The sequence below is a fragment of the Bubalus kerabau genome, chromosome 1, assembly GCF_029407905.1.
Source record: "Bubalus kerabau isolate K-KA32 ecotype Philippines breed swamp buffalo chromosome 1, PCC_UOA_SB_1v2, whole genome shotgun sequence".
NCBI classification, from domain to species: Eukaryota; Metazoa; Chordata; class Mammalia; order Artiodactyla; family Bovidae; genus Bubalus; species Bubalus kerabau.
In genome coordinates this window covers 113715265-113964588 of record NC_073624.1, presented here as the reverse complement: position 1 = coordinate 113964588, position 249324 = coordinate 113715265, and the positions used below count along the sequence as shown (strand labels likewise).

The 249324-nt window shown below is 36.6% G+C and overlaps 1 protein-coding gene and 1 long non-coding RNA gene across 2 annotated transcripts; both read left to right on the top strand.

Moving 5' to 3' along the window:
- The first annotated feature begins 95283 nt into the window (after positions 1-95283).
- Positions 95284-237697, top strand: LOC129652970 (uncharacterized). The gene is made up of 5 exons (XM_055582173.1): positions 95284-95335; positions 95754-96109; positions 96204-96310; positions 218257-218361; positions 237582-237697. Exons 1-5 carry the CDS (start codon positions 95284-95286, stop codon positions 237661-237663), a joined length of 702 nt encoding a protein of 233 aa, XP_055438148.1. The 3' UTR covers positions 237664-237697.
- LOC129656466 (uncharacterized) lies at positions 170145-172531 on the top strand. Its single transcript, XR_008716355.1, has 3 exons — positions 170145-170179; positions 171439-171613; positions 172347-172531. It is a non-coding gene; the product is annotated as an uncharacterized LOC129656466 (long non-coding RNA).
- Positions 237698-249324: the final 11627 nt, after the last annotated feature.

Below are 249324 nucleotides of genomic sequence, written 5' to 3'. Positions count from 1 at the left end.
GGAGCCTGGCGGGCTACAGTCCATAGGGTCTCAAAAGAGTTAGACATGCATGCATGCATGCATTTGCTAAGAAATGTGCCAAAAAAGAAATATTCCTTAATAAAATAAATTCATACAGTGTAACAGGGAAATTAGAAATCAGCAGTATGCCATAACTTATCTGATCTCCTGAAAATTCCTAGTCAAAATATCTCCTTATTTTTGTTTAGTTTGAAATTTCCCAAACATACTTGAACATAAGTACTTCTAGCATCACACAAAAACATAGCTATAAATATACTATAAATCAAGGCTTTGTGGGGCAGTGGTTTAGAAGCACCAGCATACTGTAGATATAAAAGCTGATCATTTTTCTATTTACTCACTTATCTATTTACTGTATTGCTTTTGTAATTGTATGACTATGTAATGAATAGACATCACAAAATATATACCAATATAAATGTGAATAAAGCTAGGGAAAGTTTTTATTTTCTGTACTTCCATTTGTGGTTCCTTTTCTAGAATGCTGAATTGAATGATTATTAACATATTTTTCCTTAATTATTAAGTAATATAATAACTTAAGCATATATGATTAGCTCTTAAGTGTAGATTTTACTACATAATTTGTGCTTTCTTATTAACAATTTGTTTTTCAAATTCTGGGTTTTTGCTTCTCCTTTGAAACAATAATTGTTTGAGACTTTCTTTTTTTAATTTGATAGTGAATGAATGTTTTTTATTTAAATTTTTTCATTAATACCTAGTTTGTTATAGTAATTTGATATTACTGTATTTGTAATTTGATAATGATTTGATATTATTACATTTAAGAGCTGATTAAAATATTCATTAAGTGTATGCTGTGCTCAGTTGCTCAGTCATGTCCAACTCTGAGACCCCATGGAGTCCACCAGACTCCTCTGACAATGAATTTCTCCAGGCAACAGTGCTGGAGTGGGTTGTCATTTCCTTCTCCAGGGGATCTTCCCAACCCAGGGATTGAACCTGCATCTCCTGTGTCTCCTACATTGATAGTGGATTCTTTACTACTGAGCCATCTGGGAAGCACCCTTATTAAGCATAGCCTGATTTATAATAAAGTATGTAAATATTTGCAAAAGTATATATTCTTCCCTTGCAAGGTTAAATATTTAATTTGAATCAATCTATATTAATAATTTATTCATTACACAATAATATTACTAAATTCATTCAAAAAATACATGAAAATGTCACAATTGTGATTGTTCCAGGTAAATACACAAAAAAAGAGAACTGTGAAAGAATCAAAGGTATTTGCAAAGTAATATTAATCTTAATTATGATCACATTATTGTAAACTCCCATCAATGTATCTCTTTTGCCTAATTGGTCTGCCCATGCTTTGAATGATACTTTAACAGGGCAACTACCATCACTTTTTTTTTTTCAATTTTTATTGAGTTTATAATAAGTGTTTGCTTTAAATTGAGTCATTCATTCATTCACCAAATATTTACTGAATAACCATCATATTCCAGGTGTTTTTCTTCGTACTATGGGTTTTTGTTGTTGTTGTTTAGTTGCTAAGTCATATTCAGCTCTTTTGCAACTCCCTCGACTATAGCCCACCAAGCTCCTCTGAACATGGGATTTCCCAGGCAAGAATACTGAAGTGGGTTGCCTTTTCCACTGTGGATATCATAGTTAATTAAAAAGATAAATCCAAAAATTCCTGCTCTTACTGAACTCATTTTCTTATCTCATGGTACCATCTTTGTTGCTTTGATATTTGACACTAAAAGATAATGAAGGTCTGTATTAATTTTGGCTTGCCCTTTTATCAGTATACCTACTCAGTGTAAATTGTCAACTTTTAATATTTGTACATCTGTTTCCTCAAGTTTATACTTGCCTAGTAAATTTTACCTATACTTTGACATTTTTTTTTACTTCTTTCTCCTAGTTATTTGTTGATTTTCTCTTTTATACAGAATATACCATTCTTTTATATTCTAGACTTTGTTCTATTTTAACTTTTTATTCTATAAAATCTATCTATTGGTACACAGCCTCAAGTAGGCAGCTTTCTAGTCTCTGGGGAGAGAGTGGCGTGAAATATATCAAGGTTCTTACTTTCCTGGAATTTACCTTCATGTGGGAAGAGGCAGATTATATTCTAGATATTATTAAGCTCAATGGAGACAGTAAAGCAATCAAATGAGATAAAGGGGATATGAGATATTCTAAATAAGCGAGCAGGGAAGTTTTCTCTGAGCAATTGCTTCTTTCTGAATGAATATCCTGACCTGCCTCTTGAGAAATCTATATTCAGGTCAGGCAGCAACAGTTAGAACTGGACCTGGAACAACAGACTGGTTCCAAATAGGAAAAGGAATACGTCAAGGCTGTATATTGTCACTCTGCTTATTTAACTTATATGCAGAGTACATCATGAGAAACACTGGGCTGGAAGAAGCACAAGCTGGAATCAAGATTGCCGGAAGAAATATCAATAACCTCAGACATGCAGATGACACCACCCTTATGGCAGAAAGTGAAGAGGAACTAAAAAGCCTCTTGATGAAAGTGAAAGAGGAGAGTGAAAAAGTTGGCTAAAGCTCAACATTCAGAAAACCAAGATCATGGCATCTGGTTCCATCACTTCATGGGAAATAGATGGAGAAAGAGTGGAAACAGCGTCAGACTTTATTTTGGGGGGCTCCAAAATCACTACAGATGGTGACCGCAGCCATGAAATTAAAAGACACTTACTCCTTGGAAAGAAAGTTATGACCAACCTAGATGGCATATTGAAAAGCAGAGACATTACTTTGCCAACAAATGTCCGTTTAGTCAAGGCTATGGTTTTTCCTGTGGTCATGTATGGATGTGAGAGTTGGACAGTGAAGAAAGCTGAGTGCCAAAGAATTGATGCTTTTGAACTGTGGTGTTGGAGAAGACTCTTGAGAGTCCCTTGGACTGCAAGGAGATCCAACCAGTCCATTCTGAAGGAGATCAGCCCTGGGATTTCTTTGGAAGGACTGATGCTAAAGCTGAAACTCCAGTACTTTGGCCACCTCATGCGAAGACTTGACTCATTGGAAAAGACTCTGATGCTGGAGGGATTGGAGGCAGGAGGAAAAGGGGACGACAGAGGATGAGATGGCTGGATGGCGTCACCAACTCAATGGACGTGAGTTTGAGTGAACTCCGGGAGATGGTGATGGATAGGGAGGCCTGGCGTGCTGTGATTCATGGGGTCACAAAAAGTCGGCCACGACTGAGTGACTGAACTGAATGAATATCCAGCCACTCAAGAGATTTAAGAGAATAGTGTTGTAGGAAGAGGAAAGAGCAGGTACTTAAGATTTACTGAAAGAAAGCCGCTGTAGCCAAATTGCATGGAGTAGGTGGGACTGAGGTTAGAAAATTTATGCCAAATACTCGAGGCCTTTGGGTTTGCAGAGTAAGTATGTAGGAGAATGTTCAAGGCTGTTTTGTTTTCAAATGTGACCTCAAATGTGAGAACAATCAGCTCAAGGTAACCTGTCATTTTAGATATAGAACTGTCAGGAAGAACATGCAAGAGAGGTGTCCAAATTGGTTCTGCCACTGTTAATAAATCTCCCACCACAAATTATGTGAGCAAGAGCTAAGAATTCTTTATAGAAGATAGTTACTCTGAGGAAGATAAGGAATTCTGTGGAGTCTTCCTTTCTTCTGTAGCCACAGATGGTCATTCCCTCCCACTAAGAATGAAAGTTTCCAAGAGCACGTTTGGAAACACTGACACATGTCCTAGATTTGGAAAGGCACTGCAACTGATGCCCCGTGTCGTGCCTGGAAAAACGTCTAAAGGCCAGAGGTGGGCTGGAGCAGCCTGGAGTGACAGAGGTGAGGGAGACGTGCGGAAGCACTGAGGTTCAGAGTTTGGCTGTGAGGTTCAGAGTTTGGCTGTGAGGTTCAGAGTTTTCCAGTGGAAACTTCCGAGAAAGGAAGTTAGGTGAGAGTCCTCCCAGACGGGGAACAAACCCAGTGATCGGATCCCTGTAGGGAGGTCCTCCTGAGGGCAGGACAGTGGGAAGACCAAACAGGTCCCTGGCAACAGCATGGCACAGATCAGGATGCTGGGGGCGGAGGCGGGGGGGAGGGGCGCGGCGTGCAGTGATAGGATCTCCAAAGTTGTGAGTCCTGGGAACTTCCCGCTCCTGCTGGGGGCTGGCTTAGCTGGAGGAGGAGGGAGCCACATTTGGCAAGACATCCCCTTTCCACTTGGTGGGTTCAGAAGAAAAGAAGTGAGGGGAAAAGAAAAGAAGCTTTGAAAGGAAAGAGGAAATCAGCCTTTGCTTTATATCAAAGCAGACTCTCTAAATTAGAAAATGAGGCTTTTAGTCAATATTGGAGAGTGACTGAAAAGTCTATGAACTCTAGGTGGTATTTGGGAACAGGAGTATGAAAAAGTCTATTTCAATCATTGCATTCCTAGTTTTATTTTTTTCAATAAAGTGGCAGGACTTTAATAGACTTACCTATATTTTAAAATCTAGATCTATTTATTTTCATAAGTGACAGGACTAGTTTTTCTGTTTATGTTTAACTTCTATTTTTGTTAATGTTATCTGGAAAGTGTATTATTTTCATATTTTTTAATTTATTTACTTTCCTACAAAGAACAATGTTTAATGTTTACATTAATTTTAGCCACAGGAATTAATTTTTAAACTGAATTCTTTGCTTCTATGTCTCAACTGAAATCCTTTTAAAATCACAGTCTCTTTGTTCTTCCATCCCTCATGTCATTTATCTCTCAGTCATTTGAAGTATCTCTTTGATTAATTTTTTACAGAAAGTATATTGGCCTCCTAATGTCTGAGAAGGACTTGGCTTTATCTTTGAAAAAGAATGACAGTTTGGTTGAATAAATATTTTCAAAACTGCAATCTTTTTACTTGAAAACTTTTCTTTTTTTTAGGTATTCAGTATTGCACAGATGCCTGGTAAAAATCTGATTTGGGTTCTAAGTATATTGGTACAGTTTTGTTTTGTTTTGCCTGTATCTTTTTATTACCAGACTTTGTCTAGGATTTGTTTCTCTTTACCTTAGTCAAAATTGCTTTGCAAAGAAGTTGAAGGACCTTTTTCAGGTTAGCGGTGTTTTCATCTTGCATTTATTTGATCACTGCTTATAATTCATCTATTCTGTTTCTCATTCTGAGAGCTGTATTATATGCAAGTTTAAACTCCTTCTATCTTGCATGAGCTGGTCTCAAGAACAAGTGTCCTCTGCTTCAAGTCTGCAGTGGTCAGTAATAAAGTTATGCTGGTGTTGCTGCTAGTCACTTCAGTCGTGTCTGACTTTGTGTGACCCTGTAGATGGCAGCCCACCAGGCTCCTCTGTCCCTGGGATGCTGCAGGCAAGAACACTGGAGTGGGTTGCCATTTCCTTCTCCAGTGCAGGAAAGTGAAAAGTGAAAGTGAAGTCGCTCAGTCCTGTCGAACTCTTTACGACCCCATGGACTGCAGCCCAACAGGCTCCTCCATCCATGGGATTTTCCAGGCAAGAGTACTGGAGTGGGGAGCCATCACCTTCTTCCAATGAAGTTATGAATGTCTTCTTTATTGCTTCTCCTGGATCTGTGCTTTCATATAAGAAGCTCATTCTGCCTGCATAATTAATATAGATTCACTAAAGCTACATAAGACTGGCCTTTTTGCTACTATAAAATCATCCTCCATATTTTTTTTTCTTCTTTTAGGCCATTTCTGTGGAAATCTGGTATGGAGTTACATCCATCTGTATTCTAATAAAAACATCTTATACAGATATAAAGCACTTATTTTATGCAATGTTTTAGTTGCACCTTTATTGAAATAGCTATATCCATGTACTGAATGTAATGCCTAAGAAACATATGAATAGAATTATAGGCTCGAAATTATGAACATGAATTTTTTTCATTTTGATATTCTAAAAATTGCATCATTTGAGTAAATTTGAATTTTCTCCAAGTGAGGTTGAACATGATTTAACTTGGTGTTTATAAATGATCTTTTCAGGTCCTTGATCTTTTTATAATATAGGTTCTAATAGGTCACTCATAAATATGAAAAAGATCTTTGTACAGTAAGAATGCTAATGTCACATTTTGTTAGTTACAGTAGGCTTGCCACCGTAACAAAGAGACTCCTAAAATAATTGTCTTCTCTTTTGTAGAGACTTTTAGTTTACATACTTGAGATTAGTTCATATATGGTTTGAACAATGATCAACAAAGGAACAAAGGTTTTCTTGGTCAAGGATTGCCTTTTTGGAGACAGTATAATGCCATTCAGTATTACAGTAATCCAAGTTTATGCCCCAAGAGTAACGCTGAAGAAGCTGAAGTTGAACGGTTCTATGAAGAACTTCAAGACCTTTTAGAACTAACACCCAAAAAAGATGTCCTTTTCATTATAAGGGACTGGAATGCAGAAGTAGGAAGTCAAAAAACACCTGGGGTAACAGGCAAATTTGGCCTTGGAATACGGAATGAAGCAGGGCAAAGGTTAATAGAGTTTTGCCAAGAGAACACACTGGTCATAGCAAACACCCTCTTCCAACAACACAAGAGAAGACTCTATACATGGACATCACCAGATGGTCAACACCAAAATCAGATTGATTATATTCTTTGCAGCCAAAGATGGAGAAGCTCTATACAGCCAGCAAAAACAAGACCAGGAGCTGACTGTGGCTCAGACCATGAACTCCTTATTGCCAAATTCAGACTTAAATTGAAGAAAGTAAGGAAAACCACTAGACCATTCAGGTATGACCTAAATCAAATCCCTTATGATTATACAGTGGAAGTGAGACATAGATTTAAGGGACTAAATCTGATAGATAGAGTGACTGATGAACTATGGACAGAGGTTCATGACATTGTACAGGAGACAGGGATCAAGACCATTACCATGGAAAAGAAATGCAGAAAAGCAAAATGGCTGTCTGGGGAGGGCTAACAAATAGCTGTGAAAAGAAGAGAAGCAAAAAGCAAAGGAGAAAAGGAAAGACATAAGCATCTAAATGGTGAGGTCCAAAGAATAGCAAGGAGAGATAAGAAAGACTTCCTCAGCAATCAATGCAAAGAAATAGAGGAAAACAGCAGAATGGGAAAGACTAGAGATCTCAAGAATATTAGAGATACCAAGGGAACATTTCATGCAAAGATGGGCTTGATAAAGGACAGAAATGGTATGGACCTAATAGAAGCAGAAGATATTAAGAAGAGGTGGCAAGAATACACAGAAGAACTGTACAAAAAAGATCTTCACGTCCCAGATAATCATGATGGTGCGATCACTCACCTAGAGCCAGACATCCTGGAATGTGAAATCAAGTGGGCCTTAGAAAACATGACTACGAAAAAAGCTAATGCAGGTGATGGAATTCCAGTTGAGCTATTCCAAATCCTGAAAGATGATGCTGTGAAAGGGCTGCACTCAATATGTCAGCAAATTTGGAAAACTCAGCAGTGGCCACACGACTGGAAAAGGTCAGTTTTCATTCCAAATCCAAAGAAAGACAATGCCAAAGAATGCTCAAACTATGGCACGATTGCACTCATCTCACATGCTAGTAAAGTAATGCTCAAAATTCTCCAAGCCAGGCTTCAGCAATACATGAACCATGAACTTCCAGATGTTCAAGCTGGTTTTAGAAAACGCAGAGGAACCAGAGATCAAATTGCCAACAGCTGCTGGATCATGGAAAAAGGAAGAGCGTTCCAGAAAAGCATCTCTTTCTGCTTTATTGACTATGCCAAAGCCTTTGTGTGGATCACAATAAACTGTGGAAAATTCTGGAAGAGATGGGAATACCAGACCACCTGACCTGCCTCTTGAGAAACCTGTATGCAGGTCAGGAAGCAACAGCTAGAACTGGACATGGAACAACAGACTGGTTCCAAATAGAAAAAGGATTACATCAAGGCTGTATATTGTCACCCTGCTTATTTAACTTATATGCAGAGCACATCATGAGAAACTCTGGGCTGGAAGAAGCACAAGCTGGAAGCAGGATTGCCAGGAGCATCTCAATAAGCTCAGATATGCAGATGACACCACCCTTATGGCAGAAAGTGAAGAGGAACTAAAAAGCCTCTTGATGAAAGTGAAAGAGGAGAGTGAAAAAGTTGACTTAAAGCTCAAATTTCAGAAAATGAAGATCATGGCATCTGGTCCCATCACTTCATGGGAAATAGATGGAGAAACAGTGGAAACAGTGTCAGACTTTATTTTTGGGGGCTCCAAAACCACTGCAGATGGGGATTGCAGCCATGAAATTAAAAGACACTTACTCCTTGGAAGGAAAGTTATGTCCAACCTAGATAGCATATTCAAAAGCAGAGACATTGCTTTGCCAACAAAGGTCCATCTAGTCAAGGCTATGGTTTTTCCAGTGGTCATGTATGAATGTGAGAGTTGGACTATAAAGAAAGCTGAACGCCGAAGAATTGATGCTTTTGAACTGTGGTGTTAGAGAAGACTCTTGGGAGTCCGTTGGACTGCAAGGAGATCCAACCAGTCCATTCTGAAGGAGATCAGCCCTGGGATTTCTTTGGAGGGATTGATACTGAAGCTGAAACTCCAATACTTTGGCCACCTCATGCAAAGAGTTGACTCATTGGAAAAGACTCTGATATTGGGAGGGTTTTGGGGCAGGAGGAAAAGGGTATGACAGAGGATGAGATGGCTGGATGGCATCATCGACTTGATGGACTGTGCTTGAGTGAACTCCAGGAGTTGGTGATGGACAGGGAGGCCTGGCGTGCTGCGATTCATGGGGTTGCAAAGAGTCAAACACAACTGAGCGACTGAACTAAACTGAATATTTTTTTGTTTGTTTAGTTTATCTTTTTATCTTTAGCACAGTAATTTTAAGTGAGTTCTTAAAAAGACAGGAAATTTCATGTGAGTTGTAAGACTAAGCATGTGGCTCAAAAATCACATTTTCCCTTAGGAAAAATAGACAGTCAGAACAAATATCTATCCAACCCACATGAGAAAAGCTCAACAAATTGAATGAATTCCCAAAGTCAAGAACCAAACTGTATTAAAACTTTAAAAAGTTATTTTATAATACAAGCCCCTTTTTTTTTAAGGTTATAAGTTCATGTATTTTTCTCTGTAATGCTCCATGAAGACAAGGTCAACTTCTGTTTTGATCATCAGCTAACCCCATTTCTTGGCAAAATATCTGATGCATATACCATGTTGAAATATTCATTAAAAATAACAAGAACATCTTAAATTTTTAATGTGTGTATGTTGTTAATAGTATATTTTAAAAAACACGTAGGTGGTATGTTTCCTGAACCCTCGTATATCACTGAGAATTTCACTCTCTTCTGGCATGGAAGACTTGGTTCTTTATAAAATTCTTGAATTTTAAACTTATTTGCTCAGTATCTTTAACAGTAAATCCAGGGCCTTTTTGACATCTTTAAATTCAAAACTACTTCATTTTTGTCCATGGTTTATAGGGGCTGAAACAGGCCCATCCTTTTGAAATTTAAAACTTTTGCAGGACATATTTTGTTATGGATCTTACATAATTTTGATGGGAGCATAGTGGTTCCCATTTATCTGTATACTTAATTCCTATTTTAATTAAAACAATTTTCCTAATTTCTGTTAATATTATTCCTGTTATTTATTCTTCATGCATGTTTATAATTTTTTATTTACTCTCCAATGAGGCATCTCAAATATATGAAGAAATACAAACCTTCTGCTAAAGATTGTTGTAACTAGTAGTCATTTGTGAAGAGATAAAACTGGATCAATATCACACCTTACTGCACAATAAATTCCAAATGGATTAGAGGTGAGCATTCGGAAACTTAAAACTATTGTGTGCTCAAAGAAAGCATGGGCAAATTGTTTTAGAACCAGAGAAAGGGAAGCACTTTTAATTATGACTTAAACCATTACTAGATTTGAGTACATTAAACTTGCTTTCTAGAAAACACTAATAAATAAAAATTATAATTACATACTGAGAAACGTTATTTGAGGCCTATTTGTTGTTCAGTCAGTAAATCATGTCCATTTCTTTGCAACCCCATGGACTGCAGCATGCCAGGCTCCCCTGTCTTTCACCATCTAAACAGAAAATGTCAATTGTTCTAATGTAAATTATTCACAGAGGAAGAAATGAAAATAACTCTTAAACATGTGAAGAGACAGAAAATCTTATTCACGAGAATGCAAATAATCATTAAAATCTTATTCCTAAGCTCTTTGATAAAAACCTACAAATTCGAAAATAAACCCTGTTGTGTGGAAACAGGAAGGTCAAGTCATTGCTGATGGGAATGCAAAATGGTTCAACACTTATGATGAAGAACGTGGCAAGATCTAGAAAAGTTGCTGGCATTTACCAGTTCACTGACAAGTACTTTTCCAGGCATCTATTCCTAAGATGTACCAGTAAAAGCATAAAATTATTTGGGCAAATAGCTATTCACTGTAGCATTATTTATAGTGTAAAAGTATTGAAAATGGCTCATATCCTTCACTTGGGGACTTATTGAATAGTTATTTTCTGTCTACACCGTCAAATATTAATACATTGTAGCTGCAAAATGGAATGATGAATATCTGAATAAATTGATATGTAGTAATTTCCAGGATATACTGCAGAGTAAAAAAAGGGAAGATGCCAAACAATTTACATGGTATGCTATCTTTTGTGCAAGAAATATACTATTAATTATTCATATTTTCTTACATTTATTTACAAAAGTAATCACTAGATAATTTTTAAAAACAGATACCTGTAGAACGGTGGAGATTAAATGGTTTGATGAAAAAGTCATCAAATATAATTACTATTCCAGTATTTTTGTTACAAATCTTATATTTTTGGACTGAACGGTAGATCACTTTGGAAAATAAGGGAAAGGCGTATCTACTTTCTTTAAGGTGAAAATGTTCACATCTTTTTTAGGTCACTGTACTGATTTATTCTTAATTAAAATTTGTTGTTTTTTTGGTTACTGGAAATTCTTCACGGAATCTGCCAGCAGGTTGACTTTGAGTCTCTCTTTTCCAACATGATAATTTTCTTTTCCTATCTTTTCATGACATCTTGAAAAAAAATTAGAGAAGCTATGCGTTATACTACTTAAAAATTTACACAATAATTAAATTATGAATTTTAATTATTTTGTCTTTATTATATTTCTAAGATCTGACAAGATAAGTGCTATCAATCTCCTTTTTAAAATGGTCTTCTTAGCCAACGTATTGTGAGAATGCTTTCAGGGTTGAGTTTAAATATGATACTGACTGTCCATTATTGTAAGAGAGAACCAGTCTATCCTAAAGTTTACTACTGGGTACTTTTTGTGTTATCCAATTATGCATACCCACTTTAAAAGTGGGAATTCCAACAGAATTTTTAGAAACACATTTCAGTAACTGATAACCCTCATCATTAGGGAAGATTTTTATATGTCAGTTAAATCCCTATTTTTTCAATATGAGTGAACTGCTTGTTAGACTATCCCTCATTAATTGAGGTAGTTCAATATTAGTATTTTGTTGTATCTCAGAATTTATTTTTCTGCTTATAAAACTTATTGCTTCTTTTTCAATTATCTTTCTTATATGCTTCAAAAATAATGAAGAGTATGTTCATCTGAACATACATCATGAGATATAAATATATTCATGAAATATTTCATGAGATAAATTTCACTTACCAATATTACATCCCTTATATAACCACACTTATCATGCCTGAAAAAGTTTCTAGTGGCCATTCACCTGAATGCTTTAAATCACTTAGTTATAATTTTTAACCTTATCACACAGAAAAAAAGTGCTAATCAAAAGAGATTATTCTAATTTTACTCTAAATCATTAGTAAAAGAAAGAAAATTAGGAAATATTTTTTTATCTCCTTTATTTTTTTATTTTTAAATGTATTTTATTTATTTTTATTATTTATTTATTTATTTTTAACTTTATGATATTGTATTGGTTTTGCCATACATCAACATGAATCTGCCACGGGTGTACACGTGTTCCCAATCCTGAACCCCCCTCCCACCTCCCTCCCCATACCATCCCTCTGGGTCATCCCAGTGCACCAGCCCCAAGCTTCCTGTATCCTGCATCGAACCTGGACTAGTGATTCGTTTCATATATGATATTATACATGTTTCAATGCCATTCTCCCAAATCATCCCCCACTCCCTCTCCCACAGAGTCCAAAAGACTGTTCTATACATCTGTGTCTCTTTTGCTGTCTTGCATACAGGGTTATCGTTACCATCTTTCTAAATTCCATATATATGCGTTAGTATACTGTATTGGTGTTTTTCTTTCTGGCTTACTTCACTCTGTATAATCAGCTCCAGTTTCATCCACCAGTAACTTTACATAGAAAGCTTAGTTTAGCTATATAAAATTATCTTTTAAAGCATTCTGCATTGGAGATTATATTTTCTAACAGTAAGTTTTTATGGAGCTTAGATAACTAAATAATGTTAAGTGATTTAGCCAAAGGAATGTATGAGTACTGGAAAGTGTATGTGAATTAGTATGTTGCTGTTCAGTCACTAAGTAACATCGCCTCTTTGTGACCCCATGGACTGCAGCATGCCAGGCTTCCCTGTCTCAGAGTTGCTCAAACTCAGTGTCCATTGAGTCAGTGATGCCATACAACCATTTCATCCTTTTTCACCCCTTTCTCCTCCTGCCCTGAATCTTTCCCAGCATCAGGGTCTTTTTCCAAAGAGTCAGCTCTTTGCATCAGGTAGCCAAAGTATTGGAGCTTCAGGTTCAGCATCAGTTCTTCCAATGACTATTCATGCTTGATTTCCTTTAGGATGGACTGGTTTGATCTCCTTGCTTTCCTAGGGACTCTCAAGAGTCTTCTCTTGCACCATGATTGGAAAGCATCAATTCTTCAGCACTCAGCCTTCTTTATGGTCCAACTCTCACATCCATACATTACTACTGGAAAACCCGTAGCTTTGACTATATGGTCCTTTGTTGGCAAAGTGATGTCTCTGCTTTTTAATATGCTATCTAGGTCTGTCATAGCTTTTCTTCCAAGGAGCAAGCATTTTTTAATTTCATGGTTGCAGTCACCATCAGCAGTGATTTTGGAGCTCAAGAAAATAAAGTCTGTCACTGTTTCCATTGTTTCCTCATCGATTTGCCATCTATTTGATGGGACTGGATGCCATGATCTTAGTTTTTTGAATGTTGAATTTTAAGCCAGCTTTTTCACCCTCTTCTTTCAACTTCACTAAAAGGCTCTTTATTTCCTCTTCACTTTCTGCCATTAGAGTGTTGTCATCTGCACGTCTTAGGTGGTTGATATTTCCCTCAGCAATCTTGACTCCAGCTTGTGATTCATCCAGCCCAGCATTTCACATGATGTACTCTGCATATAAGTTAAATAAGCAGGGTGACAATATATAGCCTTGATGTACTTCCTTCCCAATTGAATTAGAAAGAAATTTATTAATTATATAATGTCAGTAGTTAAATGCATAAAAGGCAATACTGATAATGTGAACGTTTTTCTAACATATATCAAAGTATATGTGGTTTGAAATTTTGACTTTATATTACCATAATAAGAGGAAATGTTTTTTTATTTTATTTTAAAGGAACATTATTTTGCTTCTAGACAAAAATTTGATAGCCCAAGAGAAATTAAAAATGAAGTTTCACTGATATCATACATACATACTTGAAACATTGCTTTTGGAATCAGTTCTCAAGATTTGAAACAGATACATACTTTTACATGTTTTAATTTATCACTAGTTTTAATACCATGTAATAGATTTTGAGTAAAAGTGTGTTGGATTTAAAAAATGAATTTATTCATTTATTAAAAATCAGCAAAATATTTTTGTTATGAAAAGATTCTGAAGCAAGCTACATCAGTGAAAGATTTAGTTTCATATTAATCTTTCATTTATTTTAAACTTAATTTGTTCTTTGAAGAACTAGAAATTCCTAATGTCTGAATCACATCATCTGCCTATAATTTTCAATTCAGTTCAGAGGATATAAAAATGACTTTTTCTCTAGTTAATCCTCCATATTGGACTGTAAAGGATTATTTTGCCTCAAGGGCTGTTTATCAGTAGAAGTATAAGCAGAATATAAACATATTTTCTACTAATACAGCTCCCTCTGGGTCTAAGTCTGTGAATGATAACTATTCCTTCTTCACAGATTGCCAGTGACCAAAGGCAGGGAGGGGAGAGGAACTCCAACAATGAAGTAGAAAAATTAGATTTTGAATTAATAAGCACTGAGTCTACTGTGATCACCCATCATGATTAAAATCAGAGGTCTTTCAAGTGTCACTAATTTAAATAGGTCTTTTTGTTTTATAAAATCCCATGGGCCATTCAGAATGACTGGATCAACTCTTTCACCTTATCACTGCACCAGTGCTCTAATTCAGTCATTGTAAATCAGTTCTTCCCATGTTCCTACAGCCTAAGCAAAACTGAATTTAAACACAGAAAAAGTGGATATTGTTAGTAGAAACCAGAAAGAGATATTTTATGCATTACTTTTACTTTTCCTCCTTCTAATTAACTTGGACTTTTCAATGAAAACAGATTGTAGAGCTGTTCTTTGTGTGGTATGGAGGAATGAAATACAACTGATGACAAAACAAAATTCTGTAAAGCAATTATCCTTCAGTAAAAAAATAAATTAATTAAAAAATAAAAAAAAAAAAAAAAAAAAAAAAAATGAAATACAACTGATGGTTGACTCTGAGATGTAAAAGCTTCTTTACAAATATTGTGCCATTTCACTTTTGGAACAAGATACTGAGAGAGTAAATGCATTTATAGATAATGAAATCTGACTGTCAGAGAAGATAAGTTTAACATGGTTCTTCTGATTCCCAACATTGAGAGCTTTAGTTTCTAAGCCTGCCTTACCTACTTTTGACAATAAAAGAAAAGAAAGGAGTAGATGGATTTTATCTGGGACATACATATTTTATGTGGGCACTGTATATTCATTCGTTCAAGACAGATTTGTTGAGTTCCTATTATGATATGGTTACAGAAGATACGCATTTGGAATACAATGATGAACAACGCAGATAAACTCCTTGCACCAGAAAATTAAACAAACCTATACACTAGAAAAAGTGCTACATAAATGAACTTCTAATTTTGGCTAATACAGGGTATCTTGTAACACGAAAATGTTCCACAAGAGGACAAAAAGAGGTCTGATTTTTTTTTAAATATATTTAAAAATTATAGACACTGAAGAACAACTGAGAATTTTGTTGACATAATCATTGAGAAATAAACAATTATGGAGGTTAAACCAACCAACATGTTATAGCTCTTTCATTTTCTCATGATTTTAAATGTGAGGCAGAAGGACAAACCCAGAGAAAAGGCCTCTACTAATAGGTAGAGAAACAGCACAGCTTCAGGCTGCTTTCTGGGAATGCAAAGACATAAGGGGCAGATATCTCAGTCAGATCGGTGGTACAGAGAACTGATACCAATACTCGTCAGTTTTTATTCGAGATACTTGCCGAATTTCAAAGCTAAATGGGACAAAAGATGAGAAACCAAGCACAAGCTATGAAAAAAAAATTTTTTTTTAAATCAGTAGTCTCTACCTATTAAGAAAACTAGGATTAGAATTCAGAACTCAGCACTGAACATTCCACATATACCTGGAGGGCTACATGTCAAGAAGTTTTCCACCTATATTTTCTTCTAGAAGTTTATGGTTTTAAATGTTACATTCAAATCTTTAGCCCATTTTAAGTTGTGTGTGTGTGTGATGTTAAATAGTGGTTGAGTTTCATTCTCTTGTATGTGGCTGTCCAGTTTCCCCAATATTGTCTCTGAAAAGGTAATTTTTCCTCCATTGTATTGTCTTGATTTTCTTTTTAATATGAATTGACTGTTTATACATAGGTTTATTTCTGGGCCCTTTATTCTGTTCCATTGATATGTGAGTCTTTTTTATATGCCAATGCCATTTTGATTACTATAGCTTTGTAATATATTTTAAATCAGAGAGCACAAAGTCTCCAGCTTTGTTCTTCTTTCCCGAGATTCCTTAGGCTACTCTTAGCATGTTCAAGGTCTTTTGTGGGTCCGTACACATTTCAGGATGGTTTGTTCTAAATCTGTGAAAAATGACACTGGAATTTTTACAGGGATTGCATTGAATCTGTACACTATTTGGGTAGTACAAACATTTTAACAGTATTAATATTTATAACTCATGAACACAGAATATAATTTATTTGCGTTTTCTTCAATTTCTTTTATCAGTGTCTTATAGCTTTAGTGTACAAATCTTTCACCTCTTGGTTAAATGATTCCTAGGTATTCTATTCTTTTTGAAGCAATTGTAAATGGGGTTGTTTGCTTGATTTTTCTTTCTAGTTTCTTATTCATGTATAGAAACATGACAGATTTCTTTATACTGATGTAAGATCCAGAAATTTTTCTGAGTAAATTAATTAGTCTTACGTTCTTTGGTGGACTCCTAGAGTTTTCTATATGTAGTAGTATATCCTCTGCAAATAGTGACAGTTTTAATTCTTCTTTTCTGATTTGGATGCCTTTCCTTACCTTTTCTTGCCTAAATGCTCTGGCTGGGACATCCAATACTATGTGAATTAAAGTGGAAAGAGTGCGCATCCTTGTATTGCCCCTGGTAATCAGGGAAAAGTTTTCAGCTTTTCACCATCGAGTATGGTTTTACCCGTGGGCTTCTTATACATGGCCTTTGTCACATTGTACTTCCTTCTATATCCACTTTGTTGAGAGTTTTTATCATAAATCGATGTTGAATATTTTCAAATGCTTTTTCTGCATCTATGGAGATGATTGTATTATTTTTTCTCTTTTGTTAATGTGGTATACCACATTGACTGATTTTGATCAATCTTTTATTGAACCATCCTTGCATCCATGGAATAAATCTCACTTGATCATAGTACATAATCTTTTTAGCGTATTGTTGAAAACAAAGATCATGGCATCCGGTCCCACCACTTCATGGGAAATAGATGGGAAAACAGTGGAAACAGTGTCAGACTTTATTTTTCTGGGCTCCAAAATCACTACAGATGGTGACTGCAGCCATGAAATTAAAAGACACTTACTCCTTGGAAGGAAAGTTATGACCAACCTAGATAGCATATTCAAAAGCAGAGACATTACTTTGCCAACAAAGGTTCATCTAGTCAAGGCTATGGTTTTTCCAGTGATCACGTATGGATGTGAGAGTTGGACTGTGAACAAGGCTGAGCGCCGAAGAATTGATGCTTTTGAACTGTGGTGTTGGAGAAGACTCTTGAGAGTCCCTTGGACTGCAAGGAGATCCAACCAGTCCATTCTGAAGGAGATCAACCCTGGGATTTCTTTGGAAGGAATGATGCTAAAGCTGAAACTCCAGTACTTTGGCCACCTCATGCAAAGAGTTGACTCATTGGAAAAGACTCTGATGCTGGGAGGGATTGGGGGCAGGAGGAGAAGGGGAAGACAGAGGATGAGATGGCTGGATGGCATCACTGACTCTATGGACGTGAGTCTGAGTGAACTCTGGGTGTTGGTGATGGACAGGAAGGCCTGGCGTGCTGCGATTCATGGGGTCGCAAAGGGTCAGACACGACCAAGCGACTGATCTGATCTAAAGTCAATTTGCTAATACTTTGAGAATTTTGCACCTGTATTCAACAGTGATATTGCTCTGTAATTTTCTTGTCTTGTGGCATTCTGGTCTGGTTTTGGTATCAGGGTAATTCTGGCTGCATGATATGAGTTTGAAAGCATTCCCTCCTCCTCTGTTTTTGAAAGAGTTTGAGAATGGCTGGTGTTAATTCTTCTTTGAATATGTGGTAGAGTTTACCAGAGAAGAAATCCAATCCTGGGCTTTTGTTTGTTGAAAGGTTTTTGATTACTGACTTAATTTCCTTATTAGTTATTTGTCTGTTCAGACTTTCTATTTCTTCAGGATTCAGTCTTGGTAGGTTGTATATTTCTTGGAATTTATCTATTTCTTCTGTTTTGTCCATTTTGTTGGTATATAATTGTTCGTAGTAGTTTCTTATAATGTTTTGTATAACTGCAGTATCAGTTATAGCATCTCTTTCATTTCTGATTTATTTAGGCTTCTCTATATTTCTTGATGAATCTAGTATATAGTTTGTCCATTTTGTTTATCTTTCAAAGAACCAGCACTTACTTTCAATGAATTTTTTTTTTTTTTTTTTCCGTGAAGGGGTGGAAATTTAACTATTGCGTGAGAATTAGATATTTGAAAGAGGGAAATAAAGGACAGTGAAAAATGATATGGCCAGATAACCAAGGAATTAAATAATTGGTTCAAAAGGCCTTCATATCCAATACATGCTAAAGACTAGCTGCTGCTGCTGCTAAGTCGCTTCAGTTGTGTCTGACTCTGTGCGACTGCATAGACAGCTGCCACCCTCCCTTAATAGAAAACATGTACACCTTTGAGAAGCTCATCAAACTCTGGTCAATGAGTTAAATCTTTAGAAGCAGATTCTACTGGTTTTACACAAACAAAACAATATAGTATTCATTTCGTTCAATTGGTTTAGGGCAAATTCATATTCATTTGAACTGAATTGTTGAAATGTTATTCTATCTCAGAAAAACTGCTAAACATTTTAAATTATTTCATTTAACCTTCATTAAAAATCTTCCTAGAGGTAGCATCAAAAAAAAAAAAAAAGATTTGAAATCCAGCTCTGCTTGACTATGGAGCAGACTTTTGTCAGATATAATATTCTGAGGAATAAATATTATCAGTAGATATGCTGCTAGGAGATTAGGTGAATCCCAATAGGACATGAAGGAATGTTCTGGTTACCTAGGGGAAGAGTGGAGGAGACCTTGTTAAACGCCAAACTGTATGCATAAAAAAACTATAGACATATTATTCTCATCCTAGGGAATATGATCCTTAGTTGATCAGTCACAAAGGTCGAATCAAAATTCATACCACAGTTTTCTGACTCCTAGTGTGGTGTATCACAAAAACTAAATTGCACAGTTAAGTTGGCTATATTGTTAAAAGGCAGGGTTTGATCAAATAGGTCTAAAGTGTGTCTGGGATTTTTCATTTCTAACAAACTCCCAAGTGACGAAGATGTTACTGATTATTTCCCACTTTGAGTAGAAAGATCCTAAAGAGAGTTGAACACTGAGATACTGAAAAGATGATAAATGCAAGATTAACTGTTTTGAGTATTTGGAATCATTACAAAAGGAATTATTGAGTTCTCGTCCTTTATTTCTACTAAAAGATGGCAAAGCTCAGTACACAGAAAGTACCTTTATTCCACTTCTATGAATAGAAACAATCAGAAGGTGAACATTAAGTGATAATTAAAACAATAAACTATACCATACCATATTCCATTAAGGCAGTAGGGGTGTTGTGGGAAAATCCTTGAGTCTCAGTAGGTTTCTGCATATGGTTTCCATGTCAGTTCAAGCAGGGGTTAGTGATGCTTTTCTCCCATAAAATAAGAGGTAATTTGGGGTACTGAGAAGGAAGAATGGTGTTTGTATTGTTTTTAAATTAAGAGCTTTATAGTTGCTATGATTGAGTTATTCATATGCAACTGAAGAATCCAATTTTATTTTTCTTTACTGTGGTTATTATAGTCAAAACCAAGAAACCATTATTTTATTTTTAATTATGGTTTTTCAGTTTTGTGCATTTCATTTTTTGGAGGGTGGGGGATCAGGAGGAAAGCTGATAGAGTTAACTATGAGTTTTCACCCCAGGGTAGGTATCTAATTTTGTAGAACTTTTGAAAACTGAAGAAACATACTTTTTCATGAGTCTTAAAACATTATTTTCTTTTGACCTACCATGTGAAAATACTGGAAGTTGCTCACAATAATAAGTTCATTTCTATGGAAATGGTCTAGATATTATTTAATCAGTCTTGCTAGATGCTGAACAATTCATGAACTTCTTGTTGAAATTCAATAAGCAGTTCATGAATACTTGAAAAAAGAGATTCTGTTTTTTTTAAAAAAATCAGAAACTGGTAAGTTCTCTTGGTATCAAATGCTCTCCCATCAAATTCAAAACTGTTATGAAACATCTCAGTTTTAAAACCCATCCTGAGTGCATTCACAGGAGCGAGAATAGACGAGGTGTGACCACAAGGTAATGAAATTCATTTTCTTAGGTGATTTGTAAAACAGGCTCTCTGAACACAATTCCAGAAGAGAATTCTGGAAAAGATTTCAAGCCAGGGTAGAGCTTCATTATAATTAGCATAGTCTCCCAGAGTGCGTCCTTAGAAGGTCAGCACTCATTGTGGTATTTGTTAGTAATTGTCTTTGTTATTTTACTGTCACACCTTTTATGTTCAGGATGACACTTTGCAACTAAAAGAATATCATTCAAAGACCCTTGGAGAGGAGGATGCAAGGAGCCTGGTACACATATGGAATGTAGGAAAAGAAAAGAAAATCAAGTTCCTGGTACTATCAGTGTACATTCTTATTCTGTCGTGGATGCATTTTTAATTGCTCTCCTTAAAAGCTAGATCCAGAAGCCTTAGAAATAAATAGCTGTCTGTCATTATCCTATTGCAAGTGAATAGCCTCTGAATCCTGTCCTGTTTTTCAGAAAAGAAAAAAAGACATTTAGAAATCATTCTAAAATATAATTTCTACAGATATTTCCTACAGGTAATCTTACTAGCCTGTTAAACATTTGTAATCACACAGAGCCTCAGATATGGAACTGCAAGCATGTTAGCACAGTGTGAAATCTCAGTGCTCAGAAGGTATTCAGCACTCACAGTGAGCTCATTTCCAGAACTGGCACTGCACCAGCTCTCCAGAGAGCTGAAGCTGCCAGTCCACCCTCCTATCTCCCTTGGAGGAGAATAGGTGGTAGCAACAATTCATGTGGGTGGAAACTGAAGAAATAGAAGGATAAGGTAGAGGAGGAAGGAATGGTGGCTCATGCAAGGCAGTGATAGAGTAAATGACACAGCTTGAATTCAGTGGGTTTCTGTTCCTGATTTTAGACTGATGTGCACAGCTTCCCCTCCACCCCTCTCCTTTTTAAAGTAGCAAAGATAATCCTTACTAAGCACCTGGCTGCCTTGCTCCTATACTGCATCGGTGTCTGTCTCCTTTCATCTGTCATTTTAATGCAAAATCTGAATGCAGTTTCATTGCTTTAAGAGATTTGCTGGGAGCCTACTGATGTTTTTCCAAGAACAAGAACACTTAAAAATACATCTTTGTATCAGAATTTCAAGCACTGGAAAAATAAAAGAATGATGACAAGAATAAGCAAATGGTTTGGGGAAAAATCGTACTCTACTTTCTGAAAGTAATGGTTAAGAATCCTATTGCTATCATGAAAGAAAAGTGAAGTGGCTCAGTCGTGTCTGACTCTTTGTGACCCCATGGACTGTATGTAGCCTACCAGACTCCGTCCATGGCATTTTCCAGGCAAGAATACTGGAATGGGTTGCCATTTCCTTTTTCAGGTGATCTTCCCTACGCAGGGATTGAACCCGGGTCTCCTGCATTGTAGGCAGATGCTTTACCATCCGAGCCACCAGGAAAGTCCATGAGTTATGATTGCTATCATGAGTCATGATTAAATTGGTACATAATTAAAATAAAGACTAGAATAGGGTAACTGCTATGTTTTCCGTTTCTCTATTCCTCCAAAGGGGTGAAAGTGGTGACAATACAGGAAGTAGACTGATTTGTTTGGGATGGGATGAATAGTCCAATTACACAAATAAAATTTGGGTTGGTGTGCGGAGAGAGCGAAATAGCCAAGATGTCGTGTTCAAGGTCTCTCACCCGTTTTGTAAATAATGACTACGTAACAGCCGAGCTCATTTATAGCACTGGGCATGCACGTCACAAGGTACTCACTTGGTTACGGGCTACTTTGGGGTAGGCCTGTATGAGCTTCACCTAAAAAAGCAATGGTGTTGCTGTGTCCTGTTGGGTCACCCAAGAGACTAGAGAATATAGCATGTCTGCTGCCAGAAGAGAATAACCGCATCTGCAGTTCCTACGGCTTCTTGAGTTTTCTTCCAGCTTCTCCACCCACACCTTGTCTACCATGGGTTCAACAAGCAGTGCGCAGGATGAGATACAGCAAGACAACTGGCGCTGTGAACAGGATCAGCAATACATTTGGTTTGGATAAATACTGAAAACTGTGTTGTATCAATATATCAACCTGCTCTTTTCTTCAACACAACTTTTAAATCACCTTAGACTGTTCATGTGAATTCAGTTCCCAAGGTAAACTGTTTAAGACTGTATGGAAAGATGTAGTATTTCTTAGACACAGTCACATATGTTAAGGCATAAACAAGGCCTATGATCCCTACAGACAGGAATGTGTACAACAGAAGTAGTTTCTGTCTGTGGTTATAAACTCATAGGATAGTCCACTATTATCAGTCATTATTTTAGTTGGAGCTATACATAAAACATTTACTTCTTCTTTATTGACTACGCCAAAGCCTTTGACAGTGTGGATCACAACAAACTATGAAAAATTCTTAAAGAGATGGAAATACCAGACCACCTGACCTGTCTCCTGAGAAATCTGTATGCAGGTCAAGAAGCAACAGTTAGAATCGGACATAGAACAACAGACTGGTTCAAAACTGGGAAAGGAGTACATCAAGTACGTCATTGCCACCCTGCTTATTTAACTTATGTGCAGAGTATATCATGCGAAATGCTAGGCTGGATGAAGCACAAGCTGAATCAAGATTGCCACGAGAAATATCAGATATGCAGATGACACCACCCTTATGGCAGAAAGCAAGGAACTAAAGAGCCTCTTGATAAAATTGAAAGAGGAGAGTGAAAAAGCTGGCTCAAAACTGAACATTCAAAAAACTAAGATCATGGCATCTAGTCCCATCACTTCATGGCAAATAGATGGGGAAACAATGGAAACAGTGAGAGACTTTGTTTTCTTGGGCTCCAAAATCACTGCAGAAGGTGACTGTAGCCATGGAATTAAAAGACGCTTGCTCCTTGGAAAAAAAGCTATGACCAACCTAGACAGCATATTAAAACATTTGCCAAAAAAGGTCCATCTAGCCAAAGCTATGGTTTTTCCATAGTCACGCATGGATGTGAGAGCTGGGCTATGAAGAAAGCTGTGTGCTGAAGAATTGATGCTTTTGAACTGTGGTGTTGGAGAAAACTCTTGAGAGTCCCTAGGACTGCAAGGAGATCTAACCAGTTCATCCTAAAGGAAATCAATCCTGAATATTCATTGGAAGGACTGATGCTGAAGCTGAAACTCCGATACTTTGGCAACCTGTTGCAAAGAACTTACTCATTGGAAAAGATCCTGATGCTGGGAAAGATTAAAGGCAGGAGGAGAAAGGGGCGACAGAGGATGAGATGATAGGATGGCATCACCAACTCAATGGACATGAGTTTGAGTAGGCTTCGGGAGTTGGTGATGGACAGGGAAGCCTGGCGTGCTGCAGTCCATGGGGTCACAAAGAGTCAGACACGACTGAGCGACTGAACTGATACACAAAACAAGATGGGAAGATGTGAAACCTTAAAGACTCCAGTTCTTTGAAATTCTGAAGGTGATCACACAAGTGGTCACTCAGTCAGGTCTGTGTCAAAGGCCTGCACCATGGATCAGAGCCTCCAGTTATTTGATGTGCTCATTTCCCTTTATTATATGTGAAATCTTACATACAAAAAGAGGGGCCACAACTGTCCAGGAATGGACAGTTAAATATAAACATAGAAAAATAGTTATCAAGTTGAATATACACCTAATTCTTCCAGGAATTTTGGTAAAATCATAGTGTGAAATTTTTGGAATTAAAAAATTATTGTACATGGTAGAAATGTCCAACTAGGCGGACAATTCAGGATGCTTTGGGGAATTCTCCATTACAAGTGTGGGTATAGACACCAGCTTATTTCATTTTGATGAGATGGTAAGACTAAAGTGTTTTTACAAGTTCCACATTTCAAGTGTGTTCTAAAATCTGTGCTATAGAACTAATGTGAAAATAGACTAATTCTAAAATTATATTCCTATTGCTTTTACTGCACAGATCTACTTTTGAAAATAATTAGGCTGCTTAATATCTTGAAAACTTACATTGAGAAATCTCATGAATAAAATATTCGCCAGGATTTCTATTTGACAATGTGTGAAGTAATGGATCTCAGTACTATATTTTTGTTACAAGATTGTAGTCTCATATTTGATAAAGATTTTTCAAAATACAGACTAAAGATCATTGGTATACATTATTAGTTTAGCTGTGTTGAACGCTGTCAAATCATCATAGAGTCTGATAAAAATTGATTCAGCTAAAGATCTGGCTCTTATATAAAAGATTACAGTTAAATCTAAACTCTTAAAAACTCTCCATGGATTGCCTCAGATTAGACACAGAAAATATATTTCGGTTTTAGAGAATTTAACTATTTTAAGACAGCCTATCTAAATACTTTCAAGCTTTCAGTATGTACCTTTTTGTGTGTGTGAGGTAGTATGTACTATTGATTAAGATCATGGGACATGGATTCACTCTGTGGTCCACCACTTACTTGCTTTTTGGGCCTGGCTTTTTGAATCTCATAAAATCAAAGTCTTTCTTTTCAGATTTATTAAATGGAGATGACAAAAAATTATCTCATAGAAATTTTTGTGGAGATTGAAATAATTTAGGATAGTTTAGGATAAATAATTTAGGATAGCAAACATCAGATTAGATGCAAACTCACTATAGAATATCATTGTACTATGTTGGAAAATCTATATATGCCTCTTAATAACTGTCCAGACTTTCAGGGTTGCAAGGTACCAGTAGTAAACCTTGAAAGAACACATTTAACTGGCAGTTATATGGCTTGAACTAAGTGATCTCTAGTATCAACAGATGTATTGACCTAAAATCAGGAAATTTAATGAGTTCATAATGAAAAAGAAATTGAGGCAATCTAAGATGTAAAGAAAAGCAAGAGAGAAACACAATTTCATTTCCATAAACTTCAAATAAAAAAAAAGTTAGAAATATTTAAGATGAAATCTTACCCACCATCAATAAGAATAGGAAGAGATGGAGAAAAAAGGAGAGACTAGCTATTTCATGAGTTGGCTATTCATATTGGAAGTTTTTCATCTTCAGGTCAGTAAATCAAATATGACCTCAGACAGTGCAGAGGACTCTAAATATACTGGTTGCTCCTGTTGTGAAAAAGACAAGAGTATAATTAAGCTCTCATCCATCCAGGTCTATACCAGACTCGGCTCACTCATGGATGAGTCACAGTTCTGATGCGCTGATTGCCCTCAGCAGAGCCAAAGCAGTGATTAAATGCTCAGAGCTTAGGAGCTGGAGGGAACCTCTGCATTAATTCTCCTTCGTGCTTAAACTGAGGCTGATTCTGGAGGATATCCAGTGATTGCTAGGGATTTGGGATGGTCTTCTGCAAACCATCCACAATAACTGATGCCAACAGGCTCTCCATTGAGCAAATGAAGTGCAGGCTGAGGAGCTCTTGGACAAATTTGTTTTTCATATATAATGAATGTTTTCAAATATAAATTATTGTACTTTAAAAGCTGACTGTATAAAATGAATTTTCAGTTAACCTATGCTCCAAATGGTCTGCAACATATAAACAACTAAACAAAAACATTTCTTTACTCAACATATGACAAAAGCGTATTCCATTGTATAAAACATTGCTTCCTCCCCCCCTCCCCGCCCTGGATTCTGTATCATAATCAGTTCAGTTCAATCACTCAGTCATGTCCAACTCTTTGCGACTCTATGAATCACAGCACGCCAGACCTCCCTGTCCATCACCAACTCGCGGAGTTCACTCAAACTCACGTCCATGTATCATAATGTTGCTGCTGCTGCTGCTAAGTCGCTTCAGTCGTGTCCGACTCTGTGCAACCCCATAGACGGCAGCCCACCAGGCTCCCCCGTCCCTGGGATTCTCCAGGCAAGAACACTGGAGTGGGTTGCCATTTCCTTCTCCAATGCATGAAAGTGAAAAGTGAAAGTGAAGTCACTCAGTCGTGTTCGACTCTAGTGACCCCATGGACTGCAGCCTACCAGGCTCCTCCGCCCATGGGATTTTCTAGGCAAAAGTACTGGAGCGGGATGCCATTGCCTTCTCCGATGTATCATAATACTTAACTCTTATTTTGTCACATGAGAAGACTTTATTGTATGACAAAAATCCTTTCTAAACTGCACAAAATAATATATTTTAAAGCAATTGGCCCAGAAGATTATAGTGGATACTGATTACTTTTCACTGATGGGGCATGATGATGCCGCTTGGGTCACCAGCTTAAGGTTTGAATATCAAGATCATCTATATATTATCCTTGCATTTTTGTGTATCTAAGTTATTTATAAATAGTCATGCATTATGAATCCAGCTGTGCATACAGAAAAATTCAATTCCAAATTTGTGCACAAATTTGGAGTTGTTTTTGAGTTATAGAGCACCTACCGTATTAAATATGTGAGGAGGATTGTACTTAACCTATAGCCACTGTTCATTGCTCAAAGTGAATATAGTTGGGGGAGTTTTAAGGACAGAATGCGTATGTTTAAAATTATACATAGATTTGATTCTGGAGATGTATATACTTTTATTATTTTATTTTTTAAAATTTTTGGCTGTGCTGGGTCTTCGTTGTTGCACAGGCTTTTCTCTAGTTGCAGCAAGTGGTGGCTACTCTCTAGTTGCAGCGTGCAGGCTTCTCATGGCTGTGGCTTCTCTTGTTGCAGAGCAGGGACTCTGCGGTGGCTTGTTGCAGAATAGGGACTCTAGAGCATGCAAGCTTCAGTAATTGTGGCTCACGGGCTCAGTAGTTGTGGCTCCCAGGCTCTAGAGCATAGACTCCATAGGTAAGGCACACAGGACTTTCTTGTTCCACAGCATGTGGGATCTTCTTGGATCAGGGATCAAACCCATGTCTCCTGCATTGGCAGGTAGATTCTTTACCATTGAGCCACCAGGCTAGCCTCAGGTTCTATATTCTTTTAACCAAAGATATATTGAATGACAGATTGAATGATTGACTTTTTATGCAGTTGTTCTTGTTCAGTCACTAAGTCATGTATGACTCTTTGTGACCTCATGGACTGTCACATGCCAGGCTCCTCCATCTTCCACTATCTCCAAGAGTTTGCTCAAATTAACGTTCATATGGCATCTGGTCCCATCACTTCATCAGAAATAGATGGGGAAACAGTGGAAACAGTGTCAGACTTTATTTTTTGGGGCTCCAAAATCACTGCAGATGGTGACTGCAGCCATGAAATTAAAAGACGCTTACTCCTTGGAAGAAAAGTTATGACCAACCTAGATGGCATATTGAAAAGCAGAGACATTACTTTGCCAACAAAGGTCCATCTAGTCAAGGCTATGGTTTTTTCCGGTGTATGGATGTGAGAGTTGGACTGTGAAGAATGCTGAGCACTGAAGAATTGATGCTTTTGAACTGTGGTGTTGGAGAAGACTCTTGAGAGTCCCTTGGACTGCAAGGAGATCCAACCAGTCCATTCTGAAGATCAGCCCTGGGATTTCTTTGGAAGGAATGATGCTAAAGCTGAAACTCCAGTACTTAGGCCACCTCATATGAAGAGTTGACTCGTTGGAAAAGACTCTGATGCTGGGAGGGATTGGGGGCAGGAGGAGAAGGGGACGACAGAGGATGAGATGGCTGGATGGCATCACTGACTCAATGGACATGAGTCTGCGTGAACTCCAGGAGTTGGTGATGGACAGGGAGGCCTGGCGTGCTGCGATTCATGGGGTCGCAAAGAGTCGAACACAAATGAGCGACTGAACTGAACTGAACTGAAATCCATGATGCTATTTAAACATCTTATCCTCTGCTGCCACCTTCCCCTTTTGCTTTCAATCTTTCCCAGCATCATGGTCTTTTCCAATGAGTCAGCTCTTCGCATTAGCTAACCAAAGTATTGAAGCTTCAGCAACCGTCCTTCCAATGAATATTCAGAGTTGATTGCCTTTAGGATTGACTGGTTTGATCACCTTGCTGTCCAAAGGAATTTCAAGAGTCTGCTTCAGCACCACAATTTGAAACATCAATTCTTTGGTGCTCAGCCTTCTTTATGATCCAACTCTCACATCTGTACATGACTACTGGAAAAACCATAGCTTTGACTATCCAGACCTTTGTCCGCAAAGTGATGTCTCTGTTTTTTAATATGCTGTCTAGGTTTATCATAGCTTTCCTTTCAAAGAGCAAGCATCTTTTAATTTTATGGCTGCAGCCACTGTCTGCAGTGATTTTGGAGCCCCCAAAAATACGAACTGTCACTGCTTCCAATTTTTCCCTATTTGCCAGGAAGTGATGGGACCGAATGCCATGATCTTAGCTTTCTGAATGCTGAGTTTTAAGTCAGCTTTTTCATTTTCCTCCTTCACTGTTATCAAAAGGCTCTTGAATTCCTCTTCATTTTCTGCCATTAGAGTGGTATCATCTGCATGTCTTAGGTTGTTGATATTTCTCCTGAAAATCTTGATTCCAGCTTGTGATTCATCTAGCCCAGCATTTTTACATGATGTACACTGCATGTAAGTTAAATAAGCAGGGTAACAATATATGAGTGAAACTGTCTGGTTCTGGAGTTGTTTTGTTGGGAGTCAGTCTTTTTATTTTTTTTATTACTGATTCACTCTCCTTGCTAGTAAGCAGTCTGCTCAGATTTTCTTTCTTCGTGTTTCAGTTGAAAAGGCTGTAAGTTTCTCAGAATGTATGCATTCATTTTATAATGCTCAATTTTGGTATATAAATGTTATTTAACCTGTATATATTTGATAAATTTTCAGTTTTCTCCTTGTAATTTATTTTTAGTTTCACACTCTTAAGGTCAGAAAAAATCTTTGATATAATTTCAGTCTTCTTAAAATTATTAAGATTTGTTTTGTGGCCTAGTGTGTGATCCTTCCTGAAGAAGGTTCCCTGTGTGCTTGAAAATATAAGTATTCTGCTGTTTGGAGAGGAAACTCTGTGTATGTGTGTGTGTGTGTGTGTGTGTTTATATATTTATTAAGTCTGTCTGGTCTAATGTGACACTTAAGTTGATGTTTCCTTGTTGATTTTATGTGCAGATGATATGACCATTGGTGTAAGGAGAGTTATATATCCTTTAAAACTACATATTTAAATTTTAAACATACTTATACTTACCTTGAAAAAGGAGGTATATAGAACTGTCTAAGGTTAAGAGTACAAGATATAATAATATTAGTAAGAAAGCTAAAAGAAAATGTACTTCAGTGATTAATGGAAATTATGGGTATATTTAGTTCATCTGCTTTATATATATATCTGTGTGTGTGTGTATATATATATATATATACTTTTTTTTTAATAGCTTATGATTAGTCTTTGACTTTCTGTGGTCCAATGTATTGACAACCTCAAAAATCTAAAAAATCAGAACCAACATCTGATGAAATTTCCAACAAAATTTATGAAAAAAATTTATTCTCTCCTCCTTCTCTCATAAGTACCAGATTAATTTCTTCTCTCTCATATACAGCTGTATTTCAGTTTGCTTTTAGGAGTGAATTTACATGCTTTACTCAAGGATTGTTTCTATCCCCTTATGTTATTTAACTGAAAAGGCAATCTTAATTAGCAGAAACTTATTTATTAAAAGCTTATTAATGTTTCCTTAAAATTTTTACCTTTCAATGAGAGCTACAAAATGAGAAATAACATAGAAATTTTTTTCTATTAATGTCTAATTAGATAGCATAATGTGAAAGTAATTTAATTTGCATGTCACATCTGGAACACAATAAAAATTGCATAGCCATATGGAAAATTATCATTTGAATTAAAATGTGCAAATAAATCAAAATACTTAAACTATGCATATATGGCTTAAACTTAGTTAAGTTAGTTTGAGACACTAAAAGGATATTTAAAAACTCAATTTTAACTCAATTTAATAAAATAATGCAACATGAGTGCATTAATTCCTTTAATTTGGGACTTAAATGTATCTCTTTATAGACATCATTAATTTCTAGCTCTTGTTTTCATATCATGTCTTTCTTCATTTTTTCTCTTATTTAAAACTTAAAACAAAGTTTAAGTTTTCTTTTATTTATTCAGATTTCTAACTCTCTAGTAAAAGTCTTATGATCATCAACTGATATTCGTGTATATAGCTCACTACATTGTGTCTAGTGGAAGAGAATCATGTTTATTTTAATAAATAGTTAAATAATGCTACATATATATATAATATATATATATCGCAAACTACTATGTTAATCTTAAAATTCTGTGGAAGAATATTGGATGATAAGGGAAAATGTTTTTTAAATCATCTAAAATAAACAAAAGCAAGATACAATACTTCCATAATCATAAGTAATTCCAATTTCAAATGTAAATACATATATGAAATGCTGGAAATTAATACACCAAAATAATATTATATATGCTGAGGGTTTGGGGAGCTAGAAAGTGAGATTAGATATAATATTGTTTTTACTCCTCATATCTTTCTCTATTTCACAGAATTTCTATGAAATTCATTTAGTCATGTTTTAAAATATATTTTGATTAATGGATTTATTTTTGAAATTAGCAGTATTTAAATTCTTAAAAGTCATTGCCTTACTTCAATCATGTGTAATCTGATACTGTGCCCAGTCTGATATATTGTGCCCTCAGACAACTATGTACCTGTTATTACTCTGTCAGAAATGTAAAATATAGCAAAATACCTTGTTTACTATTGCAAACTGAGGAAAGTTAATTACTCCATCATCTCTCAGTTATATTCCCAATTGAAAACTGTATATACTGAATACAAAAAACAATGGTGGGAAAAAAACTCTAGCCAGTCACCTTCAGAGTAATTCAATATGATGGCCATGCCAACAAAATTTTAATCTCTGAAGTGCTGGATTCTAGTTTAAGCCAAAAATATAAATTTTTAAAACAAGGTTGATAGAGCACAAGATATAATAATATTTTGATTTTACCTTTTAAACCTTAGTGTGGGCTTCAAATCAGTACACAGAATTTTTTTCAATTTATATTTATTTTTTCCTTTGTGAAAGTAATAAATTTTGAAAGGTTCTATAAAACATAAATGTCTTTTGATACACTGATAAAACAAAGGTACAAAGAGCATACCACATGGACAAGACCCAATTGAGCATGAGTTTTAAGTGTAATCTTAGCTGACATTTATCTCAAATTCTCTCCTGCTTTGTCATTATACTATTACAGGTCCAAGTCTGAGTGGGCCATAAATCATAGGTTCTCTAATTCTGTCTGAAAACTCAAGGCTGATTTATTTAAATTTATCTGAAATCCCAAGGCCCTTAGAGAATGGATTATAAAATAGAGATGTATGGTTCTCTGAAAGGTAGCCGACATTGCACTATGGTCTATAAAACTTTATACCTGCTCCAGTCTTTTAACTTATTCTCTATTTCAGATTAGAAAGTTATAAAAAAAAAAAATCTCCATTTTATTGAAAATCTTCAACCCCTCCTGATTTACTCATACAAAATTTCACTTAAACTGACTTAAGAAGCCTTCTAAGGTAATGCCAACTATTCTCTTAATGAAATATTCTATTCAAGAATTCTACCTGGGAGGTTTAGAGATGGTTTTATCTTTGCTATGTATATTGAGATTCTAGACGGTTAGGTAAATTCTCTAGTGTGTTATATGGCTCATTGCCAGATTCCTATTGCCTAGTTTGCCATGCTGGTATTTTCTCATTCACTATTCAAGGATTTAGCAGGAAAATGACATGTGTACATAGACTGAATTACTGCCATCCTTTGTTATATTTACATCTTTAAGTATTTAATTCTCAAAACAGAAGATTTTGCTCCTTTAAATAGCATCCAGAAGAAATCAAGGATGAAAAATCTCATAAGAAACTATGAACAAATCTGAGATTGTCTATCCGGTTTATATATTTATGCCTGAAATACTCCTATTTGAATCTTTGATCCAAATTTAAAATCTTTTGTTAAACAAATATTTATATAAAAAGTAATACCAGTTGTTTTGTAGTTCATTTTGTGCCTCGGTAAAACAAAAATTTATTAACTTCTAAGTCTCCAAAAAGCGTTGTTTTTCCTTACCTCTACATATACTTTTAAAATTTGAGTTAATAATTTACTCTAATAAAAGAAAACATAATTTAAAACTTAATTGCCAAAATTACCTACTAAGGCAAATATGTTAGCCAAATAAGCATCTTTTCCATCTAAAATCATCTGAAAGATGAAAATTTCAGAATTTATAAGGCTTACCTCCATTAAGAATTTCTCTTACTAAAAGAAAGCCAAATAAATTGTTCCCATAAAAGTTTCAGAATTATGTTAGTTGTAGGAACTCTTCACACATGTTACAGGCATTCAGTGTTTTCATTTTGTAAGAGTACTGTTTTAGTGCTTATATAATACCTTGGCTGATTTCCTCCTGTGAGATCAATGTGGGGTGATAAATAGAAAACACTCATTAATGGAAAACAAAACAAACAAACAAACACACCAAGCTTCTAGTGTTCTGTTTTGAAGTAGTGTGTCTTATCAAGGTTTGGAGGACAAGGCAGGGTGTGGAATTCTGGGCTTGGGGCATTGCAGTGCTGCAAAAACATAAAACTGAAAAAAAGAACAAATGGGATTATGTTGTTGCTTCTCCTTGCCAATGACTTTGGGCAAATGGTGCCTACCTGACATTGGCAATGATCTAGGGTACTCTCAGGGATTTGTTTGGAGTAAAATTGAAAGTCCTATGTATTTAAGAATGTGATAAAAATAGATTAAAATAACCAAATTTATGCAGTTCTTCCCCACCCATCCTTTTCTTAACTTAATGGACTGATTAAAGCTAAATAGGATCTTCTCCTAAAGTTGTCTTGTTGGGAGAAAGGATAAGTCTTTTCTGATTCTAGGTAGTAAAAAGTGAGTTGCCTCTGGTTCTCTGATGACTCTGAGTCTTCAACCTCAGGGTTCATTTGCTCTTTTTCCCTCAGCTGTTTGAAGCTGTCATTGCCTTCCCACATCATTGACAAATAGCAAATATTCTGAAGGCAAATGAGCTCACTGGGCAATATAAAATCAAAAATCAACCTCTCCCAACACACCATTTGTTAAATGTCCTTTACTCTGGAGGTAATCTCAAACTAATAGATGAAATCACACAAACTCTTTTATCCTCCATCCATAGAATAATTCATTATTACTGGTCCAGAAAAATATTACAAGAACAGTAAAAGGAACCAATTAGTCATAAATAGCCAGTGTGAAAAGAAAAGATAGAGTAAAAAATGAATTTTTTTTCGGTTGAAGAAATACCCCAAACCACAAAGCAAAGACAAACTGGTGCATAACATCAATATGAATTAAACCTAATTAATTGTCACAGATAAGGTTTACCACGATAAATCAGAAATTCAAAGCAAAATGGAAAACAAAATATTCATGAAATTAATTGAAGAAAACAGAAAATCAACTCAAAAATAAATATTGAGATGAAAAAGTATCCACAGGAGAGAAAATATGACTGAATACACACTGATAGATACAGAAAATAAAGGAATAAAAATGAAATCTGAGAGAAAAGATTAAATTATGAAAAAAAAAGATACAGAAGGTAGATACAGGAGATCCAACATACTTAAGATCAGAAAAAGAAGATCTAGAAACAAAACTGAATCATAAAACTAAATATTAAAAATTCTGGCATAAAAGAACACCTGCTCTTTTTATTAAAACTGTCTATCTTTGTTCCTACAAAAATTAACTTGAAAGGGTCAAGTCCAAAATATATCAAGGTAAGGTGAAACTAAGTTACTTAGAAAATGAAGAAATTCATATGAATAAAACTTCTTGTGTGAGGTGTCTGTTCAAAACTTTTCCTGTTGTTTAAACTAGGTTGGTTCACTTTTTGTTGAATTATGAGTTATTTATATGTTCTATATTAAAATATTTTATCAGATTTTTAAAAATTTGTTTATTTTTAAAAGAAGGATAATTGATTTACAGTATTGTATTGGTTTCTACCAAACATCAAGTCCCCTCCCACTTGAACATCTCTCTCACCTCCCTCCCCATCACACCCATCTACCTTGTTACAGAGCCCCAGTTTGATTTCCCTGAGTCATACAGTGATTTCCCTTTGGCTATCTATTTTACATATGGTAATGTATGTTTCCATGTTACTCTGTCCATACCTTTCCTTCCTCCCCCTGAAGCCATGCCCAGAAGTTTGTTCACACTGTCTGTGTTTCCATTCCTGTTCTGCAGATAGGTTCATCAATACCATCTTTCTATATTCCATATATGAGACTTATGTGTTAGTATATGATATTTGCTTTTCTCTTTATGACTTACATCACTCTGTATAATAGGCTTTAGGTTCATCCACCTCATTAGAACTGACTCAAATGCATTCCTTTTTATGGCTGAGTAATATTCCATTGGGTACACATGCCACAGTTTCTTTATCCATTCATCTGTTGAGGACATCTAGGTTGCTTCCATGTACTGACTATTGTAAATACAGCTATAATGAACGTTGGGGTACATGTGTCTTTTTCAATTTTGGTTACCTCAGGGTATATGCCTAGTAGTGGGATTGTTGCATAATATGGTGATTTTATTCCTAGCTTTTTAAGGAATCTCCATGTTGATCTCTACCAGTTCAGTTCAGTCACTCATTCGTGTCCGACTCTTTGCAACCCCATGAATCTCAGCACGCCAGGCCTCCCTGTCCATCATCAACTCCCGGAGTCCACCCAAACTCATGTCCATTGAGTCCGTGATGCCATCCAATCATCTCATCCTCTTTCGTCCCCTTCTCCTCCTGCCCTCAATCTTTCCCAGCATCGGGGTCTTTTCAAATGAGTCAATTCTTCGTATCAGGTGGCCAAAGTATTGGAGTTTCAGCTTCAATATCAGACCTTACAATAAACACCCAGGACTGATCTCCTTTAGGATGGACTGGTTGTATCTCCTTGCAGTCCAAGGGACTCTCAGGAGTCTTCTCCAACACCACAGTTCAAAAGCATCAATTCTTCAGTGCTCAGCTTTCTTTATAGTCCAACTCCCACATCCATACATGACTACTGGAAAATCTCCATAGCGGCTGTATGAATGTACATTCCCACCAACAGCAAGAGCTTTCCCTTTTCTCCACACTCTCTCCAGCATTTATTGTTGATAGATTATTTTGATGATGGCCATTCTGACCAGAGGTGATATCTCATTGTAATTTTGAATTGCATTTCTCTAATAATGAGCACTCTTATGGCAGAAAGTGAAGAGGAACTCAAAAGCCTCTTGATGAAAGTGAAAGAGGAGAGTGAAAAAGTTGGCTTAAACCTCAACATTCAGGAAACTAAGATCATGGCATCTGGTCCCATCACTTCATGGCAAATAGATGGGGAAACAGTGGAAACAGTGTCAGACTTTATTTTGGGGGGCTCCAAAATCACTGCAGATGGTGATTGCAGCCATGAAATTAAAAGACGTTTACTCCCTGGAAGGAAAGTTATGACCAACCTAGATAGCATATTCAAAAGCAGAGACATTACTTTGCCAACAAATGTCCATCTAGTCAAGGCTATGGTTTTTCCAGTGGTCATGTATGGATGTGAGAGTTGGACTGTGAAGAAAGCTGTGTGCCGAAGAATTGATGCTTTTGAACTGTGGTGTTGGAGAAGACTCTTGAGAGTCCCTTGGACTGCAAGGAGATCCAACCAGTCCATCCTAAAGGAAATCAGCCCTGAGTGTTCATTGGAGGGACTGATGTTGAAGCTGAAACTCCAATACTTTGGCCACTTCATGCGAAGAGTTGACTCGTTGGAAAAGTCTCTGATGCTGGGAGGGATTGGGGGCAGGAGGAGAAGGGGACAACAGAGGATGAAATGGCTGGATGGCATCGCCAACTCGATGTCCATGAGTTTGGGTAAAGTCCCAGAGATGGTGATGGACAGGGAGGCCTGGCGTGCTGAGATTCATGGGGTCACAAAGAGTCAGACACGATTGAGCAACTGAACTGAACTGAATAACGAGCAATGTTGAGATCTTTTCATGAGTTTGTCAACCATCTGTATGTCTTCTTTGGAGAAATGTCTGTTTAGGTATTTTCCCCACTTTTTGATTGGGTTGTTTGTTTTTCTGGTATTGAGTTATATGAACTGCTTGTATTTTTTTTTTTAATTAATCCTTTATCAGTTATTTCATTTGCTATTATTTTCTCCAATTCTGAGGATTATCTTTTCACCTTATTTATAGTTTCCTTTGCTGTGCAAAAGCTTTTAGCTTTAATTAGGTCCCACTTGTTTATTCTTGTTTTTATTCCCATTACTCTAGGAAGTGGGTCATAGAGGATCTTGCTGTGATTTATGTCATCAAGTGTTCTGCCTATGTTTTTCTCTAAGAGTTTTACAGTTTCTGGTCTTACATTTAGATCTTTGATCCATTTTGAGTTTATCTTTGTGTATAGTGTTAGGAGTGTTCTAATTTCATTTTTTTACATATAGCTGTCCAGTTTTCCCAGCAGCATTTATTGAAGAAAATATCTTTGCCCCATTGTATATTCTTGCCTGCTCTGTCAATAGTAAGGTATCCATAGATGCATGAGTTTATCTCTGGACTTTCTATCTTGTTCCATTGGTCTATATTTCTATTGTTCTGTCATTACCATACTGTCTTGTTGATGTCTTGATGACTATAGCTTTGTAGTATAGTCTGAAGTCAGGAAGGTTGATTTCTCCAGCTCCATTCTTCTCTCTCAAAATTGCTATGGCTGTTCAGAGTCTTTGTGTTTCATATGAACTATGAATTTTTTTTTTTTGCTCTAGTTCTGTAAATGCCATTGGTAATTTGATAGGCACTGCATTGAATCTATAGATTACATTTGTTAGTATTGTCATTTTCACAATATTGATTCTTCCAACCCAGGAACATCAAATATCTCTCCACCTATTTATGTTGTCTTCATTTCTTTTATCAGTGTCATAGTTTTCTGTATACAGCTCTTTTGTCTCCTTAGGTAGATTTATTCTTAGGTATTTTATTCTTTCTGTTTCAGTGGTAAATGAATTGATTCCTTAATTTCTTTCTGAAATGGTTACTGTGTAGGGATTCTATGTACTGATTTTGTATCCTGCCACTTTGCTAAATTCACTGATTAGCTCTAGTGGTTTTCTGATGATATCTTTAGGGTTTTCTATGTATAGTATCATTCCATCTGCAAATAGCGAGAGTTTTACTTCTTTTCCAATCTAGATTCCTTTTATTTCTTTTTCTTCTCTGATTGCCATAACTAGGGCTCCCAAATCCATGTTGAATAAATATTTTATCAGATTTTTGTTTTCAAATCTTTTCTCCCAGTTTATAGTTTGCATTTTTGCATGTAACACTTGAAATGTGACAAGTGTGACTAGAAAACTGAAGTTTATAACATTTTATTTTTAATATTTATTTGTTTAATTGAAGTACAGTTCATTTACAATGTTGTGTTAGATTTAGGTGTACATTGAAGTGATTCAGTTATACATGTATATATTCCTTTTCAGATTGTTTTCCCTTATAGGTATTATAAAATATTGAGGAGAATCACCTGTGTTATACAGTAAGTCCTTGTTAGTTATGTATTCTAACTCCCTTGTTAGTTATGTATTCTAATCCCAAACTCCTTATTTATCCCTCCTCTCTTCATCATAACTATGTTTGTTTTCTATGTTTGTTGGTCTATTTCTGAGATAATGGAATTTTTAAAAATTCTAGTAATTTTGTTTAAATAGAATAGACAAAAGAAGTTGTATGAATGCCCAATCAGTGCAGTAAAAGATACTCAACACCATTACGTATTTGGGAAATACAAATTTAACTATGTAACGCTATTATAACTACACTACTATGGGTAAAATGAAAGAAATTGGTAACAAGTACCTGTGAGAAAGTAGATCTGGAATGCTCAAATATTACTGGTATGGTTTCCACATTAGTATATATTTTGCCAGTTCATTTATATAAAGGTAAACACACACTTCACACATGTGTGTTTACCAGTAATCCTAGGGTATTCATGAAGGAGAAAGAATATATGTTCACTCAAAAACTTGTACATGATAGATTGATTAACAGTTGGCTGTGCCATGTGGCTTGAAATATCTTAGTTCCCCAATCAGGGATCAAACTTGTGCCCACTGCTTTGGGAGCATGGGGTCTTAACCATGGGACCAGCAGGACTGCTATATTTAAAATAAATAGCTATCAAGGAAAAAATAAAAGCAGTCACAAAACAGAAAAAGACTTGCACGTGAAAGTTCATTAAGTTTTATTCATAAAGCCTACAAACTGTAAACAGCCCAAATGTCAGTCAACTGGTGACTGGGTAAAGAAATCGTGCTTAGTAAAACAAAAAAGCTTGAGATAAAAAAAATCATATGCTACATAATTTTGCTTATATAAAATTCCACAAAGACACATTTAATAATCACTAATTGCCAAGCTTGAAGTGGATGTGTGGAGGGAAATTACTGCAAAAGAGCATGATGTAATCTTGGGATGATGGAGATGTTCTATGTAGTCATTATAGTGGTAGTTATATGACTACATATATTTGTCTCAAAATTTAATACAATTCCCTTAAAATTGACTATAATTGAGCCTATACCTCAATTAGACTGGTTATAGTTTCCATAGAAATGAATGATTGTAAAAACAGTACTTATAAAAACCTGCAGAATTCAGCAAAACACATGCTTTATGGAAATCTTATAGCCTTAAATATTTATATGAGAATGGTAGGAAGCATCAGAATAAATGAATTCAACATGTATCAGAAAAAAATTTAATTATTATAGAATATACCCCAAAGGAAAAAAAAAAGAGTAAAAGAAAAATAAAATGGTGATATATAAAAACAAATATTTAAAGGACATGAAATCCATCAGAAACTAAAACGTTGACAAGATGACTTAGATTTTCCTTGGTGAGTTTTCTGGTGCTTATTACATTATTAAATTTATTAACATTATTAAAATATACAAAAATAACTAAACAAAAGTGCACTGAGTACTGACAACAATAATGTGTTTAATGAACTAGAATTTATTACTTATCTCATTCTTGCTCTTAAGTACAGTGGAGAAGAACACAGCTTTGGAAAACCTTGATATTTTTATCACAAACTGAAATAGCAATAACTGGATATTACTTTTTAGATATGTGTTTATTTCAAGATGATATTGCACATTTGAATTTTCTATTTTAATCTTTCCAGATTTTTGAAATATGTTTTAAAGAAAATGATAAAATTAGTAACTGTGTTACATTTTATTGTTTTTATTACTATTTCATTGAATTTTTGAAATATGAAGCAGAAACAACACAATAGATGTTTGTGTGTGGTTACAAACAACTACTGTGAAATATTCTGCCCAGAAAAATTCCTTGTAGCATGTGTATGTGTGTACACACACACACTCACACATATATATACACACAAACACATATACATGCATGTGTTTTATTTCGTATGGCATATTACTACAGTATTTGTGTTAGTTGCTCAGTCATGTCCAACTCTTTGCAACCCCTTGGACTGCAGCCCGCCAGGCTCCTTCGTCCATGGAATTCTCCAGGCAAGAATACTAGAGTGGATACTCATTCCCTTCTCCAGGATGTCTGCACAATTCAGGGGCTGAGCCCGGGTCTTCTGCATTGCAGGCAGATTCTTCACCATCTGAGCCAGTATTACACATAAATGTACATGTATATTTTTTACACTTTAATTGCTCATTAAAATAATGATAAATAATTCTTTAAAGCTTTCTGATATAAGTACTTATCTCTACCATGGCAGAAAAATGTAGCATATAAGGAATAAGTACAGTTTATGGAGAAAAATAGACTAAAACATTTTTGAAGTAAAACCATTGGAGAATAAGTGTTAGCCCATTGTTTTTTTAGTGCATGTGATTATAAAATGAGAAACATTATCTTATTGCATCCTTTATCCATTGAGAAATGTAATTAAAGCTCCCCTTCATTTCTTGGCAGACACTCACTCACAGTTTCATAAGAGTTGACAAGGGACAAATTTTAAAAGTAACTTAATAGATTTATACTGGCACTTCTTATATGGCTTTAAAACTTCTTAGCTCTCAAATCAGTCATAAAATAGTTACTATGTCTAAATAGAGCTATTTCTATACTTAAAATTACACTTATATGTTCATTTTATATCAAAATCAGTTTCCCTTTTTCACCTAGACTCTCCCTGCTAACACAGTGGCATGAATTTTCATTATATAGAATTTTTATTCTATACAATGCTTAATGTTCAGATGCTTAAATACTCATATTCCAAGAAGTTTGTAAGAATCCTAAATGACGTGTGATGCAAAAACTGCAGAAATAAATCAATTGATCAACAAAATTCTAGTGACAAAGGCTCAAAAGAAATTTATTTCTTGGAGGAAATGGCAACCCACTCCAGTATTCTTGCCTGGAAAAGTCCATGGACAGAGGAGCCTGGCGGGCTGCAGTCCATGGGATTACATGACTGAGCACGTGTGCATGAAGGTGGAGGGAGATGGGTTGGTAGCAATAAACTGGTAGAACTAAAAAGAAGAAAAGAAATGTATTTCATACTCATTTAGCAGTTCACAGGGGGGTGAATCCTGGACTCCAGCCAGTTCTTCTTTAAGCACTAATTAGGAGACCCAGAGTTCTTTCATCTCTTCCTTCTATACTGCACACTCTCGTTATCATTTGCAGCCAGCCATTGGAGAAAGAAAGTGTGTAGGCCTAGCCACCCATCTGCTTAATCCTAGTCCCTGATATGGCACAGAATATTTCCATTTTATCCCATTGCTAGAATTCAGGGACATGTTCACACCTAACTGTAAGGAAGGGTGAGGCCTGTAGTCAATTTGCGTGCCTAGGAAGAAGAGCGAATAGATTTCAGTGAACAGCAGTCTACAGTAGAAATTAGTCTGTGACGTAGAAATTAGTTCTGTGCTGTATTTTAACATCTGAATGATGTTAAGTGAAAAAAACTGAGTTCCTATGGTGGAAAATATCTACATTATGGTGTCATAAAAATAGGATGAATTAAGATTCATTATACCTGGGCCTTATGTTGCCTCCACCTTTAACATGTGAATAAACAGGCAAATCATTAAACTTTGAAATTGCATTTTTAGTTTTCTGACTGAATTGTCTCTAAGATTAGCTACTTCTCTAAAATGCTGTAATTATACTTTTGACAGTTTCTGAGGTGTTATGTGAGACATAGCTGTACAAACTTTCAGCAAATTAAAAAATGATGACTATTTTCTGAAATGAATATTGAAGTTCATATGGATAACTTTTATTACATACCAGAGATAAGTTATTCTTTTTCTAGGAATTATATTTCAAGTAAGTGAGTAAGTATATTACGTACCAGTTGATTTTGTCACAGTTTTTCTTAAAATTCCATTCACCATTGTGTGTTGATACCATTATTTCTGGCACATTGTAAGTACTCAGTAAATTTGTGCTGAGTGAATAAATGCATGAATAACTATAGATAAAGTGAATTAAAATTAAATTTACCTCTTATAGCCTGAATTTGTATCAAAAATATCACTTATGCTATAGATCATCTCCATGATTAATCAAAAAAAAAATCAATAAAATACAAACCAGGAAAGAAAATGCTCCAGTAAAACTTTAGAGCAGTACTCTCTGACTTTTCTTTAAAGCATCTATAAATGAATTCAGATTGGTCTGATAATTAAGCTAACTCGAGCAAAAATCTAGAAAATGTAATTCCACACCTGGGACTGGTAAGTGCACAGATATTATGTAGTTCAAATGAAAAAGACTGCATTTTCCATAACATATTACTTCCCAGAATTGATATTTTTGGAGGAATTTCCTAAGGGAACAACCTAGAGAAGAAATGTAATATGTAAATGTGAAAAGATTTAAATTCTGAAGCTGGCAGAAAGCTTCAAGACACTATGTGATAATTGACACATTTTGTCCTTTCATATTCTTGAATATGGCTATCATCCCACTCCCCCAGCAACTTAGAGGAGAGTTTCCCTTCCTCGAATGCTTATGGGAGAGAAAATGTTGCTTATATTGAAGTAGATGCAGGCAAATTTCCCCCACATATTTCTCTAATTCTTACATTTGGTCACTTAAAATATGTTTTTGATTGTATATATTATATTTACGAGGTTTTTGAGATATAATTCATATGTAACTTTATGTTGGTTTCATTACATACAGCGTATTTATTCAATATTTGTGTATATTGTGAAATGATCACACTGTCTACTTAACATCCATCACCATTCATAGTTACAAATATTTTTTCATGTGATGAAAGCTCTTATGGTCTACTCTCTTAGCAACTTTCAAATATAAAATAGAATATTATTAACTATAATCCTCATGTTATATGTTACATCCTGTAACATTTATTTTTTAACTAGAAGTTTGTATCTTTTGACACCTTCCTTCACTCATTTCACTCACCCCAACATCCCCTTCCTCTGACAGCCACCAATTAATTCTTTGTATCTGTAAGCTAAATTTTTGTTTCTTTTTTCAGATTCCAAATATAAGTGTGATTATATGGTATTTATCTCTTACTTATATCAGTCACCCTTGAAGTCCATCCATGTTGACACAGATGGCAATGTTTCATTCTCTTTTAGGCTGAATAATATTCTATTGTCTATATAAACCACATCTTCTTTGGTCACTTACCCATCAACAGACACAGGTTTTATCTTGGTTATTATAAATGATGTTATAGTGGTCATGGGCGTGTCTATATCTTTGAGTTATTTTTAAAGGTAGAATTGCTGAGTTATATGGTATTTCTATTTTTAATTTTTTAGTAATCTCCATCCTGTTTTCTATAGTGGTTGTACCAATCTACATTCCCACCAACAGTGCAGAAGGGCTCCTGTCTCTCCATATCCTCACTCACACTCGTTATTTCTAGTTTTGAGAACAGCCATTCTGACAGGTGTGAAGTAATATCTTACTGTGGCTTTGATTTGCATTTCCTTCATGACTAGTGATATTGAACCTTTTTTCATGTACCCCTTGGCCAGCTGTATGTCTTTGGAAGAATTTCTGTTCAACCTCTGCCCATTTTTAAATCAGATTATTTGAGTTATTTTTGCTATTGAGTTGTATGAGTTCTTATATAGTTTGAATATTAATCCTTTATCAGATACATTGTTTCCAAATATTTTCTCTCATTCAGTAGGTTGCCTTCTTATTTTGGTGATGCTTTCCTTTGCTACACAGAAGCTTTTCAGTTTAAGGTAGTACCACTTGTTTATTTTTGCTTTTGGTGTCAAAAAAAAAAAAAAAAACTTCACTAATATCGATGTCAAAAAGCTTGTTGCCTGTGTTTTCTTCTAAGCATTTTATGGTCTCAGGTCATATATTTAAGTCTTAATTCATTTTAAGTTAGTTTTGTGTTTTGAATAAGATAGTGCTTCAGTTTCATTCTTTTGCATGTGGCTGTTCCATTTTCCCAGCATTATTTACTGAAGACACTGTCTTTCTGCAATTGTATATGCTTAGATCCTTCTTCAGAAATCAATTGCACATATATGTGTGAATTTATTTCTGGGTTTCCTATTGTTTCATTGTGTGCAATCTATGTGTCTGTTTCTATGCTGATATTATATGGTTTTGATCACTGTAGCTTTGTAACATCATGTGAAGTCAAGGACTGTGATGCCTTCAGCTTTCTTCTTCTTTCTCAAGACTGACTTGGCTATTCAGGGCCTTTCATGGTTCCAACTTCGTGTGTTTACCAATCATTTTCATGGCGGTAGGTATGAATACATTCTAGTGACATAAAAACACAAAGATCCTGCCCTCATGCATGTGTAATCACCAATAAAATTTCTACATTACAGTATTGGTTTGAGTAAAAAGAGTAAATAATTTAGCATTCACTGATTACAGAAAAGCAAAACATTAGAAAATAGATTTAAATGAAGCGAGGTAGTGGGAAGTTTGAATCCTGTTTTCTTGCTAATATCCAAAAGTATGTGTAAATGCTAGGAAAAAATATAATAGATCAAAAAATAGAATCTAAATTGGAGGACAGATATTGTGAATTCTATTAACTCATTTAATCATTTGGTGAGTATTGAGTCCTTCAGTTCAGTTCAGTTCAGTTGCTCAGTTGTGCCCAACTCTTTGCGACCCCATGAATCACAGCACGCCAGGCCTCCCTGTCCATCACCAACTCCCGGAGTTGACTCAGACTCACGTCCATCAAGTCAGTGATGCCATCCAGCCATCTCATCCTCTGTCATCCCCTTCTCCTCCTGCCCCCAATCTCTCCCAGCATCAGAGTCTTTTCCAATGAGTCAACTCTTCGCATGAGGTGGCCAAAGTACTGCAGTCTCAGCTTTAGCATCATTCCTTCCAAAGAAATCCCAGGGCTGATCTCCTTTAGAATGGACTGGTTGGATCTCCTTGCAGTCCAAGGGACTCTCAAGAGTCTTCTCCAACTCCACAGTTCAAAAGCATCAGTTCTTCAGTGCTCAGCCTTCTTCACAGTCCAACTCTCGCATCCATACATGACCACTGGAAAAACCATAGCCTTGACTAGACGGACCTTTGTTGGCAAAGTAACGTCTCTGCTTTTCAATATGCTATCTAGGTTCATCATAACTTTTCTTCCAAGGAGTGAGCATCTTTTAATTTCATGGCTGCAGTCACCATCTGCAGTAATTTTGGAGCCCAAAAAATGAAGTCTGACACTGTTTCCACTGTTTCCCCATCCATTTGCCATAGAGTGATGGGACCAACATACCAAAGAAAGGATCTTTCTTTTTCTGAATGTTCTTCGTTTTCTGAATGTTGAGCTTCAAGCCAACTTTTTCATTCTCCTCTTTTACTTTCCTAAAGTGGCTTTTTAGGTCCTCTTCACTTTCTGTCATAAGGGTGGTGCCATCTGCATATCTGAAGTTATTGATATTTCTCCTGGCAATCTTGATTCCAGCTTGTGCTTCTTCCAGCCCAGCATTTATCATGATGTACTCTGCATATAAGTTAAATAAGCAGGGTGACAATATACAGCCTTGATGTACTCCTTTTCCTATTTGGAACCAGTCTGTTGTTCCATATCCGGTTCTAACTGTTGCTTCCTGACTGCATATAGGTTTCTCAAGAGGCAGGTCACGTAGTCTGGTATTCCCATCTCTTTCAGAATTGTCCACAGTTTATTGTGATCCACAGAGTCAAAGGCTTTGGCATAGTCAATAAAGCAGAAATAGATGTTTTTCTGGAACTCTCTTGCTTTTTCAATGATCCAGCAGATGTTGGCAATTTGATCTCTGGTTCCTCTGCCTTTTCTAAAACCAGCTTGAACGTCTGGAAGTTCATGGTTCATGTATTGCTGAAGCCTGGCTTGGAGAATTTTGAGCATTACTTTACTAGCGTGTGAGATGAGTGCCATTGTGCAGTAATTTGAGCTTTCCTTGGCATTGCCTTTCTTTGGGATTGGAATGAAAACTGACCTTTTCCAGTCCTGTGGCCACTACTGAGATTTCCACATTTGCTGGCATATTGAGTGCAGCACTTTCACAGCATCCTCTGTTAGGATTTGAAATAGGTCAACTGGAATTCCATCACCTCTATTAGCTTTGTTCATAGTGATGTTTCCTAAGGCCCACTTGACTTCACATTCCAGGATGTCTGGCTCTAGGTGAGTGATCACACCATTATGATTATCTGGGTCGTAAGATCTTTTTTGTACAGTTCTTCTGTGTATACTTGTCATCTCTTCTTAATATCTTCTGTTTCTGTTAGGTCCATACCATTTCTGTCCTTTATCGAGCCCATCTTTGCATGAAATGTTCCCTTGGTATCTCTAATTTTCTTGAAGAGATCTCTAGTCTTTCCCATTCTGTTGTTTTCATCTATTTCTTTACATTGATCACTGAGGAAGGCTTTCTTATCTCTCCTTGCTATTCTTTGGATAACATGATTAGTATTTGTTAAAAGTTACCTGTGACTGTGTCCAGACACAAAAATTCCTGGGTATATATTTTATTTAGCAAATATACATATAGATCTTCCTATGCATCCAGTCCAGCTCTAAATATTTTACAAATATTAACGAGTATTTTACAAATATTTTACAATTATTAACTCATTGAAATTGTATTCAAAACTCTGCCAAATATGAGCTTCCCCAGTGGCTCAGGGGTAAAGAGTCCACCTGTGGTACAGAAGATACAGAAGATACAGTTTCGATCCCTGGGTCCAGAAGATCCCCTGGAAGAAGAAATGGCAACCCACTCCAGTGTTCTTTCCTGGAGAATCCCATGGACAGAGGAGCCTGGTGGACTACAGACCATGGGGTTGCAAAGAGTCAGACATGACAGAGCATATGGCACTAGCCTTCCCTTATGTCTGTGTCTTCCAAGTCTCTCCATTAGCTATCCATTATTAGCATGGGCACTCCAACAGAAAAATCTTTTCTTCCTTAAAATAGAGTGGTTTTGGTGCTTATAACTAAGAACCCTAAAAGAAATATGTGTATGCACACACGTTTTTTTACCCTAAAAGCCATAAGTATTCATTGAAGGAGTTTAAATTGATGAATTCTATGATCCAATTGTGCTATAATAAGCTCAAATAACCTTTTAAAACATACAAACAGATGTGTATTTTACAAATTAGAAGTCTATTGAAACAAAGTCATCAAAAATAAAGACATTGATAGAATTTTCCCATTAATTGAGTCATAAATCTGAGAATTGTAAGAAAATACAATATAGTGATATTGTGTTCTCATTATAATGCTAACCTTAAATAAATCCCAACTCAGGTCTAATATGGTCTTTCCAATCCTGAGAAACAGTTTCTATAATGGTATGGCTAAGGTATTCTGAAAGTTCCACAGACCTAATTTTCTATTCACCATTGATTTTAAAGTGTTTTCACAGATTCTGGTTATGTTTGGAACTCTATTTTAAAGGTAACAAAAGAAGTTCTGAAAAAGTAAGACTGGATTTAACATTTGATAAAACTGCCACTTGCTTTTCAATTTGTCATTTGAAAAATAGATAGTAAATTGAAAGGTTTTATACCTATCATTGAAAAGTGGAATTTGTCTCCAGACTAAGAAATGATCGTGCAGAAGCCTAAGAAAATTTTGTTTACAGTGGCTCAAACTCAGTGCCTGTCTCTTAGAAGTGAGATGGTGCATCAATACATATTGCCAGTTCTGTCTTTGTTTTCACAATTGCCAGTCTCCTTGTCAGATTTTACAAATCTGAAAATAATCAAAGTAAAATAATAATAGCAATAATTTCATCCATTACATTTGAACATTTCAGCAAGAGTTCCTTGTTATTTGTATATATTGTGCCCTTGCTAGAGAATATAGGTCTAGATGTTATCACATAAAACTGGAAATAATTTTTAGTTTTTAGGCTTCCCAAGACAATAAAAGAAAAAAACATAAAATAGTGTACAAGGAGGTAATTTTCTGTTAGGCCATAGAGAAGACAGAAGCTAAGCTTATAAAGTTTTTTTTTCTTCTTTTCTGTAGAGGAATTGAATATATCCATTTTTATGTATGTATATTTATTGAGTTTTGCTATTGGTTTGTTTTTTTTTCCAATCATCCCAATTGCAATAATTTCTCCTTTCTATGTGCATAGAGAATATTAATAAATCTAGGGCCATTGTGCCTAAGTAAGGTTTACCAGAAGGCCAGTGCATTTTTTTCTGTAAAGATACATTTGCATGTTTGCACTAAGGAAGGATATATTAACATATGCAAATCCTATGACTTTTTTTTTAAGATCTTGCTGCATGACCCAATTGTCTTAATCTGCTTAGAGTGAGGTTTGTCCCTTGTTTAAGGTCTCATAAGATTGCTAAACAAGGACTTTTATCTAGCAGGTACTGTTGGGAATAAAATTCAATGATCCTGTGAATAAATTTTGGTCATTAACATAACCTAGTCATGCTATAAATTTTTATCATAACCTCTCTTCAGTGACGGGTATAATGGTCTGAGATCTGCCTGCTGAGGGAAGACTGCAAGCTAGAGGTTCCCTTGATTTGCCCCTGCACGCTCAGGCTGACAGCTAAGATGCCTAAGCCCACTCAGACTGTGAAAGTGTCAGCTATCAGAAAGAGGCCTGAAACAGTCATGGAATAATTAAGTATGGGTCTGGATATTACTTTAAGCAGAAAGAAATAGTTTGTAGGCCTCAAAACAAAGAATTAAAAATGTCTTTTTAGAATCCAGTAATAAGTACTTGAAACATGAGCAATTACTGTGATTTTAGAACTTTTATACTTTATTTCTCCAGTAGTGAATATGAAAGGACTGAGCTTTTATTGTTTATGTTGGGAATTTTATTGCTCTCTTATTAATCTCATCATCTCTCCACATTCTTGCTGTGTTGATTATTTTATGGACAAGAATGAAACAGTGAAAAGAACAAGTCTTAATGCAAAAAATATTATCTTTGAAGTCTGTCAACCGTACATTTTCTTTGATCCCTAATAAGGAGAGAACACAATTCATTAATTGTATTGTTTACTTATCTGAAAGAACAGGAAGATCGAAACATATGGTTCAAAATCACAATTAGATGATTTCTTGCAATGAGCTCAGTAATCCTTGATAATTCAATACAAAATGACATTTGACTAAACCTGTGACAAGGGAAAAAGGAAACTTTTCTTTGGACATAAGTGAATAATCTCCTCGGATCTAGAAACTGGGGAAAGCAGGAAGTACAGGCTAAAAATTAACGTTTTCTCTCTGCATATAAACTCATAAATTTCACTGCATGATCCTTCCTCCAGACTTCCAGCAAGGCTACAATCTACAATAGGCCTTAGATCCCATTCACTTTGCCTTAGCACTTGTTTATTTTTCTTGAAAATTCCCCAGTGACTGCAGATATTTTTCTTAACAGGTGATTTTTCAATGAAATGTCATTTTGGCTTTCTGTGAGTATCCTTAGTGGCATGTACCAAATGACTCATTTCATTTGTGACCAGAGCCAAATTCAAATTTAATTTTCCAGAGGGGACAAGTTAATGTATAACCTATTGTGCCACCTGGCATCCTAAATTAAATTTCCTGAACTGTTTTCACTGAGAACAGAATTGGGTATATTGTTTTGTAAAGGCATTTTCAGCTGTCAGCTGTGACTTCAATCACTTTTATAGTTATATAATTAACCCATTTATTATAATTAATAAGTCATAAATACCTGGAATTCTAAATTTTGAAAATGACAATTGGGTTACTTAGTTTTATGGAACCACAATGGCCTATATTCTGAACATTAGAGAAATATTAAATCCTCTTACCTAAGCTTCCAGCATACATCTATTCTGTGTGTAGTGCCTCATGAATACTATCCTAGAGAAAAATATGTTCATTTGAGTTCAAACCCAAGCCATTTAATTCCAAAGGGTTTATATTTTTTAAATATAGATTTAAATATATATATTTAAATATAATTTATATATTTAATTATATTAAATATTTATTATATTTAATTTAATTATTTAATTATACATAATATGTTATATATTTTATATATATTTAATATTTAATTATATTTAATTTATATATGTATTTAATTATATTATTATAATTATATATTTAAATCTATATTTAACTATATATAAATTTATATTAAATATAGATTTAAATATAAATTAAACATAGAAGAGTTTTCAGACCACTTCCAAATGTCATCTAGACCCAAATCCATAAAAATATTGTACATGTTAAAAAATTTAAAAAGATGAGACTCAATGAGATTTCTTTACATACAGATTTCTGAGTTATTAAGTCCACTTGCCATTCATAGTAGCCTGGTATGTTATCAAAAGACTACAATTATAACATAATATGTGTCTTGTAGCTCTTCACCAATTTACGTTGTAGCAGTAGCTTGCACATTTATGTCCAAATACTCAAGATTGCTTTGTATGTTTGACTAAACCCCCAATGAGCCATTTCAAGTAGTAAACAACACATTTTACACTACTTTATTTTGAAAAAAACTAAATAATAATTTATGAATTAAATGATGTTTTGTTATTTATTCTCATTTTTATATCAACTATTTCCTTTCTTACTTTTAAGACCCTGAATTAGACAAGGGTTTAAATATATAAGCTTCCCTGGTGGCTCAGATGGTAAAGAATCTGCCTGCAATGCCGGAGACCTGGGTTCAAATCCTTGGGCCAGGAAGAAACCTGGAGAAGGAAATGGCAATCCACCCCAGTATTCTTGCCTGTGAAATCCCAGGTATGGAGGAGCCTGGTGGCGCTACAGTCCATGGGGTTGCAAAGAGTCAGACGTAACTGAAAGACTAACACTTTGACTTTAAATTCCAGGCCCACCATCTCTTAGCTGGATAACTTTGGAAAGTAGTGTAACCTCTCTGGGTTATATTTATACAATAGAAATAATAGTAGTAGTATTAATAACAACAACAATAATAATAATACTGACCTCATTTGGTAATTAGAAAGAACTAGGCAATTTTTTGTTTATATAAAGACTTCAAAGGATACCTGCACATAATGAATACTCAAAAGACATCATGGACTATTATTAGTTGTTAAAGTCGTCATATTACATGTTTTGGCATGTTAGCTAATCTGTCAGTCTCTAATAGTCAATTCTCAATCACTACTTTAATTTTTTTTCTTCCTTTTTGCCTTATTTCTTCTGAGTACAGGTGATAAATAATAATTGCAAAATATTTAGAAATAAAATTCATTATGTCTTCACCCAGAAACATGTTCTAGGAATATTTTGGGGTGTTCCTTCTCAGTCTTTTTCCCCCCAGGTATAATTTACACTGTGTTGATTATATTGGATTATAAAATTCTGGTCCTGACTTATTCATGTAATGTTATCCCCCCAAAATGAAACAAAAAAATGTTTACTACAAAGTAGCCATCATGTTCATCATTTAAGTTATGTATATGTACTAGATTATTCAACAACCATTCTTTTGTGACTCATTTGGTTTACTTTCATCTCTTCTTATTTTACTTTCATCTTTTTTTTTTTTTTTATCATTATAGCTAGTTCTATGATGTGTTCATTCACCAAGAAAGAGTCTTTTCTGGCAAGGAAACACAGTTGGGACTAAAGAAGGCAGAATCCCTTCCTTTGTGAAGCCAGTGTTATAGCTGGGAAGGGAACAGTAGACAGATTACTGTCCACACTTTTAAAGGGGTCATATATCTATAAACACACTAAGGCAAGATATGGGTATAAATGGTAATAGGGAAGTTCTTATTTAGACAAGCTGAATTTGGATTCTGAGGAGGAGATATTTGAACAGACACCTGAATGAAATAATGATTATAAAATTCAATGCATTAAGCTTTTTATTGCAAGTCTTTTTGAATATTTTATGCATGCATGAAAATCAGTAAACTAAAACCTAAATAATTTCATGTCACATCCTAGTCACTCCCCAGCAACAATTAGCATGAAGAATTTATAACCTTATACCTTATTAGCAGTAGTGAAACAAGCATATTTGACTTATGGTTGACATATAGAAGCTCAGAGAATTATATGATTACTCAGGCCAGTTTTCTTATATGGTATGTTAGAGATCATGAATCTGAAACCCAACTTTTGTTTTATATTGGCTAGCAAAATTTTCATAATCTATTGATAAAAGAAAATGAACGTCCATGGGAATGATTCAAACAGGTTCATCTCTTTGAGTTCAAATTATTGGCAACAGCATACCTATATATTTTTATACTTATAAAACTATTCAAATTTTCCTATGGAATTCCAGCAGACAGAAACCTGTTATATTCAACAAAATATAAACTGCAAAGGATTTCTGACAGCCAGGGTGCATAATGGAGATTGCCTTTGCTTAGATGTTTGCATAATCACTTACAGTCTGTATTCCTGGGAAAGTTCCCATATTTAGAACTACAGCATTTTGATAATAATTCAATAAGACAAATGTCAGGAAATACATTCCCATAAAGTGAAATAAATCTTGTTCTTTAACCCAGAAATGACTATAAACATTACCTTCATCGAAATTTCACTCATCTGCATATTTTCAGCTTGTGTAAGGAGAACAATGAAGGACAATTTAGATGGTGGGGTTTTTAACTGAGGACAAGATTAAACCTTATTTATCAGATTTTCACATAGTACAAGCTGATAATTTTGGTCTGCATGCTTTAGTAAAATCATGATATATTGACCCTAAAGCACTTGAGGTCTGTTTAATTTTCTTTCACTGAAAATAAAAATGAAATGGATTTTGGTAAGTTGTCTCAATAAGAAAAATTCATACAATATTTACATATGTTTTTGTGTATAGCATGTTTTTATATTTTGAGATGAAACATCTTTTTCCTTTAGTTTTGTTTTTTAGTAACATAGAATTATAGGTTTCTATCTCACATAGGTGGGAAGTTTCAGAGCTTAAAAAGCCTTAAAGAAAGATTTGGGTACAGGTACAAGCCTCAAATTGGAGACACATTAGATTCAAGAATGGACAACAGTGAAATAGAAAGAAAAAGAAAGCAATGAAATGAGAACAGACCTAGAAATGATAGAGGAGAATTATGTTAAGAATGGGCAGAAAAGGGTCAGAAGTACCGTTAGGAGGAAAACATAGATGGAGAAGTAGAAAAAGAGATATAAATACTAAATAGAAGGACGAGGCAACAGGGAAAGAAGAGAAAGCTGTTAGTAAAGAGGACTTTCTCAATCCTGAAAAGAGATGGGGGGGGGAGGTGCAATATCAGAAATGGCAAAGAGAGGAAGTGAAAGAAGAGCTTGAGGAAGAGTCAAAAGAAAAAGAAATTCCACATCAGGATTCTTTTGACTAAGGTTATACAGTCTCCCCACAACTGTACTACAATTAATTAACAAGAAAATATCTCATAAAGATACAAAAGTATCTCAGAGAACAGAAGACATGGAAATTCAGCCAGGTCTAAGGACTAGCCCCAGGAACTGGAAAGCTGGCAGTGTCAAGGACTCTTTGTTCCACTCTTTTCTTTTTCCAGCTCTTCCTTTTCTGCAGTCTGGCTTCTGATTAGAAGTTTAGTTTTCTTTCAGTATCTGTTTTCACATCTACTCAGTGTAATTAGCATCAGAGACTAGCTAGGATTCTGAATTTTAATCTCAAAATAGCAGAGGAGTTTATATAACCCAGTTGGATCAAGAATCTACCCCTAGTCTGTGCTGTGTGCTATGCTAAGTCACTTCAGTTGTGTCTGACTCTTTGAAACACTACGGACCATAACTCGCCAGGCTCCTCTGTCCATGGGATTCTCCAGGCAAGAATACTGAAGTGGGTTGCCATGTTCTTCTCCAGGGGATTTTCCTGACAAAGGGATCGAACCCACATCTCTTACATCTCCTGCATTGGCAGGCGGATTCTTTACCACTAGCACCTCCTGGTTTAACCAGCCTTCAGCCAGGAATGATAACTCAGTTGAGTTTTGTCAGTCTTCTACTTATGAATTGTGGAATAATTCTTAAGAAGGAAGCAGTTGAATAGGTTGAAAAGAAAAAGATACCAACTTCTTAGAAAAAGATTAATTAAAGGATTCATGGAAGAAGAGTGCTTTTAGGTGAGTAAAGTAAAAGGAGTATTGAAAGAGAGAGGGAGAGAGAATGGTAACGAACAATGCTATGTTAAAGAGAAAGTGAAAGTTGCTCAGTCGTGTCTGACTCTCTGCGACCCCATGGACTATATAGTCCATGGAATTCTCCAGGTCGGAATACTGGAATCAACCCAATACAAACCAAGATGGTGGAGTAGAAGGATGTGCGCTTATCTTCTCCTGTGAGAATTCCAGAATTACAACTCACTACTGAACAACCATCGACAGGAGAATGTTGGAGCCCACCAAAAAAAGATATCCCACATCCAAGGGCAAAGGAAAAGCCCCAGCAAGACCGTGCAAGGGGTGAAATATGTTTAAAATCAAACCCCATACCCGCCAGAGACACTCAAAGGGCTCCAACAAAACCTTGTGAGCACCAGGAGACCCCACAGAGACTGAGTCAGACCTGCCTTTGAGTGAGTAGTGTCTCCTGAGGAGGTACAGGTCAGCAGTGGACTGCTGCAGGGCAGGGGCTCTGGGTGCTGCAGACCTGGGTATGGCATAAGCCCTCTTGGAGGAGGTCACCATTAATCCCACCATAGAGTGGCCACAACTTACACAGGACTGGGGGAACAGACTCTTGGAGGGTACAAACAAAACCCTGTGTGCACCAAGACCCAGGAGAAAGGGTCAGTGACCCCACAAGAGGTGGACCCAGACTTGCCTGCCAATGTCCAGGAGTCTCCGGCAGAGGCGTGGATTGCAGTGGCCTGCAGCAGGGTCCGGGCACTGAATGCGGCGGCATTGCATGCACTGGACTTTTTGAAGGAGGTCACCATTAACTTCATTATCTCTACCATAGTTTGGTCTCCAGTCAAACAATGGGGGGGGAACACAGCCCCACCTATCAACAGAAAAATGGATTAAAGATTTACTGAGCATGGCCCTGCCCATCAGAACAAGACCCAGTTTCCCCTAGTCAGTTTCTCTCTTCAGGAGGCTTCCTTAAGCCTCTGATCCTTAACCCTCGGAGGGCAGAAAGAATGGAAACCACAGTCACAGAAAACTAATCAAATGGACCACATGGACCACAGTGATCACTTGTTTAACTCACTGACTTTTTAAACTCAATGACTTGTTTAATTATGAGCCATGCCATGTAAGGCCACCCAATATGGGTGGGTCATGATGGAGAGTTCTGACAAAACGTGGTCCACTGGAGAAAGGAATGGCAAAACACTTCAGTATTCTTGCCTTGAGAACCCCATGAACAGTATGAAAGGCAAATAGATAGGATACTGAAAATGAACTCCCCAGGTCAATAGGTGCCCAATATGCTACTGGAGATCAGTGGAGAAATAACTCCAGAAAGAATGAAGGGATGGAGCCTTGTGAGCACCAGGAGACCCCACAGAGACTGAGCAAAAACAATACCCAGCTGTGGATGTGACTGGTGATAGAAGAAAGGTCTGATGCTGTAAAGATCAATATTGCATAGGAACCTGGAATGTCAGGTCCATGAATCAAGGCAAATTGGAAGTGGTCAAACAAGAGATGGCAAGAGAAAATGTTGACATTCTAGGAATCAGCGAACTGAAATGGACTGGAATGGGTGAATTTAACTCAGATGACCATTATATCTACTACTGCGGGCAGGAATCCCTCAGAAGAAATGGAGTGGCCATCATGGTCAACAAAAGAGTCCAAAATGCAGTACTTGGATGCAATCTCAAAAACGACAGAATGATCTCTGTTCGTTTCCAAGGAAAACTATTCAATATCACAGTAATCCAAGTCTATGAACCAACCAGTAATGCTGAAGAAGCTGAAGTTTAACGGTTCTATGAAGGCCTACAAGACCTTCAAGAACTAACATCCCCCAAAAATGTCCTTTTCATTATAGGGGACTGGAATGAAAAAGGAGGAAGTCAAGAGATACCTGGAGTAAAAGACAACTTTGGCCTTGGCATACAAAATGAAGCAGGGCAAAGACAGAGTTTTCTCTTCACTGGTCATAGCATACAACCTCTTGCAACAACACAAGAGAAGAAACTACACAGACATCACTAGATGGCCAATACCAAAATTAAACTGATTATATTCTTTGCAGCCAAAGGTGAAAAACTGTACACAGTCAGCAAAGACAAACTGAGAGCTGACTGTGGCTCAGATCATGAACTCTTTATTGCCAAATTCAGACTTAAATTGAAGAAACTAGGGGAAACCACTATACCATTCAGGTATGACCTAAATCAAATCCCTTAAGATTATACAGTGGGACTGACATATAGATTCAAGGGATTAGATCTGATAGACAAAGTGCCTAAAGAACTATGGACAGAGGTTCATGACATTGTGCAGGAGGCAGTGAACAAGACCGTCCCCAAGAAAAAGAAATGCAAGAAGGCAAAATGGTTGTCTGAGGAGGTTTTCCAAATAGCTGAGAAAAGAAGAGAAGTGAAGGCAAAGGAGAAAAGGAAAGATATACACATCTGAATGCAGAATTTCAAAGAATAGCAAAATAAGATAATAGCAAGAAAGACTTCCTCACTCATCAATACAAAGAAATAGAAGAAAACAATAGAATGGGAAAGACTAGAGATCTCTTCGAGAAAATTAGAGATACCAAGGGAATATTTCATGCAAAGATGGGCACAGTAAAGGACAGAAATGGTATGGACCTAACAGAAGCAGGAGAGATTAAGAAGAGGTGGCAAGAATACACAGAAGAACTATACAAAAAAGATGTGTATGACCGAGATAACCAGGATGGTGTGATTACTCACCTAGAGCCAGACATATGGAATGCGAAGTCAAGTGGGCCTTAGGAAGCATCACTATGAACAAAGCTGGTGGAGGTGATGGAATTCTAGTTGAGCTATTTCAAATCCTGAAAGATGATGCTGTGAAAGTGCTGCACTCAATATGCCAGCAAATTTGGAAAACTCAGCAGTGGCCACAGGACTGGAAAAGGTCAGTTTTCACTCCAATCCCAAAGAAAGGCAATGCCAAAGAATGTTCAAACTACTGCACAACTGCATTCATCTTACACCCTAGCAAAGTCATGCTCAAAATTCTCCAAGCAAGGCTTCAGCACTACGTGAACCATGAACTTCCAGATGTTTAGGCTGGATTTAGAAAAGGAAGAGGAACCAGAGATCAAATTGCCAACATCTGCTGGATTATAGAAAAAGCAAGAGAGTTCCAGAAAAACATCTATTTTTGTTTTATTGACTATGCCAAAGCATTTGACTGTGTGGATCACAACAAACTGTGGAAAATTCTGAAAGAGATGGGAATACCAGACCACCTGACCTGCCTCCTGAAAAATCTGTATACAGGTCAGGAAGCAACAGTTAGAACTGGACATGGAACAACAGACTGGTCCCAAATAGAAAAAAGGAGTACATCAAGGCTGTATATTGTCACCCTGCTTATTTAACTTATATGCAGAGTACATCATGAGAAACACTGGGCTGGATGAAGCACAAGCTGGAATCAAGATTTCCTGGAGAAATATCAATAACCTCAGATATGCAGATGACACCACCCTTATGGCAGAAAGTGAAGAAGAACTAAAGAGACTCTTGATGAAATTGAAAGAGGAGACTGAAAAAGTTGGCTTAAATTCAACATTCAGAAAGCTAAGATCATGGCATCTGGTCCCATCAGTTCATTGCAAATAGATGGGGAAACAATGGAAATAGTGACAGACTTTATTTTGGGGCTCCAAAATCACTGCAGATGGTGACTGCAGCCATGAAATTAAAAGATGCTTGCTCCTTGGAAGAAAAGTTATGACCAACCTAGACAGCGTATTAAAAAGCGGAGATGTTACTTTGCCAACAAATATCCATCTAGTCAAAGCTATGGACTTTCCAGTAGTCATGTATGGATGTGAGAACTGGACTATAAAGAAAGCTGAGTGCCAAAGAACTGATGCTTTTGAACTGTGGTGTTGGAGAAGACTCTTGAGAATCCCTTGGATAGCAAAGAGATCCAACCAGTCCATCCTAGAGGAAATCAGTCCTGAATCATTGGAAGGATTGATGCTGAAGCTGTTAGTGAAGTCGCTCAGTAGTGTCCGACTCTTTGTGACCCCATGGACTGTAGCCTACCAGATTCCTCCGTCCATGGGATTTTCCAGGCAAGAGTACTGCAGTGGGCTGTCATTTCCTTCTCCAGAGGCTCTTTCCAATGCTGGGATCGAACCCAGTCTCCCACATTGTAGGCAGACGCTTTACCATCTGAGTCACCAGGGAAGCTGAAACTACAATAATTTGGGCACCTGTTGCAAAGAACTGACTCATAGGAAAAGCCCCTGATGTTGTGCAAGATTGAAGGTGGGAGAAGAAGAAGACGACCGAAGACGAGGTGGTTGGATGGCATCACTGACTCGATGGACATGAGTTTGAGTATGCACCAGGAGTTGGTGATGGACAGGGAAGCCTGGCGAGGTGCAGTCCATCAGGTTGCCAAGAGTCGGACACAACTGAGCGACTAAACTGTGCTGAACTGAAGGCCTGCTTGACTTCACACACCAGGATGTCTGGCTCTAGGTTAGTGCCCACACCATCATGGTATCCGAGTCTTTAAGATCTTTTTTGTATGGTTTTCTATATTCTTGCCCCCTCTTCTTAATATCTTCTGCTTCTGTTAGGTCTGCACTGTTTCTGTCTTTGTGTGTGTGTGTGTGTGTGTGTGCGCCCATCTTTCATGAAATGTTCCCTTGGTATCTTAATTTTCTTAAAGAGATCTCTAGTCTTTCCCATTCTATTGTTTTCCTCTATTTCTTTGGAATGGTCCCTGAGGAAGGCTTTCTTATCTCTCCTTGCTGTTTTCTGGAACTCTGCATTCAGATGGACATATCTTTCCTTTTCTCCTCTGCCTTTCACATCTATTCTTTCCTCAGTTTCATGTAAGGCATCCTCAGACAACTATTTTGCCTTGTTCCATCTTTATCTTGGGGATAATTTTGGTCACCACCTCCTTTACAATATTACAAACCTTCATCCATTGCTTTTCATGCTCTCTATTATATCTAATCCTTTGGATCTATTTGTCATTTCCACTGTATCATAAGGGATCTGATTTAGATCATACCTGAATGGTGTAGTGCTTTTCTCTACATTTTTTAAGTCTGAATTTTGCAGTAATGAGCTTGTGATCTGAGCCCCAGTCAGCTCCTTGTCTTCTTTTTGTGACTCTATAGAGCTTCTCCATCTTCAGCTGTAAAGAATATCAAATCTAATACAGTTATGTAAAGTTTAAAAATAAAATAAAATTAAAAAAAAAAAAAAAAAAAAAAAAAAAAAAAAAAAGAATATAATCAGCCTAATCTCTTTGTTGTTGGAAGAGGGTGTTTGCTGTGACCAGTGCATTCTCTTGGCAAAAGTCTGTTCACTTTTTCCCTGCTGCATTTTGTACCCCAGGCCTAACTTGCACATTACTGATTTAGTCTACAGTGTTGTTTGTTCTTTCTGTATTGATATTTTGTTCAGTTGTTCTATCCATTGTTGAAAGTGTGGTATTCTCCTATTCTTACTGTGTTGCTGCCCATTTGCTACTTTAGTTCAGAAATATTTTCTGTATTTTTTGATGTGGACACATATATATTTATAGCTGTTATATGTTCCTATTGAGTTGACCTTTTAATTGTCATTTAATATACTTACCTCTTGTAACAATTTTTACTTAAAATCATTTTTATGTGATATAAGTGTAGCTACTCTTGCTCACTTTTGGTTTTTATTTGCATGGACTATATTTTTCCATTCTTTTTTCCTCCCAGCCTATGCATGTCCATAAATGTAAAGTGAGTCTCTTGTAGTCAGTACATAGTTGGATCTTGATTTTTTCTGTTTTATTTTTGTTTCCTTAATCCACTCAGCCACTTTATTCCTTTTGACTGAAGAGTTTAATTTATTTACATTTAAAGAAATTAATAATAGGGAAGTAAGTCGATTTAATATTGCTATTTTGTTAATTGTTTTCTGTTTGCTGTCTATATTCTTCTTCTGGGACTTGCATAATATAGTGTATATTGATCATCTTTTTGGAACCCCATAAAAGCATTCTTCCCTCTCTCTGGTTTCTGCTCCTCTGACTGGCTAATTTCAAATGACCTGTCTTCAAGTTGCTAATTCTTTATTCTGCTTGCTCTAGTTTGTTTTTTAACTCCTCTGTTGAGATTTTCAGTTCAGTCATTGTACTGTTAAACTCCATATGTAATATGTGGTTATTCTTATAGACGTATGGTTTTGTTGAAATCCTCCATTTACTCATGCATTATTGTACTATCAGATAATTCATATATCTTCACTTCATTAGGGCTGGTTTGTCCTGTTTTTCAACTTAGCTCCATATTTCTTCATTTCCTTTAACTAATTGTGTTGTTAGCTATACAGAAAACATATATATATATATATATCCAGCTCTCTGTCTTTAACACTGGCCCTCTGCAAAAGATGATATTGACTAGTCAAGCCAGCTAGAGCTTCTGTTGTCCTTTAAAACATTTCTTAGTCCAAACAACCATTTTTGTTCTTCAGTTCAGTCGCTCAGTCGTGTCTGACTCTTTGCGACCCCATGAATCGCAGCATGCCAGGCCTCCCTGTCCATCACCAACTCCTGGAGTTCACACAGACTCACGTCCATCGAGTCAGTGATGCCATCCAGCCATCTCATCCTCTGTTGTCCCCTTCTTCTCCTGCCCCCAATCCCTCCCAGCATCAGAGTCTTTTCCAATGAGTCAACTCTTCACATGAGGTGGCCAAAGTACTGGAGTTTCAGCTTTAGCATCATTCCTTCCAAAGAAATCCCAGGGCTGATCTCCTTCAGAATGGACTGGTTGGATCTCCTTGCAGTCCAAGGGACTCTCAAGAGTCTTCTCCAACACCACAGTTCAAAAGCATCAATTCTTTGGTGCTCAGCCTTCTTCACATTCCAATTCTCACATCCATACATGACCACAGGAAAAACCATAGCCTTGACTAGACGGACCTTTGTTGCCAAAGTAATGTCTCTGCTTTTGAATATGCTCTCTAGGTTGGTCATAACTTTCCTTCCAAGGAGTAAGCGTCTTTTAATTTCATGGCTGCAGTCACCATCTGCAGTGATTTTGGAGCCCCAAAAAATAAAGTCTGACACTGTTTCCACTGTTTCTCCATCTATTTCCCATGAAGTGATGGGACCGGATGCCATGAACATTTCTTAGTCCAAATAACCATTTTTGTTCTTAGGTACCCTTAAACAGAAGAGATGGAAGTCAATCCCTTTGGTAGTAACTGGAGAGATTGTTAGAGCTGAATGTGTGATCCAAATCTTTTCTTTCCTAGAGAGAATCTAGGAGGTGGGGTGGCAGCTCCTGACTCCCACATGTTTTGTGTTAAGCTTGAGTAGCTGTGCTGAGTGTATGAATTTTAGTTTAAATCGCTGCCTTTGTTTTCCGTGGTCCCAGGGGTCTAGCATATGTTGATCCTTTCAGTGTTCTGAGATAGGTGAGGTAAAAGCCAGTCCCTTGGGAAGCACCCAAAAAAGTCGGGATACTATATGTGTTGTCTAATTACTTCTTTCCTTATGAGTAAGCTGGAAGTTGGGGTTTTCCTCTCAATTTTACGGCACTGTTTCAGATAAAGGATTATGGCAAGAGGATTTCTTGTTTTTCTGCCAGTTTTGATGTAACTGGCTTTGTACTTGTGCAGACTGCAGGAGCCCCTCAACTAGTTTCTGGATTTCTCACAAAGGGAATTTATCAGTGTATTGCTGTTGAATTTGTATGCCAGTGGTAGGGAAGTCCAGGGCTTCCTATTTTGCCTTCTTGTTGATGTCACTTAAGTCTTATTTGTTTTTATGCTAGTCCTCCATAAAATACCAAACACTTAATAAATGCTACGGGTTGATGATAGTCAGTTATATACAATATATTGACTTAATGCTATTTGTTAATTCATTGAATCCTATACTTATTAAAAAAATAATTGAGTTTCTCCTGATCCATAATCATCTTTTTCCCAAATATGAAATAGTCACCATAGGAAAGATGAAGAAAAAATGGCTAACAACACACTCAATACATAAAGTGCTCTAGGTTAGGTTCCTTGATGAAGCCAAATAGAGTACCTTCCTTCACTGCCTTGATCCTAGATTAATTAGGAAGCAAGATAAAAGGCCAGTAGAAGAAGAATCAAAGTATCTCCTTTACTGCCAATAAAAGTTAAGAGGAAGGATATAATGGAAGAATCAAAATTGTTTTGCTCACTGAACTCACAGAAATAGACTAATTTACCAATTTGGAAGTTTTGTACTGGGCCAGCCACCCCTAAAAAAGAGTCTGCCACCAGAGGAATAAGGAGGAAATGTGATATCTTATGAACACATCCAGAAGGAAGGAAACAGGAATCATTTACCCCTATAGCACTTCAAATTAGTGTATACAAGTCCAAATTACAATATAATGAGTAAGATGCATTAACTAACACTGAGACCAAAATAGCAATGAATTAAAAGGAAAAAATGAGAACCAAAAATTTTTACTAAATTTTGTCTTACAGGTTTAATCTCACTCATTAATAGTGTCATTGATTTCTGCTTGCAATTAATTTCATTACAGTTTTTATTTCTTAATGACAATGGCTAAGGCTCTGATTATTATTCTCCTACATTAATTTAGTGGAAGCTATCAAGTGGCAATCTATTAGATTTTCCCTGTTAAATTAGCATGATGGACTTTTAATGAATACTTTAATAAACATGATGATAAGGAATATTGTGAAGTCACAGTCATTCTCAATGACATTTTTGACTTTGTGTAGTAATAGTTCTCAGTCATTGATTCTGGTCCTCTAAGAAATAACTCAAAATGAATTATTAATATATTTCTCTAGTGTTAGTAAGAAAAGTGACAAAGGGAACATGGACTACACCAGATTTAACAACATTTTTTAAAGATAAACTAATTGTCTAGCTAATCTAGCGAGATTAATGTTAGCTAGTTTTCATTTTGTGTCATTGTGATTATCCAGCTCTATGATCTTTCCCAATAAAATACACTTAGAAGATGTGAGATTTGATTTGGGATTAAAAGAATATACATGCCATCTATTCATATTTACAAAATTCATTTCTTAGGGTCATGTGTTCAGATTACTCAAAAAGACAAATTTTGAGCTTAGTTTAGCATAAAACAGTGTTTCTTCCCTTATATGGATTCTTAAAAGTTTCAAGTCCAATGAGTGGCTGTTTCTCTTTGCTTTATGAAGACACACTTAAAGAGAAAGCTGCTAAGTTGCATGCTGAGATTCTCCTAGGACATACTTTAAAGAAATTATTGCAGGTGGTTGAGAGTTGTCCTTTATGCAGCTGTGGTAAGGGAATGAAAATTGCTTACTCTGAGAACATTGACTGTATCATCCTTAAATTATCTGTGTACTACTTAAGCAGTTTACGTTGCTGTAGGGATAGAAAGGCTTATAGTTGTGTTTCCATCCTGCCACTATCATAATCTAAAACACTGGGTACTCAGTACAAACAAATTGTTTCATATTTTTATTTTAAATTTTCTTTGTACTTTTATCACTTATGTAACATTTCACTAAAGAGAAAATAAAATATACATAAAAGATAAGAAATTTGTCCTGTAACCTAGCATTTAAATATAAAACCTATTAGTATTTTAGCTAATAACTGTTCAGATGTATTTATATGAGTGAATGTGTTTTTCTTTATTTTATTTTTCCTCATACACTCATTATTTACCACTACATGAAGAGTATTTTATATGCATGAATATTATATTTTCTAACTGAATACAAATTGCCAGGAGCCGGCATATTGCATATTGAGTGAGGATCTGGAATAGCTCAACTAGAATTCTATCACTGCCGGGAGCCAGCGTGAGGCACTCCGCCCGTGGCAAAGGTCATGAGGAAGGAGGCTCGGCATACGCAAAGGCGGGATCGAGCCTCAGGAGTCCCCCTGGAAATTCTCGAGCATCTACCCCGAAAACCAGAGTCTGCCTACTTTCTGCTTTGTGCTTTCACCTACACCTCTGACTTTACGGGGGGCTGTCCCCCACTACCTCTCTCTGAAAAGAGAGTTAGCTTACAGCTCCAGTTAATAATTCCTGGGTGTGACAGTGTTTCAACCTACAAACTCCTTTGGAAATCCTCTAGCCTGCCTGAATAGGTTTTTCCGGCCACATGTGATTGTTCAGAGCCTCCCAACTGTGAGAGGCAGGAGATGTTCTAAACTGCCTAAACACAGATTCCTTTGAGTAGTTAAAAGATTGATTAGAAATTGTATTGATGAAGGGTTTTTTCACTTGTTGAGCCAATGTTTGCTGCTAAGTCTCCATACTCCTTACCTACTGTGTCCTTGGCAGTGTATTGATTGATATAATGGGTGTATAGAAATGTAAAATGCAGCTCTGTCCAATGCCTTTTTGGAGGCTGGTGCCTGACTTTGGAATAATCACCTTTAGAGAAAAATAAGTTTCTTAAAATGTTAACAGGCCTCCTGGCCAGAAGATGATGTAAATCACCTGAACTTTTGCATATGATAAGTTTGAAAGCCTGGCTTCAATTAGAACCAGGAACTGCTGTCCTTGCATGACTCCACCCCTTCCCCCATTATCCTTTATGCACAACTTAAGGTATAAAACTATTTTGGAAAATAAAGTACGCCCCTTTTTTTGTTCACCGAAATTTGGTCTCCCCATGTCGTTCTTTCTTTCACCTTCTGGCTGAATCTTTCCTATGAGGCGGGGAAGCTCGTCAAGCCTACTAATTTTGCCTGGGCTTCTAAGATCCGACCGGGGAGGCCTTAGTGTCTCCTCTCCTTCGGGAGAACGGGAGGACGCCTGCGGCCTTCATAGGTGACGTTAATACCCTGCTTTGGAATTTTATTCAGCCTCTTTTCTCCACTGAATTTCCCTACTGAGCTATCCTTATTTCAGCCGCTTTTCTCCACTGAATTTCCTCACTGAGCTATCCTTATTCTATTACTCTTTGTATCCTTAATTAAAGTGTAATTAAGCAGTTGTTTCCTGACCCTCGCCTACGCCGTCTCTCCTTCGAATACCCCGGATCAGCTGGGGCTGGTCCCCAGCAGGTGGCGCCCGAGACAGGCTATTCGAAGGTAAGCTCCCTGCAATTAGGGTCATCAGCCCTATTGCCCCCCCTTCTTGGAACAACTGGGTCATCAGCCCTCTTGTTCCCCCACGGAGCAGTTTGGGTCATCAGCCCTACTGCTCCTCCCTCGGAACAGTTTGGGTCATCAGCCTACTGTTCCTCCCCCGGAACAATCTGGGTCATCAGCCCTATTGTTCTTCCAGTGTTCGGGACGGCTAGGACCCCACTCAAGGGTGCCGCGGACCCCCCTGTAGGATAGACAGGGCGAGAGGAGTGGGAAGTGTTAGAAAAAGATGAAAGAAAAAATATAATAAATTGGAATTACTATAAATCCTTGCTCTCAGATATAGCTACTGGAAATATTTTAAGATGTAGCTATATATTTCACTTTTCCAATTTTTATCCTGAATAATTGGTAATTAAGTAATATATTAAGGATATATTTCCTGTCAATAAACGTAGGGAGAATTCAGTAGCCTAGTGACCAAATCATTGTCCCTAGATCCAAATGTCCTAGTTTTCAAATACAGAGCTGCCATTTAGTTATTACGGAACACAAGACAAATTGCATAACTCTCTTGAAATTCATGTCTGTGTTGGAAAATACTAATAACCATCTTCCTCATATAGCAATGGTAAAGCAAGTAATACATACTATTTTATGTAGCATTGTATACCATAAAATCTTATAATTGTATTTTAAATATTACTGTGTAGTCTGTCATGTGTACATATACCACAGTCTACTTAACCAACTCTATTTTGATAGGTTTTCATAGCACTTCAAATTTTTCACTATTAAAAAGAATGTCTGTGATGAAAATTCTTATACATCTATCTTATACATATATGAAATTATTTTCTTAGAGTACATCGCATGTAATGTAAAGTCAAAGATTACTCGTTTGAAAGAATTTTAGTAATTCAGAAATTTTCTACTTAGAAAATTTTTATTATATCTATTTTGAATAAAAGGAAAAAGAAATATAATATCTATTTTGAACAAAATACAAAAAGTGCCAGGATTCTGATTAACAACAGATGACATTCCTTATACTTGCACAGGAAAGCAAAAGTACTTCAAATTTTTAGCATTTTATTGTTTGTAGTAGTCTTTTAAGATCCTTAGTATTTCTGTGGTATCAGTTGTTACAGCTCTCTTTTATTTCTGAATTCTATTTAAGTCTTTTCTCTCTTTTCCTTCTTGGTGAGTCTAGCGAAAGGTTTGTTCATGTTTATTCCTTTAAATAAAACACAGCTTTTAGTTTCATTGCCTTTGTAGTCTCTATTTCCACTATGATTTCTATTATTTTCTTCCTTCTACTAAGTTTGAGCTCAGTCTGTTCTTCTTCTAGTTCCTTGAGGTGCAAAGTTGCATCATTTTTATGAAATCTTTCTTGTTTCTTAATGTATGCATTTTTTTTTTTTTTTTTTTTTTTTTGCTATGAACTTTCCTCAAAGAACTGCTTTTGTTGTATCCCATAAGTTTTGGTTGTTGTCTTTCCATTTTCATTTGTATCGAGATTTTTTATTAATTTCCTATTTGATTTCTTCTTTGACTCATTGGTTCTTCAGGAGTATGTTGTTTAATCTCAAATTTTTTTTTTAATTTTCCAGTTTTCTTCTTGTAATTGATTTCTAGTTTTATACTCTTCTGGTTGAAAAGACACTTGATCTGATCTCAGATCTCAGAGCAGAATTAATAGAATTAACATTTCATTTAATGCCTCACTTATTTTTGATTCCAGATAATTTTAGAAAATTATTATTTCTCCACTGTGAATTTTTTTCTAAGTTACTTCTTAAAAGAATTATTTTCTGGAAGAGTTTGAGTAGGATAGGTGTTAGCGCTTCTCTAAATTTTTGATAGAATTCAGCTGTGAAGCTGTCTGGACCTGGGCTTTTGTTTGCTGGAAGATTTCTGATTACAGTTTCAACTTCTGTGATTGTGATGGGTCTGTTAAGATTTTCTATTTCTTCCTGGTTCAGTTTTGGAAAGTTGTACTTTTCTAAGAATTTGTCCATTTCTTCCACCATCACACTAATACCAAAGCCTGACAAAGATGCCACACAAAAAAAGAAAACTAAAGGCCAATATCACTGATGAACATAGATGCAAAAATTCTTAACAAAATTCTAGCAATCAGAATCCAACAACACATTAAAAAGATCATACACCATGACCAAGACGGCTTTATCCCAGGGATGCAAGGATTCTTCAATATCTGCAAATCAATCAATGTAATACACCACATTAACAAATTGAAAGATAAAAGCCATATGATTATCTCAATAGATGCAGAGAAAGCCTTTGACAAAATTCAACATCCATTTATGATAAAAACTCTCCAGAAAGCAGGAATAGAAGGAACATACCTCAACATAATCAAAGCTATATATGACAAACCCACAGCAAACACTATCCTCAATGGTGAAAAATTGAAAGCATTTCCCCTAAAGTCAGGAACAAGACAAGGGTGCCCACTCTCACCACTACTATTCAACATAGTTTTGGAAGTTTTGGCCACAGCAATCAGAGCAGAAAAAGAAATAAAAGGAATCCAAACTGGAAAAGAAGAAGCAAAACTCTCACTGTTTGCAGATGACATGATCCTCTACATAGAAAACCCTAAAGACTCCACCAGAAAATTACTAGAACTAATCGATGATTATAGCAAAGTTGCAGGATATAAAATCAACACACAGAAATCCCTTGCATTCCTATACACTAATAATGAGAAAATAGAAAGAGAAATTAAGGAAACAATCCCATTCACCATTGCAATGAAAAGAATAAAATACTTAGGAATATATCTACCTAAAGAAACTAAAGACCTATATATAGAAAACTATAAAACACTGGTGAAAGAAATCAAAGAGGACGCTAATAGATGGAGACATATACCATGTTCATGGATCGAAAGAATCAATATAGTGAAAATGGGTATACTACCCAAAGCAATCCCTATACCCAAAGCTATAGATTCAATGCAATCCCTATCAAGCTACCAATGGTATTTTTCACAGAGCTAGAACGAATAATCTCACAATTTGTATGGAAATACAAAAAACTTCAAATAGCCAAAGCAATCTTGAGAAAGAAGAATGGAACTGGAGGAATCAACCTGCCTGACTTCAGGCTCTACTACAAAGCCACAGTCATCAAGACAGTATGGTACTGGCACAAAGACAGAAATATAGATCAATGGAATAAAATAGAAAGCCCAGAGATAAACCCACGTACCTATGGACACCTTATCTTTGACATAGGAGGCAAGAATATACAATGGAGAAAAGACAATCTCTTTAACAAGTGGTGCTGGGGAAACTGGTCAACCACTTGTAAAAGAATGAAACTAGAACAATTTCTAACACCATACACAAAAATTAACTCAAAATGGATTAATAATCTAAACGTAAGACCAGAAACTATAAAACTCCTAGAGGAGAACATAGGCAAAACACTCTCTGACATAAATCACAGCAGGATCCTCTATGACCCACCTCCCAGAATATTGGAAATAAAAGCAAAAATAAAGAAATGGGATCTAATTAAAATTAAAAGCTTCTGCATAACAAAAGAAACTATAAGCAAGGTGAAAAGACAGCCTTCAGAATGGGAGAAAATAATAGCAAATGAAGCAACTGACAAAGAACTAATCTCAAAAATATACAAGCAACTCCTACAGCTAAATTCCAGAAAAATAAATGACCCAATCAAAAAATGGGCCAAAGAACTAAATAGACATTTCTCCAAAGAAGACATACAGATGGCTAACAAACACATGAAAAGATGCTCAACATCACTCATTATCAGAGAAATGCAAATCAAAACCACAATGAGGTACCATTACATGCCAATCAGAATGGTTGCAATCCAAAAGTCTACAAGCAATAAATGCTGGAGAGGGTGTGGAGAAAAGGGAACCCTCTTACACTGTTGGTGGAAACCCAAACTAGTACAGCCACTATGGAGAACAGTGTGGAGATTCCTTAAAAAACTGGAAATAGAACTGCCTTATGACCCAGCAATCCCACTGCTGGGCATACACACTGATGAAACCAGAAGGGAAAGAGACACGTGTACCCCAATGTTCATCGCAGCACTGTTTATAATAGCCAGGACATGGAAGCAACCTAGATGTCCATCAGCAGATGAATGGATAAGAAAGCTATGGTACATATACACAATGGAGTATTACTCAGCCATTAAAAAGAATACATTTGAATCAGTTCTAATGAGGTGGATGAAACTGGAGCCTATTATACAGAGTGAAGTAAGCCAGAAAGAAAAACACCAATACAGTATACTAACACATATATATGGAATTTAGAAAGATGGTAATGATAACCCTGTATGTGAGACAGCAAAAGAGACACAGATGTATAGAACAGTCTTTTGGACTCTGTTGGGGGGTGGGGGGATGACTTGGGAGAATGGCATTGAAACATGTATAATATCATATAAGAAACAAATGGCCAGTCCAGGTTCGATGCAGGATACAGGATTCTTGGGGCTGGTGCACTGGGATGACCCAGAGGGATGGTATTGGGAGGGAGGTAGGAGGGGGGTTCAGGATTGGGAACACATGTACACCTGTGGCGGATTCATGTTGATGTATGGCAAAACCAATACAATATTGTAAAGTAATTAGCCTCCAATTAAAATTTTTTAAAAAAAGAGAAAAATATTTGTTTCTTAAAAAAAAAAGATTATTAAACTTAATAATAAAAGTCACAGTAATGGAGTTCAGAATTATACCCATGAAATTTATTCTCTCATTTTTGTTGATATTGCTTAAAAACTTTCTTGACATTCTTAATTTTAGTTCCTTGGAAGTTTATCCCAGAGGAATATTCTCCATTATCTACAAGTGGATTCCTTCTCTTACACATGGGGATGGGCAGAGGGGACTCCTGATTTCATGAGGTATCATTTTGTTTGATTATTTATACAATTTCTAAATAATAAAAAGCTGTCTAAACAACATTGATTAAACTATTTTAGAGAAAATCAAAATGCTCTTAATATATGAGACAAATTAGTTATTCTTCCAGTTGCTGTATTGAATTATTATCTTTTTCCTGTACAACATTCATTTAATCTTTTATTGAAATGTCTACAGTGTTGTATCACTTTAAAACCTAAAATTATTTATATTTGACTAAAATATTTCTGCCTATTGCTACTTTTCCTGAAAATATATATTGTTTAATTTTTACCTTTTTAACCTTGCTTCTTTCCTCATGTTGTGTTGCAACTTAATGTGTATGTCTTTTTAAAAAATTTATAAATAAAATAACATGTGTTTCAAGGGGTTTTCATTGATATACTTTAGATTTTACCAATATATAAATTACATAAATTTTGTATTATAAGTGAAGTTTTCCAAATTCAAATAAAAGTACCTATTCAAGAATCATGGCTTTATTATTCTATTTTTAAGTCTTAAATAATTTATAATATCAATATCTTCCACTTTATGTTATACTGACATTTTATTAAGTGAAATAAAGTATTAAATGTGCATAGTCTCATCACTTAATGATGTTCAGTAAATTGTAATTTCTCTATTGCTCTTAGATGATTAAATACTGAATCTGTTTATTTGAGAGGCTAAATATAAAGTGCATAGTTTCATAATCACATGGAATTTTATATTCTATGAAATGAGGTGGAAATAGAAGTTAATCAAATCATTTACATCGTTTTAGAATTCTGAAACATATAGGAAAAGCATTTATGTGAAATGTGTAGTGAAGAAATGAGAAAGGTTATCAATATTTTTAACAATAGAAGTTTTTATCGTGTACACAAAAAGGAAGAACTTGTTAAAGAAAATGCCTGAAAATCTTATCCTAGTAAATGTTTTTATAGTAATTTTGAATTGGAAAACTTTCTACAATCCATTGGAAAGAAAGCAAGAGAAGTGAACTCCTGCACTGGTATGTATTTGAGAGCAATGAAATCTCTTCAGTACAAACATTCATATGCATTTTTTTTCCATATGCATTTTAAAAGACTAGAAAAGACATAATTCTCATGCTTTAAAAATGAACCTATAGTTACACAGAGAAATTGGCATATGTATGTTGCTCCATCTTTTCCTGAGTCTTATCAAATACAATATGCCACATCTATATAGTCCTGGAAAGCTGGAACCTATAAGTCTAGAAGATGTATAATTAAGTTAAAATAACTTTAAAATAGCCCAGAAGTAAATGTTCTAAAGTGACTTGGATTTAGGAGCTCTTTAACTGCAGTCAGAGCTTGCATGGTGCTGGACACCACAATTCTGAAAGAAAATTAGAAAATTTAGAGGCCTCTGTGAGTAAAGAATTATATGGGGAAGCTAAAGAAATAAAGTTGTAATGTAAAACAAAAAACAAAAACAGAATAAAAAGACCTCAGCATTCCTGCTCAGACTTAATTTGTTTAATATTGTGGAGACAGAGGTTATACACTGATATTTTATCAAGGAGGGGCATCTCTACTGAGATTCCTGAAAATGTGTCAGATTTAACCTCGGGGTCAAAAAAGTTAGATTCAGTATAAAAATGAATTAGTAAACTTCCTGTATAGATGCTAAACAGCAAAGCAGCTCCCTTAAAAAACTTCAGCCCAGCACCCCATAAATATTCAATTAGAATGCATGTTCCAAAACTATTTCTTTGATCCCTCTCAGCCCTACTGCACACATAAATCAAAGTGATATTCTAAACACGTGAAACAGGGTCATTCTCTTGCCTCCTTCTCTCACTCTGGGCACATGGAATCATCTGTATTTTTTTCACTGATTTTAAAAATGTGGCAAAACATATATACAACATAACATAAACATATAACATAAAATTCACTATCTTAACCATTTTAAAGTGTACGATTCAGTGGCATTCCGTACTTCCACAATGTTATTCAATTATTTCCACTATCTAGTTCCAGAAAGTTATCATCAACCCAAAAGAAAACCCTAAGAAAATTAACACACCACTGTAATTCAACTATACTTCAATAACAAAAAAAGTATTAAAAATCAAATAAACAAAAGGAAACTCTATACCTATTAAGCCGTAACTCTTTAAGTCATCGCTCTCCTCAGTCTCTGGGAGTGACTAATGTGCTTTGTGTGTCTGTATGGATTTAACTCTTCTGGGCATTTCATATAAATGAAATCATAAAATACATTTTCTTTTCTGTCTGATTCCTTTCATTTAGCATAATGTTTTCAAGTTTTATTCGTGTTGTAGCATGTAGCAGTACTTCAGTACTTTTCATGGATGAACAGTATTCCATTTTATACACACACGCCACAATATCCATTCATCTGTTGATGGAAATTTGAGTTGTATTTTCGCTATTGTGAATAGTGCTGCTATGAATATTTTGTGTAGGCATTTATTTGAATATCTGTGTTCCATTCTTTTGGGTATTTATCTAGGTGTAGAGTTACTGGGTCATGTGGCAACTCTGTTGTACTTATCGAGAAACTGACAAACTGGATTCAGAGCAGCTGCACTATTTGATATTCCCACCAGCAGTGTACAGGCTTCCCAGGTGGTGCTTAGTGGTAAAGAACCCATCTGCCAATGCAAGAGAGTTAAGAAACACAGGTTCAGTCCCTGGGTGGAGAAAATCCCCTGGAGGAGGAAACGGAAACCCACTCCAGTACTCTTGCCTGGAAAATCCCATGGACGGAGGAGTCTTGTGGACTTCAGTCCATAGGGCCACAGAGAGGCCGACACGACTGAACTGACTGAGCACACGTGCACCCGCAGTGTATGAAGGTTAAAATTTCTCCACTCTCTTGCCAACAGTTATTTTCACTTTTTTCCTTTTCCAATGGATATGAGTTGTTGTATCATTGTGGTCCTAAGTTACTAAATGACTAATGATATTCAGTACTTCTGATAAGTTTTTCGGCAATTTGTATACCTCCTTTTGGAAAATATGCATTTAATTTTTTGCCCATTTTTAATTGGGCTGCTTGTCTTTTTGTTGGCAAGTTGTAAATATTATATATATATTTTGGATACTAACGACCCTGATAAGCTATATGACTTGAAAACGTTTTCAACCAATTTATGGGTTGTCTGAGATCTCTTGATAGTGTCTTTTAATGAACAAAATAAATTTTGATAAAATCTGATTTATCTGTTATCTTTTATTGCTTATGATCTTTATGTATATCTAAGAAATCATTGCTCTTTACAGCATCGGACCTTGCTTCTATCACCAGTCACATCCACAGCTGGGTATTCTTTTTGCTTTGACTCCATCCCTTCATTCTTTCTGGAGTTATTTCTCCACTGATCTCCAGTAGCATATCGGGCACCTACTGACCTGGGGAGTTCCTCTTTCAGTATCCTATCATTTTGCCTTTTCATACTGTTCATGGGGTTCTCAAGGCAAGAATACTGAAGTGGTTTGCCATTCCCTTCTCCAGTGGACCACATTCTGTCAGATCTCTCCACCATGACCTGCCCATCTTGGGTTGCCCCACGGGCATGGCTTAGTTTCATCGGGTTAGACAAGGCTGTGGTCCTAGTGTGATTAGATTGACTAGTTTTCTGTGAGTATGGTTTCAGTGTGTCTGCCCTCTGATGCCCTCTTGCAACACCAACCATCTTACTTGGGTTTCTCTTACCTTGGGCATGGGGTATCTCTTAGCAGCTGCTCCAGGAAAGCGCAGCCGCTGCTCCTTACCTTGGACGAGGGGTAACTCCTTACCACCGCCCTCCCTGACCTTCAACGTGGCATAGCTCCTCTAGGCCCTCCTGGGCCTGCGCAGCCACTGCTCCTTGGACATGGGTTTGGTACTCCTGGCTGCCACCCCTGGCCTCGGGCGTGGGTTGCTCCTCCTGGCCGCTGCCCCGACCTTGGATGCGGGGTGACTCCTCTCGTCACTGCCCCTGACCTCGGATGCAGGGTAGCTCCTCTCGGCTGCCACCCTGATCTCGAACACGGGGTAGCTCCTCTGCGCTGTTCCTACGCCATTACAGCCTGGAACTCTCAGCCACTGCCCCTCACCTCGGATGTGGGGTAACTCCTTTGGCCGCCGCCCTTCAGGCATGGGGACCTCCTGGCTTCTGCTCCTGACGTTGGACGTGGGGTAGCTCCTCTTGGCCACGCTTAGCACGCCGGTCACAGCCGCCTGCGCTTAGTGCCCCGGTCGCAGCCGCCTGCGCTTAGCACGCCGGTCACAAGCCGATGGGTGAATTTAACTCAGATGACCATTACATCTACTACTGCAGGCAGGAATCCCTCAGAAGAAATGGAGTAGCCATCATGGTCAACAAAAGAGTCCAAAATGCAGTACTAGGATGCAATCTCAAAAATGACGGAATGATCTCTGTTCGTTTCCAAGGCAAACCATTCAATATCACAGTAATCCAAGTCTATGCCCCAACCAGTAACAGTGAAGAAGCTGAAGTTGAAAGGTCCTATGAAGACCTACAAGACCTTTTAGAACTAACACCCAAAAAAGATGTCCTTTTCATTATAGGGGACTGGAATGCAAAACTAGGAAGTCAAGAAACACCTGGAGTGACAGGCAAATTTGGCCTTGGAATATGGAATGAAGCAGGGCAAAGACTAACAGAGTTTTGCCAAGAAAATACACTGGTCAAAACAAACACCCTCTTCCAACAACACAAGAGAAGACTCTATACATGGACATCACCAGATGGTCAACACCAAAATCAGATTGATTATATTCTTTGCAGCCAAAGATGGAGAAGCTCTATACAGTCAGCAAAAACAAGACCAGGAGCTGACTGTGGCTCAGATTATGAACTCCTTATTGCCAAATTCAGACTTAAATTGAAGAAAGTAGGGAAAACCACTAGACCATTCATGTATGACCTAAATCAAATCCCTTATGATTATACAGTGGAAGTGAGAAATTAATTTAAGGGCCTAGATCTGATAGATAGAGTGCCTGATGAACTATGGAATGAGGTTCGTGACATTGTACAGGAGACAGGGATCAAGACCATCCCCATGGAAAAGAAATGCAAAAAAGCAAAATGGCTGTCTGGGGAGGCCTTACAAATAGCTGTGAAAAGAAGAGAAGCAAAAAGCAAAGGAGAAAAGGAAAGATATAAGCATCTGAATGCAGAGTTCCAAAGAATAGCAAGAAGAGATAAGAAAGCTGCCTTCAGTGATCAATGCAAAGAAATAGAGGAAAACAACAGAATGGGAAAGACTAGAGATCTCTTCAAGAAAATTAGAGATACCAAGGGAACATTTCATGCAAAGATGGGCTTGATAAAGGACAGAAATGGTATGGACATAACAGAAGCAGAAGAGATTAAGAAGAGGTGGTCAGAATACACAGAAGAACTGTACAAAAAAGGTCTTCATGACCCAGATAATCACGATGGTGTGATCACTGACCTAGAGCCAGACATCCTGGAATGTGAACTCAAGTGGACCTTAGAAAGCATCACTACGAACAAAGCTAGTGGAGGTGATGGAATTCCAGTTGAGCTCTTTCAAATCCTGAAAGATGATGCTGTGAAAGGGCTGAAATCAATATGCCAGCAAATTTGGAAAACTCAGCAGTGGCCACATAACTGGAAAAGGTCAGTTTTCATTCCAATCCCAAAGAAAGGCAATGCCAAAGAATGCTCAAACTACCGCACAATTGCACTCATCTCACACGCTACTAATGTAATTCTCAAAATTCTCCCAGCCGGGCTTCAGCAATATGTGAACCGTGAACTTCCTGATGTTCAAGCTGGTTTTAGAAAAGGCAGAGGAACCAGAGATCAAATTGCCAACATCCACTGGATCATGGAAAAAGCAAGAGAATTCCAGAAAAACATCTATTTCTGCTTTATTGACTATGCCAAAGCCTTTGACTGTGTGGATCACAATAAACTGTGGAAAATTCTGAAAGAGATGGGAATACCAGACCACCTGATCTACCTCTTGAGAAATCTGTATGCAGGTCAGGAAGCAACAGTTAGAACTGGACATGGAACAACAGATTGGTCCCAAATAGGAAAAGGAGTACGTCAAGGCTGTATATTGTCACCCTGCTTATTTAACTTATATGCAGAGTACATCATGAGAAATGCTGGACTGGAAGACACACAAGCTGGAATCAAGATTTCCTGGAGAAATATCAATAACCTCAGATATGCAGATGACATCACCCTTATGGCAGAAAGTGAAGAGGAACTCAAAAGCTTCTTGATGAAAGTGAAAGTGGAGAGTTAAAAAGTTGGCTTAAAGCTCAACATTCAGAAAACAAAGATCATGGCATCTGGTCCCATCACTTCATGGCAAATAGATGGGGAAACACTGGAAACAGTATCAGACTTTTTCTGGGCTCCAGAATCACTGCAGATGGTGACTGCAGCCATGAAATTAAAAGACGCTTACTCCTTGGAAGGAAAGTTATGACCAACGTAGATAGCATATTCAAAAGCAGAGACGTTACTTTGCCAACAAAGGTCCATCTAGTCAAGGCTATGGTTTTTCCTGTGGTCATGTATGGATGTGAGAGTTGGACTGTGAAGAAGGCTGAGCACTGAAGAATTGATGCTTTTGAACTGTGGTGTTGGAGAAGACTCTTGAGAGTCCCTTGGACTTCAAGGAGATCCAACCAGTCCATTCTGAAGGAGATCAGCCCTGGGATTTCTTTGGAAGGAATGATGCTAAAGCTGAAACTCCAGTACTTTGGCCACCTCATGTGAAGAGTTGTCTCATTGGAAAAGACTCTGATGCTGGGAGGGATTGGGGGCAGGAGGAGAAGGGGACGACAGAGGATGAGATGGCTGGATGGCATCACTGACTCGATGGACGTGAGTCTGCGTGAACTCCAGGAGTTGGTGATGGACAGGGAGGCCTGGCGTGCTGCGATTCATGGGGTCGCAAAGAGTCGGACACGACTGAGCGACTGAACTGAACTGAAGAAATCATTGCCAAGTCCAAGATCATGAAGATTTACTTTTTTTGTTCTAAGAGTTTTAGCTCTTAATTTTAGGACTATGAAGTGTTTTGAGTTTATTTTTATATATGGCGTGAGGTACAGTAGTCCCAGACCATTCATTGAAAATACTCTCCCTTTCCTTATTAAATGTTCTTGGCACCCTTGTTAAAATTTAGTTGGCCATAGGTATTTGACTTATTTCTGTACTCTCAAGTCTGTTTCATTGGTTTACAAGCTACCCTTATGCCAGTGCCTTTTTTTAAAGTTAATTTGTATTGGAGTATAGTTGCTTAACAATGTTGTGCTAGTTTCTGGTGTAAGCAAAGTGAAACAGCCATATGTATAAATATATCTCCTCTTTTTTTAATTTCCTTCTCATTTAGGTTACCAAAGGACATTGAGTAAAGTTCTCTGTGCTATAAAGTGGGTTCTCATTAGTTATCTATTTTATATATATACTATAGTTGTGTATATGTCAGTCTCAGTCTCCTAATTTATCCCACCCTTTCCCACCTTGGTGTCCATGTTTGTTCTCTGTCTGTTTCTGTTTCCACTTTGCAAATAAGTTCATCTGTATCATTTTTCTAGATTGCGCATATAAGCAACATTATTTGATATTTGTTTTTCTTTTTCTGACTTACTTCACTCTATATGACAGTCTCTAGGCCCATCCACATCTCTGCAAATGGCACAATTTCACCCCTTCTTATAGTTGAGTAATATCCCATTTAATACCTATATTCAACTGTTACTCAGCTGTTAAAAGGAACAAAATTTGACTGAGTGACTGAGCACACACACACGCCACATCTTTTTTATCCCACCCCTCTTTTGATGGACATTTATGTTGCTTTTGTAACCTAAATGGCTATTGTAAATATTGCTGCCGTGACCATTGGGGTACATGTATCTTTTTGAATTATGTTTTTTTCTGGGAAAATGCCCAGGAGTGGTATTGCTGGGTCATATGATAGTTCTATTTTTCAGTTGTTCAAGGAATCTCCATAATGTTCTCCATAGTGGCTGGACCAATTTATATTACCATCAACAGTATAAGTGGATTCTCTTTTCTCCACACCCTCTTTAGCATTTGTTTGCAGATTTTTTGATGATGGCCATTCTGACTGGTGTGAGGCTACAAAACTACAAAGTTCATTGTAGTTTTGGTTTGCATTTCTTTGATAATTAATGATGATGAGCATCATTTCATGTGTTTGTTGGCCATCTGTATGTCTTCTTTAGAGAAATGTCTATATAGGTCTTCTGCCCATTTTTTGATTAGGTTATTGGTTTGTTTTTTGTGTTTTTATATTGAGCATGAGCTGTTTCTATATCTTGGAGATTAACCCCTTGTTAGTTGTTCATTTGCAAATATTTTCTCCCATTCTGAAGGTTGTCTTTTTGTCTTATTTATGGTTTCCTTTGCTGTGCTTTTAAATTAAATTAGGTCCCATTTGTTGTTGTTGTTTTTAGTTTGTTTGTTTTTATTTTCATTACTATAGAAGATGGGTCAAATTATCTTGCTGTGATTTATGCCATAGAGTGTTCTGCCTATGCTTTCCTCTAAGAGTTTTATAGAATTCTTACATTTAGGAGTAGAACCACCTTATATTTAGGTATTTAATCCATTTTGAGTTTATTTTTATGTATAGTGTTAGGGAGTTTTCTAATTTCATTCTTTTACATGTACCAGTCCAATTTTCCCAGCACCACTTATTTAAAAGACTGTCTTGTCTCCATTGTATATTCTTGTCTCCTTTATCAAAGATAAGGTGCCCATAGGCATGTGGGTTTATTTCTGGGCTTTCTATCTCATTGCATTGATCTATATCTTTGCTTTTGTTTCACTACCATATTGTCTTGATTACTATAGCTTTGTAGTATAGTCTGAAGTCAGGGAGCCTGATTCCTCCAGCTCCATTTCTCTTTCTCAAGATTGCTTTGGCTATTCAGTATCTTTAGTGTTTCCATACAAACTGTAAAACATTTTTTGTTCTAATTCTGTGAAAGATGCCATTGGTAATTTGATAGGGATTGCATTGAATCTGTGGATTGCTTTGGGTAGTATAGTCATTTTTACAATATTGACTTTTTTCTATCAAAGAACATGGTATATCTTTCCACCTGTTTGTTTCATTTATTTTTTAATATCTTTCATCATTATCTTATAGTTTTCTAAATCTGTTACTAAGTCCAAGCTCTGTCAGCTCGCTGCATGGCAGGCAACTTAACTGAGAGGCTAGATGTTGAGGCAAGGAATACAACGTTACTCAGAAAGCTGGCTGGCTGAGAAGATGGCAGACTAATGTCTCAAAACAAACATATCACAGGGGTCTGGATGCCGAATCCTTCATAATACAGAGAGAGGGAGGAGTTGAAGGAGTAAAGACCATTATTTTGCAAACATCTTCCAGAATGGCCAACCTCAGGAATGGGCTGTGTTACCCCTTCAAGCAGAGGTCCAGAGTTCCCTGAGGCAGGTCATTATGTATAATTATAATAACAAAAGCAATGAGAAACCAAAGTTAAAGTCAATGAAACAGATCCATCATGGAGTCACAATTGACTCTTCCCTGTAACAAGTACAGGTGTTTTACCTCCTTCAGTTCAGTTCAGTTCAGTTCAGTCGTTCAGTTGTGTCAGACTCTTTGTGACCCCATGAATCGCAGCATGCCAGGCCTCCCTGTCCATCACCAACTCCCGGAGTTCACTCAGACTCACATCCATCGAGTCAGTGATGCCATCTAGCCATCTCATCCTCTATTGTCCCCTTCTCCTCCTGCCCCCAATCCCTCCCAGCATCAGAGTCTTTTCCAATGAGTCAATAGGTACTTTTACACTACGTAGGAATAAATGAAATTGCAATGATAAATGGGATTGGTTCGTAAGTTCTCTTTCTGAACTTTCATTGTTAGTCTATAGGAATGCAAGAGATTTCTGTGCATTAATTTTGTGTCCTGAAATCTCTAGTGGAAGAGGAAATTGTAGCAGGCTGGGATGCACATGCACTCTCCAGGGAAGTTGGCCCTGGACCTGCACTTGCTCATAGGCCCCTGAGTGGAAACAGCAACGACAGTCTACACTGGCCTCTGGGGTCCAAGATGATAGTCACAGATCATGCTCACCCCTGTAGGCAGTGTCCTGCAGCCTATGAGCACACAGAGAAAGAACCTACTATGGCAAGTCCACCCCCCTCCTCCTACAGTCCAGAACAATGGTCCCTTGCCTCTCTGATAGGCCCAGGCTTCTTCCCAGACTCCCTCATTTGCGGTACACTACATCTAGCACCCATGGGCTATCTTCACACAGTCAACCCCAGTCCTTCCACTGGGTCTGACCTCTAAACCAAGCTCAGTACCCAGCCCCCACCACCCCACTGGACAAGCATCTCAGGCACAGACCCTCTGTGCAAGTCTCTCTCCACTTTGCTCTCTGTTGCTGTGCTCTTCTTCGAGCTCTTCTCTTTTCCAAAGCTCCCTCTCTGTCCCCATCAGTGAGGGGACTTCCCAGTGTACAGAAACCTTTCGTCCTTCACAGCTCCCTCCCAGAGGCACAGGGCCCATCCTGATTCCTCTCATTTTTCCCCTTCCTTTTTCTTTTGACCTACTCAGTTACTCAGAGATTGTCCTGCCCTTTTGGAAGGCTGAGGTCTTGTGCCGGCATTCAGTGGATGTTTGGTGAGAGTCGTTTCATATGTAGACGTATTTTTGATATATCTGTGGGAAGAAGGTGAGCTCCATATCCTACTACTCCACCATCTTGATCTCCTCCTCCAAGGCCACTGTTTTGATTACTGTAGCTTTGTCGTTAGTTTTGCAGTCAGGAAGTATGATTGCCTTGACTTTTCAGAGTCCCTTGCAGTCCCATGGTAACTTTATAATCATGTTTCCCTTTCGGCAATATGGTCATTGGATTTTGATAGAGATTTCATTGATTCTATACATCACTTTGGGGAGTGCTGCCATTTTAACAAAATTAAATCTTACAATTCATGAACATGAGATGTCTTTACATTTACTTAAGCTTTTTCTATTTTTTCAGCAAGTTTCATTGTTTTTGAAGTGCAAGTTTTCTTTGATAATGTATAGATATACAAATATTGTGTGTTGATATTATATCCTCTAACTTTCCTGAATTTGCTTATTCCTTTATCAGTTATAATGTGCATTCTTTAAGATTTTATATACAAAAGATCCTGTTATCTGAGAATATATTTAGTTATTTATTCTATTGCCATGTGGATGACTTTAAGTATTTTTCTGGCCTAAATACTCTAGCTATGACTTCCAGTACAGTGTTCAATAGAAGTGCAAAAGTGAAATCATTTTCTTTTTTCTCATTAAGAGAAAAGCTTTCAGTATTTCACCATTGACAGTTATGCTAGATGTGGGTTATTCATAAGTGCCCTTTATCTTGTTGAGTAAGATCCTTCTATTTCTAGATTGCTTGATGTTATCATCATGAAATGGGGTTCCTGGGTGGTGCTAGTGGTCAAGAATCCACCTGCCAATGCAGGAGATGCAAGGATGTGGGTTTGATCTCTGGGACAGGAGATCCCGTGGAGTAGGAAATAGCACCCTAATCAAGCATTGGTGACTGGAAAATCAGATGGCAGAGGAACCTAGTGGGCTATAGTCCATGGGGTTACCAATAGTTGGATTCAATGAGCACATCATCATAAAATGGACTAGATTCTGTGAAGTGTTTTTGTGCTTCAATTGAGATGACCATTTTTTTTTAACTTTCCTTCATAAGGATAATATTATATTGATTTTTCATGTTAGATCCCTCTTACATTCATAGAATAAATCCCAATTTGTTATGATGTTAAATCCTTTAATAGATATTAGATTCAGTTTGCCAGTATGTTATCCAGGACTTTTGCATCTGTGTTCATTAGAGATATTGGTCAGTACTTTTCTTGTGATGTATTTGGCTTTTTGTCAGTTCAGTTCAGTTGTTCAGTCATGTCCAACTCTTTGTGACCCCGTGGGCTGCAGCATGCCAGGCTTCCCTGTCCATCACCAAGTCCTGGAGCTTGCTCAAACTCATGTCCATCGAGTCGGTAATGCCATCCAACCATCTCATCCTCTACCATCCCCTTCTCTTCCTGCCTTCAATCTTTCCCAGCATCAGGGTCTTTTCCAATGAGTCAGTTCTTCCAGTCAGATAGCCGAAGTATTGGAATGTCAGCATCAGTTCTTCGAATGAATATTCAGGACTGATTTCCTTTAGGATGGACTGGTTGGATCTCCTTGCAGTCCAAGGGACTCTCATGAGTCTTCTCCAATACCACAGTTCAAAAGCATCAGTTCAGCACTCAGCTTTCTTTATCGTCCAACTCTCACATCCATACATGACTAATGGAAAAAACCATAGCTTTGACTAGACAGACATTTGTTGGCAATGTAATGTCTCTGCTTTTTAACATGCTGTCTAGGTTGGTCATGGCTTTTCTTCCAAGGAGCAAGTGTCTTTTAATTTCATGGCTGCAGTCACCATCTGCAGTGATTTTGGAGCCCAGAAAAATAAAGTCTGTCACTGTTTCCACTGTTTCCCCATCTATTTGCCATGAAGTGATGGGACCAGATGCCACGGTCTTCATTTTTTGAATGTTGAGTTTTAAGACAGCTTTTTCACTCTCCTTTTTCACCTTCACCAAGAAGCTCTTTAGTTTCTCTTTACTTTCTACCATAAGGGTGGTGTCATCTGCATATCTGAGGTTGTTGATATTTCTCCCGGCAGTCTTGGTTCCAGTTTGTGCTTAATCCAGCCCAGCATTTTGCATGATGTACTCTGCATAGAAGTTAAATAAGCAGGGTGACAATATACAGCCTTGATGTACTCCCTTCTCCAATTTGGAATCAGTCCACTGTTCCATGTCCAGTTCTAACTGTTTCTTCTTGACCTGCATACAGATTTCTCAGGAGGCAGATTAGGTGGTCTGGTATTCCCACCTCTTGAAGAATTTTCCACAGTTTGTTGTGATCCACACTGTCAAAGGCTTTGGCATAGTCAATAAAGCAGAAGTAGATGTTTTTCTGGAACTCTCTTGCTTTTTGTATGATCCAACAGATATTGGCAATTTGAACTCTGGTTCCTCTGCCTTTTCTAAATGCAGCTTGAATATCTGGAAGTTCTCCGTTCACATACTGTTGAAGCCTGGCTTGGAAAACTTTGAGCATTACTTTGCTAGCATGTGAGATGAGTGCAATTGTGTGGTAGTTTGAATATTATTTGGCATTGCCTTTCTTTGGGACTGGGATGAAAGCTGACATATTCCAGTTCTGTAACCACAGCTGAATTTTCCAAATTTGCTGGCATATTGATTGCAGCCCTTTCACAGCATCATCTTTCAGGATTTGAAAGAGCTCAACTGGAATTCATCACCTGCACTAGCTTTGTTTGTAGTGATGCTTCCTAAGGCCCACTTGACTTAGCATTTCAGGATGTCTGGCTCTAGGTGAGTAATCACAGCATCATGGTTATCTGCATCATTAAGATTTTTTTTTTCAATAGTTCTGTGTATTTTTTCCACCTGTTCTTAATGTCTTCTGCTTCTCTTAGGTCCATACCACTTCTGTGTTTTATTGTGCCCATCTTTGCATGAGATGTTCCCTTGGTATCTCTAATTTTCTTGAAGAGATCTCTAGTCTTTCCCATTCTATTGTTTTCCTTTATTTCTTTGCGTTGATCACTGAGGAAGGCTTTCTTCTCTCTCTTTGCTATTCTTTGGAACTCTGGATTCAGGTGGGTATATCTTTCCTTTTCTCCTTTGCCTTTAGCGTCTCTTCTTTTCTGAGCTATTTGTAAGGCCTCCTCAGACAACCATTTTGCCTTTTTGCATTCCTTTTTCTTGGGGATGGTCTTGATCAACAGCACATGTACAGTGTCATGAACCTCCGTCCATAGCTCTTCAGGAACTCTGTCTATCAGACATAATCCCTTGAATCTGTGTGTCACTTCCACTGTATAACCTTAGGGGATTTGATTTAGGTCACACCTGCATGGTCTAGTGGTTTTCCCTACTTTGTTCAATTTAAGTCTGAATTTGGCAATAAGGAGTTCATGATCTGAGCCACAGTCCGCTCCCGGTCTTGTTTTTGCTGACTGTATAGAACTTCTCCATCTTCGGCTGCAGAGAGTATAATCAACCTGATTTTCAGTATTGACCATCTGGTAGAGTCATCTCTTATGTTGTTGGCAGAGGGTGTTTACTTTGTATGACCAGTGCGTTCTCTTGGCAAAACTCTGTTAGCCTCTGCCCAGCTTCATTTTGTACTCCAAGGCCATCTTGCCTGTTACTCTAGGTATTTCCCGACTTCCTATTTTTCTATTCCAGCTCCTTATGATGAAAAGGACATTTTTTATTGGCTTTTTGTCAGGCAGCCTCAATGAATGTGTGAAGAAGGTGTTTTCTCCTCTTTTGATTTTTGAAACACATTTGACAAAGATTTTAAGGTAATTCTGTAAAATTTTGATTAAATTAATCAGGAAAGTCATCTGCTCTTGTACTTTGCTTTATTAGCAGGTTTTGTTGGGATATCTAACTCTTTTTTTTAATTTGAATTTTCTGTACACTAATGATATGCACGTGTTTTCATGTACTTATTATCCATTCATACTATGTGAAGCATCTGTCCACAATTTTTGAATTGTTTAGCTGTCTTTATTATTCTGTCATGGGAATTGTTAGTATATTCTGGACACAAACAAGATATTTGTTTGTGAGTAATATTTCCCAGTATGTGTCTTGCCTGTTTAGTTTCTTAATTTTCTTTTGAATAGGTTTTTAATATTGATGAACTTGATTTGTATTTTCCTTCATAGTTACTAATTCATTCTAAGAGCATAGGGATTCCTTAAGTGTTCTGAATTTAATTCTTTTGTCAGATATATGCATTACCAATGATTTCTCTGTTTGTGATCTGCCTTTTCACTGTTTGATTGTTGTCTTTGATCAGAAGTTGAAGTCCATTATATCAACCTTCCCATTAATAGTTAGCTATTGCTGTGTTTTATTTAATAATTATTTGCCACTTCAGGCTGATGACGTTTTTCTCCTATACTTTATTCCAGAAGATTTACTATTTTACTTTTCACATTTATGGCTATGATCTATTTCCAATTACTCAATTGAATAAATATATTTAGTTGGTGTGGCATCATTTGTTGAAAATAAATCCTTTCCCCCAGTGAATTATAGATGTTTCTTTCTTATAAATCAGGTGACTGTTTATATGTGAGAATGTTTCTGGACTCTACTTTTAGATCTATTTGTTCTTATACCAATATCATATAGTTTTGAGTATGAGACATTATAGCAAGTTTCATATCTTTATAGCAGTTTCTAATATTTCCTATCTAATATAGCAAGTTTCATATCATATAGATATTTCATATCTATAGCAAGTTTCATATCTAATATAGCAAGTTTCATATCTAATCTTACAAACCTACTCAACTCTATCAAATGTCTGAAAACCTCACACAAACAATAAATATTTTTACCTCCATACAAATTTTTAATCAGCTTGTCAATTTTCATTAACATTGGTATTGAATTTTATCTATAAATTTATTATTCTGTGTCCGTGTCCATTTTATATAAGTCCATTTTCCAGAATCTTCTTCTATGCCTAATGCCTAAATAGAGTTGGTCTAGAGGTACCTGTGTGACATATGGAAGACAGAAGTCAAATTGTAGGTATTGTTCCCTGAAGGACATAATGTTTAGACATGGTATCAAATAGAACCTGGCAGATCATATGGAACAGAAAGAACTTGATAGTTTTTAGCTTGCATAGTTCTTGCATCTATTTCCATGTCCAGTTCTCTTTCTCAATAATGCTCAATGACCCATAACAAGACCCTTGGCTGCAGACCTACAGAAATAAGAAGGCAGGCAGAAATTTCCAGTCATCTCTCCATAAACTTCGTCTGTTAAGTCCTTATGAACCCTAAGCTTGTAATTATAAAGGATAAATAACTTAAACCTCTAACAACTTTTCAAAGTGCAAACAACAAAAAATATTGTGAGACATTCAGGGGAAGACATTTTTAATGTAGAAAAGATATGAAATAATTTTCTACCTTATTCATTGCCTGGAAAATATCAGAATTGAGACTTGAGGCAGTTCATGAAGAAATACTTGTTTGAGAAAATTATTTAAAGGGGAAAAGCACTGAAATTAAATTGTAAAAATTTATTTTGTTTAAAATTTAAATTTCTTTCCATTTCTGTGCATATTATCAATCTAGATTGCTCAGTCATTTTTACATTAGCAGTATTCAGTATGTGTTTACAAAAAGATAAATGCTACAAAAATATAAACTACTGTATAAAACTTAAAATCCCATACATTAAGTTTGAGATTAAATACATCTATCCTAATTGAGATTAAACAAAAATTCTAGTTCATTTTTTTAACATTTTGAAAACTCTGCAGTTTAAGTGAAAGTATAAACATTTCGATTGTTCAGTTGAGTAACCCTAGGAAATGATTAAGCAAGGAAATGGAGACATTTTGAAAAGAATAAAACAACTATAAGCAAAAATCATTAAATAGATTATATGAAGTTCTTAATTCTTTCATCATGAATATTTTACATAGTTATGCCAAAGAGGAACTAAAGAACCTCTTGATGAAGGCAAAAGAGGAGAGTGAAAAAGTTGGATTAAAACTCAACATTCAAAAAATGAAGATCATGGCATTTGGTCCCATCACTTCATGGCAAATATATGGGGAAACAATGGAAAAAGTGACACACTTTATTTTGGGGGGCTCCAAAATCACTGCAGATGGTGACTGCAGCCATGAAATTAAAAGATGCTTGCTCCTTGGAAGAAAAGCTGTGACCAACCTAGACAGCATGTTAAAAAGCAGAGACGTTACTTTGTCGACAAATGTCTGTCTAGTCAAAGCTATGATTTTTCCAGTAGTCATGAATGGATGTGAGAGTTGGATCATAAAGAAGGCTGAGCACTGAAGGATTGATGCTTTTGAACTGTGGTGTTGAGACTACTCTTGAGAGTCCTTTGGACTACAAGTAGATCAAACCAGTCAATCCTAAAGGAAATTAGTCCTGAATATTCATTGGTAGGACTGATGCTGAAGCTGAAGCTCCAATACTTTGGCCAACTGATGTGAAGAACTGACTCATTGGAAAAGACCCTGATGCTGGGAAAGATTGAAGGCAGGAGGAGAAAGGGATGACAGAGGATGAGATGGTTGGATGGCATCACCAATTCAGTGGACATGAGTTTGAGCAAGCTCCAGGAGATGGTGAAGGACAGGGAAGCCTGATGTGCTGTAGTCCATGGGATCACAAAGAGTCAGACCAACTGAGCAACTGAACAACAACAATGCCAAAACACTCAGCCTCATTTTGATAAATAACCTAAGAAAGCTGCATCTTGCAGACACATTATTTAAAGTCAAATCATAGAAACATCAATTGTACAAACTTTAATTTTTTACTACAGCCCCTCTCTTATGAAAAAATATCTAACTTTTTACTTTAGAAACAGACAGGATAGAGAAGTTAATTTCCCAAAGTTTAGGTCAATTCAAGCTTGGTTAAATGATCATTTTTTTACTGGTTCTTTGCTACCTGTTCTCAAAGCAGTCCACAGTCTTTCTCTAGTCAATTTCTAAGTCTTCTGACCTATTTGACATGTACAGAATCTGCTTCCCATCTGCTCATCTTAACACCCCTAATGTTAAATTCTTACTCTTTAACTTAACGCCACCACAGTTCTTTCATCTCTTGGAAAAAAATTTTTTGACCATTGATTCAAAGTGGCTATTTTCACCTGGTTGCTCCAAGTTTTGTTCATGCTTACTGCCATACCCTGAACCTAACCATAGATACTCCATTCTAGATTTGCCTGGCATGAGTATGTCCTCCACTGCTACCAAAGCAGAAAGTGAAGATGGAGAATGGGTAAAACAAGACACTGCGTCGGTAGGACCTGATTACACTCCCTGTTACCCTTAATTTCAAGACTCTTAAACAATGTGACCCTCTTTCATCCTCTGTTAAGTGGGAACAATGGAAATAACATCAGAGGACTATGACATTAAGAGGATATGGGCAAAAATACTCTATAAAATCCAACATGTTGCCATTATAAAATATGCTAATTTTGAAAAAATATTTTTAATATTCTGAGATATAGCACTGATATCTTTCTCCTTTAGAAACTGTATTTAAAGTGATGGTTAAGAATACTCAGCATGGGGTTATTATCACTAAACTTTGTGTAATGGATTTTATAGGTTCTGTGAATTCTGTAGAGTAGCAGTCCTCAACTTTTGTGGCATCTGGGACTGGTTTCATGATAGACAATTTTTCCGTGGACTGGGGTCCAGGAGACGGTCTTGGTTTGGCCTGCGACTCCCCTCCTGCTGTGCATTCTAGTTCCTACCAGGCCACAGACCAGTATCAGCCCGCAGCCCTGGGGTTGGGGACCCCTGTTCTAGGTGTATAGCCAAGAGAAACTCGTGCACATGCGGAACAAAAGACATGGCTGAAACTGATCATAGAAGTACTGTATGTAATAGCATACAATGCAAATATCTATAGACAAAAGAATGGGTAAAAACAATGACATATTCATATAACTGAGTACAATATATGAGTTATAGTGAATAAACTTCAGCTACATGGACAAATCTCAATGTATTCAGGCTAGTGTATTGAAGGAATATATATTATTGAGCAACTGTATTTATAAAAAATTCAAAAACAGTAAAAACTAAAAATGACCATTTTAACATATATATATATGTGGTAAAACTATAGAGTATGAAGATAATGGTAAATACAAAATATAGGATAGTGGTTACTTTGGTGGTGCAGGTAGGAAAGAGTATCAGATGAGGAAGAGCAAATGAATGGTGGCAAAGGTAATTTTTAGTTCTTAATTTCTGAAGCTGGATGGTGAATATAATGGTGTCTTTATTAATAAACTTTCAACTATGCATACTATTTTATAATGAACACTTCTAAGAGTTCTAAAGCCAACAGCTAAAACTCAGTAACCTTATTCATTAAGGAGAGTGGCTGGCAAAATATTCCTGTTCTGGTTTCATGCATTTCTCTTGGTGATGATGAGACAGTTTTATCAATGTTATTTGAGTTATTCCTTAATCCATAAATCTTTCCATTTACTCTATTTTTGGAGTCTATTAAAGAAGGATTTCCCTGGTGGCTCATACGGTAAAGTGTCTGCCTACAACGTGGGAGACATGGGTTCAATCCCTGGGTCGGGAAGATGCTCTGGAGAAGGAAATGGCAACCCACTCCAGTATTCTTGCCTGGAAAATCCCATGGACAGAGGAGTGTGGTAGGCTACAGTCCATGGGGTCACAAAGAGCTGGACACGACTGAGCAACTTCACTTCACTTCAAAGAAGGATTGGAATCCTTTAAAAAGTTATTTTGAATGCATATTAAATTTCTCTTAACATTGTCGTGTCCTGGGGATTGAGATACACTGGGCGATATTGGACAAATGAACATTTATGTTTCAATTTTCTCAAATATATTTTTAATAGTTATATCCCATTGACTTCCTGATGAGCTGTGCTTAGTCGCTCAGTCATGTCCGACTCTTTGTGACCCCATGGACTGTAACCCGCCAGACTCCTCTGTCCATGGGGATTCTCTTGGGGGGATACTGGAGTGGGTTGCCATGCCTCCTCGAGGGGATCTTCCTAATCCGGGGATCAAATCCAAGTCTCCTGCATTGCAGGTGTATTCTTTACTGTCTGCACCACCAGGGAAACCCAACTTTCTGATAGCCAAGTCTACTGCTTTATTTTTTCTTAAGACAGAAAACACGGGGACACACATACTAGATAACTGGTCCAGGAGATGTCATCATCATGGCAGCCATAGAAAGTTCCAGCTACCTTGGGGTGGACGCATACTCACAGACCAAGAGATCGATCTCTCAGGCCCTGTCACCTCTGTCAGAAATCTTCAGTATCCAAAAGGGAAGCATGCCCAGCTCCATAGTGAAAATGAAAGTGATAGTCATTCAGTGGTGTCCGACTCTTTGCGACCCAATGGGCTATACAGTCCTCTGTTCATGGAATTCTCCAGGACAGAATACTGGAGTGGGTAGCCTTTCCCTTCTCCAGGGGATCTTCCCAACGCATGACAGATTTTTATTCTGAGGCTGGAAGTAGAGGACCTGGTGTTTATCTTTCCTTTTTGTTCAATATCCAGTAAATGGGCCTCTCTGGTTGCTCAGACAGTAAAGAATCTGCCTGCTATGTGGGAGACCTGGGTTCAATCCATGTGTCAGGAAGATCCCCTGGAGAAGGGAATGGCTACCCATTCCAGTTTTCTTGCCTGGAGAATCCCATGAACAGAGGAGCCTGGCAGGCTGCAGTCCATGGGGTCACAAAGGGTCAGACATGACTGAGCGACTAGCACTTTTGTTCCATAGCCAATAAATGAACTTTTTCCTTCAAGAGCCTAGTAGTTTCTGATGCTTAATTTAGTATTAGGTGAATTATAGACAACTTAGAGACAAATGGACCAGGTTGCTTATAAATTATTGAAGCAAACTCAGATAATCCATTCTACAAAAACCCTTCTAGGAGTATCTTAGAATAAATCAGATATATTTGTGTTTTCCTGCCCTCTCTCAGAACACTAGGCACCATTCCAGAATCAAATTTTGAAGTCCTGAGTGGATGTCCTGTTTCTTTCCTAAACATTATTAAAACATTTTAGCTTGTTGAAAACAAAGAATATTATTCTTCCTCCACAGTTTTACTGTACCTTAACTCTCTCTGTAGATTTTAATAAGTAATTAATCTCTGGACACTTTTTTTTTTTTACAAAAATTAAAGACAGTAGTTGAACTATGATACTCGTATATTTTCAGTTAAATAGAATCCTCCGCTTGATTTTAAAGGGACTTAATATCAAATTTAATGTTGCTTTCTTTATTAGCAAATTTGTTTTTTTTGCTACAGTATATTTCTTCTGTGATAGGGTATTTGAAAAACATACTGCTGGTTTTCCTTCTAAAACCTTTGGCTAACATTAGCTCAAACTACTTTTATTTTGCCCTTGAGATAGATTCGCTTAAATATTATTTTTCTTACTAACCTCAACTGCCTGACACAGTATATTACTTTTTGAGTCACTGTCCTCCTTTTCATTTTCAATATTTTCTTAGCCATAACTTTAAGAAAAGGCTTTTGTAAAGCCATATTGAATACTGCTAGCTCTTTATTTTCTTTTCTGTGAAAATTGTAACGTATTGTAGTTCAATTATAGAGCTCTTACTCTCTACCCTAGAGACTAAGATTTGACTTGATTCCCATCTGTATTCATTTTCTTTTTTCCCTCTTTCAGTTCTAGGTTCTCTTTGTTTAAAACTGTGGGTGCCCAGTTAAAAAAAAATTCATTGTGGTTAATTTCTTTTTGTCTAATTCCAATACAGCTCTGATAGTTTTTTCCTTACCTATTGCCTATAACATCATTAGCAATACTGTCAGGCCAAAACATCTTGAGAAAAAGGAAACCAAAATGAATGACTCCACTGTCTTTAAGTGTTTTGAAAACATGTGGATGGTTCCACTTGCTTTCTAGAAACCAAAAACTTCAGTGATCATATTTTTTGTGCAAGAATAGATTTTTCTTAATTTTAAAAAGTGGAAAAAGTGAAAGTGTAGTTGCTCAGTTGTGCTGACTCTTTGTGACCCCATGGACTATATAACCCACCAGGCTCCTCCGTCCATGGGATTCTCTAGGCAAGAATACTGGAGTGGGTTACCATTCCATTCTCCAGGGGATCTTCGCAACCCAGGGATCGAACCCAGGTCTCCTGCATTGCAGGCAGATTCTTTACCATCTGAGCCACCAAGAAAGCCAATTTTGAAGAGTAATACAAGTTAAGTGTTAACAACAAAATACATAAGTACCCATTCTCTAAAAATTGTTCATCTCCTAGAAACTTATAGTCTAAGATCAACACATGCAAGATAGAAGGCTATTCACACTTCATGTATAAACAAGTTTTTACCACATGTATTAATTTTCTTCTAACTTCAATGCTCATATGTAAAGCGTGTCCATCTCACTGTTATGTTAAATGGACTTGATTTCCCAATTTCTAGGAGATAGGAAGTCCCATCTCCTAGAAATCTGAAAAATGAAAACAATAGTAAAAGAAATGATAATAATAATAATGATAGTGATTAATGTCATTAAGTCCTTGCTATGTGGTTGAAACTAACACTGTATGTACATTGCATTACTTTATCCTCACAAAAAGTTCTAAAGATATGTATGTGTCCTTTGTGTTACAGATGAGAAAACTGAGACTTGGAGGGGTATTTTTGATGATCACTGAAACACTGTTGAAGGTGAAATTCTATCCAGATTTTTGTTCCAGAAAACAATGAATCCTCTCATCTGGAAAGAGGGAGGAAAAAGGCTGTATCTTGAAAGGCAGTGGCAGAAAATATATAGATATAAAATTAAAAGAATAATAAAATACGAATCTAGCTGGAAGAGATTGAGTGCAGGAGAAGAAAGGGACAACAGAGAATGAGATGGGTGGATGGCATCACCGACTCGATGGATGTGAGTTTTAGTGAACTCCGGGAGTTGGTGATGGACAGGGAGGCCTGGCGTGCTGCGATTCATGGGGTCGCAAAGAGTCAGACACGACTGAGAGACCAAACAGAACTGATATAAACAAAATAAATCTATACAGGCAAAATATGGAAAAGTTGGTTATTTTTTCATTTTTCACAACTCTTAGAAATGATACTTTAGGTATCATCAATTACTGTGGTTATTAAAGATATAAACCTTAATAGTACATGAGAGTGTTGATTAAATGGAACTCTTCAGTATAATTGGTCAATGAGCATATACAAGCTTTTCCAACAACATAGAGAATTTTCTTGGTACCTTTTTCATTTATTCTTTCTATGGTCTACAGAAGACAGCCATGTTCACACTTAATGAATTTCTAGTTTCTAAAGTCTCTAATTCCCACTCTTGCCATAAGACACACTTTTCTCCTCAGTGCCCCAATCCAATTTAATTTCTATTCTGATCCCGTAGCCTAAAATAGATGGCAAAGGGAACATTAAAGTAGTAAATAGATGAGTCCATTGAAAAAGGAATAAAGAAAATGATGACAAGATCTCAGAGCAAAAATGTGAAGCAGAAAAATGATCAAGGATGTTTTTTAAGCAAAGAATGATGAAGGAAAACATTGAACAAAATAAACGCAGTTTTAAAATAGCAAATATACATATTTATATATTTAAATACTGTATGACCAGGGAATAAGTTCAATGTTAGTACCATAAGACATAGGCATTCTAGATTTTAAAAGTACCTGAGAAACTGGTTAGAGACAAAAGACAATTGACCTGATCTTTCTTTTAATGGAGGTGAGTCTGCTATAAAGTCAAAGTTGATATATACCCTGTGCAACTGAATAGCATGGTATGTGAACTCAGGTGGAGGTTTTTAGCTCCTTCCCAGAGTCTGGGAAAACATAAGAATAAAGGAAAGGATAAAAATCTTAGTTCTGTAAAAATTACAGTGTATTAATATCCAGTACGGAGGTGGAGTCTTCCTAATATTCATGATCAGAAACACTATTTATTCTAAAGTGAATCATAGTGTACCTGTAAAATCCATTTTTTATGTTAGCCAGCTAACCAGGAATGTTAGTTCCTTCCTTCTGCAAGGAACTTTGGGATGCAAACATCTGACACCATTCATGTTGTCTAGGATTCTGACCACTGAGAGAGAGTTGATTATTGGATAGGATGTGAAGTAGACAGGAAGAGAAATTGGCTAAGATATTAATGATACAGTCAGAGTCTGTAATGGATAACTAATATGGAATCATGTTCTACTTACTAATTTCTTCTAAAATAAATTTACTTGTTTCCACATGCAGCTATTGGACACAACTTTTAAAAAGATGCAACTTTTAATTATTGGAATCTAGAGAGTGTGCCAAGAGTATTTTTTTAAATAGAGATCTTTATTAGGATTTCCTTGGTGGCTCAGAGTGTAAAGCATCTGCCTGCAATGCGGGAGACCTGGGTTCGATGCCTGGGTCAGGAAGATCCCCTGGAGAAGGAAATGGCAACCCACTGCAGTATCCTTGACTGGAGAATCCCATGGATGGAGGAACCTGGTAGGCTACAGTCCATGGGGTCGCAAAGAGTCAGAAATGACTGAGCGACTTCACTTCACTTCACTTCAATATGATCCTTTTGTATGAGGACATTTATTGGAAAGCAGTGTTAGACTGGTAATTGATTCTTCTTTTTCTCCTTCTCTTCCACCTTTATCCTCCTCATTCTTTTTCTGCTTCATCAAATACCTGAGTTGATTTTAAACTAACATTTATTATCTTTCTCTAGCTATGAAATTACTCTTAAGATTTGAGGATTTTTTAAAAAATACGAGATAAATATTTACATTTAGTTACAATTTGGGGGAATACACACGTATTTGTTATTAAAACGATTAATTTGTGTCAAGTTGTCTTCTTTTCCCCTAAACTTAGAATAAGGATCCTAAACATTACATAAATTGCAGAGATTTAATTAAAAACTTGAAGAAATGTGTTACTGTTAATTGAATTCTTGATACAGTTACCTTTGCAAACCAGTGTTAATGAAACTCCAGTTCAAAGTGGATGGGTTTGGGGAATTGAGATAGCTATTTATTTCCTTAACTGAGGTGCCATGATAATCTCCTCAGTAAAATAACCCAATTAGGAGAGTTCTCAATTGGAGCCATTGACAAAGTTTACACAAACTGGAAGCATTTCTAAGCAAAACACAGGGGTTCAAAGGCCAGTAAACAAGGTCAGTGAGTGAGAGAGGGAGATACTTCTCTGCATTTCAGAAGCCTTGCCCCTGTGGAGCAGAGAATGGACCCGGTCCTACCGGGGCCAGGTTCCGCTCCGCCCCTTGCCTTGCTTGCTGTCCCTGCCCCCTATCGCTGAATCTCCCAGTTTGGCTTCTCCGTATTACCAAGCTATAAATTGCCCTAGAGCTTAGAGGCAATCAGGTCAGCACTGCTCTCACAGGGGAAAAGCTTCTTACTTCCGAGCAGAATCGTTCAGGGGAAAGAGAGAAAGGAGGGGGAGTACCCACGCTTCAGCCGTCACGGCGCTGGCAAGGGGTGGAGAGATGGGGGAGGGGGCTGGCAGAAACTGCATCCCCAACATTGTCGCACTTGACCTAAGTCTACAAACTTACTGGTCGCCGCAGTGGAAACTCCCAGAGCGCTCTCCTCTGCCTGGCAGCCCCCGCTGCAGGGTGGAGTCGCTTCCCGGCCCCACCTAGGGGAAGGAGCTTCCCGTGCCCGCATCCCGGCATCTCCCAAGCACCGCACCCTTGATTCAAGAAAAGTCTCCAGGCGTCTAGAAAGGCTCCGATTATTCTTCCACCCCCGAACCCACACAATGGTATTAACAGTCTCCAGTGGCCCAGAGGGCCACCTTCCTATGGCTCAGGGTGAGGACTCTCCGGCGGACTCCTTTCTTATCCCCGCCCTGCTTTGCTTTCACAACTCCTCCGGGTCAAATAGCCAAAGACAAACTTCTGTCTCTTCTTCCCGGCTCCCACATTTTAAGACACCCACAGCCTGCAAACCCACACACATCGGAACTCCTAGGGCGCTGTTGCAGTCTGGGCATGCTCAGTATCAGGGCAGGTTTTGATTGAAAGTAAAAAAAAAAAAGAAAAGAGGGGTGGGGGAAGCTTTTTATTATGCTGCCTCCCTCTCCTATGCTTATGGCTTGCTGAACAGGTTGCGGGGCATTCCTGTGACTACCCAGAGGGTTTATCGGATGCCCTTGATTACGTCTCCTTGGGATCTGACCCCCTCAGAGTTGACCGCCCTCCCCCAACGCTCCTCAACCCCCTCCTCAAGTCCCGGTCCGCTGTGGGGATGGAGAGACACTAACAGAACTGGGATGGGCGCTGTTGGCTGCGCGGATCCACCTATTATTAGTGAGCCCGGATTGGCTCCCTGGCTCAGCGTACCGGCGGTGGAGCCAATCAGGCGGCCGGGGCTGGGAGATGACGGGCGGCCGCCTCCTCACTGGAGGGATTCCTGGAGAAGCTGCAGTGTGGGGATGCTCTAGACCGAGTACTGCCCCCAGTGTCTTTCCACCTCCTCCTCCTGCAGCGGCGGCGGCAGCACTTGGCAGCGGCAACTTGAGACTGCACTGGGGCAAGCCCCCAGGGTGGTGCTCCCCGGAGAGCGGGGCTTGGTGCCCCGGAGGGGTGTGTGTAGGGTGAGGGCGGCCAGCTGGGACCAGCTGGTGGCCCTGGAAAACCTCCCACACACCCACACCCACACCCCCCTTTTGTGTTGCAGGCTGCCCCTCCAAGAGCAGAGGCAGCGAAAGGAGTCGTGTGCACCGGTCAGCCCCGGGAAGCTGTAGGGACCGGCGAGCAGGCACCACCTCCTGTTCCCCGCTCCAGGTAAGGCAGCGGGAGTGGCGGCACGGTCACCTCGGTGGTGCCTATTTGCTTAAATCCGTCCAGAAGCTTTTCTTCTCGGCACACTTGGGTTTTGGTGGGGGGAGACTGAGACCTGGGAAGGGAGCCCCGGGTGGCCTATTGTGAGCAGTGTAATGAGACCACATGTGCATCTCCTGGAGAAGCACTTAGCACAGCGCCTGCGATTCAGAGCCTGGAGTTGATGTTGGGCATCCCCCATCTTCTTCTTTCCTTCTCTCCTCCCCTCTCCTCCGCCCCCTACCCTCAATTTCTATCCCTCACCGCCCCCCGCCCCCAACTCCTTTCTCAATCTCTCTTCTCCCTCCTCCCAACCGAAGCACGCACAGGGCTTTTTTCTCTTCCTGGAGAGGATTGCCTTTTCTCAGAGGAAAGAGGAAGGTAGTGAGAAAGGAGAAAGATTTTTTTTTTTCCTGCCCAGGGCAGGGGAGAAGGAACAAGATAGAATACAACCTCTGCGAAAATTAGAATAAGGAAAACAATTAAACTGAATAAAGGAAGTAGACAAGATGTGCAGAGAGGTGAAGCGTCAAGTTTGACTTGATCTCCTCCTTGCAAGAGGCTGTGTTTCTCACTTGATTCCTTCAAATGGAACAAAAATAAACCACCGTTTCAACCCACTTTCAACTGCTTAATTGCTGTTGCTTTTAAGTGCCCACCATTTGACTCTTCCTGCTTCCATCTGTCCTGTAGGGCTATTTGGTATTGTCCATCAGTGGCAATGTCTGAACTTGGAGAAGCTTTTCCAATAGAGAAAAAAATTAAAAACATTAATTTCCTGAGATTCTTTGGTATGGCCCTTATGTTGAGGAGCAATATACATATATAGATATAGACATAGGTATGTATATGTATAAAGTTTCAAAACATTTTTAAGTGACTCTAGTGCTATCAGGAGGCTTGGGTTTCTACTTTGAGAAAGCTAATCTAGTTAGCTTTGTGTATGTATTGATTTTGACTTTCTTGAAGATTAACCCTTTAAAATAAAGCAAACATTTAACTTTTGTGTTAAAGCTGCATTTGTGTATGAATTGTGATTTCATTCTCTCTTTCTGCTGTTTGCATTGTTTCCCAGATATTGAATTCATGCTTTGCCTTATTTTCTTTCAATAAGTATATTTAATAGATGTAAACGTGATGCTTATACAATTTTAGTACTTCATTTAGAAGGCACATGGAAGCTCAGTTGGCCAAGAATTCTCTTGTACTGGAACAAAGTTTAGAAAGTAATGGTAGGAAGATAGCCTCAAATTTCAAAAATCTTAATGGGAAAAATGTTTTTGTTTTCATCTCTTATTATAATACAGAGAAAGATGTCAAAACAACTCTGTGCCCTGGCTGCCTGCATGATAGGTTAAGAGTACAGGACTTGTTGGACAGAACCTTGATGGTAGCCTCAGAAATTTCTAATTGCATCGTCAATGGTATAAGCTTTCCTTTCTTGTTATTCATCAGAGACAGATAAGTGATGGCTGTCAGATGGGAGGAGGTAGAAAGAAGTGCTTAGTTGAATGCAATGGGAAAGCATTCCAAGTGGATCCTACATGAGTGCAGAGAAATCAGCAGATGTTGGTGTCCACATAAATCTTCCCCTTTGATTTACCAGAGGAAATGCCAAGTCTTACTTTTTTTTTTTTTTTTAATGTGTCCACTTGGAATAAGAAAAAGGAGCCTTCTTTCTCAACTTTGCTTGACCTTCCACACTAATCTATGTATCCCAGAAAGTATTATTTTCACTACATGTCTTTAGTCGTCAAGTTTATGCACTGATCTAGAGAAGAGTTGCATTTATTTACCGTCAATGTAATAGGTGTTATTTTCTAAACTTTTCCATTTGAGACACTTATCTTTCCTATTTCAGTAGAATTAACCTCAAGTCACAGAAACAAGATCTTTCTAAGGCTTTGACATTTAAATGCCTGTTGTTTTTTGTTTGTTTTTTTTTTCCTTTTTAATGTGGTACCTCTTGAAAGCTAACTCTAATTTTTAGAGGTGCCACCTTTCGGTTACAAGGACTAAAGGACAATCGTTTAATTCCCTCACGTGTGTACATTTGAATTAACAAGTTTAGACATGAAGAGAGAAAGGAAACCGACTGCTTTCCACGTGAGCAAATTAAGATTTTACTTGATTATTTCTCACTGTTAGGAAAGTTGCAAGTTTGGGCTTGGTTTGTGACATTTATGTTTGAAACTCTTAACAAATGTTAATTATAGCAGTGACATGTAAAAGACATGCACATGAGTATTGAGTTTTTCACATGCTTACAAAAAAAAATTACGCCTTTGTATACCGGAAGTCAGAACTAATTCCAATATGTAGTGAGTGGATCGAAGTAAGACTTTAAATGATATATTGTAGGAAATTATTGCCCTGTCATCCCATAAAATGTTCTAGGATAACAGTTTCATACAACCTTCATCTTTTCTCCTTTTAAAAGAATATCTTAGTAAATCTTATTAATATTTCAGAGCAAATACGATAATTAGGCTTTAATGTATTTTTATCAGAACTAAGGTTTGCTACTCTACAAGGGAAATCCTAAAATACTAATTTGATAAAATACCACACAATAGAGAATTGTTGCAGAGTAGTTTTGAACTTCATTTCATAATGGAGAATATTAGTTATTCTGTCTGGTCAAATTGTCAGATAGTTCTAGTCCAGAAATATGAAAATGGTTATGGTATTTACAATATTTGCATATTAGACTTGTTGCTAACTGAAAATAAAGCTAGAATATAGTAACTTCTCTTAATTGTATTTGGAAAATGAACTAGATGATTAATAAATAAAATGCAGAATATGTTAGATCTGAAAGCTAATTTGAACTTGCTTAATGACACCATAGATATAACATCAATTCATCTCCTTTAGTTCAATATACTAAATCAATTTATACTGAATTCCCAAATTAGGTTTTTACAGCCATCTGATCTTAAAAATCTCACACTTAACATAGACAATTATGTGAGCCTGAAATTCTTTGAGCTCTTAAGAGTTCCGGTATGTGTAATAGTTAGGAAGAGATACCATTAATTCCAAATTGGAACATAATATATTTTTTTCCTAATGGTAGTGATTAAATTATTTGGGGAAAGGAAAGCAAAAGTAAACAGCGTGATTACATAACAGAACAAATTTGATCTAATATTACAGAAAACCAAGACCAAAGTTAGATTCTCTGGCATAGAATAATGTAGGGGTGGGTTTTACAAGTGTTTTGCTAAAAACTAATGCTTACTAAAATTAAATACCTAGAACACTGTGACTCTAAAAATGTTTCAATGATTTGCTTGTCATAAATACATCTGTATCAAAAGTTTAACGTCTGAGATGCTTTCTAGTTGAAACTGTTTGCCATTGAAATTGTTCAAAGCTATTTAAATAGGAATAAAGTATATGGCAGTCCAAATAAATAATTTCAACTAGTATTTAAGAATATATATATGTACACATGTGTGTGTGTATATATGTATGTGTATGTGTGTGTATATATATATATGTATATATTATGTAATATTTTCTGAAAGGATTCAGTACTAATGGGCAGTAGCATATAATCTGCTGAAACTAGGGAGTACTTCTGTAAAAAGTACCATTTAATGAAAGATGACAGTGTCTTAGGGATGCTTTTAATATTTATTTGGTTGAAAAGACTAGGAATACCCAGAGGCAAAATTAATGGGGGTATAGATCTTTCCCTTTATACAGCTCTTCTATGGCTTAGGGAAGAAGTGATTTTCATATGAATCATGGATTTGAAAAATAAAATAAAACCTCTCATTCAGTACAAGATACACTTTTATATGCAGGTAACAAATAACCTGAAATCATATTTTCATATGATTTAGACATAACAAGGCATTAAAGTTTCTTTCTAAGATTTTGTTTCTTTCAACATTTGCATAAAGGTAAATTTGTTCTTAATCTTTTATATAATCAACATGATTATCATTGCTTTTTCAGGTAAGGGGGTTTCGATCGGTATCTTTAGTAATTTCTTTAAGAATGAACATTATTTTTTCATAATGTTTTTATAAACTTGATTCAAACCTCTCCATTAAAGTGTGGCCGTTTTTTAAAAGCAGGATTTAATCTTTCCTGTCTGAGGGAAATAGTGTTTTTCTTTTATCTTCTCTGTCATTTTCGGAGTGTTCTTTCTTGAAGAACCATTTTTATATTGACTATAAGATGAACTGTGATAGCTGGGCAGGTATGAGCATCATCCTACTCATATGTGTTAGTATAAGAAAATAAATGTATATTAAATAATATTGCAAATATAATCATGTTATCTACTGGAAGTAAGAATATTTTCTTGTTGTATAAGAATAAAACTTTAACCTCTGCTAGATTATTTACTTTTAAAATGTGCAATGAGAAATGTTGCTATGTTATAGGAAGAGTAAGCACTGGGGATGTTATTTCTATAGTTTTAAATATAATTGCAGAAGTCCTATATCAAGGAAACCTCCTTTTAAAATATTTGCTTTCCAAATTTAAAAATGTTATTTAAGAGAGTTCTAAAACAAATTGGAACCTATGTCAGAAAAACAGTAGCACATTTATACTGTGTTAGAAAGAAATTTTGTGACATGTCTTGGGAAAATCCAAAGCAGTTTAAAAAAATTTCTGTAATTTCTATAATTTTTTCTACTTAGTTAAACCACAACTTCTAATTGTTTAGAACTAATTCTGATCCTTTACAAATACATTCAATTCTGGGAAGGAATGTGGCACATTGGTTTCCATAACTTACCAGTAATGTAATTGAGAGGAGGTCAGAGTTCATCATTTTGGGTTTTGCCGTTGTGTAGATAAAAAGGAATCAATCATTCCTGTCTTGGTCTCACTAGTAGTATGTTGAGCATATTAGTTATCCACGTACGGAGTCATTTTGTTGAAGAGGAGCCCTGGAAGACTGCAAAGCTTATAAAGATAATAAATGCCTTCTATATTTTAACTGTTTGTACAAAATGGGAGCTGGAAAATTCCCATGTAGAATGAGAATGGCCTTTCTCAGCTAGTATAAGAATCTGGTGAAATAATTTGGTTTTTGAAGTAGTTTGGTTAAAATGCAATTTCCCAGCAGCCCTGTCACACAACATTTCATTGCACATGCTAGATAACAGTCCTGCTGCGGCAGCCCCCAGACTGCGCCGAAGACATTTAACCAAGTGACTCAGTCAAGAATGAATTTTGGTCAAAATATCCAATTAATTCAATCCAGGTATGATACTGAAACTTGGTCTTGCCTCATCCCACTAAACCTGCTGTTTCTCTATTTGTTCAGTGTAGCTTTGCTTATAGTTCTAAAGTGCTTAGAGTTCAAACAGTGCAATATTATTTTTGCCAAAGGGTATTATACAAGTAAGGAGGGTTATATGTTGTTTCCTGCAATAGATGTTTTCTTTTTCTTTCTAAATCATTCACCTAGCTAATCAAGGATAAAATGCACATAGGTATTTAAGCACTAGTAGAGTCAGAGAATTATTTAAATACAAAGCCTTCTGATACTCCAGTTGCTTAAATGAGACACGATATCTCTTGTTGGCCTCCCACACCCTCCCAGACTACAACCAACTTTTACGCCATAAGCGAATAAAGAAGACAGCAGACAAACACCTCTGGGGACAGTTCCCTGGGTGTGGCCTCCAGGGGACAGCCTTCTGGTTTTATCTGAGGCTCATTTCACTTCCGGGCCAGTCTCCTTGCATGCCAGTCCAAGCCTCACTCTAGCTGGAAGCAGATAATTGGATTTAGTAATTGCTACTTTCAGATTTATTGGCATATTTTCATCAACGTGAAGGCAAAAACACATGGAAATACTCACACAAAACATGCTCAGCTATAACAAACTTCATGTCAACACTTTCAAAGTGCAATGTATATAAGCTTTACATAATTGACAAAATAGCTTTTCTTTCATGGAATTTCTTTTGATTACTCACAAGTGACCCAAGCAAAAGGTGAGACTGTTAAAACCATGAATCAGTCTAACTTTTTAACTTATTAACACCAGTGGGTAAAGCTGAAATAATTATTTAAAATATTTTCACATCCTTAGATTGGCTTTAATACTTCCCGAGTCCACCTGTGTCTTGTTACAGAGACTCAAGCATTCATGTACCTCATCCTGATCATCACAGATACCTGAGAACTGGTTCGTACTCCTGTAGAATCTCTGAATATTACTGTGAAACATCACATAGTGTTGCTTTCAGGCTAGATTATTGTTAGTCTTTTTTTCAGACATAATTTTATGTGAAAGTAACTGTAAGTATAAACAGCACTATAGCAGCATAGCAGCAGGCTACACTCATGAAAACGTCAATTTGGAACTGTTTGCCCTTTCCTTGAGAAGGAGAAAGAGTCAGTTAAGTATATCTTTTTTCCAGATGATGTTCTGCACACACACCCCCACCCTGGTATTCTGTGTGTTATAAACAGTGGGTCGGTCCTTGTTCTCTACCCTTGAAATATGGAAGCTGCTTATTTTCCAGGGAAAAGTCATTAACAAATTTTTTTTAGACAAATGACTTGATGGCCTTTGAGACAAGGATAAATGATACAACACAGGTTACCAAGGCCTAGCTAAGCTCCTCTAACAACCAGGCTCTGAGTTAGCATCATTATTAAGAGGAAAAGTTGTCACGGTTTCTCAGGAGAAAGACAAGGTAGCAAAGCATGGAATCTGTTTCTGGCTTGGAGTGTCTGCCAGATCCTGGTTTACAGGGCTGGCTTTCTGCCTAATCCGTAGCATTTTTATCAGATTTGAGGAATGAATAAAGTGAACTGTTGGGCATTAGAGCATACATCTCTTTTTAAATAGAATAACATCACTATCTTATTTTAACCAATGTCCAGAATCCAAGGCCACAAGTTTTATTTTTAAATATCTATAAACCAGACCATTATATGCCTAAAAGTGCTTGAATTTTTTGTTTTTGTACAGAATTTCCTGTACATGAAAGCTTAGTTAACAATGTGACATTGCAAATAATGTACCTATTTTTGTATTTTTATTCAGTTATAATATTAAATATACAATGTCAGACAATCATCTTGAGATATAGTTGAGTTTAATAATTCTAGAAAAGCCACAAAAAGCCGAACTATTCCTAAATGGTTTAAAACTGCCTGCTTTAAAATTGTGGGGGGGAAATGTACTTAAAATGCAAGGTTCCTGTTTGCTTTTGGATATTTTTTTTTTTTTCCTGGAGAATCATAGGTACTCTGAGAACCATTCCTAGATAACACAGAATGAATATTAATGATAGGAGAGAGTCGACTCCTTCAGGGAAGAGTAGCATAGATGAGTTCTGTTATGCCTTTGAGAATCTGTTTCATCATTTATATATTGAACACATAGCAACAGTGTGATTTCTCTGACCGCTGGATTTTCAGACCCGTATGCACTGAAGCATGTTACTACTCACTGCCGGAAGATTTGTTCAACTCTCCAGCTAAGGGCACGATACAGTAATTCTCTTATATTCTCTTCCTTCCCTGCCATTTTTTTCCTGTTTTATCTCCTTCCTTCCTGCCTTCTTTCTCTTCCTTCCTTCTTTCCTACTTTTTTCTTCATATCTTAATGAATCATCTTACTCTAGAAACTACTGGGAACTTGGTACTCTAGACTCCATGCTCATCTCTACCTGCTGAATTTATTTTTTGTCAGTAACCAAGAGATTTCCCTCTTAGTTTGTATACAGTTCAGATTAGTTTCACAAAAGGTATGTATAGATAAATAAGGGAGAGTAATTTGTTCGCGTATTTGGCACATTTAAATGGAATGTACCATGATCTGAAAGTTTTTGAGAACTTCCATGTAAAAATTATCCCAGTGGTAATTTTTAGAACAAAATTGATTGACTAGAGGTAAGACAGTGATATTTAAAAGTTCAAACAAATGGCATGTATTTTCGGGCATCTTTTTGAATTTTATTCTTCCAATGATAACATTTACATCACTGTTTTCATGACAGTTGTATCTCACTGAATTTAAAAAAATATTGTTGCCTTATATGCTTTTGATAATGAAGAAGTTCTCCATTTTACAAATGCACTAAAGGAGACTCAGAAGTTAGGTTACCTGCCTGTAATTACACACGTAGGAAGCCTTTAATAATTTTCACCTACTGACTCAGACAGCTTCAGTGGTTAATAAAGAAAAACTCCAGTAAATTTTTAAATTCTCTCTAGTTTGCTCTTATCAACAATAAAAACAAAAATCTAACATCTTCACTGTGTGTTGAATAAATAGTCTTTATTCTTTCTATTGAAAAGACAAGGACAACTTAATATACTGTCATTACTTTTGTGACTCTAACTTCGGAATAAATTTATTTTAAAAATTGTTCAAGGGATGATTCTCTAATCTATACGAGAAGTCACTGATCCTAAGTCACTTGATCCAGTTAACCTTTAGTCATTGCTCTGTCACCATGATATTAAATGTTGTCTTTATAAATGTATTTCCTTATTTGTAAAGTACAGAGTCATAAGGTACCTCCTGGAGGCTACAAAGAGGTGATGGGGAAGTGTGTGTTGTAGTTTTACCAGAAGATTTCCTGCCTCATCTCACATTATTTTTCTCATTTGCACTTATACAACTTTTCACTCTTTCCTGAACATTGATGGAAGTTGTTGAATCTATTGGCTCTTTATTTCAAGATGGAAATGGCTAAGCAGGGAATATACGCAAGCCCCAGTTATCATGCCCTCCTAGTGTGAAGTCCGTCAATTGACAATTCTTATGTTAAGAATCAAGCACATTTGGAAATGATTACCAAAGGTGTACACTTTGCAATGTGGATTATCATAACTGACTTTCTAGATGATCTGATTGAAGGAAATATGAGTTTTAATTGGGAAAGGCTTATAGAAAGAATGCAAGATTAATTGGAATGTAAGATTGGTATTTATGGGAGATTTTTGGACAAACACAAAATTTGTCCAAAATTTATGATTAAAAGTTAATCATATTCTTATACTCTTACTATGTCAGGCACTTTTTAATGTACTTTCTATACTTCATTCCATTTAACATTCCTAAGAATTTTATGAGATTGGTACAAACTTATATTTTTTAGATGAGAAAAATGTGGAAAAGAAGTAACTTGTTAAGGTCTCACAACTGTTCTGTAGAAGGAATTGGATTCAAAGCCAAGGGTCTATTTCTAGAGTGAATACTCAACCATAAGAAATTATAATCATCAGTCTCCTTAGTGGTAGAAGATTCAGGACAGATGGAAGCAAGGAGATACAAGTGATCAAAAGAAGTTGAAGAGCCATAAGCAAACTGTACTTCATGGTTTGAGTCCAGATGACCATTATGGCAATGTGCTAAAAGCATGAAATTTGGAGTCTCATAGATCTGGGTGTAAAGACCTCCTCTGACATGGTGAGCCTCAGTAAGATATTTCATTACTAAAAGCTTCACTTCACCAGGAATGGAAATGCAGTGATTTTGCAAATTGTCTGCTGTTGTCAGATCTAATCACTCTTCACCCTTATTTATTAGTCAAGAACTCTTTCATTTTTTTAAAAGTTAATTTATTTACATTAATTGGAGGCTAATTACTTAACAATATTGTGGTTTTTGCCTTACATCAACATGAATCAGCCATGGGTATATATATGTGTCTCCCCATCCTGAACCCCGTCCCCATCCCATCTGTCTGGGTTGTCCCAGAGCACCTGCTTTGAGTGCCCTGCTTCATGCATCGACTTGCACTGGTCGTCTATTTCACATATGGTAATATACATGTTTCAATGCTATTCTCTCAAATCATCCCCCTCTTGCCTTCTCCCACAGAGTCCAAAAGTCTGTTTTTACATCTGTGTCTCTTTTGCTGTCTTGCATATATGGTCCATATCACTTCTGTCCTTCTAAATTCCATATATATGCATTAATATACTGTGTTGGTGTTTCTCTTTCTGGCTTACCTCACTCTGTATAATAGGCTCCAGTTTCATTCATCTCCTTAGAATTGACACAAATGTGGAGAACTCTTTAACTTTCAAAAAAGCCATCTAACTCAAAATGGTTCAGAGAGAAAGGGATTTTAAAGCTCATGTTACCATAATATCCAAGAATATTCTGGATTTCATCAGAGCTGAAAATGGGAAATCAAGCTATATGATCAAGATCAGACCTATTGCTCCCAACCCCCATCTCTCCCTATCTCCTTATTTCTATGCTTCTCTGCCATTGCTTTATTTACAATCAGGATCTTTCTTTAAAGTGGCAAGAATGTTCTCAGTGGCTACAGACATATAAGAAATCCCCATATAAAGAGAACACTTTTTTTCCCCAAAAATGTCTAGGATCATCTCGACTGGAACAACTTGAGTCACTTTCCCCAAGTTCATCACTATGGTGAACGCTATGAAATACGATTTTTTTCCTGAGCTGATCCTTGTGTCATCCCTGGGTTTGAGAGTTGTGCAAAGCATCACCCGACCACATAGAAAGAGAGTTCTGCTGTTAAAAGAAGGGAAATGACTAAATTTAGAGCAGGCAAAACAACAAATACCTAGCTCATAAAGTTCGGGCGCTGACCGTCAGAGAGGATGCCTGCTGGCATTAATGCTGGAGCAGACTCCTCCAGGACCCTTGGTTTTTCCAGCACTAAATCTTTAGTTGATGGGTCAGGATAAGATCCAGGGAATTCTAGTGAAAGGTCCATAGTGTTAATAGTTGAGGATGTAGAAAGGAGTGGCCCTGGAAGGACTTGATGGTCACTTATAAACTGGTATGTACATAGTCAATAATTAAACAACTGGTATGACCATAACAGTGTAAAAGGAATGCATTTCAGAGGCTGAGGGCTAAGTTAAGTGTCATTTAACTCTAATTGGGTCCTTGCCTTTTGCCTTGCCTTCCTCCTTTTTAATGCAGTGGGGAAAATACTTAACTAATTTGAGGACTCTTAGATTCAGAGCTCAGAGGGCTTGTTGCATAATAGCTAAATCATGTGCAACTCTTTGAGATCCATGGACTGCACCACACCAGACTTGCCTGTCCTTTACCATCTGCTGGAGTTTGCTCAAACTCATGCCCATTGAGTTGGTGATGCCATCCAACAGCCATGTACAAGGCCACCTGTGTATATGTCAGTACCTCAAATTTTTGTTTTGTTTTGCTTGAGGCCTTGTTCTCAGGAGTTTATATAGAGTTTTATTTTATGATTACCATAGCTACTTTTGTATTGATACAGATGCAATAGAATAAATTTGTACAAAAACACTATTACCTTTTCAAACTGAAAGGAAAGGGAATTATTAGAGAATAATGACCTTCCTTCATAAGCACCAGGACATGCCTGTTATATGCCAGGCACTATTCTGGGTGCTGGGAATATACAAGCGAACAGAGTAGACACGTTCCTTGCATTTAGGGAGCTAGCATTCTAGGGAAAGATACAAACAGCTAAAAACAACAACAAAACTAAGGTAGTCTTAAAATAATGAGAGATGCTACTACAAAATAAAACAGGCTAATAAAGTAAAACTGGGGACTCTGGCCAAACAAAAATATATAAGTTGAGGCATGAAAGACTATGTAAACATCAGGAAAAGAGCATAGTAGACAGAGGAGTGGGGGTGAGTTTGTTCTACTTACAAAAGAGATAAAAGGCAAATATAGCTGAAGTTGTAAGATACTGGCTTCATGAGTGCAACCCTGCTTTAATATTTTAACTAAAAACCATCTACACACATTATTAAGGAGATTTTCAGAACAAGATGATCATACTTCACCTCAATGTTACTTAAATATATGTAGCATCTTATTTCTGTGTAATATGTTTCCAGTCTATGTAATCATGTGAACATTTTTTGTGTGATTATAGTCATGGAATACATATTATTTCCACCCTGACTTTCAAAATTGTCTCTCAGGTGACTACCAGGCAGATGTTTTTATCTTCCATTTTCTCTTTAGAAGAGTAACGCCTTAGACAGTTTCTGTATACCTTTTGTTAAATCTTAATAGCCTTTCTCCTTTTGCCCTCATTTCTAAGGGAATTGAACACGCAGCCCACCCTCAATTTTTATGGTTTCTCTAGATTTAAATGAATACCTTGGCTTTTTAATCACACTGTCCTTTTTTCCTCCATGTAATTTCCTTCTGAGTATATATTCGATTATATCCAACAAAACTGAAATTTTGATTTTGACACAAAAGTAAATAAACACTGAAAGCAGAAAGAAACAAATCGTTTTGTGTCAATTATCATTTAGACAACATGGGTCTCAGAGCATTAACCAGAAATTATCTTTCCTCTATCTGGTCTCATTTCTTGGTTTCAAGAACTCAAGAACCCAAGTGTACCTGGGTCAGTCTGCAGTAGTAAAGTAGGTGCTTGAGAGGCCTATTAACACCGTCAGTGGTCCAGTGGCATCCCATACGCTGCAGCGGTCATGAGTCAGTGATTGCAGCGTCAGCCTTAAACGGCCCTCTTTCCTTAAGACTCCTATAGACACTATATGCTGATAATAACATATTTCTAAAGAAGTATTCTTTGCCAAATTCACACAAGACCACCTATATGAGAGGTGGTTTATAGTGACGTATTATAATGGACCATTCTTGTCAAGTGATATACTCTCTTTTTCTTACCTGTGGGCACCAGGCTCTTTTGTATCCTAAATATCTTGTTTTTCTACATCTGTACATTTATACTTGCACGTGTAGTATATTTAGATTTTTAATGTGTGTGATCACGCGAAAAATTACAAGTTTTTCAAGATTTTGCAATGCTATATATATTTTTATCATCTTTTGACCCTGACAAACAGTAGGAAAAGAGCATTCCATAAAATGTTTATTGAATAAGTGAATTAATCCACCAAAGCTATATTTTCTAATGTTTTTGAATGACATCCAAACACAGTTTGCTGCCAAAGACACATACACATTATATGAACAAAAGTTCTATGAACTATTTCTTACTGGTGTTGTATTATGATACCTCCTTTTCAATTCTTTTCCTTTTGTCCTTAATTCATTAAAAAAAATACTGGTTGTGACCAGTTAAGTTAATGTAACAGCATACTAAGCACACCAATCTGCAGTTTTAAATAAAAACAGTTCCCTAAAATGTATTATCAATTTTCAAAGAATTATGGTATATTTCCGATCTCATTCAGCATACATAAGTATAAAGGATATACAGGAACTTGCAGTGGCTTATTTGAAACATAAAAGTATCATACTATAAATGAATGGAATTCAATAGCTTTCCCAGATCAAAACTGTAGTCACATATAGGTGATTTTGTGTGAACTTACACTGTAGTGCTTTAAGCTCACAATGAATCTGGCACCACTTGCTCTTACTAGTCACTCTCAACCAAGCAGATTAATGTTCGTCTGCTATCTTCTGAGGAATTCAGTTAATTGCTCTTAACAAATGCTATTAATCTTTTTGTTTGTTGCAATGTTGTCAACACATTTTACTTCTCTTTTGGTTATGGATAAACATTTTTATAGAGTAGAATAGAATACAGAAATGTGACAGATTATTTCTTTCTTTAAAGTGGTGAATAGAGACCAGTCTATGGAGCCAACAGACAGTGAAGACTGAGCTTAAATATTTATACTTTCGTGTTCAAAAATAAAAACAAGCAAATAGTATACCCCCTCAATCTGTCATTAAGTTTGTGATGTGGTGATTTTACAATATGGTCTCCCTGATACCTCTCTGTGCTACCAGGAGACGATCTATAGTTGATCATGATATTTCTCTGCAAGGGAATTAGATATTCAAGTGGCTCAGCACAGAGATGCTTCTTTGGCATTCCTACCGCCCATGTGATTTTTCTCACGATAGTGGATAAGGTTGGAGATTATGTCCTCGATCTTTTAGTCATTCATCAGTCTGCCCCAAAATATCTGAGAGCACAAACTCTCAGACACTGCCAACCACTTATAGAAGCAAGTGCTGCTGCTGCTGCTAAGTCGCTTCAGTCGTGTCTGACTCTGTGCGACCCCATAGATGGCAGCCCACCAGGCTCCCCCGTCCCTGGGATTCTCCAGGCAAGAACACTGGAGTGAGTTGCCATTTCCTTCTCCAGTGCATGAAAGTGAAAAGTGAAAGTGAAGTCACTCAGTCGTGTCCAACTCTTTGCGACCCCATGGACTGCAGCCTACCAGGCTCCTCTGTCCATGGGATTCTCCAGGTAAGAGTACTGGAGTGGGATGCCATTGCCTTCTCTGATAGAAGAAGCAAATAGTCATAATTTATTCAGATCCGTGCTGTGAAGTAGGCAGGATTGGTTAGGATATGCTATGGTAACAAACAGTAGGAAAGCCTCAGCGACTTAAACACATAAACCTGACTTCTTGTTTGTACAGCGTAACCGTTGTGGAAAAGTATGTGTATTTGGAGTGGGTGGCAGAAGATCCTCTGGTTTGTGTCATTCAGGAACCCATACTGTTGAGAGCTTCAATGACTTATAACACTGTCTCTCCAAATAATGACATTAATGATACAACGGTATTAAGAATTCACTGCAGTCAGGAGGAAAGCTCTGGATGGTTTCTCACCAGCAGTTAACTTCTTTGACCCTGTAAGAGACATATAGAATTTCTGCTTAGAGACCATTTGCCAGATCCAGTCAATGTGGCCTCCAACTACAAGGGTTCTCCAAGTTTTTTAAGCTCACAATGAATCCGGCACCAGTGCTGTTTGTTACTGGTCACTCTCAACCAAGCAGATTCATGTCAGTCTGTTTCCTTCTGTTAATAGCTTTTAGTTAAAAAGCTATTAAGCTTTTAGTTGAATGATGTCAATATATTGTACTTCTTTTTTGGTTATGGATAAACAATTTTATCGAGTGGAAGAAAATATAGAGATGTGATGGGATAACATTAATAACTATGAATACTAGGGGCCTGAAAGGACAGAATGTTGCCAAGTTCTTGAAGCCTTTTTTATTAGCTGCAACAGGAAAGTGAAAACTTTCTGAAAGCTTGCGAGAGTGAGTGATCAATTAGCCAGACAGCTATGGCCTCACAGAGGAGGCGATGCATGCACGAGCTGCACTCTAAGGGACCTTTCCATTATCATAAAAGACACTTATTTCATTATTTAATTAAGGCTTCTCTTTTTTACCTGAATCTCAAACACTGAATATGTATTTAAGCATGCCAGCACTCCTGTAGGTTTAGTGAGTGAATGAAATCATTTCTGTCTTACTAGAAGTGCTGACATAAAATACAACTGTCAATTTAACAAATTATCTTCCCTGATCGCTCAGTTAATAAAGAATCTGCCTGCAATGCAGGAGACCCTGGTTTGATTACTGGCTCCGGAAGATCTGCTGGAGAAAGGATAGCCCACCCACTCCAGTATTCTTGGGCTTCCCTTGTGGCTCAGCTGGTAAAGAATCTGCCTTCAATGTGGGAGACCTGAGTTTGATCCCTGGGTTCAGAAGATTCCCTGGAGAAGGGAAAGGCTATCCACTTCAGTATTCTGACCTGGAGAATTCCATGGATTGTATAGTCCATGGGGTTGCAAAGAGTCAGACACGACTGAGTGACTTTCACTTTCACTTTTCACTTTCGTTTGGATATCTCAAAGACACCTCAGATTCATCTTGGAAAAACTAAACTTTCAGTTCTTTGATACTAATAAATGATTCCATTTTCCATCTAGAAACCTGGGAGTCATCTTTGTTTTCTTGTCTCTCTTGACCTCAGGTCTAAAATATTTGATATCTTTATTATTTTTAGTTTGTTGGTACCTTTTAAATCTGTTTATTTTTCTTTATGTCGTCACCACACCATAATCAAACCAACCTTGACTTCTCAATTCTCCTATTCTTACTCAGACTTTCCAGTCCATTTATTATCTGGCTCCTCCTATTCAATAGAATAATTTCTCATATTGTCTCTCTCATTCTCATGTGCAGGCCCCTTTAGTCAAGTTTTAATGCTCCAGACTTCTTCCTGCCTCAGGGCCCTGGCACAGGCTTCTCCCTATGCTTGGGTTACCATGGGACATGTCTACTGTGGGCAGACACTAGCTCTGTAAACTCAGCAATGCAATGTGGCCAGCTTTTTAAAACTAATTTTTATTCTTTAGATCTGAGAGTAAAGGTTCAGTTTTTCCATATTACGAGTTTAAATATATCACTTTTCAAAATGCAGCAGAGTTGTCAAGATTGTCAAGAGTTGGCAATCACTGTGTGGTAGAAAGGGATTTGAACAGTAATTGAAACATTTTTATAGTTTGGAAAACCCTAAGTAGAGTATAAGTTTGAAGATGTTGAATAGTTAGCTGCAGTTAAAGAAGAAATGTATTTATTAATTCATCTCATACAGGTAAGGGTACAGAAGAAACTAAATTCAATTGAAGGAAATCTTTAGTGGGATATAGAACAGTGCTTTAAATATATATTGCTATAATTTTAACCTTAGGATTTTTTCCAGTTTAGAACATATTTTCTCAAAGTCATGCCATCATTTTCCTCCCCTTGTTTGTTTCTTTTCTTTGTAATGGGAACACTCTGCTCTTCACATCCTCTGGGTGTGAAAACACATTTTCAGAAAATACTTGAAAAAAATGCAGTGAAAAATAAATCTTCTAACTAAAGATAAAATAGTGAGGCTGTAACAGAAATACAAATTGATATGATTTTTTAAAATCTCTGAATACTGAGATTACTGAGACTGAAAAATCTGAGACTGTGTTAAAAAAATCTCTTAGTTTTATACTTTTCTCTTAGTTCTATACTTTTCTTCAAACAATAATTCACTACATTATAAAATTATAACTGAAGAATTAATGCTTATCATATTGTTTCCAATTATATCATCAGTGTCAACTGATCTAGCTTAACACTTAACTAGTTCAGTTCAGTTCAGTCGCTCAGTCGTGTCCGACTCTTTGCGACCCCATGAACTACAGCACGCCAGGCCTCCCTGTCCATCACCAACTCCCAGAGTTCACCCAAACTCATGTCCATAGAGTTGGCGATACCACCCAACCATCTCATGCTCTGTCATCCCCTTCTCCTCCTGCCCTCAATCTTTCCCAGCATCAGGGTCTTTTCAAATAAGTCAGCTCTTTGCATCAGGTGGCCAAAGTATTGGAGTTTCAGCTTCACCATCAGTCCTTCCAATGAACATTCAGGACTGATCTTCTTTAGGATGGACTAGTTGGATCACCTTGCAGTCTAAGGGACTGTCAAGAGTCTTCTCCAACACCACAGTTCAAAAGCATCAATTCTTCAGCACTCAGCTTTCTTTATCGTCCAATTCTCACATCCATACCTGACTACTGCAGTGGAAAACCATAGCCTTGACTAGACGGACCTTTGTTGGCGAAGTAATGTCTCTGCTTTTTAATATGCTGTCTAGATTGGTCACAACTTTCCTTCCAAGGAGTAAGCGTCTTTTAATTTCATGGCTGCAGTCACCATCTGCAGTGATTTTGGAGCCCAGAAAAATAAAGTCTGACACTGTTTCCCCATCTATTTCCCATGAAGTAATGGGACCAGATGCCATGATCTTCGTTTTCTGAATGTTGAGCTTTAAGCCAACTTTTTCACTCTCTTCTTTCACTTTCATCAAGAGGCTTTTTAGTTCCTCTTCCCTTTCTGCCATAAGGGTGGTGTCATCTGCATATCTGAGCTTATTGATATTTCTTCCAGCAATCTTGACTCCAGCTTGTGCTTCTTCCAGCCCAGCGTTTCTCATGATGTACTCTGCATATAAGTTAAATAAGCAGGGAGACGGTATACAGCCTTGACGTACTCCTTTTCCTACTTGGAACCAGTCTGTTGTTCCATGTCCAGTTCTAACTGTTGCTTCCTAACCTGTATACAGATTTCTCAAGAGGCAGGTCAGGTGGTCTGGTATTCCCATCTCTTTCAGAATTTTCCACAGTTTATTGTGATCCACACCCTCATAGGCTTTGTCGTAGTCAATAACACTTCACTAAGTAGGAACTTAAAACACTTTGTGGAAATTACTGGATGAATCATCCTGTTGATATCTTTTTTAAAATTTGTTTCTCATTTCTACTTTTCTTCAAACTCAGTGTTTGGCCTTGGTAATGAATCTTTATGAACTGAAATTAGTTATAGTTGACTTATTTCATCCAAGGTGAAAAATGACTTATTTTCTTTAATCAGTCTGTATTTCTCTAGAATAAATCATCCCCCTAGCTCACTGCTAAGTTCCAAATGAATGTGTGCTAATTCAAATGTGATAGAAAATTAAGAGTAAATCACATTATATATTAATTTATTCCAATTCCACTTTAATGGGGCCACTATTTTGGATTATTTGGGTCAGTGCTAACTATCTTTGAAACAGATAATCATTCTTTTGCTTTACTTTTCTCCTTTTATCTCCTTTCCACCTTTTCTTACTTCTCTGTTTTTAATGATTTCTCAATTTTATCAAAAATATCTATTGCACTCAAAGCACAGAAGAAGTTCTATTATTAAGAAAAAAAATTCTTTCTGTATAGATCTTCAATATATGTTTAATATTCTACATTGGAAACTGGGATTTTTACAGAAAAATATGGTTTATTGCTACTAAAGAGTAATGTTTTTAAAGAAATATTTTAGCTTGATTTTTTTTTAAATGAAGTACAGTTGATTTACAAACTTGTGTTAGTTTCTGGTGTACAGCAAAGTGATTCAGTTACACATGTATATACACATATTTTTCTTCATATTCTTTTCCATTGTGGTTTATTATATGATATTTGCCTGTGCTAGACAAGGACCTTATTGTTTATCTATTTTATATATAGTGTTAACTTGATTTTTAAATGAAAAAGTACTTCATTAAAATATTTATAATATTAAAATAATCCAAAACTATGTGAATTGAAAGTGACTTCTTATCTTCCCAAAGTCAACCATTGTTAATAGCGTCTTATATCCCAAAGCATAAATAGGTCCACATGTAAACATACATCACATTTAAAATTAATGTTCCATTATATGTACAATGCTTTATACATTTTTAAAATACTGTTATTTATCTTGTATGATATTTCATTTTGTACAAACTATGATTATTTCATAGTGAACATAATATATTTTGTATGTTAGAGTTATAGCTAACACTTTTGGTTAATGTACCATGAACTAAATATGTGGTTGTTGTTGTTAATAAGTAGCTCAGTTGTGTCCAGCTTTTTGCGACCCCGTGAACTGCAGCATGCCAGGCTTCCCTGTCCTTCACTATCTCCAGAAGTTTACTCAAACTCATGTCCCTTGAGTCAATGACACCATGCAAACATGTCATCCTCTGTTGTCCCCTTCTGCTCTCAATCTTTCCCATCATCAGGGTCTTTTCCAGTGAGTCAGCTCTTCTCATCAGGTGGCCAAAGTATTGGCGCTTTAGCTCCAGCATCAGTCCTTCCACTGAATATTTAGGGTTGATTTCCTTTAGGATTGACTCGTTTGATCTCCTTGCAGTCCAAGGGATTCTCAAGAGTCTTCCCCAACACCACAGTTCGAAAGCATCAATTCTTGGGGACTCAGCCTTCTTTATAGTCCAACTGTCACATCTGTACATGACTACTGGAAAAACCATAGCCTTGACTAGATGTACCTTTGTTGGCAAAATGATGTCTCTGCTATTTAATATGCTCTCTAGATTTGTCATAACTTTTCTTCCAAAGAGAAAGAATCTTTTAATTTCATGGCTGCCATTACCATCTGCAGTAATTTTGGAGACCAAGAAAATAAAGTCTGTCACTGTTTCCACTGTTTCCCCATCTATTTGCCATGAAATGATAGAGCTGGATGCCATGATTTTAGTTTTTCTGGATGCTGAGTTTTAAGCCAGTTTTTTCACTCTCCTCTTTCATTTCATCAAGAGGCTCTTTAGTTCCTCTTTGCTTTCTGCTGTTAGGGTGGTGTCATCTGCATATCTGAGGATATTGATATTTGTCCCAGCAATCTTGATTCCAGCTTGTCCTTCATCTAACCCAGCATTTCTCATGATGTACCCTGCATAGAAGTTAAATAAGCAGGGTAGCAATATACAATCTGACGTATTTTGAACTGGTCCATTGTTCTTTCCCAATTTTGAACTGGTCCATTGTTCTATCTCTGGATCTAACTGTTGCTTTTTGACCTGCATACAGGTTTCTCAGGAGGCAGGTAAGGTAGTCTCGTATTCCCATCTCTTTCAGAATTTTCCAGAGTTTGTTGTGATCCACAGTGTCAAAGGCTTTAGCGTAGTCAATGTTTTTCTGGAATTCCCTTGCTTTTTACATGATCCAGTAGATTTTGCCAGTTTGATCTCTGGTTCCTCTGTCTTTTCTAAATCCAGCTTAAACATCTGGAAGTTCTCGGTTCACGTACTGTTGGAATCTAGCTTGAAGGATTTTGAGCATTACTTTGCTAGCATGTGAAATGATGCATTTGTGCAGTAGTTTGAACAGTCTTTGGCACTGGAATGAAAACTGATATTTTCCAGTCCTGTGATCACTGCTGAATTTTCCAATTTTTTACTATATTACATTAACATATTTTTAATTCTATAAAATATGTTAATTGCAAGTGATTCAGTTTAACTTTAAGCTAAATAAGGTTTATAATTTTAAATATTTTCTTATATAATTCATGATGATGGTGATAATTCACATAAGGTATATTAAATTATTTTATAGATTTGATCATATTTAAGGAATTTAATAAAGTTTTACTTTTCTCATATTGCAAAGTATCTTTCTGTCAGCAGATATAATATCTTGTTTACATGATTATTTTCACAAGTAACTATTATTAGAAATCATATTCCTCTATGGTATTTTTAATGTTCAGACACTTATAAATAAGATACTATAATCACATTTACTATGTCTTTGTTTAAGGGTGCAATATGTTAATCTTAAGGATTATAAAGTGTCTCAAGTTGTAAAATAATTAAAAATAGTCTTGCCTATTTTGCCTGCATTACGAGTATTTTACAATAGAAAGAATTTGGAAAATATTTGAAAGAATATGAAATTTTTAGGGGTCTTTGCAAACTTTCTTTACATGTAGAGAGCTTTCATTATATGCCAGTTGCTGTATCAAGTATTTTAGTGCATTGCTCTATTTCAAACTTTTTATGAAGTGTGTACCATTGTTATGACCATTTAGGAAATGAAAAGTTGTTTTTTTTTTTTCTTCCCTTCGGGCTTTCCTGGTGGCTCAGACAGTAAAGAATCTGCAATGTCTGGTGGCTCAGACAGTAAAGAATCTGCCTTTACTCAGACAGTAAAGATTCTGCAATCCAAAGATCCCCTGGAGAATAATCCTCTCCAGCAAAGATCCCCTGGAGAATACCCACTCCAGTATTCTTGCCTGGATAATCTAATGGACAGAGTAGCCTGGCAGGCTACAGTCCATGGGGTCACAGAGTTGGACAACTAAGGGACTAATACTTTCACTTCCACTTTTTTCTTCTCTTTCTCTCTCTCTTTTTTTTTTTCTTTTAACATTTTATACATGTCATCTTTGTCTTGGGGCAAGCAGATAAAAGTTGATCTAACTTCAAGGCATCTGGGAAAGTGGCAAAGAAAACCTTTTTATTTGTTGTGGTTTTTTTTTTTTTTTTGCTTGAAAGACTTACTAATGAATGTACTTTCAAAGATTTAGAGGAGGAGAAGCATTAAGGTTCATGAATATAGAGTAAATGAAATTGGTTCTAAAAGCCATCTCCCATAAAATACCTGGATTGACACTGCTTTTCAAGTTTAATTTTTTTAGATGAAATGCTTTGCAATATTTTACATTTAATTTCATTTTAAACAAAAATATATCAATATCAACATTTCAAATGATACCCACTCTACTGAAGGCCTGTTTTGAGAGTTATAAGACTTATGATATAATTCTCTAAAATTAACCATCATCCAAGTAGTGCTTATCATAGTCAAATTCGTAGCAACATATTCAGAATTAAAAAGTATTTATAACCCTTATAGCTGTGATGATCTGTTTCAGTCAGTATAATGATGATCTGTTTCAGTAAACCATCAGGGAATATTTTTCTTTACTTGCTTACTATGAGATGAACATTCAGCCAGAAATTCTAGAGTTTTTAAAGGCAGCATTTTTAAGGAGAAATCTTCAAAATGATAATTTTATCTATAATTGCTATTATTATTCTTACTAATCTTGTTAGAGTTGTTCACTTTTTGAAATGCTTCAGAGATCACTTTTTCCATTTACCTTTTTTGAACTCTTCTTCACTTTACATTGCTCAGTATACCTCTCCCTGGTAATGGTTAATATCTTTGGTAGCTTCTGAGTCATGCTTTATCAGGAAACCAAGGGTGTGATTTGCATCCCAGCATATCCTCCTCCTTCCTCCTACTCACTGTCACTTCTATTTTTACTTTAGAGCATAAGGTTCTTTAAGGCATTTTGTATTCTGAGGTTTCCCACATCCACAGATTTTACTACCTGCTCTTCTATAAGAAATGTGTACTTGGTAACAAATCCGTACTAGGGAAAGACTATGGTAGCTAGATTAATACCTAAGGTCAACACTTTTCTTTTCTCCTACATTTCCTACTCTTTCCCCTCCTTGAGCTGACTGTTATCAGTTTTCTGCCCCAGTTCTCCCCAAGTGCCTGGCCCACTTAATTTTGTTAAACCAATAAAATGACTTGGTTACCTATAGTTAAATCTGTTAAAAAGCATTTATTGAATTCCTGTTCTATCCAGGGATGTTTGTTAAACACCAATCCAGGATATATTATCCTTGAATCCATATCACCTCAAGGATTTCAGAATATTTTCCTTGAAATTGGAGAAGGGTTGGCAACCCACTGCAGTATTCTTGCCTGGAAAATCCCATGGATGCAGGAGCCTGGTGGGCTACAGTTCATGGGGTCATAAAGAGTCAGACACGACTGAGCGACTTCACTTTTTACTTTTTTTCACTTCCTTGAAATGTGGAAAACATGTGTATGTTTGCAGATGCTTTCTTTTTTGTGGAATAAGCTCATATTTTCCATCAGATTGTCAAAAGGTAAAGATGTCAAAAAGATCAAAATGCACCCACAAGAGGGGAAAAAATGCATAAAACCCATTCCTCTGGAAGAGGAGCTTACAATACAGGTGAAATTAACAGGTAAATGACAGTATAAAAATAAGGGTGAAGTGATATATAGTACAATATGTAAGAAGAGAAAAATCGGTAACACATTGGTTGGAAGAACTGGAACTTCATCTGGGTTTAGAAATGTTATTTATTAAAGTTTTATGGGACTTCCAACATGTAGGGAAAAGAATATGAACAAGTCCTTAGAATTTGTAGTATTGATTAGAGTGTCTGGGAAGATAATGAAGAGCCTACTTGAATTATATTTGTTTATAAATAAAAATGTTGAGTACATGATGTATTAATATATTGCCATGGTTTAAAATGTTGAATAGTAAAAATATTCATGGCAGGTATCTTTTAGCTAATCTTTCTTAGATTTAAAAACATTTAGATTCTGAGGACCTTAAGTATTCCTCAAGAATTTTTTTTTGTAAAATAACAATAATCAGCATGATTTGTCATGAAGAAAGACACTATGGTCCATTTCAAAATAACATGAGGTACATATCTTCAATAGCAAATTATATTATAGCAGCTTACACTGACCTAGGCTGATTATTTTAGTGTTCTTAAATAGGTCCAGTGTGTTTTGTTTCTAGGCTTCTGTCTATCCAAGTAGAAGAAAAATAAAAGTTCAGATTTCATAGCTTTTGAGTGTGGACATCTGCACTTGACCATCACAGCACTAGATTAAACTGGCTGCTCATGACCTTCCTTCAAATCACATTATCTTCATCCTCCTTTTCTTTCCCTTCCCTTCTAAATGTTGCATTGTCTCAGTTGCGATCAGTCCTTCATCTTCCAACTCACTCATTCTTCCCCAAATTGATCCCTTCTTCCCAGAAAACTTTCTTCATCTTCTCCTTATACCATATTTTACATCTCCATTCTCCACTCACAGACAGTTCTGTTACCACGGATCTCCTATCCAGAGTAGACTCTCTTTCCTTTCCATCAGTGTAAATGTCCCCCGACCTTCAAGGCTTAACTGAGAAGCCATCAGCTAGAATATTTCTAAATAAGAACTGTAAAACAGTAATCATGATCCTAACATGAATGCTTCTAGATTTTAAGTATATAGATAGTACCCTGTTTTATACTATATTTTGCATTTACATTTATGTGGAATTAATCTTGCTGATTCTTCACATATATAGATGTTACTTAGCTTTCCACCTTAACCAAAATCTTTTTGCTCACTGGATCAAGGGTCCATTTCCTGGTTTTTTTTTGTTTGTTTGCGTGTATTTTTCATATATCACGTCATTAGGCACAAAATAGACTTGTGATGTGTAGTTATTTTTAAAACTACACATCAAGGCAAGATTTTAGGAGAGAAAGATACATAATCAATACTGATATACATTGTAATTTACACTGTACATACAAAGCATTTTCACATGCTTTTCTTCATTTACTAACACCATAATGTATCATCATCTTCCTTTTGAAGATAAGGAAACAGACTTGGTCAGGAATAGGAAATTAGGCAATGCCTGACCTAAGTATTAAACTCAATACTTCTGCTCTGTATCCAGCTTTCCATGTTAAAATACCCTAACCTCCAATTAAAATAAATAAATTTATATTTAAAAAAATAAAATAGCTGTCTTCTAGAGCTGCATTTTATAAAATAAAGTTAAAAGACTGAAGAGTTTCTAATACTCAAAGGGCAATGGGTCTGGACCAAATTTATCAAGATAGCTAATAAAAGTTCTAGATGTTACTGAATTGTAAAGTATCCACTGTGAAATGACAGTGAATCAGTATTTACTTATATTGGGAAGGAGGCATTTTTGACAGCCTTTTAAGGTATAAAATTTAAATATGTCTCAGAATATGTAGGATAAAAGGACACTGATGGTAATGTCCCCAGAAACCTGTGACAATTTGAACTGTGCTCAGGAGAAGGGTTACAAGTCACTTCTTAGTGATATTCATTAAGCAGTCTTTCCCTTTAAAGGCATGGTAGTGGGTACCAAAACAAACCAACCTCAAACTTAGGTGCATGTTATCTCATGTGTGTCTTCTTAGATCCACAAAGCCAGTGTTGTTAAGCTCAAGTGATGAAAATTATTAAGATAAATCTTTCTAGGTGTGACAAAGGATCAAGAGATAAAAGATCCAAGAAAACTATGAATAGGTTAATAGCTGTATCATAATTTTACAAATTAGCAATTTTCCATTCCATATAAAGAGCAATATATGGTTTTTTTAATACCCTGAAATGTTAGGTCCATGAATCAAGGAAATTGGAAGTGGTCAAACAGGAGATGGCAAGCATGAACATTGACATTCTAGGAATCAGCAAACTAAGATGGACTGGAATGGGTGAATTTAACTCAGATGACCATTATATCTACTACTGTGGGCAGGATTCCCTTAGAAGAAAAGGAGTAGCTGTCATAGTCAACAAAAGAGTCCAAAATGCAGTACTTGGATGCAATCTCAGAAGCGACAGAATGATCTCTGTTTGTTTCCAAGGCTAACCATTCAATATCACGGTAATCCAAGTCTATGCCCCAACCATTAACACTGAAGAAGCTGAAGTTGAACAGTTCTATGAAGACCTACAAGACCTTTTAGAACTAACACCCAAAAAAGATGTTCTTTTCATTATACGGACTGCTGCTGCTAAGTTGCTTCAATCGTGTCCGACTCTGTGCAACCCCATAGACGGCAGCCACCAGGCTCCCGTCCCTGGGATTCTCAAGGCAAGAACACTGGAGTAGGTTGCCATTTCCTTCTCCAATGCATGAAAGTGAAAAGTGAAAGTGAAGTCGCTCAGTTCTGTCCGACTCTTAGTGACCCCATGGACTGCAGCCTACCAGGCTCCTCCATCCATGGGTTTTTCCAGGCAAGAGTACTGGAGTGGGGTGCCATTGCCTTCTCCACATCATAGGGGACTGAAATGCAAAAGTAGGAAGTCAAGAAACACCTGGAGTAACAGGAAAATTTGGCCTTGGAGTACAGAATGAAGCAGGGCAAAGGCTAATAGAGTTTTGCCAAGAGAATGCAGTGGTCACAGCAAACACCCTCTTCCAACCACACAAGAGAAGACTCTACACATCAATATCACCAGATGGTCAACAATGAAATCAGATTGATTATACTCTGTGCAGCCAAAGATGGAGAAGCTCTATACAGTCAGCAAAAACAAGACCAGGAGCAGAGTCTGGCTCAAATCATGAACACCTTATTGCCAAATTCATACTTAAATTGAAGAAAGTGGAGAAAACCACTAGACCATTCAGGTATGACCTACATCAAATCCCTTATGATTATACAGTGGAAGTCAGAGAAAGATTTAAGGGCCTAGATCTGATAGACAGAGTGCCTGATGAACTATGGAGGGAGCTTTGTGGCATTGTACAGGAGACAGGGATCAAGACCATCCCAATGGAAAAGACATGCAAGAAAGCAAAATGGCTGTCTGATGAGGCCTTACAAATAGCTGTGAATAGAAGAGAAGTGAAAAGCAAAGGAGAAAAGGAAAGATATACCCATTTGAATGCAGAGTTCCAAAGAATAGCAAGGAGAGATAAGAAAGCCTTCCTCAGTGATCAGTGCAAAGAAATAGAGGAAAACAATAGAATGGAAAAGACTAGAGATCACTTCAAAAAAATTAGTGATACCAAGGGAACATTTCATGTAAAGATGGGCTTGATAAAGGACAGAAATGGTATGGACCTAACAGAAGCAGAAGATATTAAGAAGAGGTGGCAAGAATACACAGAACTGTACAAAAAATATCTTCAGGACCCAGATAATCACGATGGTGTGATCACTCACCTAGAGCCAGACATCCTGGAATGTGAAGTCAAGTGGGCCTTAGGAAGCATCACTACAAACAAAGCTAGTGGAGGTGGTGGAATTCCAGCTGAGCTATTTGAAATCCTAAAAGATGACTCTGTGAAAGTGCTGCACTCAATATGCCAGCAAATTTGAAAAACTCATCAGTGGCCACAGGACTGGATAAGGTCAGTTTTCATTCCAATCCCAAAGAAAGGCAATGCCAAAGAATGCTCAAACTACCACACAGTTGCACTCATCTCACACGTTAGTAAAGTAATGCTCAAAATTCTCCAAGCCAGGCTTTGGCAATACATGAACTGTGAACTTCCAGATGTCAAGCTGGTTTTAGAAAAGGCAGAGGAACCAAATATCAAATTGCCAACATCCGCTGAATCATTGAAAAATCAAGAGGGTCCCAGAAAAACATCTATTTCTGCTTTATTGACTATGCCAAAGCCTTTGACTGTGTGGATCACAACAAACTGTGGAAAATTCTGAAAGAGATGGGAATACCAGACCACCTGACCTGCCTCCTAAGAAATCTGTATGCAGATCAGGAAGCAACAGTTAGAACTGGGCATGTAACAACAGACTGGTTCCAAATAGGAAAAGGAGTATGTAAAGGCTCTATACTGTCTCCCTGCTTATTTAACTTATAAGCAGAGCATATCATGAGAAACACTGGGCTGGATGGAGCACAAGCTGGAATCAAGATTGCCAGGAGAAATATCAGTAGCCTCAGATATGCAGATGACACCACCCTTATGGCAGAAAGTGAAGAGGAACTAAAAAGCCTCTTGAAAGTGAAAGAGGAGAGTGAAAAATTTGGCTTAAAGCTCAACATTCAGAAAACTAAGATCATGGCATCCGGTCCCATCACTTCATGGGAAATAGATGGGGAAACAGTGGAAACAGTGTCTAACTTTATTTTGGGGGGCTTGGAAATCACTGCAGATGGTGACTGCAGCCATGAAATTAAAAGGTGCTTACTCCTCAGAAGGAAACTTATGACCAACCTAGACAGCATATTAAAAAGCAGAGACATTACTTTGCCAACAAAGACCCATCTAGTCAAGGCTATAGTTTTCCAGTGGTCATGTATGGATGTGAGAGTTGGACTATAGAGCTGAGTGCCAAAGAATTGATGCTTTTGAACTGTGGTATTGGAGAAGACTCTTGAGAGTCCTTTGGACAGCAAAGAGATTGAACCAGTCCATCCTAAAAGAGATCAGTCCTGAGTGTTCATTGGAAGGACTGATGTTGACGCTCAAACTTAAATACTTTGGCCACCTAAAGTGAAGAGTTGACTCATTTGAAAAGACCATGATGCTGGGAAAGTTTGAAGGTGGGAGGAGAAAGAGATGACAGAGATGAGATGGTCGGATGGCATCACCGAATCAATGGACATGAATTTGGGTAAACTCCGGGATTTGGTTATGGACAGAGAGGTCTGGTGTGCTGCAGTACATGGGTCACAAAGAGTCAGACATGACTGAGTGACTGAACTGCTCTGAAGTAATGACTATTGATCTGTATTCTTTTTTCTCAGTTCTTTTGAATCAAAGGTGTTTGGTATTTGTAGTATACAAATACACATTGGATTTAGCAATGTATTTTCTTTCCCCAAATCATCTCAAGTTGAAATGACAATTAACAATGAGAGGGTGGTACTTTTGAAAATCTCACAATACATTAAAGATAGCTGCGTATAAGTCTTATTATGAGAAAAATCACTTTAATAGAGAAAAAAAGAGACAAACATAAGTCAAATTCTAAAATTGAAAAATAGCCCATATAATGTATTATTATGGTGTTCTCTTTATGATTTGTTTTCTCCAGTACCTAAGTCACCTAACATGGTTAATCTGCTGATGACCATTGCCACCAAAAGTGTTACTAAGCTCTATTAGGACTGTGCAGACTAATGGATGCCCGTCATGATTGCAGCCAGTATGAACGCGCTGAATGTAAGCTTGCAAATGGAAACCACTCCAGATTATTGGGCAGTTGCAACATCAAAAGTCAAATTAATTAATAGTTAATGACAGTTTACTTTGTCCAGTCTGCTAGTAATGATTCTTGCCTTAATTTTTTTACTTTTCATTGGCTAAATTGTCAAAACATATAGATTAACACTGATGGTAAAGTTGTTAGCATCGACCAATAGCATTATTTGTGAATAGAATACATAAACTTTATTTTAGTTTGCAAAATTTGATTTCAATACTAAGCACAATTTTTAAAGCCAGATGATATAGGTATATACCTTCCTCTTCATTTGTATTGAAGAGGAAGAAAATCTAAGTACTGGCATTCATGGAATTCCTGAAAAATAAGCCTGAAAACTTGGATACTCATGAAACCCATGCTAATTGGGGCTATTATAGAAAAGTTGAGTCAAAAATATTTAGCCTCCTTCCAGAATGCAATTTAATATACTCTGCTGCTGCTAAGTCACTTCAGTCGTGTCCGACTCTGTGCGACCCCATAGAAGGCAGCCCACCAGGCTCCCCCATCCCTGCCTGGGATTCTCCAGGCAAGAACACTGGAGTGGGTTGCCATTTCCTTCTCCAGTGCATGAAAGTGAAAAGTGAAAGTGAAGTCGCTAGTCATGTCCGACTCTTAGCAACCCCATGGACTGCAGCCCACCAGGCAGGCTCCTCTGTCCATGGGGTTTTCCAGGCAAGAGTACTGGAGTGGGGTGCTATTGCCTTCTCCGTTAATATACTCTAATTTCTGCTAAAACCTGAGCAGTGGATGATAATGTGTTACAGAAAAGAAAGTTCTCTTAAGTGAAATTAAACCTAATTTTAAAGATACATTAAAGACTGGATTTATCTCCTGTTATATAGATAACCAAGACAAACATTTGGTTTTGGTGCATTAAGTTAATAAATTGGAAATGAGTTTGAATGTATACTGTGTAGATACCCACACATGTCATCACCAAGGTAATGATACAAAACATAATAAGATGTCCTCTATTTTTCTCCTTAAGAGTTTAATATTTAGGGCCTCTGATGCACACAGACCCTCCCAAGATCCTGGGGGAACAGAGCGGCTGGCAGTGGATTTTTTTTTAAGTAAAATATGCAAAAATATGATATGTTAACCATAATTAGTGAGATGACTATGTCCTTTGCACCTAACTTTGTATTCCTAGTGCTTTTATGATTTTTTTCCTCCAAAGTGCCCTCAGAACTGTCCAAGTGTCTGTCATAAAACTCAATGCCTGAAACTGCTCCTGTTTGCTTTCCCTCTGCCTAAAACTCTCTCCCCCTTATCCCCACTTGCTAAAAGCCTACCTGTCATTCAAAGCCTATTCCAACTGCCTCTTCTATGTAAGTGCTCTGATTTGTTTATTGAACTTTGAACATATTTATTTTCAGTGTTAGTCTTAATGTATGACTTGAATATGTTTTGTCTTGCTTTTCACTGCTTGTCTAGTCTAGTGACAGTTGGCTCCCACCTAATAGTTAATCTGATGGAGACTTGCTCCCAAGCCTTATGTCTTCCTAGTTGTGTGACACGAGGCAAGTTCCTCATTCTGTTGCTCTCTCTGGGACCCATTCCCTCACTATCAGATGGATATCAAAATAATAGTATTCTCCTCATAGACTTGTCAGGAGTAAATGAGATGGTTAATATTAGGTGCTTATTAGAAAGCTTGGACAATAGTAAAAACTCTTGAGTTAGTTCTTACAGTTATGACTGTTTAAGTCAGAATTTTAGGTTTCCATAGCATCCCATAAAATACTGCAAAAATAAGTTTGTACTGATGTGTGTGTGTACGTTTGTTAGTTGTTCAGTCATGTCAGACACTCTGTGACACCATGGACTGTAGTCCCACCAGGCTCCTCTGTCCATGGGATTCTCCAGGCAAGAATGTTGGAGTGGGTTTCCATTCCCTTCTCCAGGAGATCTTCCCGATCCAGGGATCGAATGCAGGTCTCCTGCATTAAAGGTAGATTCCTTATCATCAGAGCTTGAATTGAGGACTGACATGAATTATTCATAAAAGATTTGATTATTTCAAGTTACAAGATCATTTTGAAATACAAAATGAGAAAAGGCAAAAAATGTTTGTTCGTAAAACTACTTTATGACATTTAGGATTAGAGGATTAAGTAATCAACATGGTAAATAAAACAATCAAAAATTATTTGGTATAATATGTATTCTGCTAAGAACTTAATGTAAAATAATATTTACCATAGCAATTACTAAAGAATTGGCATTTGTGTACTTCCCACATAATAAAAAGACTCTAAAAAAGGCACAGTTGGTATCTTGAATGATGGCATTTTCATTTAAACTAAAATATATTATCACAGAAACATTTTCATTTCTCCTGTGATTGATTTATTTTAAAAATATTTCTGAAGGTATTCTATAAGAAAACCTCTTTAGTTGTTAATCCATGTTTTTTATAAATCCAAAATATTTTAAATGAGGCATGCATTTGAAGTCCAACAATGAATGATTGTGATATGTGCAAACTATTTCAATAAGGAAAGCTAATTCTGATCTATTAAAGACAAAAAGAAAAAAAGGTGCAAGAGTAACAGTACCTGTGTCAAATGTTTTCTTAACTTTATATTTAAATATATGGGCACTACTGTAGTTTATGGCCTCTCTGACTACAGTTCCAAGGTAGAGAAATCAGTCCTCCTGCTATACTGTGGCGGAGAAGGCAATGGCACCTCACTCCGGTACTTTTGCCTAGAAAATCCCATGGACAGAGGGGCCTGGTGGGCTGCAGTCCATGGGGTCGCTAGAGTCAGACACGACTGAACGACTTCACTTTCACTTTTCACTTTCATGCATTGGAGAAGGAAATGGCAACCCACTCCAGTGTTCTTGCCTGGAGAATCCCAGAGACGGGGAAGCCCGGTGGGCTGCTGTCTATGGGGTCGCACAGAGTCGGACACGACTGAAGCGACTTAGCAGCAGCAGCAGCAGCTATACTGAGGACCTTGTGAAAAATGTAATATTATAGGAGAAAGAAAATGGCCAAAGAAACCTAAGGACAGAAGGCAAGGTCAGCTGTCTAGTTGCCATGCAATGGCAATTTCCTTACATTTAAGGTTTTCCCCCAAATGTAAAATGGAACCTGTTATACTGACTTCAAAGTTGATGTACAGAAAGCACCTGGATCAATCTCTGGACTATGGTCTGAGACTTTACAGTATTTAAAAGTGAAGCAAGGAATCTGTTTGAGAAATTCACTTCTTAAGTATCACAGAAATCCTTTCTAGTTCTTTTTTCTTTAGGATTTAGTGTAAAGTTAGAACTGAGTTTATTCTTTTCTAGCATTGACTGCTACATTTATGCCCTGTTTGCCAAAAGAACTGGCCATTTCAACAGTCCTGCTAACTAGGGACTGTGCAGTGTGTTCTCAGGACTTACAAGATAAATACATTGGAAAACGTGCTTGAGAGAAAAGAGATGTGAAACACATGGTGGGGAACTAGGGAAATGCATCAGGGTAAAGAGCAGCATTTTAGTTTCATTTTTTGTTGAACAAATAAGAAAACGTGGTCAATGGAACAAGTGAAGGTCTCCTGGGAAAACAGATTTCTCTGCGACAACCCCAGATTTTATCTAAAGTGTATGCTTAACATAGGACATAACACACATTCTGAAACAAAGATGAGGTGAACTTAATTTGAAGTGAATAGCAACCACCCTCCCCTAGGGACAGATGTCCCCAAACGATGTACTCATGTAAATGGAGCCTTTACAGTATCTAGGACTCAAGATATTTCTACTAACCATTTATAGTGTAGATACTAAAGCCATTAATTCTGTTTTGATTTAAAGTAGTGTAAAGAATGAAGTGTATTAAATACTAAAATTTATTTGAAAAGGTATCAGTTCTTCTTCACTTCTCCTTGATGAATACAAAAAGAAAAAAAAAGTAATTTTATATATTTTACAAAGGATAATAGGCATTTTAAAGTTCAATATAAAGCATTTTCTACAAAAAATTAGCTTAGTTTTAAAAAACAGAAACCTATAATTAGAATATTTACCTTCCCTAAATTTTAGAACCTCAGAGGAATGTACTTTAGTCCTTTTGACCTATGTATAATACCTAAATAGATTTTTGACAATACCTATATGTAGTATCTAAGGAGATTCATGACAATATCAGCAGTCAATTAATAACAAGATGTTTAAGTTTTTTTCTTTAATTTTTCTTAAATTTGTTACATATAGACTATAGAAGTAGCAGACCATGCATTTAAATATGTAGTACCTTCACACTGATTAAGCTAAAATGTATTATAAAATAGCTTTTGTATTTTGTTTCCTTGAAATATAATTTGAAAAATATTCAGATTAATTTATTTTCTATCAAATGTCAAATATCAGGGTATTATTAATGATTTTGGTGCTTAAGAGAAAAGTGACTTTCCTTTTTCTGTAGTTCAATGGTATCAACATAGAAATAGTACTTAATAAACTATCCTTAAAGTACTTTGGGCAAGATGAAATGTTTAGTGAATAGAAGTTAAACTTTATTAGACCCAGGTCCTGGATGCTGTTCAGTCTCAGAGGTGAATCTTTATCACTGTGAAAATTTTGTAAGCCTGAAAAAAAATGACAGTTCAAGACTGCTGTGTTGAGGCATATGAAGCAGTTTGCTTTGATCATTTAAAAGAGTAGACAATTGATGCTCCAGTACTGATTTAATTAGATCCTACCTACTGATTTGCTTCCTATAACTAATAAGGATCCATATATTTATTGTGCCACAGAGTACACCCTATACTGAAGTTTTTCATCTACCATCGCACAAAGATCATACTTACCTATTAATAAGTGTGTACTACAAAATAAAAATATGGTAGGGGAAAGTTTTTCTTCGCAGATATGGAATAGTGTGTTGATCAGGGTCAGTGTTGATCAGTGATGAGGCTCTGGTATTTTTTATTTTTTTATTGAAGTATAGTTGATTTCAGGTGTGCAGCTTACCAATTCAGTGTTCTTATAGATTACATCCATTTATAGGTAATTATAAGATGGGTCTAGTTCCCTGTCTTATATAGTAAATACTTATTGCGTATCTGTCTCATATAGTTTGTGCCTGTTAATCCCATAGCCCTCATTGGCCCCTCCCTTCTTTCATCTCCCGTTTGGTAACCCCAGGTTTGTTTTCTATACCTGTGAGTCTGTTTCTGTTTTATATATATGCTTATTTGTATTATATTTTAAATTCCACATAAAAATGATGTTATTTTAACTTATCGAGTTAGTCCACACAACACTTCTGCATGGGCAAAGCTGAAATTCAAAGTTAAGAAATGAACTAAATATAAAAGCTCATTTGGAACTTGTGCTTAGGTAGCCTTCCTCCTCATCTTTAACTCCCAAAGGGGTGGGACATCTCAGACTGAAAAATCCTACTAGCCGAATTCCTGTCTTTAATAACCAAGAATTTACTAAGGCATTCACGAATGCTTGAATGTCAGTGACTGTAGTTTATAAATCCTTACCCTGTCTGTACAGTTGAAAAAGTGTTATATAGAATCAAATTAACCCTGAGTAAATTACATAGTCTTCCTTCTCCTATTTCTTATCTGTAAAATGTGAATAAGAATACAACTACCTATAGACTTGTTTGGAGTATTTCAGTAACTTAATAAACACCAATATTCTTGGAGAAATGCCTGGAAAAAGGTAACAATAACTGCTAATTATCATGGTTGTTATCGTTTTGTTGTTATTTCCTCATATACAGGTTGATCCTATACCATACCAAGACAATTCAGTCAACTTGAGGGGGAAATGACGCTCATCAAATAATGAGTTGGTGCTGGAACTCATTTTCCTTTCTGTTTGTTTTATCACTGTGTTAAAGAATAACAAACAGCATAATCTCTATTCTTAAAATTTCCTCAGCCCTCTGATCTTCCCAGAGTCACAGAGAGTAGGGTTTGAATGGCTTTCATCTAGTTTGTCTTAGTAATAGACCCGCAGCCCATCAAGAAACAACTGTCATTCTATGGCCCTAGTTAAACAGAATTCATGATTGTTTTTTCCCCTAGGATTGCATTGCAACCATAGATGAGAATGGCAGCCTGCCAGTGGGCCCTGCCAGCTGGCTTTCCACTGTATTCTGGGTTTTGGAGAATAGGAGAACAGATTTTTTTTTTTTAATTCTGCAGGCCAATTTGAGCATAGTTTACAATAAAGAAGAAAACCTTTAACAACAATTTCACATGCAGTGAAGTTATATCTTTAACGTTGAAAAAATGCAATTTTTAAATATGTATCTTTTCCAAATGGGTACTGGCAAATTTTCAGCTAAAACTGGGTATTTATAATATAGGATGTTTTCCAACAGTTAACTGCAGGTTCACTAAGAAACAAAATGGTAAAAATTGTTTATACTGAAATGTTTCATTCATTCCTTTCATTCATCTCTCTTCAATAGGCAATGCTTACTATGTGTCCAGCACTTAACATGAGATGAATTCACTTCATTTTTGGTGTCTTTGAATTAGCAACTTCTGATATGTTATTGTTTCTTACATGGGGCTAGTTCTAGACTATAATGCTCACCAAATATCTCTATTTTAAAATAAAATTTATTCCATTTCTCATTTAGCTCTCTTAATATTTAAGGCTATCGATGAATTCCTCATAAGTGTCTCTAGTGAAGGACTTTGTGTATCCTCCAGTGTGCTCCTGGAACTAGAACAGTGCCTGGCACAAGTTTAAAAGTGCAATGCAATAAATAATTGAGTGAATAAATATGAAAATCTAAGTAATCTAGGATGCCAATTAGGGGAACTGAAGTAACTATGAAAAGCTACAAACACTGGGAAAAAAGGTTATAATTTCAAAATCTATGTGAAATTCTCCAGATACAATTTTTCTTTATATTTATTGCATACTAAACATATATTAATATAGATAAAATGTAAGTATAGATGGATACAACATATACCATTTTATAGTTTCAAAAATATACTTATAAAATATTAACATTTTTCCCCAAAGAAGATTTTTCCTTTTAGGTTTTTTTTCTTATCCAAGATGATTTTTCTATTTGCAATTTAATGCAACTCTTAAAAATGTTCTATTCTCTCTATTCAATCTGCAAACTTAAACATGATTGGGTTTTTTTTGAATCTGGTTTTTAAAACACTATGTGAAAACTTTCTCTTTAATATACTTCGTTCAATATGCTTTATATTTTTTATCAATTCATTTTAATGTAATTAGAAAGTCCAAAATAATTTTAGACTTAATATTTTTTATAAGTAAAACAGAATATTCTTGCTATAGGAAGGCTTTTTGAAGGAAGTCATTAATTTTGTTACATAATTGAATTTAGCTCCTAGTTTTTATCTCATGCCTTTCAAAACACAGATTAAGAAAATCATATGAATAGATAGACTCCTTATCTAAATTAAAAATATCATTACTTTGTAATTGTAATATGGTATAACCAAACACAAATGTGAAAAAAAACAAGTTAATCTAATAACTGGTCATTGAAAATTGTTAATAGATCCTTTGGTAGTGATTAAGAGAGGCAGTAGATAAGGATAACTGTATTTTGGTAGTTTTCTGGTAAAATGTTTTGATAGGGAAAATAACTGGAAGGATGTTTATTTACTTAATTATTTCATTCAGCAAATGTTAATTTGGACATTGTGCCCAGCACCCTTCTATTACCAGGGCTCAACTGGTGAATAAAGTAGACGTCATACTGTTCTCTTGACACTTAGGTTCAGGAGGACAAGACAAACGCTAATAAGGTCAGTCGTGTCTGATTCTGTGCGATCCCATGGACTGTTGCCCGCTAGGCTCCTCTGTCCATGGGATTCTCCAGGCAAGAATACTGGAGTGGGTTGTCATTTCCTCCTCCAGCGGATCTTCCTGACCCAGGGATCAAACCCGGGTCTCCTACATTGCAGGCAGATTCTTTACCACTGAGCCACCTGGGAAGCCCATTAATAAGAACATGAGTAAATCAATATGGTGAAGTATGTTAGATTTAAGTGCAGAGGAAAATAAAACAATCTAGAAAGAGACTGTGGAGAGATAACAGCTAATTTTGAGTCAATAGTCAAGAAAGTCTTATTTGAACTGAAATGAGAAGATGCCAGCCATGTGTCAGATGCTCTAGGCAGAGGAGCCAAAGGCTCCCAAGGGAGTGTTTGAGAGATGGAAACAAGGCATGTTTGACTTGATCATGTTATACTGGGGAAAGGAGAGAAGAGAATGCTAGGTATTTCTAAGTAACACCCTGTGAAAACCATGAAAAGAGTTGGGATGTACTCCAAGCACAGTGGAAAATTGTAAACAGCATAGTGTCAGGCTCTTCTGTATAATTTTAGAAAAAAAAATCTTATGTGAAAGAATATTTGTTCTGTACTTTAAAGTTACATACATTTAGATCTCTGTTAGTGATACATTCTTGTTACTTAATTTAAACCCTCAACACTGTCAAAATGCACATAATTTTTAACTTAATGTGGTTAGTCAGAACACTAGAAGGCAATTAAAATCATTTGGTAGTGCTAGTTTCTTTTTAATACATTTGCACAACTGTATTTTAAGTTCTTTTATAAGAAGATATTTCAATTGAATAAGATCCAATCCACTCATTTAACTGTATTTTTCTTATACAGAAACCTCACATATTATTTTTAAGGATATATGCATAAGTATGTCTATCTGACTGACATATTAATTCATTACTTCTCTAACTAGGAAGAATAGTCATGAACAATGTTTTCTGTTCAGTCCTTTAGCCATCAATATTTTTTATGATGATAAAATTATGTGTTTTCTAGCAAAAGAAGCTTCAAATTGAATTTGGACTTCTTAAAAGAATTTTTGCCCAAAGGCAATAATCTTCTTTGATTGATAAAGATTAGAGTTGGCTGGTGAGTTTTTGAGATTTTATTTTAGTGTAGTATTTTTCCTTTTCTTTATTTTCTAGATGTGAATAACTGCCAAGCAAACATTATATTTAAACCCCTGAGAAGTTCAAAAGGGATTGGAGACAGCAAAGGGAGTTCTTTTATATTTCATTAGCCTCTGTAATTAACATTTCTGTCTCATCATTAATAAAACTAAGCTTTTCCCTCCTTTTGAATTTCATTTTAGTGGTTGAGGCCTTTATTATTTGTGCAAAAGACAATCTAGCTGTTAAAACTAGCACAAGTACAAATTGGAGGGTAACTGAAGGAGATAATTTGCTGTTGTGAAAATATGTCCAAATATTTGTTCATGTTATTGTCAACAAAATGGTGATCATCAGTCCAAGCTAATCTTCTCAGGCACCAATTGGTTGTTACTAAGTGTTCAGCCTTCTCAGTACTAATGAGATCACATCCCATCATCCATTTTTGAGACAGCATCTTTAAAATAGAAGAAATGTGGGTGCTGCTTCTTTACCTCTTTGTCTGAAAGTGTATTTTGCATTTTAGCTCTATGCTATAACCAGTCCTTAACTTTGATCATGTAAGGATACTTACTCTTAACATTGGCTTCACTGGTAAAGAATCTGCCTGCCAGTGAAGGAGACCTGGGTTAGATACCTGCATCAAGTAGGTCCCCTGGAGAAGGCAATGGCAACCCACTCCAGTATCCTAGTCTGGAGGGAAATCCCATGGAAAGAGGATCCTAGCTGGCTACAATCCATGGGGTCGCAAAAGAGTCGGACATGACTTAACAACTTAACAAAAACAATCTTAACATTATGTATATAACTAGTTATTTGCTTTTGCTTGATCCTGATCCCTCAGAAAAATAATATTCTGTCCTCTGACAGTCGTGGAATTTGTAGCCTTTCTGAAAGACTCATCACAAGACGTTGATGACAATTTGAAGCCTCAAAAAAACTTTGGATATGTAAATAGTATAAAACATTTGGTGTTTTCAGTTTTTTTGAAAATAACTGGTAGGATTGTACCATAAAACAGGTACCTTGAAATTCAGATCTTACTATTTAAACCCTAGTAGTATATGTTACTAGGAGCTGAGATGGGGTTAAAAATACTGTTAGCTAAGTTTATTATAGACATAATTGTAGAGAATCAGTTTTAAACTCAAAGAACTGATGATAGTCCTTTATTTTTTTCAAGTGTTTTATAGGTTTTATTCCATTTAAAATTATTACAAAATAATGGCTATATTTCCTTGTGCTGTGCAGTGTGTCCTTGTTCCTTATTTTACACACAGTACTTTGTATCTCTTAGTTCCATAGCCCTACCTTGCCCCTATCCCCTTCTCTCTCCCCACTGGAAACTTCTAGTTTGTTCTCTATATCTCTGAGCCTGTTTCTGTTTTGTTACATACATTTGCTTATTTTATTTTTTAGATTGCATGAGCAATAACATAGAGTATTTGTCCTTTTCTGTCTCACATATTTCACTAAGCATAATGTCCTGCACATCCATCTACATTGTTGCAAATGGCAGAATTTCATTCTCTCTCTCTTTTTTTTAATGCCTGAGTAATATTCTATTGTATACCACATTTTCCATATTTATCTGTTGATAGACAGTTAGATTGCTTCCATTTCTCAGCTATTGTAAATAAAGCTGTTATGAATATTGAGGTGCATATATCTTTCTGGATTAGTGTTTCTGTTTTCTTTGGATAGAGTAGAATTGCTGGAAAATAGGGTAGTTCTCTTTTCAGTTTTTTGAGGTTCCTCTATGTAGACATTTTCCAAAGAAGACATACAGATAGCCAGAATTAAAGCCACAGTGATAATAGCCCTTTACATTAGACTTTATATTAATTCAAAGCTGGAAGTAAAATATACAATTATTATATCTCAAATAAATCTTTAAAGGTAAACATGGATATATCTTTGGCATTTTATGTCAAAAAAGTAGGACAGCATCTCTAAATATTTACTATTTTATTTGTAATACTTGTATTATAGGATATTGTGATTTTTTAATATTTTCTGAATTTGTTGCAGTTTTAATTAGTTAAAGGGATACACAAATATAAGAATTTCAAGGATTTCTGAGTGAAATGATGTTTAGGATATTCTGACCTGCAGGAACATTTTTACATGTAGATCATGGGTATATACATATATATTTATTTATTTATTTACAGTCCTCATAATCTTGTATGATAAATAGCCTATAATTTCATATATTGTTAATTTAATGACAATATATAAGGTAAACAGTTATACATATATTTATATATAAACATTTCAGGAAGTTTTTAGAGTCTCCTAACCACAAAAACAATTTCATGTATTCTTTAAGCTGGGTGGCCATAAAAATACCACTTTATCTTTATTCCTGTTAAAGAATCACAAAATATATCCCTAAATCTATATGATACAAAATTTGATCTATCTGATTAATTGCACCAATAAATAGTATATTTAGTAAAAAAACAATAAATTATCAATAAATAATTATGCATCATAAGAGTGTCCTAATTAACTAAAATTGGTATAAATGAATTTATCGACTTTATTTTTCATGTTACAATTTGAAATGCAAATAGGAAATGCTAGTATTACATTTTAATTTATCTTTTCTTAGATAAATTTGCCTTTAAGTATTACAAAATATCAAATCAGTCACTATCTGAAGGAGACTGAGCCCTTAAATTAATTGTGTATTAGTTTGCAATGTGATTCATCCATTGGAAAGCTTATGCAAATTAGATGAATTGAAGAGAGTGACCATTAGCCCATAAAAAATATAAAAATTAATTGCTCACTAAGTATTTAATGCCCACCTATTCTGGGAAAATCTTTATATTTGACTTGTAGTAAATAAATCAGTGAATCTAAATGTGAGCATTGTTCATTTATTTAATAGTATGCATTTTTCTAAAAACTGTAAGTTTAAATAGTAGGTGTGTGTGGTGCTATGAATCAGGAACTACCATACGCAATTTTAATTCTCATTTGACAAGCATACAGAATTCCACAAATATTTGGGGAATGTTGGGAGAAAAGAGAGTTTTAGTTTAAGTGGAACTGTATTTTAACTCGGTTTTTGTTTTAACTTTTAAATAATGAGAATGATGAGTATTGTCCACTCACTGAGCACTTCCCATGAGCAGGTTCTGCTATAAACTCACTGCTGATCATTTTGTAAGATACACACACACACACACACACACACACACACACACGAGACAAATAAAGAATGCCAAAGTAAAGTTGAACCCTTTTTCAAAATTAGGGTAACATTCATACATTGCAATTAGCTCAATTTACATATGTCAGTCTAAGAAAGAATCATTTCCCCCAAATTGGCTAAATCTTTTTTTTTTTTTAATTATTTTACTTTATTCAACTTTTTTGGCTGCACGTGAGCATGTGGGATCTTACTTCCCAGCCCGGGGATTGAACCCTTGCCCCCTGCAGTGGAAGCGCAGAGTCTTAACCACTGGATAAATCTTTTATAAATAATTTCTCATTAGACATTTGAAAATTATTTACATTCTTAAATTTGGAATAATTAACAAATATCTTTCTATAAATCTCCTTGGGTTAATGAAATCTTATAAAATACAGTATATATATTTTTATTAAAGGAAGATTCAGATTTTTTACATTATTAAAATGGAAGAATTAATGGATCCATTTTGTTTTTCTTTTTTACCAGAAACACATAAGATGAAATAATGCAAGTAATATAGCAAAATAAGGTTAAAAGTCATAAAAAAAGATGATAATTGTCTCATTTCTCTACAAATTAAGTATTTTAAGTACCATAACAGAGTAAGCAGTTGCTCTCTACTTCCAATTTAAAAACAGACTAAAGTGTTAATTATAAGTAAAATAAGTCTACTTTCAATACTTAAAGGTAAAACATAATGGAGATTTTCAAAGAAATTTATCACTCACTTAATAGTGGTTAGGTTCAGCATGACCTTGAATGTATCAGTTAGGCATTAAATTTCTTTTCTCTCCTATGAATTTGGGAACAACTTTAGACCTTTACTGCATATAAAAAATGAACAATAGTTTCCTCAAAGATAGTTACTCTTTAAGGATCCCAAAGTTGTTTAGCTTCTTCTGGAAAATGAGAGTAATCATTCAGCATCCCCAGCTTCTGAGCTTCTGATTCTTTTTTAATTTAAAACAAAAATGTCAAATTTTAGCTGATAAAGATACTTTGTGTTAGATACTTTGATAGTATCTCTTTGTATTTCTTTTACTGAGATTTTTTTTTAAATTATTTTACTTGCCTTTATAATCAAGATTTTTGTATAATGTCTTCTATACAGAGTAATAAACTAATCCATTTATGTCCAAAAATTTTGTATTTTTATCAATGATGAAATTTAAAGTATAAAAGTATCACTTTTACAGGTTTTTAAATACTTTTAAAAATATTTAAATGACAAGACAAAACACAAATTATACTAAATTCACATTAAGAGATACTTGGTTAGTTTCTTATTTAGAAACATTGTTCATATATGGTAATAAATTCTGTAGCCATTCATAGGGGCTCAAAAAACTGCTCCGTAGATCAGCTTTTAACATCAAATTCTTTGAAAGTTTGCTCACCTGAAATTATAATTGTCAAAAAGTAAATTAAATTATTTCTTATATTAGAATTTGTTGATGAAGAAAACTCAAGAATATTACATATATTTGCTTAAAAATATGCTTTTTGAGACTCGCAGGATAAAGCTGTATGCCAGTAGCTTTTATTGTTGATAGATGCTTGCTTCCACAACAGCTTTATCTAGCAGGACCTAAATGATATCTAAAGCTAACCTGCATGTTAACTTTTACAAAGCTTACAATATGGATTTGACCCAGAGATTATTTAATTTAGAAAAACAAAACTTGAGTCTATTGTGTTGAGGTGGATGCTTTGCTATAGGAGAAGTAGCTTAAAAATATAAAGTAGAATTAGGAAGGGAAACTTCTCTGAGTAGAAAATTGTTAATGGTGAGGTCCCAAGGTGAAAGAGTTGCACTCACAGAAAAGTATCTCTCCTTTTAAAGAGACCTAAAGTAAATTTTTAAGACCAAAGGCAACTTCTTTAGTGCAGAGAATTTGGTTGGATTTATGGTACATGGAAATATTAATTCAGAAACTCCAAAAATTAGGGATCCATCCTAGAACACAAAAGTTGGAAAAATATATGATGAATATTTAGAAAATGATTAAAAGTATGGAACATAGAGACATTATTCACTCATCCCCACATTGAGAAGAGGCTGTAAGAAAATAACTTTGGATATTTGAAGAAGTTGTGTTGGTATGTAGTAAAATATATTCAATAAATATGTAAAATTATATTTTACAAAGTAGTTAAGTTGTGGAACTGTGCCAAGAGACAAATTGGCTGAAAGTATGCAACGGACTTCAGAGTTTTGTATTTAAGATGGTCTACCAAATTATAGTTTCCATGTTGTACATTATATCCCCAGAACTTCTTTATCTTATGACTGGAATTTGTACCTTTTGACCCCCATCACCCACATAATGCTGCTGCTGCTGCTGCATCGCTTTAGTCGTGTCCGACTCTGTGCGACCCCATAGACGGCAGCCCACCAGGCTCCCCCGTCCCTGGGATTCTTGAGGCAAGAACACTGGAGTGGGTTGCCATTTCCTTCTCCAATGCATGAAAGTGAAAAGTGAAAGTGAAGTCACTCAGTCATGTCCAACCCTCAGCGACCCCATGGACTGCAGCCTTCCAGGCTCCTCCGTCCATGGGATTTTCTAGGCAAAAGTACTGGAGTGGGGTGCCATCGCCTTCTCTGACCCACATAATGACTCCCCCACAAACCCCGCTGCCTTTGGCAACTACCGGTCTGTTCTTTGAATCCATTAGCTTGCTTTTGTTGTTCCTGCTTTTGTTGTTTTCTGTGCGTGTATTTCAGTCGCTCATTGAGTCCGACTCTTTGGTGACCCCATGAACTGAAGCCCACCAGGCTCCTCTCTCCGTGAAATTCTCCAGGCAAGAATCCTGGAGTGGGTTGCCAGTTCCTGCTCTAGTTCTGTTGTTTTAGATTTCCACATATAAGTGAGATCATATAGTATCTGTCCTTCTCTGACCTATTTTACTTAATATAACACCCCAGGGTCCAACTAGTTTGTCTCCAATCGCAAAATCTTCTTTTGTATAGCTGAATACTATATAGCTATACAAAATCTTCTGTGTGTATCACATTTTTTATTTTCTTAAATCCAGTCATCCATTGATAGACACTTAGGCTTTTTCCATACCTTGGCTATTGCAAACAACGCTGGAATGAAGATGAGGGTGCATAGATCTTTTGGGTTTAGTGTCTTGGTTTTCTTTGGATAAACACCCACATGTAGCATTGCCAGATAATATGCTAGTTCTATTTTTAATATTTTGAGCAGCCTCCATGCTGTTTTCCAGTGACTACACCAATTTGCATTCCCACCATCAGCGTTCCCTTTTCTCCACTTCCTTGCTGACACTCGTTATTTCTAGTCTTTTTGATAATAGCCATTCTTATAGTGTGAAATGATATATCATTGTGCTTTTGCTCTACATTTCCCTTTTTATTAGTGTTGCTAAGCATGTTGGAGTGTGCCTGTTGGTGATCTGTACGTCTTCCTTTGAAAAATGTCTATTCATATTTTTCCATGTCTTAATCACATTATTTGTATATGTTGCTGTTGAGTTGGATGAGTTCTTCATATATTTTGAATATTAACCCTTTACACATACATGATTTGCAAATATTTTCTTCCGTTTGGTAGATTGTGTTTTCACTTTGGTGGTGGTTTCCTCTGCTGTGCAGAAGCTTTTTAGTTTAATGTAATTCCACTTGTTTGTTTTTGCTTTTGTTGCCTTTGCTTTTGGCATCAAACCCAAAACATCATTGCTAAAACCAGTTTCAAAAAGCTTGAAAATTGTTTATAAAATTTTCTAGGCTTCATATGTTGTACTTAAGTGTAAAATGCCTCAAGCCCTATACATACATTTTCCAAGCAAACTGCAAATGATATTGTCAGTTATTAATTGTTGAAATATTTTAAAGAACAGTTTGTACATTAAAATCTTCAAAGTAGGAGCAATTTGAAAAAGAGTAAACCACTCATTTTTATATCTCTGACCTTTTAATATATATCACCTACTGTAGATTACTTTGCTTTGCTATAATTTCAGTTTCAGCAAAATAAAGATAAATGCATGAATGTAGAAATCCTATTCTTTTTAAGGGAAATGACCTTGGAAAAGGAAAAATTGATTATCTGACCTATTTAAATGATTTAAAAATTATAGCACTTCTCAGTGCTATAAAAAGTTGTAAATAACATAAAACCTACTTAAATCTCTAATTTAGAAAAAAAATAGTTATGATTATATGAAATATTGCATCCAGGAAATTTTATTTTTCCAGGGAGGTTTCTCATAATTTGTAAACACTGATGAGTTTTTCCTTTGCTGAAGTAAGATAAAAATATTCATAATTTAGGAGTACTCCTCTTTGTAATCTGTTTCAAGAAATCTGAACAACTCAAAGCAGTGTTTTTAGTATACTCTCAATCAAGCCACTGAGTAAAGATATGAATTAAATAAAGAAATTTGTATATTTAGAAACTACAACTATATAAAGTGTTTCTTTTCATGGAAATAGGGGGTGAATTCAGTTACATTAAATAATATTAAGGTGTTTAAACTGTAGGGAAAAAAACGATTAAACATTACTCCTATTAAGTGCTGATGACTAATTTTATTCTAGGCATTTGTATATATATCCCAAAGAATAGAAGGAGACCTGATGTAAAAATAATTTCCTTATAATGAGTGAAAGTTTATTCAAACAATTCAACCAATAGCTATGGGTACCTGTGAGGTGCCAGGGTGCGTGCTAAAGATATAGCAGTGAATAAAACAGATAAAAATGTTTGCCCTCATGGAGTTTATATTCTAATGTGAAAGGCAGACAGATATACTAAAACATAAAATACTGAGCATGTCCAATGGCAAAACTGCTACTGAGAAAAAAAGGGGAAGCGACGACCGCAGCAGGAGTGTGAGTTGTCCCTGGCCACCCACTCATACTGAAATTAGCATGCAAGAGGAATGACACAGAAGTGAAATTAGAACAAGCAGAATTAGCTCTGTATGTCTTCATGCAGGTAGTGATCGGACTGGGAGTGTTCGGGAAGGGTCCCTACCAGGAGAAAGCCGTGTTCTGGACTCCGTTCTCACTCTGCCAGAGCACACAGTGTTCCTACCCTAGGCCATTCTGCCATTTCACTACATCTCATCTCTTAAACTTGGATTTGAGTGCCTATTTAGGCCAGGAGTGAATACAAAGATGATGAAGACTTCATAACTGCACATGAAAAGCTTAATTTTGGTATTTTAATGCTACCTACTGGTATTGACTCTTTGAAGTAAATTATTTAAAGGTTAGATTTTCATGTTTTGATTTGTTAAAGCATATATTTATGGTAAAGTGCTCTCAGAATTAGGAATTAAACCTTTTCATGTTTAGGCTCTGGGGTAGGGGCTTCATAAACTCAAGAACATATTTCCAGAAATTGGATATTATGATTAATTTATGACAGGAAAAATAATGGTATCCAAGTTCATGGAGTAGGAAAGAAGCAGAAAAGACTAAATCTTCATTTATTCTTTCTGTCAAGACATGATATATTAAAAAGCCACCCCAAGAGATGACAAAACTCTATAGTATATTAAAAAGCAGATATCACTTTGCTGACAAAAAGTCCATATAGTCAAAGGTACGGTTTTTCCAGTAATCATGTTCAGATGTGAGAGTTGGACCATAAAGAAGGCTAAGCACCAAAGAATTGATGCTTTTGAATTGTGGTTTAGAGAAGACTCTTGAGAATCACTTGGACAGCAAGGGGATCAAACCAGTTAATCCTAAAGGAACTCAGTCCTGAATATTCATTGGAAGGACATGCTGAAGCTGAAGCTTTGATATTTTGGCCACCTGATACAAAGATCCCACTCACTGGAAAAGACCCTGATGCTGGGAAGGATCGAAGGCAAAAGGAGAAGGGGGCAGCAGAGGATGAAATGGTTAGATAACATCATTGACTCAATAAACAAGAATTTGAGCAAACTCTGGGAGATAGTGGAGGACAGAGGAGCCTGGCATGCTGCAGTATTTGAGGTCGCAAAGACTCTGACATGACTTAGGGACTGAACAATGAGAGAGATTCACTTAGTAGCTTGATGATATCATAATTGTCTGTATTATATGGAAAATTAATTAAATTATGTGAGGAGGTGTAAAATCAAAAGATAATACTATGTATGTATATTTGGAACAACATTTCTCTGATAAAAGGACCAAGGGATCCTAGCAAAGTGATCAAGTCTAGGTGATCATGCTTAGAGATTTACATCTTCAAATCAGTCCTCCTTTCTAGAAGTTTCATACTTATTAGAGTATTAACTACTAAATTCTCCTTTTAGGTACTGATGGAAGTCTCAAAAGGCATTATATTGAAGCCAAAGTATAAAATACCCTGTGAAGTTAGGTCAGAAACTCCGATCTGCCTCCCAGTTATTACTGTCATGAAGCTACTTTTTATTTGTCAAATGAAATAAAAATGTGAGTTTGTGTATGCCTTACGGCCAGAGAAGCAGTATCAAAATCACAAGTTCTTAATGTAAGCAAAATGATCAAGATGGCTGCTTACATAAAACATTGGTCTATTTCTGTCTGTAATGCTTTGAAAGGAAGGAATCATTTGAATTACCTCTCAGCTATAGAGGGAAGAAAGGCATTTCTCCAACCATTTCTTGAAGTCTGACTCCAATATCTAGAATTACTTGGCCAATAGCCACATTTGATAGAAAATATGCAAATTAATTTTATGCCCCAAAGGTGTAAGTAATTGGGTTTATTAGAAGTAGAAATTTTTAGATCACACTAGTCTTATTTTTTTTTTTAGTTACTTCATCTCCTTGTTTACACAAAGACAACAATACTGCTAAGTCTGCTAAGTTACTTCAGTCATGTCCAACTCTGTGCGACCCCATAGATGGCAGCCCACCAGGCTCCCCCATCCCTGGGATTCTCCAGGCAAGAACACTGGAGTGGGTTGCCATTTCCTTCTCCAATGCATGAAAGTGAAAAGTGAAAGTGAAGTCGCTCAGTCGTGTCCAACCCTCAGCGACCCCATGGACTGCAGCCCTCCAGGCTCCTCCGTCCATGGGATTTTCCAGACAAGAGTACTGGAGTGGGGTGCCATTGCCTTCTCCAAGTGATATAAATCACTCTCTCTTTATATATATATAAATTCAGTTTGCCCCTGGCAAGTGATAGAAGGCCAGAGTTTTCAGAAACTCAAAGAAGAGAATCTGTAAGTGTTCTTTGGACTTCACAGGCTAGTGGTTCAATCTGGAGTAAATTACTTTACCCTTCTTAACTTCAGTTTTCCTCATATCCACAATATTCAGAATTCTGTAAAAATTCTATTTACTCATTCAACTAATATTCATGGAATTTGTAATTTCAAAACCCATGGACTCTGTCTTACTCCATTATTCTGGTTGACATAGTATATTTAAACTTGGAGAATTTGAAGATAAGTGCATTTTTTTGAGTGCCAGTTATGTAATATCTAAATATAATGTTGCCTTTAGGGCACCTGGTACAACTTCAAAGATAACAGAAACTCAGGCCACCTTTTCTGCTAGTTTTAATGATTACATATTTTAACAATACAAAGCTGAACAGAATTCAACAGTTCATTCTTAGACCAAAATTTGTGTTAATCATTTTGGACTACCTCTCCTAATGTAAAGCCATGATTTTTTCCCCTAATCTCTAAAACATAGTTATGCCATGTTCCAATCATTATTTTATAGTGTTTCCAGTTTATCCTGTTTTATTCCTTATTTCTATAAATAAAATAGGCTTAAGAAAATGTTGGAACTATAATGAATTAAGAAGGACTCATGGTTAGGTTGAGGGCAGAGTCTACTATTTTGGCTCTTAGAAGAATCGCTACGTGTCTGGGTTGGATCTCTTACCTGGCATTTCTAGGCAATCAGTTTTAATACTTCATTAGGATCAATCATTAGGTTTCTCTAGTAGTCATGTATGGATGTGAGAGCTGGACTATAAAGAAAGCTGAGCACGGAAGAATTGATGATTTTGAACTTGGTGTTGGAGACAGCTCTTTAGAGTCCCTTGGACTGCAAGGAGATCCAACCAGTCAATTCTGAAGGAAATCAGTCCTGAATATTCATTGGAAGGACTGATGCTGAAGCGGAAGCTCCAGTACTTTGGCCACCTGATGTGAAGAACTTATTCATTGGAAAAAGCCCTGGTACTGGGAAAGATTGAAGGTGGGAGGAAAAGGGGATGACAGAGGATGAGATGATTGGATGGCATCACTGACTCAATGGACATGAGTTTGAGCAAGCTCTGGGAGTTGGTCATGGTCAGGGAAGCCTGGCATGCTGCAGTCCATGGGTCACAGAGTTGGACATGACTTAGTGACTGAACTGACCTAAGGATCAATCAGTTTCTGGTACACTGAGCAATATTAAACATTTTTGCAAATAATTGATTTAAAATCTGAACATAGTTCATTAATGTATGATTAAAGCCATTTCAGTCAACCAAAAATATTCACAATCTTCATGACAGAAAAAACTTGGAAACTACATTTTATGACAAAGATATGTTTATCTTACTGGTATAGCCTTCAGTACATACATTATATTTCTCTTCTGTTTTAGCCTCCATGCAGATTCCATGTCCCCATTCACAATTTCATTAACTTATAATTATTTCCCAAGTGAGCAGTTACTTTATATAAACATACGATTGGTTTAGGGTTTTCTAGGATTAGAATATGCCGTTATTTCTTATCAGCCACTCATTTACAAAAATCTCTCAGAGTGAATTGCTTCTAAATTGTTTGTGCTTCATCTCTTTCCTTGTTTTTCAAGTAGAAAAGATAATCTTTTTCTGATTTTGCCTTCAAATTTTTCCAGAATATATAATTTCTTTCTACTGTTAAGTACCTAATTCTGACTGCACCAAAAATCATGAGTACAAGCTTAGGCTTTACACATAGGGAAAAAAAAAAAAATCCAGGTGCATATAAATACTTTATCCTTGTATCCCCAGAGAAGAATCATTCTAACCAGATTTATTTGCTGCCATATTTCCTTATAGTTAAATATCAGTCCTTTTGTAATTTCTGCCAATTAGATATACAGATATAAGTACACATAGAGATTTGATCTTCATTACCCTCACTGAAAAAAATGCAGATAATTATCACCATTACATAGTATTTATTCTTGAATATTGTCATCATCCCAAGCTGGTACTTCAATAACTAACACATACCTTAATATAATCCAGTTACTTTTGATTCTTCTATAGTCTGATAGTATGTCATTTTAACTTAGTCTTTGCAGCGTTAAATACCACACACATGCCTCATACTAGCATTAATCCCTAGATATTTACACCTGTCCAGTTCAGATCACAAATATTCATTGTTCATTTATTCAGTTGGTGTTTATTGATTTCTTGCTATGTGATAGGCATTTTGGATACAAAGAGAAGCAAAAAGAAGCACAGCCTTTGCCTTCATGAAAACTGTAAGCTACGAAAGGAGAAAGAGTAATTACATCATAATAACAGAAAATGTTAAGTTACAACTCTGGAAAATGCTACAAGAGAAAGCAAGATATATAGTGTTCTGAGAGCTTATTATAAGCACATTTTGCCTTTCTGGATAAGCCAGGGTTTCCTGAGTAAGGTACACATGAGCTGATAGCTAGAGGACACAGCGGAAATTAACTTGATGATACATACGGGTGAAAGAATCCTGGCAAATTCTTGCAAGAGGGCAAAGGACTGAAAAGGCCATGCTGCTAAAGAACAGGGACCTAATAATATGCTATAAGAAAAGATTAAAGAAATAGAGACCATGAAGGTTTTTAGAACGTGTCAGGATTTGTCCAAGAGTGACAGGAGGCCACTGAGAGGGGTTGAACAGGGGAGGGAGGTGATCAGATTTTCATTTTTAAATGATCATCCAAGCTGCAGTGTTGTGAGGAAACTAAAGGGACACTGAGGTGAATGTGGATAGATTAGTTTATCATCTAGAGGAATTTTCTGGCTTGTACAGCTAGATGGATGTGGGTGTTATTCATCGAGATAGAAAATGCACCGAGTGGGTGGGAAGATTGTGAATTTTATTTCAGACGTGAATGTGTGTTTGGAAATAAATCCTAGAAGAGATGTCTTATAGGAAATTGAATATATTGACTTAGAGCTCAGAAGAAATCATTTGTGTTGGGTCATTTTTCAAACTGTGGAAGTGAAAGAGCATAGAATAAAAAGAAGGAAAGCCTACATCTGAACTTCGAGGTATGCCACTGTTTAATGTATGCCAGTGAAGGGGATGTGGGTTCAATCCCTGTGTCTAGAAGATCCTCTGGAGAAGGAAATGGCAGCCCATTCCAGTATTCTTGCCTGGAAAATGTCATGAACAGAAGAGCCTGGTGGGCTATAGTCCATGGGGTTGCAAAAGAGTTGGACACAACTTAGTGACTGAACTACATACACAAATGATACTGCAATACACATGAACTACATACACAAATGATAGGTGACAAAGAAGGGACACAGAGGTAGGAGTATAAGACAAATGTGACAGATGACCAGCGAAAAATATGTATTGAAAGTGGGGGAAGACATTGTCTGGGTCAAAAACTGCTGCTATGTCACCCAAAGTCTGAGAAATGTTGATTAGATTTAGTAACAATGGAAATCACTGGGAATTTCAGCAAGGATTGTTTCAATGGACTTAAGAGACCACAAGTCAGGATGATGGGTGAGGAGTAAGTGAAAGTTAAAATGAACATAAGTGTAGACAGCTTTAACCTCTCTAAGGCTTTGTGATGAAGAAGTTGGTGGCTTTCTGGGAAAGTAACATGACTTAATTCCCAGGAAACCCCTTTGCCATTGCCTTATTTCTTGTTCCCTCTTTATTTTAAACAAATTAGTGATGATGGAGTCCTAGAGTGTATCCCCACTTTGTTAAATTATTGAATGTGATGAATATTTGCCCACTATACTGACTGTATTAATAGAATCACAAAGTCTTCTACAAGACTCAAAGTACAGCATAATTGATGACATCTATGTCTGACTTCCTAATTCCATGACTTCCTGGGTGAGTTTCTATGATATTTCTGAGTTTCCTATATGGAATGTGTGCAAGGGAATTTAGAATTGGGGTACATAAGAAAGGTAATATCAGGGATGGAATACTAGATATGAGTCAGCTATAATATCTCAGAAAATGAGAATGGATTTATTATTGTACTTTACTCCATTCCCTTATTTCTTTTCTTCTTTACTTATTTCTTTCCCTTTTAAGAAATGAATACCTAATGTTTGTTCTATAATGCTCAAAGCATTTGCTGATAAGTAGTAAAGGTAAATGAAGAGATAATGATAAAAACACTGAAATTGCTAAAACAGAATAGTTATATCAGAATAAACAAAGATAAGATTGAAGAGAATGGGATTAAGAAAATGCGAGTGATAGATATTTTTTAATGCAAGGCTGTGATGTAGTGATGAATAGAATATTATTAAGAAAATAAATTTAAAGATTATTCTAGAAGTTCTCAGTTCAGTTCAGTCGCTCAGTCATGTCCGACTCTTTGCGACCCCATGAATTGCAGTACGCCAGGCCTCCCTGTCCATCACCAACTCCTGGAGTTCACTCAAACTCACGTCCATTGAGTTGGTGATGCCATCCAGCCATCTCATCCTCTGTCATCCCCTTCTCCTCCTGCCCCCAATCCCTCCCAGCATCAGAGTCTTTTCCAATGAGTCAACTCTTCGCATGAAGTGGCCAAAGTACTGGAGTTTCAGCTTTAGCATCATTCCTTCCAAAGAACACCCAGGACTGATCTCCTTTAGAATAGACTGGTTGGATCTCCTTGCAGTCCAAGGGACTCTCAAGAGTCTTCTCCAACACCACAGTTCAAAAGCATCAATTCTTCAGTGCTCAGCTTTCTTCACAGTCCAACTCTCACATCCATACATGACTACTGGAAAAACCATATAAAGAGACACTGGTTATTGTAATGATCCTAGACCTTGACTTTGGGAAATAAACATAAATAAGATACATTAGGCCATGGAAGTATTCTCAAGTCTCAGTAATCACTGGGAACATGCTACAGAGAAAGGCAATCAGATGTGAAGTCAAAAGGAGTTTTACATGCAAAATACTTTGTGAGGGAGATATTTTTAATAAGTAAAAGCTTAATTTGTAACTTATTAGGTATCAGGTATTGACAGGACATCCAAGCACATATATACTAAGGCAGAAAAAAATTCAAATGTGTAAAATTACTGTGTAGCCATCTAAACACTTCCTCCAGTACTTCCTGGGAAGGCCCACAGTAACTGCCATTTTTTAACACATGCCTTGAATTAATAAAGACAAGTGAGAAAGTCCATTGGTTGAAAATATGTTGCAAATCTATTTAGGTATATTAACTTACATCAGAATGGAAAGTGAAATTTTACTTTTAATTGTAAGTGAAATCCTTTTGTTTATTCTCAGGATGTGTTCCTGTGTCTGTTCTCAGATGACTTAAATAAAACATCTTAACTTTGTCATATGCAAATCAAAGTACTCTTGATTCCCATAGAAATCTTAAGAGTGATGGCTTCTTTTTTAGGGAACCAAATTCTAAATTTCATTTTTTTTATCCTTTAAAGATAGGTTTTATTTATCTATTGTTTTCCTTTTTTTCCCATACAATTTGTAAGCATACTCATTTTAGATCAGTCTCTACTTACTTCAAGATCTAACAGTGACCAAAAATTGTTAGATAATTTTAGACTAGGAAATTCCTTAGCGATCCAGTGGTTAGGACTCCATGCTTCACTACAGGGGTTCAAGGTTTGATCCCTGGCAGGGGAACTAAAGTAAGGTATGCTGCATGGTGTGGCCAAAAGAAAAATTTTAGCATAAGTCAACCATATTCTTTTTTCTCCATTAGCTGAGTAAACACTTGAGAAGAAATTTAAAGTTTCAAGAATGATATTTCTTCAAAAGAGTATCAACTTTCTATTTAACATAATATTGGATATTTTACTAATATATGAGAAACTTTATGTATTTTCTCTCTAGATCTCATAATAATTTTAAGTGTATGCCTGCTTGCAGAATGCTCTATTATGCACATTTTTCAGATTATTTGAAAAATTTCCTCAGCTGATGGTAGTTATGATTTTTGTTAAACACAGAAGTCTTCCTTCTTTCCTTGTTCCAGACAGGTCTTTAAGTAAATTTTACCAGTATGTGAGTTTTAGGAGTTTTGGTTATTGTCACTGCTTGTTTTTTTGCTTTGATTGAATAATAATCAAATATTTTGCAATATTTATTTGAGCCGGTAAAATATGTGATTTACTTGACTCACAATGATATATATAGAAAGTGATTAAACTTACAATAATTGAAATTAATTATTAATCAGTGATCTAGATGATGAATAAATTAGCCTTATGCATCACTAGTCACCTAAGTGGGGAGATTGAAAGGGTGCAATATATTCCTATTAAAAAATATTGTGTCTCTAAGAGTCCCCCCAAAATTTAAATATCTTTGAGAAAACAGGGTATTTTGGAAAGGACACTAAACTGGACTTAACTTGGGAATATCAATTCATCTTATTTTGGATTTTTATATGCAAAATACAGATAATCTTTATTTATCATGCATATTGTTCTAACTCTTAAGTAAGACAGCTTATATGACTTTTTCAACACTGAAAGATGGCACTAATCTTCAATTAATTATTCTTTTGCTCCCCTATAAAATGCATCCCTGAGTAAAAGTCTGAGAAATTGATTCAAGTCAGTTTTCAAAAAAATTTTGGGGAAATGACTAAGGGGTCTTTGGAGACTTCAGTAAAGTACTCTGAAAAATATTTCCATGGGTGGGAAGAAAGAGTTGTGTTCATATTGAAGAGTGAGGTGCATAACTGGGGACTAGAAACACAAAGAAAAGGGTTTTTGTTTCCTGGGTTTGTTCCTGGAATCTATGGTGATAATAACCTGTGACCATCTGCAGCAGATGTTTTCATGTGTCTTAGCCACCAAGCAGTTTAACAAGTTAAGCCTGCTTTAACCGCCACAAATTATAGAGTAATTTGTTTTCTTTTATTGATGCACATGTTATATATATGTTTCCACTTTAATGTCCTCATTTGCATAAGTTTAAACAGGCATATGAATTATACCTCTGAGGATGATGTATGATAGTGTATGGTTCGCTACACTTTGTGATGTCTGTTTAAAGACATATAGAACTCAAATGCTATCTCAGTTATTTTTCCGCTTATGAAGCCTCTGAATTTAACTCTGAGTCAAGAATGCTCTTTTGTTTTCTATGTCTTTTCATACGTTATTTCATACAAACAAATATCTACCTTTGTGAATCATTTATGCATAATATATTGTAACTATCCTTAATTTACCTGTCATCTAATGCAAAAATACAATATGTACACACATAATACAGAAGTGAAGGTTGTTAGTATCCCATGATGGGTAATACAGAATGAATGGGGATTCCAAACAAGTAGTGATAACTTATCACAAGTTGTGAAAGTGGGCATCTTAGAGGAAGTGGCTTTTGAGATGTACCTTGAAAGATGACTGGTAATATCTTGAAAAAGATAGACTGGATATCAATTATGAGCTACTGAAAGTTTTAGAATCAAATGATGCTATCATTAAAGAGACACTTTAGGAAGATCGAACTAGTGTCTCAAACCGGATTGGCTAGAACACAGAAAGTGATTTCTGCAAATAGAAGTACAGCTAGGGGATTATTTTAATAATAGATCCACGGTTCCCAAACATCCCTACTGCAGAAGCATCTACAGAGAAGTTTTTAAACAGGAAATTTAATTTCCAGGTCCCTCTTATAACTCTGATTCAGTGGGTCTGAGGTAGGGCCCTCAAAACAATATTGAAAACCCAAGTGATTTGGAGGCATAGCCAAGGTTGAGAACCACAAGTTGCAATGATAAAACTTCTGGCCTTTTTAAAGAACCTAGAATTCAGTTTAGTTCAATCTCTCAGTCATGTCCAACTCTTTGAGACCCCATGGACTACAGTACGCGTGGCTTCCCTGTCCATCACCAATTCCTGGAGCTTGCTCAAATTCACGTCCATCGAGTCTGTATTACCATCCAACCATCTCATCCTCTGTTGTCACCTTCTCCTCCTGCCTTCAGTCTTTCCTAGCATCAGGGTCTTTTCCAATGAGTCAGTTCTTTGCATCAGATGGCTAAAGTATTGGAGCTTCAGCATCAGTCCTTCCAATGAATATTCAGGACTAATTTCCTTTAGGATTGACTGGTTTGATCTCCTTACAGTCCAAGGGACTCTCAAGACTCTTCTCCAGCACCACAGTTCAAAAGCATCAATTCTTTGGTGCTCAATGTTCTTTATGGTCCAACTTTCACATCCAACATGACTACTGGAAAAACCATAACTTTGACTAAATGGACCTTTGTCAGTAAAATAATGTCTTTGCTTTTTAATATGCTGTCTAGGTTTGTCATAGGTTTACTTCCAAGGGGAAAGTCTTTCAATTTCATGGCTGCAGAAAGAGATGGGACCACCTGGCCTGACTTGAGAAACCTGTAGGCAGGTCAGGAAGCAACAGTTAAAACTGGACATGGAACAACAGACTGGTTCCAAATAGGAAAAGGAGTATGTCAAGGCTGTATATAGTCACCTGGCTTATTTAACTCATATTCTCATGAGTACATCATGAGAAACACTGGGCTGGAGGAAGCACAGGCTGGAATCAAGATTGCTGGGAGAAATATCAATAAGCTCAGATATGCAGATGACACCACCCTTATGGCAGAAAGTGAAGAAGAAGAGCCTCTTGATGAAAGTGAAAGAGGAGAGTGAAAAAGTTGGCTTAAAGCTCAACATTCAGAAAACTAAGATCATGGCATCTGGTCCCATCACTTCATGGGAAATAGATGGGGAAACAGTGTCAGACTTTATTTTGGGGGGGCTCCAAAATCACTGCAGATGGTGATTGCAGCCATGAAATTAAAAGACACTTACTCCTTGGAAGGAAAGTTATGACCAATCTAGATAGCATATTGAAAAGCAGAGACATTACTTTGTCAACAAAGGTCCGTCTAGCCAAGGCTATGGTTTTTCCAGTGGTCATGTATGGATGTGAGAGTTGGACTGTGAAGGAAGCTTAGTGCTGAAGAATTGATGGTTTTGAACTGTGGTGTTGGAGAAGACTCTTGAGAGTCCCTTGGATAGCAAGGAGATCCAACCAGTTCATCCTAAAGGAAATCAGTCCTGAATATTCATTGGAAGGACTGATACTGAAGCTCCAATACTTTGGGCACCTGATGGGAAGAGCTGACTTGAAAAGACCCTGATGCTGGGAAAGATTGAGGGCAGGAGGAGAAGGGGACGACAGAGCATGAGATGGTTGGATGTTATCGCCAACTCTATGGACATGAGTTTGGGTGGACTCCGGGAGTTGGTGATGGACAGGGAGGCCTGGCGTGCTGTGGTTCATGGGGTCGCAAAGAGTTGGATACGACTGAGTGGCTGAACTAAATTGAACTGAACTGAGTCACCATCTGCAGTGATTTTGGAGCCCTAGAAAATAAAGTCTGTCTCTGTTTCCACTGTTTCCCCATCTATTTGCCATGAAGTAATGGGACAGAATGCCATGACCTTAGTTTTTTAATGTTGAGTTTTAAGCTAGCTTTTTCATTCTGCTCTTTTACTTTCATCAAGAGGCTCTTCAGTTCCTCTTTGCTTTCTGCCATAAAGGTAGCATCATCTGCATATCTAAGGTTACTGATATTTCTCCCTGCAGTCTTGATTCCAGCTTATGCTTCATTCAGTCTGGTTTCTCTTGATATGCTCTGCATATAAGTTAAATAAGCAAGGTGACAATGTACAGCCTTGACGTACTCCTTTCCCAATTTGGAACCCATCCGTTGTCCATGTCCTGTTCTAACTGTTGCTTCTTGACCTGCTTACAGATCTCAGGAGGCAGGTCAGGTGGTCTGGTATTCCCATCTCTTTCAGAATTTTCCACAGTTTGTTGTAATGCTCAAAGGAAAAGGCTTGGGTGTAGTCTATGAAACAGAAGTAGATATATTTTCTGGAGCTATTTTGCTTTTTTTGTGATCAACGGGTGTTGGCAATTTGATCTCTGTTTATGCTGCCTTTTCTAAATCCAGCTTGAACATCTGGAAGTTCTCAGTTCACGTACTGTTGAAGCCTAGCTTGAAGAAATTTGAGCATTACTTTGCTAGCGTGTGAGATGAGTGCAATTGTGTGGTAGTTTAAGCATTCTTTGGCATTGCCTTTCTTAAGGACTGGAATGAAAAGTGACCTTTTTCCAGTCCTGTGGCCACTGCTGTGTTTTCCAAATTTGCTGGCATATTGAATGCAGCACTTTAACAGCAGCATCTTTTAGGATTTGAAATAGCTCAACTGGAATTCCATCACCTCCACTATCTTTGTTCATAATGTTGAGAACCCCGTGAGACAGTATGAAAAGAAACTAGAATTAGGATAAGCTAATGGTGGAAAAAAGAAACAAAATTGGATTGCCATAGAAGGTATTTTAGCTATTATTAATGCCCAACATTCAAAATGATAACTTTTGCTGTTTGCAGTTTGTGAAATGCACTTGTGGAAATTTTTTTCTCGCTTATTTTGTTACTATATTTATAGAGTATTTTCAAATTATTTTCTTGCCATTTTTCTCTCATTTCACATCACAACAAATTCTGTCAAATTACATTTCAAAATCGTTTCTTCCTTCTACTCATGCTGACTGTAATTCTGAAGTTATTTTAAGATTTTAAGTCCTTTTCCAATTGCACTGAAGATTTTAAATTGCTACCATAGATACTTTTATAAAAAATTGTATCAGCTCATCAAGAAAGAGAACCATTATGTTTTAAACAGGTTTTCAGGCTTTGCTAATCATTTTCCATCTCAAATTCTCTATATTTTTAAAGATTCTCATATATATGACAGAAATGGATTTATTTTTAAGCCTACATTTAGCATTTTGGTATTTAATTATGCCATGTTTTAGGGATGTTTTATTGTAGAATTTAATCAGATATCTCTGGGTCTAAATGAAATAGTCCTATTTTTTTTTTTTTTTTGGAGTATAATTGCTTGACAATGGTGAGTTAGTTTCTGCTGTACAACAACATGAATCAGCTATATATGTACATATTTTCCCACCCTTTTAAGCCTCCATCCTACTCTTTTTGGTCATCACAGAGCCCTGAGCTGAGCTCCCTGTGCTATACAGCAGCATTTTAATTTAAATGGTAAACTGTGCAAAAATATGATAGGAAAAGCTAAACGAAAAGAACCCCAGTGGAAGACTAGGGTTGCAGTTGTTTATTTTTTTAAAAAAACATAAGGTAGCTCAGCTCTCCAAGTGAACCAGCCAGACAAGATCTGAAATCATGTATAGGACCTGTCTGTTGAGTCAGATTCTCTTATGTAGTTTCATTGAAATGTCTGAATAAATTATTTAGCCAGCTGTGTGGTTTTCTATTAAATCATATTGGAATCATGGCCAAATCAAATATCTTATATGAAGTAAGTGATGATACAGGTAATGCAAATAAGGTCATTCAAAATTCCTTTTTTAATAAAGAATACTTGAGGAGGGCTCACATTCGATTATTTTTTTTTTATTTTTTAGCTTTACAATATTGTATTGGTTTTGCCATATATCAACATGAATCCGTCACAGGTATACACGTGTTCCCCATCCTGAACCCTCCCCCCTCCTCCCTCCCCATTTGAAACCAACATTCCTCAGATGATATATCTCTTTTTCTAATTCCGAAGTTCAGTCCTGTTAAATTCATTTCCCTTCTATGTTTTTGTTTATGGGCCAGCAGATATAGTTAGTGTATTGCTTAGTATTGAACTGTTCCTTTGATCTATACAGTTTTCTCTTCCTATTCATGTACATAGAGAAGGAGCATAGTATTCTTTATTTACAAGCGCCTTGGTAAGTTTTATCCACTGAAACTATGAAAACCCTTTTTAATTACAACTAGAACTCTCTTCTCTGTCCAAGCCTCTGCCCTTACTACTTATGAAACCATTGTGTTTAAGTATTGTTTTGCCACCTCATTTATTTCTAGTAATATAAACTGGAAAACCTCTTCACAATCTCAGTATAAATTCTCAAAGCAGTTATAACTGACCCCGTGCTTTATTAGAAACTTGTGTCTTTTATTGAGTTGAAATATTTTCTTATATTTCAACCTATAGCTCAACCTCTTATGGCTAGACAGAACAAATCATATTCCACACAACAGCCTTTCAAATATTTGAAAATGGTTTTATTCATACTCCTACACCATCTCTGGCTTCCCTGGTGGCTCAGACGGTAAAAGCATTTGCCTACAATGTGGGAGATCCAGGTTCGATCCCTGGGTTGGGAGGATCCCCTGGAGAAGGAATGGCACCCCGCTCTAGTACTCTTGCCTGGAGAATCCCATGGACAGTGGACACTGGGAGCTAGAGTCTATGGGGTCCCAAACAGACAGGACTGAGCGACTTCACTTTCACTTTTCACACCATCTATGCTCCGGGCAGTTTTTCATGAGTCATGGCTTTGATTTCTTTACCCTCCTATCTTCTGAATACAATTCCAATTGTTGTTTATAGTCAGGACTCTAGCATTAGCCTGAACATCACAGAATAAAGTTGGACCTAGACTTTATAATATATCTGCGTTAATACCCCTGGCTACCTAGCCACCCATGCACTTGCCCATCTGATCAGATTAGCTTCTCAAATGATTGTTTCATCATGGTGATACATATTAAATATAAAATAAACTATAAGGTGGGCTTGAGATAGAACTGAAGCATCACTTGTTGCCTAGATCAAAGAAATAATAGTTATATCTTAAGAACTCATGTTAACATTGAACGCATCTTTTAGAAATTTTAAAAGCCATACGCTGTTAAGAGATTTGTAAGTCCTCTGTAACGTTTTTAAGTACTCCCATGTCAAATCCTATGAAAAATAATTTATCTCAGAAATGTACAAAAGTAGCAAATTTTTTTGGCTTAAATAAGACAGAGATGCCATAGGCACTCCCAGTGGGCTTGATTCCTCCACGGAAGAGACTGAGAAAGCACCGATCGAGAAGAGCCTCTCTCTGGCTGTCCTCGCCATTCCAGGCTGGTCGCCTGCCAAACCTCGTCCCTCCCTGTAAAACTGCCAGCACCACTTCATGCAGCAAGTCTGTGCAATTTGCTTTTCTGGGAAGCAGTATTAGGGCAGGCCTGAATGACCGAGAGAATCAAAAGCTACAGGCTCTGAGATGAGAGGGCTGTCTTGTGGTCTTACAAGTGGGTTACATTTTGGTCCTTTTTCAAGCTTGGGAGATAAACCTCTTGGTAACATAGAAAAGGCTTGAGTGGCTAAACCGATAGGCTCTCTTGAACAGTGCAAATGACCCTCATCATAGGTGTGTTATTCATGGAGCATTATTCACCTGAGCACCCCCTAGACAAAAGCAAACAAACAAAACAATACATAGAGACATCAGTTGGGGCCAGATTTCATATAAAGGATCTTCCTTATAGAATTATTTATTAATATAATGGGAAGGAAAAAGCATACAGTCTGAATGGCCAAAAATTATACAATTAATTGTAGGACATTCATTTAAGGAAATATTATGCATCCTGTGTAATGATGCTAAAGAAAAACCTTCAATTTCTATAAAAGTTGATGAGATATTAGATCGAAATTCAAATTTCAAGGCAATATTATGGTGGCATTTTGTTAAAAACCATAAGTGAGATATTGGGAGATAGACAATAATTGAGAATGAGATGTGGAAATAGGAGTTAAGGATTATCAAACAAAATTTTAGAATATTACTAGATGGTAGAGAGTTACAGATGATGTGACTATTTTAATTTCAGTATTTGTGTTTATAGGTGCCATGCAAACATACAGAATATAAAGTTATTGCTTTTGTAATAGAAGCATGTATAATTTAAAAATCAAAAACCATTGTGATGCATAGAAACATAATATTTCCGGATTACAATCAACAGAAACCCACTCTAGGGAACTTTTTTTTTTTTAAATGATGTGTTGGAAGCTTACCAAAAAACTCCCCAAATATACTGAATTCAAGATTGAGAAAGACGTCAGGGGAAGCTGAATACTGAGCAAGGCCAGGACAGCTGAATAAAGAACTAGACCAGGCAGAATAAGGGGATGGTGTGCGTAGAACTCCTCCGCTGGTACCTTTGTCACTGGGCTTTGATCTTGACACTTGACACCTCTTTTCCTATCCTCAGAATAATCACGAGCTCTCCTTACAGCTTAGCCTCACTGTGTTAAGATACAAAACTCCAAAGTGGGATGTATCTATTACTTGCCCATAACCCATAGTATATGTCCACGCCCAAGCTTTCAGGGCTCTGCATGGTTACTGTCTGCTCCCCTTGGCGTCAGGTGGAATTGTTGTCTAGGTGCTATGTTGTATCCTACTCTTTTGCAACCCTATGGACTCTAGCCCCACCAGGTCCCTCTGTCCATAGAATTTCACAGGCAAGAGTACTGGAGTGGGTTGCAATTTCCTTCTCCAGGGGATCTTCCTGAGCCAGGGATCAAACCTGTGTCTCCTGCTTGGCAGGGGGATTCTTCACCCTGAGCCACCAGGGAACCTCTTCAGGTGGAGACACAGCTCTAATTTTGAGATTTCTATCACCTTCTTCCAAGAGAAAGCTTCTTAGATGCTAAGTAATGGCATATGTTCTAGACATCAGATGTTGGAAGAAATAGTAAAAAAAAAATTGTGTTAATATTTCTCTGGTGATGCTTAAAAGCTTTGAACAGGTTTCTTAAGGTAGATTTTTATCTGTACAAGAAAGTCTGTGTATGCCACAATTCCTGAGACTCCGGAATATTTCAATAATATGCATTATGTAGCTCAGAATAGAAATGCATTCTTCTGGAGACCAATATGTGAAATAATTTGTATATACATTGCTAGCCTCAGATACTATATGTTAGTGTCAATATACTTTAGAGTACCACGAGGATGTTTTTTGCTCAAGAGAGCTATGAAATTTAGTCCTTTTGAAATACTAAGGAAGAGGAAGCTACTAAACTAACTATAAAAATCTAAATTTAAAAATACATACAAATATTTTTTATTTTTTGAATAATAGGTAGTAGCCTGTCTTATTTGGATTAATAGGCTTGAAAGGAAAATCCAAATAAAAGTTATGGTAATCCACAATTACGTTAATAATGTGGCAAGAACTTCTTGCTAGTGGAACAATATTTATTAAGGGTGTTTGCTGCACTTTTATAAGAAGGTTTACAAGGTCACAGAGAAAGTTATAGTTGTAGTAGCTGCCACTGAGTTGTTTTATGAGCTAATAGATGACATTTAACAGATGAACGTGGAAAGACAGAATAGCCATCATAGATAAATATAGGACTATATTATTTACAAATGTGTGCTATGGGATATTGGAATGGCTTAAACACATTGAGGTTTCTTTAATACAAATTCAAGAAGCAATTGAATTTTCAAAACATGTTTTCCCTTTCTTCATTTATGCAGTCAGATGTAATTTTATAAACTTTGCAGCCTAAAGATCTCTAAATATGCATTTTTAATGATAGGTCCCACATAAATTTTTTTTTTTAATTGAGGAAGAGAGGAAATGCTGCTGCTGCTGCTGCTGCTAAGTCGCTTCAGTCATGTCCGACTCTGTGCGACCCCATAGACGGCAGCCCACCAGGCTCCCCCGTCTCTGGGATTATCCAGGCAAGAACACTGGAGTGGGTTGCCATTTCTTTCTCCAATGCATGAAAGTGAAAAGTGAAAGTGAAGTCGCTCAGTCGTGTCCGACTCTTAGCGACCCCATGGACTGCAGCCTACCAGACTCCTCCATCCATGGGATTTTCCAGGCAAGAGTACTGGAGTGGGGTGCCATTGCCTTCTCCAGAAGAGAGGAAAGAGCCCATTAAATAGTGTTGTTCTTTTGTATGTATAAATGAAGTCTCAGTTGACAATTCAAAGCCTTCTATGATTTTCTCAGTTGAAATCAATTCTCTTTCTTCTCCTCCACATTTCCCTGAACTTTGCTTTTACTTGTATTATCTCATTTAAATTTACATCATATGGTGATGAGAACAATGATGATAATAATGAACCCTTAATGATTAGAAAATCAAAGTTTAAACAGATTAGCTAATTTATCCGAGGTTGTACCACTTATAAATAAAGTACCAAGATTCAATCTTAAGCAGTCTAGTTCTAGAGTCCATACTTCCAATCCATGCACTATTCATTGAATATATATTTTCTCCTCTTTTTAGAGGGAAAGGAATCCATCTTATTTAGCAATATAACTTTCATAATAATGAAGACCATGATGACCACAAAATAAATAAGATTAAAAGGAAACTAATCAAAATGTTCATTAGAGTCATTATTATAGAGTGATTGTAAATAATTCATTTCATCCTTTTATTACTTTAATATGCTATAATAAGTAGCAGTCAGTATAAGATATAGTTAATAATAGGAATTCTGGTCAAACATACCTGATTTCAGATTTTTTCTCCTTCACTTTATGGCTCAAACAGATTATCTATGACTTTAGTTATCTAATCATAAAATGGGAATATTATAATGGAAACTATGTTTAAGACTATTGCAACAAAGATATACTTATGGGAGTATCTGGTAGAAAGCAACAAATAGAAGTTAGCTATTATTTTTAATCAAAATTATTTAAGGAGAGAATACTACTAGTATATCACATTTATTTAAGATAAATACTAAATACTAAATTTATGGTCTAAAATACTAAAATTTATGGTCATTGAGATTCTTAAAAATGATTCTTTGAATCCTTAAAGTAGATTTTTATCTATACAAGAAATTCTAATTCTGTGCACTAAAATTCCTAAAACGTTTCAGTTATGTGTTATATACAGGTCAGGTCATGATTCTACTGTTCGGGGTGAATAGAATAAGTAAAAATGCTTACAAGGGTGTATGTACCTGAAAAGATTTCTTCTTGTTGGGTATGCTACATTGATATAGTCATATTTAACAATGAATGGTGTTTGGAATCAATTTATAGGTATACAAAGTATATTTACATGGTACTTCTGAGATTATCGCAATTTTATTGAATTTTATTTGGAATTTTTCTATGGCTTGAATCACAAAGTACTGCAGAGACAGGGTCAGGAAAAAATAAAAGATGGTGAGAATGAGGTGAAAACTAAATGATACCTGGATTTTATAAATAAGCAAAAGAGCAACTTTTTTTTTTAATGTCTCTGTAGTTCATGAGGAGAGGGAAATGGCAACCCACTCCAGTGTTCTTGCCTGGAGAATCCCAGGGACGGGGGAGCCTGGTGGGCTGCCGTCTATGGGGTCACACAGAGTCGGACACAACTGAAGCGACTTAGCAGCAGCAGCAGTAGTTCATGAAAACTATATAAGAGAAGCTTAGGTCTAAGAGAAGATAAGGGATAATATTTTTAAATCAACATATCTTTTATGATCACTGCATAAATTTCAATATATTTTATCTTGCATCAAAAAGTTAAATCTAAATATTTCTTTATAAAAGTTTCCTTAGGGTTACACAAACCGAGAGAGGTACAGAATTATTTGACTTTTCTCTGTGCTATTCTGAATCAAATAAAGTTCTCTCAACTATAAGATACTATGATCAGTTTGCAGGCCTTGAGCTGGGCTGTCGCTTATACTGAATATATGAGACAGTTCTCCATATTCATATAATTTTTCCAAGCAGGTACCAGCATGACCTGTACATATTATGTGTTCAACAAATGTATAACTAATGGAGTTACATGGCATGAAATTATAGGACCTGTCTTCAGTAGGACCTTCTATAGGACCTTGCCACTTGCTGATTATTTAGCTTTCAGCAGGTAATTTAACTTCTTAGAATGTAAATTTATGTATTTCTAAAATTTAAAAAATAATTTTCTTTGTCTCTATTCAGGAGATATATGTAAATTATCTGTGAAAATTATAAATGCCAACCATTATAAAGCCATTTCTAAGGCAGAATGGAAAAGAAATGCAAAAAAGCAAAATGACTGTCTGAGGAGGCCTTACAAATAGCTGTGAATAGAAGAGAAGCAAAAAGCAAAGGAGAAAAGGAAAGATATACCCATTTGAATGCAGAGTTCCAAAGAATAGCAAGAAGAGATAAGAAAGCCTTCCTCAGCGATCAATGCAAAGAAACAGAGGAAAACAACAGAATGGGAAAGACTAGAGATCTCTTCAAGAAAATTAGAGATACCAAGGGAACATTTCATGCAAAGATGGGCTCGATAAAGGACAGAAATGGTATGGACCTAACAGAAGCAGAAGATATTAAGAAGAGGTGGCACGAATACACAGAAGAACTGTACAAAAATACCTTCATGACCCAGATAATCACGATGGTGTGATCACTCAATTAGAGCCAGACATCCTGGAATGTGAAGTCAAGTGGGCCTTAGGAAGCATCACTACAAACAAAGCTAGTGGAGGTGATGGAGCTATTTCAAATCCTAGTGGAGGTGATGGAGCTATTTCAAATCCTGAAAGATGATGCTGTGAAAGTGCTGCACTCAATATGCCAACAAATTTGGAAAACTCATCAGTGGCCACTGGACTGGAAAAGGTCAGTTTTCATTCCAATCCTAAGGAAAGGCAGTGCCAAAGAATGCTCAACTGCACAACTGCACTCATCTCACATGCTAGTAAAGTAATGCTCAAAATTCTCCAAGCCAGGCTTCAGCAATATGTGAACCATGAACTTCCAGATGTTCAAGCTAGTTTTAGAAAAGGCAGAGGAACCAGAGATCAAATTGCTAACATCCGCTGGATCATTGAAAAAGCAAGAGAGTTTCAGAAAAACATTTATTTCTGCTTTATTGACTATGCCAAAGCCTTTGACTGTGTGGATCACAATAAACTGTGGACAATTCTGAAAGAGATGGGCATACCAGACCACTTGATCTGCCTCTTGAGAAACCTATATGCAGGTCAGGAACCAACAGTTAGAACTGGACATGGAACAACAGACTGGTTCCAAATAGGAAAAGGAGTACGTCAAGGCTGTATATTGTCACCCTGCTATTTGTCTTATATGCAGAGTACATCACGAGAAACTCTGGGCTGGATGAAGCACAAGCTGAAATCAAGATTGCTGGGAGAAATATCAATAACTTCAGATATGCAGATGATACCACCCTTATGGCAGAAAGGGAAGAGGAACTAAAAAGCCTCTTGATGAAAGTGAAAGAGGACAGTGAAAAAGTTGGCTTAAAGCTCAACATTCAGAAAATGAAGATCATGGCATCTGGTCCCATCACTTCATGGGAAATAGATGGGGAAAGAGTGGAAGCAGTGTCAGACTTTATTTTTGTGGGGCTCCAAAATCACTGCAGATTGTGATTGCAGCCATGAAATTAAGACGCTTACTCCTTGGAAGGAAAGTTATGACCAACCTAGATAGCATATTCAGAAGCAGAGACATTACTTTGCCAACAAAGGTCCGTCTAGTCAAGGCTATGGTTTTTCCAGTAGTCATGTATGAATGTGAGAGTTGGACTGTGAAGAAAGCTGAGCACCGAAGAATTGATGCTTTTAAACTGTGGTGTTGGAGAAGACTCTTGATAGTCCCTTGGACTGCAAGGAGATCCAACCAGTCCATCCTAACGGAGACCAGTCCTGGGTGTTCATTGGAAGGACTGATGCTGAGGCTGAAACTCCAATACTTTGGCCACCTCATGCGAAGAGTTGACTCATTGGAAAAGACTCTGATGCTGGGAGGCATTGGGGGCAGGAGGAGAAGGGGACGACAGAGGATGAGATGGCTGGATGGCATCACCGACTCGATGAACATGAGTTTGTGTGAACTCCGGGACTTGGTGATGGACAGGGAAGCCTGGCGTGCTGCGATTCATGGGGTCGCAAGGAGTCAGACACGACTGAGCGACTGAACTGAAGGCAGAATGAAAATGGTCTTAATATCATGGAATCATAGAGTCTCTGTATTAAGAGACCTTAAAAGTTATTAAGTTCAACCACACCACTTTTGGTACTTGATTATCTTTCTAAATAGGGATGTGATGGATATGACAGGCAATTTTATTTTTTACATAAGGGTTTTAGCTCTACCCTTTGAGTTATAAAGGAGTGTCATTTTTAGTACTTTATTCCACTCTTTTAATCCTCATATAATGAGAAGAAAGACTTTTATCTCTATTTTAGAGATGTGGAAACTTAAGGAATTATAATGTTACTTGCCCAGTGACTCAGAGTGAGACTTGAAATCGAGAGTCAGGACGGAGACAATCCTCAGAGTCTATAAACCTAACGTAACCAGCATGGTGCACCCTCCCCAGGTGATGTGGAATATGGGAATCTTCTCTGCTCCCTGCATACAACCGTGGATAGATATAAGAAGCATCCTTTTGAATTCTGATCCAGTTCAAAGTCTAGACCAGCACAGTTCCATGAAGGAAATATTCTTTATCTTTACAGTCCAGTTTGGTAGCTAGTAGCTACCTTTGGCTTTTTCCACATTCAGAGGGTGGAGTTGACTTACCATTAAATTAGGATATTAATTAAATTGCATCATTGAGCTTTTTTTTTTTTGACATCCTTGTAGCTTGTTTTTTTTTTAATATTTATTATTTAGGACTGTGCTGGATTTTCATTGCTGCTCGCAGGCTTTCTCTGGCTGCAGGGTGCGAGTTTCTCATCATGGTAGCCTCTCTTGATGTGGAGCACAGGATCTAAGGTGTGCAGGCTTCAGTAGTTGTGACATGTGGGCTCAGTAGTTGTGGCATGTGGGCTCACAGCATCCAGAATGTGGGCTCATTTGTTTTGGTACATGGGCTCATCTGCCCCAAGGCATGTACGATCTTCCTGGACCAGGGATCGAACTGTTATCTCTTGCACTGCAAGGCAGATTCTTAACCACTGGACCACCAGGGAAGCCCATCATTGAGCTTTTTAAAAATAGTGGTGATTTAGCTGCTAAGGTATGTCCAACTCTTGCGACCCCATGGACTGTAGCCTGCCAGACTCCTCTGTCCATGGGATTTCCCAGGCAAGGATACTGGAGTGGGTTGCCATTTCCTTCTTCAGGGGATCTTCCTGACCCAGGAATCAAACCTGTGTCTCCTGCATTGCAGGCAGTCTCCTATATTGCAAGTGGATTCTTTAGCACTGAGCCACCAGAGATCTCCCTTTTTAAAAAATATTTTTTATTTGATATAATTTCAGAGTTATAGGAAAAAATGCAAGAACACTACAAAGAGTTACTATCTTCACTTCACTTGGAATCCCCAATGGTTATTACTTTGTCTCTCTCTCTCTGTCTCTCTCCCTTCCTCTCTCTCTCTCTTCTTTCTTCCCTCCTCCCCTCTATTTTTTCCTTTTCTCTCTCTGTCTCTTTGTGTATATGATTAATGCCCTGAACCACTCAAGAGTAAGTTGCAGGCATGATTCCTCTTTCCTTTTTCTAAATACTTGTGTGCATTTCCTAAAAATAAAGACATTATCTTACCTAAATCAGGAAATTAACATTTACTAGTCATAATATTATTATCTAATCTACAGACCGTATTCAGTTTTCAGTAGTTGTCCCCAAAATGTCTTTTATCTCCAAAGCAAATACCATCTTATGCTTTGCATTCGATTTTCGTCTCTCTTTAATCTCCTTTACTCTAAAACGGTTTCTCAATCTTGGTATTGTTCCATGACGTGGATTTTTTTTTTTTTTTTTAACATCATGCAGTTAGTTTGCAGACTATTCCTCAGTTTAGGCTTGTCCTTTGTTTCCTCCTAATTAGAGGTACCTGTGCACTTCCAGTAGTGATCGCAAAGCTATGACACACCCTTTGCCGTGCATCGTACCAGGAGGCACATGCCATCCATTTGCTCCTTGGCCCATTATGGCCATGTTAAGCTAGATCACTTCATCTCTTAGCCAAGGTTCTATCTACCAAGAACATGTTTGCTAGTGAAACTTACAAGTCCTTATTTATTTTAATGCTCTGGTTGTTCGAGATTTGGGTAGAGAGAGCCCCCCTCAAGCTGGCCCTTATATCCTTTTGACATGACTCCATCATTATTTGAGTACATCCCTAATTTCTGACATAAGACGGCACTTCAGACTCACATTTTATCTTCCCTGGCTGCCTCCTGAAACTATTAATTTCATCAAATGCCTTTTTTATATGAGTGAAAGAAAGGTATTTTGAAAGCAAGAGCTTAGAGCCTGGTAAACTTCTTGTTGCTACTGGATGTCATTACCTCTAGGCTTTTAGCAGAGATGGGTGTGTGTACCACCATATAGGTATGTGCATATATATCCATATATATTTCTTCCTCCCCTCCTACCTTTCTTGCTTCCTATTTATATCACAAAAGTTGTAAATTCATGCTGGTCCAGGTTCAAACAAGTTCAAGTTCATTTCCAACCAACATCATAGAGTTAATTATATCTTTCCTCTTTCCCATATTTGTAACTCCCATTTCTGACAGTACAAAATCTAGATCTCTTTATCTATAATATATTATTTGTTCAATTCTAGAACACATAGAAAATAGTTTCAAAATCATTAACCAATAAATCTTTAAAAAGATACCTACTGTGTAGAATTTAATAGCTGTTTAGAATTTTCTGTGTCTCCGAACTGAGGATATACAGTCCAAATATACAAAGTCCAAACAGTTTAAAAGTTACCTGCATTCTCCCCTTCTCCCCTATACCCAGTGTGGCTATGTTATTCATTTGATACAAACACATGACTGTCCATACTTCTGTTTTGGGTTTTTAGGTCCCTCCTAGCAATGTTGTCTATTTTTTTTTTTTTAATATGTGAAACATTAATCATTTCCAAAAATTAGAATTTTACTAGACATTCTATTCAGAGAAGAGTTATCCCACCCTCTTCTTCCTTCATAGAACTTTTTTGTTGAATAAATAAGATAATGTTTAGATTGGACCTATTTAGATTCCAAAAAGTCCCATCCAACTATTCATATAATAATATTGCTTTACCTTTTCAGTTACACACTGCTTAAATATTTCATTCATTTTCTTCCCATCAGCAAAACCAAATTGGAATGCAACTGTGCAAATACAATTCTTATCCAGTTTTGATATTTTAAGTCTTACTGGGAACAGACTATTTTGATATCCTTATCACAGTTGCTCACAAAACATGATTGTGTTTAGTTTCCCAGTTAATTAATGGCCTATCTTATTACTTTAAAAAGTAGAATATGCTTACTGTCTGTGGACAAGCATAATGTTATGGGAGGAGTTATGTAGAAAACATAAAGTAACACCTCGTTTCACTGGTGCCTTCCATGTGAAGAAAATAGCTGTAGTTCTGTATGAAGGTTATAATTGTCACTGGGTTAAAACAAAGACTCTTTAGGTGTGTCTCAAGAAATGAGTGGATTATATGCTTAACTCATTCTGAGAGCTAATGTTTCTAGATGAAGTCAGGCACCACAAAGGAAGTTGGGGGGGGAAGCATTACATCATTAGAATCACTTTTATTTTAATGTAATTCTTCGAAGAAAAAGCTTTGTTTCTGGAAGCATCTAATATTGCTGCATTTTTCTCATGGGTTATGTGCATACTTAACTTGTGATACTACTATGTGTACAGAACTAATGATATTCAATAAATAAGCCAGAGAACAGATTTCTTCTCATTGTTAAAGATTTGCCATAGTATTTCTGGATCAAAAGTAAGGTGTTTCTTTCATTAGGAGAAATAGATATATTCTCAATAAAACATCTGTATATTTCTTTTTATGACTATGTATAAAATATTTAACTTCATTAAAAATTTAAAATCAAATTTAATTTTACTATGATAGCATAACTAAGCAATGGAAGAAACAAAAAGCAAAAGTATATTTCTAGAGAATTCATAAATAACAGAAAATAACTATGAATCTTAATCATTTTCGAGAAGCAAATAGAGATAATATGTCAAGAGCAAAAATGTAATAACCATGTAGGTATCAGCAACATGATAATCTCCCTGAGATGTTTACTATTAAATATATTTTATATATTCTTGACAGAGTAGAAACATATTTTCTTATCCATCTGTTAATAGCAGTGTGAACTTAGAGGTGTTCAATATCTTCATTCGAATGGAAAATTTAATATGTGATTCTATAGCACAGATATGCTAAACACTGTTTCATTTGTAGGAAAACATTAATATATCTTTAGTGTCACAGGGATTTTTTTTTTAATTGGAGGATATTTGCTTTACAGTGCTGTGTTGGTCTCTGCTGTACAGCACGGGGAATCAGCTTTAAGTATACATATATCCCCTCCCTCTTGAGCCTTCCTCTCACCCTGACCCCCCAGCACAGGAATTTTTTTTAAGCAATATACAGATGCTTGCTGCTTGTTTATTACCCAATTTTCATATTTCTGAGTCTCATCTTCAAAATGATGTCAATACTATAGCAGCCCCTCGGAACCCCTCAGAACCCACGTGTTCTCCATGCCACGGCTAGGGCTCCCAAAGCCTCTCATTTTTGTACATCACCCTGCATCCGGAAAATTTCTCTCTTTTCTGACCTCTCATATACCCTTATATGACCACTTCTGTCCTTACCGCTAGTGAGTTGAGTGGAACTTGCTCCTGTCATCACCAGGCTGCTTTTGGTCCCTAACTGTATGCTGAACTCCAGCAATTTCTTGGGATGCTTTAGAAATCCAATTTTTATGTAAGATTATCTTTATGAGAAACTGGTTTCATTATTCTAAATATGTACAGTTTTATGCTGACTTACAGGTGCTCATTGATAATTCAGAGAGAGACATATTAGGTATGCTGCTGCTGCTGCTAAGTTGCTTCAGTCGTGTCTGACTCTGTGCGACCCCATAGACAGCAGCCCACCAGGCTCCACCGTCCCTGGGATTCTCCAGGCAAGAACACTGGAGCGGGTTGCCATTTCCTTCTCCAATGCATGAAAGTGAGAAGTGAAAGTGAAGTCGCTTAGCTGTGTCTGACTCTTAGCGACCCCATGGACTGTAGCCTACCAGGTTCCTCCGTCCATGGGATTTTCCAGGCAAGAATACTGGAGTGGGGTGCCATTGCCTTCTCTGCATATTAGGTATACCTATTTGTAAAAAAAGAATGAAATCCTATAAGGAAAGCTGATATTGAAAAACTGGAGGCACAGGTGGAAATTTATCAGAAAACATTTTCAAACAAGACCAAATGCTAGCCGGGGAGGATGGAGGTGAGAAGTTAAAGAAAAATTAACATAGAAGACAGAAAAGTCAGGAATTGGGGGAAATAGAGCTAATGACTAAGAAACTTTTAGAAATAGCACTAAGCTGTGAAGCCTAAAATGGTCATTAGATTTGGGAAAGGTGCTTGACGTCTCTGTTGCTATTATAGGCTAAAAATGGCTAAAGGACAGAATGAAAATATTTTCCAAGACTGTGAACTTAGTTATGCTGTAGAGCTGCCACCTACTTTCTGTCATAGAGGTGGGCCAGTTGATCTGATGTTTAGCTCTCTGTAGGAGGGAGAAGAGCTCTTGCGGGGGTGCAGATGGCTACCCTAATCCACCCAGGTAGAGGACTGAGCAGTCAGAAGGTATAAGTGATACAACCAGCTTTTGACCTACTGAATTCAGTTTATCTCTTCATTGGCTGAAGGCTAAAGTGATTAACAAGTAAAGCCACAGCATAAGGTGTCGTGCGAGACAGATTTGAACTAAGATCCCAGTTGGAGCTTGCTTCTGCGCGTAGAACCGAGGACTTCAACCCGTGTCTTGAGAATTCCAATCGGTGCCATGGAAGTGAGTGAATGAGCATGTGCCCATTATGGAGGCTTATTTGTTGTTCATCTTGGGAGTTAATATCACAGTTTTGCTTTGAGAATTCTAACAGACTTGTACCAGTTTCACTTGTTCTGTCTCTTGTTGGCACCTTCTTTCTTCAGTAGAGGTGGGCCGATTTATCTCATGCTGCCTTTTACTGGAGAGGAGCTCTGGGGGGCAAAGTGTGCCTGTCATGCAGTGGCTGCCCTAATCTAACCAAAAAGAGAACTGAGCTTTCAGGAGAGGTAATGTTGGTAAAAGCAGAGTTTATTTTCTGGAGCCACCTCTCCATCCATGTAGGATGAGCTAGCACTGGGGCCACTTTCTGTAGGAATTCACAAAATTTGACATGGCTTGACAAAGATGATTCTATGGATATTATCGTGTCTGTGTGTGGCTGAGTCTCCCAGTGTGTTTGTTGTTCTTGTTCAGTCACTCAGTCGTGTCTGATTCTTTGAGGTCCCATGGACTGCAGCACACCAGGCTTCCCTGTCCTTTACTCTCTTGGAGTTTACTCAAACTCGTGTCCATTGAGTCGATGATGCCATCCAACCATTTCATCCCCTGTTACCCACTTCTATTCCTGCCCACAAACTTTCCCAGCATCAGAGTCTTTTCCAGTGAGTTGGCTCTTTGCATCAAGTGGCCTAAGTATTTATTGAAGCTTCAGCTTCAGCATCAGTCCATCCAATGAATATTCACGGTTGATTTCCTTTAGGACTGACTAGTTTGATCTCGTTGCAGTCCATGGGATTCTTGAAAATCTTCTCCAACACCACAGTTCAAAAACATCAATTCTTCAGCGCTCAGCTTTCTTTATGGTCCAACTCTCTTGTCTGTTCGTGATTACTTGGAAATACTGTTGCTTTGACTGTATGGGCCTTTGTTGGCAGTGATGTCTCTGCTCTTTAATATGCTGTCTGGGTTTGTCAGGGCTTTTCTTCTGAGGAGCAAGGATCTTTTAATTTCATGGCTGCAGTCACTGCAGTGATTTTGGAGACCAAGAAAATAAACTCTGTCACTATTTCCATTTTCCCCCCCAGCTATTTGCCATGAAGTGATGGGACCAGATGCCTTGATCTTATTTTTTTGAATGTTGAGTTTTAAGCCAGCCTTTTCACTCTCTTCTTTCACCTTTATCAAGAGGCTCTTTAATTCCTCTTCACTTTCTGCCCTAAGGGTGGTTTCATCTGCATATTTGAAGTTATTGATATTTTTCCTGGCAATCTTTATTCCAGCTTGTGAGTCATCTAGCCTGGCATTTCTCATGATGTTCTCTGCCTGTTAGTTAAATAAGCAGGGTGACAATATACAGCCTTGACGTACCCCTTTCCCAATTTTGAACCAGTCCATGTTCCAAGTCCAGTTCTAACTGTTGCTTCTTGACCTGCATACAAGTTTCTCAGGAGACAGGTTAAGTGTCTGGTATTCCCATCTCTTTCAGAATTTCCCACAGTTGGTTGTGATCCATAGAGTGAAAGGTTTTAAACTAGTCAATGAAGCAGATGTTTCTTTTATTTTTTCTTTTATCCTTAGTGGTGTTTCGACTTATGCCCCTGTTTGTGAAATTGAGAGAGGCCAAACTTGATTCTTCTTCCAAATCTATAATATCTTAAGAATTTAACCTGAATATCCAAATTTTAGAGTTGGGTTAGGTTTCCTCTTATTTATTTGTTTATTAGCATAATGATCCCCCTAATGAGAAAGCAATTGTAGTAATTGTACACTAGCTTGATAGTGGCAACTAGGAGAGTATGCCTGCTGCCTTTATGCTTTCTGTTCCTCAGTTTCCTCCTATGTATTCGTGGGAGGTATGTCAGTATGTTGTATTTACCTCATAAGATTATATTGAATGTCAATTGTGTTTGTTTTAAAACACTCACAAAGCTATTTTTGTCCCCCAATTTGCCTACTCTTGCAAACATACTAATTTTAAAAGGATCCCTGTGGTAATGTGATTTATAATTAAGCTGTCAGTTTAAAATATTTTGATTTCAATTTTATTTGAAAAGGAAAATCCACTTCAAGTTAAGTTTACTACATGAAATTTTGTGTAAATATTAACAGCACATGGAAATAACACTTTGTTTAATTTTATAGCTAACATTTATTTTTTTTATCTGACTGTCCTCATTTTTTTTTTCAGTTGCCTTTGGGGAACAATATGAGAACTCTACTTAGTTCTGATTTAAATCCTATCAATTCTTATCAATATAAATCAAAGATTATACAAAATTATACATTCTATTGACTTGGATAAGAGGTAGTTCATTGAATTCTACTAAAACAGTTTTTATATTAAAGCTGATTCATTTTATTTCCTTACTTCAATTATAGGCTAACAAACTCTTAAACACAAAATTAAGAAAGTCTTGCCCATGTAAAAATAATTTTTTTTAATTCTACGTAAAGCAAATGTCTGTCATATCAAGACTTTCATAATTATAAAGGTTATTAGGCATCACTCTTAGTATCATTGAAAATTGTTTGATTTTTGTGGAACTTCTTTACCAATCAAGTTCAATAATATTTTTGACTTTTCTTTGCATTAAGGATATGCCTATGAAGGTATATGTAGGTCATATATAATTTACTCGTCTCTCTTCTCCCATCTTATCTTATCTCTGGGGTTGAGTTGCATATAGTTTACGTGAACCCGTGTGATGAATTTTGGAGCAATCTTGACCGCAGTGTGTCAACTTCTGTGTTTGGCTGTTCTCAAAAGAATTTGTTGGTTGAGCTAGAGAGCCTCAAAGAAACTGTGACTTGAAGAAAGAAGACTAAAGTTTGGAGAGGGAAAGTGAAAAAAGTTGAAAAAAGTACATATAACTTTATAAATAAAATTTTTGTCATATGCATCAAGCGTAGTTCAAGAAAATTATTCTTATGGCTTCTAAATCCTTGAATCTAGCAATATAAAAAATTATTTTGATTTAAATTTAAATATCCTGTTTCCTGAGGAACCATTTCTTTGTCATCTAAACCAGTTGTCAAGTTAAGACCATGGGGAAGTGTATTACAATTTTTCTAGTACAGATTCTATTTGGAACAGTAGAAAGGGTCAAACATTCTCCACCTCATGTTTTGGATCCCCTGGGAGACAATCCATTTTAGGGATAGTTTAATACTTTATAAATACTCTCATAAACTTCCATCACAGAAATTTTTTAACATATCTATAAGGCAAGTTTTCTTTTGTTAATGCTTGTTTTGCTTCTTCAAGAGGAAAAAATGAGATGGGAAGGGATGGAATTAAGATTTAAAGAAATGTGTCTGATTTGTGTTTGATTCTTTCCAGAAACAGGAAATTTATTAGAAGAAATTGATGGTAATCAATAAGGAAAATAGTTTGCATGTCTTATTGGCCATGGTTTCTCAGGTGAAAGAACCTTGAATACATTTTGATTGAGTAAATAGGCTTGAATAAAATTTATAGAATGTTTGATCTTCAGGACAAACATTTTGGGATGTTTCTCATCCTTTGGGATGAGAAAAAGCAGTAGTGTATTTCTTTCTAATGTTGATGCTAACTTGACTGCCTGACCCAAAATCAGTATCAATACACTCCATTTGTGAAAGACCTAGAAGTCATCTGAACAAACAGGAATTGAGATATTAAAACACTGGTTTTATCTCCTATCTGGAATTAAAAATCTGTCACCCAGTTAAAACATGGGTTAATTGCTTATGTGGTAAGGAAAAAAAAAAAAAGCTAGATATTGAAGTAAGAAATTAAATAGCTAAATATGTTTATAATTAAATATTAATATGACCTGTTTTTCAAAAAGGTACACTGAGACTTCCCACGTGGCACTAGTGGTAAAGAACCTGCCTGCTAATGCAGGAGACATAAGAGATGCGGGTTCAATCCCTGGGTCAGAAAGATGCCCTGGAGAAGGGAATGGCAACCCACTCCAGTATTCTTGCCTGGAGAATCCCATGGACAGAGGAGCCTGGCAGGCTACAGTCCATGAGGTCGCAAAGAGTCAGACATGATTAAGCATCTGAGCACACACACTGAAATTTACTGCAGAAAGAATGTAAGACTTCCTCTGAAGTTGATATACAACTGGAGAATATAATAAGCGCAAGGAGCAGCTGCAGGAAGCCTACATTCTTGGAGGGAAAGAGTATCTTGAATTTGTGAATTCTAACAAGTCATTTTACATGTTGGTAACCAAGCCATGAAAGACCAAAGGACCATACTCTGGCTTGTATGCCATAGAAATCATGCCTGACTTTTAAATTTAGATTTGGTTGCTTTTCCAGTGAATTAAGGGCAGGGAGAATTTAAAAAAAAAAAAACAAACAAACAAAAACAAAACAAAACAAAAAAAAACACCACTAACTAAAATTGAACATCAGACAAATTTAAAATGTAAGATGTAAAGATGGTACATTCTGGGCCTAGATAATTTGAATTCTGTATCTGAACAGCAGGACAGGAATGGGGAGATTACGCCTTTCTATGATGACACCAGAAACATCTCATCTCCTGGGTGGCAGTGGTCACATTATTCATGAAGGTTGCTCTAAAGTCTTTTGGCTGTTCTCTTGCCCTCAGTCTTTCCCAGCACCAGGGTCTCTTCCAACTTTTGTGTTTACTGTGTGTGGGTGTGTGTGTCAGTTGCTCAGTCGTGTCTGACTCTTTGTGACCCCATGAACTGTAGCCCACCAGACTCCTCTGTCCATGGAATTCTCCAGGCAATAATACTGGAGTGGGTAGCCATTCCCTTCTCCAGGGGATCTTACCCCTCCAGAGATCGAATCCAGGTCTCCATCATTGCAGGGAGATTCTCTACCATCTGAGCCACCAGGGAAGCCCTTTGTGTTACTAAGTAATAGTAAAGGTTAATTCTGTATTAGTGGATGTGGAAAATAATTTTCTCTGAATGTAACCCAGTCTGGGATCTTTTCATAAGCAAGCCTAATTCAAAGCTATGGCAACAGGAGAGAGAGGCCAGGTCTCAGTCTGAGCTCTAATCCAAGGAAAACAAAGGGCAGGAGAGTTTTAAAAGGTGGGGTGGAAGTCTCTCAGCCCACCTTTGTTTGCTAATTGGATTTATCCAGGTGGCACCAGTGGTAAAGAACCCACCTGACAATGCAGGAGATGTGAGAGACACCTGTTTGATCCCTGGGTTGGGAAGATCCCCTGGATGAGGGCATGGCAACCCGCTCCAGTATTCCTGCCTGGAGAATCCCCATGAGCAGAGAAGCCTGAAGGGCTACAGTCCATACGGTCTCAAAGAGTTGGGCACAACTGAATCAATTTAGTGACTTACCTTCCTACAGACACAGAAAGATACAGGTACTGTCTTCCTACAGTCCATGGGGTGACAAAGAGTCAGACATGACTTAGCAACTGAACAACTGTCTTCCTGGATGTCTAGATTTCAAAGGGTTGACTTTCAGGTCATTTCTGGGTTGTAAAACTGGCAAGGACCTTTTAAAGATATTTACATTTTACAGAAGCAGAGAAAGATTTTACAATGATATATTTTCTAAAGGACTTCCCAGATGGCGCCAATGGTTTAAAAAAAAAAAAAAAAATCTGCCTGCCTATTCAGGAGACACAAAAGATGGAATTTCGATCTCTGGGTCAGGAAAATCCCCTGGAGAAGGAAATGGCAACCCACTCCAGTATTTTTGTCTGGGAAATCCCATGGACAGAAAAGCCTGGCAGGCTCCAGTCCATGGGGTCACAGAGTCGGACTGTGTGCATGCATGGTACAAGTAGTAAAAGAGAGATAAAGGGACAATAACTTTGAGTTACAGCTTCAAAGACAGCTTCAAGTCAGGAAGATAACTGTGTAAAGTTTAGTCAAGCTGAGGGGGACCAACTTGAGTGGTATATTATGTTGTGATTAATATAGAGTTTGGACTTCATCTCCAAGAGTCTTTGATTCTGGACCTATGGGTGTGACTCATTTGGACTTTTGGAAAAAGGAAAGAACAATGAGAATGCTTTGATACCCTTCTTTATTCTGTTACCAACTATTTGTTTCTTGAGAGGATGCCTTTGGAGCTTTTAAATATTATAATTTGAGAATAAATGAGATATTTATCCTAGTAACAAACAATAATGAAATACCTTGAATTATTGGAATTACATAGAGGATTATCACAGAAATATAATTAGTGGTAGTATTTTTAGTACTTGTATTGAACGAACCATCATGATGCATATGAGAGATGTGGCTATATTACAAAGACAAGTAAATTAAGGTAAGTTGTGCTGAACAATTACTTAAATAGAATAGCCTTCTTTTATGAGCAGCTTCTTACCTTCAAACTGGAATTAAAAGATAAAGTGATTTTATGCCATCTTCTAAGGAGTTAGTAATAATTATAAATTCTCATCATCCTTCAGAACCTTTTAAACAAAAAGCCTTATTTTCTGGAAAATTCTGTAGTCCTCTAAAGCTGAAACATTATTCAGAATAAAATAAAACATTAAAATGTTGATAAAAAAGAACTACCTAGCAATTCTTGGTTCTCTGAAAGCTAAAGCTCTCTAATACCTATATTTTGAATGCGATTGAGGGTAATTAGATATGATTTTCCAGTTACTGGGGAAAGAGCAGATGTGACTGGGATTGCTGAGATAATTTTATGGAGCTAATGTGACGCTGACCGTGTGAGGGGATGTGAAGGTGAGGCAGTTAACAGTAGATATAAAGATTTGGAACTGGGAGTCTTTGAACTATAATTGAAAGAATCAGAGCAAGGACTAAAAATCATTTTTGCACTCCTGTCTTTTCTTCTTTCTTTCTGCCATTCTTACAGCAGCTGAATCGTTGGCATCTCTCTCCTCACTCTTCCTTTCCATCTTTTCCTTCTATTTGTTTCTCCTTTGGCACTGTTCTTTAGGAAAATAGGACACAAAGCCAATATATAACATCAGACAGCCTTCAGGAAGTAAGTCCTAATCATGCTAGTACTCAGTCAGCCATGTCTGAAGACTCAGCCTTCTCTCTGGGTTTAATAGGATAAAGCTAGTTGTGGGAAAGGAATTGAGAAATGTGGCTCCACTGATAAGGAAGCCTCACCATAAACTATGAATTAGCCACAGTTCACTAGATTTACTTCTGGAGTGTTTTGTTGCTATTATAATGCCTTTTTTACTCTGTGGCTTCTATGGACATAGCACCTAGGATAATGACCCTCCATCTATTTGCACAGGTGCGAGGAAATATAAAAAAAAAAGGTCCTAAAATGTACACACAGATGCACATACACATAAGCATGCCAGGCATACTAAATTATAGAAAAGAATATTTCATCAGTAAAGTAAATGTTATGAAGTCCTGTGACTCATCATTCATGATTTATCATAACACAAATTAAAAAATAATTTTGAAAGAAGTTGACAGATTGGACCACAGGCCTAAATCTAAGCTATCCAGACAGTGTAACTCTGCCACAGTAACATTATGGGAACAGCTGCTAACTTTGTGTAACTCACACCTAGGTTGTTTTTGTAGATCCTAATGATAACAAATTAGCAGATTAGAAATTGCCAAAGATCAAGGATACCTTACTGAAGAATCACTAAAACGAAACAGTATTTTGGCTAATGCTATTCTTGGTAGATCTCAGAATTTATAGAAAAAAAAAAAAAGAATGTTTTGTGTGTAAACATCTGTTGCTTCAAGAGAGCATCCATCAGGCAGTTGCTGAATGATGTAGACATATGTGGGCTTCCCTGGGGTTCAGTAGGTAAAGAATCCACCTGCCAGTGCAGGAGACGCAGGTTCAATCCCTGGGTCAGGAAGATTTCCTGGAGGAGGAAATGGTAACCCACTCCAGTATTCTTGCCTGGAGAACTCCATGGACAGAGGACCTGACAGGCTATAGTCCATGGGGTCGCAAGAGAGTTGGATACAACTGAGCAAGTAAAGAATGACAACATATGGAATGCCTTAAGATCTGTGGTACTGCTGAATTTCTTACCGTGGCAAGAAACTTCTAACTAGGTTTAAAAAAAAAAAAAAACTATAAAGTCAGCTGTTGAATAGTTTGATGTAAAAGAAAGCATTTCAAAGGATATTTCATTTAAATGTAAATGTGAACTATGCGTTATTAAAGAGAATGTGGCTTTTCATATTCTTGTTTTTCTAGACACCTGGGATCAAAGTCACCTTTTGAACTTACACAGGAAGCTTCTAAACTTAAATCTTACTGTTAGGAATTTCAGTTCTTTATTTTCACTGTTAAAAGACAAATGCTACCTAAAGCTTTATCTGCAGCATTAATTTTCCCGTAAAGACAGGGGAACTGAATTAGCAGGGGAAAGGGTAGGACTCTGCAACATTTAGGTAGTAGCTTTGGAATCAGAGCTCTCAGCAGTTTCATGCTTTGTGGATAATTAAAATCAATACAAAATAATTACACAGCTGGAAGGATCTCCAGATACTTAATCCAGTCTCTTTCCTCTAGGAGAAACTAACTCCAGCCTAAACCAACCTCCACACAGGCATTCAGGTTACATGAAAGCAATAGGAACCCTGGATTCACTTTCTGCACTTACTAAGAATATTGCAAATGTGACTTGGACCCCACTCCAGGACTCTTGCCTGGAAAATCTCATGGATGGAGGGGCCTGGTGGGCTGCAGTCCATGGGGTAGCAGAGAGTCGGACACGACTGAGTGACTTCACTTTCACTTTTCACTTTCATGCATTGGAGGAGGAAATGGCACCCCACTCCAGTGTTCTTGCCTGGAGAATCCCAGGGATGGGGGAGCCTGGTGGGCTGCCATCTATGGGGTCGCACAGAGTTGGTGGACACGACTGAAGCAAATTAGCAGCAGCAGCAAGTGTTCAGAAAGAGGTTATTATTTATTATCACAAGCATGATATAAGTATCATACAACAGTCTCGTGCAACCCTGAGATAAACAGTAGAAGGCAGTGATGGTCAAAATGACTGTCATTTTTAGCATTTTCTTATGTTGTATCTTAAAAGTCCAGATCAATGTCTACTTCCTTCCTGAAATCGTGCTGTATGTTTAGTCGCTCAGTCATGTCCAACCCTTTGTGACCACATGTACTGTAGCTGGCCAGGCTCCTCTGTTCATGGGATTTTCCAGACACGAATACTGGTGTGGTTGGCCGTGCCCTCTTCCAGGGGATCTTCCCAAATCAGGGATCAAACCCAGGTCTCCTGCATTGCAGGCAGATTCTTTACCAGCTGAGCTACCATGGAAGCCCCTGAAATTTTACTAATCTCTATATCCATCTGTCATTTAGTTTTGGCTCCTTTAGTAAGGGAGGACTGATGTTGAAGCTGAAACTCCAATACTTTGGCCACCCGATGCGAAGAACTGACTCATTTGAAAAGACCCTGATGCTGGGAAAGATCGAAGGCAGGAGGAGAAGGGGATGACAGAGGTTGAGATGGTCGGATGGCATCACTGACTCAATGGACATGGGTTTGGGTGAACTCCGGGAGTTGGTGATGGACAGGGAGGCCTGGCGTGCTGTGGTTCATGGGGTCTCAAAGAGTTGGACACGACTGAGCCACTGAACTGAACTGAACTGAGGATATTAACATATATAAATCTATAATATGGATATAGATAGCTGTATTAAGAAGCTTTTGACATCTCTCCACCTTAATGAGAAGTCCTTGAATGCTAGTTGTCAGGCTTAACACAATTCTCTGTATTAAGTCATTTCTCAGCATATGCTGGTTTTTAATATTTTTTTTGAAATCTAGTTGAAGCTAATTTGCTTTATTATATCTGTCCTCAGTGCAGGTAAGGACAATCACGAGAAATGGTAAGTCTTTTGGCTGATTTCTTTTCTCTATTCCCACATTGTTTCTTTTATTTCATTTTCAAGGCTCCTTTTTATTTTATAGAGGTCAAATATCATAAGAACAAAGTAAAACATATTTCCAAGTTTCATTAATGTTCCACTTTCTTTGGGTAAAATTTGATGTGACAAAATTAGTCTACAACAGAAAATTTGGGGATGGTTGCTTGGAGCTCAATTTTATTTTTTAAATACACTTTTCCTAAAGAAAAAGGTCATGGTTCATGAAGCCTCTGGTAAATCAGTAGCATTCAAAAACCTTAAAGTAATCTTTCAAGTTAGATTAGTGGATTAGTCCAAGGAATCTGCAGAGTTTTAGGGAAACTTAATATGTTATAGTCACTATTTAAATTCAAAATAAAATTTTCAAGGCAATTTCTGTTTCTGTATGCCAAAATCTGGTTATATGTACATGAAAAATAATGAACAATGACAGCTTCTATCACTTCATTAGTTCATTACCACCACATTAATTCTCCTTTGACAGTTTCTTAAAGCAAGTTAAAAAGAGTGCTCAGTCAGACATTTGTGAGAGAAAAGGGAATTTGGAAATAACACAGCAATATAGCTGTTGGATTTGTTTCATAATGTAAGAGACTATTTCATATGATATACATATATTATCCATATGAGTACATGCATATATAGTCTTACATGTCTAACTTATGTGTTATGTGATGATCTATTTTTCCTTTTTAGTTGGCACAATTTCTGGTTATTTGGTGATGTGCTTAGGCAGGCGTTACCAAGCAAGGCCTCCCTCCCACCCCCCGAACCCCTGTTGAGGAATGGGATCAGCAGTGCTTATGTGAAATGCACATGAAGACATCAGTCTTTGGTGATCATCTAGTCACATTAGCATTGTGCTTTGCTAATAATGTGGGTTTGGGCACAAATCTAATGATATTAATGGCAATCACTTCTGTTTGGAGAGAGAGAGTAAATGATGGGTAATTGTGCCCTGTCCGCCCTTAGTCCTTTGTTCACTCTCCCACAGCCATATCCCACTTGGAACTGGAGGCAGTCTTTTTTGGCTTTTCTATTTTTTCTAATATTTTTTAGCCTTGTGGGAGAAGATTGGAGGAGGAATACAAGAAATTTAGTTCAAAGTAGGTGACTTCCTCTTGAATATCACCACTAGGCTTGTTCAAAGAGAAACTCAGAAGCTTTTTCCTTTGTAAGGTAGTCATATCCATACAAAAGCTTTTAGGCTATAACCCAGGTATGTCATGTTACAGCAGATTTCCATTTACATACTAGAGAATTCTGTATATTTATATGTTAGAGAATTCTAACATAAAAATGTTTTCATGTATTTTTCACTAAAATGTTCTTTTAAAAATGTTTAAAATCTGAAGGAAAAAAAATTCCCAACAGATTCTACAAGGAGGGGACACATTTATTCCTTCTACAAGAATTTTCTGGGTGTCTTGTATGTGCCAGGCATATCCTCACTGGAGACAAAGTAGGAAAAGGAACACAGAGTTTCTGTATCTAGTAATATTTAATGGGTAAAAGCTTGTATTTATAAAACAGGTGTGTGTGTGTGTGTGTGTGTGTGTGTGTGTGTGTGTGTGTTTGCATTAATTGCTTAGTCATGTCCAACTCTTTGCAACACCATGGACTGTAATCCACCAGGCTCCTCTGTCTATGGAATTCTCCAGGCAAGAATACTGGAGTGGGTAGCCATTCCCTTCTTCAAGGGATCTTCCTGACCCAGGGTTCGAACCAAGGTCTCCTACATTGCAGGCAGATTCTTTACCGTCTGAGGACCTACCCTTAAAACTATTAGACTCAGTAACTCTATAGTGCCCATGACATCTTACACTAAATATGTAGTAAGTACTTGTTTAATGATACTTTTACTCACCAAATTGGAAAGTCATTAAATTCTTAGTTAGAATATCTCTACTTTAGGGTGAACAAACAAAAGCCCTGGCTTTGATCAAAACATAGAAAAGAAATATTTATTTGTTTTGAGTCTGCCTCATAGTATAAAGAATATAAAAAAATTATTTACATCTACTGAAAAAAGAAGACTCTGCAAGTTTTATTTCCAAAATGTTTCACCACACTTACTTATTAGCTACGGATGGTTTGTATATTGTGATAGACTACCATGTGAGGTCTTTTTTGTTGTTGTTGCTGTTTTTACTATTTCTGAAAGATTTGCAGCTACTTTTCCCTATCAGCTTGGTTCCTTCCTCTTCTGCCCTGGAGTCCTAGTTCCCTGGCAAACAGCAGGAATGTTATAGGTTTAGGAATTAACCTTCAAGAAGGTGGTTTAGACGGTGATGTCTGTGTGTACTGCTCAATTCTTTATCTTCTCTTCTAGCTGCAATTTGGCAAAGTGACAATATACCAAAAAATGCAGAAGGAAATAATTGTCTTGGAGATTTTTCACTGGCAAAGTCCTTTTCTTGAAAGAAACATCACTCACATTTAGCCTAGATTATACACTATGACCTGGAATTGGAAATCTTGTGGCTGATGAATTGAGACTTTTCTGTGAAACAAGCCAAACAATTTTAGTTAGAGTCATGAACTGCTCATACAGACTATCAAATTCAACCAGATGAAACAGTGTCTGGCAAAACTTTGAATCTAAAAAGCAAAATAGAGTCACATAAGGGAAAGTAAGAGATTAAAATTTTAAATATGTGCTAAAATTTCTATTGCTGAGGCTAATCATTTCTCACTGCTGACAGGCCACAGAAAGGGTTCATGTAGATGGTGGGGCTTTAGAGAATGATACCCATTTTGTTTGGTTTTTTGTTTCTATGTTTTATTAAAATTATTGTTGTTCTCTATAGAACTGCTTGGGGGATTTTCACTTATGTAGGAAAGCCTGGACATGTTGCAAGAAATACTGTCTAAAAAGTGATAGCATTAGAGCTATTTTTCTCTTCCTCCTATATGGATAAGTTAACTAGGTCTTTTTTATATAAACCAATCTTAACAAAGCAGTCTTAATAAGTACTTTATATTTTAATCTTAAAAAGCCCCCATAGTCAAGTAGTGTTTTAAAATATCAGGTAAAATTTTCAAGTTCATTTTTTTTTTGGAACTTTTAAAGAGCCATAGAAAGTGAATATAAAAATGAATAAATTTAACAGTAGTGATAGAGAAGGATTCAAGTATAATACATGAAAGGTCTTATAGATTATTTTAACCACTTAATTAAGAAAAGTGAGAACAGCACTTCTCAGATAATTTTTTAAGCAAGTATTACCACAACTCACTATACTAAAGGCTCTCAAAATGAGGGAATTAGTCATGGAATAACATTTCCTACAATTAATGACATATTTAATTTTCTTGTTTAGTCATATTGCTTTCTTTATTCCCAGGCAAAACATAATTGAGAGAATGTATTATTTCATCTAGAAATTAACAGCTGGCTGGTAAGAAAGGCTTGTGTCAGGTCACTTACTGCCTTTTTAAATTTTATTATATACTGTGACAGAAAATTAATGAAGCCTGCAGTATTTAGCATAGTTCACAACCCATATTTTAATGAAAATATACTGTTATTAATGATAAACATTCCAAAGATATAATATACTTGAATTGTTGGCCATTTTATATCTGTTCTGTATAATTCTATGAAATGAAGTTATATTCATTCTGTTTATTAATTTGGGCTTCATGGAGTAAAATTTGCATTCATTATATTCATGTATGTGTAAGATTATATGAATTTAATCAACTCAGTGCATGACAAGTAGTGTTTGACTGACAGTTTCTTCAAGATTCTAATCTGGTCAAGAATTTATTTCCCATTCATCTTATCATAGACTTTCATAGACTTATCAGCACTTTAAATTAGACTGAGCACGTTAGCATTTTAAGTAGCATACATTCCCTTCATTCTCCTTGTGCCGAAAGCACGATTGTGTCCACAGACAGACATAGACTTGTATAGTCTCTGCAGAGAGGTCCTTCCAAAGCATGCACTGATACTAAAGGCATGATATCTCCAGTTTGGCATCTCAAATATATGTTCCTTACCTAGTTTAAATTAGAATCGTTTTTTCCCAGAGTGGATAGCAGGGCCCCTTACATTATAGTATGTCAGTTGTAAAATTCCAGATTCTCAAATAAGGACACCTCATTTTCAGTCCCACTGAATTCAGTCATTTTCTTTATACCAGCAGGTAGTTATTGGCTATGACCTCTCCAAGCCAAGAACTATGATAATAAGAAAGACATGGTATATCCCTGGGCTAACATGGGAACAGTTATTTTTGGAACCATAGACATAAAAGTACTAGAAAGAATGTCTTAATAGTTTTCCTATAGAAGATATGTTTGGAAGTACAGAATACTTGGAGGAATACTGATAAATAGATTGTATGAATAGTCAAGATGTCACCATTAATAATGAATGTGAAGCAAAGTTTTTTTAATATAAATTTATTTATTTTAATTGAAGGCTAGTTACTTTACAATATTGTAGTGGTTTTTGTCATACATTTTCATGAATCAGCCATGTGTACATGTGTTTCCCATCCTGAACCCCCCTCCCACCTCCCTCCCCATCCCATCCCTCTGGGTCATCCCAGTGCACCAGCCCCGAGCACCCTGTCTCACGCATCGAACCTGGACTGGCGATCTATTTCACGTATGATAATATACATGTTTCAATGCCATTCTCCCAAATCTCCCCACCCTCACCCTGTCCCACAGAGTCCAAAGACTGTTCTATACATCTGTGTCTCATTTCTGTCTCGCATACAGGGTTATCATTACCATCTTTCTAAATTCCATATATATGCATTAGCATGCTGTATTGGTGTTTTTCTTTCTGGCTTACTTCACTCTGTATAACAGGCTCCAGTTTCATCCACCTCATTAGAACTGATTCAAATGTATTCTTTTTAATGGCTGAGTAATACTCCATTGTGTATATGTACCATAGCTTCCTTATCCATTCGTCTCCTAATGGACATCTATGTTGCTTCAATGTCCTGGCTATTATAAACAGTGCTGTGATGAACATTGGAGTACAAGCATCTCTTTCAATTCTGGTTTCCTCAGTGAGTATGCCCAGCAGTGGAATCGCTGGGTCATATGGCAGTTCTATTTCCAGTTTTTTAAGGAATCTCCACACTGTTCTCCATAGTGGCTGTACTAGTTTGCATTCCAACCAACAGTTTAAGAGGGTTCCCTTTTCTCCACACCCTCTCCATCATTTATTGCTTATTGGCTTTTGGATAGCAGCCAATCTGACTGGCATGAGATGGTACCTCATTGTGGTTTTGATTTACATTTCTCTGATAATAAGTGAGGTTGAGCATCTTTTCATGTGTTTATTAGCCATCTGTATGTCTTCTTTGGAGAACTGTCTGTTTAGTTCTTTGGCGCATTTTTTGATTGGGTCATTTATTTTTCTGGAATTGAGCTGCGGGAGTTGCTTGTATATTTTTGAGATTAATTCTTTGTCAGTTGCTTCGTTTGCTATTATTTTCTCCCATTCTGAAGGCTGTCTTTTCCCCTTGTTCATAGTTTCCTTTGTGCAAAAGCTTTTAAGTTTAATTGGGTCCCATTTGATTATTTTTGCTTTTATTTCCAATACTCTGGGAGGTGGGTCATAGAGGACCCTACTGTGGTTTATGTCGGAGAGTGTTTTGCCTATGTTTTCCTCTAGGCGTTTTGTAGTTTCTGGTCTTACATTTAGATCTTTAATCCATTTTGAGTTTATTTTTGTGTATGGTGTTAGAAAGTGTTCTAGTTTCATTCTTTTACAAGTGGTTAATCACTTTTTCCAGCACCACTTGTTAAAGAGATTGTCTTTTCTCCGCTGTATATTCTTGCCTCCTTTGTCGAAGATAAGGTGTCCATAGGTACATAGATTTATCTCTGGGCTTTCTATTTTGTTCCATTGATCTATATTTCTGTCTTTGTGCCAGTACCATACTGTCTTGATGACTGTAGTTTTGTAGTAGAGCCTGAAGTCAGACAGGTTGCTTCCTCCAGTTCCATTCTTCTTTCTCAAGATTGCTTTGGCTAGTCAAGGTTTTTTGTATTTCCATACAAATTGTGAAATTATTTGTTCTAGTTCTGTGAAAAATACTGTTGGTAGTTTGATAGCGATTGCATTGAATCTATAGATTGCTTTGGGTAGTATACTCATTTTCACTATATTGATTCTTCCAATCCATGAACATGGTATATTTCTCCATCTATTTGTGTTATCTTTGATTTCTTTCATCAGTGTTTTATAGTTTTCTATATATAGGTCCTTTGTTTCTTTAGATATATATATTCCTAAGTATTTTATTCTTTTCATTGCAATGGTGAATGGAATTGTTTCCTTAATTTCTCTTTCTGTTTTCTCATTGTTAGTGTATTCCTATGCAAGGGATTTCTGTCTGTTAATTTTATATCCTGAAACTTTACTATATTCATTGATTAGCTCTAGTAATTTTCTGGTGGAGTCTTTAGGGTTTTCTATGTAGAGGATCATGTTATCTGCAAACAGTGAGAGTTTTACTACTTCTTTTCCAATCTGGATTCCTTTTATTTCTTTTTCTGCTCTGATTTCTGTGGCTAAAACTTCCAAAACTATATTGAATAGTAGTGGTGAGAGTGGGCACCCTTGTCTTATTCCTGACTTTAGAGGAAATGCTTTCAATTTTTCACCATTGAGGATAATGTTTGCTGTGGGTTTGTCATATATAGTTTTTATTATGTTGAGCTATGTTCCTTCTATTCCTGCTTCCTGAAGGGTTTTTATCATAAATGGATGTTGAATTTTGTCAAAGGCTTTCTCTGCATCTACTGAGATAACCATATGGTTGTTAATCTTTCAATTTGTTAATGTGGTATATTACATTGATTGATTTGTGGATATTGAAGAATCCTTGCATCCCTGGGATAAAACCCACTTGATCATGATGCATGGTCTTTTTAATATGTTGTTGGATTCTGTGTAGAATTTTGTTAAGGATTTTTGCATCTATGTTCATCAGTAATATTGGCCTGTAGTTTTCTTTTTTGTGGCATCTTTGTCTGGTTTTGGTATTAGGCTGATGGTGGCCTCATAGAATGAGTTTGGAAGTTTACCTTCCTCTGCAATTTTCTGGAAGGGTTTGAGTAGGATAGGTGTTAACTCTTCTCTAAATGTTTGGTAAAATTCAGCTGTGAAGCTGTCTGGTCCTGGGCTTTTGTTTGCTGGAAGATTTCTGATTACAGTTTCAATTTCCATGGTTGTGATGGGTCTGTTAAAATTTTCTATTTATTCCTGGTTCAATTTTGGAAAGTTTTACTTTTCTAAGAATTTGTCCATTTCTTCCAAGTTGTCCATTTTATTGGCATATAGTTACTGATATAGTCTCTTATGATCCTTTGTATTTCTGTGTTGTCTGTCGTGATTTCTCCATTTTTGTTTCTAATTTTGTTGATTTGATTCTTCTCCCTTTGTTTCTTGATGAGTCTGGCTAATGGTTTGTCAATTTTATTTATCCTTTCAAAGAACCAGCTTTTGGCTTTGTTGAGTTTTGCTATGGTCTCTTTTGTTTCTTTTGCATTTATTTCTGCCCTGATTTTTAAGATTTCTTTCCCTCCACTAACCATGGGGTTCTTCATTTCTTCCTTTTCTAGTTGCTTTAGGTGTAGAGGACGTACAGAATACTTGGAGGAATACTGATAAATAGATTGTATGAATAGTCAAGATTCACCATTAATAATGAATGTGAAGCAAAGTTTATTTTCCTAAAATGATACCAAGTCATATTTGCAGAGCTATGATAATGAGTAAAATGTATCCATTGGTTTCAGGATAGTTCCAAGTGAGTTTAGAAGGTATGAATTGTCACAAAATAATATAGCTGAGTTTTCAAAACCTTAAATAATACCCAGTTTGAGAGACTTCAATCACAACACCATTTCACTTATAATTCACTTTTAAGTGTCTGTATTCCCGTGATTGACTGACAGTGACAGGTGTTTCTGAGTGATTGCTATAAGGGAAGTATCTAAGATGGGTTATAGCAAAAATAAGTATCTCTAAAAGAAGAAAATTAAAAGGAACCAGGTAGGGAAATTCATTTCTGAGTGAAAAAAATACATTAGGCTTTCAAATCCCTCTTTGAGGCTTATGCCTCACATTGAAAATGAAGAATTTGAGAAAAACAGAGGCTCTAGAGACAATAGATAAGAAGTTTCCCTACCGTTAGCCTGAACAGGGCACAGAGATGAGACTGGGCAACCTAAATTACACTGAATTATCTGAACTATAAAAACCTTTGGGATATGAATTTGCCTCTACTTGAACAGGAACAGAAAACATGTAAATGAATATTATAATCAGTGTTTGTGCCTAGCAGCACAATAGCATTGTTTTTTTCCAAAAGTTACAAATGTTTCAGCATTTTTCTGTTAAATCATAACTCTCAGATATTTCAAAAACACAAAGGAAAAAATGTAAAACATCTCTGGAATGACAGCTGCTAAAAGTAACTAAAATTTCCAGTTTGGTGTGAATCCTTTCATACTTTTCACAATACATAAATAAATAAATATACACATATATATGTATATTTACATTAATGGGTTTTTTATAATATTCTTCAGGTTAATATTTTACCAATCATATAAGATGTAAGTAATGTGTGCATTCATAGGAGCCTACTTTATAATTTTGACACTACTGTGTTTCATTAAATGGATGCACCATATTTCATTTAAATTATCCCTCTCTGAAGTATGATAACATATATAAATATAATATAACATAAATTCTAGTGAAATTTAGGTTCTAACAGTTTCTGATCAGTTCAGTCGCTCAGTTTGTGACTCCATAGACTGCAACACACCAGGTCTCCCTGTCCTTCACCACCTCCCAGAGTTTGCTCAAACTCATGTCCATTGAGTCAGTGATGCCATCCAACCATCTCATACTCTGCCACCCACTTCTCCTTCCTAGCATCAGGGTCTTTTCAAATAAGTCAGCTCTTTGCATCAGGCGGCCAAAGTATTGGAGTTTCAGCTTCAACATCAGTCCTTCCAATGAACACTAAGGACTGATCTCCTTTAGGATGGACTGGTTGGATCTCCTTGCAGTCCAGGGGACTCTCAAGAGTCTTCTCCAACACCATGGTTCAAAAGCATCAATTCTTCGGTGCTTAGCTTTCTTTATAGTCTGACTCTCACATCCATACATGACTACTGGAAAAACCATAGCCTTGACTAGACGGACCTTTGTTGACAAAGTACTGTCTCTGCTTTTTAATATGCTATCTAGGTTGGTCATAACTTTCCTTCCAAGGGTAAGTGTCTTTTAACTTCATGACTTCATTCACCATCTTCAGTGATTTTGGTGCCCAGAAAAATAAAGTCAGCCACTGTTTCCCCATCTATTTGCCATGAAGTGATGGGACTGGATACAATGATCTTAGTTTTCTGAATGTTGAGCTTTAAGGCAACTTTTTCACTCCTCTTTCACTTTTATCAAGAGGCTTGTTAGTTCTTCTTCACTTTCTGCCATAAGTGTGGTGTCATCTGCATACCTGAGGTTATTGATATTTCTCCCGGCAATACCAGACCACCTGATCTACCTCTTGAGAAACCTGTATGCAGGTCAGGAAGCAACAGTTAGAACTGGACATGGAACAACAGACTGGTTCCAAATAGGAAAAGGAGTACATCAAGGTTGTATATTGTCTCCCTGCTTATTTAACTTATATGCAGAGTACATCATGAGAAACACTGGGCTGGAAGAAGCACAAGCTGGAATCAAGATTGCTGGGAGAAATGTCAATATCCTCAGATATGCAGAAGATACCACCCTTATGGCAGAGAGTGAGGAGGAACTAAAGAGCCTTTTGATGAAAGTGAAAGAGGAGAGTGAAAGTTGGCTTAAAGCTCAACATTCAGAAAACTAAGATCATGGCATCTGGGCCCATCACTTCATGGCAAATAGATGGAGAAACAGTAGAAACAGTTTCTGATCAGCCCTTGTAATTAATAGAATTATTGAACAAAATGGTGCCTTTTTTTTTTCCCCTGTAACATATGTAACAGAAAATTTAGTTGTTTAGAACAAGATGGGCTTTCCTTGTGGCTCAGCCAGTAAAGAATCTGCCTGCACTGCGGGAGACCTGGGTTCACTCCCTGTTTTGGGAAGGTCCCTGGAGAAGGGGATGGCTACCCAGTCCAGTATTCTGGCCAGGAGAATTTCATGTACTGTATAGTTCATGGGGTCGCAAAGAGTCAGACATGACTGAGCAACTTAAACTTTCACTTTCAGGCCAAGATGGAGGAGGCACTGCACTATCACCAAAGAACCAACTCATAAATAGTGTCATGAGAATTGATGGGTCTTTATATCTTTTAATTTTAAATATAAAACAACATCACTCATGGACATCAAGAGATAAAATTTTCCATCCATGTTTTACTAATTTGGAGGTGATTGTTTTTTAATGGAATGTGAGGTCATCCTCTGTGTAAATGGGCAGTGTATTTTTTCCAGAATAATAGTGAAGTCCAGACTGTCCGCCTATGGATTAACTCCTTCAGTATAGTCCATTGTTATCACAGTAAAGCTTCACATCTAATTTTTTGTTGTTGTTTGTTTGCTTTTTTTTTTAACAAAACAAAAATTTTTCTTTTGGATAAAATATTATCTCCTAATTATCTATATGTCATTATATTATGGTCCCAGGAACTTCATTCATTGGTTTATTAAGCAATTGTTACTGGATTTGTGCTGAATTCTAGTGATAAAAAAATAAATTAGAACGCATCTCTGTCTCCATTCCTCCAGAAGCTACCAGTGTAGGTGGCAGGTAGAGAAGGGACATGAGCAAGGAATTGATACAAAGTATGTTATAAGGTAAAATGACAGCCTAGTGATAATTTGGGGCCCTAATACAGAAAACATATGAGACGTAGTGTTAAATAGGGTTTAGGACAACAGTAATATCAGTTTTAATAACAACATTTTAAAAGTAAATAGGATACTCCAAGGGAAAGGGGAGATGACTAGTTTAAAATGTATTATTTAATATGTGATGTCAGTCTGTAACTGTTTAAACAAAATGTCTAGTTAACATTAAAATAAAACTCTTTTAGTCTGTGTTGTGATTCAGGGCAATGAACAAGTTAGTCAACCCACTATTCGGCATCATATTAAATGCCAGATTAAAAACGACCAGGTCTTGTATTCACCTGAGTGGATGGTTTGCCATTGTGTGGTCACAGCCACCTGCACCATGTGGTTTGGCTACAGGAGCATTTGCTGGAGTTTCTGTGTCATTCAGGATGTCCCCAGCCTCTACACTTCTGTCTGTTCTAATGACCACACTCAGCAAGCCCCAGCTTCCGAAGGAGACTCTGCTAATTAGCTTCGTCGATGCAGCATCTGGTAACTGGTTGGTGGGATAAACAAAAGAGACTCCTGAAGTGAGGGCAGGAAAAATGAATTCTCCAGGCCATGAAAACCAAAATGCAATTACAAGTCAACAAGCCAAAGCCATACAAGCTTGATCATGTACATCAGTCCTGTATTTGGCATTGCCTGGCACTCCACCCTGGGCCCAAACACAGATAATTGCAGTTACACCATGCTCAGCATTTCAGTTTGGCATCAGTTTCATAATATGATAAAACTTGTCATTTGTAAGCCTGTCTGCTTTTTTTGAAAAAAGCCCGAGAACAATTTGATCTGTCCTGCTACAACAGACACTGATGCAGGTGGTTTAAAAACAAAGCATTTGATCAAGCAGGGTTTTACTTAAACTACTTGATGATTCATCATCCAGCCTCTGCTCATTGTCAATTGTGCCTCTCTGAGCTATTATTTATAGAATATTTAAAGAGGCTGGACTACATGTGCCTGCGACTTAAGTTCTATTGTACTATAAATTATAGTTCCAATGTGTTTCGAATTCGGCATGGATTGTCAGAATGCCATGACTCATGCTCGGTTCAGATGAATACTGTACAGTAGTTATACCAAAAGCACTATTGTCATTATTAGTTTACTGGCGATTCTGGAATATTCCTAGACTATAGTTTTTGGTTTGTACGTTTGTTTTTATACAGGTTTTAGCCCCACAACATTCTACTCCTATATTTCCTTATATTAATTTTCATTGCAGGGTAAATTCAATCAATGACATAATGAAAACTGTGTAGATTCTGGTCCCTTAAAATGGCCATTGTTGTAGGAAATTGCTCAGGGTAATACACTCCTTTCTCCATCAAGAAAAGAGACCAACATTTGTGGGTTTCTCAAAGGAGAGACTATAGATTTATTGAATCACATTCTACATTCTGAGGTAAGTTTTTTCTCTCATAAGCAAACTATTAAAAACAAAGCAAATCAGAGTCGTTCCCAGTTTAAAGAGAATTGAGGTATTATATTGAGAAGTTAGGCAAATTGTATAATCCACCAGAAGCAATGTCTCAAAGAATTTAGGCATCCAGCAAGCACAAATTTTGATGAAATTTGAAAATTCAAACCACAATATGAAGTTAAAAAAATCCAAATAGGCATTGCCAGAAGAAAAAAGGTGTTTTTTTTTAATATTTCATTAAAAATTCAAGAAAATGAGAAAGTAAGGAATGGAGAGTGAGAGAAAGAAGTAGGGAATATGAAAGAGGAAACAGAAAGAGTAAAGACGATGTATCTGATTTTTCATTAGGTCTAGCCTGGTTTGCTTTGGGTACCTAGCCTGGGATTATTTTTACGTATTCAATTTTCAAAAACGATCCTTAGTGATATTTCAATGCCCAGTAATATTTTAGTTTTATTTGGAGTCAGTGCTATGCAGGAGGATTATTTGTATTTACATGGCAAGCAAAGGCATTTAATATAAGTCTCGGACTACTTAGAGAATCAGTGTGAGATTTCCTCTAGCTGCTTCATTTGTAGCCTTAGAGAAACAATGCATCACTCTGCAATTAGATCATGTCATCTTTCAGGGTGTTTAGCCAAGGTGAAACGTGTGATTAGACGTTTTAAATTGTGTGCCACCTCCACCCACAGGGTTGACACATGTTGTTTTCTCTTTGGTGCAGTTCTGTGTAAGGATTCACTCAGTATATCCAGAAGTCACCTTGACCATGAAAACAAGACTCCTGCAAATCACAGCTTCAGAATTAAATCTAACAGTAACTTTGATTATTTGTGCAATGCAAGTTGAATGAACATGCATTTGATAAATGAATTTTTTATTTTGCTTACTTATTAACATTAATTTTATATTTGAGGATAACTTAATTATCAAAATGACTAGTAGATAATGATTAAAAATAATCTCACATGTATTCTCTTCATCTTTTGTTATGGTAAGTATAGACATGGAAAAGATGCTTTAGAAGAGAGAAAGAATATATGTAAATATCTTCTTAATATTGAACTCAGTCAGTTTGATATGTATACAATAATTACCCTAGAGCATTTTTTCAGTAATGGCATGTTTGTTATTATAAATAACTTTAGATATGTATTTTTTTCATTTGGGATTTTACAAAATATTAGCAAGTGAGGGAAAATAAAATATACAACCCATCTCTATGTGTATAATACTGTATGCTTAATGTTAAAAACCTATTTGCTAAAATGCACTTAAATGAATGCAGTATGGCCTGCGTTATATTTATCTAATCTTTTATTGCAATGTTAATCATGAATTTAAATCCTAATTTTAGGCATGGTATCCTGAGTACTATGTGAAAAGGAAGTAATGATGGAATTTTTATTTTAGCGTTAAAAACAGTTTTCAAGGGACCTAATTAAAATCTTTATCTGCACCTTGAAGATGGGAAAGCTGTGTGAACGCAGGCACTGAATTCATATGCCTTTTGAGATTTTCTTTTCAATTGTATAATTTCACATTTCTAGTTTTTAAAAACCCTTTCTCCTATAAAAAAGCAGTATTTCTTGTTATCTTTAAATACTGCTTCAACTTAAAATGACAGTTAAATAGTTTCTAAAGTATTTTCAAATACTTGGAGGGAAAAGCACACTTTTCCAAGTGTTTAACGATAATTTAGGAGTGCCAATAATTTTAGGAGTTGCCTAGAGGCTCTACAACATATCATATTAAGGTAGTGTCTGAATGATTAGCAGGATCATAATTCACAAGAAGAAAAAAGCGTTGCTTATTTAACTTTCCAAGCCCAGCATCCCAGTTCTGTCAGTATATCTTGAGTGAGGTAGCACTGTTTGGTCCTCAGGGAGAAATAAATGCTTATTGGTTATGTATGTGTTTATTTGTATCATTAGTAGTCTAGTGAACTACACCTTTATAATGACCAGGAAGAAAACAATCTTCCCTCAACCATTACCTAAAAGTTTTATGGGACCATGCATTTTATTTTCCACCCAGACATTATGTGTGTGTGTGTGTGTGTGTGTGTGTGTGTGTATAGATAAAGAACGCAGTGGAGCAGGGAGGAGAAACACTGAAATGCGAGAAACACTGAAATGCGTCTTTTTGCTCCATGGTTATCTAGCAGATCAATCGCATTTTCTTGTGTCTTTCAAAATTTAAAGATCAAATGTATATTAAGATTAATATTTTTCTTTGGCTAAAAAAATCAGTGAATTGATCAGTGTAGAACAGGGTGGCATGACAAAGTATTTAAATCAGACTGGAAACTCATAAATATGAGAAATTTTGATAAAGTGAAGTTGCTTTCACTGTTTGAACTTCGGTCTTATTTTTTCTGAGTGAGAATATGGTGTGGGAGGAAGTACCTGGGTAACTGTGAAGCACTAACATTGTTAGAGTGACTGGTTTTGTTTGTATGTTTGGGTATGATTAATAAATGTGAAATAACTTTATGAGAAATAGCTGGAACAACTTAACACAAGCATTAATGTAAAGTGCACAGAGATTCTGGAGGCATACCGCTTGGGTTGGAATCCTGGGTCCTCCACCTGTTTTCTTCTGTGACAGGCTATTTGTTTAATCTACCTGGACCTCAGTTTCCTTATCTGTAAAATGGAGGTAATAGCATCTACATTATTAAATTGCCTTGAGGATGAAGTAAGTTAATATTCTATTCCCTCCTTTTCTCAGCAAGGAAAATCTACGTTTTTTTGTTTTTAAAGGATGTATCCTGAATACCTGAAACGATGGTGGCAATGACTGAAAATTGAAAATACTCATTAGAAATGGGAGGAAAAAGTGTTTCCTAGCAAAATTAATCATTGGCAAGGACATTTATGTTTAGACTTCGTGTTTTATTAGAAGTTTACTCCAAGATGACTCTTTCATTGAGATTTGACCTCCTATATAGTTGATAAATTAATCAGTAAAGGATAATTATAGAACTCTAAAGATACAGATTATCATTGGAATAAAAATTTGCCTGTTATGGTGAGTTCCCTTTGGACTTTCATGGATAAAATACTGTCTTAGCATCACAGTTTACTAGAACATTGCAGGGATTTTTGTTTGTCATGTCTCTTAATGACAGACACCTTAAAAGATTTTGTTGTTCAGGACATAAAGTCCATTATGGTAAAAGGATAATCACTTTTTGAGTAATTTTTTTTTTTGCCAAGTTGTAATTACCAGTTTAAGTAAGCTTGATAGCCAGACTTGATGACCACTGATTATACATCATTTGATATAATTGCTCTGGTATTAATAGTAAATCTATTTTGTGCTGTGTAACCTCTTATACTTCTTTAATCAAACTGTCCTTGCTCCGTGAATGTTACTTGCCTGCAGGGCAGCAGATTTCTCTTCATAGCTTCCCCTCATATGTAGCAGGCTTCCCTTGTGGCTCAGCTGGTAAAGAATCCACCTGCAATGCCGAAGACCTGGGTTCCATCCCTGGGTTGGGAAGATCATCTGCAGAAGAGACAGACTACCCACTCCAGTATTCTGGCCTGGAGAATTCCATGGCATCCCAAAGAGTCCAACACGAATGAGCGACTTTTCACTTTGATACCTAGCACAGTGCCAGGCACAGAACAGGCTCTAAGTGAATGGTGGTTAGATGAACAAATCATAATGAATGAAAAAGTGTTAGTCCATTTAAATGTATTTCTACTTTACTGTGCTTAATTTTCAGGCCTAATAAAATTGCTATTAAGACATGCATTAAAAACAAAGTGGTGGGAATCCTAGGAATCGAGGTGCTATCAAAGAGTTATATAGTGATAGACAACATTCATCACTTAACATGGCTCAGATTTATGGAAATTGGCAACTAGTGCGGAGAGCTGTGTATTATCAACATTGGCCCACAAGTGGTTAATATGATTGTTGAAGCAGTTACTATATTCAAGCACTGAGGTTACTACTTCAACTTATTAAAGTCTAGGAGGTTGATTTTATTAATTGTATTTTGCATCTAAATGGACTCAGAAAAGTTAAGTCATTTGTTTATGGTTAACAGCCAGTAGGTGGGTAGAGACCATAATTTGATCCTGTGTTTTGTGACATGAAAAGCCTATATTCTAAAAAAAAAAAAGCCTATATTCTTTGCTTTTCTTTGGAAGTCAGAATACTCTGAGCTTGCCCAAACACACTACATTTTTCCTTTGACTCAATTAAGTCCTATATACATTGAATAAAATAATAAAACACTGAAAATCTTAATCTTGTAATTTCAAAAAAATCCTTCCCAAAAAATTATGAAAATCTCACAAAATGTGGTAAAGCAGTAACCATTATACCATACTATTTGGTTAGGAAATCATTTAAAATTTTAAAGTCAATTTAGTCAACCTGCATTTATATTTACATTTTAGCATTCTGACAATTTGCAAACATCAATAGAAACAATTTAGCAATTTCATTTCCCTCAATTTCCCCTTACCCCCTAAATCCTTACATAGTTTCATTTGAGATCATAGCCTCTTCTAATTCTGTTCAAGGTGTAATTTTTAAGGAAAAGAAAAGCCATTTTTGAGAGTACTTCTCATCTTTCCTTGTGAGAAAGTTAAAGTTTTATCTCCCTTCTCCAAGTACCCTTTAATAAATGGATTATGCTTCTGTGGCCCAGATAGTTCCAAACTATAACAAGAACATTGCATGTAAGAGCTGTTGCTTAGAAACCCAGAAATCAATAGATACTTCAAATTTCTCTATTTAAATTAGTTTCCAGATATAGCAGAAGTTTGTTGATCGCTTTCTGGCTATGTTTTTGTTTGGATGTGGTTTGTATTTTTTGTTTGTGTCTTCATTCCAGTGTTAGAATTCGTACCTCGCCCCTACCAGGCAAATTCAGGCACTTACCAAAGATCATTCAAAATAACATATATTATTCTTTCTAGTGATTGCGTTTTATTACTAGCAGCTATAATCTAAGTAAAGGAAAGTGCCCTATGCTTTGATATCATTTTGCTAGTGTGAAAACATTTAAAATCCATTTAATATCATTTGAGAAGAATGTTTATAGGACAAAGAGTCTGTTGTATATAATATGAAATTATTTTATATGAAAATATTCTTATAATATGTTAATTTTAAATTTAGTCTCTCACTTTTCAGCAAATTATTCAATTTGTTTCACAAACTGACATAAAACTGTATTTATTAACTAGTATAAACTCTATTGTATGGAGCTTAAACAGTGTTCCAAAACACTGAATCAACCGGAAGAAAGATTTTCTTGTTAAATATATGTTATGGATGTATTTGCAATAAAATTGCATAGAACTACAAATACAATATTTTAAGATGTGTGCTTAGAATTATGAAAATTATAATCCTATTTAAGAGTAATTATAATCAAAAAGCTTCCTCACATAAAAATACTGATTGTAATATGCTTCAAACATCCTTTAATCCTTCTGTACCCATCTGTTAGTACAAACATGTTGCTTATGCTACCTTAAAATGTAAATGAGAGTGTATTCCATTAGGCTTTTCCATATGAACACAAAAGAGAGCTTAATATATGCAGTAACTCTGATGGATGAATTCTTACGAGAGGCCCATAAAATAGAAACCATCAATCAAACATATAGGTTCTAGTTCTTATCACAGAACAACAGGTGTCAAAGCTTCTTAAGAAAATGTGCACCCATCACAGAATACTGCTGAGTTCTACCCTATTGGAAACGAATAAAAGTCACGATGCCAGCTCCGTAAGCTATAGAGGAACTCAGTGGAAAAGTGAGATACCAGTTTGAAATGCTTTCGAGAACTTTGGAACTCTGAGTGCATTTGCTTGTTATGCTGTGAGCAGGGAGGCCACATGAAGTGTTTCCATTTCTGAAGAAAGCAGTTCTAATGAGTCTGAACTACAGGATTCAAGAAACAAAGAAAAGCTACTGGTGATTTTGAAAAACCATATAAAGCTCAAGTTGGGAAGAACTGTTTTCCAGAGTTTTTTTTTTAACATTTTTTAAATAAAAATGGCACATAATTTCAGAGTAATTTATATAATTTTTGACCCTTATGTATACTTTATGGCCTAACATCTTAGTAAAGAAACAACAAAAAAGGCAACTTTACTACTCATGCTTTGCTGGGAGTTTTGCATGTCATGGAAGAAAGTAAAAGAAGGTAAAAGAGAAAATTTATGTTTATGTTTTTACCCTGTTTGACTCCACTCATTGAGAGTTCTCTCTAACCATTAGCATTTCCAGATTTTCTCTTAACAAGCATTTTAAGTAATGGCATAAATTTTAGGAATCCTCACCTTTTCTGCTCTAATTTAAATATATAGAGAATCTGGCAATACAGTGATCTGCTCATTTCTTGAGTGAATAGGTGACTATATGTAACTGGAAAATAGAAACACCTTTCTGACTCAGTTTTTCTCACCTAGTTCTTCATCTCAAAGAAGTTCCTTTAGCAACTAATGGAATCCCTTGGTAAAGCGGGTGTGAGGGACAGATGTCTTAATGTACTCCCTGCCTGGGACAGCACAATCTGTTGGGAAAAAAAAAGAAAAAAACCAGCAAGTAAAGATGCTGGAGCAAAGCAGTACATTAGTGTTACATTAAGGGAGGTTCATGGAATGTTCTGGGGACACAAAAATGATTTCTGCGTACATCAGGGTGGGGATAAGGATGGTTTCTGACAGATGTGAATAGAAGTGAAGATCATTTTTGAAGAATTTCAACAGAAAATGTTAAGGTAGCTAAAAATTTTAAAGGGAATGCCATGGTTTTCTCTGTAGAACTAGAAACATCAGCTTATACTTGAACTGCAAAACTTGCTTTTAGTTTATGGTCTGTGCCTATATCCTGGCAAAGGAACAGACAGTGAAGAAGAGAGCTCTATAAAACTAACTCAACTCTGTTTTTAATAGCCCAGAATGGATCTGTAATCCATTAATTATATAGTTTTCCTTAAAGAAACTTATCTTTTCATTCTACCTCTCCAAAGTGTGTATTTCTATACTCAAAGGTCCATTTTGTGGTCTATTTAGTTCTTGTTTTGTTATCTTAAGTTTGCTATTTCAAGCTTTAAGCAGTTGTTACTCTCTTAAATTCTAGTGATTCAACATCTTTATGAGCAAGTTCATGTTGACCCAGTTGACTGCCTTCATATCTTTCATTGAAGTTGATTATATCCCCTTTGTCTTCCTAAGTGGTGTTATTATCTTTGCAACCCTGTCTCCTGTAGCAGTCTGCTTGTTCTCTGAATCACAAGCAGTATGTCATATAAGAGAAATGAGAAAGTGGTTGTAGGCATTACTTGACTGATGAGCAGTTCTCACGCATTACTAATGGCAACTTGAGAACTACTTAGACAAAAGGACACTTAACACCAGATAAAATGATCATCCTTCCAGAAGATGGAAGCTGTAGAATTGAACTGGAGTAACTGTTGACTACCGCATCCCTTTTTTTCTGCTTGATGTTTCATCTTTTGATAAGTGAACATAATCACTTACTACATACCTGATGCTATACTTTAGCAAATTCATAGTAAAACCTTTTGACTCATAAGTTAGTCAGATCTAATCAGAGGCCAAATGTGATATTGTAGTGTTTTTTTAATGTCACATAATCTATGATAAGAGCTTCCCTGGGTGGCTCAGTGGTAAAGAATTCACTTCCAAGGCAAGAGACTCAGGTTTGATTCCTGGGTCAGGAAGATCCCCTGGAGAAGGAAATGACAACCTCTCCAGTATTCTTGCCTGGGAAATCCCGTGGGCACAGGAGCCTGGAGTGTTACAGTTCATGGGGTCACAGGAAAGTCAGGCACAATTCAGCCACTAAATTATGACAACAGCAATCTACTATAACAGAAGTGTTTTGAGATAAAAAGGTTGTGTTTGGGATTCTTTTATAGGATTTTTCTCCTTTTTTGTTGGCTTTATTATTTTTTTTTTTTTTGGCCAGTATTTAAAGCATTTTATTTTTTTAAATATAAATTTATTTATTTTAATTGGAGGCTGATTACTTTAAAATATTGCATTGGTTTTACCATACATCAACATGAATCTGCCACGGGTGTACACATGTTCCCCATCCTGAATCCCCCTCCCACCTCCCTCCCCATACCATCCCTCAAGTTCATTAGTTTGATTTTTGTTTTGCTCACTTCAGACTTTTTAACTGTGATGATATGGATAGTCTATGATAGAAGTTTTGGTCTCTTAGGGTATTATTTCATAGGATTCTTACAAAGTTTAAATTACAATACAAGATAAAGTGTTTGGAACACTGCCTGGCATACACTAATCACTCCAATAGCACTCTTTTTAGGGTGTTATAGTTAACTATTATCACTCCATAGGTCAGTTACCTTTACTTTTCTCCAAGCAAATTTATCCTAGGTAGCCTATAAATGATCAATATAAACTGAATCACATTATTGAAAAATTAGCTCAAAGTTTATAACTTATTATAAACTTTATAATAAATATATTATATTTATAAATATTGTAAATATATAAATATAAATATATAAATATATATATAATATTATATAGTATTATATCAACCAAGTATGTCAGCTTTGTAAGGTGGTGGGAAAATGGCATCTGTGAATCTGTTCAGGGCAAGGAAACAGGGAGTTGGCCCGCTGTGTTCTCAGCCCTCATCTATACAGGATATTCCGAAAACAAGCTATCATTCAAGCTTTTTAAGAGAATTGGTTTATAGGAACAGTGAATTTATTGAATAAGTTTTGGGAATAAATAATTGTATAACTTAACTCTTCTATTATTGTTTTCCTGAAATCTATTCACCACACCACAGCTGAAGTGGCATTTTGAAAATTCAGCTCTGATCAAGTTACTGCCCCTCCTATCCCACTTAGAACTCTTTGATGATTTTATAAACTTTAAGAAAAAAAATCCAATGCCCTTGCTATGACATATAAAGACCTCTGGGGTCTGAATCCTCCTTATCTTCCCAGTTTTATGGCTCCCCACTCACAATGTGCTTTCTGTGGTTCAGTGGCTCTGGTCACATGCTCAGGCACATTAGAAACTCTGCATATGCTGAGCTAACTCCCTGGAACCCTTTTCCCTGCAGGCCTTGCTCCACTAAGTTATAACTATAATTTTGATCTCAACACAGTGCCTGGCACATAATAATTGCTCCACAATATATGTAGCATGAATGAAAAAGTGAATGGTTAATGGGATGTTCCAGAGCTTCTTCTCAGAAGCTCTCTAATAAAAGATAATTTGAAAATTTTTTCATTAGTTTTCCCTTTATGTAATTTTATGTTAGAATAAAGTTCAAACTCAATTTAAAGATTCCCTTCTTTGGATTCACATTCATGTATCTGAATTTTTGAAACATTTCTTATTATGTTAGTAGAGAAAAAAGTCCCTTATCTGCAACTATGTTCTTTTCAGATTTAGGGTTAATTCAATAATAAAAGGGGAAGGAGTAATATATTCTCTCTCCAAAGTTTTGGAAGATTTTAAGGTAAAGACAAAGTTCACCAAAAAATGGAATGATTGACTTCATGTATTAAATCTGTATTGAATGGTAACAACTGTGTTAGTGAATATGCTGTATGTGATATTAAAACTGCTTTACAATTTGTGATCTAAGGAAGATATTGTGAAAGGGTAGCCAGACAGAGATAATAAGGTAAAAAACAAAAATCTTAAAAGGAGAAAAAAAGATACATGGAAACCTTGCAATATTACTCTCTAATTGCCCAAGTCCCCTCTCATAGCAGCTTTGGTTGGTTAAGATGAGGAACTGTGAGTACAATTACTTTGAAAGAAAAAGTGTTTGAACTGCAGAAGCTGATGAATTTTCTTCCATTCCTAGGGTAGAAAAAATAAATATATAACTTCTGAGCTTTATTCTCTATGTAACAATTTTGTTGAGACCAAATGAGTGTAAAGAATTTAGAATCCTGTACAATTCTAAAATGTTGATATGAGTAATAATACTTTTCTATTAACTAGTAGAATGCCAATAAATTCTGATATGTTGTGGAGAAAATTGACCTATTTTATGTGCACTAAATAAAAGAGAAGTGAGACCCAATTAGAGATGAGAAAATATTCCTAATCTTGCTTCTCAACTTTAAAACATTGTTCATAATTTTAAATCTCTCAAGATTTCATTATTCATTTTTATTTCTCTCTGTTAGTATCACATATCTTGAAAAAGAATGTTTGTTGTCTGAATTACTTCTTGAAAAACAGAAATTAAGTATTGTATGACTATTTTAAGCTCTCTGGTTTGTTTTTTATTCCTTACTTTTGCAAGCTAGAGAGGATAATTAAGAGGGTAGATTTTTAAAGAGAAAATGCCTGGGTGTAAATGTCAACTTCTTTTTGTCAATCTAAATTACTGGTTAGAGGTCAGTCTACCTTACTGGTTAGATGTGCAAATTACTTAGTTTTTGTGTGCCTGAGGTTTTCATATTCCATCATATGGTTGTGATAATTAACTATCAGTAAAATTCTTTGGAATATAATCTGGCTCATAATAAGTGCTCTATTAGATTCATTGTTGTTGCCATTGTTATTACTGATTGAGCAGATAGCATGAGCAGGGAGACGTACCACTGAGTAAAGAAAACAGAACCTGACCTCTGCTGTACTGGGGAGTGTAGTCACTAATCTTCTCTTTTGGCTTCCTACTAGATTTCTGTGTCTGGTTGACCTCCTGGTATTTCAAATACAAGATATTTAAATCCAAAATGAGTACATGCTTTCCCCTCAAGTCTACGTCTAGTCCCTATAACACTTAACATCTTTAAAAGGGTTATCCAGTAAACTGAACGTTACTTCAGTTACCTTTTATAGGAAACAACTTCCTGAGTGCCCTCATGGGTGGGACACGGGTCAGCCAGCTGACAGGAATCCCACAGCGTGAGTCCCAGACCTTACAGCTGGACTGAGGCTGCTCGTCAGGCACCTTTTGTAAGAGTCATTGCCAAATAGACCATGTTTTCTGGAACCTAGTAGAATATCCAAACATATTCTTTAATAAGTGAATGTAATGAACCCTAGTTTATTAATTCAGAGTTTGCATTTTGACTGTATCTTTTTTATGTTCTGTTAGAAGACAGGAAGTGAGAAGGGGGCCCATCCTTTCTGAATAGGAAGCATTTAAAAACCTTAATCATTCATTGGTCATTTCTCCTCATTTTATCTTCATAACTCTAAGGCTGGTACCATTATCATGGCTTAAAAGAGAAGACTCAAGAGTTTGAATAATTCTCTTAAGATTCCTGAGCTGGTGTATGTTAAAATCATAGTTTAATCCCAAGCCTGTCTGATTCTAAGGACCTGCAATCTTTCTAAAGCACCATTTTGCCTATTTATTTTACCTAGCAATCTAGAGTAGTTTCATCTTACGCCACATTTTTAGCTTTTCACAGCATATATGTCAAACATTCTGTCATACACTAGCTTCAGATAAGTCAGAGTAAAAGTACTGACAAGGTAAGTCATATGTTTATTTACAGAACCTTAGACAGAATTCAGAGGTATGGTTCAAAATTGAAGTATATGAATTAATCCCATATTATATATTTTGGATAGCATATTGAAGAAAGTACTTACTACTCCTATGTTATTTTTATACATATAAAACACTCAAAAAATTAATATTCATAAAATCCTTGTTTTGCTAATAACTATTGTGAGAAATTTTAGTGAAATAATCATTGACTTCTGATTACATATGACTACTAAATCAATATATGCTTCTACTCTCTTTAAATTTTCCAGTATATTTTTTAAACAATTCCTTGTTCAAAAATTAAATACCAAAGATGGGAAGATATTAGCTAATATTTGAGCATAAACTATTAGGGACAATGATATAGTTTTATTTTCTGGTTTTAAAGTAGAGAAGTGCATCTTGGCCAGCCTGTCACAGTGATGACATATTTTCTGAATTATTTTTTCTCACATATCTTATGCTCAATTCATCAAATATTTATTAGGTTCATACTGTGGTCAAAGGATCGCAATGCGCTCAGTCGTGTCCAACTTTGCGGCCCCACAGACTGTAGCCCCACCAGGCTTCTCTGTCCATGGAATTTTCCAGGCAAGAATATTGGATTGGGTTGCCATTTCCGACTCCAGGAGATCGTCCCAATCCAGGGATGGAAGCTGTGTCTCCTGCATCTCCTGCCTTGACAGGTGGGTTCTTTACCACTAGTGCCACCAGGGAAGCCCAAAGGGTCACTATGGAGGGTGTAAGAGAGGTTAGAACATAATTCTTCCCCTTGAGGAATTCATAACCTGATGGTAAAAGCAGACTTGTATGCAATCAACTGAGGTATTGAGAAGAAAAAAGTATGTCTTTTAATAGCAACACAAAGTACTCTAATATTGTAAAAAGAGCAAGGTTAGAGGTCAGGGCACTATGGAGCTTGGAATGAAGTGGCAGGATATTAAAGAGAAGACATCAGTTATGAAGCTAAAGCATATATAGGCGGTAACATGATAAGAGGTGGATTAGTTGGTGGCCTGAAAGAATAGAAGGGAAAGAATATCAGGGACATTTCAGGGAAAGAATCAATAATCTGTGACATTTAATCAGATATGGGAGTGGAAGTTAAGTCGAGTCAAAGATGAATTTCAGTTTTCTTATCAGATACTAAGCCAGGAAACACAAAATAAGAAAAAAGATGTAAGGGAAATTGCAGGGTTTCATTTGAGGTTTGTGGGTTTAATGTACCAGTAGGATATCTATAAGTAGCTAGCCATCTAGAGGAAATTTGGGTCTAGAATATAGTGAGGAGGAAGCAGAAAAAGAAGCTACAATAAAACTCAAAACCACAGAAACCAAAAAGTAGGGGCATTGACACAGGACCACAGTTTCAAATAGTAGAATGCTGCTTAGACCCCTGAGACTGAGAATTAGGTGTTGGGTTTGACATCCATGAGATGCATGATGGCTTCGATATAATGAATGAGGAAGCCAGATTACTGAAGACTGAATAGATAAGTGGAATTAAATGCAGAAAAGTTCACTATGACTTTTTCACTTGGACTTCCCTGGTGGCTCAGACGATAAAGCGTTTGCCTACAATGCGGGACACCCTGGTTCAATCCCTGGGTGGGGAAGGTCTCCTGGAGAAGGAAATGGCAACCCACTCAAGTACTTTTGCCTGGAAACCCCATGAACGAACGTGGTAGGCTGCCATTCATGGGGTCGCAAAGAGTTGGACACGACTCAGCGACTTCACTTCACTTCACTATGAAAGTGATGAAAAGTGAGTAAGGCTAAAAGGATAGTTGATGTGGAATTAATATTTTGGCTTAGTGTGAAGAAAAATGAACTTGTTTATAAACTGGTCAAAAACAAAAATACAGAAGGAAAGAACAAAGATTCTTAACCCAAGGTCAAAAGAGTAGGAGTCTATTTAGAGCTTCAGGTTGACTTTGAACTCTTAAAAGCATAAACAATATATTGAGTGAATTTTTATGTGAAGAGTTATGAGATTCTCCTAAGGATCTATAGTTCTTACTTCTACCTCCCCCCAAATAAATTTTGGAATCTCTGAAATATACAGCAGGAACATTTTATGGCCATACCCAAGGAACTGCGTCAAATTAATTCAAGAGGATGTATATGCTATGCCATTTCATTGCATTCACCTGTGAATCTCTAAGTGTTCCATGTATTTGGAAAAGAATATCTTATATCATTTCTTAATTTACTCTGAATTCAGAAAAGTAAATAGATCGAAAAGAATCTTCACTGTACATATTACCTAAAAGATAACTGAGTACTTGCCCAATCTGTGTCAGGCATAGAGCACAACAGACTCAATTAGACAGGACATCTAACCTAGATGCCATGCCAACGGGATTGAATAATATTTTAGCAGACAAAATATCTAAGCTGAAACACGAAAAACCAATTCATTTGAGAAATATTTATTGAGTGCTCATATAGGCCAGATACTCTCCACATCTTGGTACTGTGGGCATGAATAAGACAGAAATGTCTGCCTTCATGTGTGGTAGCAAGAGGGAGACAAAATAAACAAGTGGACAAATAAACCAAAGTCTATCATATCAGGTCTTGATAAGTGTTATAAAGAAAGTACACAGGGGGAGTGGGTACAGTATCAATGGAAGACATCCTGACATTTGATGAAAGGCTAGAATAAACTGAGGAATTGAGCCATGCAAATATCAAGGGAAGATCATTAGTGGTAGAAGAGCAACAACAAAGGCCCTAGATAGGAACATGGTCTGTTGAGCTGGAGAAGACAGAGATGAGGAAGGGAGGTGAGGCCAGCCAAGGCTTATGGGCCATGGTCAAGAACTGGAATAGGAATATGTCACGTAAATATTGGAGGAAGTGTCTTGACTTATTCCAGAAGTTTGATTTGACTGTGATGTGAAAACTGCTGAAAGTGAAGAAATGAGTTGGGAGATGGCTATAATAGTATAGTATTATCATTTTCATGAGATAGAACTAGAAAAATGATATACTACCACCAGCCTTCAACAATGCACTAGAAACCCAAGGTTTGCAGACCAGTGACATCACCAGATAACTATATTATCCAGGATTTCTACAAAGAGAGACAGATTGTTTCTCTCTTTGTCCAAGACACTATCTTGAGTATAGTGCTTTAGATTGAGATAGATGTATTCTAATATAGTAGCTTTAGATGATTTTGTACATTGTCTTAATTTGCAATGCTTAAAGTTCTAAGAGTTTCCAAAGTAAACATATTTCACTGATTTGTATGTGCATATTTTAAAAAATAAGAAAATAATTAAAGTAGCTTGAATTTTTTTATTATAACCCTAAAATTTCATCTGTTTATTACAAATAATGGTTCAGTCATTAATTAGACTTGGTTTAAAATTTATAAAATTTTGTAAATTATTTTATTTTATATCTGGTTTAAGAAACTGGTAAATTCTGGGCTTTTCAGTGGTAAAGAATCCACCTGCCAACCAGGAGACATGGGCTCAGGTCCTGGGTTGGAAAGATCCCCTGGAGAAGGAAATGTCAACCCACTCCAGTATTCTTGCCTGGGAAATCTCATGAACAGAGGAGCCTGGTGGGCTACGGTCAATGGGGTCGCAGAGATGGACACAAGTGACTAAAGCAGCAGCAGCAGCAAAGGTTTATTTAACTGTTCAAAGTTGATACCATTTTTGTCTACTTATATTATTTTTTATTGCCTAAATAATCATAGAAACATTCATCATTTTTAAAAAATTATAGATAATTTATGAAGTTTAGGTTCAAAACTTTGTGATTCCTATTACATGAACAAGCTATTTCAATAGAGGCTTTCTTATCCAATTACATTGTACATTCTTAAGTCTGGGTTTTCTCATATATGGATTCTTCTGACAGTTGACAGTGTTATCCAAAAATCTGGGACTGAGTACTTTGCTCAAAATAAACTTATTCTATAAATTACACCATATTTTTTTTTTTACAATTTACTTCATTTGTTTATTTATAGACTCTTTTCTCATCAAAGTAGAAAGCCTCTTTTGTAAATTATAAAAGTTTTTATTGTGACTCAGCTATAACCTGGTTCATTTAGTTCTTATTTACATGAAAAAATTTGAACATGTTTACTTGATAATAATACAGAACCTTCATTACTGTAGTTAATTTTTCATGATTTTTGTTGCCTTTTAATGAACGTTTGCATCTTTTACAATTTCTTAAATTTTAAATAGATTTTCTAAAATGTTTACTATGTATATATTTGTTCATGTCTTAAATTTTTTACTTGGAGCTCTAACATTTGCACTGATATAGAATTTAGTAAATACAATAGTAACAGAATATTAATTGAATTTTTCAAGAACCTAGGCAATATGAAGACAGAGAGTTGATCTGCCTTACTTGCTCCTGTAAATTCAGACCTACAGAAGTGTCTAAAATATATTTATAGAGCACAAAGTAGGTGCTCTATAAATATATTGATATAAAGGAGAGAAGAAAGAAGAGATTGACAACAAGAGAAAAAGAAAAAATGAATTAATAAGACAGTTCTTGCCCTGAAGAGACTTAGAGGCCAGATAAGGAAATACATTATATCCATTAAAAAACTGATTAGCAATCAATACAGTGACATGCATTCCATTATACCATAATTATATGTTCTTTCAGATTTCAAGAATGGGAACCTATAGGCTGTAGTGTTTTTAAATTTGAAATTGTGTTAACTTCTTGTTAAAAAGGGTAATAATGGCAGTAATGGTAACATTCAGTTCAGTTCAGTTGCTCAGTCGTGTCCGACCCTGAGACCCCATGAATCGCAGCACGCCAGGCCTCCCTGTTCATCACCAACTCCCAGAGTTCACCCAAACTCATGTCCATCCAGTCGGTGATGCCATCCAGCCATCTCATCCTATGTCATCCCTTTCTCCTCCTGCCCCCAATCCGTCCCAGCATCAGAGTCTTTTCCAATGAGTCAACACTTCGCATGAGGTGGCCAAAGTACTGGAGTTTCAGCTTTAGCATCACTCCTTCCAAAGAACACCCAGGACTGATCTCCTTTAGGATAGACTGGTTGGATCTCCTTGCAGTCCAAGGGACTCTCAAGAGTCTTCTCCAACACCACAGTTCAAAAGCATCAATTCTTCAGTGCTCAGCTTTCTTCACAGTCCAACTCTCACATCCGTACATGACCACTGGAAAACCATAGCCTTGACTAGATGGACCTTTGTTGGCAAGGTAATGTCTTGGCTTTTCAATAAGCTATCTAGGTTGGTCATAACTTTCCTTCCAAGGAGTAAGCGTCTTTTAATTTCATGGCTGCAGTCACCATCTGCAGTGGTTTTGGAGCCCAAAAAATAAAGTCTGACACTGTTTCTACTGTTTCCCCATCTATTTCCCATGAAGTGATGGGACCAGATGCCATGATCTTCGTTTTCTGAATGTTGAGCTTTAAGACAACTTTTTCACTCTCCTCTTTCCATTTCATCAAGAGGCCTTTTAGTTCCTCTTCACTTTCTGCCATAAGGGTGGTGTCATCTGCATCAACCCAACAAGACTTATTAAGTGCTAACATTTCAAGTGAATTAAATTATCCAGTCCTCACAATAGCAATACTGGAGAATTGTTATTTATTACACATGTTTTTCTTTTAGATAAAGGAATTGAGAATTATAATGAGAAAGTTCTAAAATTAGAACCCAATGTCAACCAAAAACTAAGACTGTAAGAGTTCAATTCAGTCCTTTACTGTAAATATAACTCAAAAAAACCTTTTTTCATACAGGATTTGTTTTTTTATTTCAATTTTATCATTTTTCCTTAAATTGGATTTATAGTAAAATAGTGAAATTGTAAGTCTCTCAGTCGTGTTGGACTCTTTGGGGCCCACATGGACTATACAGTCCATGGAATTCTCCAGGCCAGAATACTGGAGTCGGTAGCCTTGCCCTTCTCCAGGGGATCTTCCCAACCCAGGGATCAAACCCAGGTCTCCCACATTGCAGGCAGATTCCTTACCAGCTGAGCCATAAGGGAAGCACAAGAATACTGGAGTAGGTAGCCTATTGCTTTCTCCGAGGGATCTTCCCAACCCAGGAATTGAACTGGGGTCTCCTGCATTGCAGGTGGATTCTTAAAGTATCAGGGAAGGCCAAAAACGTGCCTGTCAGATGTGAGATAAATAAAATAGTTATAAATAATTGTAACAATATAAATATTATTTCAGACTATTTAAAAGTTCAAACGTGTTTAATAGCACACACTTTTATTATGCTTCTTTGAATATTTTATTGAAAAAGTACCCTTTTGAAACAGGCAACTAAAGAACATCTAAGAACATATTGGTGTTGTGCTGAGTCTAATATTTTGTCTCTAGATTTGTAACCTTGCCTATGAATTTTCTCTTTCTTATTCTTTCTCATTCTCTTTCCCTGCTCTACTCATACATGGAAGAAAGTCTGCTAGAACTTGAGCTGTGCAGAATAAAATGTTAATTTCTTGGCTTATTCAACCTAAGAATGATGGTAATATGCTTAAAGTTATTGTGATAAATTGAGGCTGTGACTGAATCAATGCCATAAAATTAATTACATGTCTTTAGTGGGCTGGAAGAAGCACAAGCTGGAATCAAGATTGCTGGGAGAAATATCAATAACCTCAGATATGCAGATGACACCACCTTTATGGCAGAAAGTGAAGAGTAACTAAAAAGCCTCTTGATGAAATGGAAAGAGGAGAGTGAAAAAGTTGTCTTAAAGCTCAACATTCAGAAAAAAGATCATGGCATCTGGTCCCATCACCTCATGGGAAATAGATGGGGAAACAGTGGAAACAGTGTCAGACTTTATTTTTTGGGCTCCAAAATCACTGCAGATGGTGATTGCAGCCATGAAATTAAAAGACTCTTGCTCCTTGGAAGGAAAGTTATGACCAGGCTAGACAGCATATTAAAAAGCAGAGACATTACTTTGCCAACAAAGGTCCGTCTAGTCAAGGCTATGGTTTTCCACTGGTCATGTATGGATGTGAGAGTTGGACTTTGAAGAAAGCTGAGCGCCAAAGAATTGATGCTTTTGAACTGTGGTGTTGGAGAAGACTCTTGAGAGTCCCTTGGACTGCAAGGAGATCCAACCAGTCTATCCTAAAGGAGATCAGTCCTGGGTGTTCTTTGGAAGGAGTGATGCTAAAGCTGAAACTCCAGTACTTTGGCCACCTCATGCGAAGAGTTGACTCATTGGAAAAGACTCTGATGCTGGGAAGGATTGGGGGCAGGAGGAGAAGGGGATGACAGAGGATGAGATGGCTGGATGGCATTACCTACTGGATGGACATGAGTTTGGGTGAACTCTGGGAGTTGGTGATGAACAGGGAGGCCTGGCGTGCTGCGATTCATGGGGTCGCAAAGAGTCGGACACAACTGAGCAACTGAACTGAACTGAGTCTCATATAATACATTTATTATATATATAAAATAAATATATATGCTCTCTATATAAATCTGTTCTCCCAGTAGCTTTTACAAAGTGGCACTTCAGATCAGAGTTCACCTAAATTCCCACAGTGTCGAGTGTTGCTGGTGTTGTTAGTTTGTTGTCTAGTAATGAGTATACCACTAACCATGGTCAACAATAGTTCATGGCATAAACGTATAGATGATGTGGACTATGGAAGATTTAGCAAATCTCTAGACTAGATTCTTTCCCTAACCAAATTTATCTTATGAAGAGGTCCAAATCTCTTTTGAATAATTTAAAATCAAACTTGAAAATACATTTACAAAAGAAAAAAAGAAACATATTCATTTGCAAAAGAAAAAAAGAAATATATTTATTTGTCCTCACTAACAAAGGAGTAGAGAAACTGAAGACAATCAATTGAACAAAAACAGGTAGTTAAAATTCACAGTGTAGTCTATGATGAAATTTTCAAAAGAAAAAGATGAAAGCAGATGCATTGTTTTGTGGATTAAATCAAACAAGAGGGCCAGCACTTTCAAACTCCATTATTCTGATCAACTTACACAGAAATATTATATAAAATTCTTTTTAGCTTTTATCCTATATTGATCAACATGGTAAAGAAATTCTCCCTTGGCATTTTTTTTTTTTTTGCTTCTAAAAAATCCAAATAAATTTTAATTCTAATAATAAAGAACAAACTTGTTTTTCTAAGTATTTTATGCTACGTTAACATTCTATACTTAGAAGAAAATTGCTATGTTGGTTTGACTTGGACTATGTTTTATAGCAAGGAAATATGTCGATAATGAAAAAGGCACTTTTATTCACTGGACTGAGAATCAAAAGACACAAGTTACAGCTTCTACTAAGCTACCAATAGGCCATGAGAACTTGGGCAGGTGAATCTCTATTTCTAAACATTTTATCAACATTTTATCACTGACTCCTTTAGAGAATCTGGTGAAAATGCACAAATACATAAATACCTGTAATTTTATGTAATATTTTAGGGGTTTGCAGTCCAACAGGTAATGAAATCAAGGGCTAGATAATTCCTTAAGTCCTTTTGCATTCTATGTTTTTAATATAATTTGCAAACATTTTGTCTTGTTATTTCTTTAACAGGGAAAAAATTTGGTGCAGTTAAGAGCCTACCTCTCCCTTCTCCCTTCTCCCCTATGTTTTGCCTTTGCACGTTGCAAACAAGATTTTTCCATGCAATTATCTTGCAGGGCATCTTGGCATAAGGACATTCAAATGTAATCATTCTTTACATTTTTGTGTCTTGGGTAATTCTGCGGTATATTGTCTATAATGTAAATTGTCTATGATCTATTTATATACAAAGTAAAAAATCTGAAGTAATGCATCATAAACTAGTCATTTATATTTTCTTTACCTAGATTCACTAAGCCATTTAACTTACACTGATAACCTTTTTAAATTACACTATAAAAAATCAGCATACATAAGTAAAAATTAAGGGGCTCATAACCAAACAACCTTAGGCAGTTTTTCTTGAAAAACTTTAGATTAAGCACATTCCTTTAGATTATTTAAGCTATTTAATATATTAAAACAGTTTGTATCTAACCCGGTGAAATTTATAGTACATGTGTTCCACAGAAGACAGTAATTGATAAATTAAACATCTCACTCTGTGGGAGATGTCTATTAAAATTTGTAATTTATTAGATTTTTTGTCTATAAGCTTTTATGAATTCATCTGTATCATAAAAATATAACCTTTTAATATTATGTAATTTAAAGTAGATATATTTGTTAAATTCCTCTAAAAGTGAAAGTGAACTTCTTCAGTCGTGTCTGACTCTTTGTGACCCCACGGACTATATAGTCCATGGAATTCTCCAGGCCAGAATACTGGAATTGAACCCAGGTCTCCCGCATTGCAGGCAGATTCTTTAGCAGCTGAACCACAAGTGAAGCCTAAGAATACTGGAGTGGGTGGGATCTTCCCAACCCAGGAATCGAACTGGGGTCTCCTGCAATGCAGGTGGATTCTTTTCCAACTGAGCTCTGAGGGAAGTCCCAATAAGTTCCCGTCAAATAAATAGCCCCAGAGAGTCTTTTATCTTTATTTATCTCTAAGTTGATAATAACTAAAAGGATTTAGAATTTAGTGAAAATATCAAGAGAATTTGCTGAAAAATAATTGTGTCTAATCTTAAAATGATTGAACCAAATGTCTAAAAGAAGTGCATTAAGATAAAATGCATTTTGCTTTCAAATTAACGTACTCATCCTTATCTTTTTTATCCATTTATTTTGCCACATTGGTTTACGTATATGTTTTCCATAAGCTACAATTATACTCTTCTTTAAATTGAAATATAGTTGACTTACCATGTTGTGTTAGTTTCTGGTGTATAGCAAGCTGATTCAGTTTGTGTGTGTGTGTGTGTGTGTACACACATATATTAATATATTTTTTCATATTCTTTTCCATTATGGTTTATTACAGAATAATGAATATAGTTCCCTGTGCTATACAGTAGGAACTTGTTGTAATCTGTTTTATATATAGTACTTTGTACCTGCTAATCCAAAACTCTTAATTTATCCCTTCTGCACCCTCTTTGGTAACTGTAAATTCATTTTCTGTGTCTGAGTCTATTTTTAGTTTTTAAATAAGTTCATTCATATCATATTTTATGGTTCATATATAAGAGATATTGTATGATATTTGTCTTTCTCTTTTTGTCTTCGCTTAGTATAGTAATCTCTAGGTATCCATGTTGCTGCAAATGGTATAAGTTCCTTATTTTTACAACTGTGTAGTATCCCACTGTATATCCATATACCACATCTGTATCCATTCATTTGCTGATGGACCTTTAGGTTGCTTCCTTGTTGTCCTGGCCATTATAAGTAGTGCTGCCATGAACATTGATCGGGGTGCCGGCACCTTTTCACATTAGCGCTTTCTCCAGATATATGCCCAGTATATTGCCACGTCATATGGCAACTCTAGCTTTTTTAAGGAACCTCCATATTGCTTTTTGTATTGGCTGCACCAGTTTATGTTCCTACCAACCATGTAGGAGGAGCCCCTTTTCTACAAATCCTCTCCAGCATTTGTTATTTGTGGACTTTTTGATAATGGTCATGCTGACTGGCTTCGGAAGATACCTTATTGTAGTTTTGATTTGCATTTCTCTGATACTTAGCAAAGTTGAGTATCTTTTCATGTGTCTGCTAGCACATCTTTATATTTTCTTGGGTATACTGCCCAGCTTTCCGATTGGATTGTTTGTTTTGTTACTGAATTGTACGAGGTGTTTTTATATTTATAAATACTGTTTTTAATGATGAATCACCAGGAGCAATGTTATTAGTCTAATAGACTCCACTTTACCATGCAAAGTTGACCTCACAAGAAAGTAACTTCGGGATAAAAATAATAGTAAATGGTTGCTAGCACTGGGAGAGTTTTGTAAATTATCTATTCATTTGTAGATTCAGCATGTATTTGTTGAGCTACTGCTATATAGAGGGGTAGCCAAATGATATTCTAGGCAACAGTGAACCAAACTGAAAAAAAAAAAGAAACTAATTCTTACAGGTTTTTGAAGAGGTGGTGGTGGTGAGAGGAAGAAACAGACAAGCATGTATGTAATGATAAGTACTAGGAAGAAAAATACATTAATCAGAAGTTAACAGTGCAAATCTACCTAGACCTATTAAACATCAGCAAGTCAGAAAATTAATTTTTAAATCAATACAATAAATTTCACTCCTTAGAACAGGTAAAAGAAAAAACACTTTAATAGTAATAAATACCCCCAACTCAGTCTGTTATCCAAAGAGTAGCTAAAGGGGTCTGATGCCTCAGTGGCTTCCATGGTTCTTCACGTCGTGGGCAGAGGCTGCCCCATGCCTGCCTCCAGGCTTGACACCCTCCGTGCCTCTCCATACTCACTACATTACAACCGCACTGATCTTTTCTGTTGTCCTTGTTCCTCAAACACATGAATCTCTGTTCTGCATCGCAACGTGAGCTTGTATTATTCTACCTTGAATCTACCCCTTGACCCCACCCGACCTGCAAATCCAGCTAATTCCTGAATGTGATTTCTGCAAGGACACCAATTCTGGGTGAATCCCCCCTCCTCTCACTCTCCTAGCATCTTTACCTTTTTGAAATTTATTACATTTAAAGTGTGTATCATACATACTCTGTGTGTATGTTTTTGTCATCTGTCTCTTTCATTAGCCTGCAAGCTCTGTGGGCTGAGGTGTGGCGGGCACCAGAGGAAGCTGTTTGTCTGCTTGCCAATTAGCACTCACTCTCTTGCACCCTGCCTGACATGAATAAGCGTTTAGAAAATTGCTTCTAAGAGAAAGAATTTCCATCAAAAGTGTCTTAGGTTTACAACACATGGTTTTATGTAACACATTGTAAAGTAGGTTCTGATGGGAGTTGGTAATATCCTTTTAAACTATGTGACTGAGCTAAATGATTCTAGTTGAATCTTTTGTTTTTAAATCTGTGTTATACACTGTTCCTGCCCCAGACTCTGCTGGAAGTCTACTGCTTGCTTGTAGGCTCATAGTCCCAAAGACAGATGTTTTTTAATCTTTGCTATTTGGCTTCCAAAATGGGTATATATTACTAACTCATGTATTCTCACCAACATTTTGAAAGTGGCTCCAGAGACTGTGCTCTGAGAAATCAGATACTTTCTGGGACTTGTAGCCATGGGAGAGAGATTTTTAATGCTTTCTGGTGAGAAAAGCCATTTGGAATCATTGTTGGAAAGAAGATGCAATTGTGAAAAGCTACAATTGGGTAAACTAATAAATCATTGCAGAGAGCAATATAGATCTGGACTTTATTATTCCATCCCCTCACCTCACATGAGTGACGGACACCCTCATCAATGTGCATAAACACACAGTAGTGTTTTCTACATTTTTCCAAATGAGATCTTAGAATTATCCTTGAGGATGGGAAGAATCATTTATCAATGCCTACCATACCCTAAATCTCCACTGTGGCACTTAACCTATTTGTCATAATAGTTTATATTCTCATCTGTCTCTCCAGTTGTTTCAGAGGCAAGAAAGTATCTTGTCCCATTTTTTTATCACAAGACCTTCCTGGCCAACAAAAACAAATTGTCCACAGTAGACTTTCGATTAATATTTGTTAAATATAATGGGAACAGCCTGAGCTGAAGTCAGCCTTCCCTTGTCTGTCTCAGCCAGGCAAAATGGAGCTCAGAAGCCACTCAAGGAGTTATGTTCTCTTATGCATCTTCTTTTCCTTGAAACCAACAACTAAGGTTTTCACAAACCAGGAAACCCCCAAAAGATTTTCCAACATGGATGTAAGACAGAACAATTTTTGTCCATCAGTTGGCAAAGAGGACTCCTTAATAATGGCAGAGGAACTATAAAATGCTATTCAGAATATAAGGAAAGCTGTAGGGGTTGTGTATTAATTCAACTTGTAGTAGGAAATGTGAATCCTCAAATAACAGGGTGTTTCCATGTTAGCTTTCTCCAGAGAACTGAAATTCTAACCGTAAAGAGAGCAGAATGGTCTGATAAGTATCAGAGCCGCTGGAATCAGCAGAACCTCCATTCTTAATCGGAGCTACAAGATGCAGCTGATAACTTAAAGCCTCCCTGTGTGTGTCCACGTTTGTGAATGAGCTCTGCTACTTATGAGATTTCATATTCTAAAATCATTATTTAAAAATCTCAAATATAAGATAGGTTGTTCTGTTTCTGAGAATATATAAATGCAATAAAAAGTGTATTAAAGAAACAGAATAAAAAGAGAAGGAAAGAATAGTAAGAAAAAAGGATTGAAAAGAAAGGAGGGAGGAGAAAAGGATAAAAGAAGCAGGGAAGGAAGGGAACTATGAAAATATTTGATAGACCTCCTCCATAACTCAAATGCTTTTGTATGTGCAGTGTTTCAGTGTCCTTCCCAAGGTAAATAGCCATGCCTTTCCTTTTTATTAGCATGGTTGCAGCTGCTGTTGCTTACAAAGAGATTCACAAATCAAAATAGACTCAGTTAGCTTTTCAATAATTCTAAAAGGTGGGGGAACACTGCCAGAGAAGAATAGCACTCCAGTATCCTAACAAGGAGTCTTGTTAGCAAAACAAAGTGTGAATTGCTTAGAGATAATTCCCCGCAGGAGGTAATTCCTCTGGGTGCCTTCTGTGGCAGCACATGCTATTTCTCCTCTCTGGAGCAATGCTATGGAACAGGCTATGTTGGAAGAAATAAAGGGAAAGTTGCTTTCTTTTCTTTTCTTTTTTAATTGGAGTATAATTGCTTTACAAGATTGTGTTAGTTTCTGCTGTACAACACGTGAATCAGCTATATGTATACATATATCCCTTCGCTCTTGATCCCCGCTCCGACCCCCCAACCCACCCCTCTAGGTAATTAGAGAGCGCCAAGTAAGCCACCCATGCTATACAGCAGCTGCTCACTAGCTCTGTGTTTTACGTATGGTAGTGTGTGTATATATATATATATGTCAGTGCTACTCTCTCCATTTGTCTCACCCTCTTCTTTTCCCCCTGTGTCCACAAGGCTCTAGTGTTTTTAAATTTGAAATCATGTTAACATGATATTAAAATGAACAATCATGTCAGTAATAGTACTCTCTACATCTGCATCTCTCTCCCTGCCCTGGAAGTAGGAACACTCTTTGACATAAACCGCAGCAAGATTCTTTTTGACCCACCTTCTAGAATAATGAAAAAAGTTATTTTCTTGAAACATTTCTTCTTCTAGATTTTTCTTTATGTCTGCATGATTCATACTTCTTGGTTCTTAGCCTGGAGCACCTAATGCAACTGGGAATTAAGGAAGCTAGAGCTGGATGTGTATAATGAATGGGTTGCCTCTGCAAAAGTCTATATACACAGTAGCAAAGGTGAGTACAGAGTCGCAGGCCAGCATTTTTATGAATGTTTTAATTCTTTCTCTCAAGGAAAACCAGGAAAACGAGAACTAGCAAGAGCTTGACAAACACCTGCCTTCAGATTGGAAGACCAGTCACCTGTCATTCCTGGACACTGCCCTGCAGCTGTCTAAGGTACATGGAAAAAGAAACTTGGATATCTTTTGTTGATGATCTTGTAATATGTGGAAGAAAAATGCATTTGTATGGAAAATTATAGGACTGCATCTCTTATTTCAAGTGAATATTTTTTGGCAGTAAAGGAAATTGTATCGTTCATATCTTTTGAAATTACTACTGGGTATTAATGTCCTTGACGTGCTGGTTTAGTTGATGGGGCCCTGGCCACCTCTATGACATTGTTGCCTTCTCCCATTCTCATTCTGTACTTTATCAGATCCAAAGTTGTCATGGTTCATTATCTGTAGATGATCTTGAGCAGCCTTGCATTCTGAAAGAATATGCCATAGCATCTGCCTCTGTGCTTCTGTGCCCTGCTATTCAGATGAGATTTTAGCAACAGTTTTGGGTAAGGGGAGGGGATGGAGGCAGAATTTGTCTCAGGCTGATGTTTCTTTGTGCCACACTATGTCTTACTCTTTCTTGTAAGCCAAATTCAACAATGAAGAACATATATCATATTGTGACTATTACATATGTTAGCGTTCGTAATTGCAGTTGTAAAGTATGTCCTAACTAATGATTTCCATCAAATTCAATTATCATTCTTAGATTCTTCATTAACCAATCAAATTGCTTCTTTGGTCTGTCATGTCGAACACCCTTTCACTAGTCATAAACAAGATTCTCTGAAGTAAATTGGAGGTGATTAAATTATCTCACATTATTACTGGGAATACCATGTTAATGAAGTTTTGGATTTCTAAAGAATCACCTTTCACATGATTCTCATTGTATACAGGGGAAATAATATTATAGTATGAGGCTGTATCTTGGGCTTTATTCTCTATTTGCATCTTAGTTTTTTCTTCCTGAGGAAGTTGCTTACAGTAGGTCTCCAATACTAAAATCATACACAAATAAAACCATGATATACTCCTACAAATTCATCACCTTATTAAATAAGCCTGTCCAGTTGGCTTGTGTTAGAAAACAGTTCTTCACCTTTGGGGAATGAACCATTGCAATACTAGAAGTTTCTCTTATCTCTAATGCAGTATGATTTTATAGGATCACTGTAACTGCTGAAACATTTTTTTTCTAATTTTTACGATTTCCCTACATAGATTATTAAACAAATGAAGTGACTCTGAAACTGCATGTTACCAGGACTCAAAAGTAGTTTCTTAGGTAATAATTGTCACTGTGAATATATAATGGTTATCTCAATCATTATACAATGAAAGACACTGCTGCTGTTCTGACAGTGTGGTTTTCACCATACAGTTCTTAAAATATTTCTATTTTGTTCCCTTCTACTTTGATGCCTTTTAGAAACAGTTTCATCTTCTACTCTGCAAATATTTTGAGAAACATCTCAAAATGTAGCCTGAAGCAAACCTAAGAAAATATCTATTCCTACGTTCCATATGAATCTTTGGTAATGGGCTCTCGAGTCAGCATTTTAAATATGTATATCAGATCATCTCAGAGCATTGCCATACTCTTCAATATGGCAGCAAGGAGACAGACAAGAGGAAAATATTCTAAAGCTATAGACATGTAATTGACATGAATATACTGAAAACAAATTAGGATTTTTATTTTCCCTACATATTTTTAATTCCTAGGACTGTACAAAGGATTTTAGACTGTTTTTCCTTTCATTTGAGTCTTAAACATTTTGAAACTAAATATTAAAGATGTTAAGGAGATAAACGTTTGTCACCAAATAGTAAATGATCTCTGTGATAGTAAAGTGTATTAAATTCATATTTGTACAATTATTATTTTCACACTTGAATCTAGTTTTGTGAAATTTTCAAATATCAAGTTATTCTTTCAATATTAGATATGTCTAACAAGCATCATTTCTTAAAGAATTCCAAACTGTACTTTGTTATGCTTTCCACTGAGATAACTCCTGTGGGTGTCAAACTTTCAAAAGATAATTTATTGGTACAACTAAGTAAAACCTTTTGGCTCAGGATGCCCCATTTATTCATAAGTGAATATTTTTTCTGTTATCTGATTTTAGTGAGGGAATTTTCTAATGTCAGACACAATTTGCCAACTTAAAATGCCAAATTCTGAAGTATACATTGAAGTTAGAAGGGACAAAGGACTGTCTTCTGAACCAGGAAGAAAGGAAATGTTGTAATTACCTCTGGCACTGGATGAGCACAAAAAAGCAACATTAGATTTAACAGGAAAACTGTAGAGACTATTTGACCTATAAAATTAATTCTTGTTTCCTACATTGTAGAATCTACTGAGACAAAGGTTAAAAGGGGCAATGATCAAAATCTTTAGGTTTTCAGGTGTACTTACTTTATAAAGTAAACATGTCCTGAAATAGTTGGAATAATTTGTCTTCCAGATTCATAAGAATCATTTTATCAATAAAATATTCCTGGTTTTCAGCTGGTTTTAAAAATCACATTTACAATACAGGCAGACATTCAATTCAATTGGGTTGTATTTAAAAAGTTTAACTTATAAGTTGAATATTTAGAACTCAAAACATTTTCACATACATATGATGCTATAAATGATGTTGGATGCTCACATTCAATTTTTTTTAATCCACAAAATTATAGTCAAATTATGTTATTTGTAAAAGAAACAGCTCTGAAGTGGAAAATCGTAGGAAACAATACTAGGTGATTCTAAAAAGTAAACCAATTAAACAAAATATTTTTAAATACTTGTTTACTTTGAATATGAACACTAAAGAAAAACATTTTTGATTATAAGTAAATGAGAAACTGAAAGAGAGGGTAGGGGATTTTTGTAAAACACCAAGATAGTATCTATAACCTGAGTAGTATTCTTCTGAACAGAGGAAAAGTATAAGAAGAGAAGATAGGAAGAGAAGAGCTTGAGGAGCAAGTGGTATCAAATACAGGTACCCAAGCAGTATTAAACTTACTATTAAGTAGAGAAGATGCTTGGTAATGGTCTGTTTATCACTCAAGGAAACAGGTGTGTGTGTGTGTGTGTGTGTGTGTGTGTGTGTATGCATGTTTAGTCACTCAGTTGTGTTTGATTCTTTGCAACAGACTGTGGCCTGCCTGGCTCCTCTGTCCCTGAAATTTTTCCAGGCAAAAATACTGGAGCAGGCTGCCATTTCCTACTTCAAATGATCTTCCCAACCCAGGGATTGTACATGTGTCTCTTGTGTCTTCTGCATTGATAGGCAGATTCTTTTACCACTAGCATCAGGTGTATTCAGTTTTTTAAGTGGATCGATCCATATTGTAGGTACACATCCATTTAGAAAGCAGATCAAGAGAAAGGTTTAAGCAGAGACAGTGAGCATGAATTAATTCAATGGACATTAGCAAGTGATATGAAAAGAGAGAACTGGTGATCTCATAGCCTTATACCAACAGCTTTTGCTCTCAGTGACTCAAGCTACCACTCAAGGTTTTATTGGACCCCACTGCCTAAGGTATTCTATTCTCTGTGACTTTCAAAAAATTCAGCATCATGTTCAATTGGACCAAAATTATTACCTATTTGTTGCATCTATCCCTACAGGTTTTTCTTTAATTTGCCAAGTATTTCTTGAATATCTACTGTGTTTTAGGTACTTTGCTAAATTTGCTACTTTTAGACCAGACTTTAGACCAAAAAGAATATTTTGCTCTATTTGAATTTTAGTATTTTCTATTTTACTATTTGTCTTGTTTTTCTAGTCATTAAATTTGGATAGTTTGAGGAAAGAGAGTATCTGTACCTAGGATGGTGAAGTGAAGTCTAGATAATCCAAGGAATGGGGCCCCAATAAGGGCATATGTGTCTTATTCCTCCTCTCTTCTTTGGAGGTCAAGGAAGTCTTAGCAGCTCTGAGTCCCCTTTACTTTTATTTACCCTAAAGAACAAGTGGTAGAGGTGGAAAGGAAAACAGAACTATATCCTCATGACTAAAATTCTTCCTCCAAAGAAAAACTGATAATTGCAAAATAAAAGCCTGTAATCATTAGTGTCTCTTGATTTGATCAAGTCTCAATACTAAGCTAATCTTCAGTGTAAAAAGTACTTTTTTTTTTCCTGAAAAAAGTGTCCATAACATTTCATTGGTTCTAATTTTTAGTAAAATAAATTGTCTAAAAGAAAAGTTTCCAGAATCTCTATTACTATTTAGGTTGAGGCACAACAGAAATTATCATATAGGTTCCTAAAATCCCTCCTCACTCCAGAAATTCCACTAGGGGAAAAAAAATGGTTCTTTTTCCATTGAAGAAAGATTTGAAGGGATTTTTAATGTGAAGCATCCCTCTTTCCCAATCCATTCTCAAGAGTGAAGGAATTAATGGAATATTGGCAACATTCAAATGAAAGTCTTGGAACAGGAATGGTCAATGTCTACCTTGAGTTATTTCTCTCTGCTTCACAACTTTCAAAAACCACTATGAAACCTCTAGCTTAATAAGACCACAAAATGGTATTGCCACTCAACCTTGTGTGAGTTCCCCAAATGCTTCTGTTCCTCCCTGCCTTTGAAATGACATTTGAAATTGCTTGACCAGTCCTATATCACCAGTTATCATCACATATAAGCTTGTTGGACATTTCGTAGGTTTTCAACCAATATATTTTTGTTCTCTACTAGCCCTTGGTGCAATAAACCTTGTCCATCATAAAGCCTGGGTCACAAACTTATTGAATCAACAGTGCCTCCTGTGCCAGTCAGTTTTCCAAGCACTGTGTCCAGGCTTCTGTTCTCATAGAGGTTTCATGTTAGTGGAGAGGCAGACTATTAACAGGAAACACATACATATTCAGACCCACAAAATAGTTGTCATCAAATAGTTCTAATCTACATTTTCTTCCTTCAAATTTTTTCCAATGATCTTACTCTTTTTAATCTCACTGATTCTTGCTGTCGTTCATGTGTTAAAATCCATCGATCCACTTATTTTAACTCTTTTAAGGCTTTACAATTCTTAAATGCCATGTATAAATTTACATATTAGATAAATCTATATTGCCTGAGAAAACTAATCTGCATTGTTGTTGTTCAGTCGATAACTCGTGTCCGACTCTTTCTGACCCCATGGACTGCAGCACGCCAGGTTTCCCAGTCCCTCACCATCTTCTGGAGCTTGCTCAAACTCATATTCATTGAGTTGGTGATACCATTCAACCATCTCATCCTCTATTTCCCCCTTCTCCTCCTGCCCTCAATCTTTCCCAGCATCAGGGTCTTTTCCAAGGAGTCAGTTCTTTGCATCAGGTGGCCACAATATTGGAGCTACAACAGTCGTCCTTCCAATGAATATTCAGGACTGATTTCCTTTAGGATTGACTGACTTGATCTCCTTGCAGTCCAAGGGACTCTCAAGAGTCTTCTCCAGCACCACAGTTCGAAGGCATTAGTTTTTCTGTGCTCAGCCTTCTTTATGGTCCAACTCTCACATCCGTATACATGACTGCTGGAAAAACCATAGCTTTGTCTAAACCATAGCTTTGGGCCTTTGTCTACAAATGATGTCTCTGCTTTTTAATACACTATCAAAGTTTGTCATAGGTTTCTTCCAAAGAGCAATCATCTCTTAATTTCATGGCTGCAGTCACCATCTGCAGTGATTTTGGAGCCCAAGAAAATAAAGTCTGTCACTGTTTCCATGTTCTCCCCATCTGTTTGCTATGAAATGATAGAACTGGATGCCATGATCTTAGTTTTTTGAATGTTGAGTTTTAAGCCAGCTTTTTCACTCTCCTCTTTCACCTTGATCAAGAGCATCTTTAGTTCCTCTTTGCTTTCGGCCATTAGGGTGGTATCCTCTGCATATCTGAGGTTGTTTATATTTCTCCTGGCAATCTTGATGCCAGCATGGGATTCATCTAGTCAGACATTTCGCATGAAGTACTCTGCATACAAGTTAAATGAGCAGGGTCACATTATACAGCCTTGACATACTCCTTTCCCAATTTTAACCACTGCATTGTTCATGTCTGGTTCTTAACCATTGCTTCTTGACCTGCGTACAGATTTCTCCAGATGTAGACAAGGTGTTCTGGTATTCCCATCTCTTTCAGAATTGTTCACAGTTTGTTGTGATCCACACAGTCAAAGGCTTTAGTATAGTCAATGAAAAATAATTAGACTCTTTTTTTTTTTTCAAATTTTCTTGATTTTTCAATGATAACCTGATATTGGCAATTTGATCTCTAGTTCCTCTGCCTTTGCCTAAATCCAGCTTTTATATCTGGAAGTTCTCAGTTCACAAACTGTTGAAGCCTAGCTTGAAGGATTTTGAGTATTACCTTCTAGCATGTGAGATGAGTGCAGTTGTATGGTAGTTTGAACGTTCTTTGGCATTGCCTTTCTTGGATTGGAATGAAAACTGACCTTTTCCATTCCTGCAGCCACTGCCTAGTTTTCCAAATTTGCTGGCATATTGAGTGCAGGACTTTAACAGAATCTTCTTTTAGGATTTGAAATAGCTTAGCTGGAATTCCATCACCTCCCACTAACTTTTTTTTATTTTATTTTATTTTTTTGTGGTTGTTGTTGTTGTTGTTTTTAAATAGTAAGGCCTTCCTAAGGCTTCCTAAAGCCAACTTGATTTCACACTCCAGGATGTCTGGCTCTAGGTGAGTGACCATACCATTGTGGTTGTCCAGATCATTAAGACATTTTTTTTATACAGTTGTTCTGTGTATTCTTGCCACCTCTTCTTAATCTCTTCTGCTTCTGTTAGCTAGGGCTAAGTAATGTCAGGGTGACTACATTGTGGTGATTATGGAGTCAAATACTCCACAATCCAAGGTACTAATAGCATCATTTCTGATCCTCAAATTTTTCTTTGTTGCATTTCCCAATGACTACGTGTTTGATTTTGAGACAAATCAGAACAAATCTTTTGCTCTGTTGTTCTGTCTGGCAAAGGAACTTCACAATGGATGAAGTCATAGTAGCCATTTTTAAATTTAGTAAGGATTCTGTGTGTCTATTCAATATGAAAGAATAGACTTCTGAGAATTCACTGTGGCAATAGGAAGGAAAATTATCTAACTGAAGATAGGTTAGAGATCTGGAACTGGAATTCTCACCTAAACTCAAGACCAGCAAGGAGCTCCTTCCTCCTTGATGAAGCAGCAAGAAAATTGCACCCAATGATCCAGGGAAGTGACTAGAGCCTGTCTGCATAGGAATCTAGATGAAATAGAGGGGAAAAGTACCTGTCTTGTGACATATCAAAAAACCATGCTTGGGCATATATCAGTATGGGACTTGAATTGTATATTATTCACAGTGCCTGAAGCTTCCAAATGTAATTTATATAAACTACTGAAAACCTACAATTCTAAATGGAAACATGTCTGAACCAAGCACATAGGAATCCCAAAGGAAAAAACAACCTGAAAATGAGTTTACAGTTTAATGAATAGTGATAAAGCCCCACATGAGAATTATCAGCATAAAGAATAAGCAGGCACCATAAGGAAGAGCATTTGAATCCTAAAGCTTTGAGATGGCTTAACAATATGAAAAAACATAAACTAGTCCCTTAAAAAATTATAGATAAATAAGAAATAAAAACCAACAATAAGACACTATGAGAACAAATTAGTAGATTTGAAGTATCAAATGCTCAAATATAAGAAAACTATAGTTTTTTTCTTGGTGTATAGTTGCTTTCCAACGTTGTATTAATATCTGCTATACAGCAAAGTGAGTCAGATATATATATATATATATATATATATATATATATATATATCCCCTCTTTCTTGGATTTCCTTCCCATTTAGGTCACTGCAGAGCACTGAGTAGAGTTCCTTGTGCTATACAGTCAGTTTCCAAATTTAAAAAACTAATGAAAACTTTTAGTAGAGGAATGGTATGGGGAGGGAGGAGGGAGGAGGGTTCAGGATGGGGAACACATGTATACCTGTGGTGGATTCATTTTGATATTTGGCAAAACTAATACAATTATGTAAAGTTTAAAAATAAAATAAAATTTAAAAAAAAAGAAAACTTTTAGGATAAAGAGAGAAATGACCTAAGAGTACATTAATGGACTGTGAATTACACCTGAAGAATTTTTCTAGAATAAACACAGAATGTTAAGAGATGGAAAACTTAAAAGACATAGAGGAATAAAATGAGAAAGCACACTAATATCTATTAGGAATGCCAGATGATTAATTACAAGATAATAGCTGAAAGTTTTCCATATTTGAAGAAAGACGTGCCTGGAACGTTCCATAGACAGAGGAGCCTGGCAGGCTACAGTCCATGGGGTCACAGAAAGTTGGACACAACTGAGTAGCTGAGCACACAGCTATTAATACCATATAGAAAATCACTCCAAGCCGCAAACCAGATAAGGAAAAACAAATTCAAACATATTTTAACAAAGCCACAGAACTACAAAGATAATGCAAAGATCTTAAAAATCAGGTAGAACAAACAGCATATAAAGAAGCAAGGAAAAAAAGAATAGATATCTTGTCAACTAAAATACAAGATGACAACACAAAACATAATTTCGTATGTTGAAGGAAAGGAGCAAACTTGAGTTCCACATTTATATAAACTTTTATCAATAATGAGAGCAAAATCAATGCATTGGTTCTTTTTCAGGAAATGGCTTAAAGAAGTTCACCACTCATAAATAATTTTGAGTAACTGTACAGATATAGATATAGATATAGATATATGGAGAAGGAAATGGCAACCCACTCCAGTATTCTTGCCTGGAGAATCCAATGGACAGAGGAGCCTGGCAGGCTACAGTCCATGGGGGTCACAAGAGTTGGACACAACTTAGCAACCAAACCACCACCACCATATATATACAGTGATTTTAGTCAAACCCCAGTTTTCAGCCTTGAAAACTTGGTTATTCTAGTATTCACTAAACTAAAAAGACATTATCATCAATGGCATATTGTTACAAACCAAGTTCATTGCTGACATATCTCTGTGTCAAAAGGTTGAAATTTTAATAGCATCAGAAAGGTGCCCTTTTGATAGGTAGTTAACTGGCCTAAAATACAGAAGCTTCACTGTCCTCATCATTTACTTCTTCAGATATCTAATCTGTAACATTGTCATTCTTTTGAACAGAGCTTCAAATGTGTCTTCTAAATCATCGTTATCATTCTTGATCCATCATTAAATGTAGACTCTTGCATTTTAGAATGCACATCCAGACATTGAAATATGTACATATGTGAATGCTTATCTTTCTCAATTATCCTATAGTATGTGAAAGATAAATACTCAGTGTTATTGTTTAGTCGCTAAATTGTGTCTGACTCTCTTACGACCCCATGGACTATAGCTGGCCAGGCTCCTTTGTCCATGGGATTTCCTGGGTAAGAAGACTGTAGTGGGTTAGTAACCATAGTTGAACCTTTAAACCATCTTTATGTCAAGCACACTTAGTAAAAACAAGCTAGTTCAACTAGAGATACAGAAAAGACTGTTGGGGTAACTGGAGTAAGTTCTTGCCAGACAGTTTATGATCATTAACAACTTCTTCATGTAATAAAGTGACTCTGTGAAGAAGGTGGAAGGGCACTAGAGAATTCTACATAGGAACAGAACTAATAACTGTGAGTGGTTTAGCAAGGGTGTTTTTATCCATGGCAAAGCATTAAGAACTAGAGACAGATCAACTACTAAGACAAATAAATTTGTATTAGTTACTTATCTACTCTTCAAATTGTACACAGAACATTCACAAATCAATTATAACCCTTCATATACCTTCGATATTTTCTTATGACCTAGAGAAGATAATAAAAAACTCAGAACTTCCTAGCAGTAAAATGGTATATAAACATTATTTCATTCTACTTAATTCTTGAAACTAATGTGTTTATTTATTATGATGATCATAAATTAGGAAACATAAAGGATGCATTTAATAGGAAAGAATTAAAACATTTATTAAAGAAACATACTATAAAGGTGAATTCAGATTTGCTATCAAATATGCAATGGCACTCCACTCCAGTACTCTTGCCTGGAAAATCCTATGGATGGAGGAGCCTGGTAGGCTGCAGTCCATGGGGTCGCGAAGAGTCGGACACGACTGAGTGACTTCACTTTCATGTTTCACTTTCCTGCATTGGAGAAGGAAATGGCAACCCACTCCAGTGTTCTTGCCTGGAGAATCCCAGGGACAGGGGAGCCTGGTGGGCTGCCGTCTATGGGGTCGCAGAGAGTCGGACACGACTGAAGTGACTTGGCAGCATGTAATGAATTAAATGGAGTTTCTGGTTCAGAACAGCTGAAGTGTTGAAAACTTGCTACTTTTAAAATCAGCATCATTCTAAGATCTTCAAATAGAAACATAAAAGTAAGGTGGGTACAATCACTGTATTAGAGACTCTAGTTCTAATTTAAATTCGTAATTGAAACACAGTAGCAAGAACTAACATAACAATTGACATATACACACTACTGTGTATAAGATAACTAATAAGAATGTACTGTATAGCACAGGGAACTCTACTCAATACTTTGTAATGACTTATATGGGATCTAAAAACGGGTGGATATACTTGATTTGCTTTGCTGCATATCTGAAACTAACACAATAGTGTAAATCAATTGTATTCCAATAAAAGTTTAAAAAACAAGAATTAACATAGGGAACTATATTCATTATCCTATAATAAACTATAATGGCAAAGAATCTGAAAAAGAGTATATGTATGTATAATTAATCATGTTGCTGTACAGCAGAAATTAACACAACATTGTAAATCAACTATACTCTAATAGAATAAATTTTAAAATAAAAGAATTCAAAGAAATTTAGAAAGAGCAATAAAACCCGAATTACTTAAGATTTGAGACATCACTTTGTGAGAAGAGAGCAAAGAAATTTCAAGATGTTAAAATGAGAAATGGAGAAGCATGACATATGAATTTAAAATACATATAGGCCATCATAAAAAATGGTGGACACTGAAGATCGTAAAGGGCAAAATGTGTTCACACTGTCTGAAGAAACCACAGAAGAGAGTGCTGAAATCTGTTCTTGAATTGATTGAAAAGATAGAAAATTATCTTTTGTGAAAAAAGTTATACAGTTTTTCCTGACGATGAAATAAACTTTTAGAATACTTCTCAATTATCAAATATTTATAGATAAGTTTTGACACTGTACTTGGAAGGCTTGTAGTGATAAATCTGAAGATTAGGAGTACAACATCTTAATTTTCTAGGTGCTGTTATTTTATAACTTTTTAAAATATAAGTTTTTTAATAACATTATAACTTTTTTATAAATTTGTTACAACACTGAATGAGCAATGGGAGAGTTATATATATATATATACACACATAGACAGATCTTTAAAAGACGCTTACTCCTTGGAAGGAAAGTTATGACCAAGCTAGGTAGCATATTCAAAAGCAGAGACATTATTTTGCCAACAAAGGTCTGTCTAGTCAAGGCTATAGTTTTTCCAGTGGTCATGTATGGATGTGAGAGTTGGACTGTGAAGAAAGCTGAGTGCTGAAGAATTGATACTTTTGAAGTGTGGTGTTGGAGAAGACTCTTGAGAGTCCCTTGGACTGCAAGGAGATCCAACCAGTCCATTCTGAAGGAGATCAGCCCTGGGATTTCTTTGGAAGGAATGATGCTAAAGCTGAAAGTCCAGTACTTTGTCCACCTCATGCGAAGAGTTGACCCATTGGAAAAGACTCTGATGCTGGGAGGGATTGGGGGCAGGATGAGAAGGGGACGACAGAGGATGAGATGGCTGGATGGCATCACTGACTCGATGGACGTGAGTCTGAGTTGGTGATGGACAGGAAGGCCTGGCATGCTGCGATTCATGGGGTCGCAGAGTCGGACACGACTGAGCAACTGAACTGAACTGAACTGAACTGAGATAGATCTTTATATCTATATATATATAGATATATGTATCTTTCAGGAAAAAAAGAAAAGTCTGTTTCCAAAATGGCGTCTCTCAATACTGCAGCCAAGTCTGGAGAATGGCCAGATTAATCATTTGGGTTTAATGGTTGTTTTGATGTTGTATAGAAGGTAAAATGCTCATCCTGTGATGTTATTCTAGGAAGTTCTCCTGCAGGAGTAGACTCAGAGTCATCCCACTCAACATCCCTCACAATCCCAATGGGCACATTCCAGGTGGAGAACAGATAATAAATTCTTTGTCATTTCAGCAATTTTAATTCTAAAAACATTGGAGGTTCTTAATCTACTGCTTCTTCCTCTGAGTATAGATGTAAGGAAATTTTTTTTTTATAATTTAGAGCCTCGAATAAGACTTTATAAACTGGTTTATGGTCATTATGCTTCAATTTGATTTTGGATGCAAAATGTCCTACAGAGTCTGCTGAAATCAATGAAGGAAATAATTCCAAAAAGTATTCAACCCATAGAAATTCTCTGTGGTTAGGAAAATGTATGTTAATCTATTTTTATTTACCAGCATCCTCATTCTTTTCTTTGTAAAAGCACTTTGAAGGAGGGACAACATTTAAAAGATCACAAAGAGAGGAAAAATTATATAAATCTTTAAAAATTGTATTGACTCTACCTGCTTTTCAAATGGACTACTGTCTTATATTTATCTAATCTTCTCTGATTCCATTATGTTGTGTGTGGGTAGGGTAATGTTCTCCCACCAGTTTCTTCTGTATATGCAAGAGCTTCCAAACCAAAAATCTGACAGTTTGTATTCTTGTACTGAAAGAAATATTTCTGGGGAATAGGGAAGATAGTTTAGATGCATACATCTGACCTTGTAAAATATAATCTTTGTGTTTACCATAGAATTGAATTTATATTGCTACCAAACATTTATTCCAGTTTGTTTTTGTGTATCTCTAATATGCCATTTTATGGAGAAGGAAATGGCACCCCACTCGAGTGTTCTTGCCTGGAGAATCCTGTGGATGGAGGAGCCTGGTGGGCTGCTGTCCATGGGGTCACACAGAGTCGGACACAACTGAAGCGATTTAATATGCCATTTAGTTTGTAGATCTCTGATACTTTAAAACATATGACAGTTCAAAGAAATCTATGTGTTTTCTCTAAAACTTTTTAAGCTTATAGTTTTTTTTTCCTTTTTAAAAAAATGAAACAATTACATGCTTGCCACAATTTTTGCAAAGATTTAGCTAACACATTTCATAACTAAAAATGGCCTCTGCCTATTATTTATTGCTCAGAAAGTAAAATTTAAGTATATTAATCAATTCTATAAAGAATAAAAGTTATTAAGTTTCTAATACTTACAGTTCTTTTTTATATGTAATGAAATTCAGATTTCGTCTAAAAGAAATGAATAATTCTTTCACAGTAAGAAAGGATTTCTGTTCATATCCTGAAACTACATTTTTTAGCTTGTGGAATATAAATCATCCATTTGCTTGGTATGGTTACTGAAACTTCAGTTCATGAAACTGAATATATGTTTTTTATATATCTCTTTATAATAGGATTCTGGACTATGATGAGTGGTTTTCCATACACACAGAAAGGATTAGATACATAGCTTTCTTTTTTCCAAAAATGCCATCAGCATTGTTAGTCTCTGAACATAGGTGGAAAACTGCCTTAGTGTTTCTGATATTTCTCTTTTTAAAAATTTAAGACACAATGCAGAATGAATAACTACTAAAATGTAATAAACCATGACCATGAAACAATGAAACTTCTTTTTTTCAAAAAAGCTCATGTACTGAAATTTATATTCAAATGAATGTTGCCCTTCACTGTTGTCACGTTGGATTTCAGAAATGCTGCTGTTGGTCAAAGCTTTTTGTTAAGACATTTTGAGGTCTGTCTTTAGAGACAGTGTGTGCACCAGAAAGCATTCCTCAAAGAACACTGGAAAGGCATTATGTTATCATGATCAGTGCAAATGTGAAGGCAGACCTTAGGGGGTATTTCTTTCTTTTGTAGTTTTTTTTTTTAATTTTGTGACTATATTTATTTACATTTTTCAAAAGCACTAAGTCTACAGCCCTAAGATACTCAGAATGACATTCTGTGCTTTCTTTGACCCGAGATTATTTCTTTTAATGTATCTGTGCCCTCTTCACATTAAATAGGCATTCATAAAGTATATTTTAATTCTAAATAGTACTCTTTTTTTCTCTAGATGAAAAATATACATATCTGCAACATATAAGGAGGGCTCTGAGGCTTGTAGAATCATGAGGTCTCATGTTGGTTAAAGGCCTTCATAGGCTATGCTCAGAATTTTGGACTCTTCAGATATTAAGAAAACAAGAAACACAGATTCTTAGGCTGGATTCAAGGAGTATGCGTTCATTGTTTTACTCACTTCTTATTTGCTGCTGCTGCTGCTAAGTCGCTTCAGTCGTGTCCAACTCTGTGCGACCCCAGAGACGGCAGCCCACCAGGCTTCTCTGTCCCTGGGATTCTCCATGCAAGAACACTGGAATGGGTTGCCATTTCCTTCTCCAATTGAGTTATATCTTAATCCCAGACAAATATATAAGGTTCTTACTAGAATCCATAGGACTGTACATGACCTGCCCTCTGCTACTGCTCTTTAACAGATAAAAAACTTTACCATAGCCTATAGTACTCTGCATAGATACTGTTGGATATTCACTTTGCATTAGTCAGTTAAGTCACTCAGTCGTGTCCGACTGCGACCCCATGGACTGCAGCATACCAGGCCTCCCTGTCCATCACCAATTCCTGGAGTTTACTCAAACTCATGTCCATCGAGTCAGTGATGCCATCCAGCCATCTCATCCTCTGTCATCCCCTTCTCCTCCTGCCTTCAATCTTTCCCAGCATCAGGGTCTTTTCCAATGAGTCAGTTGTAGCCAAAGTATTGGAGTTTCAGCATCAGTCATTCCAATGAACACCCAGGACTGATTTCCTTTAGGATGGACTGGTTGGATCTCCTTGCAGTCCAAGGGACTTGCAAGAGTCTTCTCCAACACTAGGTATAATGGGCCTTCCCTGATGGCGCAGGGGTTAAGAGTCTTCTGCAAACGCAGGAGACACAGGAGACATGGGTTTAATCTGTTGATTGGGAAGATGCCCTGGAGTAGGAAATGGTAACCCATTCTAGTATCTTTGCCTAGAAAATTCCACAGACAGAGGAGTCTGGTGGGCTACAGTCCATGAGGTTGCAAAAAGTCAGACATGACTGAGTGACTGAGCACACACATCAGGTATAATGCCAGACACCTTGCACATGTTCAAAAAATACTTATTGGATAAATGAATTAATAAGTGACTGAAAAACAGACATAAAGAATAGACTTATGGACATGGGGAGAGGGGAGGAGAGGGTGAGATGTATGGAGAGAGTAACATGGAAACTTACATTACCATATGTAAAATAGAGAGCCAATGAGAATTTGCTGTATGGCTCAGGAAACTTAAACAGGGGCTCTGGATCAACCTAGAAGCGGGGATGGGGAGGGAGGTTCAAAAGGGAAGGGATATGTGTATGCCTATGGCTGATTCATGTTGAGGTTTGATGAAAACAGCAAAATTCTGTAAAGCAATTATCCTTCAATAAAAAATAAATTAATTTAAAAAAAAACTTCTGGCAAAAAGTGACTGACTGAATCAGGGCTGGTAACTAGTCTGACTTTTCAGCCATGCAGGATAGTACTTAGAACAATCAATCTTGGTTCAATAAATCCTGAGAGATACTGGTCTCCAGTATTCTTCCTCATGGTGTCTTTCTGTGGGAAGTAGCAGAGTTTGGATTTTGTACCAAGTGTAATGGGAAACCATGATAGAGTGTTCAGTGGGAAAATGCCATGAACTGATTGACTACTTTAGAAATTCATTCTGGTTCCTGTGGAGAAGATATATTTAGGTGTCAAAAGCACAGGCAGAGAGACCAGGAAGGAGTTATAGCAGCAATGCAGGCAAAAAGCTATCAGAGGATTAGTAGCTTTGATTAGGCTCACAGCAGTATAGAGGAGAAAAGTAAAACTTCGTGAGACATGTTTTCAAAGTAGAGCCTATATGACTTGTTGATAGAATGGTTATGGAGGAGAAGAGGAAGAAAATTAAATAATTATACTAGACTTTTGCCCTGAACAATTTGGCAAAGCCTTTCACTGTGATGGAGATGAATTAAAGCAAGATCAGATAAGAGAGGATAAAGAAAGCTGTAGTTTTACATAGCAGGTTTGGGATTCTCGTTGGACTTTCAAGGGATGACGAAATGGCCATTAGATACAAGAGGCTGGGCCCCAGGAGAAATGGCTGAGATGGAAAGATAAAAAGAATATTTGTAATAAGTAAGATGCTCTTGGAAGCAAATAGAAGAACACCTTACCAGAAGTCGCTTAAAGAGAAATACTCCTGACATTTGTTTTGTCACTTTGCCATGTCTGCGTGTGAGGTTTAACTTCAGAGGGCACTGGGCTGACTCAGCAGATAACTGACATGCAAACCTGGGTCAGCCTCGCAGCGTCTCTTGGTCTCGCCCCCACTTGTGTGGTGTTGGTGCTGCTGTCCAGGCATCATGTCTTCAGTGCCAACAGAGAAAGCAGGGTAAATGAAAGAATATTTATTGTATTGCCTGAAAAGGGGATCGTTTTTTTTTTTTTCCAGTTATCTCTCTCTCCTCATTGGAGAGCAAACTTTTTTCCGGAAAATCACCAGCAGATTTCCCCAATGTCTCTTGTTCAGAGCAGTATCAAATGCCCTTTCCCTGGAGAAGGAAAGAGTACTATCTCAATTGACAAGACAAGTAAGTCATTTCTTATGGCCAAGGTTCCATCATTAATTATTTTCTTAAATAATATGCCAGAATGTCTAAGGAAGGCAACCATCCATGTCTGCTACAGGAGACATTGGCTTTTAAATCAAGGTAAGATGATGTCACCAAAAATATATCCACTGTACACTCAAAATGTTTTCACCCTCTCTCTGCAATACCCTTTTTTATATGGCCACTGCAAGAATGAAATCGTATACTCAGCTAGCCTAGAGTACCACCTACAACTTCATTGCTTCCAGACATGAAAGAATATCGTAACCCATGAAACAAACAGGCTATCTTGAAGATTATCTGTCATCACAAATGAGAATCATACACACACACACATACGCACACACACACCATAATTTCCAGTAACTTCATGTTTTCTTATTTAGCTTAGGGAAAAACACAGCCTAGAATATCATCATTTTACATATATTTATTACGGACTTAACTTCAGCAGATCTCGATAATAGCCACGGGCCATAAAGGTCTCATCTCTGGGCTTTTGCTCTTGCCCCGCCCCTTCTGTCTGGAAATTACCTCCTTTAGATCTTTCGGAGGCCAATCAGTTTTCACTATTCAGATTCATTTTCCTAGAGCCTCTTGCCTCGACCACTTTACTGAGCATCTGTATCTATACCAAGTCCCTCTATATGTAATACATATTTAAATATCTGCTTCTATTGTGCAGAAGTTATCACTAATGCAACACTGTATATATTTTTGCTTGGGCCTGTGTAACGTTTCCTCCCCACCCTCAGTTAGGTCAAGGATGCCTGCTTTCTTCTTGGGCTTCCAGCACCTATCACAGGATGTGCTATGAGGTAGACACTCAGTCAGGATTCATTTGTGCTTCTGTAAACGAGGATACTTGGAAAATAATGGGTCTATCATCTTTAAGAATACACAAATTCTGTGATTCCTGATAAGATTTTAAGTGACAACTGTTGAATTTTTTTTCCTTGATTATTTTTAAATAATTTAAAAATTATTTTAAAATAATTATTTTAATTATTTTTACATGTAGAAAATAAATAATTTTTACATGTAGAAATTATTCTTAAGTCACTGTCCTACTAGTGCTCATGGCTTAGCTGACCTCCTCCTTTCTTTATAATCTACATTTTCTACTTCAAAACGTAGGCTGAATGAAAGTACAAGATTGTGTTTTCCTAGACATAGCAATTGATTTAAGAATGGCACTAAATGTCAGAGGAGCCAGTCATGAACCTTTTTCATATGGTTGTAATGATTTGTATACATATTCATTTTCATACTTGTTGACTCTTAACCTATGTGCTCTGCTGCCTCTTAATTTGGAAATGGGATGTCTTAACAATGGCCTACAATTTCATACTATGTTTTTATAATTTTGAAATTAATCATCTCCCTATGAACCAAGATATAAATAAAAAATCCTGGGGAAAAGTATACCTATATTTCTGGGTTTATAGGTCTAAAAGATATAAATTGGAACATGGGGAGGAAGAATAGTTAATATTACAAGGATGATTTGAACGGCCTTTGCTAAGTGACAGCAAGTGAATTCGATATTAGAGTTTTTCAGGTAAATAAAATGTGATCAATGCATTTGAGTGTTCCACAGCCTAGTTGGAGACTGTTAGTATGTGAGGTGAGATTAACGGGAACGGGGCCATGACGTGTCTAGGATAAATGGGACTCAGAGAGAGAAAGATTGTTGGGGAAAAAAGAGTTCAGATGTAAACATATCTGACTCAGGGGCTGTGCTGGAAATTAATGAAATCAATAGGCAAAGGAGAGATTAAATCAGCATAAGAGAAGGGACAGACAGACTATTGCAGGATCAGAAATGGGACAATCAGAAATATTGGAAGGAGAGCTTAGAAAATGCACAAGAGAACTGAAGAAACTGAATTCCAAAAAACAAGTTTCAGGATGCATGCACCTTTGGTAGAGGGTCTTTGGATGGTATTTGAATAGGAGCTTGTGTATATGAATGTGTTAGGTGGCCTCTTGCGATTCAGAGGCCATCTGTGTGAGTAGGGCTTATCGGTATTAACTGTTCATCCGCTTACTGAGGCTCTCTCTTACACCAAGCACCCTGGCAGAGATGAATAAAAGGCAGGCCATTGCCCTCAACAAGTTCATAACCTCTGATGGGGAGATAAGTAAATTAGCAATGTGATAAAACATATTTGCCACAACTTGCCTATTATTGCAGGATTTTTCCCCCAAAGTCAAAAACTAATAATCCAAGGAATCCATTGGCATTTAAATCATGATTATCAAGCTTACACTGTCCTTCCATACTGCTACTTTGTTCTATTTGTTCTATTACAGAGAAAAACAATGTGAGTTGATATCTGCATGAGTTTTTCAGTACAAATTCTTATCTCTGTCTGCCATATCACATTGTATTGTGAGAAGTCCGAAATTTAGGTTCCTTCTTAAATTTAATTATCTGGTACTTTTCTACAGCAGTCTGTCTCTTATTGACATGTCAGATTGCATTTTGTTCACAGATCTTTTGTGTATGTCTCCTTGATATTGAAAACAGTGGCTGGTGTAAGAGCTTATCTGCTTTTGATTCTGCAAATGTCATAAAGAAGGAAAAGACAAAGGAACAGCCACATGTACTCGCTATTCAAGCATCTGTCCAACTTTTGTATCAAACTAATATTGGGAGAAACGTGGGCTGCATACTGCAAGTCAGACTCCCTGGTATCAAAGAAGAACACCAATGGCAGGGGACAACATCTCTGTGACAAATGCGTGATGGCATAAATGATTGAAACAGAGCACGTGAATGGGGTCTTGTGAGAATCTATGTTTTACTTTTAAGATAAAATAATTTCACGAATGCGTCCCTTGTATTACTTTTTACTTCAGAACAACAGCATTTTTCTTACCTAACAACTTATGAATCACAATGACATGAAAATGAGGAGAGATGCTACTCTTTAGTGCTCCATTTACTCCATTTGAATAGATCTTAAATAATTATCAAATTTAAAATATTTGTGGAAAAACATAACATTAAAAGAAATGCCAAGAAGTTACGTAGTTCTTGCCTGACTGTAGGCAGGTTTTGTTTGCTTGTCCATGCCACACTGCATGGCATGTGGAATTTTACCAGTCAGGGGCCAACCCATGCCTCCTCCAGTGATACCATGGTGTTTTAACAACTGGACCACCAGGGTGGTTCTAGGCAGTTTTGAAATTAGTAAAAGCCTTCTTAAAAAGGGACTCTTACAACATCTTTTAGAAACACTTCCTTCTATCTAACTCAAATGTTTTATATTCCATAGTAACCCTGTGTTTTCTTTTTCTTAAAAAATTAGCAGTAGAGGATCATGTCTTCTGGGTCTATTGTTATTATTCAGTCACTAAGTCATGTCTGGCTCTTTGCAACCCCATGGACTGCACAGCACACCAGGCTTCCTTGTCCTTCACCATCTCCTAAAGTTCACTCAAGCTCATGTCCATTGAGTCGGTAATGCTATCCAACCATCTGATCCTGTCACCCGCTTCTCTTCCTGCCCTCAATCTTTCCCAGAATCAAGGTCTTTTCTGGGTCTATAGCTAATGCCAAAAACACTGTGATTAATTAATATAGATATTTAAAAATTGTGGACCCCTAGATAATTCATTTCATTTCCCTTGGACTTCACAGATGAAAGCAAAATTTAATTTGCAATTAGAGGAAGGGCAGACTTAGTCCTTTTGAATCATGTATCTGAAAGAATATTTTTCATCATTCATCTGAAATCATAAACTGACATTTTTATCCAAGAAAATCCTAGAGAAATCATTTTGATTTGCAAATGGATTAGAAAAACTCAGACATTCAGCATTTTCTATGAACTCTCTTAGATTAACAAGTTTTCACAATCTCATCATTTTGGATACTATTTATAAAACTGATAGCTATACATAAGCACTGAATCTTTTTATAGATTGTATAAAATCATGCTGAATTGTTTTGTGGATAAGTATGTTTTTGTCAAATTGATTACTGTTTGAGGGAAAGGCTGATGGTTTTGTAGTGAGGGGCATTACATGAAGAGTCATTATTTCCTGGAACCTTAATTTTAGGGCCTCAGAATGCAGACTAGGAACCGAACTCTCCACCAAGGTCATTGTCCTGCTCTTGCCATTGCCCTTTCCCCAGTTCAAAGTCACCCTGGTGGTCAGGAAGATTCATTTATATGGAAAAGAAAAGTAGAGCTCCTCCTTACCTTTGCCCCAGAGCAGCAAACAACAAATATCACCAGAAGATCACGGTGGATGGACGGAATATTTGAAAGTTTCGGAAGTGCTTATGTCTGGACCTGAATTTGATCTCTGCCAGTTCCATGTGACTCTGGACAAGGTGTTTGACCTTTCTAGCAGAGTGTCCTTTAGACGCAGGAATTGAAAAGGGTCCTCCCAACACCATTCCAAAGACAAGAACTGAAGGTAGATATGGTTTCACCAACTATTTTGACTTCTCATTTATCAATGGCATGAGGTTCCATTAGATGTAACTTAAAATAGTGCCTGTTAGATGGTGGATACTGCTGCTACTGCTAAGTCACTTCAGTCGTGTCTGACTCTGTGCGATCCCATAGATGGCAGCCCACCAGGCTCCCCCGTCCCTGGGATTCTCCAGGTAAGAACACTGGAGTGGGTTGCCATTTCCTTCTCCAATGCATGAAAGTGAAGTCACTCAGTCGTGTCCAACTCTCAGCGACCCCATGGACTGCAGCCTACTAGGTTCCTCCGTCCATGGGATTTTCCAGGCAAGAGTACTGGAGTGGGGTGCCATTGCCTTCTCCTAGATGGTGGATGGTGACCTATTAATGGGTCATGGAATCAAATTAGTTGTTTGTGAACAATTTTAAATGGAATAGAATAGAACAAAATCAAAAGTATAAGGTACATCAGATGCAATAAGGATTAGCATTGCCTTTTGACAGTTTTGTTTGTTATGTGTTTGCCTTGTATGACTGAATAGTGACTGAATATATTTCTTACTGATGTCATTGCATTAAGTAGCTGAACTGTAGATGTCCATGTGTGACATTTAGAAATTCACAATGTCCATTCTGTTGGGTGCTTGGAAGAAGAAAGTGAATAGATTAGCATATCCTTATTTAGTTTAAGAACCATTTTTAGACACGTTCCCTCAAAATAATATAATAATAGAAAGTCACTCAGTCATGTCTGACTCTTTGTGACCCATGGTTTATACAATCCATGGAACTCTCCAGGCCAGAATACTGGAGTGGGTAGCTGTTCTCTTCTCCAGGGGATCTTCCCAACCCAGTGATCAAACTCAGGTCTCCCGCATTGCAGGCAGATTCTTTACCAGCTGAGCCATCAGGGAAGCCCTGGAGTATTTCCTCAAAAGCATGTTTCTTCCTCAAAAGTATATTTCCTCAAAATACTTAGTGCTAAGACTACTGCACGAGAGAATTCTGTTTCCTCTTCATGCTTTGATGTTTGTTCTCTGACATTTTTTTTGTGAGCCCCACGATGGCTGCTATAGGCTAATAAATCCCTGTGCACCAACCAACAACACTTCTATTCCAATAGCGTCCTAATGACTTAAAGCCCGTATTAGATTTCTCTGTTCTCTGAAACAGCATAGGAAACTGTCAGACCTAAATTATCCTGGACCTCAAACTGTGAAAGAACAGATAATCATAGGAAAAATATATTTCTTATCAGAACAAACAGGTGTGCTTGAATATTGACTAAGCTGCTTAATCTTCCTCTTGCAAAGAAGGAGAGTCATATTCAAATATCTGTACTTTTATTTTCTGTCAGTTTGATAGCCTTCCCTTCAGAATAATCAGTTTCCACATTCTTGATGAGATCCAGTTCATGCATCAAATCAGTCATCCTTGACTATTTGAAGCCTTTGACATCAGGTCCTGTAATGCTGTTTTACATATTGCTTGCTGATATGGATGCCTGGTCAGAAATTCAGCTTTTCCACTGAGACCCCACTTTTGTTTTTCTAGGAGAGTTATACATTCATAGCATCTGGAAAGAAATCCTTTCAAACGAAGCAGACTGTGGTCATTTTGGTTACACCAAATTCTTTAAATAGCAAACAAAAGGGGGAAAAAAGCATGTATGTTGAATCATATGAAACGGCTCTTCAACTTATTTTGACCTATAAAGATGGTAGTTTCATATAGTTCAGTCTAATAATAATTTTGAAAAAGACCATATCCTCTATTCAATATATGTACATGCTAAGTCGCTTCAGTCGTATCCACATCTTTGTGACCCCATGGAGTGTAGCCTACCAGGCTCCTCTGTCCATGGGATTCTCCTGGCAAGAATACTGGAGTCAGATGCCCTTTCTCCAGGCTTATCTTCCCGACCCAGGAATCAAACCCATGTCTCTTAGGTCTTCTGCATTGGCAGGTGGGTTCTTACCAGTAGTACCACCTGGGAAGCCCCTATTTGATATGCATTTTCTTTTAAGTAGCCAGACCTTGAGTTCAGCCAGGATGAAATATGGGCTGATGCTGTTCTTCATCCATGTATTTAAAAAATATTTTTCTCAGTTCCAACTATGTTCAGAGCACCAGGCATGTAGTGAAGACAAAGATAAAGCCAAAAGACCTTTAGGAATCATATAATATTTTTTTCTGATTGCTAGTAAGCTGGTGGCAAAACAAAGTTTTCACTCATAAAAGTGACACAAAACTTGATAGCTGATTAAGATGTGTGTTTGTTTTTTTTTTTTTTAATATGGCCTCAGTTTGGTATTAGAATCATCCAACCCCTTCCTGTATTCTTCCTATATTTACTTTCTCCTAAGTAGATTCTCTCTCCAGTCAACCTACCAGGGTCCTTTAGTCTTTCGTAGGTATCCATTCATGATCGATATTTAATGCTAATGACCTACTGTAAGAATGTAATGGAGAAGGAAATGGCAAGCCCCTCCAGTATTCTTACCTGGAAAATTCCATAGACAGAGGAGCCTGGTGGGCTACAGTCCATGGGGTAGCAAAGAGTCGGACACGACTGAGTACACACGTGGGAATGTAGCCACCTAAAGCCTTTCTACATCTTGAAACCTTAAGGAAGCACCCAGGTGACTCTTTAATGTTTTAACTGTACCAGCCACAATCAATAAGACATTACAGTTGTTCTGTGATACTGTTACTTCACTTTTGGAGAATGATGAGCAGACATCTGTGTAGTTTGCCCTTTTATAAGACAGTCACTGGACAGCCCGTCTGTTGCTATTTCTAGCTCTTTTCATGTTTACTTTTGGAGTTGTGTTATTGGGTTTCATTTTGTTTTGTTTGGAGGGAGTCTTTTGTTCTGTGGTTGATGTTTTTGAAATGATCTCTCCCAATCATCACTGCCCCGTGTGGCAGGGCTTTTGTTTCCGTCTGAGAGTCCTTGGGTTGTTTCTTTCAATCAACCATTCCACCTGCCACAACAGCACTGAGGTCACCAAATATAGACTGAGTACAGCAAGGCAGTGCAAAGGCATGCAGCGATTCTCAACCTTGGCTACAACTTAGAATCACCTGCAGAGTCTTAAAAATACTGACAGCTGGGTTCTGCTCCTGAGACCCTGAACAAATTAATCCATACTGAAGCCTGGACATTAATCTTTAAAAAAATTTCCCAGAGGAAGTCTAATGCACAGTGAAGTCTGAGGCCCACTGACTGACGTGTTAGCAAGAGTTCCTAGGTCAAGCTGGCTGTGAGTCTTCAGTCTTGTAGAAACTGAGCCCACACTCTGGAATGAGCTAAAATCTAATGTGTATATCTACTTTCAGTAACCCATTCTGATGATCAGCTGGATATCATTTATAAAGGCTTTACCATCTGTCCTACTTTCTTCAGAGAAGAGTTCAGATCTTGAACAAGAGCGAGGAATAATATCCATCATACATAATAGCCCTGAAGTCACACTTTGGGATCCACTGCAAGATTATGTTACTCACCCAATGCTTTGAGCAGCTTTCTCCTGAGAGTAATTAGCATCTGTGTAAAGATGTAATCACCTAAAGCAGCTGTGTAAGCAAGGGCATTCTCAAGAGCTTTTTGTTTCTAGCAGCAAAGACTGTTGTGTTACAGAAGCATTTTGCCAGCATAGCTTAGGACATCCGTGTAGACAGTATTAGAATGAAGCATTGGAAGACTGAATAACCGAAAGAGATTAATTTCTATTAAATATCTACATTCTATCTATGCTAGTTCCCCCAAGTAGGTTAGACTGGGAAAGCCTACTGGAGGATTTTATCTAATCTCCTTTGACTCGGTACACAATTCCTGCAGTGGCTGCCAAGCTTCCCCAGAAGAAAAACAAAAGGAATACTGAGTAAGAAGTAGCCCCAAGGGGTATCCAATCCCCAAATTAATCCCCATTTGAATGAACTGTATGCTGTTATTTGGATTCAGTCTTAATTTACATTGACATTCTTTAGTTGAGAAAGAAAGATTTACTAAGTAATAGTATACACTTTTTAGAATCAAAAATTTGCCTGACGTTTCTGAACTGAACTTACTGTTTTCCATGTGTCAGTTTCCCTAATAATCCAGGTCTCCTTCCATCCATTATTATTGTAGAAAGGTCTACAGATAAAATTATGGGTATAATTTTACCCCTTTCCACCTTCATGTCATTTATTTTCAGAGTACTGGAGGATCTCTGTCAGCTTTTGCTGTCACTTTGATGTTTCTGTGTCTCAGTGCATTTGGTAACTTATGAAAAATGGATACTAATCGTAATTTTCAATGAATATAACTTTCTGTTTCATATCAAAGACTAGCTTCTTTCAAGAGAGTTCCTTGATCACCTCTACTGTCATAATTTGGGCTTGAAAGTGAAAGTGAAGTCGCTCAGTCGTGTCCGATTCTTTGCGACCCCGTGGACTGTAGCCTATCAGGCTCCTCTGTCCATGGGATTCTCCAGGCAAGAATACTGGAGTGGGTTGCCATTTCCTTCTCCAGGGGATCTTCCCGACCCAGGGATCAAACCTGGGTCTCCCACATTGGAGGCAGACGCTTTAATCTCTGAGCCACCAGCGAAGCCAATTTGGGTTTCGGGAAATGCAACTAAGCATGATCTCTACCTAAGGGAAATGTTGGTTCCAGGATTTCATTGGGGAGCCCTGCAAAAACACATTTCTTTTTGAGTAAAAGCTATAGTATGTTGACACTAAGAGGAAAGCATGAAATATAAACCCTACTAGGCTTCTGAAAGTTTTGTTTTACTGGAACTTTGTTAAAGCCCTAGGGAAGAGCTTTAAACTTCCCTTAGTGTTTAGTTTTGATGCTAAGAGTAAAGGGTATTATTGAAGAACCTCAAAATTCAAAAAGATCATATGCTCTTTGATGCTCTAGATGGTCAAGAGATTTGTTTCTAAATACTACTTCAAATAGCACATGTAAGAATAATCCCAAAGCACAGTAGGAGTTGAGGATGCTACAGAGTCATATATCAAATCCTACAATTCCATCTGTCTTCCTTACCCTACCCACCCAAATCCAGTCTGGCAAAATTCAGAAAATGGATCAAATAAATGAGAAAGATAAAGAACACAGATAAACTCACACAAGTGACTTTGGAAATGCAATGTTTTAAAGAATCTCAGAGAAACAGGGATTGGACTGTTCACAGGGATTGGATTGACCAGACCTAAATATAGGTCTGGTCACAGTATTAAGTAAGAATCTTTGAATGGCAAGCTATATAAACCATTTGAGCTGACATAACTCTCAGTGATATTATCAGAAGGGCACTACAATATCTACAGAACTCAAAGAAGCAATAAGCTTTCACACTTTAGGGAGAATGTGATCCAGTGCATTGAGAGAGGTCTCAGTGACGAGAATATATTATCTGGGCTTCTAGACTTCTCCTAGAGATCCAACAGCTTAGCACCCTGTATCTCTCAGTTCAAATTTCAAATTAGCAGGAAAGTAATTTGACTTTTCCATTTAGTGTGAAGGGTCTATCCTGTATTAGTTGTCAATAGCCAGGAAAGCTGTTCTCGGAACAAAAAACATGGCCCTTGGGAGTCATTCCTATGGACAATGTGGCTGTTCTCAACCAGCAAGCCCCAGACAACTCAACAGAATTCTATTATGAATATTTTCTTAGAATTCTGAAAAGAAAAGAAGAGATCATCAAAATACAAGGACATCTGTGGATCATGTTATTCCTGAAGCCTCGGGCCTTTCTATTTTGCCTAAATTGTTGTATATTCATGCTGCTAATAGTAATTGTGCTTGAGAGGAGGTGTTCATGTTTTTCTTTGTGAAGCATAGGAACATAAACAAGCTTGAGAATATGTAATTGTTCCTTTCCTCTTGAGTTTCTTGAGTGAATACAACAGGAGTGTGTACAGAGGTGATTTTCTTTCTTCCCAGGGCTGACTTCTACCCTAAAGCTGTCACTTTCCAATTTCTTTTCCTCTTTCTCGTTCCCTATTTTGAAAAGAGAAATGGAGAAGAAAAGAGTAGAGTTAGGTTGAGAGGATGGGTGGGAAGAAAGATAAAGAGGAGACAGAGGAAAGAATGGGGGAAGAAGAGCGTATGTTTTGCAGAGGACACCATGTTCAGAGTATCCTCTCACTCAGTAACCTAATGACGAGTTAAAGGAAGCAGCTGCTCCGAGGAATAGTTCTAGATGGTTGAGTCTGGTCCCTTCAGTCAACCCTGTCTCCCTTTTCAGTGCTGTGAATACCTAAAATAACTTCACAAACGTTCAGAGCTTGAGTCCACGTTTAACAGGGAAGTGTCAAGTGGATTTAAGTCAAAACAAGTTAGATATTGACTCATATCAAATCTTTGCCCAAGATCAAGGAGAGGAACAAAAGAATTATAACAAACTAAAAGGAAAAGGCGGGGGAAGGACAGGATCTGAGAGCTCTGCACCCTGAAAATCTCTTGCTGTCTTCATAGTTTCCCTGGTGTGCCCTTGATTAGAAGTCATTTTGTTTGCCTATGAGAAATAAAAATACTGAAATAAAGACCAAGTATGGATATAATTTATGGATATTGACCTTTAAAATAGGTGAAGCGAAGGTTGGAAGGGTAAGAGTACAGGGGTCAGGATTTCATTAAGAAGCAAATTTCATCTGCTGTCCTTGAAAGGTAACCCTGAATGTGCGAATTCAGTGCCATCCTTATTCCTTATCTGAAGCCAGCCCTCTTTGCCAGGGAAAAGTGCCGCTGCCATTGTCTAGGCCGCTGGACGCTAAGTTCTGTGCGGACAGCACTGTGTCTTCTGTGTAACGACTGAATACCAGGCACCTGGTACGGGGCTGTCCGTGGAGGCGCTGAGGAACACGTGCTGAAAGATATGAAATCAGGAAGCAGTGTCTAAGCAACAACATGACCTTGGGGAAATGTGTGGAGGCAGTGTGGAATTACCACCGTGTTTAAGAAGAAAACCCCTCAGGTGAGTTAGATGGAGTTGATTCAAATCGTGACTGCCATTTTCTAGCTCTGTGACCTCTGCTGATTTGTTTAACCTCACTAAACTTGATTTCCTTCTCTCCAAGACTGAGATAATAATCAGGACTTCCTCCTGATACAGTTCTTAAAAATAAATCAGGTAGTGCACAGAAAGCATTTATCCTATCTCCTGCCACACAACGTGTGCTCAGAAATGTTAAGTATAGCAAGTTGTCTTGCCTAATTATATGCAAAATCCAACCAAATTTTGTACATCCCTTGAGTTTAGTGTTGGTAGAAAATTTCACTCTGTTACATTATTACTTATCAAGGGATGGGTGGAATGAAGAGAGGTGATAAAAAGGTCCTGCTCTGGGGTAATGACATTGTAGTTCTACAGCAGCAAGGCTCCATGAGTAGTGTGACACGACCCAGCTAATATTATATAGTTCTCCTCTCTTCCACTCATCAATAAATATATTTTAATATATTCTCATAGTTAAGTGCTGACCACCAAGTGAAATTCATATCTGCTGGGTTTTTTTTCCCCCACCATGGCATGATTCAAAAGTATTAACATGCTTTTGGCTGTGATTGTGAGTGTTTTGGACCTGTAACTCCTTCCATGGAAGAGCAGCAAGTGATTTGGATGTTATGATGGTATGATTGCTAAAGGGAGATTATTTTGTGTATCTATAGTTTCATTTTCTGGAGCTTATTTTTAAAGAACCTAGATCTTTGACATGTTTTTAAATTCTTTGGTTTAAAACTGGGAGACTAATGGTGATGCTCAAAACCAGGATAATCGTGGTGTAAACTGCTTCTGACAACCCTTCCAAGGACGAGTTCAGTGATGACTTGTAGTGTCCTTCCTTTTATAATCCTTTCACCCTGGCAGAAATTGTCTCTCCTGGACTAAATTTACATCTATCAGAACATATGTACTTAATAGCAACTAGAATTAAAATAATCCCATATTCAGACTTTGAGCTTGTGTGTTTGAAAGAGGAAAGGTATGTGGCGTGCAGGGTCCAGTGCCGTCCTTTGCCGCTGTATCAGAGGTTTTTCAGCAATCAGTCACTGTTAGTAGTTAATGGATTCAACATGTTGGTGAAAAGGAGGGAAAGGGATCATCACTGAAATGTAGAAGCTGGTGAATATTCCTACTAAGAATTCATTAGCTTCAACAAGATGTGATTTGAGAGAAAAGTTCTAATCACCACACGTTTTAAATAAGCACTTGCACTTATTAGGTGGCAGGATTTTGATTATACAATTGGGTAGTTCATACTGAGAAATGCTGACTATTTTAAATGTATCAGTGAGGTTTTGTGAAAATATGCAAAATGTTTGAAACGTGAAATAAATGCAAACATTACTGAGGTGAGATCAGACTATATTAAATTGGATTAGGGTATGTTAAAATATAGGACAGGGTCTATTTCAAAAGTAATGCAACATTAATTCACCATTACTAAGCTGTGATTCAGATGCAAAGCAAAATGGAAAGGAAAGTGCTATTTTTCTCCTTCAGCTAAAACGAGGAAATATTAAAAATTGTAAACTTTCTTCTTGGAAACAAAATACCTCTCTTGCTTTCAAAGATAAATGGTTTTTTAAAAAAAAAATCACTTTTTAGAACTGCCTTAACTACTTCTTCATTTTGAAGATATGAAGCTTTCTATCCTTGAAAGAAAATCACACTTCATCTCTACAATGGAAACAATCAAGATTGATGCTGGATTGTCTAATAATCCTTAAAGATGCTGTTCTAGGGCTGAAAGACTCCAATTGGTATTTTGTTTTCCATAGAAAATGTTTTGTTATAATCTTTTCACGAATTCAAAATACTGTTGTCAGACCAAGTGATTTACCCTTTATTTTGATGTCCATTGGTGAAATGTCTATGTACTGGGACACTCCACGAAGTGCCAACTTAAATTCCCAAATACATCTTTACTTGGTAAGAAAAACTAAAGTTGTCTCAACCAAATTATCAACAGAAATCATTTCAAATAAATTAAGTTATGCAAAAGTGAAGACTTGCAAAGTATTTGCCCTTAGGATCCTTTTATAGTCAGAATACCACTACTGTCTATATCTGTATTCATTTCTATTCTAGTGTAAAGAAATCACAGTAAGTTTAAGGGACAATTCCTATTTAACCTTTAAAATAGCTGAAAGCTGCCCGTATGGTAGCCAGTTCCTCTCTTTTACATGTTATATTTTATAGACTAAAATGGTGATATTTTACAATGCCTTTATAAAGTTCACTTCAGTTAAAAAGAAAAAAAGCCCCCGAAGCTGCTCTTGGAGTGACAGTAAAACATTCTGGAGTTTCATCAGTCATGGATGATTTAAAGGACATCAACTGTAGATCCTAATTAGATTTTTTAAAAAATCAATGCTTAGGGATTTTTTTTTTTTAATTAGCACATATGTTAACTCTAAGCTGTTTTATAAATAAGAAGAAAGTCCAAACGTGCTGTTTAAGAAGAGAAAGCGATCAGAGTTGAGAATACTAAAGATGTTACACGGCCACCTCTACAGTCCATTCTGCTGGCTGGAAGGATGGTGTACTATTAGCGGCTACAGAGAGGCTGCAAAGAAGCCAGCACACCACCATTATGCGACTAATTGCTTTGTGAAGTGCTTTCAGAAAAGCTGGAACTGAAAGGCACCCTAAACTACCAATTTATGGTCTATTCTTAGTGTCAATGATGCCTGGGAGAACAGCACATTGTAAAGTCTGCTTTTCAGAGGAGAATATTTTTGTCAAAGTGATGTGGATTTTCAAATAGTCAGCCCTCCATATCCAAGGGCCCCGCATCCACAGAATTC

Bases quoted from the DNA above. Each gene is read 5' to 3' on its own strand.
- LOC129652970 (XM_055582173.1), top strand. From the start codon at position 95,284: ATGGTATTAACAGTCTCCAGTGGCCCAGAGGGCCACCTTCCTATGGCT. The intron at 95,336-95,753 runs GTGAGGACTCTC...CCCCTCCTCAAG, and splicing joins CCACCTTCCTATGGCTCAGG to TCCCGGTCCGCTGTGGGGAT. The intron at 218,362-237,581 runs GTACATGGAAAA...TTTTGTTCACAG, and splicing joins CTGCCCTGCAGCTGTCTAAG to ATCTTTTGTGTATGTCTCCT.